Source organism: Conger conger, chromosome 5 (assembly GCF_963514075.1).
Source record: "Conger conger chromosome 5, fConCon1.1, whole genome shotgun sequence".
NCBI lineage: Eukaryota > Metazoa > Chordata > Actinopteri > Anguilliformes > Congridae > Conger > Conger conger.
Genome location: NC_083764.1, coordinates 35,350,765 through 35,634,077, shown reverse-complemented (window position 1 = coordinate 35,634,077; position 283,313 = coordinate 35,350,765). Strand labels below are relative to the sequence as shown.

The following is a 283,313-nucleotide window of genomic DNA, read 5'->3' as shown; positions in this document are numbered from 1 at the left end:
CTGAGAAATAGAGATGAATTAGTAGTCTTCTCATGGTTGCAGGCCAAACACCATCTGGCGCCAAAGATAGTCTTCTCTTAGTATATCACTACCCTAATTGTTGTAATTACTGATATTGCCAATGAGAATGGTGCAGTTCTGAAAAACAAAAAGAGTATTAAAAGTTTCAATATTTCCAATGCTATATTATATATGAATTATATATATATAGAACAGAAACTCCAGAATCCTCTAGTCTAGCCTATCTTCTTACCAAAAATCACACTGGATAAATAGATCCTAATGCTTGCATTGACATATGATTGGTAACAAATGTGTACTGTCAGACATTTTAAAAATATATCTTTTCAGGAAAAGATTTGACAATATTATTTTAATTATGTGTGATTCTCCATTGCTTATAGTCAGGCCAGTGAGCTGAGAATAAAGTTCAAGGTGACACAAACCGTAGTCTGGAATATGTTATGTAATATACTTTATATGATTCAAAATTGAAGAAAACTTGACCACCATATTTTATCTAACATTTATATGAAATATTTAGTCCGTTTTTGGAGACTATAGGAACAGTTTAATGTCTTTGCTTGAAGCCCAAATAACATTAGAAAACCTTTCTAGATGTACCTATAAAATATGGAGATACATTTTGAGGTTGTGACCAGTCTATACTACATTTCTTAGGGATTGGTCATTGGAAATGGTGCATTGTAAAGTTGGTTGTCTTACTCTTATTAGGGCACTGTTTTTATACCTCTCTGGTAGTTACTTGAAAATTTTCCAAGTGAACAAGCCAATCGTTGCCATGAATTGATTAGTTAATGTATTTCTTGAAGAGGAGTGTCCAAAGAACAGATTGATAATCATGTAGAGTGGGGTGCAAAAATGTAGGCACCCCTGGTTTAAATTTCCATTACCATGAATCTGTATGTGATCAAAAGCAAACCTGAACTAAATATGAGACCTTTCTCCAAATTTTAAAGCAAGACTGCTTTTTATTTTCAAAAAAATTAAAAATAATAAAAAAAAGGAAAAGGGCCCTGTGCAAAAGTTTGGGAACCCTTTTGGATTATTCTTTGTTACTTTTTCAAGAAATTACTACTAAGGCCCAGACCCAGGTGATTTACTCGTTAAGGCTTCAATGAGTCAGGTGAGTATAATTCCAGGGCTGAACTTTTTATTCTGAAGTAACTCCATGCTTTCTAAAGTATCCCACAGCAGTGGCTATTCTGTCTGGTGTTAACAACCATGGGTTCCTCTAACAGTTGTCCAAGAATTTTTGAATGAAGATGGTTAATTTCCACCAAGAAGGAGAAGGCTACAAAAACTCTTTCAATGTTTCAAACTACCTTTTTCCACTGTCAGAAATATTATTAGAAAATGGAAGATAAATGGAACAGTTGAAGTCAAGGCATGATCTGGAAGACCAACAAAGATTTCAGATAGAATGGCTCGAGAAAGATCCAAAAAACAAGAATTGAATTAGCTGGCTACAGGGAGCGTTTACAAGCTATTATAGTTATAAAGCTTGGGTTCACAAACTTTTGCACAGGAGCCTTTTATTTTTTTATTTTATTATTTTGAATCTGTTGAACATTTAAAAGTAATCTTGCTTTAAAATTTGAAGAAATGCGTTTAACATTGTACCATTTAGAGGTCAGGTTCACTTAAATATTAATTGTAAAAAGCTTTTTGCACACTACTACAGTGGGGCAAAAAAGTATTTAGTCAGCCACCAATTGTGCAAGTTCTCCCACTTAAAAAGATGAGAGGCCTGTAATTTTCATCATAGGTATACCTCAACTATGAGAGACAAAATGAGAAAAAAAACCCCCAGAAAATCACATTGGCTGATTTTTTAAGAATTTATTTGCAAATTATGGTGGAAAATAAGTATTTGGTCAATAACAAAAGTTAATCTCAATATTTTGTTATATACCCTTTGTTGGCAATGACAGAGGTCAAACGTTTTCTGTAAGTCTTCACTAGGTTTTCACACACTGTTGCTGGTATTTTGGCCCATTCCTCCATGCAGATCTCCTCTAGAGCAGTGATGTTTTGGGGCTGTCGCTGGGCAACACGGACTTTCAACTCCCTCCAAAGATTTTCTATGGGGTTGAGATCTGGAGACTGGCTAGGCCACTCCAGGACCTTAAAATGCTTCTTACGAAGCCACTCCTTCGTTGCCCGGGCGGTGTGTTTGGGATCATTGTCATGCTGAAAGACCCAGCCACGATTCATCTTCAATGCCCTTGCTGATGGAAGGAGGTTTTCACTCAAAATCTCACGATACATGGCCCCATTCATTCTTTCCTTTACACGGATCAGTCGTCCTGGTCCCTTTGCAGAAAAACAGCCCCAAAGCATGATGTTTCCACCCCCATGCTTCACAGTAGGTATGGTGTTCTTTGGATGCAACTCAGCATTCTTTCTCCTCCAAACACGACAAGTTGGGTTTTTACCAAAAAGTTCTATTTTGGTTTCATCTGACCATATGACATTCTCCCAATCCTCTTCTGGATCATCCAAATGCTCTCTAGCAAACTTCAGACGGGCCTGGACATGTACTGGCTTAAGCAGAGGGACACGTCTGGCACTGCAGGATTTGAGTCCCTGGCGGCGTAGTGTGTTACTGATGGTAGCCTTTGTTACTTTGGTCCCAGCTCTCTGCAGGTCATTCACTAGGTCCCCCCGTGTGGTTCTGGGATTTTTGCTCACCGTTCTTGTGATCATTTTGACCCCACGGGGTGAGATCTAGCGTGGAGCCCCAGATCGAGGGAGATTATCAGTGGTCTTGTATGTCTTCCATTTTCTAATAATTGCTCCCACAGTTCACACCAAGCTGCTTACCTATTGCAGATTCAGGCTTCCCAGCCTGGTGCAGGTCTACAATTTTGTTTCTGGTGTCCTTTGACAGCTCTTTGGTCTTGGCCATAGTGGAGTTTGGAGTGTGACTGTTTGAGGTTGTGGACAGGTGTCTTTTATACTGATAACGAGTTCAAACAGGTGCCATTAATACAGGTAACGAGTGGAGGACAGAGGAGCCTCTTCAAGAAGAAGTTACAGGTCTGTGAGAGCCAGAAATCTTGCTTGTTTGTAGGTGACCAAATACTTATTTTACAGAGGAATTTACCAATTAATTCATTAAAAATCCTACAATGTGATTTCCTGGATTCTTTCCCCCCATTCTGTCTCTCATAGTTGAAGTGTACCTATGATGAAAATTACAGGCCTCTCTCATCTTTTTAAGTGGGAGAACTTGCACAATTGGTGGCTGACTAAATACTTTTTTTGCCCCACTGTATATGTCAGTATCTCAAACAGTTTTAAGAGGAGAGACAAAGTGCTACCAGTATAGCATGACCAAAATGGGTCAATGGATTGTGGTAGTGAACTAATCTTATTAGTGAAAACGCTGTTGAAATTAATGGTGCTATGTGAAAAGATCTCTCATTGGGCCCCACCACCACAGAAACTCCTCTAATATTTTCATATCAATATGTGGAACTACAAAGTAAGACTGTTGAAACTGGTTTAAAGTGCTAGCTGTTTTGAGACTGAGAATCAACCAGAAGAATTAGTCTCAATCCCAGGCTCAGTATGAGATCATCTGCCCTCTGTAGCCATTCATTTGGCCAACAACGTGTGAATTTATTTCCTTGGCAACTCATCTTTTCATTTATTTCCACCATAATAAATAATTATTACTCTGCTTTTGAGCGGTGCTTACATTTTTTCCAAATATTGGGAAAAGTACACATTTAGCTGAGAGGACAAGTTTTAATCATCTGGATTCACTTTTTCCATACTCAACACACACTATTTTTCCAAAATTAAAATGAACATCACACACTTTACAATTACACTATATAGCACTTATAATACATTACTCAAAATGATTTATACTCTAATATGAAGAATGTGGCTTTGAGAAACGAGAAGTTGGCTGAAACTTTCATATTGTGTACATTTTTGGCTATTTTCCCTTTATTCCTCCAGAAGAGGATCTTAACAGTCATCAATGCATTTTATAAAACAAACAAATATGCAAATAATGAAGTTCAATTCTATGATGTTTATCTAAGAGTCCACATAATTCAAATTCTCCTGAAAACAGTACATTTATTGAAGAGGAATTTTGAGTTCCTTGGCATGAAGATCTCCAGATGGAGGCAGACAGAAAGGTCCGAGTGTATATCTATAAGAAACTACAGAGGTAGTGGCGTGGCGATGTCTGAAAGGCGAAGAAGACGTACATCTCCGAGTGCACGTTCAGAGGATTGTTGTTGAGCTGTCCCGGAGCAATCCGTTGGTGGAGCTCTCTAGGGTTCTCTGATTGTTCTGTGGGGAGAGGAGGTATCCCCCGTTGGCTTCTCTCAGCTTCTCTCTGTGGCGAGCCTGCAGCAGCCCGAACACCACGCCTGCCAGCGTGGTGCGCCCCCCTCTGGTGGAGCTCCTGTCCACCGTGGGGCGGTAGGCCTTCTGGGCACGGCTGCTGCTGATAAAGTAGGTGCGTATCATGCCCTGCTGCTCACTGACACCCTTGATGAAGATCTCGCCTCGCAGCTCCAGGACGAAGCCCCAGTTGGCCAGGATCTGCTTGGTGGCCTCAGGCACCTGGATGCGCCTGCTCACCCCCGTGCTGTCCATGCGGCTCGCCAGGTTCACCGTCATCCCCCAGATGTCATACTGCGGCTTGGTGGCCCCTATCACTCCGGCCACCACTGGCCCGTGGGCAATCCCTGTCAAGTCATGCCAGGGGGAGGAGGAGAGATAAGCACAGCCGTAGAATAGAATAAGCATCCACAATTCATTTCAGCCACAACGTGAATGTACTCATTTCTTATGTTGTCGAATGATCATATTTGGTTCCTCAGCATCTATAGTATATTTAATTGTAACAGTCCTCACAATAACAAACAACAAAAAAAACGACCAGCGGTTTTCTCTATGGTAGGGGTTCCTTGGGAGCCACTGTTGTCACTGTCAATCTCTTGGTTAGTTATGGTTGATGAAAATATAATGTATGTTTTTGTTCTTCCTCTTTTTCCTCAAGATTTACTTTAATGCAATGCAGGTTCAGCTTGTTGCCATTTGCTTTTGTTTTAACCCTTTATTCAGAAGAGGTGCTGAGGACAATCCTTCAATGTCAGTGACCTGGTGGCCACACATTCAGAAGGTAGGGCCTCACTGATTTCACCTGTCTGCAATTTATTGAATTGACAAATACGCATTACTTTGTTTGTAGTGTATACTGGAACATTTAACAATTTTGTTGCTCTTGGTGATAAAAGATTGGGAGTCTTGGGATGTTAAATCCTATTTGAGTAAAGTATTCAATATAGATAATTGTGTGTCATTAAGATTAACAGCTCATTAGCCCTTCAGAAGTTACAATTATGCCTAGAACAAAAAACAGCATACACACTGGGATGAGAGGGTTGAGTTGTGTTGGAAAACCCATGCCTATGGCTGTCACATAAATGCTCAGATGCGCAGAGGAAATTTAATTTAGGAAGATTAGCTGTCTACTGCATGCCATCGATTGTGGGAAATATTGAGACTCAAATGCATTTTGGAGTAACGTGGATTCAATTACGTTTCTACATTGTCTGGTGTATTGGAACCTATAAAAAGTGCAAACCCTACCTTCTGGTCCTCTCGGCTGACTGAGTTGCACCAGGCAAAGTCAACTGAGCACAGAAAGGTATTTGACCCAGGTCCGTTTTAGAGTGGCTTACCAACACGCAGCTGGAAGTTATTAGAAGAGCGTTTATTGAATTCTTTCAGGGTCTCCTGCATGGCAAGGGCAAATAGGACCAGCTCACAGAGGTGATGCCATTCGTCTCGAGCATGAGCCTGTGGAAATTGGGAGGGGGAGGAACCAGGTGTTGGGGTGATCACTAATACACAAGTGCATTTTTAATGGTTCCTTCTAGAAAGTGATGTACCAACACACAGTGAAGGACAAAGCAACACAATTTGCTTCGTAAAGTAAATGCCTCCAGCTACACCAGCTAAGAAGTATAACATGTAATTTAATGTCAGCAGGTAGTTACCTTCCTATCAGGTGACAGACCAGAAGCCGCCATGTAACAGCTGCCAATAGTTTTGATTTTTTCAATGTCGTTAAAGTAGGACTCCTCCAGCAGCTAAAGCAAACAGAAAGAGGTCTCATTCACAGGCATAACCAATATTATCATCCTTTTTATGAGTTATAAGCAAGAGTAGGCATGCCAACATCAAGCAACAGAGATCACGATAACCTCATTGAGCTGCCATGTGTAGTGCTCAATGCTGTATTCATAATAAAAACTAAAAAATTGTTAAACTGAAATGCTATATATGCATGGTGCAAAAGCACAAGATATGCAGAGTTTAATGTTGGGGGAGAAAGGTATGTGAAACCTGACTTTCTCGCTCACCTCATCAAAGTCTGCAATAATCTCATTCAGTAGTCTTAAGCACTCCACCCCTTCATGCTTGATCTCTTTCTGTTCGTAGTAGTCGGTGAACCCAGGGATCGAGGCGAACATCACCCCCACCTCGTCATAGGACTGGGAGTACAGGTCCTTTCGAGGATTCAGAAGAAAAGAAAGCTATGTACAGTAGTGTGCAATGATGATTATACACTTAACACAATGAAGATAAATCAGAAACCAAGTACTGTTCAAGTATTTATTTCATGTAATATTGGTACATGTAGAAAAAAATAAGTAAACAGATTCCGTTAAACCATTCCATATGATTTGAACTTCATTCCAAAGAGATTCTTTCGATGTTACAACAGATTTTTACATTTTGGTATCGATTTGCTCAATCGGATTAAGGTCTGGACTTTGAACGGGCCAAATTATAACTTTTATGTTACCAGATGATTATTTTGATCAAGTGACATCTTGTAAGGCTACAATGCAGCTATGAACAGTCTCAGAGAGCTCCTTCCGTCGTGCCATCGTGTTTAACACTGTGACACTGCTCAAAGTTCGTGTTACCTTAAATACTGGAACAACTGACCATCAGAAGTAATTTGGCACAATAATGTTGCTTCAAACCAGTTTAAACAAATTGTTTAGCATCAACAATCATTGAATGAGGCTTCAAACATGCATTCATGCTATGTAAAAGTAAAAAAAATAAAATGTAATTCTTTTTTCTAAAAAAATGATGTTTTCAGTGTTCTGTTTATTACCCATACTTTTACCCCAATGTAATTGTGGGATATAGTTTTTTGTTCTCATTGCCAACAATAGTATTGTTCAATACATTTTCACCAAAAAATTTTTTATAAGTAATATATTAGGAGGGCGGCACAGATGGTGCAGTGGGTAGCACTGCCGCCTCACAGCAAGGAGGCCCAGGGTTCGAATCCCCGTTGGCCGGGACCTCTCTGTGTGGAATTGGCTTGTTCTCCCCCTGTCTGTGTAGGTTTCCTCCCACAGTCCAATGACATGCAGGTTAGACTGATTGGAGAGTCTAAATTGGCCATAGGTATGAGTGTGTGAGTGAATGGTGTGTGCCCTGCAATGGACTGGTGACCTGTCCAGGGTGTATTCCTGCCTTTTGCCCAATGTATGCTGGGATAGGCTCCAGCCCCCCTGCGACCCTGTTCAGGATAAGTGGGTTAGGATAATGAATCAATGAATGAATGAATATATTAGGACCCCTTTTAGAAAAATGTGGTGGTGTATAATCATCACTGCACACTACTGTATTGCAAAGCATTGGCAAACTCCATGATATGAGTCAGGATGCCTATCTATGCATTTTTCTAGTTCCTAAAGTTCCTAATAGCTAATTGCAGCATACTAATTGCTGCTGCTATGTCAGATTAATGTTCATTATTACCAACACATACTTACTTATTTGTGTGTTTTTGCATCAGACCTGGGTCAAATACGTAATTGTTTTGGATTCAAATACAGTACTTTTCTGTGCTTTCCTGGTGTAATTGAACCAACCAAGTGGACCAGAAGATTTGGACCTTTTGAGAGTATTTTTTTGAGAAAAGCTCAGTAAAGCATATAAAAGTATTTGAATCCAAAACAATGAGGTATTTGACCCAGGTCTGGTTTGCATGTGCATAGTATGAATGCTGATGAACGGTGAGCAGTGTTTACAGTACCTCGTCATGTCGGTTTCTCTCCAGGAAGTGCTGTACCACATGGGAGGGCAGGATGTTGTGCAGCAGGCACTCGTTGTGTTCCCGGAGCTCCTTCATGTCCTCCACTTCCTGCCGTGCCTGCATCCGCCACAGGAAGTCCAGTCTTGCTGTTGCCTCCAGCTGAGAGGAAGGTGACACAGGGTAAAGGCCCAGCCACACCAAGAATGATAACTATAACTATAACAATAATGAATGGATGATAATGTTCTGTAAATAGTCTCTCAGTTATGTCATCAGCCATTTTGCATGTGGCGCCCTGTAAATTTGGTTGAATTTCGATTGGCTGTCAGTGTTTTATTGTTCATGCAGCTGGAAAAAAATTGTTATGAAAGTGATCCCAACAATGTTGTCTGTCACTATTGTCATTGTGGTGAGGACTCCACCATCCAATTGAACTTGAAGGATTTTTAAAACAACATATAGTTATTGTTATAGTTATTGTTGTTTGTGTGGATGGGCCTTTACAGTATTAAATGACGCTTCCCACAATTGATGAAAGAATAAAAACTGGAGCTTTTTAATGACGTGAAAATGGTTCAGTGTATGGTGCAAGAACACAATGGCTATCTACAGATATTCTTATTCAGAGCAACTTGGGAGCTTGCATTATAAACTCAGTTTATTAGGTACAGTACTCCTTTCTACTACTGCGTAGAACCTCAATTTGCCCCCAGAATTCTTTGTGGCATGGATTTGACTGGAAACATTCCTTGGAGATTCTGGTCCATGTTGACAATAGCATCACAGATTTGTCGGCTGCACAATCATGCTCCGAATTTCCTCTTCCACCGCATCCCAAAGGTGTTATATTGGATTGAAACTCAGGAGGCCATGGGAGTACAATGAACTCATTGCCATGTTCATGGAACCGGCTTAAGATGACGTGTGCTTGGTGACATGGTGTCCTGCTAGAAGTAGCTATCAGAAGATAGACTGTGGCCACAAAGGAAGCTCATGGTCAACAACAATGCTCAATTTGTATTAATGGGTCTAATGTTTGACAATTACACCATTACACCACCACTACCAGCCTGAACCAGTGACACAAGGCAGGATGGATCCATGGATAGTTGTTTACACCAAAACTTACTGTCTGCATGTAGCAGCAGAAATCAAGATTTGTCACACCAGGCAACATTTTTCCAATCTTCAACTGTCCAGTTTTGGTGAGCCAGTTTCCTGTTCTTCTGCATACCACGGTAATGCATGGTTATTTGAGTTACCGTCTCCTTCCTGTCAGCTTGAACGAGTCTGGCCATTCTCCTCTGACCTCTCTCATTAACAAGGAATCATCACCTACAGAACTACTGCTCACAAGATGTTTTTTATTCTCTGTAAACTTTACAAACACTGTTGTGCATGAAAATCCCAGGAGATCAAGCAGTTTCTGTAATATGCAAATCACCCCATCTGGCACGAAAAATCATTCCACAGTCAAAGTCACTTGGATCACAGTTCTTCACATGTTCTTCTGATGTTTGGTCTGAACAACAACTAAACCTCTTCATCATATCTGCACACTTTTATGTATTGAGTTGCTGCTGGTATATAGGTATACCTAATAAAGTGTATAATGAGTGTATAATGTAGTAGTACAGTAAGCTGAATACTTAGTGAAGCAGCTCAGGGTATGTACTTGCTCATGGGTACAATGACATTGCCCCAGCTGGGGACTGAACAACAAAGTGTTCAGTATAATAACTAGTGTAGAACACTACCAGTGTGCCATGTGTTGTGATAAAGGGAGTGAGTTTTACCTGCCGACTGTTGTAGAACACAGCTATTACAAACATGACCAACAGCAGAACTGCGATGCCCTTTCTCCTGAGGTAGTGGGATCTGAGTGTGGGAGGAAGAGTTAAAATTGTGAACAGTGTTGAGTAGAGGGATTTAAGGATGCCCCACAAGATAATTTCCCAGTTTAAATCACTCTCTACCAAATTAAGTGTCACTTACATGATTCATCTGTAGGAGTAACTGCAGGTTGGCTTATTAGAAAAACACATCCATGGAAGTTGGGCCTAGTTATCTCACATCATAGTGCCAACCTGTTAGACTCGTAGTAGCGTACCCAGCTCAAGCTAGGTTTTGAAACAGCTGGTAGCAGGCTGACCAGATCAGACCAGCTCCCAGCTTGAGATGGTTTGACCAGTTCAAGCTACATTTTGAACCAGCTCATACACAGCTAGACCAGCTTATGAGCAGCTTCGCCAGCTCAATTTTCAAGCCGTCATAGGTGGATTTTACAACAGGGTAAGCTAATAAGCCTAATCAGCAAGTCAACCGGGGCAGCTCTATTCCACCATACCTGTGTACATGGTTGAGTTGCTGCTGTTGGAGGTAGAGCATGTAAAAGGCTACCTCAATGAGGTAGGTATAGACTGTGATGACCACCAGCAGCACCGCCAGCTTCAACAGGGAGCTCAGCCTGAGGAACACTGCGCACGTCACCATGGCAACCACCCCGCTGAGAACAAAGAACTGCCCAGGCAAAACAGAGTGACCAAGGGAGAGAGTGAGAGTGCCAGTGATCAGTTCACCGGCGACATTACAACGTCATGTCACTGACAAATAAAAGGTTACAAATAAATGCTAATATTCATTTAGCTAATTGGTTTCACTGAAATGATCAATTCCTCCCGTCTTTGACGTCCTAACAGATTCTACCTTCGAATTGATGTTACTTAAGATCTTATCTCTTACCTCAGGGTCAGTGCATATGTTGACAGGCAGGTGACTGGAGGGATTCTGCCCAGTCTTGTTTGTCCCATCTCCACCCTCAGCCTCCATCATATGACACCACAGCTAGTCCATCAAGATAAATACCAATCTGGTTGTTTAACAGCCCAACAGATACTAAATATATACATATGCATAGCATACATAATGGAAACAGACATGAACTAAAGGTAATTCCACCCATTAAAAAACCTGCAGATGCTAACAGACCTGGGTCAAATATGTACAGTAACTGTTTTGGATTCAAATACTGAGCTTGCCTGGTGTATTGGAACCATTGAAGTACTCAAAAAGCAAACCTTCTGAACCTCTTGGCTGGCTTAGTTGCACCTGGCGCACACAATGGAGCACACAAAATATTTGAATCCAAAACAATTATGTGTTTGACCAAAGTTTGGATGCTATGCAGGATTAACTAGTTATAGACCAGATGGAATCTGGTCATGGACAGATTGGAAATAAAGCCTCAAAGTATCATGCTGCTGCCAGATATGCAGTAGATACTACAATAATTGTTTCTCCAGAAAATCTTTCCGGTTGAACTCAATGAAAAAAATATTCAGGAGAAACAATTATTGTAATATCTGACAGCAGCACAGTGGTTTGAGGCTCATTTAATACCTTGGACCCTTGATGGCTTGATGCCAACAAATGTGTTCCATACTGTATCAGCATAAATTACGGCTGACTCTAGTCCCACCCCCCAATTCCCATAGAGATCCATTCAAATGCAAAGACTTTTATTATCGCTTGTAGGACAACCTGAAAATAATATCAATCCAGACCAATATCTGATGGTGTTGATGTGTCACAGACATCAGGAAGTCATGGCATGCAAAGGATATGCAACTAAATACAAAACATGACTCTTATTTGACATTATGTTAATTTGTCTCAAACATTCAAATGGGGGACAACATATATAACATAAAAAGTGCTGTAATCACTAGATGGTGAAACCAAAATGAATAAAAATACCCTTTAATAAAAGCTCTGAGTCTGAATTTTGTCCACGTATGAATTGTTTAATTAAAAAAAATTAAATCAGAAAAAGACAAGGTGTGTAGTAGGTTACTTAGTATGTTTTACGAAATAAACTATGGAATTCATTACATTGCATTACAATTTATTTAACACATGCTTTTATTCAAAGCAACATACAAAAAAGTGCATATCAAGGTCACGATTGACAAAATGAGATGTTCTGGATGAAAAAAAAAATTATTATAATGTTACATTTCAAGTCTGAGCTTCTTTACCACACCTAGTGGACATTTCATTTTAAAACTGCAACAAAGTGTGCCTGTGAGAATGTAATTGTAGCTCTGCAAAAAGTGTGCCATGACACTGGGCTAGACCTTTTGCAGAAACCTTTTCCAGGCTGTGAGGACACAGACTCACCACGTCAGAGGATGCCATGCCGAAGTTGAGGGCAATGGCAGCAAGGGTGAGAAGGTTCCGGATGATCTTGGTTTCCTGGATCCAACAGCAGAGCTGCTGCAGGGCGTGCGGAGAGTGCTTGAACTCCTCTGCCAGTGTGACCAGCAGCAGGCCTGCATATGCCAGCAGGAACAGAGAGAACTGCACCACCATGGGGCGCACCCTGGTGGAGGGGAGAGACAGCGTCTCCTTATAATTGCAGTACCCAGGAGCACTAAACATTACCCTGCGCAGCATCTCCAGAGTTCTACTTTACACTCTCAGAAATAAAGTGACAGCAGAGATTCCATGAAAGTACAGTACAGTGTACACTTTGTTCACTCTGTACACATTTTTACACATATTTTTTTTACACATATTTTTTTTACACAACTTTAAAGCTACACGATAAAAGGACCCATTGAGTCAGGCTCGTCCATAGCAATGGGACTGGTGATAAACAGGCCTAGACTGCACTTATTTCAAATGTATGTTTAATGGAACCAAAATATCACAAGAATGCAACATTTTACAGCAAAAAGTAATTTGGCTAGCAGGACATACAATTGCCAGTCAACCACAGAATAAGACATAGTTGTGTAAATGAGCTGATTGTGGATCACTTTAAAAGTCAGCAAATCATATACTTCTGCATTACTGATTTTGAAGGGGTACTCACTGGGGGGCTGGAATGAGAGCCTGCACTGCCATGAGGAAGAGGAGCACGATGAAGGAGCAGACCACATTGGACTTGAACATATCATCTCTCATCTGTGAGAACTGAGTGAAGGACAGAGAGGTATAATAAGGGTCATTTGTAATCTTACTACACCTCTGCCTTGCCCCTGATAAAAAAATCTAAATAATATTAAGTGTAAGTTATCTCTAAATAATATTTGCATTCATGTTTGTTGAGTTGGCTGCCAACTCACTGTGATTCTCCAAAATTGATAGGCACACGTAAGGGATAAGGGCAGTTATTTCCTCATAACTCATTGACAGGGTATTTGTTTAGAAACAAATGTATTCATTGAAAAAATAGTCTGTTGCTGTCTGTTACTAAAAGCTAACGACATCATCACCGAAGAAAAGTTCAGTAGCTCACCATTGCTGAAAGGAAATATAAAGTTAGGCAATTAATGTTAGCTCGCGAAATAATTGCAAGCTATTCATAGAAATTTGACACTGTATTCCAGACTTCAGTGCCATGCAACTGAACTGAGTAGGCTATGGCTGGCCCTTCCCATTTTGAACTGGAGCATAGAAAAACCTCAGTATCTTGTTCAGCTGGCATGTTTCATTCTTGCAGTCAGTCCGGCAAAACGACATATTAAATAATTACGTTAACGCTATACAGTCCCTCCAAAAGTATTGGAACAGAAAGGCAAATTCCTTTGTTTTTGCAATACACTGAATACATTTGAGGTTGAGATAAATAAGATGAACACGAGACAAGAGTTCAGAATTTCAGCTTTTCAGCTTTTATTTCCTGGTATTTACACCTAGATGTGTTAAATGACTTTGAACATAGCACCTTTGGTATCATACCTCCCCATTTTTAGGTGAGCAAAAGTATTGGAACAGAGAGTATTTCAGTAAATTAAAGTAAATAACACTTACTATTTGCATATCCCTTGCTTGCAATGACTGCATCAAGCCTGCGAAACATTGACATCACCAAACTGTTGCATTCTTCTTTTGTGATGCTTTTACAGGCTTTTACAGCAGCCTCTTTCAGTTGTTGTTTGTTTCAGTGGTTTTTTCCCTTTAATCTCCTCTTCAGGTGTGGTTAGTATTTGGCCAGTCTAAAACCTTATTCTCCCTAAAGACCTTTGTTGTGTTGGCAGTGTGTTTTTGGTCATTGTACTGCTGCATGATGAAGTTCCTCCCAATTAGTCTGGACGCATTTCTCCGTAAGTTGACAGAATGACTTCTGAATTCATCCTGCTGCTACCATCATGAGTTACATCATCAAAAAAGATCAGTGAGCCCACTCCAGAAGCGGTCATGCAAGCCCAAGCCATGACACTTCCTCCACCGTGCTTCACAGATGAGCTTCTATGTTTTGGATCATGAGCAAATCCCTTCTTCATCCACAATTTGGCCTTTCCATCACTTTGGTAGAGGTTCATCTTGGTCTCATCAGTCAATAACACTTTGTTCCAGAACTTCTTTTCTAAGCCTCAAAATGGCTTGCTTTTATCACAAAGACAGCCCTCTGGTCTTCATGTCAGTTTATCTTTTCCAACACAAATGCAGTCTTCACAGGCAAAACCCAAGGCAAAAACCAAGAGTAGAAATTCTGAACTATTTATTGTTTAACCAATCAATCTAACAGGACACATCTTAACAACAAGAAACACCTGTCATGTTCAAATACTTTTGCTCACCTAAAAATTGGGTGGTCTGATACAAAAGGTGATATGTAGATAGAAATAAATCTAGATAGAAATACCAGGAAATAAAAGTTAAAATTTGGATCTGTCATCTCCTGTACACCTTTTGACCTGTCTTCAGTGTATAGCAAAAGCAAATAAATTAACCTTGCTGTTCCAATACTTTTGGAGGGGACTGTATGTAGTTTACAGAGAATATTATATAGCGCCTTTATCCAAAGCACTGTACAATTGATGCTTCTCATTCACCCATTCATAGACAATGATTCAACCACCAACGGCACCAACCAGCACACCCAGACAACTGCTCTTACCACCTGAGCCAATGTCGCCACTGAATATATTTTAGCATCGCGGGGCTTTCTGTGTGGATGTATATATTTAAAAAACTGTATACATAAATACTGCCAAAGTGTACAGCAACACATTTACGCATCAACACAGAATCTCCCACTTTTCCTCTACTTATGTGGGTAACTGTAAGTAACCTGTTGATTCACACTCCAGTGCTTGTACCTTCTCCTCAATGTGCGTATCCTTGAAGACCAGGGCGACAGGTGTGATGTGCTCCTTCCTCATTCGCTCGCTGCTGCGCACCTCAATGGCATGCTCGATGCGTTTGTTGACCTCCCTGGAACCCAAGCATGGCGATGTCCCCTGGTTGGGAGTCTGGCTGTGGAATCCATTTGTAAAGCTGGCCAAGATCTGCAGGTGTCACGACAGCATAGCACACAGAATTACTGTACAGTCTACTGCAGGGGGACAGCACAGAAGTGGTTCGTGATTACTTAATGTAATAATCATGGTAAATCAAAGCATTTGTTGTAATAATCATTACACTGTACCTTCTACTCATATATCCATCTAAATTAATGGTCCTTTACATTTTTAACACATACAGATGTCGAATAAAATGAGAATGGGCACATAATAAAGTTTGCCGATGGAGGGAGAGCAACTAGATCATGGGCCAGCAGTTGAGGACTTTGGGAAATAGTGTATTAATATTTTTTTGAGTTGAATGTGTTTAAGACCAAAGCCATGGCTATTGACTTTAGGAAGTCTGCACCCATGCACACAATCATTCACTGGTTGGAAATGATAAATATCTGGGTACCAGGCATTACAACAAGTTGTGCTTCCAACCACAAGTAGATGCCATTTCATAAAAGGTACAACAATGACAGTACTTTTTAAAGATAATGAGCCCTGTTAATATCGGTGCTACACTGACGACACTAATGTCAACCTTTATAATTGGCAGGTCCTGAGGAAGGCTTATGCCATATTGGTTGGCCCTGACCACGCCCTGCAGAGGGAGTTTCAGTTACTCCCTGCTGTAAAATCCAGCTATACTTGAAGATTGAGCTGGTCAAGCTGGTCAAAACATAGCTTGAGCTGGTCAAACCATGTCAAGCTGGGAGCTGGCCTGAACTGGTCAACCAGCTACCAGCTGTTTCAAAAGCTAGCATTACCTGTTTTTCAGGACTGCCTTCTGGCAGGAGATATAACATTTTAGTGTTTTTGTGAGCTTTTATTTGCACTGTTTGTGCTTGTGTCATGTGATGTTGTCTTTCTAACATGAGTATGTCTTGTTTATAAACTTTGGAATTTTTCCAAATTTGGGTGGATCACGCAAATAAAAGGCGGAAATATTATAAGTGTGGCTGATTATATATTCCGTTGAATTGACTAAAGTTCACGCACTTAATGATGGTTGATTGTGCGTGAAATTTGGATCCGACGTAAACTGAAGCACAAGCTAAACAGAAACAGAGAAGTCTTGAAATAAGTTTGCACTGAAATAATATTTGCAACAAAAATCACACTATTTCAACAGATTTATATTAATTCATGACTGCAGCAAAACAATGATTATGGCTGGGTATTTGTCACAGAAAATATTTAGAATATTATTTAATATTAAATTAACCAACATGTCATGCAAAGCAGTGGGAAATGACTGAAACCATAGCTCAATAGTGACAGTAACAAGTTTAAATAAATCGTTGCCGCTCATAAACAATATAAGTAGGCTGAATGCATTGATATGCTGCTTTTAATCGCTTTTGTCCATTACAGAAATACATACCTTTTGCCTTTAACAGAACATTGTTAGAAACAGAGCATGCCCAACTGGCATTGCTAAAATACTAAAAACAGGGAAAAGGAATGAGGAAAGACTTCTGTGACAAACAACCAGCCATACAAATAATTGCGCTTCTGGAGTAAATAAAATATATCATGGAAACAACAATAGCCGCCACGACAGGCAGGGTGGAGGCCCACTAGCTCAGGGGCAGGAACTCACAGAGTTCATGTCGATGATGGTGCTGAAGGGCAGCTCGGCACTCCAGGCCTTGCTACAGCGACGCTGGGCCTTGGCGGGCTCCTCGTCGCCTCCGTCCTTCTCCGTGGGGCAGATCAGGAAGGTGTCGATGTCATACTTGCGCAGGAACTCGTTGCGCTCGCGGCCGCGCCCGTCCTCTGTTTTGAAGTTGCCCTCCAGACAGTCCAGGGTGGCCCGAGAAATGTGGATCCGTCTGTGTGGCACAGGCCCAGAGCAGCGAACATCATGACTCTGAACGGGTTATCAGCTCAGTAAGTTCAGTGCTAAAAGGTTGTCTTGTAATGAGATTAAAAAAATGTTTTTGTCTCAAGTAGGAATTATTAGTTTTCCTGGACTAGTGAAATTGTCTTACCACACTGGCAAATCTTGAAATGAGTTAAACCACCTCATTGGCATTCATAAAAATAAAAAAAGTAAGGCAATAAAATACTAAAATACTTGATTGACTTATATTTTACACCCCCTTACTCAGTAATCTTGTATTCTTTTGTTTTGTTTTTTTGTATTTCATTATATCATGCTTATTCAGCACACTATAAAATACAATAATTGTTATGGATGGCAATAATGGTTTTCAGAAAACCTATGGTTTTCAGGAAAAATAAATTACTTGTAGAACTTGTAAATTTACTGAAATAAAAGTATATCATTTTCATATTTTCCTATGTTTGAACATAACATAACATATCATAACATAGCCTTTTTTCTTCATTTTTATCAAGGGTGCCAATAATTCTGGAGCCCGATATATATTGGTGGATACGTTTCATTATGGGTTGCTTGCGTACTTTATGTATGGTTTTGAATAGTTTTTCCCATCCTCAATTATAATTGCAACTGCCTGCTAAAAGCAGGACATACAAATTTATGACTCTATTGCATTTTCCTAAAAAAATGTTTTTTTACCATAGCACGTCAAATCAGCCTCCTAAAATGGAAGTCAAATGAAAATAATGCAGTAATTTCTTGGTGACGGTAAAGTTACAGTATAGACTAACCAGGAGGTGAGGTTATCCTTTATCCACTCTACTCCATATCTATAGAAAGTTCCAGTGGGTAATTGGAGTTTGTAGTGTGATTTTATGGTTTATGAATAATCATGACGAAGGACAGAACATGTGTTGGCACAGTACTGTCGTTGGGCACACCCAGGACATGAGACTGGCCAGCCAAGGGTAGGTAACGTCATCTTTGTTGTTACATTTGGGACACAAACCTGACGTTCGCACATAACTACGCTATTAAAAAAAAGAAGAAAAAAAAGCATGCCGATCATTTGCTGAAGATACGGAGCCTTGTAATTTTCTTGGTTGCAGAACAATTTAATAATGCTTAATTTGCTTGTTTTGAAGTTGTCGCTGTTGCCGTCTATGATGAAATGCGCTAGCATAGCACTTAGCAGTATACCGGAAATGACAGCGGAGCATCTGCTTTACCTCCCCATAAACTTTCAGTTTTACAAATGTAAAGCTGAGGCGCTGCTAGGTGGTTTGATGGGCCCCACGGTCTGTTACTGAATCTGAGCTGTGCCAGTGAAGATTGTGTCCAGCATCTCCCAGGACAGCACATAATTGGCTCTGATGAGAAGTTAACCGGATGAGAGTGTTTCAGTTGGCTGGGATATCAGTGCCTGATCATGCACCCACGATCCCTGCCAGTCAATGAGGCACCAGCAAGTTTGCCAAGCTGCAGGTTTAATTTGTTTCCTCTAATGGAATTCCAGGATCTTCACACTACATGCAAGCTTAGTTGCTATCGAAATAATCATTCAAGTAAGTGAAGGGGATTTTTTATGTTTTTTGTACTGGTGTTATTTGCAAAGAGAAAATAAAAAGATAATTTTAAAAAGCAACTCGCACTGCACGCATGGGAGGAGAGCACAAGTTTTCACTCCCATAAATACATGGTGGAGTTTACAACAAAACTATACCATACTGTATGTGAGAAAAATCAGGAAAAGATAATACAAACCTGAGAATTTTTTTCTACTTGCCTGTGTCTGTATAAAGATGAGTGAAAAACTTGTATAAAAATGTAATAAAGCTTGACCACGATAGAAGTCTGCATAGAACTGAATTATTCCTCGACAGATAGATAAATAGGATCTGTCATGAAGGCACCTTCGGCATCAGTAAATAGCCCCTTCTACGAGCCTCATTTTTGTGAATGCAGGACATGATGTCTGAATAATGGGTAATCCTGCAAACACTCACCCAGGGATCCCCCCAGCTTCCAGCATGTTGGCGATGCCCACGTCCCAGGACCACACGTCGAACTGCCACTTCTGCAGCCCCAGCACCCCACACAGGACAGATCCCGAGTGGATCCCGATACGCATGTCCATCTCGTGGTTCAGCTGTTTCCTCACATACCTGGCAGAAGGAGCAGGGCAGTTAGACAGGCACACTGCAAAAACTAAAAAATAAGTCTTCTTGTATGCATATTGAGACTTCAGATCTTATTTATTTTACTTAAAATAAGACAAAAAGTATTGCCAATGAGGTAAGACAGTTTGACTCATATCAAGAACAGTAACTTAAAACAAGCTAACATTTTCTGCTTGATTATTATAGGACTAAAAACAGACAGCCCTGTTTGCAGTGCAGGCCAGGGAGTGGCCACCATTGGAGCCCCTGCCTTTGATAAACACCTTGACCAAAATGACATAAGATCATTAAAAAGCAAGATCATTACAATGTCTGCAATGACAGCATCTTATACAGTACAGCCATCACAGCTAATAAAGCAGAAAAATCCAGGCAGAAAACATATCTAGGCTCTATAATATGAGGTGACATGCCCTAATTCGCAGTGAGTAACCAGTTTGACAGTTGCGCCTTGAATTTACACAGCCCCAACATAGCACCCACACACACACTGCATGCCTCACGACACCCTTTAGCTGTGACAATATATCATGCCTCATTGCTTTATTATAGATGGATTCTCGTGATTTTCGGCAGGGAACACTTTACTGGAACCCCTTGCCATGAGGCTTACATAACACTGTCATACACATGACATAACAGGTGTCACAATATGGCAAAACAGATGTCAGGTTATGTCAAATGATATAAAACTGTCATACTTTTATCTGTAAATTTGACAGTAACATCTGTCATAAAATTTAACAATAAAAGTAAGACAGTTTTATGTAATGTGTATGACAGTCTTATGTCAGCCTTACGGCGAGGGGTTACCGTCTATATATATAAAACTGTGGGTGATTTGAGGATCGGGTCCTCAAATCTTTGTCTGCAAAGAATTTTTTAAATATATATATATATTTAAATTCTTTAAAAAATTTGAGGACCCGATCCTCAAATCACCCACAGTTTGGGAAGCCGTAGGTTAGAGGGTGGAAGTAACCATGTGGAAGGAGAGGAGGGAGTTAGTGGGTAGATGCAAAACTGACCGTATGGTGCTGATCATTGCCAGCCCCATCTCCACACAGCAGCGGGCGTGGGCCCGCTGGGGCTCGGGCACGCCAGACACGCAGTAGTAGCAGTCCCCCAGGATCTTAATCCTCATGCAGTGGTGCTCCTGTGGGCACACAGTGTAGTGCAACATGGGATTGGGTTGCTGACACATCGAGAGCAGCGTAGGTCAAGTGCATTTTTAGTGTTCCTTTTGAAATGAATTTAAGGTACTATAGGTAATTTTGGTCTCCTAACGTTCAAGAGAGGAATTGCTGCAACAAACACCCTCAAACCATAACGCTGTTTATCCTTCCCCCTTCTCTGTGAATGCGCTCATGTTGAAACACCATTGGCTGTGGCAATTAGAACCAATTTTTTTAACCAATGAGCCTGAATTATTGTACAGCTGAACAATGTTTTTGTCACGTTTCAGGTCTGTTTTGCCATGTTTTATGTTTATTCATTTTGTCTTAGTCTCGTATTGTCTTATCATGTATTATGTTAGTCTAGGTTCGTCATGTTGTTTAGTTTACTTCTTGTTACGATTTATTTTCTCGTCATGTCTAGTTATGTTTCGTTACGATTATATTACCTTGTTATGTTGAGTGGTTATCATCTTAGTTTTGTTTTGTGTTATGTTTTGATTTATGTTTATTGTTACGTAGACTGGTTACTGTTTAAACATACACTTTTACATGTCTTTCCGCAAACCTTGCGTTCCGCCTTTTCTCTCTCTCTCTTTCTGTCATTCACACCCTAATTGTTTCCATTTGTCTATTTACTAAAACTACTAACGCTAGATCAGGATTGGGTAGAACTAACAAACTAATCATGTGTTCATGTTACCTTACGTTTCTCGTGCATGTCATTTACTAATTTACTAATGCTAGGGCAGGATAGGTTTATTACTAACGACTACTAATTACCTTGTTAAACTTGTCATCTATCGCACCTGTTTTTCATTTCCTTGCTGCTCTCTAAACTAATTATCTACACCTGTCTACACCTGCATTTATATCCCAGTCGCGCTACAGTTCTCCGCGAAATTGTCTGCCTCTTGTTATCAACGCAACTCTTGAGCATTTACTGTTATTGATTACACGTTACGATCCAAGCCTGTTTTAACGACCATTGATTATTGATTTCTGTTTTGTTGACCATCGTTTGTTTTTGACCACGTTTTCGCCTACCGTTTTTGTACCTTTGCCTCGCTGTTTGTTTTATGGTTTCGACTTCTGCTTCGCCTTCGACTAGGACCCTGCCTGCCGTCCGCCTGTACTTCTGCCTCGCTGACAGCTCTCCTGCTACCGGACCTCCCTGCACGTCTACCGACTACAAGTTTGTCTCTTCCCTCGGCACCGTGCTTTTTGTTTGTTTACTGTTTGTTCGGCTGGATCTACTACTGTATGGACTTTGCTTGTTTTGACCACTCTCCTGGGATTCGTCCTGAATAAAGCCCTGACGGGACTTTATCTACCCATTGTTTCTGAGTCGTGCATTTTGGGTCCAATCCCCACACATCCGTCTCAGAACAATTTCGCCAACATGGACCCGGCTGACTCAACCGCCATGTTCTACGCCCTCCAGGAACAAGGCGCCATCGTACAGCAGCACTCTCAAGGAATCTCCGAACTTCGTCTGAAGATTCGAGAGCTGTGTGCGGAGATGAGGAGCCTCGCCATTGCGGTTCAGCCACACCCACTGGAAGAACCTGCCAACCCGCCTGCACCTCCACCTTCCAACCCCATGGGAACCTGGCAATTCCGGGAGCCACAACAACCCCCCCCGGAGAGGTTCGGCGGAGAACCTGAGAGATGCAACACGTTCCTGCTCCAGAGCGACTTCGTGTTCCAGCAGCAACCTCAGACCTACAACAGCGATGACCGCCGGATTGGCTACGTGATGGGATTACTAAAGGGGAGAGCCTTGGACTGGGCGACAGCTGTGTGGTCCGGGGGTTCATTCCCTCTCCGGTACCCGGAGTTTGCCGAGGAGATCCGCAAGGTCTTCCAGCATGCCTCCAGTGACCAAGAGCCATCTCAACACCTGATCGCCCTTCGCCAAGGCAGGAAGACTGCGGTGGACCATTCCATTGACTTCCGCACTCTCGCGGCAGCCACCAACTGGAATGATGCGGCTCTGGCAAACCTGTTCCTGTCCAGCCTGAGTGAGGCACTCCAGGACGAGTTGGCACGTCTCAAACCCATCAGTCAGTTCAACCCACTCGTCCGTGCCGCCATCCGTTTGGACAACCGTGCCAGACAACGCCGGACTGAGAGACAGGTCCCATCCACCCAGGCTTACCCTAGGCGAGGGTTAAGTCCCCGACCGGAGGAGAAGCTAGCCGAAGGAGACCTTTCCCGTGCAGGCATGAAAGTATCGCCTGAGGAACGGACACGTCGGAGAGCAACCGGTTCCTGCTTCTATTGTGGGAAGCTGGGACACACCCAAGTTCGGTGCACCCTCCGGTCCAAGAACTCTGCCTCATCTGTTGAGGTGAAAGTGCTCAACAGATATGAGGGGGCTGCCAGGAACGACCATCGCTCCACGCTTACGGCCATGTTGATGCTTCCCGACAGAGCAATCCAGGTTAACGCGTTGGTGGATTCTGGAGCTGACGCGAACCTCATAGACGAAGTGATGGTCATGGAATTGGACATTCCCACCCTCCCACAACCCCACCCCGAGAATGCTCGGTCATTGGACGGAAAGACGTTCTGCCGCATGACCCACATCACCAAACACATTCAGCTGATCATTTCTGGAAACCACCACAAGATGATTCAGTTCCGGGTCATCCGGTCTCCTAGCGACCAGCTCATTTTGGGATTACCCTGGCTCCAGAGACACAACCCCACCATTGACTGGAGTCGTGAGTGTCACCAATCCTGCCTACGATCCGCTCCTGCACCAGCAGAGGGTGCACCCAACCCACCACAAATCCCCAAGCCCTCCCTGGAGAAAGTGCCCACCCCTTACCATGACCTTGGCACGGTCTTATCCAAGACACAGGCACAGACGCTTCCCCCTCATCGACCCTACGCCTGCGCCATGTTCCACACTCCCCTCAAGCCTTCTATACAAAGTCTCCAGACCTGAAAGGGAGGCCATGGAGAATTACATCCGGGACTGCCTAGCCAATGGACTGATTCGCCCATCATCCTCACCTGTGGGCGCTGGATTCTTCTTCGTGCAGAAGAAGGATGGCTCATTGCGTCCCTGTATTGACTTCAGAGAGCTAAACAACATTACAATAAAAAACAAATACCCTCTGCCATTGATGGACTCTGCCTTTCACCCTCTACAGGATGCCACGATCTTCACCAAGCTAGACCTACGCAATGTCTACCACCTGGTTCGTATCCGAGAAGGTGATGAGTGGAAAACCGCCTTCAATACCCCCTTGGACACTTTGAGTACCGTCATGCCATTCGGCCTCACTAACGCACCTGCTGTGTTCCAGGCGTTAGTCAATGATGTTCTTCGGGACTTACTGGGCCGACACGTATTTGTTTACCTGGACGACATTCTAATTTACTCCACCAATGCCAAGGAACATGAGATTCACGTCAGGCAAGTTCTCCAGAGACTTTTGGAGAACAAATTGGTTGTCAAGGCGGAGAAGTGTGTCTTCCACACCGACACGGTCGAGTTCCTTGGCTTTATTCTGGAGAAGGGACAGATCAGAGCGGATCCCAAGAAGATTCAGTCACTGACTGGCCTACGCCTTCCACCCGGAAACAACTTCAACGCTTCTTGGGATTCGCCAACTTTTACCGCAGATTCGTAAGATCATACAGCCAAGTTGTCTCCCCCCTCACCAAGCTCACATCCACTGCCATGCCATTCCGTTGGGGCCCCAAAGCTGATGGGGCATTTGTAAAAATTAAGAGACTGTTCTCTGCCGCCCCTATCCTGGTGCACCCCGATCCCACTCGCCAGTTTATTGTGGAGACCGATGCATCTGACACTGGGGTGGGAGCCGTGCTGTCACAAGTCTCTGCCTCCGACAACCGGTTACACCCATGTGCTTTCTTCTCCAAGAAGCTCTCACCAGCGGAAAGAAATTATGACGTGGGAAATCGAGAACTCCTCGCAGTGCCAGATGGGCACTGTTCTTCGGGAGGTTCAATATCACTCTCACTTACCGCCCAGGTTCTAAGAACATCAAGCCAGATGCCCTATCCCGACAATTCGACACCTGTCCTGAGCGTGAGGCACCTGAGAACATCCTCCCGGGCTCCTGCACTGTCGCATCCGTAACCTGGAAGATCGAGGCAGTTATCCAGAGGGCTCTACGGGAGGAACCCGATCCCAGGTCCAACCCAGGAATACGCCTCTATGTTCCATCAGCTGCTCGGACACAGGTGCTCCAATGGGCTCATTCGTCCCTCTTATCCTGCCATCCCGGCTTTACCCGCACCTTGGCGGTGCTTAAGCGGAAGTTCTGGTGGAGCTCCATGATCCCTGACACCAGGCGCTTCATCAAGGCATGTACCACCTGTGCCAGAAGCAAGGCCTCCCACCAAGCCCCTGCTGGTCTGCTCCAACCTCTTCCCGTGCCCAGCCGACCCTGAAGCCACATTTGTCACCGGACTTCCACCTTCCGAAGGTAACACCACCATCCTCACCATGGTGGATCGCTTTAGTAAAGCAGCCCACTTCATCCCCCTACCTGGATTACCCACCTCTCAAGAGACCACGGACGTATTAATAAAAGAAGTGTTCCGCATCCATGGAATCCCCTCAGACATTGTATCTGACCGGGGCCCACAATTCATTTCTCAAGTGTGGAAAGCTTTCTGCCTGGCCCTCGGTGCCACGGCCAGCCTCTCATCTGGCTATCACCCCCAGTCCAATGGGCAAACCGAGAGGGCCAACCAGGATTTGGGAGCCGCACTTCGTTGTGTCTCAGCCCAGAATCCGACTTCATGGAGCAAGATGCTCACCCGGGTTGAGTATGCGCACAACACCCTGCCCTGCGCCGCCACCGGAAAGTCTCCCTTCGAGATCTCTCTTGGCTACCAACCTCTGTTGTTCCCCAACCAAGAAGCCGAGATCGCTGTTCCCTTCCTCGCCACCCACATGAAACGATGTGCCAAGATTTGGAGGGCCGCCAAGGCCGCGCTTTTACGCACGGCAGACCGTAATCGGCGTTTCGCTGATCGCCACCGCACTCCAGCTCCAGCCTGCAAACCAGGTGACTCCGTTTGGTTGTCCACTAAGGACATTCCCCTCCAAGCCACATCTCACAAACTGCAACCCCGCTTCATTGGCCCCTTTAAGATCCACAGCATTGTTAACCCATCCTCTGTCAAACTGTCACTCCCTGCTTCACTTAAGATTCACCCCACATTCCACGTTTCATGTATTAAGCCTGTATCCTCTCACCCCCTTTGTCCCCCCGATCCCCCACCCCCTCCCCCTCGCATCATTGATAACCACCCTGCATTTACTGTGAAAAAACTGTTGAACATTCGTAAAAGGGGCCGTGGTGTACAATATCTGGTTGACTGGGAGGGCTATGGCCCTGAGGAGCGTTCCTGGGTAGCTCCCAGTCTCATCCTAGATAAAACGTTGATCAAGGACTTCCATCGTGACCACCCTGACAAATTCAAAGGACCGCCAGGAGTCAGTCGTTAAGGGGGGGGTCCTGTCACGTTTCAGGTCTTTTTTGCCATGTTTTATGTTTATTAATTTTGTCTTAGTCTCGTATTGTCTTATCATGTATTATGTTAGTCTAGGTTCATCATGTTGTTTAGTTTACTTCTTGTTACGATTTATTTTCTCGTCATGTCTAGTTATGTTTCGTTACGATTATATTACCTTGTTATGTTGAGTGGTTATCGTCTTAGTTTCGTTTTGTGTTATGTTTTTATTTATGTTTATTGTTACGTAGACTGGTTACTGTTTAAACATACACTTTTACATGTCTTTCCACAAACCTTGCCTTCCGCCTTTTCTCTCTCTCTCTTTGTCATTCACACCCTAATTGTTTCCATTTGTCTATTTACTAAAACTACTAACGCTAGATCAGGATTGGGTAGAACTAACAAACTAATCATGTGTTCATGTTACCTTACGTTTCTCGTGCATGTCATTTACTAATTTACTAATGCTAGGGCAGGATAGTTTATTACTAACGACTACTAATTACCTTGTTAAACTTGTCATCTATCGCACCTGTTTTTAATTTCCTTGCTGCTCTCTAAACTAATTGTCTACACCTGTCTACACCTGCATTTATATCCCAGTCGCGCTACTGTTCTCCGCGAAATAGTCTGCCTCTTGTTATCAACGCAACGCTTGAGCATTTACTGTTATTGATTACACGTTACGATCCAAGCCTGTTTTACTGACCATTGATTATTGATTTCTGTTTTGTTGACCATCGTTTGTTTTTGACCACGTCTTCGCCTACCGTTTTTGTACCTTTGCCTCGCTGTTTGTTTTATGGTTTCGACTTCTGCTTCGCCTTCGACTAGGACCCTGCCTGCCGTCCGCCTGTACTTCTGCCTCGCTGACAGCTCTCCTGCTACCGGACCTCCCTGCACGTCTACCGACTATGAGTTTGTCTCTTCCCTCGGCACTGTGCTTTTTGTTTGTTTACTGTTTGTTTGGCTGGATCTACGTGTATGGACTTTGCTTGTTTTGACCACTCTCCTGGGATTCGTCCCAAATAAAGCCCTGACAGGACTTTATCTACCCATTGTTTTGAGTCCAATCCCCACGCACCCGTCTCAGTTTTGGTACAGCGTTTATGTATATGTCATATTGCATATCGAGTGTATACGTCATATTATGGAAGCTAGCGCTCTAACTTCCATTTCAGCTTGTCTTTAAAGGCTTTTATCTTTTCTATAAACGAAGGCATCGGATGTATATATGCCATAGATTATAATGGCACCTATATATATAAGTATTGTTGTACTCAGGGTATTCTAGCTGGCAACCATGGTATGCTAGTTTGTAAGTTGATGTATTCTTCAAGGGTTCCAATTGTATCTATATGGTCATGCTAGATGACCATACTGTCCTCTAGGGTCCTCATTACATTTGTCCCTGTGTTCGATCTGCACGTTGTTGTACGTTGCTCTGGATAAGAGCATCTGCTAAATGCCTGTAATGTAATGTAATTTTTTACACATGCACTTTGCAACTAAAAATTATTTCCCTGTTTAATCAGCAGAGGCGGCACGGATGGTGCAGTGGGTAGCACTGCCGCCTCACAGCAAGGAGGTCCTGGGTTCGAATCCCGGTTATGTGGAGTTTGCATGTTCTCCCCGTGTTCATGGGGGTTTCCTCCGGGTACTCTGGTTTCCTCCCACAGTCCAAAGACATGCAGGTTAGGCTGATTTGAGAGTCTAAATTGCCCATGGGTATGAGTGTGTGAGTGAATGGTGTGTGTGCCCTGCGATGGACTGGCGACCTGTCCAGGGTGTATTCCTGCCTTTCGCCCAATGTATGCTGGGATAGGCTCCAGCCCCCCGGCGACCCTGTTCAGCGGGTTAGGATAATGAATGAATGAATGAATGTTTAATCAGCCGTGGGCATCCATAACCTGCTGCCCAGATTTCACTCACCTCAGCCAGATGGTCAAAGCGGCCAAAGAGCTCGTTGAGTGTGCGCACCAACTCCTGTGCAGACAGGCTCATGGACAGCATGGTGAAGCCCTTGATGTCAGCAAAGAGGATGCTGTTTAAAAGAAAAATGTACCACACTTAGCTCAACCTATCTGTACTGCTGATGTTAATCATGGGAGTAAGTTATAGCCAACATAACTTCAGATCTGTGTCAGATTCATTCGTAACCTATTACACAAGAGTGGGGTAGTTCATGTCTATTTTATTTTGTGATTTTCTATCATATAAGAAGCTTGACAAACAGACCATTACACTTATCATACTCTGGGTATTATCGTGCGCATGGTTATTTCAGTGCTAGAAAAGATTTAACACAATAAGTTGTCCTTCATGCAGTCTCACCTCACATCTTTGTACTGGTGAATGTAGACCTTGTGGAACTGCTGGGGTAGAAGCTCATCATCGAAAGCATTCATGTCTGCAATCATTTCCAAGGCAACGAAGCGGGGCAGTATGGACAGCACTAAACGCTCCTGTAGACAGGAATGGAAACCCTTCATTTCTTCTACATACTATCTCTCACACACAAACTTACACACTCACCCCCTCAACAAACAAAAACAAAAAACTCACATACTCACAGACACACACAAGCACACATGCATGCACCTGGACAGTACATTCACCTGACTATAATGTTACTTTAATGCCAAAAGTCAAGCAAGCAATGAATTAATTTGAGAGCAGAATTCCTTATGCTTGGCACAGATTTACTCTGCTCGCACTCAAAGCTCTGTGTGCACACTTTGGCCTGCTTGCACGCAGATTTATTTGCTCCTCCCTTGGCCAGGGCTCCCTTGCAAAAGAGATAACCATCTCAGTGGGAATCACCTGGTTAAATAAAGGAGAAATAAATCCAAAACAAGGTGCCAATTTAACCAATAAACTAATCTCATTGGTTGAGTAAGTAATGTCTCCTAAGACATAAGGTTATAAGTTTTGAGTGTGAACAGGATGAATCCATGTCTGAGCAAGAGGAATTCTGATTTCAAATTCATTTCTATTTAAAGTGTTTAAAGAAATAACACATTTTAAGTGTTCGACTTTTACATACTCTGTGGTCACCAATGAATCTAAGCACGCCCGAACAACAATGGCAGCGAAAATTCTCCAAGTGCCCAGAATAAACATGAAATTATTGAAGCTGGCTAGAACACAAAAACAGTGCGAAGTGGAAAGCAAAGAAGTCACATCTCTCTGGGTGAAACGCAACCCTTGTGTAAAATCCAGCTATGACCGGCTTGAAATTACCGGCTAGTAGCTTGAGTTGGTCAAACCATGTTGAGTGGGAGCAGGGAAGCACCTGACCTGTCTCTGGTTTTCCCTCTCCAGCTTCACCCGACCCTCGATGCAGCGCCGAGTCTCCAGGAAGGCCTGCCTCTGGGCGCGATCCGACAGGTAATGGATGAACAGCCCCGCCGTGTTCATGCCCATGTACAGGAGTCCCTTCGCCAACACCTGAGGCACACAGGCAGATCAGTGAAGCCCATCATCTGGATATTCACTGTAGTCTAAGGGGGGCAGCCTGTAGCCTAGTGGCTAAGGTACATGACTGGGCCCCGGAAGGCTGGTGGTTCAAGCCCCAATGTAGCCACTAAGATCCCCGCATTGCTCCCGCGGGATTGTCCCCTGCTTAGTCTAATCAACTGTAAGTCGCTTTGGATAAAATGCATCAGTTAAATAACAAAATATTAGTTTAGCACTACTGCTACTTTTGCTCAGTGACTTGACAACTTCTATGAGTTTCATTAAATGAGAGAGCAAAAGCGATTGGATGCCAACACCTCAGAGGACCTTTTCAGAATCAGGCCTGGCTACTTGTAGCTCTAATTATTTTGAATTCTGTCAATAATTGCTAGCATACATTTGCATTCAAAGATATATAAACAGTTAAAGTCACATTCTTGACTGCTTGTACATATTTGGTGAATATACTATAGTGTCTGTGAGGGTTTTCAAGCTGTGCTCCTGAAAGCACATTGAAAGTGAAAGGTTCAATTAGATTTAGTGAGGTTTAAGTCTAATCAATCAGATTTCATTCAGTGTAAATAATAATCTGTACTTAATATTGACAGTTAATTTGCATAAATCCTTTCTGAAAGAACAGATCAATATAATAAAGTTAATAGATAGATAAAAAACATCCTACTCAGATCAGCATCCAGTTCACAGCTCAATCAAGAGCTCAGTTCCAAGATAATCCAGCAGAGACAGTGTGTTCCTGCAGCAGGTTGGGGAAGTGTGTGTTATGTGTGTATTTGCATAGTCAGTATAGTTTATGACAAATGCGGCTAATAATTAATGGTAGAGGAAAGAGTATTTAGGAATATTTTGAGTTTGAATTAGCAATATGTTTCAGAACAATTCAGCAACCTAGAAGGACACATTCAATTCTCATCTAAATTAGTTCAACAGTTGTATGGTTGTTTCGGATTCAAATACTATTCTGTGCACAATTGACCTTGCCTGGTGGAATTGAGCCAAGAAAGGGAACCAGAAGATGGGGTTTGAAAATCTAACCTTCGCAAAATAGAATGCCATGTGTGCATGACATTGGAAATATGTATGCATATGACAAAAATAACACATCATGACATGCCTCAAGCCCTCTCATGACCTGCCTCACTCACAATTTAGGAATCCCTGCACTACACCAGTGGTTGCCAAACCTTTTGACCTCATGCGGCCCCATAAGTTTCTTGAAAACATTTACTGTATGTAAGTTTGTCTTTCCCTAACACTTCTGTCATTGTCAGTCTATAATTTAATCAAGTAAAAATGCAAGTATAATTTTTTTTAAGGAATCATTTGCCATATACTATATAAAATGAGACCATTTTATGATCTGGACAATTATTCTTGGAATGTGAATATGGGACAGTTATTCTTCATGGCAAGCATAGGCATTTCTGACAGAATGTGCCCTCAAGAGGGCAAATCCTCTTTCAGCCGAAATGAAAAGTGTCTCTATAGGAAGAATGAAAAGTACTGCCGCTCACCTTTCTTAGCAGAGCCGGGTCATCGTAGTTGCGTATGGTGTCCACCAGGAGGTGCAAGGCGGAGGTGAAAGAGCCTGCGCAGATGGACCAGAGCAGAGGCAGTGGGAGAAATGTGTAGGTGGTGAAGAGGGAGAAGAGGACATACCAGGACTGGTCCCTCTCGAGTCCGTAGGCCAGTCCACCCAGCACCTGCACCGTCTGAGAGAGCCAGCTGGCCACGCCTACATAGCGCAGGTACCGCGGTGACATGACCCTTTTGCAGGTCAGCACCAGAAGGCACATAACCATCCCCAGGGCCATGAAGAGCCCTGTCAGCCAGCCCCGCACCGAGTCAGCTGCCTCCGGGGCCACCACCAGGTATATGAGAATGATGTGGAGCTTGGCGAATATGTCGAGGGCGTTGGTGATGACCAGGGAAGTCCGCCGCTGCCGGGAAGAGTAGTGCTGGTAGAGCTTCTCCAGGTGACGTGACTTGAAGGTGTGCTGCAGCGTGGGCAGGTAGACGCCTTTGACTGTGGAGCCCCAGCTGACAAAGAAGTCGGAGTCGCTGATGTAGTGAGTGCTGCACTGGGTGCTGGTAGAGGAGCGCTCATGGCTGGGGTGGATTCGTGCCATGGACAGCCTCCTCTTGCAGTAGCCCCCGTCCCTCGAGGCCTTGCTGCGGATCTGGCGGTTGATTTCATCGATGTAGGCATCGGTTATGAGGATTTTGCGGACGGGCTCCACGCCGGCACATCGCGTCTGCTCCTTCTGGCTGATGATGTTCTTGACCGCATTCTGCCACATCAGCTGCTTCCGCCGGAGGGCCGGCGACTGCGGCGGCTGGATGGTAAAGGGCAGCGGCATGGACCTGGAGACTTGGGGCTCCTGGAAGGTCACCATGGCTTCCGTCCACCTGGGGCTTTACCTCGAGCACAGAGACACCCTTCACTAGGTCCACATGGATGATGCCCGTACATCTGGATGGGGACAAGTGGGGCAGGTTGGAGTAAAGGTTATAGCATTGAATAGAGATCTGCATCAGGCTAGAAAGGGGCCTGCCTAAGCCTGACATGACATTACGTTTATCGCTTGCAGCTGTAGCAAACAGCACTGGAGTGAAGTCCTCTTACTTTCAGTATGTGTGTAAAATAAAGGAATAATGAATATTGTAATGTTTATAATGACCAGAACAGGCTACCCAGCAGTGTGCTGTCAAAAACAACTGTTTCAATATGCTTGTTGAGCATAACAGTACACTACAAAAACTGTAAACTTTGTGTCATTGTTGTGAATCATTATTAAAGGAACACTGTCATGGATTAAATGCTTAAATTATGTGTGTAGGCATTTTTGAAATCACTGTAAGTGTAGCCGTGGGGCAAAACTTCTCTAAACAAATTGAATCTCCAGCTTGAATCTCTAGCCTGTTTCCCAGAAGGTAACGGGCGCTCAAACTCCACCCTTGAACTCAGAGACTGGTTTATGGACAGCCACCCATCCAGTCTTTAATTTAGTTAGCTAGCTAAATTAGCTGGTTACAACTAAACCAGAGCTTCATTGCTTAATCTTATGTGTGAGTGAAAACATAGCTGTTGACATCCAATGTAAAGTGAGATAGCAAAACAGTAGGCTGTCAAAATGATGGTGATTGCTGATGTTGAAGTGGAGCCGTGTCGAAGTCAGAGCTGTCCTTATATCGCTAAGGCTAGCCAAGGTTGGTTACATGATATCTGTATGCTAATGTTACCATATTTTCATAGTGTCATGTGTTCGCCTGGATGGGTGATCGCCCATAAACTAGTCTCTGCGTTCAAGGGTGGAGTTTGAGCGCCCTTTACCTTCTGGGTAATACAGGCTGGAGATTCAAGCCAAACAAGTCCAGTGACGTCATTGGACGTGTTTGTTTTGAGAAGTTTTGCCCCATATTAAGGAAACGGCAACACTGATGGTGATTTTAAAAATGCCTACACACATTTTAAGCATTTAATCCAAATAAGCTCAACTGAAATATGCGTGACAGTGCTCCTTTAACAGCTGGCAGAAGTGTTGCCACACTATTATTTGTAAACTTTCGTGTTGGCAGCACACCTGTGCTGAATCTGATCCGAAGTCACAGAGCTAAAAATAGGCCCGTACGTGGCCCAGTACCTTCGGGCCCCATCCGGTTTGGGTCAGGAATGGATGCAGACTTCTTACATTTACTGTGGGAGGAAACTGTCATTGCAATAAAAAATTGTAATAATGGCTCTTAAGCCTTTAAGACCTCAATATGTAATATTGATCATTGGTCTTGATTATTTTTCTTGTTTCACAATCATGCCAATTATCTGAACAATCTATTAGCAGGTAATTGAAAATTGGTGGGGCACACAACTTTCCTTGAAACGAATCATTGATCTGAACATATTAGTATTCCTTGATTAACAAACATGCAAATGACCAAACTAATCAATTGGCAAGTGCACACAGCTTCTTCACATCGTGTTAGGGGGATTTAGTGATAAGTTCAACGTATCCCTTAAATATTTGAATCACTAAAAGGTCTACAATCAACAAAAAAAATACATCTACATCTACTTTCAGCATAATCAGTAATACCAAAACCTGTGCTTCAAGATTGTTTAGTCTACTCATTGCAGATCTTTGCATGAATAGCCTACCCTTCAAGTGTGAGTGCGGAGAAGGAAGACATTTACATGTATCTGCAAATGATGTTGCTAAAACGTGCACAATTTTGCAGCGCAAATACAATTAATGTATTAGGTCTATGCTACTCATTAAATTGTGGAGAGAGCTAGCTGATGGTATTGAAAAGTTTCCGCCATTGCTTACTCATTAAATCATTTAATCTCCTTAACATGATGTGAAGAAGCTGTGTTACTTGCCAATTTATTAGTCAGATCATTGCCACACTTCTTAATCAAGGAAGATTAATGAAAATAGGTTGAGATCAATGATCAGTTTAAAGGAAAGGTTTACACGTGGCCAATTTTCAGCTGACCGACCACCGCTGTCTTTGGAGTCTATTGTTGGCATTTGTCAATGAGGACCAGAGCTGTACCAATGGAAGTCAATGAAGCCATTATGAGTCTGGGAAACATGAAGGAAAAAAAAACAGAGACATAGGGCAAATAATAGGCTTAGGCTTACCAAATAGGCTAACCAAAATAACCTCTTTGGAAAGAAAGAGAGCATTGGTTTATGCTTGGGATCGTTAGCTTGCTGTGGGATGAAGCACCACCCAAAGGAATTTGGAAGCATTTCAGTGAACTTGAGCAGGTAAGTTGCTTCTGTATACTTCAGAATTCATTCTGCTGCTATGGACAGTTACATTATCAATGAAGACAAGTGAGCCAGCACCTGCGGCAACCATACATGGCCAAACTACAACACCCTCACCACGTTTCACAGATGAGGGGGATGCTTTGGTTCTTGGGCAGCTCCTTTTTGCCTCCACACTTTGCTCTAGCCATCAATCTTGGTCTCACCTGTCCAGAAGACCCTTTTACAGAACTCTGCAGGCTCTTTTCATTACTACTAAACTGTAACCTGGCGATTCTTTTTATGCAACTAAAGAGTGGTTTGCATCTTGCAGTGTAGCCTCAGTTCATCTACTATTCTGCGAAGAATTATTCAGCCACCAACTGTAGAGGTCTTCCTCAGCCTACCAGTCCCATTGTGATTGCTGACCTCACCAGAGCTCTTTCTTCAGAATGATGTACCAAACAGTCGATTTTGGACCTACAACAGACTCCAAAGGCAATCAAAAGCCTAGAATCGAGACTAGATTGTGTAAGAATAAGAAACCTTTCAGTAAGGAAGCAATTGAATAGACATGACTAATCAGTAACAGCTGAGAAGCCAACTGTCTATGTATAAAAAGGGATGCAATTCCTACACAGATCACCCAATATGGATTATGCCCTCAAATTTTCATTGTTTAATTTCTAATCCAATGTGCAGGAACACAGAGCCAAAAGAACAGGAATTGTGCCACTGTCCAAATACTGACTACTTGACTACTAAAGGTACACAGAGTCGGTACACGGAACAGGCAGGCAGAAAAACACTGGAGAGTATGGTTGGGACACAATGATCTGGCAAAGAAATAGGCGGGTATAAATACACTGATGAATTCACTGAGATGAAAAACAGGTGTGAGTGTGGGGAAACAGGTAACGAAACACAGGTGAGTGAAAGACTATGGAACATGAACAAGGACAAGAAACACAAAAACAAAGGCAGGAAACAGAAAACATTTGGACACATGAACACAGTGTGACAGAACCCCTCTATGGGCGACACCCGGTGCCCTAAAATCCTGGGTCTATGGTATGATGCTCAGGAGTCAATGAATCTTCTTTGGGACTATACACCGCCCAATCGACCTAAAATTCACAACCCCGTCCTTGGGATCGGACTGTGAGTGTAAACTGAGTCGCCATTGATGAGCTGGGGGAGAGGTGGGGGACATGCAGGAGAGCTGAGATGGGACTCTGTGTAGGGCTGGATGCATGATACATGGATGGATGCGGTGCATGGGAGGTGGGAGGTGCAGGCAGACGGCAGAGGGACAGATGATCTTGGTGATGGAGTAGGGATCAATGAACCAGGGGACAGCTTTCGGCAGACGTTGCGAAAGGGAATGTCCCGGGATGACAACCAAACCTTCTGCCCCACAGTGTAACGAGGTGCAGGGCGGCGGTTAGCATGTCTCTTCCTCCCTGTCAAGTGACGAAGTAGAGTGGCGCAAGCTCTGCTCCGCAGTGAGTGCGATGAACCAGGAGCTCAGTGGCAGGAACCTCAATATCGCTCTCTTCCTCAGGGAAAAGCGGTGGTTGGTAGCAGAGACAGCACGCAAACAGGTCAGTGGACGAGACAGGAAGGGAGTTATGGATATATTCAACCCAAGGGAGCGTGTTGACCCAGGAGGTGGGCGACTTCTCAACTCGGCAGTGAAGGCTCTTCTCCAACTCCTGGTTTATCGGTTTTGTCTGAATGTTGAAATCTGGATAAGTGGGCCTTGGCTCCAATCAGCAAACAGCCCAGAATCGGCTGACAAACTGGGGTCCCTTGTCAGACGTAACTTCCAGAGGAAGACTGTGGAGGAGAAAAACATGCAGGAATAGGAGCTCCCTTGTTTCCTCAGACGAGGGAAGCTTGGGAAGGGCCACAAAGTGTACAAACCTGGAGAAGCAGTCCACAATGGTTAGAATTATAGTCATGTCTTTCACGAGGTCGAAGTGAAAGTCCAGATCCACGTGCGACAGCGAGGAATGGAGAGAAGGTGCAGCAGGCTATGTGGGCACTGGTCACTACTTTTCCCTCGAGCACAAGCAGGACAGTGGGCGATGAACTTGAGGAACTTCATAGTGCTCAACCAGAAATGTCAAGACAAGAGGGCCAAGGTTTGAGAGACTCCCGTGTGACAGGCAACAGGAGACACATGAGCCTATATAAGTACCTGGAGTCAGGAATGAAAAGACAATTGGGAAGAATGTAATTCCTCAACTGTACTGATGATTTCTAGTTTGGTACCTGTGACCAAAGTACTGAGAGGAAGGATGGAGACCAGACTTTCTTCAGAATTGGCAGGTGAGTTTATTCTGGAGAGTGCATCTGGTTTGACATTCTTGGTTCCAGGATGGTAGGTGAGAGTAAAATTAACGCCATTGAAGAGTACCAACCAGCGGGCTTGGCGAGGGTTAAGTCTCTTAGCAGAGCATAGGCACTCCAAATTCTGATTCAGTCCAGACAAAGAATGGAATGGAGGAGCCCTCTAGCCAGGGACACCATTCCTGAAACGTCAGTTTCGCGACTAGCAGCTTTTGATCGCCAATGTTGTAGTTTCTCTTGGTGGGAGTGAAGCGGCAAGAGAAGAACGCATAAAGGTGCACTTTGTTATCCGATGCTCTCTGAGAACAGTGTTGGAGGCAAGGTATTTTCCAAGGAAAACTGGTAAAGGGCAGAAATGAAATGTCTCTTAAGTTCATGGAACAACGCCTGGGTACCCTGAGTCCTACAAAATGTGACCTAGAGGTGGGGGCCGTGAGAGTTGTGGCGCCTGAGTGGTAGAAGTTGGTAAAGCCTAGGAAACATCGCAGTTCTTTGCGGTTAGTGGGAAATTGACTTTTCCAAGTCCATTTCGAGCTGCACCATGGAGACAATGAAACCCAGGAACTGAATGGTGGACTGCTGGACTGATTTTGTAATAGGACTTGTCGAAGATGGTGGACGTGTCCCTCGAGGAAAGGAGAGAAGATGCAATCGGGAGACCATTTCCCACAGAATGATGTTCACCAAGGACTAGAAGATGCCTGGAGCATTGGTCAACCCAAACGGCATGACTAGGTATTCCTAGTGACTGCTCGGGGTGTTGAATGCTGTCTTGTATTTGTCCTCTTCTCTGATTTGGACCAAGTGGTAGGTGTTCCGAAGGTTGAGTTTGGTGAAAACCTTGCTTTTCTGGAGAGTGGAGAATGCAGAGGAGATGAGTGGCAGGGGTGGCCTCTGTAATGGATACAGGGTCGAAGGGACATGCCCTTCTCTACGAGGGGTGAATGAGACCGGTAGCCAGAGACTCACCAATGTATTTTTCCATGGCTATAGTTTCAGGTACAGACAGGGAGTAGAGCTGACCCCTGGGGGGCGTAGTTCCTAGAAACAGGTCAATTTTGTCCATTGAAAGAGCAGTGAGGCAGTTGGGAGCAGGCTCAGGACTTATTGAAGACCTTGTGGAGGTCACATGACAAGGGTGGCACATTGGTCAGGTCAGTGGGCGGCTGCTCGGTAGGGGAAACATGAGCCAAAAGTCCAGAGGCAGAACGGAGGCAGGAGACATGGCAGCCAATTCTTCAGCCAGTAATCATCCCCTGGACCCAGTCAATCTGCGGGTTATAGTGGAGGAGCCAGGGTCTTCCCAGTAGCACAGGAATGAGGGAACTTCATGATGTAAAAGGCCGACTCTTCATGATGGTTTCCAGAGATCAGGATTTCCACGGGGATAGTTACGTAGTTCACTTCAGCTAGCGGAACGCCTGTAAGTGCATTGGTCCAGAGATGGAAGATGGACACCACGGCATGCAGGATGGAGTGAGATGGGGAGGAGGTTGTATCCAAAAAGGCGCCCGTCAGAACCTCCTCACTTACTGACAGGCATTCCCTTTTACTGGACAGTCAGCAAGGAAATATCCTGGTCCAGTGCAGTACAGACACAGTTGCTGTCTCTCCTGTGTAGATTAATGGGTGCGGTTGACTTGCATCGGTCCCGGTGCTGATGGAGCAACTAGTTTTAGTGGCTATTTACAGGAGTGAGGGGTGGAGACAGTCTGCGTTGTGACCGTCTCTCGGACTGTCAGTCTCGCAACTGGAAATCCACCAAGATGGCAAAGTTGATTAGACCGTCCAGCGTCTGAGGGAGCTCAGAGCTATTAAGTTCTTTATCTATCAGATCAGATCAAGCTTACTGTGTAGAAACGTGTCAGAGGGCTTTGTTATTCCAGCCAACAGAGGCTGCCAAAGTACGAAACTCTCAATAGAAAAGTCAGACACTGAGCCATTTTCTTGTCGTAGGTGAAGAAGCTGGTGAGCAACGAAGTGCCCTACCACTGACTGGTTAAAGACCTTCATCTCGGTAGAAAATGAATGGAAGTCCTCACATTCAGGTGCCCCAGAGTCCCAAAAGGCTGTTCCCCACTCACATGCCTTGTAATCACAATGTAATCATGCAGGCGACTTTTGAACGATGACTGCAGCCCAGACACCAATGCACTGTGATAGGAAGGAACCCAACAGGAACCCGGTTCACCAGCTTTGGGGGTAGGCCTGGCTCAGAGTAGCTTCAGGGCATCACTGGTGCAGCGGCAACTGGGGGTCCAGTGACTTGTGAAGCCTGGGTTCTGGTTGTGTTGGCCCAACTTCAGACCCTGGAACCGGATCATCAAGGCTGCTGGTTCCATTTCCGACCAGATCTTTCTGTCAGGCACGATTCATTAGAACCAATCATCACCCAGAACTTGGCAAAAGAGATGTTTTTATTAGACAGAGCACAGATCAAACAGGCAGTGGTTGAATACCGGTAAACAGGAATAATAAAGGTAGTCAAGCTTGAAGTAGAATAAACAGGCAAAAGTCCTAATACAGGAAGGTAGTCCAAACAGGCAATGGTACAATACACAATCCAAGAATCGGAATGCAAACGGGCAAGCAAAGTCCGATAACAGGCAGTCCAGAAACAAAAGGCAGATCCAAAAAAAAAAGTTGGGTACATAAACAGAATCGATACATGGAACAGGCAGGCAGAGAAATGCTGGAGAGAATGGTCGGGACACATAACAATCTGGCAAAGAAACAGGGGAAATAGACAGGTATAAATACACTCACAAAGTAACTGAGATGAAGAACAAGTACGAGTGCAGGGAAACGAGACACAGGTGAGTGAAAGCTTTCAGAAATTGAACAAGCACAAGAAACACGAGAACAAAACCAGGAAACAGAAAATGCTTGGACACAGGAGCACAGTGTGACATATTGTGCATAACTAATATATCGTCATATATTTCGCTGCCTAAAAATATGAAAGATTTTGCCACAGCTTATCAATGTTTTATGTTGCTCATGTCAGCATATATACTGTCCATACACTCACCGAGTACTTTATTAGGGACATTTTTACTTTATTACGCCTACTTATTCATGCGATTATCTAATCAGCCAATTGCGTGGCAGCAGTGCAATTCATATGATCATGTAGATACAGATCAGGAGCTTCAGTTAATATTCACATCAACCATCAGAATTGGGAAAAAATTTGATCTAAGTGACTTTGAGCATGGAATGATGGTTGGTGGCAGACAGGGTGGTTTGAGTATCTCAGAAACGGCTGACCTCCTGGGATTTTCACCCACACTAGTCTCCAGATTTTGCAAAGAATTGAGCAAAAACAGTGAGCTGCAGTTCAGCAGACAGAAATGCCTTGTTAATGAGAGCTGTCAGAGGAGAATGGCCAGACTGGTCAAAGCTGACAGGGTGATGGTAAAATAAGCAAATAATCACACATTACAACAGTGGTATGTAGAAGAGCATCTCTGAACACACAACGCATTATAACTAAGTGGATAGGCTACAGCAGAAGTAAAGTGCTTGGTGAGTGTACAGTGCATCCGGAAAGTATTCACAGCGCTTCACTTTTCCCACATTTTGTTATGTTACAGCCTTATTCCAAAATGGAAGGAATTCATTTTTTCCCTCTAAATTCTTCACACAACACCCTATAATGACAACATGAAATAAGTTTTTTGGAAATCTTTGCAAATTTATTAATTTATTACTTTGCTCAATACTTTGTTGATGCACCTTTGGCAGCAATTACAGCCTCAAGTCTTTTTGAATATGATGCCACAAGCTTGGCATACCTATCTTTGGGCAGTTTCGCCCATTCCTCTTTGCAGCACCTCTCAAGCTCCATCAGGTTGGATGGGGAGCGTCAGTGCACAGCCATTTTCAGATCTCTCCAGAGATGTTCAATCGGATTCAAGTCTGGGCTCTGGCTGGGCCACTCAAGGACATTCACAGAGTTGTCCTGAAGCCACTCCTTTGATATCTTGGCTGTGTGCTTAGGGTCGTTGTCCTGCTGTAAGATGAACCGTCGCCCCAGTCTGAGGTCAAGAGCGTTTGCTGCCACCACCATGCTTCATTGCAGGGATGGTATTGGCCAGGTGATGAGCGGTGCCTGGTTTCCTCCAAACATGACGCCTGGCATTCACGCCAAAGAGTTCAATCTTTGTCTCATCAGACCAGAGAATTTTGTTTCTCATGGTCTGAGAGTCCTTCAGGTGCCTTTTGGCAAACTCCAGGCGGGCTGCCATGTGCCTTTTACTAAGGAGTGGCTTCCGTCTGGCCACTCTACCATACAGGCCTGATTGGTGGATTGCTGCAGAGATGGTTGTCCTTCTGGAAGGTTCTCCTCTCTCCACAGAGGAATGCTGGAGCACTGACAGAGTGACCATCGGGTTCTTGGTCACCTCCCTGACTAAGGCTGTTCTCCCCCGATTGCTCAGTTTAGACGGGCGGCCAGCTCTAGGAAGAGTCCTGGTGGTTCCGAACTTCTTCCATTTACGGATTATGGAGGCCACTGTGCTCATTGGGACCATCAAAGCAGCAGAAATCTTTCCGTACCCTTCCCCAGATTTGTGCCTCGAGACAATCCTGTTTCGGAGGTCTGCAGGCAATTCCTATGACTTCATGCTTGGCTTGTGCTCCGACATGCACTGTCAACTGTGGGACCGTATATAGACAGGTGTGTGCCTTTCCAAATCATGTCCAATCAACTGAATTTACCACAGGTGGACTCCAATTATGCTGTAGAAACATCTCAAGGTTGATCAGAGGAAACAGGATGCACCTGAGCTCAATTTTGAGCTTCATGGCAAAGGCTGTGAATACTTATGTACATGTGATTTCTTAGTTTTTTATTTTTAATAAATTTGCAAAAATCTCAAAAAAACTTTTTTCACATTGTCATTATGGGGTATTGTGTGTAGAATTTGGAGGAAAAAAATGAACTGAATCAATTTTGGAATAAGGCTGTAACATAACAAAATATGGAAAAAGTGAAGCGCTGTGAATACTTTCCGGATGCACTGTATATACAGTACATGCACACATGTGTGTCATATATGTACAGTATATGCGTGCGCACATGCAAGTGCATGTGTGTGCATCACACATTGCACCACGGGGAAGAGGGCTTTGCCATACATGAGGCCAAGTATTCGCAACCTGCCAATCAGGATTGAGCTGGACAAGTATGTACACCCTTAAATAAGATAAAGCAGCCTCAAGAGGGCTAAAATCCACTATATCTTCCCTGACACCTTTGGTATAAAAATGATGAAGTGTGTCACAATGACCGCAACTACTTTTAATTTTTTCATTTTAACTTGACTGGCAGATTATTGATGTCTCAGTAATGGCAATTGGATCACTCTGTATTTATCCAATTAGGAATATGACAGAGTCAGTTATATTTCTTGCCTCTGCTCCATCTGAGCTTGATTTCAGTTTGATGTATTAACAGTTTCAGTCTGACTACTCTGTCTGAATGGTGAAAGAACATGAGTGCGTAAGAACATGGTAATTTGTGTTCATTAAGTCTAAAAGTTAATCCAGTTATGTCATTAGGTGATTAGCCACAAAAAAGTAAAACATTTCTGGCACTTCAGGACCAGGGATGCCTACAGCTATCCTCTAATACAGTCACTCTTTATCACTAAATTACAAATTATTTTAAATGACAGCCTAGTTGCCTACACAATAGACACTGCATCAGTAAACACTGTGTACTCTGTGCTTTTGCTCAGCTACTTTGATGTCTGATACAGGCAGGTAATAAATCAATGTGAACAGCAGTGATTCAGATTGATGTCATTTCTATCGATGTGTAATTGGAATTCATATCCAATCATTGTGTTTTCTACTGTTGTGATCCAGTGAGTTTATGCAAGTTACATACTGAATACACGCTTCAATTAATACCTCCAATACATTCAAGAAATGATCATTCTGACTGCATGTAAGATACACACATAACTCCACTTACCTCTGGAAGTGTACTGTGTATGTAAATCCATGGCAGATGCCCAAATTTAGATGCTGATCCTCAAAATGCAAAGTACTCACACAAAACAGTTAAGAGGTAGCTGTGCACCCATAAAGGATTTCTCTCAGTCTGGGGTTTCAGTGGTCTGTATGCTTGAAGGCATTATAAATCCCAGGACTAAATTCCAGTTAAGGAGTAGAGTATTTGAGAGAGTCATCTCCCCATTAAATTCCCCGCAGCTTCTGTTGTGCTCATTCCAGGTTTTTGTCTTGTTTTTGGTGGAGGGTGCAGGATTTCTTCCTTTGCTCTACTTGGAACCAGCAATCTTTACCTGAAGATTATAGGTAGAGGCTTGCGCTCGATTCTGCAATCCTCTCACTGGCAGGTAAAGAGTGAAATCCCTGGACAGATGGTGATGACGTTCTGATGACCCCTTGGTATTAGGTGGTGGATTGGGGAAATCTGAGGGGAGCTCAGCCAGAGAGACAATGTGCTAGGGTCCACTGACACGAAGAGCACTTCTGACAGAATATGCAAATGAGTCTAAAGCTGGAGCTCCAAACAGACAGCTACTAGTCCAGTCTCAGTAGCCAAATGGGGATTCAAATAGGATTACTTAGTCAGCAACAACTGTCACTTTCTATAGGGCCTTGTTGATACTGATGCCAACCAGCAATGGACTGGGAGTCAAGCTTACAAAGCTACTCAAGCATAGCCTGTTAAGTGCCCAAGAACATGCAGTCCTAAAAGATCCGAGAGCATATTGGATAGCACGTATAGTACCGTCCGTACGTATTTCCATAGTAACACATTTTTTTATGTTTTGGCTCTGTACTCCAGCAGAATTGAAATTAAAATAAAATAATGACTATGAAGTTAAAATGCAGATTTATAGCTTTAATTTAAGGGTTTTTACATCCATATTGGATGAAGTGATTAGGCTGAAAAATCGGAATAAATTACTTAGACATAGCCAAAAATTAGGTGTGTCAAAATCAACACTTTGGATATTTTGGACCAGGTAGACCACAGGAGACCAATAAAAATCAATTTGTAACTGTTCAACAGATCAGGAATACTCTCCAGGATGTAGGCATAGATGGGACCACACCAGCATAACCTCAGATGGTTCATAACAAAATACAAACACCCGGCAAGCCTCAAAAATAGAATGGCAAGGTTACAGTTAAAAATGTACATAAAAAAAACCTGTAAAGTGTTAGGGACAGATGAGGCCATCACCAGAGTGATGGAAAGAGAAAAGTATGGAGAAAAAAAGGAACATTGAAATGCCAAAGTATACAGAAACATCTTGTCTGTTCAGATCCAAGCGAATTCCTCAAAACTGATTGAACGATGCTTCATCATGCAGCAGGACAATAATCCAAAACATACAGCCAAAGCAAGGGCCCAGGTTTCTGAAGGCAAACCGAAAACAAGCAAGAGCTGAAGCGGCTACAGTGCAGGCCTGGTAGAGCATCACCAGGGAAGATACCCAGCTTCTGGTGATGTCTATGGGTCATAGACTTCAGGCATTCATTGATTGCAAAGGATTGCAACAAAATATTGAATGCCCCTATTTCAGTTTATATTCATTTGTCTGCAATTAAAGCTGGAATCTTCGTGTAACCCTCCTATGTTGGGATTTTCATAATGTGAGCCTCCTTTAAATTCTCATTGATACAAAGGCCCTCTGTTAATCAACCCCCACCATATTCATGTTTTTATATGCAACAATTTACTGGAATTGTAGATACATGCATCCCATTTTCTCTATAAATTTGTGCAGGTGCAGAATACATGCAGCCAGTTGAGGTTTATTTTCTTTTCATTCTGAAATCCAGCAGCTGATCTGATTTATCCAGAATGCAGCAGCTCGTCTGGTCTTCAACCTTCCTAAATACTCACACGTCACCCCCCTGCTTACTTCCCTCCACTGGCTGCCTGTCATGGCTCGCATCAAATTCAAAACATTGGTGCTAGCCTTCCAAGCAGTTAAGGGGTCTTCCCCAGCTTACCTACAAAAAATCATCAGACCCTACACCCCTGCCAAACCTCTTCGTTCATCCTCCACAGGCCGCTTGGCACCTCCCCCTCTCCGAACCTCCACCTCACACTCACGACTACTGTCTGTTCTGGCTCCACGGTGGTGGAACAAACTCCCCGTTGAGGTCAGAACTGTAGAATCTCTCCCCACATTCAAGCGCAAACTGAAGACGCACCTCTTCAAGCAGCACCTCTCCGCGTCCCTCCCTACCTCCCTGTGAACCTTAATTGTTGTCTTTGTGATTTACTTTGTGTATCGGTATTTTTAGTTGGCTAGGTAAGCAGTGTTTGGATAGTTAAGTTTGGTCACTTTTGCTTTGTTGTTTATTTGTTTGTTAAAAAAAAGAAAAAAAAAAGAAAAGAAATTCAAATAGGCCCTGGTCCTTATCTTTGTTGTACAGGTAGCAGTTGAAATTGTACTTCCCTCCAGGGTCTTTCAGCGCACTTATCCCTGGTTATGGGTATGCACTTTGTTGTACGTCGCTCTGGATAAGAGCGTCTGCCAAATGCCATTAATGTAAGGTAATCTGCAGTTATTCTGCTGAGGGGCTGTAATTCATGCAGCTGCCACAGGCTGATGCACAGAACCAATCAGAGGAACTGCTCAACAAGATGGGCAGTACTTTGGCAAAACCAGCCCATCTGAGCCCATTACACTCTGCCCAAATCATGATTTCAGCACTGGCATGGTCTAAATTAAATCGAAAAACCACATCACTGCACTGAGCTAGTGCCATCACATCGTGGAATATGTCATGTGGCCCTGAAGGACAATGCTAAATTGTACATATTTTACACATTATCATCACACATAATCCTGACTATAACCGTGTATTCATATTGCTTCATTGTGTATTTCCTGCATTACTATTACTAAAAGCCAAACATTTATTAGCACATACACCTATTGCCAGTTTTGATCACCCACAACAGCACACTTGAACATTGCTATTGCTCTTGTTGGGTATTTGCAATGACAGATGATGTGATTGGTTGACCTCAAAGCAGAGAGTGAGAGAGAGCTCTGGGGATTTGGAAGGCTGAGCGGGTCAGCTGACTCAGGGTGTATTGGGTATAATCTGGATAAAGTACATGCCTCTGAACCACCTAATTTTGTCTTCTGCACACAACGCCAGAAAGCAATGCAACCGGTCCACCGGTCCTTGATATAACCGAATACTGAAAACAAAACTGGCTGATGTGGCACTTAGTAGAATTCCTTAATAAGGTTTTAAGCTCTTGTGATACACCAAAGGAGGAGGAACAGTTATAGCATTGCACAAACAGCATATTGAAAATAAAATACACACTAATATAATAAAATACATGGGGGAAATAAATGCATTCATTGAAAGTCAAGGGTAATAGATGTAGACCAATTTCAATGGTTTAACATGTGGCCATTTTGAGATTTTCTTTATTTTTTTTTTAAGTAGACCAAGTAGACCAGGACAATCCACCCTCTTATTGCATTTTTGTTTGCTTTATTCAGACAGGTAGAAAGCAGAGAAAGCAACATTAAAGAAGGGACCACAGCTGGTAGAGTGGCATGGTGGGGGATCCGGCATCCCCCATTGCACATAGCTTTCATCGGCTGCTGTAAGGACTGTACCACATGTTTAGCCAGAAATTGAACTTTTTACTGGTTTGTCAAACAGCCGTATAGGCTGCACCAAAAAGGTTGCAGATCGACAAAACTAAAATGACAGTCACAAAATCTGATGAGCATTCGTTTTTCCTTAATAAATAAAACATGGCAAAAAGTAAATTCCGATAGTTGATGACTCAGTAGTTGAAACCTTGAAACCTGCAAGATATTGAGTTTTAAAGAACAGAGGAATAGACATACATGGGCAGTTGAATACTTCAGGATTTATATTATTTACATATTGAAGTAGGCAAGCAAAATTCACATGCAGACTGAATTGTATACCCAACAGTAAAGAAAGACAAAAAAAAAATCCATACATTATTCTGCATCATCTCTGCCCAAGTATACTGCACATTTTTAACACCATACATAAAACTGTGGTATAAACAAAAACACACTGGAAGTGCATAGCACATGCCAAATACAAACAATTATACCACTATACATTTCTATAAATTTTTAAATGTAATAAGATGGAGTTCATAAATAAAAATATATATCATGAATGTATTTGTGAAAGTATACTGCAAATAAAAGAAACCATATCAAATGCAATTTTAGAAGTTACGAAATATGGTAGAATATACTGGCAAATACATTGCAAAATACATTCAACATAAGCATACAATTGTACATATGAACCTGGCAACTGATTTACTGTGATACATTTTTTATATTTAGCATGTTATAATACATATTTCAGAAATATTCATCATATTTTTGCTTTTATACTTTCCATTTTTGAACACTTTAACAATAATTTAAAAGAAATTTGCTTAGGGAAAAACTACCCCTTAAACCACTTTACACACCACCTGACAATCAGAACTATCTGTATGTTAAACTAAACACAGTACAAAATATATGCTTTGCCAAGACACCAAAATCTAGTCACAGACAGTAAAGTAGAAAGGGGATGTTGGTTTTGGGTTTTTAATTTGAATATGTCATTAAATTGGATAGGATTATTGAGGTATCTAGTTAACTACCTGACTGGGATATCGAAGTTTTGAAAGTTGTCTCTGGAGGACCAACTGGAGTATTTCTTGATTATTTCCTGGAATATAGGTACTTGAGGGGATATTTCCCAAGCAGACTAACAGGGAAGAGCTAGTGGCATCTAAGAAGCTACTGAATCACAGGACTTTTTCCAATTGCTTATTTTTCACCTCCCTTCTTCCTTTCCTTGCTCCTTCTTGCTCCAAACTCCACCCATTGGGGGAGGCAAAAAACGAGTCCATTACCTCAGGCGGTGTGCAATCTTACCCAAAAAGGCTGGGATTAGCCCAACACTAGACATCTTCTAATTCTAGTCTAATTGTAGGAATTTGCCTGTAGGAATCTGTTAGATAATTTTAGGCGATTTAAAAATGTGCATTTCTGAATTCCAGTATTGGTTTTAACCAATCAGCTTTATTATTTGCAACTCAACTGTAATCAGCTATTTCCCATGTGTGACTTTAGCCATTACAACAATCGCCTTATGTCTATAGCCAACTCAGAACAAATACACCCAAATCTCAATGAAATAATGGGGTTTACTTACAGTATATACTCATTTAGAACTAGGATGGGCTGTAGTGTCTCCTGGTTTCCGTGTTTTTCAGCACTTACAAGTTCAATTCAAGCCACTGATAAATAAACCTTGTTTCCAAGGCCTACATTGTCTACTGAGAGAACCAGTAGACATCCAGGACTGGAGTTTACCTGATTTATGAGTTTAAACACTGTAACAGGCTATATAATGCATATCCTAATAATATCAACTGAAAGAAAGTGTTTGCAAAATATAAAAGTCTGGTTTTATAAAAATTCCACAATGAATGCAACTTCCTTGGACAAACATTACTGTCAGATACAGTTAGTGTTATAACCATTAAAACTCATTAACCTTATGTATGCTGGTTTTCACTCCAACAATCATAATTGAGGGATTATTTACTTCATTATTCACATTGTGCTATATTGCAAATGATTACAAAAAGAGAGGTAAACAGTCCTGATATTGATGTTTCCTACAGTAATGCATGCACAACAGCTGGATATATATTCATCAGATAAGCTGTTCTCGCAAGCGGAGAGTCTTTTTAACAATCTGACATTGCCGTTTTGCGGTTTTATTAAGTCACAGTTTCTTGTATTATAATTTGGGACATTGACGAGTCAACCACAAGGATGCAAAGTTCATAGTGTTAACACAGTCGATTTATCATTTGCTTTGTCTTGCCAAATGTTTGGTCTTAGTGGCTTTGTCCACATTTCACAAATTAGCAACCTATTGACTCACCTTTAATCTTTAATTTGATCAGTTAAAAAAGTTTTACCTCACTTTATGTAATCATTCGCAATATAACACAAGACGAATATGGGAATTTTATTCAAGACATGCATAGCTATTTTTTACATAATGTGGCTTAACCCCTTAAGTATCACCCCTTTTCTTTAAACAAGCTTGAAAATGACATGCCTAAAAAAAATGGTTGCTAGTCTTGAACCATTTGACTAAAAACAAAGTTACAGAAGCTATTATACGTTTGGTTCGCTGGACCCTTGTTGTGAAAAGGGCACTGACATTACTTTATTTCTTGTAGTATGTGGATTTCCAAAATGCAGAGAAGGTGAGGTCCCCCCACACTTGTTTTGCCACCCACATGTTACAAAATAAGGAACTGTTGTCGCTAAAGCAATGGCTTTTTAAAATAGGTTATAACAATAGAACCGTGCGCTTTAACACTTTTTACCATAACGATTGAAAATTACAGCGTGAAAAAAGGGATGAATACAAATCCTTCAAAACATGAAAAGTGAAAATGAACAGGTTCAATTGTGATTGGACACAAACTAGCATACACAGGGCCAACTGAGAAGCACTGCATGAAAAACCCTGGAAGATGAGGAGGACAGTTATTTCACCACCTATTTTTGCTGTTGCAGTTTGGTATTATGGTCCTGTTGAAGATCTTTCAGCGTGGGAGCAGTGGGAAGAACTGATGCTGCCAGAGATACCTTACTTGATATTTTTGAGAAGTGAAGTACGAGCGTTTACCACAGCCTTGAAGGCATCCTCGCTGCCTGGCGCCACACATTTGTCTGGATGCAGGAGCACGGCCAGCTTCCTGTACGCCTTGTTGACTTCCTCCCTGAAACACAAGCCCAACATCTCAGCAGGTTCTCAACAGATAATACAGAGACACTATTCAAACCTGATAGCAAACCACCAGTTCTGCCATCTGGGAGATATGCCATCTCACTTTATTCCATGATCAATTAACAGGCAATTGGACAAAAGGGGACTGAAAGGCACTGAAAGGTTCACACTGAATTCCAGGCTGGGATCAGTTACAAAACATTATCTTATTTAGCAGCAGCAGACACACAATATTGAAACAAAGAGATTCAACAACATTGATAAATACAAGTAAATAGTCCCCCAACATCATGCACTGTCACCACCTCTGATTTCATTGGGTGGTGGACAATTACTTGACACCTGATGTTCGTAGTATGAATACACTTAAACTAAGCTTTTAATGGATAAACAGGAGACTAGCTTGAAGTAGTCGGCTAAAAAGGCCCATAACCCTGCATTGCTCCAGGGGAGGATTGTCTCCAGCTTAGTCTAATCAACTGTACGTCGCTCTGGATAAGAGCGTCTGCCAAATGCCAATAATGTAATGCAATGTAATGTAACAATAGTGTTAACCACTCCCAGACCGGCATGTAGCCTACCAGTATTTACCAAGTTAACTATGGCAACCAAGAGCCAAAGTATAAATTGTAAATACAGTGGCTTCAGAAAGTATTCACACCCGTTCACTTTTTCACACTTCATTGTGTAGTGTAGATTTAATTTTAATGAATAAAATAGCAATCAATCTACACTCAATAACCCATAATGACAAATTGAAAACTATTCAAATCAAAAACTGAAATCTTAAAAATGTATAGAAGTATTCAAACCCTTAATTCTGTATTTGTAGAAGCTCTCAGGTCTCCACGGATGTTCTATAGGGTTTAAGTCTTAGCTTTGGCTGAGCCATAGGACAGACAGAGGTCATTGTTGTACTGAAAGGTGAACCATCACCCCAGTCTGAGGTTGTGTGCACTGTGGAGCAGGTTTCCTTCAAGGACCTCTCTTAATTTGGCTGCAATCATCCTTCCCACAATTCTGATTAGTCTCCCTGTCCCTGCAGCTGAGAAGCATGGCCATAGCATGATACTGCCACCACTATGCTTCACTTTAGGGATTGTATTAGCCAGGTGATGAGCAGTGCCTGGTGTTAGCCAGATATAGTGCTTGGATTACTGCCCAAAGAGTTACATTTTTGTCTTATCAAACCAGACACTTATTCCTCACGCTCTCAGAGTCCTTTAAATGCAGCATTGCAAACTCCAAGTTGGCTGTCGTATGCCTTTTACTCAAAGTGGCTTCTGTCCAGTCACTGTACCATAAAGGCCTGATTGACGGAGTGTTGCTGAGATGGTCGTTTTTCTGGCAGGTTCTCCCATCTCTGCAGAGGACTTCCAAAGCTCCAAAACACATTTGTGTTCTTGGTCATTTCCCTGACCAAGGCCCTTCTTGCCAGGTTACTATGTTTGGCCCGACGGCCAACTCTAGGAAAAGTCAGTGTTCCAATTCTAACTTCTTCCAATTCACAATTAATGAGGCCGCTATGCTCCTGGGAACACTAAAAGCGTTATAAATGTTTTCATACCCTTACCCTGATATATGCCTTGCCACAATTTTATGGTCCACAAAGAGTTCCTTGGACTTAATGGCTTGGTTTTTGTCCTGACATGCAGTGTGATTTGTGGTACCTTATAAACACAGGTGTGTGCCTTTTTAAACTATCAATTTGCCACAGATGGACTCCAATCAAGTTGTAGACACATCAATGATAATTAAAGCAAACAGGACTCACTTGACCACAATTTGGAGTGCCAAAGCACAAATTCTTTAGTCAAGCATAATCATTTTTGAAATGACATTACCTTATTTCTTGTAGTATGTGGATTTCCAAAATGGCGAGAAGGTGAGGTCCCCCCCATGCTTGTTTTACCACCCACATGTGACAAAATATGGAACTGGTGTCGCTAAAGCAATAGGCTGTAATGGGATTCTTGCCGTTTTCTACTTGGCTACCTCACCCCCACAAGCCTATTCCCATCCTGGCCCTGCTCCAGTGAGCTACACGTGAGACGTGCCAACACATTTTGGGAATGTTCCCACAAGATCAGCACCTCACTGACCTCACCTCGGATTGCAACATGCATCCCATTGTGCCAATTGCCCATTGCCGCTTATGTGTGGTTGCCTTGTCGCAAGGTACACACATTCAGCCATGTCTCTCAAATGTGGTCACTCAGACAATGCTGAAAGAACTGCAGTGCATGATATGTGAATATTATGAAGGGTTCGAAGGTAATGGAAAAAAACCCAACAAAACAAAGACATTGGCACAGAAACTGAATGAAAGGGATAAGGGTTAGGTTGCATCTGTCCAGTTTGTTTAAACTGAAAAAGGGTGGCATCTGCTAGTCATGCAGATATCCTTTATTTAGCAGGGAAAACATTTTTATTGAAATCCTATACAATTTAGTCAAACCATTGCTAAATCTGACTTAACCTCCTAAGAACTGGCGTACACATGCGTGGACTCCACATTTTGGGCTGTACAACCATAATACTTCATTCTTAAGACCGAGAGTCCACATATGTGGACATCATTTTTCTCAAAAACTACATCATGTCAAAAGATGATGCTTAGTTTTTATACTTAGCAGGTCCCAATAAGCCCAAATAGCAAAGAGAAATTAAAAATGCATACCAAAAAAGAGAGTGCGGGTCTTAGGAGGTTAAACAGAAGACTTAAACAGAAGAGAGAGTAAAGGGAGGCTGGAGGTGTGGATAACTAGACAGGCTATGTATGGAAATGTTGTAAAGTAACAAGTAAGCCTGAGGAGGTTAAACAGGGTTAAATGGAATTGAGGCCATAGCTAGTGTACATTCACTGCACCAGCATACATAAAGCTTATGTTTGACCATTATAGCAGCTAACCACATTTTTACGGACTGCCAATACATTCGTATTCTAAAATTAAATGCAGTCGCATGCAACAATTTGGGCACCGCTAGTCAAAAAGCCTTTTACAATTAATATCTTGGTGTACAGAAGCAAACCTGAACTATAAATGTTACAGAGTTAAATATGAGACCTTTCTGCACATTTTAAAGCTTTTTATTTTCATTTTTACAGTTTATAAATGATGAAAAAGGAAAAGGGCCTTGAGCAAAAGTTTGGGAACCCTGTTGGATTATTCACTGTTACTTTTTGAAAAGATGATTACTAAGGCCCAGACCCAGGTGATTTACTCGTTAGGGCTTCAATCAGTCAGTTTAATATACAGTCCCCTCCAAAAGTATTGGAAGAGTTCCGAATTTCAGCTTTTATTTCCTGGTATTTACACCGACATGTGTTAGGGCAGCCTGTAGCGTAGTGGTTAAGGTAAATGACTGGGACACGCAAGGTCGGTGGTTCTAATCTCTGTGTAGCCACAATAAGATCTGCACAGCAGTTGGGCCCTTGAGCGAGGCCCTTAACCCTGCATTGCTCCAGGGGAGGATTGTCTCCTGCTTAGTCGAATCAACTGTACGTCGCTCTGGATAAGAGCGTCTGCCAAATGCCAATAATGTAATGTAATGTAATCTACTTAGAACATTGTACCTTTGGTATCAGACCACCCAATTTTTGGGTGAGCAAAAGTGAGCAGTTATGTAAATGAAAGTAAATAACACTTAATATTTGGTAGCATATCCCTTGCTTGCAATGACTGCATCAAGCCTGTGACCTACTGACATCACCAAACTGTTGCATTCTTCTTTTGTGATACTTTTCCAGGCATTTACTGCAGCCTCTTTCAATTGTTTGTTTCGGGGGATTTTTCCCTTCAATCTCTTCTTCAGGAGGCGAAATGCATGCTCAATTGGGTTAAGATTTGGGCAGTCTAGAACCTTCCACTCCCTAATGAAGTTCTTTGTTATGTTGGAAATTAGTTTCTCTGTAAGACAGAATGTTTTTGTGGACATCTAAATTAATTCTGCTGCTACCATGATGAGTTACATCATCAATAAAGACTAGTGAGCCCACTCCAGAAGCAACTAAGCAAGCCCAAGCCATGACACTTCCTCCACCGTGCTTCACAGATGAGCTATGTTTTGGATCATGAACAGATGCCTTCTTTCTCCAGTTTGGCCTTTCCATCACTTTGGTAGAGGTTAATCTTGGTCACATCAGATACCTTCACCCCTGCCCTGTGGAGATTTTTTGTGATGTCACTGGCTGATGTTTTGGGGGTTTTCTTCACAGCTCTCACAATGTTTTTGTCATAAACCGTTATTTTCCGCGGTCAACCTGTTCAATGTCTGTTGCTCAGTACACCAACGGTTTCTTTCTTTTTCAGGACATTCAAAGTTGTTCTACAACTATGCCCAATGCTTGTGCAATTGCACAGATCGACTTCCCCTCTTTTCTAACTTCAAAATGGCTTGCTTTTCTCCAAAAGACAGCTCTCTGCTCGTCATGTTTCTAACACAAATGCAGTCTTCACATGCAAATCCTAAGGCTAAAACCAAGAGTAGACATTCAGAACTATTTATTGTTTAACCAATCAATCCAACAGGACACATCTGGGAACAACAAACACCTGTCAGTCACATGTTCCAATACTTTTTCTCACATAAAAATTGGGTGGTCTGATACAAAAGGTTAAATGTTCTAAGTTCTAAGTTCTAGATCAAATCTAGATCAAAATAAAAGCTGAAATTTTGATCCGTCATTTCATGTACAACTTTTGAACTCCAACTCAATTGCCTTCAGTGTATTGAAAAAACAAAGGAATTTAATTTGCTGTTCCAATACTTTTGGAGTGGACTGTAATCCTGAAGCATTTTATTCTGAAGCATAACTCCATGACTTCTAAAGAATCCAACTGCAGTGGCTGGTATTAACAACCATGGGTTCCTCTAAACAGTTGTCCAAGGATGTCAGAATGAAGATGGTCCATTTCCACCAGGAAGGAGAAGACTACACAAAACTCTCTAAATGTTTCAAACTGTCTAAATGTTTCACTGTCAGAAACATTATCAGAAAATGTCAATCTAAAAAGGGGCTTAAAGTTATTGACTCAAGTGGAGGAGGGAGAAAAGGTGGCAGTTTGAATGATTTCAGCACCCACTACATTCAAATTTGAACATTTTGCTTTGTTTGCAGATGTATATAATTATATAATTATTTTCCTGAAAAAAAAATTTTCTATCAGTTTGTACAAACTCTTTATATAATTTAGTATGTCTTGCAAAACATTACTATAGTTATTATTATTATTTCAGTGTAAACGCAGATGCCCATCTCTTCTCGACACTCACCTGGTAGCCCCTGGCTTGACTCCCAGCATTTCCCAACTGTCTTTGCTGCTGCGAATTCTGCGGATCGTGTCGGCCTGCTCCCTGGTGAAGCCAGCACTGACCCCGGATGCTGGCCGCCGCCCCCCGTTCTCACACATGTCAGTAATGGAGGAGAAGAAAGCCTAGAAAAGCAATAAAGGCGGCCATTTTGAGCCATTATCCCACAGGGATGAGACAGTTCTGTGAGAATTCTGTTTCACCACCAGTTATTATATAGTCAATGGGCCTCATTCACAAAACCTTTCGTCAATTATTTATTTTCTTCAATTTTTTTCTTAATAAACGTTCAGATGAAAAGCCAACATAGGATTCATGAAATAGACATCTGTTTTTGTGCGTAGGTGTATAAGAGAATGAATGGCAATTATTCATAAAACTGAATGTGCATGCTCGTTAATGTTGAATTACATAAGAAAACACCCTAGCAATCCCATCAAAAGCATGCTGCCTTCAGGGACATCGACCATTCATCATTCACCGCAAACGTACAGTATTTACAATGACTTAGCATGTCTTAGAAATGCATTCTATAGACACATCTTTGATGTGTGCCTACAAGCGCATGTCCAACCATACATAGATTTAGATTTTCCTAAAAAATCTCATTTAAAATCTAATCTAATTCTGAATGCAGAAATTTTAATGGAAAGAGTTGTAAGCACAATGAATTATAAAATGTAATCATTATGCATGTTTCGTGAAAGAGGCCCAGTAAGTGCATAAGCCCTCTTTTGATACAACACTGTTGAAGGAGAAGGGCAGGAGCGCGCTCACCTGGAACATCTCACTGATGCCCTCGCCACTCTGCGCGGAAGTCTCAAAGTAGTGAAAACCACGGCTCTCCGCCCACAACCGGCCCTCGCTCTCGTCCACCACTCGCCTCTTCGTCAGGTCCACCTGTGGCATAGCCACAACCAATAACTACAACTCACTCCTTACATCTAGATGAGTGGTCCTCACTCCTGGTCCTGGAGAGCCACAGGGTGTGCCGGCTTTTGTTGTTACTCAGCGCTTAATTGATCGATAAAAGCAGTTCATTACACAGTTAACTCACCTCATCTGGTTTCTTGGGTCTGAATTGGTTGCTGATATAATAAGGCCAAAACAAAAACCAGCACATCCTGCAGCTCTCCAGAACCAGGAATTAAGACAACTGATCTACATTAACATCATCACTCTTATTGTTGGTGTATACACACCAAGAATAAAGTAATTTAGCAAATTAACAAAGTGCAATGAAACATGCTGAGCTACTGTCACTAATTAGGCCATGAGTTAACCTAGCTTAAATGCTACGGGAAGTAGACAATTTGAAGACTAGTCCAGTGAAATAAGAAATAAAAATAAAAAAAGAAACAGCACTGGGTTCCTTTGCACCTAAAACATCAGTTGACAAACCGACAAAGCAGAGGAAGGCTATATGATGATATCTACACTTGGCACCGAATTGTAAAGCTGTAATAATAATGCATCATACAGGTTGGATATCAGGAGAATGAATGTACCTTGTTGGCACACACAACAAAGACGATGCTCTCCATGTTGGCATGTGAACCCATCTCCTGCTTCATCTCCCCCAGCCAGCTGTCCAGGGCATCGAAGCTCTCTTTCAGCCCCACATCGTACACCAGGATCACCCCCTGCGAGTCTTTGTAGAACTCATTTCGCACCTGCACAGCGTGGCAAGGGAGGTGCAACTTCAGAGGAAGAATACTCCACCCAAAGATCACAATTTGGTATGTTCTGTCTTACCCTCATAATAATTGGTGTCAGCGGTGTATCGTGTGTCGAGCATCGTATGACTGTGTGCAAATGAAATCACTGGGATATAAATTTTGTCCTCATCATTATATTGAAACTAAGGTGTTTTTTTTGGGTTTTTTAGTGGAGGTTATTGTATAACAGCAATCAATCTACTGTTGTCTATAGCTCTGCAGTACCAGCAGTAACTCACAAACACAATATACAGTATATAGTGAGCACCATAATGCCTTTCAAACTCAAAGTGTTGGGAGTACAGAACCAAAATAACAAGAAATGTGTCACTGTCCAATGAATTATGGTGCTCACTGTAGGTCATAAAGTTCGGGATCCTGTTTTAATCTGAAATACAGCCTCCAGAAAATAATAATACAATAATATAATCTCAAAATACATCTACATAAATCTCCACAGTGGGGAAATACAAGTCCAAATATCTTTGACCATGTATCTTTGACTGGTAAAATATCCTTGTTGTGGACTAAAATATTGTAATGTAACATTATAAATTAATCAAATTACTAAGGTTATGTAGCAACACTGTAATAATATTTTTTGCCTGGGGGCTGGGTTTAAGGCGAATCAGAACTGGAAAAATCTAACTTCAGAATGCAACATCAATATTAATTGTCTTTCAACAATATCACATCTAATTTTTGCATACATATTTATTAGTGTTTAGCAGCAGGTTTACCTACGGTGTCTATATCTATGAACCTTTCATATTCACAGTGTACCAACAAGCCTGGAGCTGGACTCTGTAATGTAGATGTCATTCAGACTAGTTGGATTGACTAGATCGATTGTACAGCAGCAGTACCAGAGAACACAGAGGAGGGCAGTATAATACTCCACTATAAAGGCAAACCGTAATAACTACATAAACAGTGAAAATGAGGAAAAAGACTGTCCAATGAAATATGTTGTAGGTAGATTAATGGTATTGAGCAAATTTAATAGGTATTCATAGGGGGATTTTTATGCCTAAGAATCATGGGCACTAATTTGACCTGTGACCCCAAAAATGCAGATACTGCACTCGGGAATGGCACCCCTGAATTTGCACTGTTCTCCAGGGATCTGCCACAGTTCGGAAATAGCTCAGGCATTTCTGTCATTCTGCTCTGCATTTTCGGAGTGATCATTTAAAACAAACTGCACTGAAACATGCATGAAAAAAAATGACCATTTGTCCTATTTGCGCTGCTGTTGAGACACGGATTAGAAAGACAAAGTGCAAAAAATATATGTATTATATATATTTATTATATTATTATATTTGTCATAACAGCTCAATACAATTGATAGGCATGTCAAAAGAGATGTACTGAGAGCAGGGGCCTCTTCAAGTCTCGGCCAGGTCAGGCTAGCGATAAGGGCAACAGATATTTGTGTGTGAGTGTATGTGTGGGTCAGAGGTGGGTTCAACAGTCATTTTGTTATGTGTATTAATGATATATAATTGTATAAGGGTAGATTGGATCATACTTTAACCGTTTAAGCGAGAAATGCTATAAATACTTTTTAAATATTCAGTCTTTAGGTTGGTATATGGTTTGACTGTTTCCCATCAATCCATTTTCCTTTATTTATGAGCATTAACAAATCATGCATTTAGAAATGTTACCTACATGCACTTCATCTGAGCTTGATGTGAACCTATTTTAAATGTTGACAATTGTTAACAACATTAGTTTGTGGATTATTATTTACTAACAGGTAGGTGCTTTATATATATGTAGATTGGATTTGACTTTACTGTGATGAGTAAATAATCAATGATGTTCTTTTGTTGTTTGCATTGTGTATTTTTGCACATCAACTGAATATTCACTAACGATAATACAAAAGGCCAACTTGCTATACTTCACTAATTTAATGTTCTTAAAAAATCATACATTCTTGTTCAGTGGATTGCAATTCCTGATTCTATACTGGTGAGCCAGATAATTCTTGCCCTTCGGACAGGCAATTGGTGCTCATTGCATACTAGCTCTTGAAAAAGACATTGCTGAAACATTTTCTGTTGTGGCAAGCAACAATCAGAGATCAAATTTAGAAACACTCATGTCAGAATAAACAGATGATCGGCTAGGCCAATCAATTTCTTTTTACATGCTTGCTGTGCCCTATCCTGTACATTACTCTGAAAACACACTTTTTAAACATGTTAGTTTTTTATGAATGTATTTTTCTTCATTGTGTGGGCCAATTATAGCTGACATGTTTTCTATATGGAGAACTGCTGTGAAAGTCTGTGCGTATAGAAAATGGCTCTTTATTTTAACAAAACCTTTATAATTAAGCTACAGAGGCAAACATTTACAGTGAAAGTAGTGCACATGTATGACCCATAAGACATCTCAAAAGGTGGATTTTGGCTTTTTTTTTTTACCATCCCAAGATTTCCCCCTTGACCCTATGTCTTCTGTTTACAGTATCATTTTCTGTCATCTAAATCAGTATCATCTAAAGTGCAGTCTGTGATGAAACAGACCTGTAATTACTAGTATGCAGGAAAAACTTCTGGATTTCTAGAATTCCTCCAAAGCTCACAAAGGTCATGCACTCACCTCATAAAAAAATGGATGTCCAGCCATGTCAAAAATATTGACTTTCATCTCCCGGTCCCGCACTTGAACTCTAAATGTTTATTAACAAGAAAATAAAAATAAATATTTCAATAATTTAGAAGAGGTGTTGTAATATTTTGTAATATGTTGCATATCATTGCTGCCAATCTTAATGTATGACTCTAAGCATTTGATATCTGTTAACAAAATTATTTATTTTACTTCTCAGGGAGATCTTTGTTGGCCGGGTAAATAAGTATCTACTGAGGAAAATGACACAATTCTTTCTGAATGCAGTAAAATGTTATTCAGATTAAGTGGCTACTGTATGTCCAAAGGTTAGTGCAAATCCAAAGAACAGTGTGAACCTCAATAAGCTCAGTTAGAAAATCAGCAATCACTAAGTATAGCTTTAATATTCTTTTTCAGTTTGCTACTGGGATAAGACTGGTAAAGACAAAAAATATTTGCAGTGAGCTTTGAAGATACTGAGTAAATAAAATATTCTAAAAGGACACGTAATACTTTGAGAACACTTACTTTGTAACACCATAGTCGATTCCAATTGTTGCCAGATACTTAGGTACAAACCTCTTTTCACAATAACGTTTAATAATGCAACTCTGGAAGAGAGGAAAGAAAAATTAGCATTATAATTGTTATCAAACTGCATGATCACATCAAATAGTGATTTTCAACAACAGTTATACTGAATATTATTAGCACAATACATACACCCAGAAATATATCAAAAGGTCAAAAGTTGTACATTAGATGACAGATGAGAATTTCAGCTTTTATTTCCTGGTATTAATTCTTATCTAGATTTGTTAAACAACTTAAAACATATCACCTTTTGTATCGGACCACCCAATTTTTAGGTGAGCAAAAGTATTGGAACATGTGACTGACAGGTGTTTCTTGTTGCCCAGATGTATCCTGTTAGATTGATTGGTTAAACAATAAATAGTTCTGAATGTCTACTCTTGGTTTTAGCCTTGGGTTTTGCCTGTGAAGACTGCATTTGTGTTAGAAAAGATTAACCAAAAGAAGAATGCAACAGTTTGGTGAATGGGTCGCAGGCTTGATGCAGTCATTACAAGCAAGGGTTATGCTACCAAATATGAAGCGTTATTTACTTTCATTTATATAAATACTCTCTGTTCCAATTCTTTCGCTCACCTAAAAATCAAGTGGTGTGATTCCAAAGGTGCTATGTTCTAAGTAATTTATACATTGAGGTGTAAATACCAGGAAATAAAAGCTCAAATTCTGAACACTTGCCTCAGGTTTATCTTTTTATCTGAACCCTAAATATATTCAGGGTATTGCAAAAACAAAGGAATGTAGATTGTCTTGTATAGCAGTATTGAGCAGTTTAGCTGTATTTATCAATCTACCTATCAGTATTAGTAGTCGTTCACACTACATAGCAGTGATATTATTACTAGATAGGTAAGGTAGAGTATGTCCTGACAGGTAGAATTTGATTGGATTTTTGGGGGACTAAAATACATACATTAGGCCTCAATAAAAGATGGCATGGTACATGTCTGCCTTGAGTATAGCACATTTCTGCAAACACAATTTCAATGTGGCCCTCGAAAATAAAGTTTAAAAAATGACTATAAACATATGAATCACGGAAACAGAATTTGGCAACACAAATGTAAAGGATTTTGTATAATATTATAGCAATTATAATAATCATTCCAAATTAATTTCAATACCCCCCTCCAGTGTGTCTCTCTTTCTAATTTGGAGCTCCACCCTAATTAAGCTGGCAATTGCCAGATTGCCTCCACCTCCCTGTGGCCTACGTATAGCCCTGCATAGCATGTGTACATAGCAGCTGAAGGGAATGTGGAGTAGGATTTTGTGGCTAGACATTATGCTGTGATAGTCTTTCGACTTGTTGGTTTTTGCCTTTTTGAGTGTTTTTTATGCTTTTCATTTGTTCACTTTTTGATAAGGATTTATGAGTAGGAATCCTCCTGTTTTTATTTCTTTGGAAGTTACTACCTGTTTTAGATCAAGGGTTGTCGTCTTCTGTGGGCCTTACTTTGGCCTGCGTCCTGTCCAACACCAGAATCTTTTTATAAATTTGCTTTGGGCACTAGTGCTGTGCTGTGTCCAAAATTGTTCCTCATATCATTGTAACACAGGCAGGTTTTGGGATATAACAATAGGCAAAATAAATGCATCCGATTTGATAAATGTTCACCGTCCAATTGATGCCTTATGACAAATGACCTGAAGAGAATCTTGGTTAAACGATGAATACAACTGTCAAGTTTAAGTTCTAAATTCTATTGTCATGACTACTGCATGAATTGAGTGAATCTGGAATGTGCTGATCCTTATGGGTGAAGGGAAGCACAGTTCCTGAGTTTGATTTATGGTAAACACTTTTTTGTATTGCTGGAAATGGGACGTTTATGTGGCAAACTAAAACTGCACTCAATACCATTCCCAAAGGAAGAGATGGAAAAGTGTACCTCTGCTCAATAAAATGAACTGAACTAGCCATGCAAGTTGTTGACCACATAGCCCATTTTTATTCCTAGTGAGACTCAGTCACATACAAAATGGTATGTAAATTAGCTCAATTAATTATCCTACTTGAAGTTATGTCATACAAAAGAGCAATTTTTCTGTCCACTAATCTGAAAATCCACTAATCCAAACTATATTCTATTAACTACAGTGCAGTCCGTAAGTATTTGACCAGTGGTACAATTTCTGTTCTTTTGGTGTACCCCAGCACATTTGACTGAACTAAAACAATGAAGATTAGGTTAAAGCGCAGACTGCCACCTTTAATTTGAGAGTATTTATAATACATAAATAATATAAAATAAAAGCAACACAAATATGAGAAGGCTTGTAAAACTAAAAGCAATTCATTTTACTTGCTGTTTGTATCTCAATTAGATTTTGGCTAGATCGCTTGCAAGTTCAGGGGACGGGGTTTCGTCAGTGTTGCTACTCACCTTTCCCACCTCTGCGTTGCCCAAGCTGATAACTTTCACTCGCAGGGATTTTTTATTCTCACGTCTCTTCTGTAAATTCGTCTCCATAATTTGAATTAATACAAACACATCCAGCGTTTGTAACAATCTAACACAAGTAAGCCATCAAATTAGTTCACTAAATAAAAATATAAATATAATTGAAAAACTAGCTTTCAACTCTAATATTAGCCAGCTATCTGGCGGTGGGCTGTCGAGATTAATTTACACAAACGATAATAAGCGAGACATTTAGAATGTAATTACCTCAGACTACAAGCTAACTTGGAAACAATAATAGCCACGGACTGCTTTGCGTTAACTCATGTTTTTATTTTGACTAACTAGCTACCTTCGTGCAATGTAACGTTAGCCGTAGAACGGATAGCTGGGTTTGCTAGGTTGTTAGCTAAAGTTAGCTATTTCAAGAATTATGAATGAGTTGAGCCATCATGTAGCTACCGTTAGCTAGCTAACGTTCACTGACTCAAAAATTATTGGTTAGCTAGCAAGAAAATACAAATAGATAACGTTTTACAAACATACAGATACACAGCATTGTTGAATCGAAAGCATCAGGTTTCTAGCTCACGAAGCTATCGAAGACTCAAATTTCAAATTAATCGAGAGATAGCCATAAGGGGACCAAACCAATACAGTGTTTTCCTGTCGTCGGTCTTTTTTCCCCTTCTCAGATTTTTCTGTTGTACATTTAGCTATTCCAAATAGAAGATTCGCCACTGGGATAAAATGGTTACACTTAAAATAAAATAAAAATAGTTTTATTTAAGCCATGTTTAAGGGCTGAAAATACAATGACATATTTATTATGGAAACATATTTGCCAGTGAAACCATAATTTCACAGGGCACTATAGTTCGTTTCTATGGTAACAGTAAACGCCTTGTCATCTTCAGAACAGGATCTGTAGATTCGTTGAGTAAATTGAAATGGCTCGTCGCTTATCCTGCCTCGGCGTCTACAGAACTGTATTAGAACAGTTGGCTATTGTACTGTATTTTATGGATATTGATTAGTAAAGCTCTTTAAAATGGAAGCTTCTTGCACCTCTGATTGCTGTAACTACTCCTCGTTCACATTTTAACCTGTCTCTTTTAACACACAGTCTTCTATGAAGTCAACAGTGTCAAAAATATAGCCTAACTAATATTAATATTGTTTTTTATTTATTTGTAATTAATCAGTTTAGTTTGAATTCTATTTTTTTTATTTATTCTTCGGTTTTGTATTTTCATTAATTATTCTTCACTTTTATTTGCTTATTGGCCTTTAGAATTAGGGGTGGCGTTTCTGTGTCGTTTATGCTCGTATGACATCGTTTATTAATAATAATAGCTAGCGCCGGCCTGTGGCGGAGTTTTCCATAGGAAATCAAAGAAGCTATAGGCTACGTCTTTAAATTATGACCAAATCTCCGCAAATAATAAATTAATAGCTATTTTCACATTTCCAGAAAGATTCTGTGTGGCTTATTGCACACCAAATAGATTTAAAAACACGGATTTGCATTTTTATTAAACTGGCAAAAAACCCGTGGCTTTAGCAATAGCTGCATATACGGCGCTAGCCCATAAAATGACATCATGAAATGGAATGTTAAAAGTGAAACTGATCGATTTGATAACGTTAAACTCGCTCAACTAGTCTTGACGAGTTTCCGATAGCGACGTGTCTTGAAATTAAATTAAAGAAAAATACACCCAGGCACGCAAGTTCAAACATCTCATGCTAAATCATAAACTTTATTTTTCATTTGAAAACAGCAGGCACTGTAGAGCTGTTCATTATCTTTGGGGCACATTCTGATTCCCTGCGGGTGAAGAATAGTAGAGTGTTTTTGAAGAAAACGGGTGTTATGTTGTATCACGTTTTTTCAGATGAGGGTATCATAATATTTTTTGCCAAATTGATTGCTTAACTTAAGTGTACTGACACGAGCAAATGAGCATGAAGACGATGAGGAAATGATGCATGATGACAATAATAATGAAGGTTATTAAACTACCACAAGCAGAAGGAAATAGAGTTCTTGCTTTACAAAAATTTTATTCTTTGTATCCCCTCATATGGAACCGTGTTTTCTTGTTCTGCTGTCTGATTTTCAGAGTTTAAATTGAAAAAAAATAAATAAAAAAAACTTGAAATGAAAAACAAATGATAGAAAGCTACCACTGCGCACCGCTACGGTATCATAATACTAGAGACAGACCGTGCAAAAAAATCCCTCCAAGTGAGCACGATGGAAAAAATGTGAGGGTCACTTATCAAGTTTTACCAAGGTTCATTTATAACTCTTAATTTGACCAATTTTGAACTCTCAGCTTGATAGCTACAACGGGAGGGGTGAACTGGGAAATAGCTAGGATAAGAGCATCTTCGTATGGGGTATGATTTATTCTGTATGCGGACGGGACGAGTAGTGTCACTGAGTGTCTGAAAGGAAGGCAGGCGGACTGGTCAGTCGCGTGGATAACGTTACCTCCCAAGAGCATCGCGTAATGAAAGTGAGTTAGGAATTGTATTTTAACGAAAGTAATGAAGTAATTGATCCTAGATAAACTTCAGATTTATCAGTCTCAGATTGAGTGTGGTAGCTGTATATCCATGCCGCTGACTGGCTCCCGTAATGGGAGTTGGCTATGAAGAACTAGTTAGTCTAGGTAGCGATCTGTGTTGCCAGTTAACTTGCTGCTAAAACCATTGTCTAATGTCTTAGCCGGCGGGCAGATACCCCAGAACACAACGTTATTAAATCAGGGTTAGCAAACGGGAAAATGTATGTCGTCATTTAACTTAGCTAGTCTAGCTAAATACATCCATTTATTATGAAGTTTGTATTGCTATTAACTTAACGTGGGAAACGTACTAAACCAGATTTAGTGACATAGCTAGCTGACGTTAGTTGTTAGCAAGCGATTTCGCTTAGTCTAACTACGTTAGCTGGTTAGATATTAATTTACACGGCTATTAGCGAACTTAGCTGCGATAGCTAATTTAGGGAGTGGTAACGTAACTCGATAGCAACTATGATAAAAACGCAATTTAGAAACTTATGTATAACCTATCTAGCTAGTTAACATAGCTAGGTAACTGTTAGCTAACGTTAACTATCTTCGCAGCTACCCAGTTGTAAGTCTAGCTAGCTAGATAAGTTAACGTTAGTTTAACCCATCCAGCAGTTGGGTTTATACTCGCAAATCACATTAAGATGATGCGTTCGCTGTCTAGCGGTAACGTTATAGCAGCTACCCAACAATAGTGATCACGATTAATAATTTCTCGTTGAGGCACTAACCAGATATGTAGCAAGTAATGTTCAGTTCTAATAATCTAAATATAATGTGATCTATTATATCTGAGAAGTATCTAAATTGCTTGCTAGCTGTCTATGTAATGTTAGATGCATCACATCGTCTATTATCTCGCTTGATTGTTAATTACACAACTGTACATTCGTAATCTTGCAGGCCCTCAAACATCCTGCGGTTTTCCTGATGTGACTGACCCATGGACATCAGTTTTAGGTCCGCTTCTATTATAAAAGAGTGGAAAGCATCTTGAACATTGCTTTGGAAACAGCGACGTCTAACGACGAACATTTGACATGACAGGTACAGTTTGGCATTTCTATCGAGAGGGGTCTGGCGACGGACCGAGGACACCTCCAACTCCTCCCCAGGTCCTCCAACTCCTCCCTGTCTCCTCCAACACCTCCCACCGCCATTATATGCGTCAGTAATGTTAGCTAATGTTAATTCAGACACTGGTTGCCCCCAATACAATTTCAACTTGGCAATTGCAATAACTGAAATGTATGATGAAGACTATTAGTTTTATATCAACTAGTTACCACTTGTCATGGTCCACCTTGCGACATAGGTTAGGGCAGGTTTGAGGGTCTGCCGGACAAATTTCTGGAATTGGCAGAAAAGATTAGGAGCACGGTAACTTCCACGGTAGTTTTCTCCAGAATTCTACCTCTACCACAGAAGCAGAACTTTATCTGGAGTTTTAATGCGTAGCTATGACATTTTTGTACGAAAAAGGGTACAGGTTTATGGGGAATTGAGACTCCTTTTGGCATAGAGGTGAGCTGTACAAGTGTGACATGCTGCACCTGAACTGGAGGAGAACCGTTCCACTGGGTCAGCATATGCTTAGGGTAGCACAGGGAGGTACGGACTGACCAGACGGAAACAGCAAAGGCTGCATATAATGGAGAGAGCAATAACAAAATCTTTTCAGGGCAAAATCTGAGTAATAGTGGCTTGGGACCACAGGGAGTGAGGGAACAGGAGAGGATGTGTTGACACAACAGACATGTCTTTGTTTATATTCTATAAGCATAGAAAAGTAATTTCTGAAACTTGAGGCAGTTAGTGAGGGCTATGACCCATGCCTTGGGGATTAATATAATATAGAGGGGTATAAACCTATTAGGAAGGACAGATCCAGTAAAGGAGGTGGGGTGTGGCTGTTTATGTAAGAGAAACTATTGGTGTGCAAGAGACTTGGTAAGCTTCTCTTACCAAAATATTAACTGGAATTTGGTGATCAGACGTGGAAAAAGTGAGGAGGAATTTTTAGATGTTATAAATTATATTTATAAATATTTTGTCTGTCAGCCTACAAGAGGGCAGTCGATTTTAGATCTGGTGATATGTAATGATTCAGACAGAATTTGCAGGATAGAGGTAATGGAACCACTAGTGACCACAAGTGACCATTCCACAATACGTTTTTATGTATTTTGGCAAATTAAGAGGGACTGCTCTAAATCCAGTATTTTTAATATTAGGCGTGTCAACTTTAAATAGATGCGATCAAATTTAAGTAAGTGGAGCAGGTTCAAAAGGGTTATATTTGATGCACAGTAGGGCTGCAATGATTAGTCGACGTCGTCGATGACATCGACCATGAAATGTAGTCGATTTGCATATTCATAACCAACGCGTCGTATTGTTTTGAACATGGTCGCGGAAAACCCAGTTGAGTGTGGAGAGAGTTTATCCCAAAAGCCCAAGCGTCCAAAGTGCGGGAATTCTTTCAGCAAAAACTAAAAAATATGGTGCTTTGCACATCGAAACGGCAGATCACAGCAGCACGACGGCCATGCACAGACACCTTTAAAGAAAGCATCCAGGAGCTGTGATGCTAGGTTATCTAGCGTGATATTGTTATGTATATGTGGCTCTGTAATGTTGTCAACATTGCTATTCTCATACATGTCATTGAATGAGCTGTATTAAATTATGGTCTGTTGATTGCGTGATTTTAGTGAAATTGACCGAAAACCCACGCATGTCTTAAATCTAGCTAGAGCTCTCGTATTAATGTAAATACAGCCATGATAATTGTTCGAATTGGACTGGACTGTTGGAATTGTTATAACGCCACAGTTACACTAATGTTACAAAACCCTATTTCCACTGCCGGTTCTGACGGCTCCAGCCACTTAACATTATGCACACCGGTAGCAATATTAGGCTACTGTGTAACTCTGAAAACTTTGACCACGGCTTTGCATTCCTATAATGGCATCAGCGATTGAGCGTTTTGTAAGACAAACAAAAGGCAACATCAGCAGCTGTGATAATTCTCAATGTAAATATTGATATCCCATTTCAAAAAGTCTTAAAAATTCTTGTCTAAATGAATCAGTTGTAAGGTTAGTTTTATAACGTCTCTGATTTTACTTGTTTTGTTTTTATGTGCCGTCTTTGCAGTGGAAATGGCAAACGTTCAAAGTCATAACATGCGCAACATGTGTAATCTAACTTGTGCGCAATGAATGAGTTACATTAGTAGTGATGTGCACACTGCGTAGTGCACAGACGAACACAAATAGGCCTACAAGCATCCGTAAGTAATCTAAGTAATAGTGCAGGCCCTCCATCAGGTAATCTTGTTAATTATTTTCAGCATGTAGCTACAGGCATAGATAAATTATAATGAAAAACAATGTCGTAGTAACTCGTGGGTGTTATATTATTTAAAGATAATGAAGTTGCTATAATGAGTCAATACATTAAAAGCAGTAAGAGTAGGTGACTTGCCTTAATACTATTATACTATAGTAGTCATCCACACTACACAGCATTTCATGGGCATAATTAAACTTCATGGCTCATGGTGAATTTTATTATCAATATTATGAATATTATATTCTTTTTTTATTTATTATTTATTTATTTATTTCCCTTTTTTCTCCCAATTTGGTAGCCAATTGTACCCCGTGTAATTCAATTAGAGCTAGTATTAGATACACCGCCCACACCCCGTCCCTCGGCGGCCCTACGAGAGCGACACGCCTTCTTCAAGCCGTCTCGCCACATGTTGGTAACCGTGATTCTGAGGCATCCGAGGTGCATTTTGTGCGGCGATCTACGAACCCTGCCAAGTCCCTCCCCCTGGAGCAGCGAGCCAATTATGCTGCTCCATGTGAGCCGGCCAAACTTGGCTTTTGGCAGGACCGAGAATCGAACCCCGGTCCCCGGTGTGCAACTGCAGCGAACTGCAACCGCAAGTCTGCTGCATCATAATGAATATTATATTTTTATCAATGAGTACAAATCTTAATATGAAATCTAATTGTAATTTTGTAGTCTACATATAAAATTGTGCAACTGCAAACTAATTATGTCACTTACTCTAACAAAAAAACAAATCTGTGTTGATGATTTGAGCTCTTAACTCAAAGATGGTCTACTCTGGGTCTTCAGCAGGTGGTGTCAGAGAGGACTAGGCCTACCCAAGTGATCTAAGGATAGTAGTATCACACTTCAAAAACATGTCAATACATTTTGTCAACTGCAAATTGACCTAAGTGATCTAAGGATAGTACTATCGTACTTCAGAAACATGTCAATACATTTTGTCAACTGCAACCCCCCCCTCCAGTAAATGTATTGTTTCGATTAATCGACTAATATATTGTTTTGATAAAATAATTGACAGATTAATTGATAACAAAATAATCATTAGTTGCAGCCCAAATGCACAGTGTAAATTCATTCAAGGTGCAGAAAAGTTAATTGAGAAAACTGTCACCACAGTAGATGAATACAGCTATACCTAGTTTGCGGAAGAAATAATAAACTGTATAAGACATGTGAAAAGGACAGCACTGAGAGTAATAAAGCTGAATATTGTAATATGTGTGCTAAGGTTAAAAAATAACTGGTTAGCCAAAAGGCTATTTGAAATGCTAATTTCAGCTGAAGGAAAATATAATGCCTTAAATGCCTACTTTGTTGTTAGTAGTTTTACCAGGGAGGAGGTTACGAGTCGAATGGAAGGCATACTCAATACTCAGAATGTCTCAGCCTATATTGAGATAGGGAATAATGAAGTGCTAGATAAATTGCAAAAACTAAAGACAAATAAGGCAGCAGGCCCCGATGGCATATTCCCAAGCATACTCAAAGATTTAAGTGAGATAATTTTCAAACCACTGGCAAGTATGGATGTGACAAGTCATCAGTTGTTGTAAACGGTCATCATCCTTGAAGTTAAATGTCAACATTGTAAGTCAGATAATCGCCTAATTTCCAAATTAAAGATTTACATTGTGTGTCATTTATAATTCTTAATGTTTTCATCCCTCTGCCCTATGGCTTCTGCCTGATAGACTTGATTGGCAACTTGATTGTAACTTTGTTACAGATGGGGTTGTGCACTCAAAATTGTGGTCACGCCTAATGATAAGGGATGAAGAAACTCAGTACAATCAGCCACAAGTGAACTAACAGCTACAGATTTAAAACACACAGAAATTATTTGATAACTATAGTACTGTAGCATTCAATTCCTTGCCGTGTTTGCATTCTTAACCCTCTTAAATGGCCGCAGATTGCTTGCTAAACAGCGCACTGTAATATTACGTGCAACATTTCCATTTCCATGTCCAAAGATCTATTGCTTTGTTTATTTTTATGTAGATACACCATCCTGGAAACTACATTCAGTTTGCCGGTAGTTTGAATTTGCATGTCTACAAATAAACACTTAAGGTTCTGTGAACCTTAAGAAACGACGTAACATTACAATAAGCCATAAGTCAACCAATAGCTAGGCCTGCAGAAATTATTTGATAACTGTAGTACTGTAGCATACGCCTGCTGGTGAACATGCATGTATTTTAAACTGAAGTTATTTAAGCTTGAGAAAAAAGTATCGGTGAGATATTTTTTGTAACCGTTTACAAATCAGTTTTGGTTAACCGTTTAAACATTTAACCGTTCATACCTGTACTGGCAAGTATTTTTAGACAGTCATTCAAAACGGAAGAAATACCGGAAACTACGGGCCAATGTGCAATGTTTGTCCAACGTGCATCACATTTAAAATACTGGAATCTATCATTAGGGATAAGCTGGAATTATTTATTGAAAATAATAAGATTCTAAGGGATAGCCAGCATGGTTTTTCGTGAGGGTAGGTTATGCCTGACCTTTTGGCATTCTTTGAGGTAGCTACCAAGTCTTTTGATTTACATTTTACATTTACATTTTACATTTACATTTTAGTCATTTGGCAGACGCTTTTAATCCAAAGCGACTTACAAGTGCATAGGTTCTACCATAAGTCAAAGCATCACATCCAGAACTATCAAAATACACATGAAATGCTGTTCTAAACATAGTCGTCATTATAAGTGCCTTATTTATTTATTTATTTATTTATTTTGGGGGGGGGGGAAGAAGGGAGACAGGCCGGTAGTTGTTCAGGGCAGAGGGGTCAAGAGTATGATGATAGCAGGGCTGATGATATTATATATCTAGATTTCCATAAAGCATTTGATAACCACATGACAAACATCAATATCAAAATGAGGACAGTGGGAATTATAGGAGCCATTTCAAAGTGGGTTTGGAATTGACTACGGGATAGAACACAAAGAGTAGTAGTAGGAGGGGCCTTATCTGAGCAGGTTATTGTGGGAAGTGGAGTCCCACAGGGATCGGTACTGGGGCCACTGCTCTTCCTTATTTACATAAATAACCTTGACATAGGCATTGAAAGTAATTTAGTTTAGTAATTTGTTCGTAAGTTATACTTTAAGCTCTACCTTTCAGCATGTTTCCCGAAACATTCTTAGCTAAGTATACCTTCTGTAAGTGGTCTGGACCACTCTTAGCTATACCTTATTGATGTTGTCAGCTCACTCCGCTAGTGGCCACCACTGTTACGAACACAAGCCACTGAAGTCAGCTCTTAGTTATAGCTCAATCTGTTAAGCAATATATGCACTAATAATTCTACAGTTGTAGTTGGCTAATAATATTAATAAAATACCACATTAATGGGACTGTTTTCATGCAAAGAATAAAATTTTACATTACGAAGGATGCATGTTGCACTTTATTGAACATGTTGCCTAATTGCCTTTTAAATTATATTTATAAACTGACGATTTCCCACTGTCTCTGTGGGCTGGAGCAACTTTTAACCATAGTTATTTATTTGTTTTGTTGGACACTGTCGTCCTCAAACTGGAAAATAATGTTTCTTTATTCAGCGCCACGTCGTCTAACAATATCTCCATTTCGTTTGCTGTAAAGCTGTTGCTTATGTTGTTTTCGTGTTCGACCGTTTTGCTTGTTGATGCGCTTTTATTGAAAACGTAAGCTAATTAGAGAAAATAGTGAATTACACCAGTAATGTGATGGTATTTCTGCCAAATCAACCCTGATTGCAAAGTAATTTAAGGCACCATGACTAGGATATTAAAATAATGTAAATAAGGACATACCAAAGAAGGCGTGTTAACAGGTGGCGTAGTGGGACGAGGTGTGATAGGCTACCACAATCTGAGGTAAATAACACTACTTTCTCTCATAAGGCAGTCAAGCAGTCACTGTATGTGAATAATAAATCGTGGAGTAGTCGATGGTCAGTCGTGGAAGAACAACGTAATTTTGCTAAACACTGAAATGACCGATCCGAATTTCAGCTTTTATTTCCTGGTATTTTTTGAAATCTAGATTGGTTAAACAACTTAGAACATATCACATTTTGTATCAGACCACCCAATTTCTAGGTGAGCAAAACATGTGACTGACAGTTTCTTGTTGCCCAGATGTGTCCTGTTAGATTGATTGGTTAAACAATAAATAGTTCTGAATGTCTACTCTTGTTTTTAGCCTTCGGTTTTGCCGGTTCTTTGTAAAAGTGCAGCAGTTAATGACAGAAACATTGTGAGAGCTGTGACGAAAACCCCCAAAACATCAGTCAGTGACATCACAAACAATCTCCACAGGGCAGGGGTGAAGGTATCTCAGTCATCCGTTTGAAGAAACTTGAGCAGTGAGCAGACCATAAGATGCAAACCACTCATCAGTGGTAAGAATCGGACGGCGAGATTACAATTTGTAATTGTATAGAGTATAGAGTATAGAGATGAGCCACCAAAGTTCTTTGAACAAAGTTTTATCGACTGATGAGAACCGAGTGCATCTGTGAAGCCCATGGAGGAAGTGTCATGGCTTGGGCTTGCATGGCTGCTTCTGGAGTGGGCTCACTAAACTTTATTGATGATGTAATTCATGATGGTTGCAGCAGGATGAATTCAGAAGTCTACGAAAACATTTTGTCTGCCAACTTATGGAGAAATGTGTCTAAACTAATTTGGAGGAACATCATCATGCAGCAAGACAATGACCCGAAACACACTGCCAACACAACAAAGGACTTGGCCAAGTCAATCACCAGACCTTAACCCAATTGAGCATGAATTTCACCTAGTCCCCGGGGATCCATCCTCATGCCTGTCCTGTTTTCCCTGTGGACTAAATCAGTAATATCCTATCCTCATGTGGATTCTCCTACCACTGCTATGTTGACAATACACACAACTGTTTCTCTCCTTTTCAGCCCCAGATGTACATTTTGCAATTTGCCCATTACCAACAATAATACAATGGAATCTACATGCCAGACTGCCTAGAATCTTGCTGTTGTTCTGCACGACATGCCGTCTTATCACTGAAAATCTGTCCGTTCCTCATTTTTGGGGCACTCCCTGCATGTGCTGCTATTAATCTTAGCTATTCACACATCATGGCTTATCTCATCTTCCTCCAGTTGGACATCCCTTCCTGAAAGGGTCCCTCCTCTCTTTCGCATTTCCGCATATACTAAACCAATATTCATCCTCACTGTCCTTCTTTCATGTACTATGGCACTTAATGCAAAGTTTTAGGATTGTGTAAGGACTACTACTGTGGGTTTGACACTGATGTCCTGGCTCTTTGCTTAAACCTTTATGTGCATACCTGTACAAACAGTATAACAGCATCTGTGACATCCTAAATGTAATGTCCTATATGGTAATAGATTAGATTGGCATGCTTAGTCACACATGATGATTGAGCCTATGTGATTAATATTACAATTAAGTGATTAATATAAATATATAATGTTCTTTATCCATTTAAACATAAATACTTAGAGTGTTTCTCATCAGTGCTTGTGATGAGAAAGTCTTAAGAACCTAGCATAGAAGATAAAATGTGGGTAATGTACTTTCCTGCCTTTTTATGCTATGAGTGAATGCTTTTAGAGTAAGCCAGTATAGAATTGACTTGGGGAGTTCCACAGAGTGCTTGGGGAAAAGTAGGTTTGCTTGGGAAAATATTAAGAGCAATTAACTCCTGTATATGCTTATAATATTAAAATAGTTATTGGTTTACTTTGTTTGTGATCATTGTAGATTATTACAGATTATTATAATGTCCCATGAGAGTATTATGTTGTCAGCATCCCCAGTCAGTGCTGTTGCTCTTTGTTATAAAACTTGCATAAGCAGAGTTGCTGCATTATGCGTTGAAGGCAGTCTTCCAATTTTCTGTATTGCTGCAGTGAGTGATAAAGTGGCTAAATCAGGGAATGCAGTCCCATTACATTAATGAAGTCTACGAGATAATAGTGATGTCACTTAAAATATGTTGGAAGCAAGCAAAAATATTCTACAGGAACCTGTAGGCTCACAAGCTTGGTTTATGGAAGAATTTTGTTAGAACCTGCAAAGAAAGTCCATGTTCAGGTGCTCTTGGGCTTCACTATCTGGCTGGCAGCCTTACAGGGCAATGCTCTGGCTCTGGTGTGACGGTTTCAGTCACCTGGAAATTCTGCTGCAGACAAAGCATTTCCTGTTGATGCACTCAACAAGTCTCACTTGTCTGTTGTGTGATACGCTTATCTGTATTCCTCCATGTTGGTGGTGGAGGTTATATCAATGTGTGCAATAAGTGCTTAGGATAATGGCCTACAGTACAGGAATTGCATCACGGGTTACTTTGATCTAGGCATGTAGGTCTATTTCACTGCAAGACCTAAGTTATTAGCAATAAGATTAAAACAAAATGTAGGGCAGTACAGTATGCAGTAGGTTATTGGTTGCCTCGTCGCGTTGCTTGTTTCCTCGTTTTGTATGCAAATGAGATTCACCACTCCGTCAAAGCAGGCTGCGTTTATATTTGGGGTGCATCTTTCTATGATTAATAGAGAGTGGGAAGTGGGAACATGTTGCCTGCCTGACCATTGAAGCACATTTTTAAAATGAAAGCTCAAACGAAGAGCTTACTGTAATACAGAATCACATTAGTCTATATTTCATTGAGAATCAATCCATTACCATTAGTTGAACTGTTTTGTGTACTTAATTCTGTGGGTTTCATTTTAATTAAACCCACAGAATTTATTTCATTAGATGGAAAATACACTTGTTGCCAAATGTCATCTCTGTGTTTTATGTTGTTGTTTTTACTTCTGCTGCAGAGGATTGTAGCCTAGGAGAGCCAGATGAATGACTCTTTTGTTCAGGTGAATCAGCTCCCATGTTCACTGAAAAGAGCCCAAAAAAAAATGGCCCTGGCTTCTGAACGACCCATCACTAGTCATCAGAAAGTCTGGTAGTCCGCTGGGTGGCCAGGCTTTTAAAGCGTATCTTTTGTAGCCAATGTATGGCTCATCCCGGTTATGGTCCAATGGGTCAGTTGCTGAGCTGAACATCTCCTCGTTGTTTTCAGGGGTGTAGCTAGTCAGATGAGATTTAATCTTCCTCAGTGTTGTGGAAGGAATGGGAGAGTTAAAGAGCCTTGTTAATGGTATCCCAGGACATTTGTGAGTCAAGCTTGTGTTATTCAAGTGATGTGAAGGTCCAGGGATGAGTATGAATTACCTGGGAAAAGAAACATATTAGATTGATGAGGCTCCCATGGGCTTAAGTCAGTGAGTTGGCAGCCAGAAGCTTGCTTCAGGGGAGGCTGGAGTGGCAAGGGAGGCTTCTAATATTTCTGTGTCTAATTTGGCTAATAACGCACTGAAAGAAGGACAAGATGTATGGGTTCTAATGATTGTTGACTCACAGTGAGCCTACCAGTACAGTGTGTGCAAATCAGCAGGACTCCTGTCGGCTAGTGATGTATTATTTGTGTTGAATACAAATTTTATTTGCATTGATCGTTCAATTTAAAATGCTGTCTTGTAGGCTGTGACTGTGAAAATCATGGGTGATCATTTATTACCATTCATTTTCAAACCCGGTCTGCCAGTAAACGAGAAACAATAGATTTAGAAGTTGGTCTCTGGCCGGCGTCTGCCGTCTTGTGAGCCGCTGTGCTGTTGATTTCCCATTTTCCCGACGGCCCAGATGCCTCTGCTAATTTCGGGACCAGTGGCACGCCGAAGTGGGAGGAGACCCGCTGCTCGGGGTGTGTCAGAGTGAGCAGCTCATTGCCAACTTGGCATAGCTTATTGCAATTTTCTGGTCAGACAGGTCCACATTTCACCCTTTTGGACCTGTCTGACCACCTGTTCAACCCGGTGCGCCATGCTTCTCGACTGCGCCAATGCGCCTTGCGATGTTGACTCGGGAAACTCTGGCCCAGAGAGAGGGAAGGAGAGCAATGAAGGGTGAGATTAAAGCCTACTGTGCTAGTTTGTTAATAAGCCAGAAAGAGGGAAAGGGCGGCTAAGGTTAAGGTGCTGGAGACCCCTGCTGCTCTGATATGGAGCTGAGCCTTGGCTGGGCAGCCCCACATTGGCAGAATCCCCCGAGTCCCCTGAGTCCCTTGAGTGGTTTCCGGTGTAGCATTCGTGCCCCTGTTGGCAGGCACATGACTGTGGTGCCCTCACTGACCATCAGGTTGGCAGTAGAGCTGAAAGTGCTTGCTTTTCCTATGCTGCATTGTTATTCAGGGCAGTACTGTCCGGAACACTGAACAAATGGCTACTTTGTGTAGAACTGTGGGAATATTGAGGGCCCCTGATCTCGCTGCTGGAGTTTATTTCCCGTTTCCTGTTGCCGCTTTTTCCGCTTTTGTCTCCTTTTCATAGATATCATTCTCATGCCTTTTTGCTGTGTCTTAAAAAATTGAATCCATGTAGGAATGTCCCTTTTTATTCATAGTCCCCCCATTTTAGGGGACCAGAAGTAATTGGACAGTTGGCTTCTCAGCTGTTTCTTATTAATCAGATGTATTCGATCGCTTTCTTGGTGTAGGTTTCAGTATATAGAGAGTTTTCTTGATTATAGGCTATTGACTGCCTTTGGAGTCTGTTATTGGCATTTGTCAAAATGACAGACATTTGATCGACATACACACACCCACTGGTACATAATGACATACAATCATCTCGTTTTCCTGGAAGTTGACTGAAAAAAACTTTGTTGTGAAAATACATAAGTATAATTTTTTGGGGGATATATACTGAATTGGCTGTTTTGTTGCTCACACAGTTCTCTCACAGTGCTAGTGTTTGCTCTAGCTCCATGAAATACACAAAATGCAAAAGTAAATAAGGATTTGCCGGAAGGGCTGATTAGGCACTGTATTAATGAATTTGCTAGGCTACCGGTTTCTGTCTCATACCTGGGATAAAAAACCTGTTCTTTGACCTTTGGTGACAGGATCTGCTGCTTTTAAGGAAGGGTGAGCCAATGAGAGTAGCAGAGCAAAAAAAAAAAGATTTTACCCTTGTCTTGGTGAATGAGTCCTCCCCCCTCTATCTCTCTCCTCTCTGCTTCCCTCCTCTCCTTCCTCCCCTCTCTCCCTCCCCCTCTCCCTCCCTCTCTCACTGGCTGAGTGCGAGCGATGATGATCGAGAGGCTGTGTGTGCGCACGTCGGCGCGTGAAATCGGCGTTACCCTTCCCTAAACAACCCTTCCGCTTCACAAACGGGGGAAAACCCAAGGTCACCCGAGCGTGGTCGCCTCCATCGTCAGCGAGCGCGTGCGTACGTGTGCACGCGTGTGTGTGTGTGAGAGAGGGTTAACACGCGTGTGTGTGAGCATCTCTGCCTGCGTCAGAAGAAACAGCAGGCAGGCGGCAGGGGGAAGGACAGCTTCGCCAGGGCTCCCATCGATGTACGGTAAGGACGGCGCGTCCGCTCCGCTGTGCAGCTCCATTAATGCACAGGCAGCCCACGGCGTTTAAAGACTAGTTTTCCAGCGTGCGTATGTGATTATAGGAGCAGGTGTGCGCGCGGGGATTGTGCGCTCCGAGAGGCGTGATGCGGAGAGTGACAGCACGTCGGAGTGGCGGATCGCATGATTGCATGTTTGTACTTTAGCGTGTCAACACCGCATGCGACCATAATGATGCGAGGTGTCTGCTTTGCTCAAATGTTCAGGATTTTCTGAGGTTGATATCAGGTGCTGAAGGAATAAATGTAGGTCTCTTGTTTTGCTTTGCGAGTTTTCAATGACAGTCCCTCCCCCCAAGGTGTACTTAATATACAGCTTCTTTTCAGTGTGATATTCCTGCACAGTGAAATACCTTGCTGTAGCTTTAATACTTGGTCTGTGTTTTGTGTGATACTGGTTTTATGCGTGTGCTCTTATGTTTTTGCACCCTGCGTACGATTCTGGCATACATCTTTGCACTGAGCAGGTATGGATGTGATTGACCATTATCTGGCTTGTGGTGATAATATTGATAATACCTCTGTAATTCAGGCTGTTTGTTGTGTAGTATTGTTTTAAAATCAATAGGGTATCCCAGCTGTCTGTAGTGTATGTCCACTGTAAGAGCATAGCTGTTTTCTGCTATAATTTTCCTCTGCAAAAAAAAATTAAAAGAGTGCTACTAAAATTCACTAATATTTTGTAAGATGATGGGTTGGGTGTACAGCGTCGTTGGCCCAGCACCCTTGCAATCGCACGCATGTGTGTGTGTTTATGCGTGTCTGTGTGTGTCCTGGTAGAATGGAGGTGGTGTGCTGTGACATCACGAGGCGTTGCGTCTTCAGTCAGGCAGGCGGCCTGTGGGTGACCCACACAGGCTGGGGCGTGCTCAGGAACCGTAAATCAACCTCTCGTGGGGGGGGGGGGGGGGCAGCACGCAACACATCGCAGCACATTTAACGTTAGTTTGGTTACGCAGACTCTGTGTTCCAAACAGAACACGGGGAAGTGGCCTTCCACCAGAAGTTAACATCCGTTCAAGGGTAGTTTTTCTCCTGAGGAATGTGGTTTATGATTATTGTTGCTTATTGACTATTCCAGACACTAAGACACTTTGATTTATGTGAATTGGACCAATAATTGGGCTATAGGAAAAACGATAAATAACTACACAGCTTCTCTGTGTTAGGAAGACCGCGTTAGCTCCCAAGGTTACGAATACCTATTTGCGATGTTCCGAAGAGCACCTGAGCACAATTACTACAGTTTTGCCCTGGTTTATTTGGCTGAGCTGTATAATCCTGCCTGGTGTAACATACAGTTTTAAACTGTAGACTACTCATGGCAGTTGCTTTATTTTATTTTTCGTTGTAGACTACTACTTTGTGTATTTAATTTATTATGGCAAATGGGTATTTGTTGAAAAGGTTTAATTTGGTCTATAAATCTTTTTTTTATTTTGCTCACAGGTGTAGTTGGGGTGGCAGCTCAGCCAAGTCCGAACCCCAACAATCCAAAAACCCTCATAGAGCTTTAGCTCCCTTGAAAAATCATGCTAGTTCTCCAGACGGTCTCGGTCTCAGCCAAAAAGAAAAACCATGCTCCTTCTCCAGACTACAGCCAAAATGAGACTGGCCCTGAAAGCAGTTAAAACAACGGACTGGCTGCCCTGGCTCTGGAACTTGGCTTAACCGTTGTGTACTTTATCCTCCTCTGGGAATGGTTCCCACCATTGCAGTAAATGCCCGAAGTTCTGCAGAGTGATGCATTTGAATACTGTGTTTTCAATTCCAGCTAATCTGTAATGGACTGATTGAGCTGGCTTCACAGTGCCTGCTTGGGTCCCTTTGTCTCCATACTCTTGCCCTCTTATTTGCGTAGACCTCACGGCTCGGTGGAATGAGTCCTGTGCCTTTTTCAGTTTTTTCTTTCTAAACTGTCAGCTTTCCGTCACTGAGAGAAAGCATGTCTCTGCTTTTTATCATTTCCAGGCAATAAGCCTACATTTTCCTCAGCTGCAGTACTATTAGTTTGTCACTGGAGAGGCCAACATTAGTTTAAAACTCCTTTCACCCGCTGGCTTTTGTTAAGCTCACAATGGCCTTTTGTATGTGCTTTCAGGTTGGTTGGCACTGGGCAGCAGTGCAGCCTGCCTCATAACAACAGGAAATGAGCTCTGCAGCCAGAGTGATGTCATTCGTTCACGCCACGCATGTGTGATGGACGGCCCCCGCTGCCATAGCGTGCCAGCTCCTGTCCAGGCCTGGATGTGAAAAATAGTATACAGCCTGTATACATGGGCTGTGTGTTTGCATTTTAAACTGCATTTGTATTGCGATAAGGACGGGGGGTCGGAAATGAGCGGGTGGCTGCTCGTGATTGCATTGCTTAGGATACAGAATTAAACAACCAGGGCCTAAATACAAAAAAATAAACAAATCAATAATTTAGGGCGGGGGCAAATGGAATCAATTTTGGACAGGCTAGTGAAATGAAGTCAACTGGAAAGTGGAGGTTATTCAGTCTACTCACATGTCAGTGGTCATCTTCCAGACCCTAACCCTTCTTCTTAACCAGTGCCCTAGAACGGCTACTAAGCCTTCAGCTTTTAATTAAAATGTGGAGGGAGTCAATGTCTCTTGCTATTGGTTTTTGTCTGAAGGGAATACCGCTGGGGGGAAAAAAAAGATGTGGATATAGGCTATGTGCATAGATGGCTCTGTAGATCCTACCTGGGTTCTACAGAGCAGTATGGCAGTTGTCCTCACTGGTCCTCCTGGTCCTGGGGTGTGCTGGTTTTTGTTTTTGCCGTAATATCAGCAACCAATTCAGAGCCAAGAAACCAGGTGATGTGAGTTAACTCTGCAATTAACTGCTGTAATCGATCAATTAAGTGCTGAGTAACAACAAAAGCCAGCACACCCTGCCGCTAGCCAGGACCAGGACTGAAGACCACTGATGTATGCTCAGCTCCAGGAAGTACCCCAGCTGGCATGCGGTAGACTCATGACATGCCTATAATGTTGCAGCTGTTAACATGCTACCGTAAGGTCATAAAGGATTGACATGGATTGTGCTGTGCTAGTTGGGAATATTCATTTCATTCGCGGCCTGTAAGCCAATCTGTGGTAGAATGACAGGAATGACTCAGAAGTGGGGCTGAAATCCCTGGCTTATTGCAGCAGCAGGACTGGCTGAGAGTTCATGCCGTTTGCGCCGGGGGGGGACTTTCAGCAAACATGCGAACACCGGAGAAACAGATAGCACTTATTTTTATCTGGTGCAGGACAGGTGCAGTGCAAGCGGGAACAAGCAGAGACCGCAGGGGATCTAAAATAGTCCCACTGCCTCTGAAACGCAATTTGTGGAGTGAGGTTGATGCATGCTTGTGACAGACCATGACAACCTATGTGATCCTTTCTTTAAAAAACATCAGTTTTCTTTTAGGCCCAATGCTTCCTGTGTAAGGCATAGTGACAGAAACTACTTGATCTTCCATCCAAGTTATAACGGTACAGCTGAAAGAACTGCTTGCAGTGACATAAGAAACAACCTCATTGCTGGTTTTATGAAACTATGTGTGCTTCACCACATAGGAGGGAAGTAGGAGTTATGCTTTTCCGAAACTGGAACAGATCCCTCATTCTCTGTTGCATGTGAAACGTCATCTTGGGTTTATTTAAGAGCTGAGCGTTCTAAGTTTCGGTTCACTTTGAACTGGACACAACTGGACGATCAATATTGCACCATTTAAAATGGTTCGTAATGTTTCTCTTAAACACAGTCAAGGTCTGGAGATGGCTGCGATTTGAACCGTGGCAACGTCGCGTGACCCCGCGTACGAAAATGTATAAAAAAATTTTCCAGCGAACATTCTTCGCCCGTTTGTCCGATCGGCCCGTTCACGCGTCCTGTTCTCCATGTCTGCTGAGCGTGTGCGGCTGGGGGAAACCTCCGGATTCTCTGCAGATTTATGAAATGTAATCTTAAAGCTCAGAGGCTTGCAGCCCAGCGCAGGGCTAAAAATAGCACGGCTGGTTGCCATTATCGAGGAGAAGACCCGGCACATGTGTTCAGCAGCAGCCGAGCGTGTCGTCCTCAACCCCTTCATCAGCGGCCAATTAGAGCTCATCCGTGGCTTTAAAGCCCATGCAGATGCCACATTGCACCGTGCCAGAGCCCGACTCCGCTCCGATAATCGTGTAGGAAAGCGCTGGATCGGATCATGAACGGTGACATTCATACGTTTGCCGACTGCATGAAAATAAAGCCTGCATGGGTTTTGGTTGCATTGGCTAAATTGCAAAGCTCCTTCTAAAATTGAATTTGGAAGTGTGAAATTTGGGCTGTGCGGTCCATGAGGAGATTGAGATGTGCTCTGAGCAGAATTACGGAAGTGGAAGCGGTATTTCATTAAAAATGTTGATGATGAAATGTTGAGTTTTGTCTGCATTAATGACGTTGTGTGGCACACATACTTTTATTGAACTTCTGCTGTGTTGGTAGCAAATCAATACCATACTTAACAATTTTGTCAGAGAGTAGCTGAAAGAGTGTTCAGGGTTTGGCTGCATGCTTTGTAAACTGCTATCACACTTTTTTCAGATGTACATGCTTATGTGCAACAGGCTTCAGGACTGGGCTTGGCTTTGCTCTGCAGCACCGAGGTCACAGGTCCCAGTTGAACAGGAACATGATTTCTCAGATAGCTCATGAAATAGCCCACTGATTTTTCCAACCCGAAACGAGGTAGAGGACATGCAGGCACACCAAGAGCTTTTGGACTCTGCTGATAGCAGCAGGAACTACTCAGAAATGAGCTGAATTAAGCTAAAATGCAAGTGGCTCCATGGATGTAAAATTTTGGATCGAGATGGAGCAGGACCTCGGGTAGCTGCATCCCTGTCTTTGACTCCTGTGTTACGGGAAAAACGACCCCAGCGTGACACCCAAGTAGCTCCCAATTGACACTTTCAGACCCAACCCAATATGATGTGGCTCCACCCACATCCCAAGGGGTTTTGGCTTTGGTGGACAAAATTTCGAAAATGTAGTAGGGTTTTAATAGGGGCTCAAAACAATAGTATAGGAGTCATTTTGATTGGTTGAAAAGGTAGAGAGTGCCATAAAGCACCCTTGGGATTTTACGGCAGTTATGCTGGAGTGCCACATGGCACTGTTAGGACTGACAGGGTTAAAAGGCCGGTAGAGTGCGGACCCATAGATTTGCCTTTTTATAGCAGCATCGTGCTGCTCTCACATTTATTAGCCACGTGAGCCCCATCCATTAGAAATGAGTCACCCACAATAGCGGAAGCAGGTGGGATTTATGGAGAGTGTAAACTCTAGGATGTACACCACTGTGGGGGTAGGACATCACACATTAGCAACCTCTGGCCAATAAAATGTGCACAGTTGGGAAGTGACCTGTGAATGAAGTCCAACAGAGACACAGGGTGTCTGCATTGATACAGTGGCCTCCAGAATTATTGGCACCCTTAACAAAAACAGAGAGGCTGCATACAATCAAACATATAGGAAAACTATACTTTTATTTCAATATATTTACTCATGTTCCAGTGCTTTCTATTCAGTAATGTCAAACCACAGGTGCTAGAATTGACAGTTAACAATTATAAGTAAAATCAAACAATGTGTAATTGGCAAAACAATTTTACTTAATTTAGTTAATCTACACTTTACTTAACTACAGTCTCCGAAAGGAACAACAACCATGTTCTGCAACGGCCCTCTCAGTCTCCATACTTAAATTCTGAAGAGGGGGAGTATCCCAAGGATATCAAAGTTTCTGAAAAGTTCTGCGTGGGGGAATGGTCAGAAATCCCTCCCTCCTTATCACAAATTATAGTAAAAGACTTATGGCTGTCATCTTTGCCAAGGGTTTTTGCTCAAAGTATTTTATATATTTATAACCAGGGTGCCGATAATGTTGGAACCTGTTTTTTGGGGAAATATTTATTAATTTATAAAGTTTAATTAACTTGCATAACCAAACTGAACTCTCACTTCCACAAAGCTGGGGGCATAGAGAGAGGTGGAAAGTGGGTGATGCTGTGTCCATGTGCCGCATATCCCGGTTTTGTTACTTGTATTCTTCTTTATATATTCAGGTGAATTTGACCACACTGAAATCAACATTTTGAAGAGAGACCTGGCCAGTAGGTAGCAGTAAATAAATAAATAATAAATAAAGAATTTGTTATTTACTGTAGTTGAGGCTTTTATTAGACAAGCAGGGGACAGTCCCCCCTGGAGCTTAAGGGCCTCACTCAAGTTGAGCTGTGTGGATCTTATCGTGGCTACACCAGGGCTTGAACCACCAACCTTCCAGATCTCAATCATGTACCTTAGCAACTAAGCTACTAGTGTTACAAATAAACAGCTTTATAAAAACTCACATCTTCATCGGAAACCTTACAAACAGTTGGATTCATACAGAATGTTTCCCCCTCCCCCATTCCGCACACCCTCTCCTCGTCTTGTGGAAGAAAATGGCCGAACGGCGGTTTTAAGAGTGGGTGGAACCCCTCACCACGGCGCAATGGCGGCCGTCGCGTTCGGTGATTCATGCGCGTTTTCACCCACCAGAACCCCGCTGCGTCACGTTTGTCTGAGGGTGGTGCTTGCCTCTGGGCTGGAGGCCAAGGCGAGGGGGGCGTAGAGGCTCGGTACCATCGAGTAACATGGAGGCGCCTCGCTAAGAATAGCGCCGTGCTCGCTGCGTTTGTGAAGGAGCTGTGGAAACCTGGCTGAGCTGCATGAGAGCTTGGCTGAGGCCTTGGAACAGGGCTCAGGTCTAGACCCCAGCTACCGCTGTCGCATTGCCAGATCTGGCCACCTGATATATAGATATTCAGTTTTTACGCCTTATGTGAATAAAGGAATTGTGCCAACGGTCATTTTCTCATGGCCACAATCCCTGGTCTATGTTTCGCATAATCGCATAATTCCTCGTCCTTGAATAAGCGGGCCATTAATATCCTGATCTGTGAATAGCCTATAGGGCACTATTATAATCTCTGATCTGTGGTGACTGCACTGTCTCAATCCCTAGTATCTGACTATGGCGCACTGTCTCAATCCCCAAAATCCCTGTGAGTACAGCACATGACTGAAAACCTTGGTCTGAGAATATAGCGCACAACATTTCCTGGTCTCTGAATATAACGTATGACTACAATTCCCGGTCAGGTATAGCTCACCATCACAATTCCTGTTGTTTTTATTGCTGTTTGACTTTTATCACATTTTGTATGTCCTGTTTGCTATACACGTCTTTTGAAAGTAAAACGATTTGGGCTGCAGTTTATTGTATGAAAATGTATTATATGAATAAACATGATTATATTGCACCATTGCAATCCCCAGTCTGTAAATGATTGATTTGACCATTCCCCCCAGTTGTCCTCCCCTACTGCAACATCTCTGAGCCAAATTCTACAATAACCAGGTCAGAACCCCAGAATGGGTTCTGCAGTGTGAGTCATTACTGCAGATTTCCATGGGCTGCTGTTCTGGAATGCACAAATTGGTTATCTTCAGAGTGAAAGTGCTACCTAAAATTTTTTACAAAAGAAAACATTGAAAGTGGAAAGTCAATAACAGACCAGCTCTGCAGAATATGATACAAGTATTTTTCAGGATGTTTGGCTTGTGTTTCAGTTGCAACACTGTTGAAAAAAGCAACCTTGTTGCCAAATTGCCAAAAATATAAACTGAATATGCTGCCTTCGTTGTGGTTATTTTTAATGACATCCACAAGGACACTGCATGGGATTGGTACAGGTGGAGTGATGCCAAATTCTTATCGACTGATGCTCTTGGATGGCAGTCATTTTGTGTATTTATCTGCTGTCTTTGAGTCAAACCCACTGTTTTGTTGTGAGGTGCAGCAGCAAATTTATTTCATTGTAAATCACTAGATATTTTTTGAAGTGGTTGTTCTTATTTGAATACAATTATCCGACATCCTTAGTACATTGGGGGTATGAGGCCAAAATTCAAAATTCTGCTAGAGAGAAATTAATAAAACTAAAAATAAACCTTTCTGTACATTACTGCAAGCAATCCATTAGTGCTTCATCACAGAAGCTAACAAAGACTGCGCATAACTCGCACAACAAGACAACATTCGATTGAGATGGCAGGATGAGGAAAGTCTTAGGAATGATGTGAGTAACTTGGATTTTTTTTGTTGTTATTATTTGGTATCTCCATTCCCACCTGAATTTGAGAATTCTCTGTTCTTAATACATGTCACCGATCATGTGAACTTGTTGGAGGACAACCCACCCAGTACAACAGCCTGGTACAGCTCAACTACATTTAATGAATGCAGATTAAGTCCAATAATCGGGCACTGGTCTCATATTTCGATATATTGGGAGATTCATCAACGTTTGATGTCCACTAATTCTTCGGAATTGTGTGTAAAGTTCTATCTTGGCTTCACCCTCCAACATTTAGAGAGAATTTTTGATTGAAGCTATTTATCCAGGCATAGCTTGATCATCTAGCAAGCCTTAATCCCCTGACATAGATCTGAAAACTGAAGAGCAAGAGTGAAAATTTGTGATAAGTGAGAGGGCAGACTTGTGAGAAGCAAGCACAAAACTGAGAGCACAAAAGCACAAAAGAGAGAGTTATTTCTGCGTGCTTTTTTGTTTTTGCATAGGTTAAAGTCTGATTCCTGCTTCATCTGCCAGCCTCTGTACGGCATTTTTTTTACCATTCGGCGTGTTGATCGGGGTCCTTGCATATGTTTGTTCTGAATATGTCATTCAAACATTTGCAGCAATCAAAGTGCGATACATCACAATAAATCGCTATATGGAAGGACCCCAAGCAGATCTTTGAACCGATCAGATCATAAACCTACACCGGATTGTCAAACATAACTATTTTATTGTCTCTGTAGTGCTTCCTGCTGTCCGGAATGGGCTGAAACAATTGGAACTATGAAGGCAAGCACCATACAGAGTTTCCGGGCAGTACGGAGGCTGCTGGATGAAGCTTGAATCAGGCTTAAGGCTGAAGGATGAAGGTTGAGGGGTTAGAGGTATCTGGTTAAAGATGAGTGAAGGGTTGAGGGATGAGAGCTTAGGAGTGAGAGTGATGAGGGATGAGGGGTTAGGGGTTGAGTGGTAAGGGATGTGGGTTGATATATAGAGGGTTGAAGGATGAGCAGTGATTTGGGTCAAAAACCACACATCACACTTATTTCAGCACTGGCCAGAGTCCAAGCGGCTCAACTCCTGGGGACCTCACGGGCAGTGGAGTGCATCAGTGTAAATTCAGATCCCCTGCTTGAAAGGGAACCCATAGAGCACTATGTGCCATATCCATCATTTTTGATAAATGAAGCATGTTGGGGTTGATGTAACTCATTCGGCTTTCTGGTTCCCACCCTTTCCAGGAGTTTGTGGATGCTGTGGGGCGTTAAGACCCCGATACAAGAGACTTGTGGACAACATCTTTCCAGAGGATCCAGAGGTGAGGGCTATTATCTCCTTCAACAGTTTAATTCTTTACCTCTGCAGTGTTCAGTTTTATCGTCTTATTGCATTTATTAATTTATTGTATTCATTATTTACAGATAACATTGTATACAGTACATAACATTTGCAGTCAAACTTTGACATGCATTGTCTTTTAACCTTGATTAATGTTTTTACAATGTTACTTAAATAATTGCTTACATTTCTGAAATAAGAAATATGGTGTGCATATTGGAAAAAAACACATGGCGGTTATATTGAATAGAGGTTCTTTTCAGTGTATGCTTCCAAACCAATCATACAAAAAAATTATGATACAGTCCTTCAAAAAAAGAGCCAATGTTTGGACAACGAGCCCAAACAATTATTTGCTTCACTATCGAGAATAAAATCTCTAATTTCCATTGGAGTTATGATTGCACTTTTACAAGCTCCAGGGATGGGAGATCAGTTTTATTGTGCCATCATTTCTAATAGCAATTAAACTGTACTTTGACAGGATGACATTTATCACAACACCATCATTTTTGGAGTTATTTCTGGACTATCCTCCAGGGAGTCCTCTGTCAAAACCAGTATTTTACACTAACCTCAAAGTCACAGCTCTACTGTGTTATGCAAACCAAATCACAGTTTCTAGCTGCGGCTGTAAGACGCAGCCCCAGATACTGACACATCAGCCACTGGCTGATCACAAGTCAGTAAAGAGTGGCAGTGACAAGCCTATGAGCACTTTCTAGAAATAACTTCCCTAAAGGGTTGCATTTTGACGGACTGATGAGCTCAGGCTTTATAAAGTAAGGTTTAAACTGACTGAATCCCAGAAGCAAACTACCCATTTAAACAAATTGAGTTACTTAATTTGACACCATTATGCAGATTATGTCAGTCTGTCTTGAACCTGTTGTCATAACCATGGCCTGGGGCACTTGCCATTGTCAGTGAAATCCCACTGAATGGTGTTCCTTTATGTAAAAATATACCCATAGTGTGCAAGATATAGAAGTGCCTCACAAGAGGTTTGTGGTAGAGCCTTATATGAACAATGCTTGTTCTGTTCTTGTTTTAATAAAGTGGGAATTGACTCTGCTCTTGTTGAATGACGATATAGCCCGTGGATGGGAGTAGAATGCCGCAAAACGTGTATTAAAAGCGAGACTCCCGTGAGGAGTAATTACATCATCTCCCTCGGACCTCCACAGGAAGCCCTTAGATGTCACAACAATACCCTGAGCACTCGTTTCTCCTGGGTCCCCGAAGCTATTTCACAAAACCAACTCCCAAAAGCCACCAGTGGCCAGAAAAACTGCCTTTTCCATTAGCTGTAAATATATGTTTGCTGGTTTTCTGCCTGATAGCTCAGTGTGTTGTGGTTGATTTTGGCGTCTGTTGGACCCATTACTTCACCTCTGCTTCCTCTCACCTCTCATTATTCCACACATCTTTTATAATGTAAATTGGGATGCATGGAAATGCCAGCCTACATGATTATTTGTGGAAGCACTGTTTTATTGTTGCGATGTACACTCACTGAGCACTTTATTAGGAACACCTGTACACCTACTTATTCATGTGATTATCTAATTAGCCAATCGTGTGGCAGCAGTGCAATGCAGATACAGCTCAGGAGCTTCAGTTAATGTTCACATCAACCATCGGAATGGGGAAAAATGTGATTTCAGTGATTTTGACCGTGGCATGATTGTTGGTGCAAGACGGGCTGGTTTGAGTAATTCTGTAACTGCTGATCGCCTGGGATTTTCACGCCCAGCAGTCTCTAGAGTTTACATCCTGTGAGTGGAAGTTCTGTGGATGGAAATGCCTTGAGAGAGGTCAACGGAGAATGGCCAGACTGGGTCGAGCTGACAGGAAGGCCATGATAACTCAGATTACCACTTGTTCATCTCGGAATGCTCAACACGTCAAACGTTGAGGCGGATTTGCTACAACAGCAGAAGATCATGTCGGCTTTCACATCTGTTCAGAACTGAAAGAGGCTTTTACATGGAGACGACTTAATCAAGCCAGTCGTATTGACTATTCTTATATTTGTTTTTCCCTTGTTCCGAATGTTAAAAACTGTTAATTGGAGGGAGAATGAAAAGATATAAATAACACAAAAAATGTATAAGCAACTTTTTCTTTCACAATTTAAATTACCAACTAATTGTCTGAGATTTTTTAAATTTTTAAATGTGCTTTCCAGGGTCACAAATTCGATATTCACAATAAAAAACTTGCTGTCCGACTCAACTAAGGATAGTGGAACTATGATAGCATTAGAAAAAAAATACAAATAAATATAACAACTGATTGAAGAAAGGGCCACTAACACATATTAAAAGAATGAAGCAGAGAAAATGTAGAAAAACATTGAAATTCTAATAAAAAGAATATACAAAAACTTGTAATAATGGAGGGAATAGTCATAGATTCTCCTGACAAAGTACTTAAAGAGGACACCAAATACTTTCCGCAAATCTATTTCTTCCTGTCACCTCCAGTTAATTAGTGTGAGAAACACTATAAAAGGTTTTTGCCAAAAGATTATAATAAGCTGTCTTCCTCTTAGTGTAAGTCATGTGGCATAATTAGGGAAGATGAACTGTTAAGAGTAATTAATTCATTCAAACTTGTAAAATCACCTGGCCTCGATGGAAATGTCATGAAATAACCATTATTGGCATGTTTTAACTATGCTTATGAAATAGGGAAACTGTCAGGTACACAACAAGAGGATCTCCTATCTCTACTATTGAAACAAGACCCAGGTGGTCAATTTAAGGACCCTGTCTTTAAAAAAAACAATTGGGGACCTTTTCCTTTACTGTGTTGTGATGCTAAAATATTAGCCACATGCATCATGCACAGAATCAAAAATGCAATTTCAGACATTATACATAGTGATCAAGCAGGTTTCACTCAGGGTCGTTTCATTGGAGATAACATAAGACAGATAATTGAGACCATAGAGTATTATGATAATTCAAAGAAACCAGAACATCACACAGGCTTCCTTCTCTTTCCATGTCCAAACTCTAGGACTGTAGGAACTATACTTTCCTCTAGGGTCTTCAATGCACTAGTTGAAACTATTGTATAAAATTTTAGCCACCAAAGAAATGTTACGTCGATGGGGTATTCACCAATCTCCAGTATTTAGATTATGACAAGATGAAATCTATTCCATATATTTTTTGGTACTGTCCTATAGTGAGCCTTTTCTGGTTTCAAATTCAAATTTAGCTACGAATTTATGATATCAAGGCTGAAATGGACCTACAGACTGCTCTGCTTGGGGATTTAAAAAATATCATGTTAAAGGTTGTAAATGTTATTTTACTTCTTGACAAAATATTTATTTTCAACCTCAGATCAAGATTTACAAATTGAGCATTTTACATCCATTATAAAATATCATAGAAGAGTAGAAACCTTAGCATCTCAGGGAAATGATGAATATAGTTTGTATGGTTCAAGGTGGAAAAAGATCAGACAGGTTGAGGGCTGGTGACAGGTCACATTCCATAAGACAAAAGGAAATAAGAAGAAAGAGCAAAGGGAAAGTTAGTTTTAAAATCAGAATGAATGCATTAAAAAAGCACAAAAACTAAATATTTTTGGAATACCTAAAGTTATGGTGAAAAGGTAAATATTATAGCAGTGGGGGGGGGGGGGGGGGTGGGTCTCTGGTTTTATTACTGTGATATGGTATGCCTAATATTATGTTTTGATATCAGTGTGCTGCTATTATTGTTAAGATACCATTATTGTTATTTTGTTATTGTTTTTTTGTCATTATTTTCTGTTCATTTTTATTCACATTGCATGTATGGTACTGACTTTTCTTTCCAGCCAAATATTGTTTAATGTACAGTGGTGTGAAAAAGTGTTTGCTGTCCTGATTTCTTATTTTTTTGCATGTCTGTCACACTTAAATGTTTCAGATCATCAAACAAATTTAAATATTAGTCAAAGACAACACAAGTAAACACAAAATGCAGTTTTTAAATGAAGGTTTTTATTATTAAGGGAGAAAAAAAATCCAAACCTACATGGCCCTGTGTGAAAAAGTGATTGCCCCCTAAACCTAATAACTGGTTGGGCCACCCTTAGCAGCAACAACTGCAATCAAGCATTTGCGATAACTTGCAATGAGTCTCTTACAGCGCTGTGGAGGAATTTTGGCCCACTCATCTTTGCAGAATTGTTGTAATTCAGCCACATTGGAGGGTTTTTGAGCATGAACCGCCTTTTTAAGGTCATGCCACAGCATCTCAATAGGATTCAGGTCAGGACTTTGACTAGGCCACTCCAAAGTCTTCATTTTGTTTTTCTTCAACCATTCAGAGGTGGACTTGCTGGTTTGTTTTAGATCATTGTCCTGCTGCAGAACCCAAGTTTGTTTCAGCTTGAGGTCACAAACAGATGGCCGGACATTCTCCTTCAGGATTTTTTGGTAGACAGCAGAATTCATGGTTCCATTTATCACAGCAAGTCTTCCAGGTCCTGAAGCAGCAAAACAGCCCCAGACCATCGCACTACCACCACCATATTTTACTGTTGGTATGATGTTCTTTTTCTGAAATGCGGTGTTACTTTTACACCAGATGTAATGGGACACACACCTTCCAGTTCAACTTTTGTCTCGTCAGACCACAGAGTATTTTCCCAAAAGTCTTGGGGATCATCAAGATGTTTTCTGGCAAAATTGAGACGAGCCTTAATGTTCTTTTTGCTCAGCAGTGGTTTTCGTCTTGGAACTCTGCCATGGAGGCCATTTTTGCCCAGTCTCTTTCTTATGGTGGAGTCATGAACACTGACCTTAACTGAGGCAAGTGAGGCCTGCAGTTCTTTGGATGTTGTTGTGGGGTCTTTTGTGACCTCTTGGATGAGTCGTCGCTGCGCTCTTGGGGTAATTTTGGTCGGCCGGCCACTCCTGGGAAGGTTCACCACTGTTCCATGTTTTCGCCATTTGTGGATAATGACTCTCACTGTGGTTCACTGGAGTCCCAAAGCTTTAGAAATGGCTTTATAACCTTTTCCAGACTGATAGATCTCAATTACTTTCTTTCTCATTTGTTCCTGAATTTCTTTAGATCTCGGCATGATGTCTAGCTTTTGAGGTCTACTTCACTTTGTCAGGCAGGTCCTATTTAAGTGATTTCTTGATTGAGAACAGGTATGGCAGTAATCAGGCCTGGGTGTGGCTAGAGAAATTGAACTCAGGTTTGATAAACCACAGTTAAGTTATGTTTTAACAGGGGGGGGCAATCACTTTTTCACACAGGGCCATGTAGGTTTGGATTTTTTTTCTCCCTTAATAATAAAAACCTTCATTTAAAAACTGCATTTTGTGATTACTTGTGTTGTCTTTGACTAATATTTAAATTTGTTTGATGATCTGAAACATTTAAGTGTGACAAACATGCAAAAAAATAAGAAATCAGGAAGGGGGCAAATACTTTTTCACACCACTGTATGTCTGTATGTTTGTCAAATTCAGTATTTATGTTAAAAGTTGTAAGATGTGTAGGCCTTTGTGAACAACTGTGCAAACATCAAATGAGGGATTGCCCTTCCATAAAGAGCATTATTCTGAAATAAAGCTGCAAATACCTTTTGTTTTCTGTAATTTCAGACAAGGCAATAGAATCTAGGCCATTTCAAAATTAGATTGATAAATGGCAGGCATAGTGGCTTTATCTAAGAAAACCCATAATAATTCCAGTCTAAAGATGGCCATTTTTATAATTTTTTCAGTTTGAGAGCTCATTTCCATTATGATTGTTGCTATTAGGGTTGTGAGGGGAGACAACACTATCTGCATCTTACAAAATTATTCATACCTGTATTCCAAACGAAAGGAGGGGCATGACAAACTGTCGATCAGGGATGTATTTGTGATATTGTTCTGTCGTGTAATATATCTGTTGCATTCTTGTGCGTAAATTGCCTTTGTTTAATTTCCTGTTATAGTATATGCTCACATTTCCGGCTAATTTCATTTTGTGTATGTCTTCCAAATATCATTGCTCGGTTTTGGGTAGAAAAAAAAAGAATGATGATTTTTATGAAGTTTATTTTCAAATAATTTTTAGTACGAGCTTATATAATGCCCAAGCAGTCCTTGAATAACTCAACATTATTTTAAATGTTGAAAATGATAAAGATGATGAAATAATGATACAATTTCATCATTTTGCAGAAGCTTTTATGCAAAACAACTTGCTTTTCACATTTTACATGACTTTTTCTACAGCTACTCCCATTTTTCCTTTGAGGATATTTAGGAGAAGGATCAACATTTGTACGTTTATGTGTGCTGATATACCCTGTGAAATAATAAATAGTGCTCCGAGGCTTTGCTCGTTGTACAGTGTGTACCCTGTGATGGATCCTTTGGTTTGATGTCTTTCTGCAGGACGGGCTGGTGAAGGCCAACATGGAGAAGCTGACCTTCTACGCCCTGTCTGCCCCAGAGAAGCTGGACAGGATCGGGGCGTACCTCTCAGAGAGGCTGTCCCGGGATGTGGCCCGCCACAGATATGGGTGAGAATGGGTGGGGTGAGGCAGTGTTCTGAGAGAGCATGTAAGGTGGGGTGAGGTTTTGTGCCATTTTCAAAAATTACATCGAAGATGCAGCTATTTTCACTGGTAACAAAGACAGGTGAAAAAAGAGAGATCCCCACAAACTCTGTTTAAGGTGTAATACAATAGTTTTTCCAGGCACTGGAATGGAGCAGATGTTCTGTTTCATTTTTTATTTTTTGAAAGGAAGAGCTAGACAAAAGAAAGGTGAGTGAGCCTATATGTATTTAGTGTTTGTCTTCTCTTATTGGCCAAAGAGTCAGCCTGTCCTCATGGGATGTGACACAGCATGTGGAATGTTAAATCAATAAGATCATTTCTACTTTGCTTGTTTCTTTAGTTTAACTTGTTCCGCTACCCCCTGTTCCGCTACCCGCCAGCCCCACAACTTGCTCATGTCCCCCACCCGATGAACTATGGATGGGTTGCTGTCAGTTTGTTCGTTCGTCTGTTCTTTTGTATGTCACACTGTAGTATTGTGTATCATTATGTATCATGCTCAGTTGGTTGTCGGTGCCATACCCTCAGTTGGTGATAGCAGCCTGATCTTGTGTTGTGCGCTGTGCCTCTGGACGTCTGGTGATCGGTGTGGTGCCCTCTCTCTGCAGGTACGTGTGTATTGCCATGGAAGCCCTGGATCAGCTACTAATGGCCTGTCACTGCCAGAGCATTAACCTGTTTGTGGAGAGCTTCCTGAAGATGGTTCGCAAGCTTTTGGAGGCCGACAAGCCCGACCTGCAAATCCTGGGCACCAACTCGGTGAGTCATCACAGCATCACCATAAGCAGAGACCAACCAAGGAGAGAGCACAGCAACTACATCTCCCAGTACATTTACAATAAATATGACCAAATAATTCACTATGGTTACAAGATATACTGTTTGAAAGCGTTAACTTATGGCGACACAAGGAAAGCGACAACAGTTCCTTATTTTGTAACACGTGGGTGGTAAAACAAGCGTGGGGGACCTCACTTTCTCTGCATTTTGGAAATCCACATACTACAAGAAATAAGGTAATGTCATTGTCCTTTTCATGACAAGGGTCGGGCGGACCAACTGCATAATCGTTTCTCATTCTAAAAATGTGCTAACTTGGAGAGAAATGTCGATAGAATGTCAATTGTTTACTTGTATTTCTCTGGAGGAATTGTCATTGTTATCCATTTTCTTCAAAAGTACTTGTAGATGGAAATGCAATTATCTATGTTTTGTATTGGCTCTCTATAACAAGATGAGCGCAAGTATGTGCTTCGGCAAAAACAGTTCTTGAGATTTTATGGCAAAAAAATACCAGTTTTTTATTTATTTCTTGGTCTCATAAAATATATACTTATACAGCATATTTTATTAGGTATTTATTAGACTTAATTTTCAGTCTTCTGCTGCTATAGACATAGAGGTTTCACGTGTTCAGAGATGCTCTTCTGCATACCACTGTTGTAATGCATGGTTATTTGCGTTACTGTCAGCTTCCTGTCAGCTTCGACTAGTCTGGCCCTTCTCCTCCGACCTCTCTCATTCACAGTGCGTTTCTGCCCACAGAATTGCTGCTCACTGGATGTTTTTTGTTTTTTGCACCCCACTCTGCAATACTCAAGCCCCCCTGTCTGGCACCAACAATCATTCCACGGTCAAAGTCACTTTTTTAATGCAAACTAGTCTCTAGAGTTTGCAAAAAATGGTGCAAAATACAAAACAATCCACTGAGCATCTCTGAACACACAACGCATCATAACTCAAAGTGGATAGGCTACAGCAGTGGAAGTCTAAAGAATAAGTGTAATAAATATCTAATAAAGTGCTTAGTGAGTGTAATTGATTGAGGCCTTCATATGATTTTTTTTGCCTTTTATTGCTTTGTTTATATCCAGACAAATCCATACTCTTCCATAAACAATAAACAATTTCATTCTGTTCATCACTAGAGTTAAGTCAAGATAAATTCTACCATTACAGATTATGCTAATTTTGATGAGTCATTATAGCCTCTCACTCAGGAAATTGAGTTGAATATTTTACCACAGTTTGTGTGTGTGCATGTGTATGTGTGTGGCTGGGTGTGTGTATGTGTGTGTGCATGCTTATGTCTGTGTGGCTGGGTGTGTATTTGTGTGCTTAGATTTGTTGCATCTGTGCAAGTTTACAGCCCTGCTTATGGGGGACTAAAATGCATCCGGCCAGGCGATTAAGGAGAGATTACTTTTGCAGAACTAGGCCAGCATCTGTGAGATTTTATATTATATTGCAAATGAATATAGGAGAGACAGTCTGCACTAAAGTCAAAGGAACACCCGGTCTTTTTGAAGTGTCTGGGCTGTTCAATTGCTGATTTCTTGTGCAAGGGAAGCCATCTGCCCTGGATTTTGGTGCTGATATTAATTTACAGAAAAGTATGGCACCCTGGGGTCAAGAATGCGGAGTGCACGCTGCCCTGGGGTCACTATGAGATTGGTTCAGGCCAGTTGATTGATCTGTCACTTGCCTAATCTGGCCAGTAAATCTTATCTGGGTCTCAGGGAAAAAGATGTTTTTACCATCCTGGAAATGACACTCCTTGATCATTTCTGTACCAATACGTGCTTACCAAAAACAAATGTTACAACTGTTACTTACTTTACAGCTGTCCTTTGTCTGCTGAAACTTGCTTATCAATACCTAACATTACAGCTTTATCATTCATTAATGATATTCATTGTACCAACACTTGCTTGCCAATAACTAACACTTGCTTGCCTTTCAGCTTGTTCATTAATATTTGTACTGACTAATGTCTCAATCAGTTTTTACATTCAGTGCAGTCTGTAAGTATTTGGACAGTGGTACAATTTCTTATAATTTCTTTTAGCTCTGTACTTCAACCCATTGCATTTGAAATTAAACAATGAATATGAGGTTAAAGTGCAGACTGTCACCTTTAATATGAGGGTATTTATAGATCTATTCACTGGAAATTTACCCATACGTATCAGGAGTGAAATGTTAGATTTAACACCTGTCTGTTTATTTGTTTATTTCAAATTTGTGTGGGTGCGTTCTCTTTCTTCATGTGCCAAATTAGCAAACCCGGAACTGCCACATCTCCCACACAGGGGTGTCACAGTTGTTTTTAATATTTTATTTAATTGAAAAAGTATGAATGTATTAATGCAGTTAAAAAAGTAAAGTAAAAAAGCACTCTAAAAGTATCCTAAATGGAGGGGAAGGGAATCTGGCCTGTACAGTGTCCCCATGCCTAGTTCACATTTCTGTTCAAATTAAATATTTGTGTTTATCTAAAATTTTTGGTTTGTCCTACATAAAAACAACCGCAGGGATTTCTACTCAAACGCAATCCAAATTGCAGATTACATTACATTGCATTACAGTTATTTAGCTCACGCTTTTATCCAATGTGACTTACAGTTGATTAGGCTAAGCAGGGATCAATCCCCCTGGATCAATGTGGTGTTAAGGGCCTTGCTGAAGGGGCTTGAACCACCAGCCTACCGGGTCCCAGTCATCTAACTTAACCATAAGGCTGCAGGCTGCCCCAGTATTCTTTGGGTTTGTCAGCTGAAGGATTGCTGCACACAACTTTGTCCTCCTGTACAAATCATTATCAACTTCAGACTTGTCTGCACTCCAATGTATTAGTGGTGGGGATGACAGTGATTAAATTGACCTCAGACAGTTTTAGTGTTTGGATTTGGCCTGGTCTGGGACATATAATGCCATTAAGCATCATTATACAATCACATGAAGTTTCAATTGGGAAACTCAAACAATGTTAATTCTATTACCTTTTCTGCTGTGAAAACAATGGAAAACCATTTTTCTATGGCAAAAGGATTAGTGCACTAAAACCACATTACACAGAAAAAAGCCATCGGCAATAAATGTTTTTTGTGGCACTAACACTTATCATTGGTGTGCATGGTTCCTGAAAGGTATCAGACTGATTCTGTGTATCAGCTGATTCTGTTTGTCTCTCCAGTTTGTGAAGTTTGCCAACATTGAGGAGGACACACCGTCCTACCACCGCAGCTATGACTTCTTTGTCTCCCGCTTCAGTGAGATGTGTCACTCAAGTTACGAAGACCCGGACATTCGCACAAAGTGAGTGATTCTGCGAGTTTGCTTGTTGAATTCCAATCCATGCACTGGACTGTGCAGCTCAGTTGCCTGTGTTCTGCATGAAACTTTGTATTCTAATGTTTGGCATAGCCATCTTGCTGCATTACAAGTTCCAGTTTGGGTGAGCGGTGGTCATTGATAGCGATGAAATGCAGACCCCTATCCAAGAACCCTCCCATCCCATACCCTGGGCAGTGCAATTGGCAAATTGGGGTTCAAACCACCGACCTTGTGGGTCCCAGTCAGGCACCTTAACCACTACGCTACAGTGCCACTCGTATACGCCACTCGTATACACCCAGCAGTACACAAACATCAACGTCACATGGATACCCTAATGTAGTGGAAACGAATGCAATGCAATTATATAATGGAATGTATTTGGCTGTAGGTGGAGGTGGCTACTGTCCAGATTTAACAATTGTTTGTCTGGAAATACAGTCAGGTCCATAAATATTGGGACATCGACACAATTCTCCTCTTTTTGGCTCTATACACCACCACAATGGATTTGAAATGAAACGAACAAGATATGCTTTAACTGCAGACTTTCAGCTTTAATTTGAGGGTATTTACATCCAAATCAGGTGAACGGTGTAGGAATTACAACAGTTTCTATATGTGCCTCCCACTTTTTAAGGGACCAAAAGTAATGGGACAATTGGCTGCTCAGCTGTTCCATGGCCAGGTGTGTGTTATTCCCTCATTATCTCATTTACAAGGAGCAGATAAAAGGTCTAGAGTTCATTTCAAGTGTGATATTTGCATTTTGAATCTGTTGCTGTCAACTCTCAATATGAGATCCAAAGAGCTGTCACTATCAGTGAAGCAAGCCATCATTAGGCTGAAAAATCAAAACAAACCCATCAGAGAGATAGCAAAAACATCAGGTGTGGCCAAATCAACTGTTTGGAACATTCTTGAAAAGAAAGAACGCACCGGTGAGCTCAGCAACACTAAAAGACCCGGACGACCACGGAAAACAACTGTGGTGGATCACAGAAGAATTCTTTCCCTGGTGAAGAAAAACCCCTTCACAACAGTTGGCCAGATCAAGAACACTCTCCAGGAGGTAGGTGTATGTGTGTCAAAGTCAACAATCAAGAGAAGACTTCACCAGAGTGAATACAGAGGGTTCACCACAAGATGTAAACCATTGGTGGGCCTCAAAAACAGGAAGACCAGATTAGAGTTTGCCAAACAACATCTAAAAAAGCCTTTACAGTTCTGGAACAACATCCTATGGACAGATGAGACAAAGATCAACTTGTACCAGAATGATGGGAAGAGAAGAGTATGGAGAAGGAAAGGAACTGCTCATGATCCAAAACATACCACCTCATCAGTGAAGCATGGTGGTGGAAGTGTCATGGCGTGGGCATGTATGGCTGCCAATGGAACTGGTTCCCTTGTATTTATTGATGATGTGACTGCTGACAAAAGCAGGTAGGATGAATTCTGAAGTGTTTCGGGCAATATTATCTGCTCATATTCAGCCAAATGCTTCAGAACTCATTGGACGGCGCTTCACAGTGCAGTTGGACAACGACCCGAAGCATACTGCGAAAGCAATCAAAGAGTTTTTTAAGGCAAAGAAGTGGAATGTTATGCAATGGCCAAGTCAATCACCTGACCTGAATCCGATTGAACATGCATTTCACTTGCTGGAGACAAAACTGAAGGGAAAATGCCCCTAGAACAAGCAGGAACTGAAGACAGTTGCAGTAGAGGCCTGGCAGAGCATCACCAGGGATGAAACCCAGCGTCTGGTGATGTCTATGCGTTCCAGACTTCAGGCTGTAATTGACTGCAAAGGATTTGCAACCAAGTATTAAAAAGTGAAAGTTTGATTTATGATTGTTAGTTTGTCCCATTACTTTTGGTCCCTTAAAAAGTGGGAGGCACATATACAAACTGTTGTAATTCCTACACCGTTCACCTGATTTGGATGTAAATACCCTCCAATTAAAGCTGAAAGTCTGCAGTACATCTTATTCGTTTCATTTCAAATCCATTGTGGTGGTGTATAGAGCCAAAAAGATGAGAATTGTCGATGTCCCAATATTTATGGACCTGACTGTATCTCCTCTGTTGTTGGAAGCAGAATAAACATTCATTTATTCATTTATTTGTAGGTATTCAGTAGCTAAGCAGGATTCTTTTTTTTTTCAGGGTGCTAAGCAACAAAGTTGCAAGACAACATATCATTATTGTAAGCTTTCCTATTATAAGGGTGCCGAGCAACTCAATGCCATTATAGGCTTTCCTATTCCCCTTTGGGATATAGAATGGTAAATGGTTGGCATTTATATAGCGCCTTTATCTAAAGCGCTGTACAATTGATGCTTCTCATTCACCCATTGAATTGAGTTTGAGGTCAAAAGATGAAAAGAGCAGCAATATAGATGCTACCCACTCATCAGTAGTCAGAATCGGAAGGCAAGATTGCAATTTGGACAGAGCCAAGACAAGTTCTGGAACAAGTTCTGGAGACTAAGATTAACCTCTGCCAAAGTAATGGAAAGGCAAAATGTGGAGAAAGAAGGGATCTGCTCATGATCTAAAACATGCATAGGAAGTGTCATGGCCTGGGCTTGCATGGCAGCTTCTGGAGTGGGCTCACTAATCTTTATTGATGATGTAACAGCAACAGGATAAATTCAGAAGTCTACAAAAAATTCTGTCTGCCAATTTACAGAGAAATGCGTCAAAACTAATTGAGATGTACTGTATCCTGCAAGATAATAACCCAAAACACACTGCCAACACAACAAAGGACTTCATTAGGGAGAAAAAGTGTTTTTTGACTGGCCAAGTCAATTGCCAGACCTTACCCAGTTGAGCATGCATTTTACTTCCTGAAGAGGAGATTGATGGGAAAAACCCCACGAAAGTAGTTCACAACTGATAGAAGTAACAACTGATAAAAGGCTGCAGTAAAAGCCTGGAAAAGCATCACAAAAGAAGAATGCAACTGTATATGCTAGGTATATGCTGCCAAATATTAAGTGTTATTTACTTTAATTTACTTAAATACTCTGTTCCAATACTTTTGCTCACCTCAAAAGTGAGTGGTCTGATACCAAAGCGCTATGCTCTTTAAGTATTTTAACACATTGAAATGTGAAATTTTGTTAAATATTTGGATGTCAGAAATTATCTGACTTACCGTGAATGTTAGAAAACTTTCACTTGTTCAAAATGTTTGCCATATGATTTTCAAGATGGATATCAAAGTTTATTGGTCTCTGTGATAACAGGTTGTTTATTTTAGAACGCGGGTATTATGAGATCAGTGAAATAGTCGTCATCCACCTTCGAAATTATGCTTCACTGAATGATGCAGTGGACGATATCGTACAGTGTGTATGCTTGTGAAACTTTGTATCATTATAGTTGTCATTATATGGTAAATGGTTGGCATTTATATAGCACCTGTATCCAAAGCGCTGTACAATTGATGCTTCTCATTCACCCATTCATACACACACTCACACACCGACGGCGATTGGCTGCCACGGCAGCCTCACTGCCGGATCAAACCGGCAACCCTCTGACTGCCAGACGACTGCTCTTACTGCCTGAGCCATGTCGCCCCTCTATTATAGTTCATTATAGTAAGTATTACTGTTATTTCAATAGGGAGAGCAGTTATCAGTGTTTTGAAGTTACCTGATAATGAGGGAGTCCTGCCAAAATGAATAGGGAAGTGGAAGGTTCAGGGTTTAAAGACAAGCTGAAACTGAAGTTAGAGCAGCACTAGCTTCTGCGATATGATGTAGCCTATGGCCCTTAGGGGAAGAATGCACACTGCTGTGTGAAAGGATATTGGTTGCAGGGGAATGGAAAATTGACAGACATTTGAGTATTTTGATAGTGGTACAATTTCTGCTCTTACTCCAGCACATTGGATTTGGGGTGAAACAATGAATATGAGGTTAAAGTGCAGAATGTCAGCTCATCCATATTGGGCGATCATGTAGGAATTCCATCACTTTTTATACAAACATCCTATTCGGAGACCAAAAGTAATCGGACAGTTGGCTTCCCAGCCGTTTCTGATGAGGCAGGTATTCAGTCACTTCTTTGGTGCCGGCGTAAGAAAGCTTTCAGTACCTAGACTTGATTCTCGGCTTTTGATTGCCTTTGGAATCTGTTATTATGTTTGTCAAGGACCCAAGTTCTGCCAATGGCAGTCAAGGAAGCCCTTGTGTACTTTGTTAATCTTCCAGGAAATTGACAGTAAATCTTGCCTTCCCCCCCAGGATACGCATGGCAGGGATCAAGGGCCTGCAGGGCGTGGTGCGGAAGACGGTGAACGACGAGCTGCAGGCCAATATCTGGGACCCGCAGCACATGGACAAGATCGTGCCTTCCCTACTGTTCAACCTGCAGCAGGGCGAGGGCACGGAGAGGTCAGTTACCATCTCAGATGTGGAGTCTCAAATCTGAAATAATCTGCACAGTGCTAGCCACCATGTTCTTTCGGTATTGACCACCATGCTCAAACAGGGCTGTAATGCTCAGTGATTGACCAACATTTTGGTGTTTTTTGGGATTCATATAATTAAATGTCAGTTTGATGATTTGAATTGTCTGAATTGGGTCAGTAAACCATGTTTTTCTCCTAGCTTGGTGTGCTAGTCTTTAAAAGCCGTCTACTCAACACATTTTGCACAGAAATAAGAATCACAATAACTACAATGATCATAATCCATTGCACCTGCAGACATGCAAGTTATGTCACAGTTCAGAAACAGAACCCAGCACTCACCAGCACTCACCAGTACTCACACGACACAAACTATATTGGAGCTGTATGTACTGTGCAACTGTACCCAACAACACCATATACTGTGCCCTCCATAATGTTTGGGACAAAGGCCCATCATTAATTTATTAGCCTCTGTCCTTCACAATTTCAGATTTGTAATAAAAGAAATTCCCATCCGGTGGTAATGGTTCAAATAGAACAGCTCTTTCTGCACTGTTGTACTGTGTTCAGCTAAAATTAATCACCATTGTCAGACTAGGACTATTACTCTGACTACACTAGGCATTCAAGAATACTAGAATCTGTTAAAAATGGACATCATAGGATGAGTTCTTAATAGAATGGTGGTAATTAGAAAAGCAAAGGGATTAATCACTGCTGCTGAATTAACATAAGTATATCCATGTTTCATTCGCCTCTGACGTTTACCTGGCATTTCAGAATGCTATAATAGTTTCAGCATTATAAATCTGACCAGTGAGGTTTCATGATGAAATTCAGTATAGTGGACCTCTCGGGGCTGCTGGGTGACTCATCCAGTAGAGACACCATTTTGTTTCTAGTGCCTGGATAAGCCCCCACCATCTATCATCAATCAACTGTAGCCGGCACAGGTTGATGTATAATTTGCGATAGCTTCGTCGCCCAGGGTCAGGGGGGGTTCAGTCTGCAAGGATCCAAGACGCATTGCTCTTCAGTGACCCCTGCAGGTCAGTCAGGCACCTACACTCTGAGTAGTGGGTGACGTCATATGTTTCAGAGGAAATGATGGCAAGGGGTCCAGTTATGAGCATTGATGTATGATTGGCTATTCCAAATTGGGAGAAAAGGGGGGAAACAAATAGACAAATAAATACATTTTTTTAAAATGTTTTTATTCACTTAATTATGAAATAATTTTAAAAAATGATACAAATTAAGCTGCCAATTTGACTAATTCTAACTTTTGCATCTGTGCCGTTGTATAGTATAAGTAGGATATTCATTAATGTTGGAGCAGATGAACATGTGTACAAGAAAAGCTGTTAGACACTGCATTTTCATGTCATGTGACCCGTTAAGGGTGGGTGTTGGTGGTGGTGTTGGGGGAGGGAGGGGCAGTGTTTGCGCAGGGAATTCACATAACCTCTTATAGTGTGGTTGGAGAAAACAGACCATTAATAAATCATTTCCAGAGAAGAAGGCTACAAATAGAAGAATATTAAAACACAACAGGGCAGCACAGACATGCATTTCAACAATGCATGAGATACTATATTTAGCTTGCATTAAAATACGTTGAAATAACATTGAGCAAGCAAGTCAGAGGAACTTAATCACTGCAGAATAAATAATATATGTATTGTTTGTGTGTATGTGCGTGTGTGTATGTGCATGTGTGCGCTTGTGTGTGTGTGTGCATGTGTGTGTGTGTCCAGTCGCTCCCCCTCTCCGCTGCAGGCCTCAGAGAAGGAGAAGGAGAAGGAGAGCCCAGCGGAGCTGACAGAGCGCTGCTTCAGAGAACTGCTGGGCCGTGCTGCCTACGGCAATATCAAAAATGCCGTCAACCCCGTCCTCATGTAAGCATCTGCACCATGGGGTATACTTTAACACTCAGCTGGCCACAAATATATACTCGGTTACAATTTCATTAAGTATTTATTACACTGATTTTTATGACTTATTTGTCTTGCTGCTGTAGCCCAGCCACTTCAAGGTTCAACGTGTTGTGTTCAGAGATGCTTTTCTGCATAACACTGTTGTGGCCCATGGTTATTTGAGTTACTGCCACCTTGCTTGAGCGACAACAGTTACTTATTTTGTAACGTGTGGGTGGCTAAACAAGCATTTTGGAAATCTACATATGACAAGAAATAAGGTAATGTCAGTGTCTTTTTCACAGCAAGGGTCCAGCGAACCAAATGTATAATATTTTATCATTCTAAAAACTTGGAGAAACATTGATAGAATGTCCATTCTTTACTTTGAATTTCTCTGGCGGAATTATCATTGTTCCCATTTTGCTGTTGCATATTTCTACAAAAGTATTTGTACATATGAATGCTATTATCAATATTTTGTATGGAAAACGATGAGCCCACATACGTATGAGCTTCTCTGACCAGTATTGGTAATGCAGTTGTACTGGAGGACTTCAAAGGAATCTCTTGTCTCTCTAGTCTCTCGTGTGAATGTTTATGAGTAAAACACCTTTGACTCCACAATAGAGGGCATTTTGACCCCATTTTATACCGGTAGGCATCTCAATACATTCTCAAAATATTTCATTTTTATTTAGCATGCTGATAAATAAGGAGCCAGCATGCTTTTGAATAATAAATAACATACATAGCATATGTAATGTGTTTTTATTGATTGGGGTTGGTACAAAAACCTAAATCAATGTAACCCAATGAATATATTAGTATGCAAGATATTATTATTGTGATTGTTGTACTTCTGTTCTTCTCGACCTGTTGCTGAGGAGAGGAGAGCACAAAGCGAGGCGGGGGGAAGTGCAAGCACTTTTTTCTGTATAAAAAGTGATATATAATTCAGTGAGAAAATTTCTGTATTTTACACCTCATAAGACCCGTAATATAATTTAGTTCTGTGTGTCCTTTTGGAGTCTCAAAAAGTCCTTTTTAGAAAACCGCCTAGACATAGCTTAGAAAAAACAAGGTAGAATGCTCATTTTTGGTGATATTGTCATCAAATTTGAAAGGGGATGCGGCTGTGGCTGGATTTAGTTTCTTAATGCACCAGCCACAACCACAATATGTATCGACTCACAAACAAAATATTTTCAGTGAGAAAAAAAGATTCCACTTTCACTGTTTGAGCTTCTTCTAAAACTTTGTTTTAGTAATATCTGGAGTAATTCTGACTATTGGAAAACAAATCCAAATGGTTACCGTTTAGAAGGGGATTATGTCTGTTGTCAAAAGGGTTCAAGAATAGTATCCTTTTTATTTTGGGTATGTTATTTTCAAGCGTCAAGAGGGGGGTGATGCTTGAGGGTTTAAGGGTGCCAATAATTCTGGAGCCCACTGTAGATCACCTGATATGGATGCAAATACCTTGAAATTAATGCTGACAAGTCTGCACCTTAACCTCATATTCATTGTTGAAGTTCAAATCCATTGTGCTGGATTGCAGAGGCAAAAAACATAATAAAAAATATATGTGTCTTTTCATTTCATACCACTGTTTTTGCTGCTGTGAAAGAATGAAGAAGGGAGGGAATGGTTGAGAGCTTTAGAGATGAGTGGAAAACAGGGGTTGCTGGGTAATTGGTGCCGTGAGACGTGAGCAGGAGCTCCCAACGAACAGCTAGTGTCTGTTTGTCTGCTCGTTACCATGGACGTGTGTTGCCAAGCCACAGACCGTGCCTTGTACATGTTATCAGGGTCCTGTTATCTTGGGATAAGAGTCCAAACAAAGCCCAGATATGGTGGATTCTTTGGTGAAAAATGTGTCTTAATGTGCAATAGGAATGACTTATGGTTTAAAAACGCGTTGTCCTTTGGAATACTTTCATTTCCCTGTGCCAAAGGGGAAAGATTGGGACCAAACCTCTGGGTTGAAACTGCAGTAGTCGAATGCTAGGCTCTTATTGCCACAGTGGGATAGTTTTCATTTTATTAAAATTAAAAGGGGCATCACTGTTATAACCTGCATTTAGGTATTTTAGCAGGCACTCTTAACGAGACAGCTTACATTGTTTACATATGTTAACATAAATGTTATAACGTCACCCAACATTGACTATGGTTGTTTAAAATATATTTAATTACATATACTTAAATATATATTAAGTACAGTGCCCTCCATAATGTTTGGGACAAAGACCCATCCTTTATTTATTTGCCTCTGTATTCCAGAATTTGAGATTGTAATAATAATTTAAAAATCACGTGGTAAAAGTGCACATTGTCAAATTTTATACATTTTGGTTTCACCATATAGAAATTACTGCGGTTTTATACATAGTCCCTCCATTTCAGTGCACCATAATGTTTGGGACACAGAAATGTTATGTAAATTAAAGTACTCATGTTTAGTATTTTGTTGTCTGTGACCTATCAACATCATCAGAGTCTGGATATCTTATTTTCAGGGTGTCCTACAAGCTATAATAAAACTCTTTGCTTTTGATTGCATCTCTATGGGATTTTGGGGTGGGACTAGAGTCAGCTGTAAATTATGCTGATACAGTATGGAACACATTTGTTGGCTAAATGACTTTCAGTCATCAAACATCCAAGCTATCAAATGAGCCTCAAATCACCATGCTGTTGCCAGATATACAGTAGATATGAAATTGATTGTTTTCCAATGAGTTCAACAGGAAAATTTGTCAGGTGAAACAATTCTTCAAACATTATGGAGGGCACTGTATGTAGACAAGGTGTTATGGCTGTATGTCAAACAGGGAAAGTCCATTGCTATAGCACCCCCCTTTAGCCATGTAAAATTACCCTTTTGGCATTACCCTCTACCCTCTATTGTGCAATGCTTCATAAAATGTGACCAGTCAGTTATAGGTGCTGCCATAGACTCCCATTGCATAAAAAAATAAAATAAAACCAAGAATAGCAACAATAACTAATAATGAGAAGAAAGATCCTGAGAAAGGACAGTAACATTCTTCACATGCAAACTAATTCATAAATGTTTGTCAACCAGTATCAGGCAGGCAAAAATGTACACTGTTGTTGGAGTTGTTGGCCCTTTTTTTTACTTCTCTTTTGCTAAGGTATGTCAGATAAGAGATTTAGATCTGTTTCATAATATTGATTGTCCCACTCACTCACTCGTCATACACCAGCAGTGACATGCTCCTATTTGTGCTTCCAGGCACCTCGACAACCACTCTCTGTGGGAGGGCAAATCCTTTGCCGTTCGCTGCTTCAAGATCATCATGTACTCCATCCAGGTGAGACACACACAAGTTTGTCTGCATGCCAGAATGCGATAAAGAATGTGTGTTAAGACAACAGCTCAGCATTGCGGGGGCTAGGGATTGGGCCAATTTGTTTACCAGTCCTCATAAGCAGCTGGTTATTTTGTTCCCTTCTCTGAAAGTGTTATGAAGGCATGTTTTCTCACCCTCTTTCCCTCCCTCGTGCTGTCTGCCTCACCCTCACAGTCCCAGCACTCTCACCTGGTCATCCAGCAGCTCTTGGGACACCTGGATGCAAACAGCAAGAACTCGGCCACAGTGCGAGCTGGGATAGTGGAGGTCCTGCTAGAGGCGGCCGCCATAGCATCCAGTGGCTCTGTGGGTGGGTTTAGGCTAATGATTCCAGAGATTTTTTTTTTTTTTACATTTTGTGGATTCTAATGCAGTTGTAGTGCATAACCACAAGATGGAGCTTTATGCCAAAGATTGAGGTCTTTCCTTTGTATGTTCATAATTTAATGGGCCATTTCACAATTTGTTTTTTTTTAATAAATATTCAAATTTACTAATATGCTGTACCTTTCTTAGTGTGTATAATCATTTGTTAGTGTTTATACAAATGCTGCCTAGAAACAGGAGGCAGTTGTAGCTGTGGTGGTCCTGAGCAATTTATATGCAGACATTATATACTGGCAGATTCAGAGACCACATATCTCACGTAAACAGTCCTATTGCTATTCTTGCATTTCATGCCACAATGGGCCATTTTGCATCAATCAATCTTAAAAGTTAATATAATTTGCTTTGTTGAAATGAATGAGACAGAAACTTGTCTTAGCAGCATTGTGTGAGGTGTATCCCACTGTAGAATTTTTTTTGCCTCACTGTGTCCAAATTCAGCTAATTTGTTGTGAAAGTGATTTTGACCAATTCGCTGGTAGACTCAGTTGAGGAAGGGGACTGTGTCCTCAGGTTCTCAGTGTCTCTGACTGTGTCCTCAGGTTCTCAGTGTCTCTGACTGTGTCCTCAGGTTCTCAGTATCTCTGACTGTGTCCTCAGGTTCTCAGTGTCTCTCACTGTGTCCTCAGGCTCTAGTGTCTCTGACTGTCTCCTTAGGTTCTCAGTGTGTCTCTAACTGTGTCCTCAGGCTCTCAGTGTGTCTGACTGTCTCCTCAGGTTCTCAGTGTCTCTGACTGTCTCTTCAGGCTCTCAGTGTCTCTGACTGTGTCTTCAGGCTCTCAGTGTCTCTGACTGTGTCTTCAGGCTCTCAGTGTCTCTGACTGTATCCTCAGGCTCTCAGTGTCTCTGACTGTCTCTTCAGGCTCTCAGTGTCTCTGACTGTGTCCTCAGGCTCTCAGTGTCTCTGACTGTCTCCTCAGGTTCTCAGTGTCTCTGACAGTGTCTCTGACTGTGTCCTCAGGTTCTCAGTGTCTCTCACTGTCTCCTCAGGCTCTCAGTGTGTGTCTCAGTGTGTCCTCAGTTTCTCAGTTTATCTCTCACCGTGTGTCCTCAGGCCCCACAGTGCTAGAGGTGTTCAACACACTGCTCAGGCAGCTGCGTCTCAGCGTGGACTATGAGCTGACTGGCTGCTACGACTCCTGTGGAAACATCGGCTCCAAGGTCATCAAGGAGCATGAGGAGAGGCAGCTGCAGGAGGCCGTCATCAAGACAATAGGTGAGAGAAAGAGAGAGAAGTGGGGGTGAAGGAGAGAGCGTGAAAGCTGGGGGTGAGAGAGAGAGAGAGAGATGAGACACGCAAGTCACGAGCAAGTCATGTTCAAGATGAGCTCCTGAAGATAGATTGCCTCAGCACCAGTTTCAAGTAATGTTCGCTAGCTAGCTAGCTCTGTGTCTTGCATATAATTTGTATAGATAGATATATCGATAGAGATAGATAGATACAACCCAGTGATACAATCCAGCGACAAGATGACTAAAAGTTGTTGTGTGGCGTTTTGCTCGGTTAATAAAAAGGCATTGCCAGATCTCCATTTTGAACTCTTACCTTGTCGGATGAAAAATCTGTCAAGAAGAGCCTCAGATCTATCTGCCTATCAATCCACTGCTATCTGTCGGTCTATCAAATGATCCGGTGAGAATGTGTTGTAGTGATTTAACATTATTGTTCATGTTTTACTTTTTATATGCTGTTATACATATGTAGGTTTCATGTTTGCTTTCAGAATGTATTTCCTGCTAATAAATGACAATGAAGGGAATTGAGAGAGGTGGGGGTGAGAGAGAGAAGGAGGGAATAGCGTAAGAGAGAGAGGGAGGGATGGAAAGCTAGTGAGAGTGTGTGTGTGTGTGTGTGTGTGTGTGAGAGAGACAGACAGAGCGGGCTAATCCATGTTTACGGGCTTGCATGTATTGCAGTCTCTGTGTACCGCCCTCCCTCCTCCTCTCCTCTCTCACTGTTCCCGCTGTCTCTGTGCTGCCAGGATCGTTTGCCAACACGCTGCCCACCTACCAACGCTCCGAGGTGATGCTCTTCATCATCGGCAAGATCCCGGTGCCCGGCATGCACCCCACACTGGCGTCGGCAAAGTCCGGGTGAGATGTGGCCTCCAGAACCCGCCAGGCACATTTAAATCCTAAACACAGAGCTGTGGCTTCCTCCAGCCAGGTCAACAAACAAGCACAAACATGTCCATTTGCTGTACAACCACAGTCATTCCCATTTACCACTTAGTGCCAATTTGAGGTATTTTCACCCAGCTCTCAAGGACCATGGAAATGTAATCAATGAGCATTTCATCTTAAGTGGTCTCTTTTCCTTTTGCCCAACTGCTCTTATGGAAACTGTCACAATACAAGGGCACTTTCCTCTTGATTGCATTCACTGTCCTTCATTCGCGCATTGGCGCAGGGCTGGACTTGACCTATGCTCAAAAAAATGGAGGGGCATGGTATCGACGTGGAATTGCCGTTTTTCTGTGTCCGTTCCCAAGCTACTGCGTTTGAACCTCCAGATTAAATCCCGTTTTGTCAAGGGAGGATTGAACGAGTTCATGCCTTTCTGTAGTTTCATCCGTGTGACAGACAAAAGGGTTCTCATACTGTAGAGAGATGGACTGTAGAAATGTACTAATTCAATTTCTGTCAGGGATGTTCATGTCATGGACAAAAACAGGGGCATTCATCATGTTTACTGTACACAGGAAGTGGTCACAAGTTTCCGTGCTACATTCTCTTAATGAAAGAGGAAGCAAACGTAGCCAGACCCATTTCTTTGGCAATAGAAAAAAAGTGAATCTAATATTTTCTGTTCTAGAAAATGCATGCAGTGCAGTACGTACCCACATGTGCCTTTACAGGACTCTTTAGGCTCCTCCCTAGCTACAGTAAATGCGCTGCTCTGTCTCTCTGTTTCGGTAATGCTGCACTTGATGCTTTCAGCTGTTTGTTGCAGCTGATGCAGAAAGAAATGACCAGTCCGTAAAATCAGGAATTCAGCTTTTATTGCATTAGAAAACATACCTTCAGGGTGTTTGGCAGTTCATTCTGTTCTACGTCCTCTGCTCTCTGTATACATTTTTCTGACCACAAAGCAGAGCCTTTCTTAAGGATTTTTTCTGCAGCCTTTGAAATTTCTTTGCTGGTTATCAGACTTATTTCATGCTGACTGTTCTTGTTTTCATAAAATTAAATGGTTCTTTGTGTTTACATTAGACAATAAACATTTCCTATATATCCAACAAAAAGTAGCTGCCATAAAGTAATTATTTTCTTGGGATGGATTAAGATATTGAAAAATAGCATAGCCATGGTACAGCATCACCCAGGATAGTGAATAAATACAAAAATGAATAAATATATAAATAGCTATAGCCTATAGTACAACAAACGTGTGAAATTAATGTTTAATTGCTTACGGAAAAATATGGGACCATGACCAGTTTCTTTTGTTGGCTTCTCTACTTGAATGCAGTAATTTTTAGATTGCCTTTGTTTTGACATTGCCATTGCCATCAGTTGCCATTTTGATTAAAATAGAGTTGGTTAATCACAAATCACAAAGCCATCTCATGGTTATACAGTAGGTCAGTTTGGCACGATAAATGTACAATTACCAACAACACACGGTCAAAGGAAAATCAAGTGACAAGATTGTGAAAATGAATATATTATATATTGTTACAACCAACGTCACTTGATTTGATGCAGTTTCATCGATAGTACCTTTTAGAACTGCAGTCAAGTAGCTTTTTTTATTTTATCTGTGCTCATTTCAAGTGCCCTAGATTTAATATAAATGCAAAGTATTTTGCTTGGTGTAGAAAACCAAAGAAACCAAAGTGTGTGCATCTTTTTATATCTGAAGCAAAATGAAATTAAATGAAAAGGCAAGGACAAGGTATCATTCGTGGAAATGAGTTGCTCAAGTTATGGACAAAGCACATTGCAGTTACGTTTGAAAGATTGAATTTGGGCCTACAATTTCTACATTGCCATTTCTATTATGTTTCTTTTGGTATGTGCTGTTCCTAACCGTTTTTGTATTAATTTGGTTTTAGGTTCGAGGGCAGTAGGATGATCCAGGTGATGTTGTTGAAGTCACTGTTGCAGGTGAGCATTAGAAAAATCGGCCTGTGAGGACATTAATTTTTATGAGCACGTAAAGGGGTCAGAAAGTAAAAGCCCTGCGATGCGTTTCCTTCACTCATGAAGGAATAGTTCTACCTGCTACCTGAGGAATTGTGCTTATTAGAAAATCCAGGTGTTTGGAACAAGATACAAGGTAGGACTTTTACTTTCTGAACCTTGATTGTCTACCTCTGGCTATAAAGTACTTCTGTTATCCACAATGCAGATAAGATGCATCTATTTAGTATAACAAAACATTTCTGCCACTGATCTCCGTGTACAGTGCCCTCCATACAAAGACCCATAATTTATTTATTTTCCTCTATACACAATTTGAGATTTGTATAAAATAAAATAAAAAGTGGTTAAAGTGAACATTGTCAGATATTAACAAAGGAGCCATAATGTTTGGGACACAGCAATGTTATGTAAATGAAAGTTGTCACGCTTAGTATTTTGTTGCATATCCTTTCTATGCAATGACTGCTCAATGGACATCACCAGTTGCTGGGTGTCTTCTCTGGTGATGCTCTACCAGGCCTGTATTCCAGCCGTCTTTAGCTCATGCTTGTTTCAGGGCTAGTTCCCCTAAGTTGTAGTGTAGCCTCTGTATTTCTGTTCATGTAGTCTTCTGTGGACAGTGGTCATTGACAAATCCACACCTGACTCCTGAAGTGTTTCTGATCTGTTGGGACAGATGTTCAGGGATTTTTTCTTATCAGCTGTGGAGGTCTTCCTTGGCCTGCCAGTCCCTTTGCGATTAGTAAGCTCACCTGTGTTATTTTTTAAACCGGTGATTTTGGTAAGCCGGTTTGGCTGATGTCTCTAGCTGTTTTATTCTTTTTTCTCAGTCTCATAATGGCTTCTTTGACTCTCATTGGTACAACTTTTGTCCTCATGTTGATAAACAGCAATAATAGTTTATAATGCAATAATGCTCTCTCGTACCTGCATTAAGGAGGCAATTAAACACCTGAGAACACCTGTGAAGCCATGTGTCCCAAACATTATGGTGCCCTCAAATGGGTGGACTATGTATAAACACTGCTGTAATTTGTACATTGTAAAACCAAAATGTATAAAAATACCCTTTAATAAAATCTGAAAATGTTCACTTTAACCACTTGTTAATTCCATGTTTCCAAATCTAAAATTATGGCAAATCAGAGGCAAACCATGACAATGGAGGGCACTGTATATCACAGTAACGTCTAAGAATGAATTACATTTTGGCTTTGTTACCTGCTGAAAACATGAAGGGAGTAGATTTTTCTAATCCTTTCTCAATCTAAATATCAGCCTAAATAAATTCAGGTTGCTTTATTAGTGTCAGGATCATTTTTATTTAAGTTCAGTTAAATAACATTGTTTTTGTTAGAATCATGATTATGTCACCACAGTTGAATTCAGATTGCATTCATAGTGTGACAGGCCATATGTTTATCCAAACAGTTTAAAATCAGATTGTTTGTTTTTAGTGTCAGGATCATGTATATCAGCATAATTAAATTCAGATTGCGTTATTAGTGTGACAATATCATCATCAATCATGTTTATACAAGCACAGTTAAATTGAGATTGCTCCATTAGTGTCCGGATCGTGCTTATACTGCCGAAGCGTTTGCTCAGCATCCCGTCTGTGTTTGGATAGGTGACAACAGGATTCCAGACCACCAACATGCTGACGGCCTTGCCCAGCTCGTTCCTGGACCCTCTGCTGTCCCTCACGCTAATGGAGGATGCAGAGATCCGTCTCCTGGTTCTGGAGATCCTGGTCAGTCTGATCGATCGCCATGACAACCAGCCCAAGTTCTCCTCAATCAGGTATGGGCGACGGCACCTGGCCTATGGTGTTTCCTCCCATTTTTTTCTTCCAGTTTCGGTTCAATAGTTAGGCTACGCACTTACGCCACTTACATCGGCAGGGGGCGCTGTGTCTAGGCCACACCACGGGCCCCATAGTGTGGCACAGGAGAGCTAGCACCTGCCAGTAACTTGCAGAATTCTAGACAGTAGCTTGGGTCCACTGATGCTGCTCACGAAAGGAACCCTGGGGAACCTATGTCACAGGGTCTGTTTTTTGGTTTTGATGTATTGCCGTCTGCCTTGTTGACTTCAGTCAACTTCTTGAATTGATTCCATGATTACAGTACATAAGTGCTGAGTAAGGACCACGGATGTGCAGCAGTGTCATCGGTCACACTCTAATATCTGACAGTCATTTTATGACCGTTTTTGGTGCTGCCAGTGATGTGTGGGATAATCTGATGTTTGTGAACACATGGGCACAGTTGTATAATTGTGATTTGTGACAATCTCTGTGACAAGCTCAGTAGCACCTACAGCATCATGCTGTGGACTATACTGAAAAGGTCAGAATGTTGAAAGTGATGCCAAAATGCTGTTTAAATAATTTAGATCCTTATTGGAATTATGACTTTACTCGCGTCTTATGACATTAATGGCATTTGGCAGACGCTGTTATCCAGAGCAATTGGTTAGACTAAGCAGGAGACAAGCCTCCCCTGGAGCAATGCAGGGTTAAGGGCCTTGCTCAAGGGCCCTACGGCTCTTATTGTGGCTAGACAGGGGATCGAACCACTGACCTTGCGTGTCCCAGTCACGTACCTTAACCACTACGCTACAGGCCACCCTTTATTCTTGCCTCCTGTGGCGACATAACACCCAGTTAATCCTGCCTCCTTCTCCTTCACAGCATCATCTCCGACATCTCAGAGGATAATCTCTTCATGAAGAAGGTGAGGTCTCTCGCCTCGACCAAGGGTGGTCAGGGTAACCCTGTTCTGACTAGCTTAAATCACTGTCGCAGAAATGCAAAAGAAAATCAAAAAATCAAAACCAAAATGGCAGTGCAAAGGTTAATTTATAATATCAGTGCTGTTCTTTCAGCCTGTTTTTCCTTTTAATGTTTTTCCTTGGTGTATTGTGAGGTGAGTCAGTTGCCTAAACAAATCAACTCAGTTGAAATTGTTTGTTGAAATTGTACTTACCTCTAGGGTCTTTCAGCGAACTTATCCCTGGTTATGGGTATGCACTTTGTTGTACGTCGCTCTGGATAAGAGCGTCTGCCAAATGCCAATAATGTAATGTAATGTGATGTAACTCAGCCCATGAAATTATACTGTTATCATTATCATATTTAGTTCCTTAATTGAATTGCTTTTTATCAATTCACATTTTGTTGTGAGCCAATAACGTGACACTGCAACACCTGTGGTGACTTTTCCGCACAGTTGTGGCAACCTCAGTTGTATTTCGTCATTGCCTCTTTAAAAAAAAACACAAAATGACAGCGCAAAGATGTTTTATTAATATTAATACTATTTATACTATTAATAGTATTATACAACCTGTTTTTCCTCATATGTTTACAATGGTGTATTCTGAGTCAGTTGCCTTTACAAACAAACTCAAACTTTAAAACGGTGTTTCTGCTTGGCCCCATTCACTTTGGAATATTTTCTCAATATCTCAAAACCACTCAGAACGCCGATAGAACCTCATAACTCCAAGGTCATGATTTGTTGGGAACTAATACCATGACAGGCCTGTGGTGACTTTTGCAACAGTTGGCAACCTCAGTTGTATTCCATAATTCCCTCTTTTCATCCCAGCATTCCCAGCAGCTGTACCGGCACATCTACATGGCCTGTAAGGAGGAGAACAGCGGTCAGCGACACTTTGAGACGCTCTACGCCCTCCTGGCCCTCATCAGCATGGAGCTGGCTAACGAGGAAGTGGTCGTGGACCTCATACGCTTGGCGCTAGCCATGCAGGTGCTTACTGGTGTTACATCATGCTATGCATCGGTCTGCACTACCCAGAAACCTGTTGCAATCGGTTCTTGGTTACAGACGGTCAAAGCATGAGTAAACTACCATGGATAGAAACTTTCTGTTGATGTCATTGATATATTCAGTATTGAATTATGTGTATTAATGAGATTTTTCGCTCCAACTATACTGGAGATTGTGCTCTCTGTTTAACTGTGAGGAGTTCCATTTTTTAATGTAAGAATCCTATTTTTTCACAGTTTGATTATTGTTCCTTGCAGTGGCTGCTTATTCATTATCTCATTATACTTTCTCTGATGTGCACTCTCACACCTTTGTCAACAGTGATATTTTACATGGGATCTGATTAACACTTGATTTGATCAATAGTAAAAGGTTTCACTGCATTTCTTACGAGTTTGTCTTTTCTCTCCAAGGACCTGGCTTTGTCCAATGAGGATATGCTTCCAGTGTACAACCGCTGTGCTGTCCATGCCCTTTCTGCTGCCTACTTGAACCTTATCTGCCAGCTGACCACCGTGCCAAGCTTCTGTCAGCATGTTCACGAGGTTGGCTGCAGTCACTTACGTGTGTTTGTGTTTGTGTCTCTGTACACACTCCTGGGATCGCATGAGTGTCTGTGCGCATGTGTGCACGTGCGCGTGTGTGTTTGTTCTTTCGCATATGTGTGTGTGAAGGTATGTGTGAATAGATTTTTTATGCATATGTGTGTGTGAAAGTGTGTGAATTAAGTTGTACATCTTTCCCCTCAGGTGATTGAGACGCGACAGAAAGAAGTCCCTTTCTTGCTTCCGGAGAGTGTGTTCATCGAAAACCCAAGGTGGGCAGAACCCAGTTAACCTCTGTGACATAAATTCAGCCATGCATAGCGATGCTACATGAAGGACCTAACCTGGCTGGTATGTGTAACTGGTCTAGATTCATTCACCATTATGTTGTCCTGGCCAACAACCTTCCGTCACAGTTTCAGTGGCACTTACTGTATTCTCAGTCAGTAATTGGCTGGGGTCCGAATGCCTCGTTTCCCTAAATTGCCCTAAATTGGATGCCGATCATTTCAACAGCACATTAGCCTGCAGACGGTATGACCCTACTGGACTGGAAATAGAGATCTGCATTTTTATTTTCTTCCTTCCCATTTAAAATGAGAGATGATTCAGTTAGTTTGTGGTCTGTCTCTGAGGTTTTCTGTGACATCTGTCCAGAAATAACTTCTCTTTCCTTGCCTGTGGTCACGTTCGCAGGCATTCTGTGACGCTCTCAGATGCATAAAAAACATTTCGCTGCTCTGACGTGCAAAAAACAACAACCCTAAAAATGGAAATGGCTTGCCTGCAGACAGAGAGAATAGTCCTCCATCTCTGTCAGTCTGGGCTTGCTCCTTGTCTTTCATCTCCTCTCAGCCCTCTGGAGAGAAGCATATTTTCAGCTTCTTCTCCGCAGGAGTATTGAAAGATGCAGCACTGAGAGCAGGTGCTGATACTTACGACTGGTCCATTAGTGGGCCTTCGCTCATCAGTTATTTAGGGGTTTTTCATCCTGGCTTTTAGGGACCAATTTCTAGAACTTTCTCATCCCAGAACTTTCAAACTTATAATATGCCAACTACAAATAACAATCTTGTCCTCACAGCAGCATGTCCTCACAAATAAAATGCAATATTACAGTTTAATGACTTTGTTTTAGTTCAGAGTACTGAGTCTTTCTTTACACCCAATATATAGTCTTAAAATAACCCAAACCCCTGTTCCGACAGAGTGCTGCATTACCCAAACCTCTGTACCTACAGATTGCTACATTACCCAAACCCCTGTACCTACAGACTGCTGCATTACACAAACCTCTGTACCGATAGACTGCTACATTACCCAAACCCCTGTACCTACAGACTGCTGCATGCCTGTCCCCTGTATCTCCATACTCCTTTCCTGTGCAGCACAGCCCTGGCTCTGTGGGCCTATGAAAACGATTTAACCGAGACAGGGCAGCTGGGTCTCATCTACACTCTCCCTCTATCCCAGTGTCCCTAAGAGCGTGGATAAGCTGGAGGGCGATGTGCTTTTCCTTCAGTCCAAGATAACAGAGGTGCTGGGGGGCAGTGGCTACAACACGGACCGCTTGGCCACCCCTTACGTCCCACAGTTCACAGGTATGGCCCCCTGCAGGTGCAGCTCGCTGGTACAGGTCCGTACTGATACAGCGCACAACTGCCATTCTGTACAGGTAGAGCTGACAGACGTGCTTTTGTAAACTTTAGCTAATGTTAGCTATCGTTCGGATATCAAACGTTTTTTTGTTCGACGCGAACATTAGCTAACAGTTTGAAAAGTGAACAAAAGTTGACAATTATTTGTAAGAATATACTTCAACCAATGTAATATTTGTTCTTACCTTTAAAAATAATGTAATGAATAATAAAGTAATGAATCAGCTAGCTGGCTTTGACTCAAGTCGCATCCATTTGTATTAAAAAGGTGTTTTGTGGCGAACTAAATGGAATGTTCATTTGAAATTGTTCAGCAGTCACTGTTTGCTGCGAACATAGTTTGCTGCAAACTTTTGCTGTTGCACCTCAGGTTTAGCCCTGTACAGTTGCAGCTGACAGGTAGTCTCATACAAGTACACCTTATAGTTACAGCATAGAAGTACAATCCTGTACACGTACAGTTTCTGCTACGGCTCTGTACAAGAACAGTAGACTGATGTCTCCACTCAGTCATTATACACCTCCTCTACATGCTCAGGCATTCCTGTTGTATCATCCTTCCCCAGATGAAGACCGGCTCTCAAAGCGGAAGAGCATTGGGGAGACTATCTCCCTGCAAGTGGAAGTAGAGTCTCGGAACAGTCCTGAAAAGGAGGAGGTAAGAGAAGGACAGCCACACTCCCACAGACAGATAACCACAGCCCTATAGATATGCGCACAGACCACCACAACCCCATATAAAGCGATTTGTTCTCCTTCACAAGTAGCCTGCTCCTCCTTAGACGCCATTATTTATTCCTGCTGTCTCACGTCTGATATCTGAGGGCAGCCTGTAGCCTAGTGGCTAATGTATATGACTGGGACCAGGAAGCTGGCTCAAGCCCCAGTGTAGCCACGATAAGATCCATACAGCTGTTGGGCCCTTGAGCAAGTCCCCTGCTTAGTCTAAAAAACTAAGTTTCTTTGGCTAAAATCATGTTACTATTTTTATTATTATTATTATTATTATTATTATTATATACTGTGAATAATCATTGCATCTGGCTCTGCTCTGATGCTATGTTCCCTGTGTCTTCAGAGAACTCCAGCTGAGGAAATCACTTTTGAAACTCTGAAGAATGCGATTGGTAAGTAGCATCCAAGCAACCATATACATTTGGCATTGAAGCCCTCTTTACCATGGTATGAACAGCACATCACTTAATTGAATGATGAGATCTGGCCACTGGGTGGTTCATCCACTGTGTTGATGTGCCTCACCTAATGGCCAGCACCCCCTACAGGGTAGTGCATAGTTGCCCATTGTTTTGTATTGTCCTATTGAAACATCAAAAATACATTGCAGTCCGTAAGTATTTGGATAGTGGTACAATTTCTGTTGTTCTGCCTTTGTGTTTCATTTGACGCTTTGCCTCTGCGGCAAGAATGCCGCCAGCTGGGAAAAATACTTCAGCGGTTCCGACAGCAGTGGCAGCCTATTAGCCTAAAGCAGTGGTTCTTAACCTGGGTTCGATCGAACCCCAGGGGGTTCAATAAAAGCATAGGTATATATTTTATTTTCCAATAAAATATATACCTGTTTTGAAGAAATCATATTTTATTTTTCCAATTGCGAATGGTTCGGTGAATGCACTGATGAAGCTTGCAGAGTTCAGTACCTCCAATAAGGTTAAGAACCACTGGCCTAGAGAGTATTTTACTTAAATATTTTCTGTTCCAATACTTTTGCTCACCTAAACATTGGGTGGTCTGATACCAAAGGTGCTATATTCTATGTAGTTTAACACATCTAGGTGTAAATACCAGTAAATACCATGTCCATGGTTTCTGACATTTCACTTCAGGAAAGCCTTAAGAGCCACTTAAGGGTTGTTGTGCAACTCTCTTAAATTTAAGGGACACTTAAGGGAAACCTTACGGGTAAATTACACTTAAGGTGTTTTATGCAACCGGGCACTGCACTTTAACCTCATATTACTTTCTAACCTAATGTGCTGGAATACAGATTGTACAAATTGTACCTTTGTCCAAATACTTTATAACTTCATACTTTATACTTTGCATAAGGACAGCTGCAAAGAGCCATAATTGATATTTAAGTGACGAGTGAGTAATTATACATTCTCTGGCTGAATTAACGCCTGTATCTTCTCTAGTGGACAGCATTGGTATGGAAGAGCAGGAGAGAGAACGCAGGAGGCAGGTGGTGGAGAAGTTTCAGAAGGCCCCCTTTGAAGAAATAGCTGCCCACTGTGGTGCCAGGGTGAGTTTCCAATGTTCCGGATGCAAGTGCAAAAGCCGCTCAGTGTTAAAAAGATCAATTTATAATTGATAGTTTTTCATGTTGCATTATGACAAATGTGGCATGTCCAGATATTGGCATTATGTTGCAAACATACTGTCTCAGTGAACACTTTCAGAGGTAGATTGATTAGCAGCAGTACCATGTAGATTTGTACTATGTGATACAATATTTTGACTTACAAAATGTGTGGAGCCATTACAATAAGACACATTCTGAATATACCCTGAAGCATCACACAACCTCTACCGTATGGATACAGACCAGTAATGCAAAACCTTATTAGTTTTAGGGATATAAATTATAGGCTGGCTTCTGCACTACCTTAAGACACAGATCATGCAGAGTCCTAATTATAATTTTCATGGTTTGTGTGATTCTTGTTTTTTAGGCTACTTCCTTGCAGAGCATTCTTGTTTTTTAGGCTACTTCCTTGCAGAGCAAACTCAACCAGATCTTTGAGATAACAATCAGGTACGTTATGCTGACACACCTGTTTGTAAGATCATGGAAATACAGTACATTTATGATGTATGGTAATAGGCTATAAAACTAGAAGTGTTGCTTATTTTAAAAACTTGCACACTGATTTTAATAAGTAATTTAATTTGTGATTATCCATTAGGAAATTCTCTTTGTTTCATGCAGTAGTCAGATGAGAACTGTATTTGTTGTAGTAGGCTATCCGTTGCATCTTTTGCGGAACTGGCTACACTACACACAGTGAAATTTAGAAATTTGCATTATCTCATTGCGGATTGATAAACTGTAGTGAATTGAAGAACCGAAAATTGCGGGGAATCCCCCCCCAAGTAGCGTAATTTGCATATCATGTGAAAATAAGTCTCCAGAATCTTAATTGTGCTAATCTGTGCTAGAGGGGGAAAATATGGCAGAAAAATATGATTAGAGGTGTTCCAGTCACCAATGGGAATACATTTATGTTTTGGGAAGCAGGAAGGGTGATCTCTGGTATCTTTTTTTGGGGGTATTGCTTTTTATTTCAAAGTTTCTTATATCCGTAATTAATGAAGTTTAATTTTCCTCATTTATTTATGTATTTAATATTTTCTATGCACATTGTACAAAGAGTGAATGTTATTACACATAATTTTATGGAAGACTATCAGTATATTAGTTATTAACCCTTTGAAGTCTTTAATCTTGGTGGAATAACTCTTATTTCTGAAATTCTGTGGTTTTTTTGTTAAGCAGGGGACATTTGCCACTCTCAAATATGTAGAATCTATGGACAGTAAAAGTGTTTGAAAATTATGCCTCCATTTAGATAAATTTTGGCTGTTTCATTGAGGATGTTTATCATGCTGCAGTTCGACATAATTGAGAACAAAATGAAAATGAAACTAATGTGATGTTACATGCTATTTTTAACGTTTGTGCTGTAAAATACAAACGTTAATATCTATATTATCTACTATTGTATTTACCTTTACCATAATTATTGGAATATAACCATTTAGGAGGCAGTACAGTACCTACTTTTGGAGACAGTTTTTCACCTGCTTCAGAAGCTTAATCATTCAGTTCATGGCAAAAAATAATAATGAGTAGTTATTATATTCATATATTAAAATACCTATTTATTTTAGTTAACTATAATCATTTATTTTATTTTCTAATTATTAGTGTACATAGTTTTTTATTGCTTGATTAATTGGATGCAGTGTCATACAAAAAAGCAAAAGTTTTTATTTGTTTGTTTGCTGGAATGTAGAGTGAAAAAAAAAAAAGTGTCACTGTCCAAATACTTATGGGCTGTACTGTAATTATGTTTTTGCTCATCCATGCCTAGGCCTCCACCCAGCCCCTCGGGCACCATCACCGCAGGCTACGGGCAAATGCAGAGCCGCTCGGTGCCCGTCTACGAAATGAAGTTCCCCGACCTCTGCGTGTACTAGTGCGCAGGGTTAGCGGAGGGCCCAGCCATTCTGGAGCGCAGGAGGCAGAGACAATGGCAGAAAGCTGTGGAACAGCGCCCCCCTCCACCCCCCTTTCGCTCCTTCGCTCCTTCAGACAGGGTTGAACTGACGATGGGTCTCCATCCGCACTGTGAAAAAAACGAGCGGCTCGCCCCTTCCGACCCCTCCCGCCCCCCGAAGGTGAAGACCCGTCGCTGACCCTCCCCCTCTGCTCCCACTGCTGTCGTCGCCAAAAATCTGCACGGGCACAGAGCCCTGCGTTTCACTGTGTCTGTCCTAGAAGGAGAAGAAGAGGGGGAGGGGGAGAGAGGGGAGAATCTCAAACTTGTGGGAAGTAACGGCATGCCTTCGAGACAAATGCATCCTGTTTTCAAGGGGAAAAGGCTGCTGGGATTCTGGCAGGACCTCCCGCTCATCTCCACCGTGTTGTCTGTCCGCACTGTCATGTTCAGTGTGTAACTCGCTACATCATTCAGGCCATAGTAAACAGGAAAGGCTGGAAGGAGAGCTGTCGGTTGTTGACCTGCTAATACAACCCAGGGGGTGCACTGCATTCACAGCCTTGAAGGGGTTTCTTGTGAGCATTTCATGTTCTATACAAGTGCTTATTGTTGTCATGGTATCCAGTAATGCTGTTTTGAGGTGAAATAACAACTAAAATAGCCATACACAAGTATAAAGACGTTGAGTATACGTATACTCTACTTATACTGCATTTAGATATTGTATGTTAAAATGATTAATTTAACTTGTGTGTTGATCCCTGTTCTCTGTAGAAATCTGACACAAGGCATCACAACTCCCTCTAAAAGAGGGAAAGAGGAAAAAAAAAAAACTCATTACCCCGATGAGCATAAATGTATTATAGAAAAATATATTGTAAATTTTAATTATTCAGTATTGTATTTTCTCTTACTGTTTTAGATATTTACGTGAAAGGAATATCAGTGTAACACAGGCTATGTTAGACTTGTCTATTTTAGATTTAGTGAAGAAGCGGCTCTGCTATTCAAAAGTATGCAAACTCCAAATCCTTTCGCGTAGTTTTAAAAAGCTAGTATCTGTGGTGGAGAGCCAGTGCTTTAAAGCCCGTTAATGTTTTGTGTTTTATTAGGAAAAATAACACTTAGAATCTTATTTTGCTGTTCGACATCAGGTAGTGCATTGGTGCTAGTTCAAAAATATTTTTTCATAACATCTATGTTTGCTTTGCGTAGGTGTGCTGGACATTTAATTCACAGGTGGGGTTTATTTTCACCAAAAATGGGAGTGCCTTATGTGGGACTCATAATTTGTTATTTACACATGATTTAAGAACACAGTATGGTCTCATTAAGAAGCCAGAAGGGTTTTCTTTAGATTAAATATTAATAATTAATGCATGTCTGTTGAAAATATGGTGTAGCCATGTTTCTAAATTTATATAAGACCATATTAAATGACAAAGATGGTCAGCTATCTTTAGATCAACCTACAGTAGTCATTGTTTCCTGTTTTAGTATGAGGTATTTAAAAGTACTTGTGAAGTCATACCTGGATGTAGGTATATATATCTATCATTTATATATATTAGGCACATATATATTCTGGATTGCACTGATTAACAACAGGAGAATCTGCTTGTTAAATGTAAAACCCTACCCAGGAAAAGTGAGGATACCTATCCTGAAGTTGAAGTGTCCAGTAGAAGGGATTTTGAAATAAAATGCAACTTTCTGAGTCCATCGCACATAAGATATAGGCGGCTGACGTACCGTAGGCCTATAGCCAGTCAGCAGTTACATTTCTGCTGGAATTGTCACCGTTAAAGATTGTAATGTTAAATATTATGTCCCGCGATAATGACATCACAAGTCATGCCTTTCTCTACAGTGCTTTACCCGTGAAATCTGCAGTCCAATTGATAAGAAGTGAAAGCCTCTTTAGCCAACTTTGGTGCAGATGGCTCCAGAAATATATCCACTCCTACTACTAGCTCTGGTTATGTTCCCAGTTTACTAAAATAGCTTTTCATTTCTAATGGAAGCATAACTCTTATACTTGTTAAATACTAAGGCAATAAACCCATTTGTAGGTTGTCTTGTCATCTGTCTCTTGACCGCCTGTCTTCCCGTTAAAGCCTTTGGTCATCGTGCTGTGCATTTACACCAAATGTGAGGTTCTAAATTCGTTACATCGTTTGAAGTGATGAACAGAAATCAAAACCCTGCTCATTTATTGCAGTGGTTGCTGTTTATTGGTAGCATACCAAAAAGGCTTCTGGAGACTAAAGTGACCAACTGTGGTTCTTAAGTGTGTAGCGTAGACCTGTATGGTTGTACACGCATGTGCTTTCAAGCGTACTGTCTGTATCCATTACATTTGTTGGATGTCCTGTTGCATGGAGGTTTGTGACGACTTGGCCAGTGTTTGCAGTTGTGTTTTGTGATGGTCACATGGGCAGCCCTCTCCCCTAGAGACCAAACCAAACCCAGCTTACATAACCTTGTCCAATGCCCTCTCACGTTTTGGGTGAATTTAAGATAAAAAAAATTCTTGGGGCAGAGCCTCCATTGAAGTTCTGAATAACGCCTAAGTTTTTACCTTACTTATAAGTGTACATTCAAACTCTTGAATAAATTGTGTTAGTTCTTCTGAGTTCTAGAAATTAAGTTAAATGGTTTGCCTAGTGGAATGCAGCTATCTTCTGGGCACAACTGCATCAAATTGTAGTCTATGTACCAGCATCTCAAAAAGAGTTTGTTTTTTAAATGTGAAAAATCAGGGCAAAAAAACTTCCAGAGATGCATGGATTTCCCTGTCTTGAGAGCTCACTAGAATCAGATTTTCATTGGAATTTCACAATTCACACACACAATTGATAACTTTATTTCATTTTTTTCTTTATTGTTAGTTCCAAATTCTTTGGAACTATTTCATCTCTGAAAAGTGTGTTCCTTTAGTAATCAAAGGATAAATAGTCTTTCAGTGTCAATATGTGTATACTCTAAAAAGAGCAGAACGAGTTTGAGATTTGAATGTTTGACTGAAAACTGAGAAATTGAATTTCTGCCTGTAATTCAAGATTTAACTGACTGTTTGAATGAATTTGTATTCATTAATTTAAATGTATCTGTGGAATAGCATAAAAGTGATATATTGAGCCGTAGAACAACAGGGACGCATAATTAAAAACGCATCAAACCATACATTCAAGGTAATAAAACTCACTCTCAGATGTGCTGTATTTTTCTGTTCAGTTTTGTTTATCATTGTATACACGCTGTCTGTTTTCTTTGTTTAAAAGCATGTGATTAACCTTTTTCTGTCTTTCATTGTAAACAATTTATCATAACATTAATTTCATAATCTGCATAATCATCTGTTATGCACAATCCTTTGTGCCCTTGTTGTTGGAATTAACAATTAAATACACCATTTTGCGTCCCGAAGTGTGCTTTGTCATTGTGTACCTTTAAGACATGAATGAAGTTCTAATGTTACCAATATACAGAATACCAATTTAAGGTATTGTCTCCCTTATACTGTAGTGTCTGTGCATTTTTCTGTCTGGATATTGCCTAGTCTGTACCTTTATCTCATGGCTTAACATGGCTCAAGTGTTGATAAGACACATATGTGCATGACTCCTACATTCTAAATTGTAAATCGAACAGCAGCCGTCAGACAAAGCTCTCCCCGGTTACCTTAACTCCTTCAAACTGCCAGGAAAATATGACCTTCAGACTGGATTTCGCCCTTGCCATTTTCATCCATGAGGATGCATGTAACTCTGGCCCTGTTCTAATACACTGCAATAAGCTGCACCAAAAGCAGGATGTGCTGTGAGCACAAGAGATAATCCAATTAAAAGATGAGAAGGAAACTAAAAGTTATTTGGCCACAAGGCATTGTGAGATACAGAGCAGGTATCTCTTTGGTGGCAGGTCTTTACTGAGAAGTACGCAGTGGAGATCAGCGGCGACTGCAGTTACTTAATTACTCATGTCCAGTAGCAGCACTTTACATGGCTCCTGGCAGGTAAAATTGTATGAAAAAACAATGGTGAGACTTCCCATTGAAAACTGCTAGGAATTATGTGTGTCTGACTAAAGTGCACTGGTGTATGGGAGGTGGACATTTTAATGACATTTATTGTGCAAGACTTAATCATGAGGCAAGGCCCCATTACCCAATTACTCAACAGGCTAGATCAGTCGGAGTGATACAACTACCAACAATCTTCCCTAAGGCCTGGGATCTGGTAAACTGTAAAATATTATCAATATTATTTTAAATATTATCTTTGCACTGTAGAAAGTAGTTGAAAGAAAACAAAATATTTCAGGTAGTACTATGTAAAAAAAAAAAAGCCACAGATTTTACCTTAAGGGTTTCATAGTTTGTATGCCCTCTGTTACAGTTGTGCAGTGTATACTGTTTGCATTGATCATTGTAATGGTTGTGGAATGGAATTGTGTCCTAAGAAGAGATAACAAAAAGGAGCATCTTTGTTCAGTGAATGGTCTGTTTTATAGGCTGTGTCTTTCCATATATCAATGAGCCATTAGTATCTTGCAGTTTTGTCATGGCTGTATTGTGCTGCACATTTTCTGGTTCTCTCCTGAATGTTGTCATCCTTTTTCTGGGTGCTATGCTATGACACTGCAGCTGAGGAAAGCCCAGTGGGGCACCTTAATATTTAATTTACCCCATTAAGTTTAAGCTGCCGAATGTTTCGCTTGTTGTAATTCCCCTAGTGTAAACATTGTTTTAATATTAAATTATGCTTTTTACAGAAGTTTTATGTCCAAATGTGTGATTCTATGGAGATTAAGGATTTATACTATCTAGAAGAGGTAACTAAGTCTCAGTATACATTCATAATTATTTTCATTTCCGGTGGATAATTAAGTGGTTGTTTTTAGATTCTGTACGATACAGCTTTCCACAACCAGAAATCCACAACCTTGTGGTGAAAAGATGGCTGAGACACGGAGAAGCCAGTGAGTCACAGGACTCTTACTTCACAATCATGAGCTCAAAAGGCTTAGAAAGGCTCGGTATTGTTTCAACAGCTAATCATGCCAATGTTTGTTGGTGATGCATGGGATTTATAAATTGCATGAACTATTAGCCTAATTAGCTTCTTAAGGGCAAGCTGAATCCTGTGCTCTGTGAACGGAAACTTGCGTCAGCTGGTTTTGAAGATGTGTGAGAAGCAGGTTAAAATTGGTGAAGTGAGACCTGTAATTTTGCACTGCGTACATCTGCCTCTTATAGACTGGACTTGGACCGTAAACAAAGACTCCTGTTCTTCTCCAGGGGGTATACTACAAAGGAAGCTTAACATACCCAGGGTTTCTTTGTGTTAGCAGGTTTCACAAAATCCAATAATCGCAATTGGGCTTAACCAGTAATGAGAAGGTTGTTATGAACTTGCTAAGTGAAGATGGTTTTTGTTAACCAAGATCTGTGTGTGTTCTATAAAAGTGTCTGCAAAAGTAAACATATAGCAGTGCAGAATAGACCGTACTCAACTGGCATATTTCTGATATGGATGGATACAAAGAACACAAAACATTCATCATGACAAATTGCAATATTGAATCTACCAACAAAGCCAGGGTTGAGGGTTGGCAAAATTGCTAATAGAGTGAATTTGTTTGTTAAAATCTTATTTACCTTACCACTCTTAAAGAAAGAATAGGCAAGGTCCACTAGCTCATCAAGGTCTTGGGGCATGTCACACATTGTCAATTCGTCCTGGATACCTTCGGACAGATGTCGTGCCGCCTTGTTCTACCCAACAGATGCTGGCAAAGTCTGGAACTTGATTGTGAAGTCTGAGTTTTCTGGCCGCCGAGTCAAAACTTCAGCAGACCAGTTTTTGACTGAACCAGTCAACTTTCTTCATGGGGACGACATGGCTCAGACAGTAAGAGCAGTCGTCTGGCAGTCGGAGGGTTGCCGGTTCGATCCCCCGCCCGGGCTGTGTCGAAGTGTCCCTGAACAAGACACCTAACCCCCAAATGCTCCTGACGAGCTGGTTGGCGCCTTGCATGGCAGCCAATCGCCATTGGTGTGTGAGTGTGTGTATGAATGGGTGAATGAGAAGCATTAATTGTACAGCAACCATTTACCATCTCAGTGGAGAAGGACAGATGGGTGGCAGTGGCCAGATTCCCACCATGCCGTAACCCAGGCACGAGCCTTCCCAGTGAGCAGGGTGATCACTTGGGTGACCTTGGATTGCTCGGAGGGGAATGAGGACTGAAGCCCGAAAACCACTGGGCGAGGAAGGCGCCGCAGGAATCAAGGCTCCTCAGAGTACCGGTCAGGAGCGGGCAGTGGGCTCAGGAACTCCTCGGCAGCTAGCCACAGACTGGACCTGGAGCACGGTGGCAGCTTGGGCGGAGGTTGCAGCAGCTGTCTTGGGTCAGCAGCGTCATGGACATCATCTGTTCTGTGTCGTGCTGTCTCAGCTGAGCGCCCTGAGAGAGAAGGGCCTAGGAAGCCTGTTGTGGTATGCTGGCTCCATTGTGGCTAGATCGTTCTGTTAAGGAACCGGAAACCACAAGCAGACGCTAAGATGTGGTAAATAACAGGGTTTAATCATAGTAGAGACTAGATAATCTTTTTCCTCATGCTCTCAGAGTCCAAGAGGGCTGTCATATTACTTTTACTCAAGAGTAGCTTCCATCTAGGCACTCTACCGTAAAGGCCTGATTGATGGAGAGCTGTGAAGATGGTCATTCTTCCACCAGCTTCTCCGATCTCTGCAGATGACTTCCAAGCTCTGTTAGAGTGACTGTTGGGATTTTGGTCACGTCCCTGACCAAGTCCCCTCTTGCCTGGTTATTCAGTTTGGTCAGAGGGCCAATTCTAGGAGTCCTGATGGTTCCAAACTTCTTCCATTTCACAATCCTGGGAACTCTCAAAGCAGAGGTCTACAGAGAGTTCCTTGGACTTCAAGACTTTTTGTCCTGACATGCAGTGTAGATGGTGATACCTTATATATTTGAGCCTTTCTAAATTATGTTGTTGGCACTAGAGCATGAGCACTGCACACCTAAACAGGAAAAATGTCATATCTTCTTTTGTGCGGCTCAGAAAAAGAAAATTGGTCCCTGGAAAGTAATTTGTGAAGTCTGAAGAAACTTTTGAATTTAAAAGTACAGTTCAAAATAGTATAAATTTGCCAGGGTAAAATCATAGTTTTGAGTGGACTCAATGGGGAAATTAGATTTTTTGCAATAGAGGCTTCAATACCTCCAGTAAGCGGATTAATTTGGTCTCCGACCTGCAAAAACACCCCAAGCTCTATGGGAACTTCACATGCGCTTTATTTCTTACTTTTCTGTGAGTGATTTTGATCTTTATGTGTGTGAGATAAGTGTGTATATGTGTGTATGTATAAGCTACTGGATGCCTAAAATTTCCCTCGGGATGAATAAAGTATCTATCTATCTATCTATCTATCTATCAAGTTTAAATTAGTTTACTTACCCCATAATCTATCCTCTGAATTCACCCCCAAACCATTCATTTGTTTTCTGAAAAGCCTGTGAGATGATAAAATAAAGAATAAATGTTCTCATATTTAATTTTACCAAATGTATGCAGTATTATTTAAATGTTTATAGAAAGGTTAGGCTAAATGAAGCCATTATGACAGATTATAATTATTTAGTTCTATTTCAAGAATCAATTTAAAAATGTGAATAAACTACCTGATTTGTAGTGAATTCTCGAGTAATTAATTATACAATGAAAATATAGCTTACTCACTATATTTAGCATAGTAGTATGCATTCATTACAATATGCCAGTCATGTTAAATGTATTTGTATGTGTCTAACAACAGATATATATATATTTGCCAATAAAATATGGCACTAAGCATTTCATGTCATACATGCAGGATGCCTGCCACCTCCCCCTCGTCGCACCGGCACTTCTCAGTCACAACTGCTGTCTATCCTGGCCCCACGGTGGTGGAACGACCTTCCTGTGGATGTCAGAACATCAGAGTCTCTGACCATTTTCAAACACAGACTGAAGACTCATCTCTTCAGGCTGCACTATTCCCTCCCTACCATGATTAGCCTTGTGTATGCCATAAATTATTGTAGTACTTATGGTAAATGGTTGTCATTTATATAACGCCTTTATCCAAAGCCCTGTACAATTGATGCTGCTCATTCACCCATTCATACACACACTCACACACCTAAGGTGATTGGCTGCCATGCACAGTGCCGACCAGCTCATCAGGAGCATTTCGGTAGTCTAGCTGCCAATCGTGCTATGCTACTTTGTAAGATGATGTACTCTTCAAAGGTTCAATTTGTATCTATATGATCATGACAGGACTCGGAACTGTACTTTCCTCTCGGGTCCTGAATGTACTTGTACCTGGGTTTGATTTGCACTCCATTGTACGTCGCTCTGGATAAGACCATCTGCTAAATGCCTTTAATATAATGTATGTAATGTAATGTATATTGCATACTTATATTCATGTGGGCTTAAAATCAGTTTTTGGTAAATTAGGTCAAATATTGAAATATTCAATTATTTCCTTCTGGCATACAGTAGTGTATTACTCCACAGCTTATTTTTTAAAAATATATTTGCATAGTTATATACAGAATGTGACAAGTGTTTTTGTGACTAGAAAAACACAATAGAGAGACATGTCTCTCTTTAGCATCAGCTTAAAGGATTATTATTATAACATGTACCTTAACCACTACGCTACAGGGCAGGTCCTTATACCCAGGTATTTGTATCAGATGGATCAAAAAAACGTCTTTAAAAGTTATTTTGTGGAAAATTATTTTAAATTATGTAATTATTCAAATCAGCATGTATTCTTTTGTTTTTATGGGCGTATGGGCCTGGTTGAGTGGCGGTCTCAATGTTGCTGCATGAAAATATGATGTAAAAAAAATACAATTATTGTCTCTACAGTATGCAGGACATTTTCCATGCAAAATTTGTAGAATTGATTAGTAATATTTGATTAAAAATGTAAAAGATAATTTTTCAATGTATAATGTTTTCATCTTTTCGGTCTGGAAACTCTGGTTAATTCTATATTTAATTAATATAACAATACTATATATTTAAAATATTTCATTGCTCAGTGAAAAAATAACTAATACATGCTTTGCATTCGGTTGTCAACATCACAAAGAATAAATAGGAACATATTTTGTAGTTTGCAACAAAGTACCATCTTTTTAATGTTGAATTCATTTACAATATAGTACATGTCAATACAAAATAAAAAATGCTTTCCATTTTCAATCTCTCCTTCCTCACCATCTCCCTCAGTCAAAAGCAGGTTTATGTACAATATTCAGAAGTTATGTGTGACTACGTTGTAAAAGCAAAGTAGCTGCTGGTAATAAAGCATCTCCTTTGAGCAAAATGTTTTGTCAAAACAAATCAAAGCTACCTGATGGGTGAAAACAGGAAGTGGGAGCCGAGGTGGTGAAACCACCCCTCTGACTATCCCTCCCTCCCTCCATAACCGTCCCTCCCTCCCTCCTTTCCTTCCTTCCTTCCTTCCTCCCTCCTTCCCTCCCTCTCACCCACTGGGCGTGTCTTTACTGAGCCTTCTTCTGCTGCCCGTCCTTGATGATAACGTTTTTAAAGAGAGTCAGCAGGGGCTTTTGGCTTCGCTCTCCCCAGGGCTTCATGAAGCCGCCGTACCGTTTGCTGGCGGGAGGCCCATTCCAGCGGAAGTGCTTCATCTTGTAGGGGCTGTCCTTCTTGGCCTGGAGGGTGAGCTGTGGGTGGTCCTCAGACAAGCTGCCTTCTTCTTCTGGGGCGTAGTCCCAGTTGCCCTGGAGCTCTCTCCTCATTTCAGCCGGGTAGGCCTCGGACGACTCCTCCTCCATGGCGCTGGGGAAGACCTTGATCGGCCGGCGCTTGCGCCCGACGGGCTTGCCCCAACGGAAGTGCTCCATGGAGTAGGAGCGCTTTTCCTCCTGGCGAGGCTCGCGCCCCTGCTCCTCCACCTCAGGGCCCTCCTGCATGCCGGACAGCACAGGGAGCAGCAAGCCCAGCGTGCCCTCATCCCCGTCCGCTTCCACGGCGCTGGGGGCGTGCCGCCCTGCTGTCAGCTCAGACGTGCACTGCCGAATGCATTCCTGCTAGTCAAAGTAAACTTTTACTAGTTGGGAAAAGGCAGGGCTGCATTCAAGATGAGCATGTTGCAAATTGTATTTTATTAATGTTACATAGAATGCAGTTATAAAATTTGGTTACTGCAGTCAAATTCTTGTTTGTTGCAAAAAGAATAAAGTGACTGTAGAGTGACCATGGCCTTCAAGGGGAAGCATAGCAAACATTTTTAAATAAAAACAAATATCTTAAATGCACTCCTCATATTTTACAGGAAACAACTCAACTAACCCAGCTAACATTTAAAAAATGGAATTACTGAACTGTTCCAAGGACGTTTTATATCTCAATAAAATTTTCAAGCAATGACAAATGTTGATTCTCAAATGACTATCATTCACCATGTGGATATCATGGTGACTAACACATGGGTGTTAGTCCCAGTGTAGCATTCTGGGAACCAAGCATTGTAATTCTATTGGGAATGGAATGGGTGGTTTGCACTCACCAGCATGTTTTCCTCAGAGCTGAGATCTCTACAGTGCAAATGTTCCCAGCACTGACCGCTCGTCTCTGAACAAAATGCACACAGCACAGCCAGTGCCAGCTTCCAGGCCGGACACAGCATCTTCGGACTCTGCAGTCACTGTAATACAGGCCAGCGCATATTACCACAGCATCTTCGCACTCTGCACTCACTGTAATACAGGCCAGCGCAAATTACCATAGTGTTTTCACACTCTATGGCAGGGGTACACAACTCCATTCCTGGAGGGGGTGTGCATGCTCATTTTTGCTGGTTCATTCCCATATTGGGCCACAGTAAAATGTTTTCACCAAGAATACAGGCACAGTCTGCAGCTGTGGGACCAGTAGGCCTACATTACATAGTGACAAATGTAAAATGGTTCTGTATAATTTCCAGCTCATACGTATTTCAGACCACTTTTTGGCAGAACGACGATTACGTGCTCACAGGTACATTTTGCAGCAATTAAAATTAAATGTCACATTTTTCGACAGGTTAACATTCTGTTAATCTGGGGAAGTGAGGATAATATCACTACGCACACTTCCTGTCTCTTTTAACCCCTTTAGTATCGTCCCTTTTCTTAACACAAGCTTGACAATTATATACCCAAAATGAAATGGTTACTATTCTTGAACCCTTTTGACTACAGGCATAATCTGGTCTCTTCTGACAGGTAACCCTTTGGGGTTTGTCTTCCAAATAGTCTGAATTACTTTAGGTATTAGTAAAATAAAGTTCCTGAAGCTGAAACAGTGGGAGTGGAAGTGGAATTTTTTCTTGCTGAAAATATTTTCTGTTTCTGTTCAGATTATGTATCCACATCCACAACATTGGACAAATCCCCTTTAAAATTTGATGACAATATCACAAAAAATTTGCAGTCTGCATTGTTTTTTCTAAGCTACACTTAGAGATCTCAAACATAACGTACATGCAAGGATGCCGAAGAATATTTCTGAGCTAGAGGTGTTCTGCCAGGAAGAATGGGGAAAAATTGCAAAAGCAAGAATCGAAATACTCTTAGCTTGCTACAGGAAGCATTTACAAGCTGTTATAGTTGCCCGAGGAGGAGTTACAAATTACTAACCCCAAATCCCAAACTTTTGCACAGGGCCTTTTTACTTTTTATTATTATTTTTAAACTGTAAAAAAATTTTGCTTCAAATTTTGAAGAAATGTGTCATGTTGTACCGTTTAGAGGTCAGTTTTCCAAAAAGGACATTTGGAGATTCCAAAAGGAAACATGGAAATGAAATGAGAATATGGGTTTTTAAGAATTAAAATACAGTATTTTACTTACTAAAGTATACAACATTTTTTATCCTGCACTTCCCCCCGCCTGTCATTCTTCCGTTACCTCTGAACCTACCTCTCCTTGTGCTCTCCTCACACAGCAACAGGTTGAGAAGATTGTACAAAATCACATATTAATTGTAAAAAGGCTTGTCACTGAAAATGACCTCTATTGTGGAGTCAAAAGTGTTTTTCGCTGTCTTCCTCACATTAACTTGAATGACTAGAGAGATGAGAGATTCTTTGGAAGTCCTTAGGAATTGCAAAATTAATAAGCCTCATCATTTTATTTTTTATTTTAAAATATGGGAATTTTACGAGGTTTTCTTTTTCAGGTGAAAATCGAATGGAAGATATGACTTTTTGGGGTGAAAATTTGATTATAATAATGCGCATTTCCGGGAAGAATCTTTCATTTTAATTTTAAACATTGTCCTTTCTTAACACTGGAACAATGATATTGCGCATTCCAGGAGATTGGGTACGTTTAGCCCGCTATTTCAATTGCACATTTAATGACGTTTGCACAGTGTGGCCTAATATTATGGAGGACGCTTTGTGACATATTAATAAATAAATCCTTCATTAAATCCATCAATAAATACTTCAATATATCCATCAATAAATCCATCAATAAATAAATCCATAAATAAATCCATCAATATATACGGAAATAAATACATTCATTTATTTATTTAATCCTTTATTTACCATTTTATTTATTTATTTATTTATTTATTTATTTATTTATTTATTTATTTTTATAATGATTTATTGACACTTTTATTTATGGATTTATTTATGGATTTATTTAAGGATTTCATGCTCCAACATGCAAATAAGGGGGTGGGTTTCAGTTGGGCTAGCTGTTCTGATTGGACTGCAGTGGCCTATGCTGGGATTGGATTGTCTACAAGTTCTTTACAAGTGTGACTATACTACCGGTTAGCTAGGTACCAAAATTGAGTTTTTATCGGAGCTAAGAAATGAAATGTTAAGACTGGCAGATACCATTGGTAATGTACCACTCAATAATATTATAGAAACAGTGGAAGACTTTGTAGACAGCGTTGTAGAAATAGCAGCACTGACTGATTCTGATGTGGACGAGGTTGTGTGGAGCAACCTGCAGATGATTCTGCATCGTGCTGCATTAGAAAATCAACAAGGGAGAAGTGTAGGACGACCCTCTTATGAGATTCCTCTTGAGGTGTTGGAAACGTACATCCTGAGTGGCATTAAACCAGCAGATGTTGCTTGCCTCTTTGGTGTGTCTACACAAGCTCGATTTTAGGATTAATGTAGCTAGCTACATTAGCCTACTAACCGTCTCCTGTTTGCCGTTCAATTCGATCTGCTGCTTCACGCAGCAGGTCCGCGATATTCCTTTCCTCCATCTTTTTCTGACATCATTGCAGCAGTGACTGACAGCCTGTGCAGTCCAATCAGAACAGCTCTTATTTGCATGTTGGAGCATGAAATCCTTAAATAAATCCATAAATAAATCCATAAGTATATCCTTAAATAAAATTGTCAATAAATGATTAAATAAATAAATAAAATGGTAAATAAATAAATAAATAAATAAATAAATAAATAAATAAATAAAATGGTAAATAAATGATTAAATAAATAAATAAATGTATTTATTTCCGTATATATTGATGGATTTATTTATGGATTTATTTATTTCATGCTCCAACATGCAAATAAGAGCTGTTCTGATTGGACTGCACAGGCTGTCAGTCACTGCTGTTAATTTTTCCTGCTTCTGTCTCTGAACCTTTGGGAAACACAGAAGAACTGAATCACTATTCCTTTTTGATTCCAGGTCCAAAGCTGCTAATTATAACTAGTTAGCTGTAGCTGCACCGTGTGCTTGTCAGCAACTTAATGCCTTTATGCTGCAAAAACGAGGAGTTCTTAGGCATTCGCTTCCTTTATTGCACCGAAGAAAGCAATATTAACTGACTTGTACTCCCATCTTCTCTCCACAACCATGCTCTCTTTGAGAACACACATATAACAGGCGCACAACTCCACTCACTCCCTCACCATTCCCAGCGGCCTCACATAAACACATGGACCAATCACCCCTCTTAAAGCTGCATATTCTCAGTATCAGTTTGGTTAGCAAAACAAGAGAGCACAAATGGAATAAATTCCGAGTGGTCACTGTGTGGAATAGCTTGCCAGTATATGTAGTGGACGCTGAAACACTGGGGGTTTTGAAGACCAGGCTTGATACAGTGCTAGATACGACTTCGCTTTTAGGTAAACTAAGCAGTAGGAAAAGACAAGCATTGCTGGGCTGAACAGCCTGTTATGTTATTCATTCATTCATTCATTCATTCATTATCCTAACCCGCTTATCCTGAACAGGGTCGCAGTGGGGCTGGAGCCTATCCCAGCATACATTGGGCAAAAGGCAGGAATACACCCTGGACAGGTCACCAGTCCATTGCAGGGCACACACACCATTCACTCACACACTCAAACCCACAGGCAATATAGACTCTCCAATCAGCCTAACCTGCATGTCTTTGGACTGTGGGAGGAAACCGGAGTACCCGGAGGAAACCCACATGAACACGGGGAGAACATGCAAACTCCACACAGAGAGGCCCCGGCCGATGGGGATTCAAACCCAGGACCTCATTGCTGTGAGGCGGCAGTGCTACCCACTTCACCATCCATGCCGCCCCCTGTTATGTTATGTTATGTTATGTTATGTTATGTTATGTTATGTTATGTTATGTTAAAATACATTTTTTGTTGTAAAACGTCAAACGTTTTGGGCATAAGATCTCAAGAATTGTTTTTGCCGAAGTATAACAGTCTCAACATGCATACTGATAATGCTAAAATGCTGAAATGGCGAAAAAATGCTGCGTTGTTTTTTGCAAGCCTAACAAATTATACACCGTGGGAAACATAATGTCATTAGCTAAAATACCTCAGTCGTCACTTCAATACCATACTACTAGCTGGTTCTACACTGAGCAGAAGTTATCGTGTGTTTTCGGGTCACTGATGGGGGTCATGCCTATGCTGTACAACTGCATTACTGTAGATAATAGCATTCCTATGTATTTTTGTACAAGTTTACAACGGGGAAATAGACAACGATAATTCATCCAGAAAAATTATATGTAAACAATGGACATTCTCAGAGCACATTTTTAGAATAGCATTATTATGCATTTGGTTCGCTGGACCTTTGCTGTGAAAAGGACACTGACATTACCCTATTTTGTTTTGTACATGGATTTCCAAAATCCAATTTTGCCACCCACAGGTTACAAAATAAAGAATTGTTGTCGCTAAGGCAATGGCATGTTAAAATCAGCAATACAGATAGAACCATGAGGTTTATCGCTTTCAAACAATATATCCTGTTACTATAGTGATTGAAAATTGCACGGTGAAAAAACAATGCTAAACAGCCATTAATTATGGCCTATGGAACAGTTAAAACTGCACTGCCAAATTAAAGTATCTCATGCCTTATTGTTTGGATGTTAGGTTGGAGGAACATTCAGTTCTTTTAAACCTGAATGACAGACCTCAATGTCAATGCCGTAATGTGTAAATCAAGTGTCTAAGTTTGGTAAAGTGACCCTGAGGATGGCTGATTGATTATAAAAGAGTGGCACTGAGCTGTTTTCTAAGCTTCTATTAGCGTGCTTCCTCCCAGTTATAATGAATGATTCCACTACTGGGCTGATGACACATAGTGTACGAAGGCTTCATTTTCACCCGAAACCCACACAAGCACCTTTCTCCAGATGTATATATTAATCATAATCAGTTTGTCATTTTGTCCAAGGTAACCACAAATGTTGCATGTTCTGGTTTCCAATATACTTCAGGCAATCTTGTGCAGTGGTTCTCGGTCTTAAGGGACCACTGACTATACTGGTGTTCATTCCAACCACAATTGCAATCCCAGAATTTCAACAAGCTTTTAGATTTTTTTTTCATTTTCATGTTTAGAGAGATTATTTTAGCTCTTAAGCCACTTTATCCTAGAAATTTATATGCATGCCATAAAGAATAAAAGTCACATATTCACATTAACAAAGACAGGTAAAAAACTATTTAACTGATATCAAAGACTGAGTGGAATCATCAGGTTCATAATTGATGAAAGTGTGGACACCTGGTCATATAAAGTAACCATTGGATAGATTAAGAAGTATTGAATACAGGGAAAATGCCAAAACCGGCTCATTGAGTTGCTGGGTTGAAGGGAAAAATTTACACATTTGATCAGTGAAGAAATGTTACCTTGTTTTGTGTCATTAAAAAACAATAAGAGCAATATGAACATAGGACTTCCATTATTCATGGCATGCAAAGCAATTTTAGATTCACTGTGATGTGGCTTAAGAGGGTAAACAATCCATCTAAACATGAAAAAGTACCTCATTTTGAAAAATAACTTACATTGTGGTCGCCCAGGATGGAGGTACACTTTGCTGCTGTTTCGAAATCGTAGTACATTGGGGATGCTAAAGGGAAGCTTAGACTTTATCAACCGTCCGGTAGACCTGATGGGAGATCAGGCTATTGGCTCAAGAAGCAGGCTTGAACACTCCACTTATTTAGTACAGAGGTTTGTGTGACAGTTTCTCCAATTTACGATCTGGGCTCAAAAATCACATTTGTACAATAACGTATCAAACTGCTTGGCATAAATACAACACACTTTATTGCAAAATGATTAAATCAAAGCAATTAGGTGGAAGGGTGGACAGGTTTGGGGAAGGGCGATCTTAATTTCTATTTTTTAAAATGTTCTTCATGAATCATATGTTCTGATATTACATTCACACAACCACCAATACATAAAATGTACATAGTAGTTTTGGTAGATTTGGGGGATTTAAAAAATGCTTGTAATGTTACATTCCTTAAGGTCTGAGCTATTTAGCAGCACTTTTGGACATTTAGTTTTAAAACTGCAAGAATGTGTACTGCACCTGTGAGAATGTAGTTCTCAGAGGTACATATATATTCCATGAGACTAGGCTTGATACATGCTATAACATAGGCTGGCACAGGCAACATTGCCTCCACACATTATGTATTATTAATCCACTTCAGGTTATATAAATACTATATAAAACAATATATAAATATACAGTGGCCTAATATTTGACACCCTTCATAAATACACACTAAAAAAATAATAGTTATTGACATAAGCTGTATTTTCCAACATGTGTAAAGTAGTGTGCTTTATTAATTATTAAATGGAATCAACCAAACATTTTTCAAATAAAAAATAAATCTTAAAAAGAACTGATTTCACAATTATTGGCACCCCTAGTTTCATAATTTGTGCAGAAATGACAGCCATGAGTCTTTTTCTATTCCTGTGATAATGTTAAAGAACATTTTTGAAGAATTTCTGACCACTTCTCCATGGGAAACCTTTCAGAATCATTATTATCCTTGTGTTTGCACCTATGGACCCCGTGTGCAGTTCAGACCACAGGTTTCTGATGGGATTTAAGTCTGGAGATTGAGATAGCCATTGCAGAAGATGGGTGGATTCTGTGTGAATTTTGGGGTATGTTTGGAGTAATTTCTGGAAGGACAATCTACCTATGACCAAGCCTCAACTTCCTAGCAGAGATAACTAGCTATAGCACGCTCAGGGCAATAATAAAAAAGATGGTGAGGGAGGCCATAGAATGGCAGAGATTGGTTGCATTTTGGGGTTACCAAGTCTAAAGAAAACCCCATAAAATGGCATCTCCATACCAACAAGGGTGGGCTTTTACTGAACACAATAAAAAACCAAGCATCTGGAGTTTGCGAAACCTTATTGGAATTATGACTAGAAGAGAGTGCTATGGTCAGATGAAACCAAAATTGAACATTAAACAATATGATTTTGGCCACACATACCATTGACATGTTTGGTGGCAAGGAATGCATACAAGGAGAAGCTGCCAGTGAGATTAATGACACTATTAATTCAATAAAATACCAGGAAATATTGGCAGAAAATCTGGTTGACTCAGCTAGGAAGCTGAGACTTGGTCATGGGAGATTGTCCAGCAGGACAATGACTCCAAACTTACATCAAAATCCACACAGGCATGGTTAAGTGAAAACAATATCCATGTTCTGCAATGGCCATCTCAGTCTCCAGACTTAAATCCCATAAAAACCTGTGGTCTGAACTGAAATTTGATGCAATGCTCAAAGTCGGATGTATGGATGAATGGTCCCTCCAAATTTGAACCTTTTCACAAATTATATGAAAAGTCTGGCTGGAATCTTTGCAAGGGGTGTTTGCAAAAAATAATTGTGAAACCTGTTTTTGTAGAATTACATTTTTCATTTAAAAAATGGAAGACTTTTGTTAATTCCATTGAATCATTATTATTGTTGGAAAATGTCAATGACTATATTATTTTTTAGTTTACAATATTTTTGAGCATATTAATCAAGGGTGCCAATAGTTCCGGAGCCCACTTAGTATTCGTATACATACTAATCACGTGTCCTGTAACAATAGCTGATGACAGATTGAACTCAAATAGGATATAGGAAAATGTTGGGGCTATAGCCCTCATCACAAATTTTCTTACACTTTTACTATTCTTTACTATTCATGAATGCCATAAATTGTCAGCACCATACGAGTCATTTAGACAGGGGATGCATCCCCCACCAATGTCTGAGAAAGCCTCATCTGGCCCCAACAATGTTACATTGACACAAGCATAATGTGCCTGTATTACAGTGCATTTACTAGGTTATATAGTAACATTGTTATCCAATCCACGTATTACCATATGGTAATGTTGAAGGGATAACAATATTGCAACATTTGGCCTTAAAACACAGCTGCACATTTCCCTGCTGGGTGGTTTGTTCATTTGCATTATTAAATTATCTTAAAACTATTTTATTAACTTGTCCCCTTGAGATACAGATCTTGTTCACATGACATATGGATCTTGCTAGATACAGTATGGCTCTGTCCCCACATGTTAATAACTTGTTCCCGCAAGATACAGATCTTGTTCCCACAACATACACATAATGTTCCCACAACACACTTTGGGGGCTCCATAGGGAACCACTGACTGAGTGGATTATATCCACTAATGGAATTAGAAAAAGCAGTATTACCTGTCTAATGCAAATAAAAAAAACTTGTGGGTTTCCCAATAATATTGTAAACCAAAACTGAATATAATATTAATGTAATCAAGACAGCTACATACTATGAAATGAAATGTTTAGGTGCAGTATATTCTGTTCCTTGAGCAACTGTATTAACATAAATTGTTGTGGAAAATAAACTTGATTAAAAGTGTAAGCTTTAATCGGTCAGAAAAGAAATCCAATAAAAACAGAAATTTCTTTTGTGTGTTTTAACAGTTTTGCCTTTCTACACCATTATCGAGTGCATAAATTAACTATTGAAAAAAAAATGGGTTTCTATTTTTTGGTTTCTCATTTTTATATTTTTCTCCCAATTTGGTAGCCAATTGTACTACTAACCCTTGCCGAGTCCCTCCCTCGGAGCGGCGAGCCAATTACGCTGATTCACATGAACCAGCCAAACACAGCTTTGGCAGGACAGGGACACGAACCCAGGTCCTTGCTGTGCAACTGTAAGGAACTGATACCAGCATCAAGGTCCATTACCATAGGCGTGCACCGCGGCTCAACCACATTATATAATGATATATTTCTATAAAATCACAGTTCAGAACAAAATATCAGAATATTAAGAAAACAGATTGGATGCAAATTTCAAATAAATAGTTCAACACGGAATCATTAAACTTAGTCTTCAGTAAGTTATACTGTAGATGTACTGACCAGGGTTCTACAGTGCTCTCATTCCGGGAGCTCCTGAAAATTGATGTGTGCTAACTACTCATTTGAATGTATTAGTGTGCTCAAACTTTCAAACTTAGGAGCACATGTGCTCCTAGTATAAAAATATTTGTGTGGAACCCTGCTGATGCCTGTTTAGTGAATAAAGATAATAGATCATAGGTAATGTGAGATGAGGCTATTTCATTCAGTTTGCTTTGCTTGGCCAAAATATTTATTTATATTAATAAATGCCCATTGCAAAAATTCCCATTGCAAATTATGGAATCAACTGAATTAAAAAGACAGATTTACTCTAGATATCAATGGAATGCACTGAACTCAATCATTTGTAGGTTTGTTTGTTTAATAATCTTCATGCAAACAATGAAATGTAGTAATCTGATAAAAGCTTAATGTTCCTTACCTGTTGCCAAGCGTCTCAACTCCTCTTCTCTCTTCTCTTCCTGCTACTGGTCTTTTTCCACTGTCTTTTTCACTCTGAAGAGTTGTTCTCTGTTCATGTGATTCGACTGTCTGCTTCCCAAAGTGGCTTCCTTTTTATGCTCATACCTGCGTGGTAGTCCTTCAAGGACAATAGTTGTGAGGTAAGTTCCTTTGTGCTCGCCTAGATCCGGTGGGGGTGTAAATAGAAATCTCTGAGCATTACTGGAAGAGACAATGAGCTTCCCTCCAATTTGATGAATCCAAGACAGAAATGGCAGAAGGACAGATTATCAAGTAGGTGCTATTTGTTCAACGAGCGAGCATCTTTCTTGTTATAATGTCAGTTTAATTACTGTGCTGAAATCTGATCGGAAGTTCTTTGGCGCCTCCATTGTAAGTGGAGTACAGTGAAGAGTGTGGAACAGATTGGGACCACCTGGACAGTCTAGATGCGTCCGTGAGATTAAAGGGACACCAGGTGGTTTTCCGAAAAGCAAATGGAAAATAAATGTGGAAAAAAAAACTGATTGTAATGCGGTTCATGTATCCCCTTCTGATGAAATTTTTTATTTTTTTACCAACTCCTTGAGCGCCTCGATGGTGATCAGAGAATAAAGACCTTTTTTTCTCAGTGGAATTTTGCTCAATATACTGAGTATAAAGAGATTGGCATTTGTTCCCAAGGCTTGCTTAATGATTATCTTCATAGATTACAATAAAAACATGATACAGAGAAACCAGCACAAAATAATTTGCCTCACATGTCCTAATCTCTGGCAATAAAAAGATGAACCTCAAGCAGCTTCCTCATGGAGATATAAAACATATAAAATACAATATGTCTTGGGGTATATTGATAATACATTGTAATTTTGTAAACTTATTTTTTTCTTTCCTTTTCTAAAGTATATGGTTGTTCATGCTGTTTCAAATTAAAGTTCATTTTGCAGATATATAAGATGCAGATACGCCACTTTGCCACTTTAAAATTCTTTCATCATTAAAAAACACAAGCTAATATCCAGCACATTTGTTGAAAATGAACCCTCATTAAATGTCCAGAATCCAGTTGTTCATCTATACTTCTCTCTGTAAATCAGATGATTATAACTCAATCTACGTCAATCTTGATAACTGGCATTTGTTTTAAAATAAATAGTTAAAATAGTCAATATTTCAGAACAATTTAAGAAAATCATAAAATATTAGTGGTGTGAAGACTTTAGGATTAACACCTGCTATATACTGTACCTATGCCTGCATTGAGTGAGCATATGGCGATTTTAGGAAATTGACAAAAGGGTATTGCTACTCATGGTTTTGAGTGCTCACTCATCAGTGTCAGAGATGGGGAACATTACACACTGACTTCAAAGCATGTTCAGGTGAAAGGAAAGTAAGAAATGGAAATACGATTTCTGCTTGATAAAACTGGTAGTCTTCCACCGGCACCTGAGCACCTGCACCTTCTGTCCCAAGTGCCCCATACAGTGCCATGAGAAAGTACTGCCAATTTCCTTTATTATTGCATACAGTGCAGTACACAAGTATTTGGACAGTGGTACAATTACTGTTCTTTTGGATCTGTTCTCCAGCACATTGGATTTGAAATTGAACAATGAATAAGAGGTTAAAATACAGACTGTCACCTTTCATTTGAAGGTAATTACATCCATATTGCATCCCTGTTTATATATATTCCCCCCATTTTAGGGGACCAAAAGTAATTGGACAGTTCTGTTTCTGATTATGGAACACTGCAAGATGCAAACCACTAGTTAGCCACAAAAACAGGATGGCCAGGTTACAGCTTGTTAAGAAGTACATAAGGTCCCTGCTGGAGGCAGTATTAGAAAAAAAAAGTCTTGTGGACAGAGGAGACCAAGGTTGACTCGCATCAGAGTGATGGCAATAAGTGTGTGGAGGCTAAAAGGAACTGCCCGGTCTGCACTCGCATGGTTTTCTTCCTACCTCTCTGGTCGTTCCTACTAGGTGACTTGGAGGGGCTCAGTCTCTGACCCTCACCCCCTTCAAACTGGAGTCCTGCAGGGCTCAGTTCGTGGTCCTTTCCTCTTCTGTCTATACACCATGTCTGTCTTTCAATGGCTTTTTTTAATCATTCTTATGCCAATGATACTGAACTCTTTCTTTCCTTCCCCCCCAATACCCAGGTCACCACACAGATCTCTGCCTGCTTGGCTGATATCCCTGCATGGATGACTTCCCACCACCTGAAGCTTAACCTTGGCAAGACTGAGCTTCTCTAAATCCCTGCTGAGTCCTCTCCGACAATCAACCTCTCACTGATTGTTGAGGACTTTGTAGTATCCTCCTCCCATACAGACAAGAATCTTGGGGTGACTCTTGATAACCACCTCACCCTCCATTTGAGACAAGTTAACATAATGTCAAATAAAAGAGTCATGTTTTATATTTGGTTGCATATACTTTGGATGCCATGACCTCCTGATGTCTGTGACCCATCAACATCATTAGAGTTTTCAGGTTGTCCTACAAGCGATACTAAAACTCTTTGCATTTGAATGGATCTCTATGGGAATTGGGCGGTGGGACTAGATTCAGATGTAAATTATGCTGATACAGTATTGTACACATTTGTTGGCTGAATGGCTTTAAATCATCAGGCGTCAATGGTATCAAATGAGCCTGTAGATAGTAATAAAAAGTGCTGCAATTACTACATGGCGAAACCAAAATATGAAAAAATACTGCGCCTTGATCAGATATGAATTGTTTGATTACAAACAGAGAAAATAAAATATTAAATTCTAAAAAGCAGAAAAGGACATGGTGACCCCAAACCTTTGAACGGTAGTGTACATAACACCTAGAAAACGTCCCATCATAAAGCTCTCTCATTCTCTGATCTGTGAGTTGTGCCCCCAGGGATCTGTTGGCACCTTCATGCATATGTTTTGGGATTGCCCCACAGCAAATCAGTGGCCGCAACATTATTCAATATTGTAGAGATTGTATCAGTATTGTATTATAGAGATATTCCATGCTGTCCCAGAGTACAAATTTTTGTCCCAGAGGATTTATCTCAACCTCCAAAAAATTTAAGGCAGGCTAATTACAGAATGTTGGATTTGAAAAACCAAAAATAAAATGAATAATAAAAAAAAAAAATGTTCCAGCAACACAAGCTTTTGTTTCACTTTTATATTTTATCTCTATACAACCCTTAGGTCTGTCCGTGGCTCCATGTTTATGTAATAACAGGGAAAACTGACACACTTTGCACTGACAACAATGCACCCCTTCTCACCCTAAAAATCTAAAATTGTCTGCAACCTGGGTCTTTGGGAGCTAGATCTGATATGCATGGAAATGTTATGATTGGATGGGCAATGTGGCACCAGTGGTCAGACCCAGTAAAAAAGGAAGCAGTGTTATACTGTATGTCTGTGTCAATACATCTGCTGCACTGAGCAAAGCTATGCATTTCTCAATTATTCCAATAATAGTCAAGGGCAGGGTTTTCTTTCATACATGACGAGATACACAATACTATGTAACTGCAACATCCTTCATCAATTCAAGAGATCACAGACTAGCACATACTACTCACTGAAAGGCACATGTCTGTCCTTGCTTCTGGTCATGGAGGAGTTTCATCATATAGCTGAAATATTGCTTTCATGTAACATTGTTTACTTGGAAAAGCTTATTTTATTAAAAGCCTGCCATTAGTCGGGGAAGCTGACCTTGGCCTTAAAATTGCCTTTTGTTGCCATTTTCTCAATGATGATGCAGTCCTGAGTGTTCTGTTGTGGGATACAGAGGCTTTTAGCATTGTGTTGCATGGACAAATTTCAAATGTCACAACCACAGAATTTGTACTGGAGAGAAAGTCTTTGCAGCTATGAAGAGTACTCAGGATCCAATTTGTGTTTGTGATACTGTTTCTTTACTTTCATTAGTATATTTCTGAACAGGAGTAAACACTCACTGAGCAGTTTATAAGGAACTCTATACAAATACTGTGTAGGGCTGCCCTTTGCTCTCAAAACAGCTTCCATTCTTTGTGCCATGGATTCCACAAGATCCCAAAACATTCCTTTGAGATTCTGTTCCATGTTCACATAATTGCATGAGGCAATTTCTGCAGATTTGTCAGCTGCAGATTCATGCTGCGAATCTCCCGTTCTACCACATCCCAAAGGTGCTCTATTGAATTCATATCCGGTGACTGAGAAGGCCACCGAAGAACACTGAGGTCATTATCATGTTCGTGAAACCAGTTTGAGATTACTTTTGCTTTGTGACATAGAAGATGGGTAAACAGTGGGCATGAAGGGATGCGCATGGTCACCAACAATACTCAAATAGGCAGAGGCATTCAAGTGATGATTGATTGCTATTAACAGGCCCAACGTGTGCCAAGAAAATGGTCTTCTGCTGTTGTAGCCCATCTGCCTCACGGTTCGACATTCTCAGATGCTTTTCTGCTCACCAGAGTTGTATAGTGTGATTATCTGAGTTACCGTAGCCTTTCTGTCAGCTTGAACCAATCTGGCCATTCTCCTTTGACTTCTCTCATCAACAAGACATTTCCATCCACAGAAATGCCACTTGCTGGATGTTTTTTTTTTTTCACACCATTCTGAGTAAACTCTAGAGACTGTTGTGCGTGAAAATCCCAGGAGATCAGCAGTTACAGAAATACTCAAACCAGCCTGTCTGGCCCCAACAGTCATACCACAGTCGAAAGCGCTGTGATCCAATTTGTTCCACATTCTGATGGTTGATGTGAACATTAGCCGAAGCTCCTGATGCATATCTACATGTCGCATGAATATGTAGGTGTACAGGTGTTCAGTAATAAAGTGCTCAGTGAGTGAATATCGTTAAATGCAAAAGTATTTGGACAGTTAGATCAAACTGGTTGTCTTTCCTCAAATTTGCTCTATGTTCACACAATGTCTGCATTTATTTAATGTGTTTTTTAAACAGACATTGAACTATATTACAAAAGTTCCATTCAATGAGTTCACTTCACTTCCTACTTATCTCAAACCAGAAATCTTAATTGTCTCTAGAGAAGAGGTCATGTCATTGTGGATAATCTAACCCTTAAGCGAAAGACTTCCACAGGGTCCGAGTCAATCAAAGCCTGTAGAGCTTTTTCCCAGGTAGCCCAGCCTTCTAGAGGTCCTGACATCAAAACTGGACTGACATGGGCTATTTTATTTTTATTTTTGATGGGTCGGTATCAGTCACTAGAGAGCCAAATGTTCCTCAGAGATACTGGTGCTTCCCAGTCTTTCTTGTTGATTGATGTTTTGCACTTGTCAGACGTATGATCATGTGGCTCTGTTGTAGTTGTACAGGGGATTGAAATGGGTTTTGTATGTTACACTGCACCAGGAGTCCGTTTCAGTACAAAAATACAATATCGTAGCATTGGCAGACTGCTGTTATTGCACTGTTCTGTATCACTCTCAGAATGCATTGCATTGCTGTTTTTTAGCGCACACTCACCACCCAGCTGACCATCATCACTTTGGGGCACCAACATGATTGGGATCGCCACCTGTTCCTGTGGTTGCACCACTCGGCAGTCCAGGAGAGCACTGGTTGCACACCTGCTGGTCTCATGTCCAGGCAGGAGCTAAGGATGCCCATGGATATAGTATTTGGGGCACCACCCAAAATGGGGCTGCCAAGCATTCCTGGAATGGAGACCTTTGAGAGTGCCTGGTGGAGGTGCATGACTTCGCTCAGCATCACCAGGCTGAAGCGGGGTGTCGCAAGTGGGCATATGACACACACTGCTGAGGATCAATGTTGGAAAAGGAATTGTGGATTTTAAGTTCTGCTTTTACTCTTTACTTTTGTGTGAAATGACATTTAGCTGTGTTTATTGAAAAGCTTGTGAATGACTGCTGAAAACAGCTGTTTTTATGTCCCTATGTGAAATGTTGGGCTTTTCTCCAGCCATAATGACCCAAATCTGAAGTAGCATCTTTCTGACTGTAACTTCTGCTTCTGTTGCCCCTTGCAGGTGTCTTACAGATCTGCACTAGGGTCAGCCACAACAGCAGACTGAGGATCCTGAAATAGAACATTGCTATGAACTTCAGCAACTTCTGTGGGGATGAGCAGCAGGTGAGACACATGCATGCACACACACAAATGTATACACACTTCAAATATTTTGTCATGGCAAGATTCAAGGCAACACATTTACCATAAACTTTGTAAGACAACTGAAGAAATAAGAAGTTTTGTGCTTTAAGTAGAAAATGAAATCAGATTGAGGATATGATGTATGATGTAGCCTAGATAATACTTGTTAATAAACACATTTCTTTGCTCACAAACACAAATTTTCCAAGGATGTTGAAGGCAAATACCCTCTTTTTCCCTCTTGGATTCTCCCTGTCTTCCTGCAGGTTGCTCATAAATTCTCATGCTGTCCCAGCTTAAAGAGGAGGGGGTTTTCCTGAGCACAAGGGTAGGGCTGCGTGTGTACCATCGAGGCAAATGACGAATTTGAGCTCCTTTCCACTAGGGGTGTAACGGTATGTGTATTCGTATGCAGTCGTACGGAGATTACGCGGTAGCCTATGTGCGAAGATTGATGAAAGTAATGCGAATGGTTGAGCAGTATCTTGAACAGCAAGCTGCCGTTTACTCCACATTAACAGAGCGGGCCCTCAAGAACAAGGAGATTGCCAATCTGTCAGACCAGGAGGTGAGCTTTGCAGAGAGTGTGATTGAGATTATGAAACCTTTGAAGAAAATTACTGCAATATTGAGCACTGAAACGACACTATTGGTTTCAATGATCCTACCACTCAAAACAATAATCCTGAAATCTATGGAACAAAATGATGCCGACACTCCCACTGCCACGGAAATGAAGAATGCCATCAGAGAAAACCTGAAAAACATACTCAGACCATGGTCTTCAGGAATTGCTTCACAAATGCACTGCTCTGGATCCAAGGTTCAAGACACTTCCTCAATTGGATCCTGCCTGTTATCAGAGAATCTATGAAGACCTCATCTCATGATGAGCAGAGCAGAACAGGTATGTATTATGTATTCATTTTATACTAAGGTTGATAATTTAATATTTTTTAAATGCCTTCTCGTGTCTTAATGAACATATTACTGTTAGAATGGTCACTAAACTCGCTTACTAATTATTAACTGCTTTTGTTTTTGTCATTTAATACTGCAGGGTGAGACCAGAGAGACTACAGAGGCCAGTTTGTCCACTTCACAGGCCACTCCATTGCCAGTGAGTCAGAGGCAGCATCTTCTCCTCCTCCAAAGAGGTCAGCCATGGCTGAACTTTTTGGCCCACTCTTTAAAACTGGACAGAGGAACCAGCCTGATTTGAAGCAGGAGTTGAAGGAGGAAGTGTACAGTAAATCCTCAAATTGTGTCCGGGGTTCTATTTGAAGCCGGGCCTCGGATAATAGCCGGGGGCGTGGTCGATTTGGACAAATAAAAGCCGGCCCCCAAATACAAGCTGGGGTAATATTGCCTACCAGTAGGGCTATCAGTCCATGAGCACTAGAAGACATTGTTTCGATTTAACTCAATGAAATAAAAGAGCTCTTCTTAATATTTTATATTGTTTTATATTGTTGGTTGGTTTAATACTGTTGCCAATGAAAAGACACTCTTTCAACTACATAAAACTTAACAGTGAACCATCAAATACCCCCTAGATTTCAGTGCCCATCAGTCCTAACATTTAGCAATAGAATCAAATAGTCCAATAGTAAATTAAATCCCAAACCAATGCGAAAATCTTTTGATAGCCTACCAGTATGCTGCTCCAAACGAAACGCATGTCTCACAATAAAACGCACTTTAGGAAAAAAAGATCCTTAACTTGCTGTTATCTACGCTAATTTGTTATTGTTCATGAAGGCGTGTCTGGCAAGTTGTTATTTTATGGATTTGCATGTGATTTATTGTGTTTGAAAATATTTGCAATAAACTAAGTCTGTTAAGACTGACACTATGACTTACCAAACGGTGTTTCCTGATTAGCCTACACTAATTGATTTCTGAACGGTTACAGGAAGTGTTGAACAGTGTTGGCCCACTTTAAGTGTAGCCTTTTACTTTATGTCTAACAATACAATTCTACAACAGAAGCCTAATAAGAAATAAAGGCCTGCCTCAAATACAAGCCTGCCCCAAATAAAGGCCTGTGCTTTGTGCAGCCTAAGTAAATAAAAGACCCGGGACACAATTTGAGGATTTACGGTATGCCTACATGGCAAAGGAGTATACTACAATTGATTCCAACCCGTTTGCCTGGTGGAAGGCTCATGAGTCTGTTTATCCTAATCTAGCCATGTTGGCAAATTGTTACCTGGCTGTACCTGCCACCTCAGTCCCCAGTGAGAGGGTTTTCTCGATGGCAGGTGACAGTTACTGCAAACAGATCTGCCCTCACTACTGACAATGTGGATAAACTCATTTTTTTTAAAGAAAAACTTGAAAATAGAATGAAGCTTGAGTACCTTTAAAAGGTGCATAATTGTCTAACAGCAGTCACAATCACAAATCACAATCACAAATGTGTTACATTGCTTTTCACACCAGGAGATTTTATTCAGTTCTGTATTGCCTTTTATTTTGCATCAGCCCTAGGCTGAAGTAATTGAAACACTCATTATTATTTGTTTTGTTGTATTTTCATAACAAAATCGATGCTTTTCAGTTTTGGAGCCTATTGTGACCTTTTTGTTTGACATCAGCCAATATTAAAATATGGCCTATGGGAGAGTGTATGTTCACAGTTTACATTTAAATGTGTAATACAGTACAATATGAAATTGTTTGAATTCTTTATTTTTATAATGAAGTTGCCAAAGTTGCCAGTTGGCCTACTAGCAAGGGTGTTTTTCTCTGTCTTCTTTTTGGGAGGGTTGGGCTCAAGCTTTGAATGTTTAAATATAGCCTAATTGGAACAAATTGATACACCTCCTAATGCACAAGTTTTATTTATTATTCTGTTTATTCTGTACTTTTATAACACAATAAATGCTTTTCAGTTTTGTAGCTGATTGTGACCTATTGCTTTTTGTTTTTTATCAGCCCCACATAAAAATATGACCTATGTGACAGTGTATGTTCACTGTTTACATTTTACTGCTTCATACACTACAGGCTGTACCAACTACTAACTACCACTAGGAGGAAGAAACTGTAACTTACACTACTGTCTGTTCAAAATAAATGAAGAGAAACGTAGCCTTATGCATTCATGGTTTTTTGTTGCCTTTTTCCCATTGTACCAAACTCGTACCGAACCGTGATGTCAAACTGTGGTGTGAACCGAACCATGCCTTCTGTGTACCGTTACACCCCTGCTTTCCACCAGGACATGCCTCAGGTGAGCCGCACATGTGCAGTCTCTCCCGCGTGCTTGGTTAAACGATTTTAATAATACTGGTGGCAAGCAAAGTTTCCATTTGGTGATTTCCACCAATCACAAACCAGGCGGATAAGTGAGGACCATAAACTTTGTGAATGACTGCAACGTGAAGATAAAATGCACAGAAATCACGAACACAAGGCCACGCTACAGAAAATTAAATAAAATTTTTGCAATATATCAAAATGCAGCACATCCATTTAACATGCATCCAGGTAAACACACATTCTGCTCATGACATCATACTGGCTTGCTTGTTCAGCAGTTCTTCCAGTGCCTTTAATGTCTTGTGTCATTCCCTGAACTTGGAATCCAATTATGGTGGATTATAGAGGTAAGTTGTCTTTTGTGCAAAGCTCAGTCGAGCCACGGTTACACTTCTTTACGCTGTCTGCTTACTACCGAATGAAAGGAATTGCCCTGCATTTCTGACATGTTCCACATTTTTAGGAATGGATTTTTTCAGCAAGGTAATTTTTATTAACAGTTAACAGTTTATTTGCAGCAATGTAAGATGAATTGTTTTAATTTTAGGTTGCTGTCAGTATCATCAGAGCAGCGGTGGCAGAATGAATGACTTGAGATTCTGTTTTAGGCACCTTCCATTATTAAGGTTTCAGATACTTGAAGTAGATGTTAAAATTAATTGTGTTGCTTTCTGATTGGGTGCTGAAAATGTGGTTACTGAATGTTAGTGCAAGTAATAGAAACACACATTGTAAAGAACAGTACAGACAGCAGGTGTGTAGTCCAGTGCAGTCCAGTCCAGTACAGTGTAGGTGTGGGTTTATGTGGTTGATTGATTACAGCCAACAAATGTTTTGCACAAATGGGAAGTGTCAGAAACTAATCTTAAGTAGGAGTAGAACGTCAGTGGCAGGTAATGGTAGCAGTCTGTAGTAGTCATTAGCTTACAAGTATTTGTGAACTTGGCACATATCATCTGCCATCGCTAATGGTGGGATATTGCTTCCATTTTTTTTGGGAAAGGATGTGTTTTATACACCCTGGTGGGTCAAGATCACAATCACATCTGTGCATTTTATCTGTTCTTGGCTAGTGAACTTCTGTATTGGAGTCGTACTTGGGCCATGAAAGGTGACTGAGTTCACAAGACAACAATAGACAAGAACAGTGTTATATATGAGGAAATGTGACGTGTATATTAACAGCCTCTGTTAGATAATGTCCGAAACCACACTTGCATACAAAACACAAGAATCACCAGCCTCGTCGTCTCACCATTCTGCGACACATGTACATGAAAATCTTTTGGTAAAGATTAACCCTGAAAACCTAAAAAAACTGTTAGGTAGTTTTTATTTTTAAAATATTAAGTGTTTATATTAGCATTTTCGTAAGACTTTTTTTGTGCTCTTCTACAAACTTTTTAAAGCGTTAAAGCGTAGAGTACAGTTAGAACAGGTCCTACTTTTAAACGGACCAGTGCCTTTTCCAAAAAAAACGGTTTTCATGCGCTATAGTTGTTATTAATATTGATATTATCCAAAGAGAGGTGTCATTGAAAATGAACAGTGAAAAGTCAGCTTGTCTGTTTGCCAGTGACTCTATAATGTAAGGCATGGCGAAACTGCAAGCCACGCGGCTCACGGAACATACGATTATACATTACCAGAGCTTTATGGAGCCAAGATGGCAGAATGGCAAATTAGTGTGACGTCACGGCAGCAGAAAATAGCTGTGCTGCCTCCTGACGTCCAGGAATGTGAATAGCAGGCAGTGTTTTCTGTGTCATTTAGCTTGTGTGTAATTCAGAGGCAGACTTTGCTATCTCTATAGGCTACAACCAAACTACACCTGGTCTGGACTGCAATGTATTTCAAACTAACTTAATATAGACATGGATATTGTTAAAATTATATATATATATTTTTTCTCGCCGCTTGTAATGTTACATCCCTGTCCAGCTGTCCAAGTGAATACATATTTTTGCATGGCCTAATTGGGGGAACTCAAGTTCCCTGCCATCTCCGCTTTCTGGATCTGGACAGTGCCAGATTTTGTGGGTTGGGCTTTCATGTGGGTGTAAGCATGATGAAGTCACCCAGAAATGTGAAAAGACTTCCACTGAAACAAACATCGTTGTACACTGCACTGGGGATTTTAGTCGTTTTGTTCCCACAAATGGGACAGTGGAGGGAGGTCCACAAAGATTGGTTTCCGGGGCACAGAGTGGAGGAGGGTGGTAGTGGAGTTGTGGAACACACCCATTGTCATGACAGGCTATTTCTGACCGCTTTCAAGATGGCGGTTAGCTCAGCTAACATTATCTGTTGATAGCTAGCTAGCTTGCTAGTTACTTTTAGAAAGCTATAATTAAGCTTGTCAACTTAAATACATTAATTACCTAGCCAGCTAGCTAGCTGTCTATACTTCAGGTTTAGTTGCCCTGTTGTTCTAGGATCTGATTTCCCAAAATATCTAAGTAACATTATGTCTGACCCTGGATCAATGGGTAACATACCTTACACCACAAAAAACAGCATCTCTGGTTAGTCTGTAGGTATTCTAGCCATCATCTGTGTGTCTTGTTGGGATAGCTAGCTAGCTCCATGCCTAGTTAGCTAGTCTGTATCAGCTTGGTGGTATGTAATGTAGCTAGCTGTGTAATGTTAAATATAATAATTTTGCTACGATGGCAACTTCTAGCTAGCTATGTTATTAAGTCCTGTAAAGCATATACAGTAAACCAACAACAGTAGTAGACTAGTTGTCACCACCAAACTTACAATACAACATTGCTTTAATCATTATTAACAAAAAAATAAAAATGCAGATTAAAAATTAACTTGCGTTCTAAACAAGCAGATATTTTGAGGTTGACTTTGTCGTATTAAAAAGTGCCTATTTGCGAAGCTACAGCAACTGCGACTGACCCTGTGGAAATAACTAAATGTGTTTAAGCTGATTAGCTTCCGGCATCTTGCATGTGTTGTAGCTAGTATCATAATATTTAATCCTGGATAGCAAGTTATAGAAGGTAAAGCACATGCCTTTCATCTCTTCTCTTTTTGCGCTTGCTTAGTGACCTAGCTAACTAGTTAGTTTGAAATAAACCTAAAAAACATCTACTTGAAATGGCACAAGCCAAACGGTAGCAAAAAGTTTAGCAAAATCAACCATCGCAATGCTTCCGGACAATAACTGTAACTTCAACTAGCCTTATTTTGACTCGGTCCGGAAGTAGGCTTGTTGGCTACTTCATGGAATCTCTTGCTGCTGTGACGTTCACGTGAAAGGGCCATTATGTATTCGATAGGTAACAGTCTTAAACTACTTACGGTTCTCTTTTCTTTTTAAATGGTTAAATACAAATTATATTAGCCATTAATAAGTTATTATGGTTCAAGTTATTATGGCAAAATTTAAGCTAATTCAACCCAAAAACGATGTTTTAAAGTTAGAGATAATGTCATAATGATTGGCAAAAGCTGAAAAAGACATAGAGGCAGTGAGAACATTATCTTGACCTTCATCACTGATATTTATCAGCTGAAATGAATTCACATTCAAAAGGATCTTTTCCATAAGTATATTACCTTGCTCAATCACAAACGAATGGTAAAGATACGAAAGTGTTTAGACTGAAATGAGCTGGTTCATATTTTTTACATTGATTTTGATATTAAGACCAGTACAGAATCAACAATGCAATGACCATTCATTTAGCCATTAGGCAATTGTCAAGATAAGAGAACATTTTCATTTTAGGGTGAAATATATACTATTTAATGAGTACCCGTAATGATAGAGAAACCACTTCACTTTACCAATAAACCCTACATATGTGTTATTCAAGACTAGATTAAATTTAACAGTTTAACATTTAGAAATACAAATGTATATTTCAAATGAAGATATGGATATATATACTGACTGAAACAAATGGGTGTTTATATTCCTCTATGATTATCTATTCTTTTCACTGAATGTGACAGTGATATTTTTTTTTCCTCTTCAGAGCATTAATTACTGGAAAGTTAATTCTGTAGAATTGTAAGCCCTTTAAAAAAAAGTAACAAAGAATAATCCAAATGGGTTTCCAAATTTTGCAAAGGGCCCTTTTCCTGTTTTTATAATTTAGAAACAGTAAAAAATAAAAATAAAAAGCGATCTTGCTTTAAAATTTGCAGAAAGGTCTTCATGTTTAACCTACCATTTAGAGTTCACGTTTGCTTTTGATCACATACAGATTCATTTGAGCCAACATTTAAACCAGGGGTGCCACATTTTTGCAAACTACTGTACATGTGAATGACTTCTTGCATTTCTATTTCCAAAGTTACAGTAGAATTGCCATGCATTGCCGTGATCCACTCAATTCTCTTGTTCTGGGGAGCATTTACATTATTTGTCAGATTTTCTTATCCAGTGAATCCTGCAATGAGTTAGAGAACCAGTAATTTACCTGTAACACCTACCTACAGTGGATTATTGCCACCCTTCATAAAAAAAAGATTTAAAAAAAGCTGCATATACTGATAATGATGTGGCACGGATGGTGCAGAAGGTAACACTGCTGCCTCACAGCAAGGAGGTCCTGGGTTCGAATCCCGGTTGGCTGGGGCCTCAGTGCACTACTGCAATTCCCTCTTGGCTGGCCTCCCAGCATCCACCATCAGACCCCTCCAACTTATCCAGAATGCAGCAGCTCGTCTGGTCTTCAACCTTCCCAAATACTCACACGTCACCCCCCCAGCTTACTTCCCTCCACTGGCTGCCTGTCATGGCTCGCATCAAATTCAAAACATTGGTGCTAGCCTTCCAAGCAGTTAAGGGGTCTTCCCCAGCTTATCTACAAAAAATCATCAGACCCTACACCCCTGCCAGACCTCTTCGTTCAGCCTCCACAGGCCGCTTGGCACCTCCCCCTCTCCGAACCTCCACCTCACACTCACGACTACTGTCTGTTCTGGCTCCACGGTGGTGGAACGAACTCCCCGTTGAGGTCAGAACTGTAGAATCTCTCCCCACCTTCAAGCTCAAGCTGAAGACACACCTCTTCAAGCAGCACCTCTCTCCATCCCTCCCTACCTCCCTGTGAACCTTAATTGTTGTCTCTGTGACTTGCTTTGTGTATCGGTATTTTTAGTTGGCTAGGTAAGCAGTGTTTGGATAGTTAACTTTGGTCACTTTTGCTCTGTTGTTTGTTTGTTTGTTCAAAAATAAAAAATAAAATAAAAAATAATAATTGGCCCTCATCCTTATCTTTGTTGTACAGGTAGCAGTTGAAATTGTACTTCCCTCTAGGGTCTTTCAGCGAACTTATCCCTGGTTATGGGTATGCACTTTGTTGTACGTCGCTCTGGATAAGAGCGTGAGGTGGAGGTTCGGAGAGGGGGAGGTGCCAAGCGGCCTGTGGAGGCTGGCAGGGGTGTAGGGTCTGATGATTTTTTGTAGTTGATAAAGCAACGCATAAAGCAAACTATTTTACACGTTGGAAAATAAAGCTTATGTCAATATCTGTATTGTTTTTTCGTTTACAGCACTATTTATGAAGATTCTTTAGGGGTGCCAATAATTCTGGAGCCCACTGTATTACACTACTCTACTGCCCAGTACTTGTAGGCAGCCCTGAGCATTTTAGTACAGAAGGGCACTAATGCACAGGCATTTTGTGCATGGATTAGACCTGCTTGATTGGAGTTCATCTTAATGACCAATTACCATGATTCCATTAGAGTGGGCCAACTGAAGTACATGAGCTGACAGTTACTAAATTGTGTAGGTGGGGGTCATGGCCTTATGATCTTATGGACTCTATAATAAGAAACCCATTAGAGGGAACAGAACTTGCCCAGACGTTAAAGCAACCCACCTGCATAGCATAGGTATGTATATACACTCAGTGAGCAATTTAATAGGTATATAGCAGACTTCTGCTGCTGTAGCCTATCCACTCAGAGATGCTCTTCTGCATACCACTGCTGTAATGTGTGGTTATTTCTGTTACTGTCACCTTCCTGTCAGCTTCGACCAGTCTCGCCCTTCTCCTCTGATCTCTCTCATTAATGCGTTTCTGCCCACAGAACTGCTGCTCACTGGATGTTTTTTGTTTTCGCACCATTCGCAAACTCTAGAGACTGTTGTGTGTTAAAATCCCAGGAGATCAGCAATTTCTGAGATACTCAAACCACCCTGTCTGGCACCAACAGTCATTCCACAGTCAAAGTCACCAAATGTATTCCCCACTCTGACATTTGGTCCAGCTGAACCTGCATGGTTTTATGCATTTAGTTGCTGCTATAAGATTGGCTGATTCAATATTTGCATTAACAAGCTGGTGTACAGATCTACCTAATAAAGTGATCACTGAGTGTATGACTTGATGGGCTGAATGGCCTATTCTTATCATTTTGTACTCTTATCTTCTTCTGCTCAGCTACTTCAGAAAGCTCCAGGGAATGATTTCTACATTCAGTAAGTGTCCATCATTTTTTCAACAAAAGAAGAAAATAAGAGCAACTCTGTACTAACAGGTGAGCATTTAAAGAAATATTGGCCTCCACAAACAAGAAGATGTGCGTGCGTTTCAAGAGAAAAGGACAGAATAGGCCTGTGAATAGGGGAGCACGCAGCCTTGTAAATAACGTACTCCAAGAGGACTCCTGTAGTCTTTCAAGTAAATTAAAGCTCAAGTGTTGGTGAGCCATTTTAAAATATGCATGATAGACACGTCACATATCATGTGATATGAAAAGTCAGATTCATTATTCTAGAAACAAGTGGGTTGTTGGAGCAAAGCCATGCACCCAACCTGCTGTACATGTTCACTCCAGTATTTGTCAAATGCGTAGTGGTGTTCATCATATGTTCAGCTGTTGGTGGGGCACATATTTAGAAGAAAAAGAGGCCCTTGAATCAAGACGATTGAATGATTTGACCTCTTTTGTAAAGCCACCCTGGACAAAAAGAGACCCGGCGAGGTCCTGGCTGGTGGCACAGGTGAGCAGAGCCGAGCAGGTGAGGCGGGATGACATTTCCACTCCTGCGCCCCACCCTCCTGCTGCTGTTGGTGGTTTGGATTGCCTGCTTGGTGGCAGACGATAATGACACCGAACTCCACGGCAACACACACCACATTGGCACCGTTGGGTCCGCCAACTGTGGGGAATACAGCAACCAGGCCACTGCCGATGGGCAGTGCCACCTTGAGGCGACGCTGCCACAGCTGGGCGAACACCGTTGTCCGGACATGTTCCGTTGCACGGAAGAGGTGTCCTACTGGCTGCACGAAAATGAGGAGAGGAAACAGCAGATCCTGGCGCTGAAGGAGACCATTTCTGAGCTGCAGGAGGAGCTCAGGAACCACCGCCATCGTGTCAAAGTCCTGGAGCTGCAGGTGAGACAAGGGAGCTTTTAGATTTGTATCTTATGTGACACTGTGTGATGGTGTTAATGGGAGGTGATATATTAACCCCTTACCTATCGGGCCTTTTCTTGACACAAGTTTGAAATGACATACCCAAAATAAAATGGCTACTATTCTTGAACCCTTTGGACTACAGGCATACTTTTGGTCTCTTCTGAAAGGTAACCCATTTAGTTTGTTTTCTAAGAGTCAAAAAAAAGTTACAGAAGATACAAACACAGTGAAAGTGGAAGGTTTTTTTTCTCTCCTTGAAAAGATTTTCTGTATTTGACTGGATACAGATTATTGTAGTGTTGGCTGGTGTGCTTAGAACCACAATGGAGCCAAGTTACAACACTGGACAAATCCCTTTCAAATTTGAGGACAATATCACCAAAAATGAGCATTCTGCATTATTGCAACAACCTGCAAACAGTTACCCTGGAAGTATTTATATCAAATTTATATTTTGTTATATTTTACACCAATGATCCATTATTGTGTGCTGCGCATTGCAATACAAAGCAGAGCTTTGTAGTGCAAAAGCACACACCTTAATATTCTCAGCCATACTTCATAATTGTGTGCTGCGCATTGCAATACAAAGCAGAGCTTCAAATCTGCGACATCTCATTTTCTTACGAAATGCGAAAAACTTACTCCCACAGCTTCTACTCTACAACAACAATTTATACATCAAAATGTAGAGAAACTTGTCCTCTCTCATTCAATGTTACTTCCATTGAGATAGGACTCACGGTTTTTTAATAAATCCAGTCCAATCCAATGTTATCTGAAGCGTCAACTGCCACGTAAAGTAGGCACAATATGGTGATTTATAAACTGTCACCGCTCCTGCTTTTTAAATCCTACAGACACATCTCATAGATCGGAATCGCCATTGAAGTCTTGGGTCGCTCAAAATACAAAAATAAATTAGATCTGACTTATACTTTTGAAGATACATGGATTTGTTCGGCACCAGCGCCAGTTAGCTTCACCACTAGAATTCAGGCCGTAAGCAGTTAAACATTTACACAAAGTTGTACACACAAACTGCCGCTACTCCTTCAATTTTCAAAGTACCTTGACATATTATATATCAAACTGTTCATATTTTCACTCACATTCAAATATCTAAGAGATATGATGTATAGTTTTGGAAAGAGAAGCGTTTAAACCCGAGCATGTCAGAAAAAAAAAGTTAGTTCCTAGATCTCTAACAGACAGAGACTCTCACACACACAGAACATGCACGAGCCCCTGGTTGCTTGGCAACCAGCACACTCAGCTCACTCAACCGCCCATCCCCCCCCCCCCCCCCCTCTCTCTTTCTCTCTCTCTCTGGTTATGAATCACCAGAGACACACGCGTGCTGGTTGCCTTAGCAACGGCCCTGACACATAGCAGGCTGCGACATGCTTGTATGTTCAGGCGAGGCTAGCCCTAGCTTCGACCACAACATAAATATGAAGTCTAAAACTGACACAAGTAAGCACAATACATGTAGTATCACTCGTTTTAACCGCAGCATTCACAGCCTATGACCGGAATAGAACCGGAAGTAGCCAAAGCTAGCGCTAGCCTTGGCTAGCTTCCCATGTTATCTGAGTGGTAAACTGCAGAGTAAAATAAATAAAATATTAGTTTCGGTGCTAGCTTTCGTTAGCTTCGTTGCGCTAGCTTGCGTTAGCTTCGTCGCGCTAGTTAGCGTTAGCTTCGGCGCTAGCTAGCTTAACTAACTAACTGACGGTCTGACTAACTGATTAACTAAGTGACTGTTACTAACTGATTAACAAACTAACAAGTTAGCTGACTGACTGACTGACTGACTAACTAGCTAGCTAGCTGACTGGCTAACTAGTCAGGTGACTGGCTAACTAAGCTCAGCTCATTAGTGAACTGTCACTGTAATTTATATTTACCAAAACTAATGCAGTGTAACATTCTATAAAGTTTTTATTATTTTAGAGAGGTGTTGATTTGGTTGTTTGTTATCTGTAGTTTGTGATGCTGTTGAACTGTATGTATGTTCTGCCTCTGCCAAATTGTGGGTTACATCTGCGTTTGTGTGAGGGATGGGCACCAGCAGCAGCACACTTAAAATTTCCCTGGAATTTTTTCTAGTTGTGTGCTGCGCATTGCAATACAAAGCAGAGCTTTGTAGTGCAAAAGCACACACCTTAATATTCTCAGCCATACTTCATAATTTTATTTTATTTTATTAAATTTTCTTCCTTCAAAAGTTCGGCATGCTACTCCTCCCACAGCTTTGAGAAATCCCAGGCAAGATATATATCAAAACGACCGGAATAGACGGGAATCGATGGGAAAGACTTTTCTCAAGTCTGCGACATCTCGTTTTCTTCCAAAATCCGAAAAACCGACCGATTTTTGCCCATAGGAATGAATGAGAATTCGTAAAAAAAAATCTCACAAATTGATCAAACCCACCCCTCTTTGGAGCCACACCACTTCGTCATACTTTGTCGCAGAAACGTGATTAAAGGTTTACACGGGTCACAAGACTTTGAACTGTGTTGGTCTAAAGACACTTTTTGATATCTTCTACGGTTTTTACAAAATCACAGTTTATGTTTTATGAACTTTTTGAGATTTTCAGATTTTATAATGGGTGTGTATTGCGTGGCTTTAGAGTGCGGTGACATCACCCACTCTGACATCACCCACTCTGGCATTCAGCCCTTCTAAATTGTATCAAAAATATTCAAGACATTCTCATCTTACTCCCACAGCTTCTACTCTACAACAACAATTTATACATCAAAATGTAGAGAAACTTGTCCTCTCTCATTCAATGTTACTTCCATTGAGATAGGACTCACGGTTTTTTAATAAATCGCCCAAAAGTGCAGAGAGTGCCGGATCCAGCTCTCATTGACTCCAATGTTACCTGAAGCGTCAACTGCCGCGTAAAGTAGGCACAATATGGTGATTTATAAACTGTCACCGCTCCTGCATTTCAAATCCTACAGACACATCTCCTAGATCGGAATCGCCATTGAAGTCTCGGGTCGCTCAAAATACAAAAATAAATTAGATCTGACTTATACTTTTGAAGATACATGGATTTGTTCGGCACCAGCGCCAGTTAGCTTCATCACTAGCATTCAGGCCGTAAGCAGTTAAACATTTACACAAAGTTGTACGCAGTTAAACATTTACACAAAGTTGGACACACAAACTGCCGCTACTCCTGTTCATATTTTCGCCCTGTCGCTCACATTCAAATATCTAAGAGATATCACGTATAGTTTTGGGAAGAGAAGCGTTTAAACCCGAGCATGTCAGAAAAAAAAGTTAGTTCCTACATCTCTAACCGACAGAGACTCACACACACACAGAACATGCACGAGCCCAGCACACTCAACCGCCCCTCCCCCTCCCCCTCCCCCTCCCCCCTCTCTCTCTCTCTCTCTCTCTCTCTCTGGTTACGAATCACTAGAGACACACGCGCGTGCTGGTTGCCTCAGCAACGGCCCTGACATATAGCAGGCTGCGACATGCTTGTATGTTCAGGCGAGGCTAGCCCTAGCTTCGACCACAACATAAATATGAAGTCTAAAACTGACACAAATAAGCACAATACATGTAGTATCACTCGTTTTAACCGCAGCATTCACAGCCTGTGACCGGAATAGAACCGGAAGTAGCCGAAGCTAGCGCTAGCCTTAACTAGCTTCCCTTGTTATCTGAGTGGTAAACTGCAGAGTAAAATAAATAAAATATGGCGATTTTTAAACTGCCACAACTCCTGCATTCTAAATCCTACCGACACATCTCATAAATCGATCTCGCCACTGAAGTCTCGGTTCACTCAAAATTATTTTTTTTAAAATGTGAGTTATAGTTTTCAAGATACAGCAATTTGTTTGACGTTAGCTTCGGTGCTAGCATTCGTTAGCTTCGTTGCGCTAGCTTGCGTTAGCTTCGGCGCTAGCTTGCGTTATCTTCGTCGCGCTAGTTAGCGTTAGCTTCGGCGCTAGCTAGCTTAACTAACTAACTGACGGTCTGACTAACTGATTAACTAAGTGACTGTTACTAACTGATTAACAAACTAACAAGTTAGCTGACTGACTGACTGACTAACTAGCTAGCTGACTGGCTAACTAGTTAGCTGACTGACTAACTAGCTAGCTAGCTGACTGGCTAGCTAGCTGACTGGCTAACTAGTCAGCTGACTGGCTAACTAAGCTCAGCTGATTAGTGAACTGTCACTGTAATTTATATTTACCTAAATTAATGCAGTGTAATATTCGATAAAGTTTTTATTATTTTAGAGAGGTGTTGATTTGGTTGTTTGTTATCTGTAGTTTGTAATGCCGTTGAACTGTATGTATGTTCTGCCTCTGCCTAACACGTCTAACTAAGTAATTAATAAGAATAATTAACTAAATAACTAGCTAACTGACTGACTCCATCCTGTCCACATAATATGAAAATACCGAGGTTTTAAACTGTTTTATTTCTATGTCCATGTCTTAATGGTTGTGCTAACTGTAACAGGAGGGTGGGTGTGGTTGAGCAACCCATACTTAGCCAGAGAACGCCACCCTGGGAATTGTACTGCCCTTATACTGCCCAGACCACCCTAGCAACCACCCAGAACACCCTAGCAACCGCCCAGAACACCTTAGCAACCGCCCAGAACACCCTAGCAACTGCCCAGAACATGTGTATAGATGAGGATGTCTATTTTTGTGAGGACCAAATTTTGTTTTAGATCTGTGTGTGTGTGTGTGTATGTGGCCTATGAACTTATCATAAGGGCAAATACACACACACACACAAGTGTATAGATGAGGTTCTCCTTTTTTGTGAGGACCAAATTGTGGGTTACATCTGTGTTTGTGTGAGGGATGGGCACCAGCAGCAGCACACTTAAAATTTCCCTGGAATTTTTTCTAGTTTTATTTAATTTTCTTCCTTCAAAAGTTTGGCAGGCTACTCCTCCCACAGCTTTGAGAAATCCCAGGCAAGATATATATCAAAACGACCGGAATAGACGGGAATCGATGGGAAAGACTTTTCTCAAGTCTGCGACATCTCGTTTTCTTCCAAAATCCGAAAAACCGACCGATTTTTGCCCATAGGAATGAATGAGAATTCGTAAAAAAAAATCTCACAAATTGATCAAACCCACCCCTCTTTGGAGCCACACCACTTCGTCATACTTTGTCGCAGAAACGTGATTAAAGGTTTACACGGGTCACAAGACTTTGAACTGTGTTGGTCTAAAGACACTTTTTGATATCTTCTACGGTTTTTACAAAATCACAGTTTATGTTTTATGAAATTTTTGAGATTTTCAGATTTTATAATGGGTGTGTATTGCGTGGCTTTAGAGTGCGGTGACATCACCCTCTCTAGCATTCAGCCCTTCTAAATTGTATCAAAAATATTCAAGACATTCTCATCTTACTCCCACAGCTTCTACTCTACAACAACAATTTATACATCAAAATGTAGAGAAACTTGTCCTCTCTCATTCAATGTTACTTCCATTGAGATAGGACTCACGGTTTTTTAATAAATCGCCCAAAAGTGCAGAGAGTGCCGGATCCAGCTCTCATTGACTCCAATGTTATCTGAAGCGTCAACTGCCACGTAAAGTAGGCACAATATGGTGATTTATAAACTGTCACCGCTCCTGCATTTCAAATCCTACAGACACATCTCATAGATCGGAATCACCATTGAAGTCTTGGGTCGCTCAAAATACAAAAATACATTAGATCTGACTTATACTTTTGAAGATACATGGATTTGTTCGGCACCAGCGCCAGTTAGCTTCACCATTAGCATTCAGGCCGTAAGCAGTTAAACATTTACACAAAGTTGTACGCAGTTAAACATTTACACAAAGTTGTACACACAAACTGCCGCTACTCCTTCAATTTTCACAGTACCTTGACATATCAAGTTAAATACCTTGACCTATGAAGTTAAATACCCACCTCCCACACAAAAAACAAACATGGCAGCGCCCTAGGTTTGGGCGCGTAAACTCGTCTATATATCAAACTGTTCCCCCCCCTCTCTCTCTCTCTGTCTCTCTGTCTCTCTCTCTGGTTACGAATCACCAGAGACACACGCGCGCGCGTGCTGGTTGCCTTAGCAACGGCCCTGACACATAGCAGGCTGCGACATGCTTGTATGTTCAGGCGACCTAGCTTCGACCACAACATAAATATGAAGTCTAAAACTGACACAAATAAGCACAATACATGGAGTATCACTCGTTTTAACCGCAGCATTCACAGCCTGTGACCGGAATAGAACCGGAAGTAGCCGAAGCTAGCGCTAGCCATGGCTAGCTTCCCATGTTATCTGAGTGGTAAACTGCAGAGTAAAATAAATAAAATATGGCGATTTTTAAACTAACTAGCTAGTTAGCTGACTTACTGACAGACTAACTAGCTAGTTAGCTGACTGACTAACTAACTAACTGGCTAACTAGTTAGCTGACTGACTAACTAACTAGCTAGCTAGCTGACTGGCTAACTAGTCAGCTGACTGGCTAACTAAGCTCAGCTGATTAGTGAACTGTCACTGTAATTTATATTTACCAAAACTAATGCAGTGTAATATTCTATAAAGTTTTTATTATTTTAGAGAGGTGTTGATTTGGTTGTTTGTTATCTGTAGTTTGTGATGCTGTTGAACTGTATGTATGTTCTGCCTCTGCCTAACTAAGTAAGTCTAACTAAGTAATTAATAAGAATAATTAACTAAATAACTAGCTAACTGACTGACTCCATCCTGTCCACATTATATGAAAATACCGAGGTTTTTAACTGTTTTATTTCTTTGTCCATGTCTTAATTGTTGTGCTAACTGTAACAGGAGGGTGGGTGTGGTTGAGCAACCCATACTTAGCCAGACAACGCCACCTTGGGAATTGTACCCTTATACTGCCCAGACCACCCTAGCAACCACCCAGAACACCCTAGCAACCGCCCAGAACACCTTAGCAACCGCCCAGAACACCCTAGCAATTGTGAAATACTCTTCCACAAGACTTAAGAGCTGTGGTGTCTGTGGAAATTTTTTTAAAGCAGCTAAAGTCTCATTTCTTCAGACAGGCGTTTGAAGCACTTTGTGAAAGGTGCTATATAAATAAAATTTACTTACAGTCAGCGCTTTCCTCTCTCCCAAGAGAGCACATAAATTAAAATTACATTGATACATGAAGCTAGTACGTGTGACAATGCAGTGGACAATATTATTAGGCTACTGATTTTATAATTACAGATACCATTGAATATATATTTTTAAAGATATAATTATAATTGTGTAGTCAGCTTGGGGAACACTCATCAAGGCTCATCATTGTCGGTTCAGTAAGAATAATTTTCTTATTGATGTTTCTCCGTCTTTTAAATGTTTTTTTTGATTAAAACCTATTATGCATTTCTTTCTCTGGACCATTGCCAATTTTGGTAAATGAGGGTACGTAGCTTTAAGAGGGGGAATCATGGAGGTTGTTGTATTGTTTCGGTTTTGAGTGGTCCATGTGTGTATGTGAGGCCGCTGGGAATAGTGAGCGAGCAAGTGAGTCAAGTTTTTTGGTTGTTGTATATGCGTTTTGAGAGAGCATGGTAGAAGAGAAAGGCTGGTAGTACCGGAGAGATCATGTCATTTTCTTGTATTAAAGGTGTCAGGGCTTGCAGACAAGGACCCAGATGCAGACCGGATGTAGTAGGCAAAAAAGAGAATAATTTATTTCCACCAGGAACAGACAAGGCAGTCACTCAGAATTCAAAAATCAAAAATTCAAACTCAGAAAAAGACAGAACAAATTCTCAAAAAACCCAAAACTCAAAAAATGCCAAAAGAGCAGATCCAAAAAATATTCTCAAAACACTAAGTCAGAAAGCTACATTAAGCAGAAAATCAAAGATCGATCAAGCGCACAAGAGAACAGAGCAAAAATATCTCACCAAACATTTCAGGCACGATCTGGCAAGGGCTGAACAAAAGGGAAGAACTTAAATAACAGAGGGAAGCTACTAATGGGCAGGAGACAACGAGGAATCAATCAGAACAATGAGAATGCAAATGAACCAAAGGGGGCGTGGCTAACAGAGGCAGGTGAGGGCGGGGTTCAGGACAAAGAAAACACAAGCACATAGTAAGGCAGACACAAACACAGGAATACTATGACAGTCAAGACATACATGAATATGAAAAATAATAAATTACAAAAATAAAGGATAATAAACAATGAAATTAATTCACAAAACACAGATCATGACAAAAGGAAGCAAATACCATAGGACTTGTTTTTGCAGCAGAAACCAGCTAAATCGTTAAGTTGGGTGTTACTCCAAGGTTGCTGATGAGTGAACGGTGCAGCTACAGCTAACTAGCTTTAATTAGCGGCTTCAGCCCTGGAATCGAAAATGAATAGTGGTTTCATTCCCCCGTGTCTCCCATCTGTGGCTCAGAGACAGAAGCAGGAAAAAGTAACAGCGTGAAAATAATACCAATTTTAGCCGGATTCATGTTGTCTCTGAAGTCCTAAAATCCATAGACGTTGAGGTCCCCCCATGCCCCCTATGGTTAAAAGGGCAATGTTTAGAATGAAAATAAAATATTTATCCCTGAAATTCGCATTAATATAATGCCATTTTTAAAAATGTTGTATTTTCAATCTGATTTTCACCCGAATTTTGGAAACAAATAACTCTGATGATGTATGTAGCTTGTATATGCAGTACTGGCACAAATTCCTGTATGGAAACAGTATACATTTTAGATCTCTTAAAACTGTAATCAGTGCCTTTTCTGTGCCTTGTTTTCTGGAGCCATTTATTTCTTTAAAAAGTATTTGAAATAATTACTTTTTTGACCATGAGTGACATTCTGTGATCATTATAAAGTATACAGAATTCAATTATGGCAAGTCATCCAGGTGCTGTGGCACCATCCCCACACCATCATACTATTGCCACCATATTTGACTGTTGGTATGATGTTCTTATTGTAAAACTTGCTTTACACTAGACAAAATGGGACCCGTATTGTCCAACAAATTCCACTTTTGACTCATCTGTCCATAGAACAAAAGGCATGGGGAAAATCCAGGTCTTTTTTGCTAATGTGAGAAGAGGCTCCAGCAGTGGTTTCCACCTTGCTCACTTTTGTATTATGGAGTCATGATCACTTGGACTGCAATCAAACCCTGTTGTGTTCATCTGAATCTAATTATCAATTCAATTTAGTTAATTGGTTCATTGAGTAACTAAGGGGGCAAGAATCTTTTAACATAGCTAATATGGCATGTTTGATAACTTTCTCATTAAATAAATGGGATGATAATTTAAAAATGTGTTTTGCATTGTAAATGGGGGGGGGGGGGCACTGTATTAAAGTTTATCAGCAGAACTCATATGCATATTGTGGTACTCTCTAGTGTTCTTTGAAGAAAATCTGATGTATTTTTTACTTCTAGAAAGCTTAGGTCAAAAATGTAAAATAAACAAATGATAAAGTAAGTTCAAATTCAAGATTTAAGCTCAAATTCAATGAAATAAACAGTTTTTTTGTGGAGCAGAATGAAGAGAAGAACGGGCTGAACTCGTCTCTGGAGCAGCGCTTTCGTGAGCTGGAGAGACACCATGCAGAGACCAGCACGCTCCTTCACTTGCAGGCCTCTCTCATCTATGACATGCAGACAAGGATACATAACCTGTCCATGCTGGTGGAGAAAGTACGAAAGAACCCTGGTTGTATGATCAACATCATCCGCTCCAGCCCCTTCATGAGCACCCAAGAAGCCCTCCACCCAGGTCAGTTGCCCCACCTGGGAATCTTTCTGGAACACTTCAGAACCGAATCTCCAAAGCAGGGATCTCAAACCTCAATGACCCTAACCAATGACGGTTAGATTTTCAAATACATGCTTTTAAGATATAGATATTTGTATGTATTGCCTGTATGTATTGTATGTATTATCAGAAAAAAGATGATGGCTTAGCCTTAGATGATGGGATGGGTTTCCAATTTTCGCATTATGGGTTGTTGTGTGCATCTTTTTCAAATGGTGTATGCCTCTTGTGGGAATTATTTGTATTTTGTAACAAAAATGTTGCCCATCTCTTGGCCACAGTCTCTGTTGTTCTTGGTACAGTTCAGAACTTAAGTGCAAATTAGTTTTATACACCGTTTGGTTAAATTATCCAAATTCCTTGTTTACAAGGCATAATTTTGATCCCAGATCTGGTATTAGCCCTCTTTTATGTATATATTGGTATGGTTTTCAGTAAGGAGGTCAAGGCATATGAGAAGCTTAAAATGAATCCCTAGTAGCAATAATGACAGCCAATACAGTACATCGTAATAGCAAGATGGACAACATGAGTGCCAAGAAAGACATGGAATGTCCATGCTCGGATGCAGTGGTTAAACATGAAATGGAATAATGTTCACAACATTACAATGGTATTTACAAAATTAAGTAAATTGTGTGTCAGTGTCAGTGTCAGTGTCAGTATCTAAATTTAAGCAGATTCTCAACAAATACACAAAATAAAATGAGTCACACCACAAGGCAGAGATAATCTGATGGCTGGTCAGATGCCAATAGTCATCAGCTTTCTGAAAAAGCTCAGCTATGACCATACTTGTCCCCTCCAGAGGTCCAGCATGTGAGAAACTGTCCTATCGACTGTGCCTCCATCTATTACAATGGGGTCCACCGGTCAGGGATCTATACTGTGGTGCCGTCGCTGGGAGCCATGCCTGTGGAAGTCTACTGTGACATGGACACTGAAAGTAAGGAGCTCTGGATGGCTGCAGTGTCTGATGGTTTTCAATGTGATTTGTCGTTCAAGCTATCATTTTAAGCCGTAGATTGGCTAAAGTAGTTCACACACCTTGATTTCTCAGTGGTCTGGAGGTGCCTTTCAAGATTACCTCCCTGCAGATGGTCTACGTAGATCTGGCTAAGAACCCTCCCAGCCCTGAGAGATGGTGCATTTAGCGAAATAAACAATGTAGCTAATTGAGTCATGGTGGAGCCTGAAGAAGTGAGTGTTCAGTTTGTGGTGGAAGATGGCTAGTCATTCTGCTGTCCTGACACCGAGCGAAGATCATTCCACCACCTTGTGGTGCACTGACAGGCCTGTGTCACCACACAGAGACAGGCAGCCTCCCTGTGATGGAAAGAGAGTCATTTAGCCTTCATGTGTGTTCCCTGCCAGATGGTGGTTGGACAGTGATCCAGCGACGGCAAGATGGGACGGTCAACTTCGACCGCAGCTGGAGAGAGTACAAGGACGGCTTTGGCAACCTGCACACCGAGTTCTGGCTGGGGAATGACAACATTCACGAACTCTCCAGACAGGGGGACTACACGCTACGCATTGACCTGGAAGACTGGACCGGCAAGCACAAGCACGCCCTCTATGAGAGCTTCAGGTCAGCATTAGCCAACTGAGATCCACTCATTATGACACTTAATCCTATTGTCCCGTCTGCTTGACTGCAAATCCTACTCATAGGGCCACAGTCTGTGGGTTTATAGTCCATTTACCATTTAGTCAGCGGATCTTACATGAAAAAAAGGAATGATACACAATAATTGATGTATTCCTGATGGTAAATGAGTTTGTCAATCACCCTTTAATCTGATATTTTGACCAGTTCAATGAGACGCGGAATGGGCTCAAAAGATAATGATAGAGATTGAAGTTCAGGAAACTCGTCAATAAGAACTAACAGCACAAAGATATGTGGCACCATTTTGAGGTGCAAAATTAGCATTGGCCTAAAACAGCCTTCCAACTCAGGAAATATATCATTATATGAAGTGTGGCCCTGCATGCTGTGACACAATCTGCTGTATGCATAATTTCATACTTCATTTTTCACAAATCTTACTATTACACAAAATGGTATGCAATAGGTGCTGTGTGACTAGGCCTGCATTCGGAAAGAGAGAGATTGAACTTGCATATTGCTGTGGAACTGGTATGATGAGGAAAATGATATGGGCTATAGCAGGGCTGCCAACCCCTGTTCTTGAAGATCAACTATCCTGTAGATTTTCATCTCTAATCTGGTACACCTAATTCTATGAATTAGCAGTTGAACAAGATCTGTTGAATCAGCTGTGCTTTGCTAGGTTTCGAGTGAAACATACAGAACAGTAGATCTCGAGGAACAGGTTAGGGCAGTCCTGGGCTGTAGAATCAATTTTCTGTTTATTTGCTTTGCCGAAAGAACAACCAGCAAGCCAGGAGCCCTGATCTACAGTAAAGAAGCAACAATATCAGCAGTGTGAGAGAGTGTGTTTCCTGTCTTTGTTCATCTATTTTTGACATGACGATGAGAAGGTCAATACTAATAATTCAGTGTGAAGTTCCTCCTTCCCTTCTGAAAGATAGCACATATGTCTGAAATGAAGGAGAGCATGCTGCTCTGTTTGTCTCCCACTCCCTTCCACTGTACACGTTTCACATATTCTTTGTGTACTGAGAATGCATATTAACTCTTTATCAAAGATAATTTTGGGGAAATACTTAGAATTGTGGTTTAAGTTACTCACTGTATTCAGTCACTGTACTACATTGTCTATGCTTGTTTTACTGTGGTGTGATAGTAGCACTTGTGATCCAGCACTGGTGCCGACGGCTGTTCGGAAAATTAAAGGCATACTATGCAGGATTTTCACCTTGAAAATATTATAAAACAAACACGGTCCGTCATTACTATGATACACTGGCAACCTGTGTCTGTTTTCACTACTGCCCAGTACCTTGCTTGTCTACTTGTATTTGTTATTCTAAAAATCTCTGGCTAGAGGGCAAGGGGGGACGTGTATGGATTGGCAACTACAGTGGTGAGCAGGCTTTAGAAGAGGCTAGCGTTGGTGGCTAACCATTATTAAGCAAGTGGCTGGCTAGCGTTCGGTAACATTACAGTCGGTATCTGCTTTTATTAGTTTACTAAATTCAGTTTTGTATATCAGCTGGCTGGTCATGAAAGCTGGGTCCCACTGCACAGCACTACTGCTTATATTTATGGGAGATTCTACTGGCTTATTTCTACTTCTGGGCAGGGAGCTCGTGCCTAAATCCAAAAGACTTCTTCTTGAGATGCCTGATAAAAATAAAAGCAACAATGAATTAATGCGTTTTTGAGAATTGTGCAATGCTTCCTTCCAGGCAGACTGAAATCCACTGGTTTTAGCAGCAGTAGCTAGTGTGACGACTAACGTTTAGCTAAATACAAACACAAATAGCTAGCTAAATGGCTTTTGTGGAACTACCAACTACCAAAGCAGATGTTTAACAAATCATATTAGGCCATGGTTTTCTTAGCACATTACTATCACATGGTAGTCCGCAACAACCAGAATCATCTTGGGGGTGTAGGCAGGCGGGGTTGAGAATTGTGGGAACACAGGAGTGAAATGAGGAAAGGAATCCTGCATAGTATGGATTTATATTAAATATTCCATACATGAAATATATGTTGCACCTGTTTCCCTGATGGTCACCCATTCTCCTTGTTGGCTCTCTGATTGGGTAGCATCGAGGAGGAGGCAAATCACTACCGCCTCCATGTGAACGGGTTCAGCGGCACTGTGGAGGACTCCTTCAGCTGGTACCACAACAAGCAGGACTTCAGCACCTCTGACATGGGCAACATCTGTGCCCAGATCTCACATGGGGGGTGGTGGTACAACCAGTGCTTCTTTGCCAACCTCAATGGGGTGTACTACAAGGTACATCTGTTGTGATAGAGGGACCTGTTCTAATTTAGCCATATGCTCATATATGAAGTCACACCTTCCAGCACACTGGATTTGAAATGAAACAATGAGAATAAAATGCAGACTGTCACCTTTAATTTAAACCCATATACTGGTTATAGTACCCACATACCTTGTTTCCATGGCTAAAATTACCTGCTGATTGAAAGGAAAGCCCAAACAATGACATGAATCCCAAATGTAAATGAATAGATTATTATTATTTATTTATATATATATGTATATATATATATATATATATATATATATATATACTTCATGCATTCTTGTAAAGATTTACAAGTTTATTTATAGGCTCTCGCAATAGTGCATTTGCATTTTTCCCAATTTTTGTGAACTATAGTGATTTCATACCAAAGTGCATAAATAATAATAATAAATAAAAATCATTTTGGTTTTAAAAAAATAAACAGTGCATGCAAAAGGTTGCTGACCCATCTGTAAAACACATCCTAAAATGTTATTATAAAGTGCGACAATATTACGTTGAATGTATACATTATTTACCCTTTACATAACAGCCATTTTGTCCACTTTCTTCTAAAAAATGTTGCCCCTCATCTTTGTTATTCATTTCAGAGCTGCAATTCTCATTATTGTCAACAAATAATCATCCTTCTTATCTTCTGTTTCCTTTGGAATTTTCCCCAATAATACATAATAATACATTGAATTCATATCAAGGGAAGATTTTACAACACTTTGCATCTGTTTTTGTACACATTCTCAAAATCTAAAGAAGCTAAATCCTTTGAGGGAAAATATGACAGGATGAACTGGTTGGTTTACACACACAGTGAGTAAGTGTAGCTGAAACCAGATGGGGGTATTATTGTGTTTGTAACCCCCACCCCCTTCTCTGTTCTCATAGGGTGGCCGTTACTCACCCAGAGGGCAGAGCCCACTTGGGCCAGATGGCATTGTGTGGTACACATGGAAGGACTCAGACTATTACTCCTTGAAGAAGGTCAGCATGATGATTCGGCCCCGGACTTACCAGCCACGCCTATCGCCATGACGACATATTGGCACACACCATCTGACCAATTAGCTTCTGAGATAGAAGGAGGTCAATGATGTGAGAGCTATGGCAGGGTCTTCAGTGCGGCAGTGTAGAGGAACTTGGGAATTTATGCGAACTGGGGGGCTCCGTGGTTAAACAATAACGGGTTGGTTAAAAAGTAATGGATTATTGTGCTTATAGACCCTTTTTCTGTATGGAATAGTGTCACCCCCTAAGCTCCTTTCCCCAGCAGAACAATATGAGTGAGGAGTCCTGTGTGTTTTTTTCTGTGTCTGTACAGGTATAAAGACGGGTGAAACAGTTTCAGAGAACTACAAATGCTTGTATTTCTCTCTATGATCATGTAATAAAGCTCAACCAAGATTGAAGTCTGTGTAGGCCTGAATTATTCTGAACTGAATTATTCCTCGACAGGCAGGAAATTCAGGACTGAGCCAACAACCCCAGTTCTTAGTCAGCCATTCAGCTCATTTTGTGCACATTTTTACTCACAAAAATAAAGTATACGTCCACACAAAAAGTCTGGGACAAATGTATTATATACTGTATTGTCAAGGTCTCTCGTTGGTCTCCCACTCACCATTCCAGTCACACAGCTTTCTGTTTTGAAAGTAATGTAATACACATAATTGTCATTTCAGACACTATAGACAATTTAATTTGTCTATAGTGATACACAGTTACAGATACACAGCTGTTACAAATTTTGCTGTTACATGTTTCATGTCACTAAATGGTAAATGGTTGGCATTTATATAGCGCCTTTATCCAAAGCGCTGTACAATTGATGCTTCTCATTCACCCATTCATACATAGACTCACACACTGACGGCGATTGGCAGGCATGCAAGGCACCAACCAGCTCGTCAGGAGCATTGGGGGGTTCGGTGTCTTACTCAGGGACACTTCGACACAGCCTGGGCGGGGGATCGAACCGGCAACCCTCCGACTGCTAGACAACTGCTCTTACTGCCTGAGCCATGTCGCCCCCTAATCCACCACTCAAACACTGCAATGAGACAAAACAGAAACTTTGCCCAGTCTATATGTTCCATTTTTAAGATGCGCTACCGCTAAAAAAACGAATTAGCTTCACATAGATCCCACTACCAGCGGCGGCACAGTACCTTCTTAATGGGGTGGCCAAATGGGGTGGGATGTTTTAGAGGGTGGCATGTAGTAAAATACCATATTGATATTTAATTCTGACTAGGCAGCTATCCATTCAGCAATTTCAGGTGGACATGGCAGACCTAGCTAGCTAAATAGCTGGGTATAAACTATCTTGTTCACAATTAATTATGGAGTGAGAAAAACTAACATTAACACATTTTCCTGGCAATGTTACCAATTATAGGAATACTAATAGACCTATGTAGCATTAATGAATGAGCAGAAATATGTGGAAAACACGACCTAAAACATCCAGTTATTTTGATCTGTCGTGTAGTGTATTTCTTTTGGAGTACACACTACATGACAGATCAAATTAACTATATATTTATATGTATTTATTTTGGAATACACTACACTACGGTGAACTGTTTTCCTTTTGACATGTCATGTTAGCGAGCGCCAAATCAATCACCACCAACAAGCAAGGGACAAGGCAAAGCTAGGTGATCACCTGGCCCCCAATCACTTTATCCAAACTCTGTAATAAGGTTCATCCATAATGAAATGAAAGCTTTTGAGTTTGTGTTGGTTGATATTCTGAGACACATTTATATGGCCTTTGCACATTGACTGCATGAATAAATAGCACAAATCAGGCAAAATGTTGATGCAGTTGAGGTACGCAGCTTGTGTACTTTGCGGACTGGATAACACTAATCTTACAGAGATTGAAAAACACTGTAAAGGAGACTGTTATGTTATTCTGATAGCTTAAGACTCAGGCGTGGGATGGACAGAGTATTAACACACTTACCTTAGCAACCAGAATTCAAATGTTCCAAGCTTTCTTTATTCTACACAGCATTGCTACGATTTTTGTTTTTACAGCAGTGAGCACAACTTCTGCCATTTGCCGATTATACAATTTTCATCCTTTTTCAATACAGGATGTGCAGTGTTAAATAATTTTTCTGACAAAAGGCAATTGCTACTACTACTTTTGAGAATTTTGAGCATGTGTAATAGTTTGTTGTACTTTGCTGTATAAACACTACTCTAAATGGTTCCTACTGTGGAAAAAAATAATTAAAACATGGACCTTTGAACAAATAAAAAATGAAAGGAATCACAAATGGACAAACAAACAAAATGAAGAAAGGGGGTCATTTGTGCTGATGTTTTGTTCTGTAATGACAATGTCCAATCTAAAATAGCAATTCCTTACTATTTCTACTGTTTACTGCCACATCAGGTATAATCAAACAGTCCAAAAAATGGACCTCATGAAAGAATCACTGGTATGAACAGATCTGTTCTCAAATCGGTTGTACGAATGATTTAAGAGAACTTGGCACATTCACCAATTTTCTCCTATTTATAATTCATCCTTAGGCATGAACAGAATGTACGCGTGGTCCCGACCTGTCTTAAAAATCATTTAAACAACACAGTCTACCAATTTCCTATGGAGAAAATGTCTAGTCTCTGTGTGCCTGGCATGAGGCCCAATGTATAGTAAGCAAAGTACCTCTTCCTATAGCTGTTCAAACAAGCAGGTTTTTACTACCAACCCAGAATTTTCATAAGAAAAAAACAGAAACAAAACCTGTCTAAGAATGGCCTTTTACATAGACAGCTCTTTGGAATAATACTATGAGCCAATAAATGTTAAGATCATGGTAACACATATACTGTATAAAATTGTATATGAAAGCCGTATGACACATACATACTGCACATGTTCAAAATAATGTTCCGTAATTCTAATGTGTCAAAAAGATAATATTGACCCATGTTTACTGTTCATCTATTTTATACTGCAAATATCTGCTTGCTGGTAAGCTCATACACAGAAGTAGAAAGGTCATATTTTACAGGATGTGGTTCCACCTGTGTATGCAAACACATGATTTGCATCAGTACCAGGTCAAATTTAAATATTTTTTTATTACATGACATGGTCAAGGGCTTTGCTCAAGGATCCAACCACCGACCTTGCAGGTCCCAGTCGTACCTTAACCACTAAGCTACAGGCTGCCCCCATTTCATATTTCATATAATGGTCTTGTGATGTGAGTTGCAATAGTCCTGCAGCTTCAATGGGGTTGATTTATATTTATATGTGTGTGAGCTCATAAAGTGCATATTCAAACAAAATGTGGAGAACTCGCACTCAATATAATGCGAAGACCGCTTCCAAAAGCAGTCCACACGTTGACTACAAACTAATACAAAATGACCAGTTTTATGTAGCTTACTGTTCAGAGAAGCAAACTATACAGTGTTTCCAGTTAGCAAAAAGTGCCAGTAATATATGTGCAAGCTACATGTATTAAGTGTATTAATCATCTCCTCCTTAGCCAATTTAACATCAGCATGGTAGCGTTCAAGAGAGACAAAAAAAAAAAACAAGCCATGTTATAATTTGTTTTGGTCTGGTGGGCAGGCTAGGTCCAGAAAAAAATGAAATATGGAGGTCATGAAAATAACCAAGGAGATCAAGTCTCATACAACATGTGCAACTGCCCATTTTTCCCCTCTAAAGGAAATTGCTCAGTTCAGATTAGCAAGCTGTAGCATATACTAGCTGTTAATGGAATTTTACTTAAAAATAATAGATACAAAAATAATCAATACTAAAAATAATAAAAACAATTGTTAAAAATGTGGATCCACTTTGTGCTTGGAACTAAAATAATAATATTTTAATACTATAATAGTATAGTATTATTTAATAATAATAATAATAATAATAATAATAATAATAATACAGTAAAAGCCTCTGTAAGCCTTTGTAGGAGTTTTAAACTGAGACATTGGGCTCGTGAAATACTAGATTCTGAATCATTGCATCCTTTAAAAAAAAAAAATTGGTAGAAAATTGTACCCCATCTAAAACCCAAACCTTTGCACGGGCCGCTTTCCCTTTTTTTAATAACTTATAAACAGTAAAAAAATGAAAATAAAAGGCAATCTAGCTTTCAAATTTGCAGAAAGGTTGATCACATATAGATAATTGTAACAAACATTTAAACCAGGGGTGCCCAAATTTATGACTATATCCCCACTTGTACCAGGACCTTGGCACAGACACTCGTGTTGAGAACAAACATGAACATGGAACTCTGACATTTTAAGATGGTGTATGATAGGGCTGGAGGACGTGCAAGTGGTCCGAACAGAGAGCAGCCAGAATAAACCCACATGCACTACTGCTTTGCGTCCTGCAGGTGGAGACAAAGGTTCCAAGTCACTTTTCTCATCCTTCACAAACAGGAAATGAGTGAAATAGCACAAGGACACACCGGGGAAGGTCGATTTCCTGTTAGTGCCAGAAAGTGTGGATAAAGAGGATACACAAAATGCAACGATTTAACAACTTCAAAATCTGACTGAAGAAAGCAAAGCAAAGGAGGATGAGTTTGTTCCCTTAAAGAACCATTGAGTTGGGCTGTCTGAATGAACAAGCAAGTAGAGTTGCACCTGAACTCTGAGAAGGATAAATCACTCCTTTCTTCATCCCTGCTGGTTCCAGCTAGCCATAACAGGCAGCCTTTGATTATCAGCCAGAGCCCGGCTCATTCTCATTCTCTTCCACGTTCTTCCATCTTTCAGACAGAGGAATAATGGCAGGCTTGAGTACTGAAAATGTAACGGCTACAGCGCATGACAGTCAATTTATAGCATTTTTCAAGTTTGGAGAGGCAGTAAATCCAGTACAAATCTGGATTTATTTATTGAACAGAAAACAAACTTGCAAACATTTGTATACTGTACAAGAAATTTTAACAACCAAAGCATATGCATCTCAAAGAATATATATATGTATATATATAGTTTTTATTTAATTTTTTTTTACTTCAGGTGTTAGGAAAAGAATCAAAGTTCTAAAAATATCAAAGATCAGAGAGATTCAATGATGTGTAATTGTATTTTAGTGACAAAGCACAATGAGGTGGAGGTACTATCTTCATAGACATCATGTTTGGCAATAGTCTGGGTGACAGAGTATAATGACACATCTTACATTCAGCACTAGTGGAACAAAGGTCCAGCCCCAAAGTCCTGTGTCCCCAGAATAATTCTTCTGATGCTCTCCCTCAGAATTATGGTACGAGACACTGATTAAAACTGCGTAGGCCAGAGGAAGCCAGCTGCTCTTTCTAAGTGTACAAGGCACAGTGAGAATGGGAAGGGACACTTCCTGCTAATATGAAAGTGAGCAGAGGTGGGGCCACTAGCAGTATTTATGACCCGCTTACCAGAGCAAGGCACAAAGCTTTCTTCCTCTCTCTTATCAAGATAATCAAGACGCGCAACACCATCAGACCAAGCAATCAGTGAAAGAATCACAACATTCAAGCTTCAGTTTAAAAAACAAAAAACAAAAAAAATAAACAATCATACATGTTGTCTCATTACTGTTCCAACCGTAGCTTCTGAGGAGGCATAAGGAACAGCCAATGCGGCCAGTGATATAAAGTGCCGATGAGTTTAATGCACTGCTTCTGGGACACATCCTAATGCTGTCTTTGCTGAGGTGAGCACAGTCTGTTGGGCAGTCACATTCTCCTCTGGTATCTGAGGCCCTCCAGATTGCGCAGGGAAGTCATGAGTGGCGTTGTTTGCATTATTGTCAGGTTTGTGTAAATATGTTAAATTTTCACGGGGATGACTGCAACATTCATAGATGCAGTGCTACGCTGAAGTCATTACATGCATATGTCTTCTGAAGGAAGAGGAGAAAAGAAATGCTTTGGGTTGGGAACTTTGCTTCTGTAGTTTTTGCAGCTACATCGTGACGAACTGGCTGTGGGCCTGCTTCAACTTCTCTGCAATCTGAGGGAGAGGAAATGATGACGTTAACAAAATGCATTAATAAAAGTAATAACAAAGCCATTGTCTCAGCTATTAAAACTGTGGTGCTCCACAAACTACTCCTTGCATACAAAAACTCAGGGAGTGCCTCTTCCTAGCAGTTATCCAGGAAGGATCCTCAAAGCTATAAGTGAAGCTATAACGAAAGCTCATAATTTTTGGAGTTTATTTTGTATTTAGAATTTTTCGGGTCGTCATTTTTCATTTTTTAAAAACTGGTGAAAATCAGATGAAAAATGTGACATTAAAAAAAGGTGGAAATCGCATTTTCTGCAATAAATCTTTTATTTAAATTTTGTCCTGTTGTTTAATCCTAGGCTTTGTGATTGCGCCTGCTACTTAAACTGCATTACCTTCGCACAGTGACAGCTATACAAGAAATAGGCATAACATTGCCGTAATAAGTCATTCTAATACAAAATATCCTGTTTAATCCCTTAAACCGCATGGCCTAAAGCAATAAAACTAATGGTTCTATTTGTATTAATTATTTTCAGATATCACTGTTTTAGGAACAATGGTTTTATGTGCAGTGATAAAACAGGCATGGGGGGGACCTAGGACTTCACAGATGACATAAAATTGGTATTCTTTTCACGGTGTTCTTTTCACTTCTGTCTCCGAACCATAGTTGGGAGACACAGGGGAACCGAACCACTATTCCTTTTCAATTCCAGGGATGAAGCTGCTAATTATAGCTAGTTAGCTGTAGCTGCACAATTCACTCGTCAGCAACCTCGGAGTAACACCCAACATTAGCTGGTTTCTGCTGCAAAAACGAGGAGTCCATTTGCATCCCTTGTACTACCAGCTTTTCTTCTCAAACCATGCTCTCTTTCAAAACGCACACATAACAGGCGTAAAACTCCACTCACTCACTCACCTTTTCCCTCACATAAACACAGGGACCAATCACCAGATTCCCACTCTTAAAGCTGCATATCCTCATTTACCAACAACTGCAACTTGCACAGAACCAAATCCATAATAGATTTTAATTCCAAAAACATTTCAAAGGTGGAGAAAAAAATAAAATAAAGAATCCAGGTTTCATCCGAACTGTCATTTTAGAAAAATCCAGGAATTCTTTGGGAGAAATCCGTAAAACTGACAATGATGAGCCCTGGCTATAACTAATACATACAGCATATAACTAAGTTAAAACTAAGTATTGTCAATGAAAGTAGGTTAACCCCTTAATTATTCAAAGAGTCAGAATTACTAACTAAATATTATTACTAACTAAATATGATCAAAATATTACTAAAAGACAAAAATGCCACATGGTCACATGGTAACCAAATGATATTATGAGTCTTATCAAGTGTAAAATACTATATATTCCTGATAAAATTATCCTGGAAGAAGTGTCTCCAGAAAGAAGTGTTCTCACTTCCCCCCTCTCACTTCTCACTGCAGCAACAGTTCAAGAAGAACTGAAAATGCCCTCTACTGTGGAGTCGTTTTCACTGTCCTCCTCAGTAATATTCACTCACACAAGTGACTTATTCAAGGCCTCCAAGGGCTGTAGACTAAGGCATCACAAAATACATTTCCTGTTGTAAAACATCAACAATTTTAGGCACAAAGTCTTAAGAACCGTTTTTGCCAGTGCGTTACCGTCTCAATGTATATACTGAAAAGATTATGGTTTGTTTAGGCAGGTGAAAAATGTGTGTTGCTTTAGGCAAGCCTAATAAACTATACATCATTGGAAATCATCAATCACAGGTCATCAGAGGGAGGCATAGCCTATAATGAGCGACTGTTTTACTGGTCAGAGAACCACGGCTGATGGTGTTCCAGAGAGCCTATACAAATGTCGATAACACTAGATTTTATATGTATAAGTTATATACAATGTCGTGCTATGCATAAGTACTTTTCTACAACGGCAAAATGGACAAAACTGATTATTCCTCAGGAGAAATTCAAATAACAGTAATTCAAATGTTCAAATGCATTTGCATGTATGAATTTCATGTATAGTATAGGTTGCTAGCCAAGCATATACCTGTGAGTAACCTGAAAAAGCAACATTGGGCTGCACCATGACTGTCAAACAGTTCCAAAATGCAAACCAATATATATCACTACATATACAATATTTGGGTGTATAGTGTGAGAAATGTACAAAACAGGGGCAGGGCAGGACTGTCAGCAGGTTTATGCCATCATTAGTCTGCTTACCGGCTGAATTCTAGCAAGGATGAAAGCCGGGGTTGCCTAATGAATATCGGAACGGTGACAGAAGCTTCCGGTCTCAGGTCCGGCTCAGGAGAGATTACCACTGGCCTAAGTGTGGGGTCAGGTGTGAGGGAGGGGACAGGGCTGGCTTCAGATCTGCTTAAGATGACTTACCTAATCAGCGCCAGCCCCTTCGCTGTTCCCCTGGAGGTAAGAGCACTTGCCACCAGGCTGGGGGAACTTAAGAGGCTGAGATCGCTGCCTCCAATAGAGCCCTGCCAGACTGCCCTCCTACACTAATGCATTGCTAAAAAAGGTAGGTGATGAGTATGTTAAGCTACCCTTCCAATTTCCCCGGGCTTATATCTGAACAAAGTAACGTGGTGTGCTGTTCGGTAGGCCCTAAGAGGGTTATTGTTTGGCCACTGAGCTCTTCTTACCGTTTCGTAAAACTTCACCTGCTCCTCCAGGTATTGCTGCATGACCCTGTTGTAGTCATAGATACGGTTGCTGTGGAAGTGATTCATCTCCGCTGCAAGAGACAGAATGAGAGACAATCAGGCCATGTGCCATGTGCCATGTGACAATAGCAGGGATTAAAACACAGACTGGTACCAAGAATTTGGGTTGGGATAACAGGTGATTAATACAGTCACCAAAGATTAAAAACACAGATGATTTTTACTGAAAGCAATGAATCACTACCCAAGGGAGTACATTGGTTACCTGGAGACGTCCAACAATGCTATTTTATGAACCCTGTTCATCAAGAAAACACCATTTTAAAATAATACTATGAGGTAGAGTTTATAAATTCTGGCTTGCAGGATAAACACAGCATAATATTTACACAACAGAGCACATAAACAATGCATGATAACATACAGAAAGCACAGTACAGACAGTGGGTTCTAGGATTATTGGCACCCTTGATAAAAATTAAGAAAAAAGACACAGAGAATAATCAATTATGTTCACACATATCGTAAAACTATATACTTCATTTTCAATACATTTATTCTCATGTGTCAATGTTTTTTTATTAAGAAATCTCATTTCTTTACTGGAAAGCCATAGGTGTCAAAATTATTGGCACGCCTAACAATTATTGTAAATACAATGAAACCAAGTGAAATTTGCAATACAATTCTACTTAATTTAGTTAATCTCAGCCTAAAGGAACGACATTGTGTCATTCCATCATTTCCTGTTTCACTACAGCATAAAATGAATAGGAAAAGCCAAAGAACTGTCAATTCTGAAGAGACAGATGGTAACTGACGTCACAAGTGTCGTAATGGGTACAGAAAAAACATAAATAGTTAAACATACCACTTAGCACTGTAAAGGCAATAATAAAAATATGTACAGAAACAGCAATTTGATGTTTTTATTGTATCAAATTATTGCCAGACAGAAAATGCTCTCTCTCCCTCCACAGATGTGGATCGCGACAAGCCCTTCACACAGCTGTTGCAGATGTGTTAGCCAAATTAAATGATATATTATTTGTAAAATAATAACACCGGTGCAATCTAATGAAAATAATACGTTTTCCCATCATTATATTTATTGGGAAATAGGAAATGATTTGAGCGGGGATTCTGAGGAACCCTTTTCGCAAACTTCCAAGGAAACAATGGAAATTCCTGGAGTTCCAGTCTCAGCTCCACTGACAGACCGAGCTTCCCCATTTAGCAGCATATTTCCCAGCCCCAGTTCTACAAAGACTGCTCTGATTGTGGGGGCAGTCACAGATTTTAGGGGGTACTTTTTAATCAGGGCACAGATAGAACAGATAGATACAAAGCAAAAATGCTCCGCTAGATCCGACCTTGAGTGTACCCCATGTCCGCGCTCTCAACGATTGTTTTAAGAGCGGATAATGGAGCAGGAATAAGTATGGGGGGATATCCTCTAGATGTGTGTCCAGGCTAGAAGTGCGTATATCAAGAAGGCAAGGCAAGAAGTCCGGGGGACAGCTCTTTGTTGAGTTGTTGCCACAGATTGGCATGGCCCACTCTGTCAAAAGCCTTGGACATGTTGAAACGATGTTTTAAAGCAATGTTGATACTGCACCTCAGAATACTGCCATACTTTGGTTGAGACATTATGTGGATATACAGACGGCGTACTTCGGTAGAGGGTAGTTTTCAATGAAACTGTGCACAACAAGGTTTTTGGTAACTGTGACATTCTATTTGTAAAGAGACATTGCTCCTTGCAGTTTAGTTTTTTTAAATGTACATTTCTGGTGCTTTGAGCACCAGCAACATTAGAACCATTGAGGTCCATTCTATCAGGGTGAGCGGCAGTGGATATCTAGAAAACTCTCAAATCTCAGCAAAACTATTGGGATGGACAGACAGCACTAAGAGTAGTGGGAATATAGCTGTATGGGTGAAGTGTCGTTTTAAATTACAAAAATACATTTTATAAAAAGGAGAGTGCATGTATATTGCTAGTTACCTGCATAACTGCCTGGTTTTAAGGGAAGAAGCAAGCAGTCTGAGCCAAAATAATCACAGCCAAGATGGCCTGTGATCATTTTTGACCTACCTTGCAGTGCATAGGACATGGTGCTAACCCGCTTGGCCATGGTCACCTTGTCCTGAGGGGTGATTTTACTTGTGGCCACCAGCTTGTCTGCTTCCTTTGCCTTCTCTATGGCTGCCTGGGGAAGATGCGATGAACACTTGGTTTTGGTCTCAGTAACTCAAAAACAGTCCGTTAATCTGAAAACAGCAGCCATGATCTGCACAGCAGAAGAGTAGTGTTTCCTGGTTAAAACACTGCAGATGTGTTATTGTGGTTCTGATAAAAAGAGGAATGCGGTAAACGCTTGTAAACATGAACATGTATTAAACTGAAACTATTAATTTCGTAAGCAGAACTGTGTTGCTGTGGACATCCATTCCACATTGAACCTGTTCGACGGGCTGTTGCCTTAGTGTAACAGGATGTTGTTCCCTGATTGGCTAGTGGAAGGGCTACCTTATGGACTCCAATGGTGTCTGGGAAACATCCCAGTAGGCCTTTGTACTCGTTGTTGGTCTCCATCAGGAAATGCAGATCTTTTTTTGGCTGCAGGAAGAGAGATTGGGTCACCATGGGAGGCCTTACAGGGGAGAATTGGAGAGCTGAGCACAAAACAAATTCTCAAATCATGGAAAACATTTAATTTCTTTTAGTGCACGCCTGCATTGTGACTGTGCCATGTAGTTTACCATACATCACATCTGACAGCACTTTCCTCACCAACGCTTCTTTTAAATGAGAAAATGTGTATTGCCATGGAGATGATTTACAGCAGTGAACTTTAGGCACATTGTTTGATACATGAATGTATTTGGAGTTCTAAATGTTTTCTGCAAAAGGTGTTCAATGTATCTTCAACAGGGTTGAGTCCACGGCTCCAGACTAAATGTTTCAACTGGTAGCACAATTATCACAACATTTCGACCACCCTCCCCCCACAGGAGACATAACCTGTCTGCCATCACTCTGTGTACATACTCCAAAGCAGTTAGTAAAGCTCATACCAAAATCCCCATGAAAATTCATAGCAAACAGGAAGCATATGAGTGTGACATCTACAGAAAATATAAAGGTTATTATATTTTATATACTATTAATTGCTTACTTTGTTACTTATTTAGCTGAATACAGTAATTCAAACTAATAAATGAAAAAAACTGAAAGATACTATTACACATGTAAAGAAAGTAGAAAATAAATAGCATAATAGACACACTGCATAAAGTGAGCCATTTGAAACAAATCACACTCATAAAATAGAAAAAATAATTGGCCCGCTGCTCCAGGGGAGGGACTTGGCAGGGTTAGTGGGATCGCCGCATACAGCGCCCTGGGCATCTTGGAGTAACGGTCTAATGGAGACGAGACGACTTGGAGAAGGCGTGTTGCTCTCTGGGTCGCAAGATCCTACTGGGCCACCGAGGGACAGGGGTGTAAGGAGGTGTATCCCCAGCTAGCACTAATTGGATTAGATAGTGTATAATTGCCTACCAAATTGGGAGAAAAAGGGAATTCTTTAAATAAATAAATGATGATAAAAAAATAAAATAAAATAGGAAATAATATTGAACCATAACAAAACAGGCCAAGAGTGCAAAACGTCAGCATTCAAGAATACAAGATATTTCATGCCTAGGCAAATCCATCACACTGGCAAGAGTGGGCTCACAACAGCTGTGGATAGAGTGCTCACATTTGCCACCTGGCAGTGTTTGTGTGAAAAGAAAACCCCTATGCATTATGGGCAATCTTGCTACAAATGACTGCTCCGCCTGTTATAGGCCGAAATGCAAAGCGACGGCTCCACGACAGAAGCAAACCTCCAAATGAAACAAGAAACCACTATATTTTGTCATCTAAAATATTAGATTTCTTGGTGGTCGTCATGCAGTCATCAGATGAGAACTGTATCTGTTGCTGTATCTTCACTATCATTTGAGGTACTGGGTACTTAATTTGTTTTACATATTTTGGTGAAAATTAATCAACAGACACAGGCATCCCACCTCTTCCCGGAATTTCTCACCTGTTCCCTGATACCAGTGAGTATGGAAATTTTCCATAAATCAGCAATTGGCACCACACATACAGTACTGTGCAAAAGTTTTAGGCAGGTGTGAAAAAATGCTGTAAAATAAGAATGCTTTCAAAAATAGAAATGTTAATAGTTTATTTTTATCAATTAACAAAATGCATGAACAGAAGAAGTGAAAGAACAGAAGAAAAATCGAAATCAAATCAATATTTGGTATGACCCCTCTTTGCCTTCAAAACAGCATCAATTCTTCTCGGTATACATGCACACAGTTTTTGAAGGAACTCGGCAGGTAGGTTGTTCCAAACATCTTGGAGAACTAGCCACAGTTTTTCTGTGGATTTAGGCAGCCTCAAATGCTTCTGTCTCTTTTACATTAATGGCATTTAGCAGACGCTCTTATGCAGAGCGATGTACAGTTGATCAGACTAAGCAGGAGACAATCCTCCCCTGGAGCAATGCAGGGTTAAGGTCCTTGCTCAAGGGCCCAACGGCTGTGTGGATCTTATTGTGGCTACACCAGGGATCGAACCGCTGACCTTGCGGGTCCCAGTCATGTACCTTAACCACTGCGCTACAGGTCGCCCTATTCATGTAATCCCAGACAAACTCGATGATGTTGAGATCAGGGCTCTGTGGGGGCCATACCATCACTTCCTTCTTCTTTACGCTGAACCTGGTTCTTAATGACATTGGCTGTATGTTTGGGGTCATTGTCCAGCTGCAGAATAAATTTGCGGCCAATCAGATGCCTCCCTGATGGTATTGCATGGTGGATAAGTATCTGCCTGTACTTCTCAGCATTGAGGAGACCATTAATTCTGACCAAACCCCCAAACTTGCAAGGAACCTCAACCATGCTTCACTGTTCCTGCAGAAACTCATTCTTGTACCGCTCTCTAGCCCTTCGGCGAACAAACTGCTTTCTGCTACAGCCAAATATTGGACTCATCAGTCCAGAGCACCTGCCATTTTTCTGCACCCCAGTTCCTGTGTTTTCATGCATCGTGAGTCGCTTGGCCTTGTTTCCACGTCGGAGGTATGGCTTTTTGGCGACAATTCTTCCATGAAGACCACTTCTGACCAGACTTCTCTGGCCGACCACTGCGTCTACAGCCCTCAACGTTGCCCATTTCTTTGTGCTTCTTCAACAGAGCTTGGACAACACATCTGGAAACCCCTGTCTGCCTTGAAATTTCTGCCTGGGAGAGACCTTGCTGATGCAGTATAACTACCTCGTGTCTTGCTGCTGTGCTCAGTCTTGCCATGGTGTATGACTTCTGACATTAAACTGTCTTCAGCAACCTCACCTTGGAAGCAGAGTTTGGCTGTTTCTAACCCAGTTTTAACCCTCCTACACAGCTGTTTCTGTTTCAGTTAATGATTGTGTTTCAACTTACATATAAAATTGATCATCATTAGCTCCTGTCTGGTATAATTAGTTAATCAAACACCTGACTATATGCCTACAAAATCCATGACTTTGTGCAAGTGTACGTTGAAGGCAAAGGTTGGTCACTCCAAATATTGATTTCATTTAGATTTTTCCTCTGTTCATTCACTCTGCATTTTGTTGATAAAAATAAACTATTAACATTTCTATTTTTGAAAGCATTTTTGTTCACACCTGCCTAAAACTTTACCAGTACTGTCGAAGTGAAGTTCAGAAATGTGCATTATCCTGTCGCAAACTAAGGAATCAAAAAGTAATTTGTAGGGTGATTGAAAGGCTAAATAATGTCCTTAAATTTGTAGTCGCACTGGCACATCATTAAAAAAGTGTACTGGCACCACTATGATGCGAAATGAGACATTCAGTTACAGTCCAGGTTTAAGCAGACACGTCAAACAAACATGCACTCGATAGCCTTTATCAGGTAAGGAATTAGCTTGGGCGCCTTTAGTAAATGATGGCATAATTTCTCACAATTACAAAACTACACACAGAAAAATTGAAATCTTTATCTGTCTCCAAACTAACCAATATAATTATTCTGCACCCATTACAACTTTAGTAACACAACATCACCATACAGAAGGGATTCCCTAGTTTGTTACCATGTGCTCTGAAGTAAAAGTCTGGCAGATGCTTTTTATAGAAACAATCTGTGCCCCACTTGTTTTTATCCTGCTAACAATAGAAAAGGTCAAAGGTCCTATTCATTCTAGTGATAGGCCTGTTACATACACCAAGCAAGGAACACACACCACGAGCAATGCAAGGGGCAAAATGAGCAGCCAAAATTCTGTAATGTGGTACAAATGTGTGCTGCAATTCCATGGGATTCCATTAGTGGCGCTAAATGTAATCAGGATCTAAAAAATGTTCAACTTCAATCGAAGACGTAATCATTTCCGCTCCGAGGTTACTCAATCCAACCAGAAATAGCCTAGGCTGTCGCCTTGTGGACCTCAGACAGGGCTAAAAAAGATGGTAAATGGAGCTATGATATGTAAGCAAAGAGCTTGCGTCAACCCTGAGACTGTGTTTGCATTCCTTGCGCAGAGAATGTAATAGGCCTTACATGCTGAGAATGCAAGGCCAGTCCAGCCCGCTAACCTCAAAGACCAAACAGTACAAATACAGCCTTGTCCTTCTCTGTAGTCAATCAGTATTGACAGACTGACATTGGAGGATAAATATAGGCCAAAGAAATGGTCTCTGAGTACTGCCACAACAGCACATTTTTCAGGTCTTCTTAAACCACTCACACTCTGAACTAGGACTGAAGCTAAAATAAAAATATGTACTGTATACTACATTCCGGCTGTGAGCTCTGTGGATCTAGCTGACCTTATACAGGGCCAACTTAAAAGTTTAGCTTGGTAAGGCACTCTCAGACAAATTTGGAAACTTGGGAAAGGTTGTCATGAAAAGAATACATATTGGGAAACCTGTAGCTAAGGGTAAGGTGCTTTGTCTTTGCTCATATTTAAGCCCAGGGACAAAATTCACAAGAACCACGAAACCAATGGGACTGACTGAGGAAGAAAATAAAAAACACACCACGTTACAGTCTGAGCAGTGTGTGCTTACCTAGAAAATCCCTCCAAATGAACGCTGCTTAAACATCAAAACAAAATTCAAGTTTTAATTTTGAGCCTCAGTTCACAGAGCTGCTGGTTCAAAAACTCCAGTCAGAACAGGATGTCCAAAGCAGGATTTCTAGTTGCGTTATAAAGTCACGAATCTGTCACAGTTATCTGTGCAGATTTGAAATGGTTTCCTCTTCATTTCAGATAACATTCAGACCTGGGTGGGGGGGCAGTTGAAGAACGACTGCACGACAAACACTGATGGGAAGGATAGAGGGAAGGAAACACATGAGAGAAGGAAGTGACATCCAGGAAATTACTAAAAGTCACACGAGGACACACGGGCTGTAAATTCAGGTCCAGTTGAAAGGACGGATTCTAATGTTGCAAGCTTGGCAGAGGGGACAGGAATCAAACTTGGGACAGAAAAATTTCTACCATAAGCTGCCTGCCCTTTTCTCTTAAAAAAAACCTTTTGCAATTCAGATCTTAAAAATATTGACTATTTTTGCATACTTGATCAAATATATCAATAGAGTTTCTCTGTAATGATTTCCTATATTGTTCTGTGATATCATGTTTTTCCTACAGTGTAACATATTGTATATAACGGAGTGAACAAATTGTGAATACACATAGACCTAAGTCAAACCTGGTGATCCAGCCAGGTATTAGCTGTGTGTGTGTGAGCATATGTGTGTCCTCATGTTTATTTCAGGGCATTGAATAAAAAAAATAATAAAGTAGGTTCATTCTTCCAACTTCACAAACGTCCGTTAGGTTTTATTTGATGAACATTGCAACAGCGTAATGTGAAAGGTTTTGGAATGTAAGCCAGGCAAATTGGATAGATTAAGTCTGCCAAAAAATTTAAATAAGAAAAATAAGCATATTGAGGTTGCTAACTGCTAAAATATACCCACAAGGGTCTTCGTGTCAGTGCAAATGTCACATTTAAAAAGCGGCATATGGTCAGGCATTTCTTAGGTTGTTTCTCTCAGCTTCACAATATGTGAATGTGGCTACTGTTTTAGGCTACTGGAAGTAAAAAATGATCAGGCAGATAGCCCAAGAACAAGGGAACAGCACAAATTAAATGACTACCCTCACTTCAATTGCATCAGGAACTCTTGGAAAAGGAAAAGCTGTTGAAGTGGACCCTGTAGAAATGATTTTTAAACCCAGATAACCTATTATTTTGCAAACTACTGTACATTCAGCCACAGAGCACAAAAAGCCCAAGAAGGGACTGGACTTCACCATTGTAGGAAGGGACAAATAAATCGTATTCAATTCAATTTTATTTGTGTAGCAAATAAAATAAATAAATAAATAATATGGACGTCTGCATCATTCATTTTTCCACCCCTGAAAGGTATCCTGTTGGCCTAACTTGGGTAAAATGCATTGCAAGAATGTCATGAATGGTTGTAATTCTACTGTACACTGCCCCTGAAAAGTAAATAAATCAAATAACCTCAATGTACTGTAGCACAATGACAATTCACAACCACTACAACCATTATCTTCTATTTTATACTAAGAAACAGTCAAACAGCAAACTACAAATTCTCTCAAAATGAAGTGCACATTTTGAGAGAATTGCAACCATGTGCCCTTTCTTTTCATTTTCTTTCTTAGCATAAACTGCTGAGAAAAGGGCACACAATGCAGAGAGCATGTTATACCAGCAAATATGAATATTTGGAGTGCTGGAGAGTGGATGTACGTTGTCCGATGATTCAAAAAGACTGATGGGGCGGCGAAGAAGCGTACCTGCTCTGCAACCATCTGGGCGATTTCCTCGTATGTTTTTCCTGCTGCAGTGAGTGCATCAGTGAGTGTGGCCTCTCCTAGAGACATATGACACGCAGTGTTCTATGGTATGCAGCGGTGGCTATTTGTGACTGCCTAACAACTAGTGCCGATGACCGTTATGAGGATTCTCACTAGAACAACTGGGATCTAGGTCACCAACTAGGCCACGTGAATTCCATACACTACAGTTTCAGAATGTTTAATGCTAAAAATACATTATACATAAAAAATACATAAGCAATGATATACTCACAGCAACAATTTAGCACACAGAAGATTTAAATGTGTACACTACCCTCAAAACTACTCACACCCTTGATAAAGATGAGTAAAAAAGGCTGCAAAAATAACACAGCTTATGAGCTATATTGTTTGCTCAAAAAGGGAAAATTGCTCAGAGAATAAGATTTTGCTTATTAAGTTAAATGATTTATGTCACAAATAAAGACCTCCATTAATATGCTACTTTAATGTAGAGATGAATCTCAGTCAGAATTATGCTAGGAACTGTGGCCTCCCATTAGTTCCTGCTACACTGGGGCATAAACAGGAGGTAGCACACATAAATAAAGTGTCATCTATCACCAAGCAGAAAAGAAAGGAACTCTCAGAAGAAACAAAACAAAGGCTTGTTGACCATCACAACTTAGTAGATACAAATAAATCAATAACAAGATACCACTTTTCAAGGTAAATACTTAAGTTCTTCTTGTACTCAATCACAAAATCTACCATCATACACTATATACAGTAACTACAGTGGGGTACAAAAATGTGGGCACCCCTGGCTTAAATGTTTGTTACAATGAATCTGTATGTGATCAAAAGCAAACCTGAACTCTAAATGGTATGTTTATTTGCTTTCAGCAAATATTAAAGCAAGATCGCTTTTTATTTTCATTTTTTACCGTTTGTAAATGATAAAAAAGGAAAAATGGTAAATGGTTGGCATTTATATAGCGCCTTTATCCAAAGCACTGTACAATTGATGCTTCTCATTCACCCATTCATACTCACACTCACACACCAACTGTGATTGGCTCTCATGCAAGGCACCAACCAGGAGCATTTGGGGGTTAGGTGTCTTGCTCAGAGACACTTCGACACGGCCAGGGTGGGAATCGAACAGGCAACCCTCCGACTGCCAGACGACTGGAAGTTACTCCATGCCTTCTAAAGTATCCAACTGCAGTGGCTATTCTGTCTGGTGTTAACAACCATGGTTCCTCTAAACAGTTATCCATGGATTTCAAGAATGAAGATGGTTCATTTCCACCAAGAAGGAGAAGGCTACAAAAATGACCTATTTCCACTCTCAAAAACATGGAAGATAAATGGAACAGTTGATGTCAAGGCATCCAGCCCGGAAGACCAAGAAAGATGTGATATAAAATGACTTGAGACCTGGTGAGAAATGCCCAGAAGAACCCACACATCACTGCAAAAAAGGGTAGCAAACACAGGTCAAGCTATTCTCCGGACAATACAACGTACTTTAAACAGAGTTTAAAAAGTTTTAAGCAGAGTTGCCAGAAAGAATGACCAACATAAAATTAAGCGTCTGATGTATGCAAAAGAAAAAATTGAGAAGCCTGAAGCCTTTTGGAACAATGTGCTTTGGAATAACAAATCAAATCTTTTTGGCCACCACCAAAGTAGGTATATTTGGAGAAAAAAGGGTGAAGCCTTTGCAGAGAAAAACTTGCCAACTGTGAAGGATGGAGGTGGATCCATTATCCTTTGGGGTTGTATGGCAGCTGGGGGCACAGGAAATATTGTGCGAGTGGAAGGAAAAATGGATTTCACCAAATATCAAGAAATTGTAGAGGCTAATGTTCCAAGGTAGGGCGGCACGGATGGTGCAGTGGGTAGCACTGCCGCCTCACAGCTAGGAGGTCCTGGGTTCGAATCCCCGTCGGCCGGGGCCTCTCTGTGCGGAGTTTGCATGTTCTCCCCGTGTCTGCGTGGGTTTCCTCCCACAGTCCAAAGACATGCAGGTTAGGCTGATTGGAGAGTCTAAATTGCCCGTAGGTATGAGTGTGTGAGTGAATGGTGTGTGTGCCCTGCGATAGACTGGCGACCTGTCCAGGGTGTATTTCTGCCTTTCGCCCAATGTATGCTGGGATAGGCTCCAGCCCCCCTGCGACCCTGATCAGGATAAGCGGGTTCAGATGATGGATGGATAATGTTCCAAGGTCAGTCCAGACATTGAAGCTGAAGAGAGGTTGAATATTCTGGCAAGACAATGATCCAAAGCATACCTCCAGGAAAGATGGATGAAGGTTTTGGAATGTCCACCACAGTCCCCAGACTTGAATATTATTGAAAATCTGTGGAGAGATCTCAAATGCAAGGAGACGGAAGAATATTTCTGAGCTAGAGGTGTTCTGCCAGGAGGAATGGGGGAAAATTCCAAAAGCTGTTATAGTTGCCCGAGGAGGAGTTACAAAGTACTAACTGACGGGGTTCCTAAACTTTTGCACAGGGCCTTTTCCATTTTTTATTATTTTGAAGCTATAAAAAATACAAATAAAAATCTTGCTTTGAAATTTGAAGAAATGTGTCATGTTTAACATTGTACCATTTACAAGTCAGGGTTGCATCTGGTCACTTAGATATTAATTGTAAAAGGCTTTTTAACCACATTTTTGCACACTGCTGTATATACAGCTTCCATTTGTACATATTTCTATTCAAGAGTAAATGGAGGTGTCTACTGTACCTTGGTATCCACTGCTATTGAATACTGAAGAAAGATTCTGAAATGCTTTTCCAATCCTCTGGTATTCCTTTGGCAATGCTACAAAAAGAAAGACAAAGAAACAACATATTACCATATTAACTCTACATCAATAAGCCAAAACACACCACCCACAGATTAAGTGAATAACGTTAAGTAAGCCATTGGGTCTCGCATTCGATGTTTGGATGTAGGAGAAATGGGCAGGCATAAAGACTTGAGCGGTGTTGGGTGCCAAAGGCTCATTGAAGCAACGAAGGCCATCCCGTCTGGTCCGAACCGAAAGAAGGGCTACTGTGGCACAAGAAAATTTTACGGTTACGGGAGGAATGTGTCAGAACACACAGTGCATCACACCCTGCTGCGTATAGGGCTGTGTAGCCACAGACCGGTGAGAGCGCCCATGCTAACTCCTGTCCACCATCGAAAATGGCTACAATGGGCATGAGAGCATCAAAACTGGACCTTGGTGCAATGGAAGATGTTTGCCTGGTCCAATGAGTCCCTTTTTCTTTTACATCATGTGGACGGCCGGATATATGTTCACCGTTTACCTGGGGAAGAGATGGCACCAGGATGCACTGTAGGAAGAAGACAAGTCGGTGGAGGGAGTATGATGCTCTGGGCAATGTTCTGCTGGGAAACCCTGGGTCTGGGCATTCATTTGGATGTGCCACCTACCTAAACATCGTTGTGGACCAAGTATACCCCTTCATGGTAACGGTATTCCCCGATGGCAGAGGTCTCTTTCAGCAGGATAATGTGCCCTGCCTCCAAATTCCCCAGCTCTGATAATGTTGCCCTGGCCTCCAAATTCCCCAGCTCTGAATCCGATCGAGCATCTGTGGGATGTGCTGGAACAACAAGTCTGATCCATGGCGTTCCATTTCGCAAGTTACAGGGATTAAAGGATCTGTTGCTATGTCTTGGTGCCAGATACCACTGGGCACCTGGTAGAGGTCTGGTAGAGTCTATGCCTTTTTTAAGCTGTTTTGGCAGCATATGGAGGACCAACAGCATATTAGGCAGGTGGTCAAAATGTTTTGGCTCATCAGTGTACACTCACTGAGCACCTAGGAACAGCTGTAGACCTACTTATTCATGTGATTATCTAATCAGCCAATTGTGTGGCAGCATAAAATCATGCAGATACAGGCCAGGAGCTTTAGTTAATGTTTACATCAACCATCAAAATGGGGGAAAGAATGATCTCAATGATTTCGACCATGGCATGATTGTTGGTGCCAGACAGGTTGGTTTGAGTATTTCTGTAGCTGCTGATCTCCTGGAATTTACATGCATAACAGTCACTAGAGTTCACTCAGAATGGTGTGAAAAACTAAAAAAATCCAGTGAGCGGCAGTTCTGAGCATGAATCCACGGACCCAACCTGCCTTGTGTCAACAGTCCAGGCTGGTGGCAGTGGTTTTCTTGGCAAACTTTGGGTCCATTAATACCAATCAATCACCACAGCCTATTTGAGTATTGCTACTGACCATGTGCATCCATTCATGGCTACAATGTATGTACAAAAGTCGTCTCAAACGTGGCAATGAGTTCAATGTTCTTCAGTGGCCTTCCCAGTCACCAGATCCAATAGGACACCTTTGGCATGTGGTAGAATGGGAGAATGGGAGATTCAGCTGAGTAATCTGCAGAGATCACGTGATGCTATCATGTCAGCATGGAAGAGAATCTCAAATGATGTTGGGTGCCATGCCACAAAGAATCGAGGCTGTTTTGAGAGCAAAGGGAGGCCCTACCAAGTATTAGTAATAAGTTCCTAGTAAAGTGTTCAGTGAGTGTTTATGCCTGCTCAGGATGTCATAACATCACATTGCTCCATAATGTTACAATATGATATCTCTGCTTATGAAAGATGTTTATGCAATTGCTAGAGCTATTAGATGGTATAACATCATGAATACTGTCATAGTGGAATGTACCTCAATTTTTATGCTTGTAAACAGAATATTTTGTAAACAGAATATTTGACAAGAACTACCCATACAATTACACCCATAAATATAGCATCAGACCGACTGCCACATTGCAAAATTAATCCATTTCCATTTTTTACTTACAAAGCAGCGTCAGCAGATGATATAGACAAACAAAATACACTGCTTTCTTAACAATGGATCTAATGACCATGAAAGCAGAAAATTTGTCAATATATATTTTATGAATATTTGTGAAGGGGCCAAGAATACTGGACCAATAGAAGCCAGTTCTACCATATACCGCTGGAAACTACTGTTACTGCCCAGAGCTTCCTGTTGTTAAGCAGGAGAGAAGAGGGACGAGTTTAGAATCAGTCATAGGCTAGACAATGGTCGGAGGTTAGATACTTACGGCCAGTGCATCTTTTCCAATGCTCCTGTCCCACATTTAGTAGGTCCTTCACTCCATCATCCATGGCCTTGGTAAACCGGCTGAACATCTCACACTTCTGCTCACTTCACAAAACAAAAGCCATCCAAAGTTTCAAAACCAAACAATGATTTTAAAAATCATTCACTTCAGGCTGCAAATTTCCACACTACACTTTATTAAGTGATAAAAAATATCCCCTTTTTGCTGATAAATAGATGTGTTGCACAATTTTCTTCAGAAAAATACTTTGGCATAGTTTTGGCCTGCGCTGGAAGATGGCCAATGATTCTGCTATCCTGACCACTGTGGGAAGTTACAGTGTCACGTAATGAGCTTCCAAACGGTGTTTATGATGGAAAAAGCAAGTTTAAAGGAAAATGTTGATTGAATCCTGGCCATTGTGCTTCTACGGTAACTCACTGTTGACAAATGTAAAATCTGTTCCTTGAATTGCTGAAATGATATAACAATGGCAGATGTGATTTTAAAACATGCTAAAACTAACACTGGCGCAATACAAAACAGTGCTATGACATGTTATGACCTCTTATTCTACAACTTGATGTCTTAAAATCTATACAATTTGTAGAGAGACTGTTCAAAATGCTAATTCCCCCACATGCTCCACTGTCCTTGACTGAGCTCCCCCTATCTGCACTGATGTCAGTGCAAACTCACATAAGTGGAACTCACACATCAATTAGGTCCAGATCAGGAGCCTCTGGCTCTATTGTGGAGAAGATCATCACTCCCACAGTCTCATCCTTTTCTGCTTTTCTCTTCCCCATCTTCCAGTCCTGAAACAAAAGTTCTTTAGTTTATCTTTAATAAAAATAATACATCTATACATCAGAGATGGGGACTCGAGTCAGCAACTTTGGCTCGAGTTGCACTTGAGTCGCATATATACACGGACTCCAGACTCGACTCAGACTCATCCAAAAATGACTTGAGACTCAACTCGTCAATAAGGAGTCTGCCTGAATAATGTTTAAATTTGAGTTTAAATAATTCAGGTTCACCTAGCCAAACAGAGAATTCAAATAAAAGATGCGGGAACAAACAGGTCAAATTTCAACAGACATTTGAAAACTCATAAGGAAAGGTAAGTCAGTTTACCAGCACCGGAGCTGATCCCACCGCTGTTCACTGTTGCGTTAACATAAGTCGTGTTTCAGACTATAGCTAATATTCATGTCACCGTTTAATCAGAATACCAGAAGCGCATATTTTCTTATTTTGTTGATTGCCAAGTTGTAGCAATGTATGGCTTGCATTTCAAATGGTTGATCTTGAAAAGTTATGCAAGCAAGAGAACCACAGGTGTAAGATACAGTAACAATAAAACAAACTTCTTCAGGTTGGCTTGAAAAGCCCCGTACATTTTCATTGTCAGTGTACTTCACGCAAGCAGCTGCATTTTCAGTAAAATGGCCATGTAATGGGATTTTGATCTGGAACCTGATCAAGGGTTTCACTATTTTAAAAACCTTTCAGTATGATCTTTAGGATCAATTTGCAAGTAGGACAGCTAGTGATTTAGAATGTCTTGTTAGGTGACGTTATGTACTAGTTGCATGGACATGGTGTTCCAGTGTCCAGTGTCCAAATATGAACTGTATTTCCGAGAGAGCTTGTTTGTAAGTGACGTTAACATTAAAAGCTATTGTACATGGCTGTGTTTGCATGCGGTTTTGAAATTATCCATCCATCCATTATCTGAACCCGCTTATCCTGATCAGGGTCGCAGGGGGGCTGGAGCCTATCCCAGCATACATTGGGCGAAAGGCAGGAATACACCCTGGACAGGTCGCCAGTCCATCGCAGGGCACACACACCATTCACTCACACACTCACACACTCATACCTACGGGCAATTTAGACTCTCCAATCAGCCTAACCTGCATGTCCTTGGACTGTGGGAGGAAACCGGAGTACCCGGAGGAAACCCACGCAGACACGGGGAGAACATGCAAACTCCGCACAGAGAGGCCCCGGCCGACGGGGATTCGAACCCAGGACCTCCTTGCTGTGAGGCGGCAGTGCTACCCACTGCACCATTTGTGCCGCCCGGTTTTGAAATTATTTATAATTTCACTATGCAATAGTGCAATGGCATTCCTTAGGATTCAAGGTTCTCTTAAACCATAATGTAGATGTGGTCCCAAGATCATAGCTCCTGATTTCTTGCATATCTAGCCTCATTACATTTTTTTGAATGATTAAAGTAAATGCTTAACAGTTACCTTTCATTTAAAATGAAAAAGTATGAATATTCTAATAAACCAATAGTGCAACGTGATTCAAATTTCAACACTTTGTAACTTTGTTTACAAAAAAAGTTATAATTAGTCGCAGATTCATATTAAGCCTAGACTAAATTTAATTGGAGATTATCCATACAAAGCCAGGATTAATTTACCATCATCTTATATTACAGCCTTTGGTAATGCTTAAATTATGAGTCACAGGGGTCACACAGTTCTTAAAAAATAGAATGGTTATTTATTTTATATTATTTATTGATATATCAATTACCTACCACACCAGACAGAGGTTTTCTCCAGCCATCCTGAGAAAGGCTTTGCCAAAACACTTTGCTCAGGCGTGGTAGTTCATTGATATATGAATAAATAAATTAAATAACCACTATCGTTTTGTGTGCCCCTGATAATACTGCTTCTTCAGTTGTCACACCACTTGATGACATATACAAAATATGTCTTCTACACTTCTGGTTTCTATATCTTTAACTAGCATAGAAATCGTGATGAATTTCTATAGCCATACTGTTGTTTAGGTTGCACCACTCTGGAGACTTGAGACTTGACTTGGACTCTAGCACAGAGACTTGAGACTCGACTTGGACTTGCATTTGATGACTTGTGAACATTTCTGCTATACCATGGATATTTATTGAGACGGTGTAACTATGGGTGTAACAGTACACAAAAAATTAGCTTTGACTTCATGGTCAGTACATTCTTGGTACAGCAGAAAGAAATGTGAAATATAAAACTGCTTTTCATTTATTATTAAAATGCAAACAGTGGCCATATTTTATTGCTGAACAACATTTGTCACATTAATACCGAGTCATCGGGGGGAACTTTGGAGTTCTGCACAAAGAAATGACATGACGTAGATGTGCGCTACCTTCTCGTCCTTGTAGGTGAGGAATAGCTGAAAGACCTCACTGTTGGAGACGATGGGGTGCCGGCACATCCGGGTCATCCAGCCCTGGAGACGCTCCATCCGCATCTTTATGAACTCCTCCTCAAAGCGTCCTGCAGGGGAGTGGAAGTATTGTACAGCCACATTACGGTTCTGCTCAAGCATATTTCAGTTTATCACTCTATTTATTAAATTGCCCTATGTTTTACATATTAGAGTTTTTTTGAGAGGCTGTCTGCAGTGAATTTGCTTCAAAACAGCTTCAGACTCTCAGTAGGTTTAGTCATTTTATTAGTCAGAAGGAACTTGTTACACATACTATCTTTTTTAGTATGGAAGACAACTGAAGTAACATTGCTGCGGAAAAGTATTTGCCCCCTTCCTGATTTCCTCTATTATTGCAGGGATACTGTGACAGGAACTGGAATTAGCATTGTTCATGCTAAAAACCTACCAATTTGTCTGAATTAAGGCAATTCTGCAAAGAAGAGTGGGCTAACATTCCCCCGCAGCGATGTGAAAGACTGACATCATTATAGGAAGGGTTTGGTTCCAATAACTGTGGCTAAATGTGGTGCAACCAAGGGCGCAATTGCTTTTTTTCCCCACAGGGGTGATTTGAGTTTTGTTTAAAGTTTCATTAAAGAAATGAAATAGTTTGTCATAAGATCTAACACCATTCAGTGTCACATACATGTAACACTAGAGTAAATCAGGAAATACTTTTTCACAGCACTGTATGGCCAAAAGTATGGGAACAGTGAGAGCTGGATGATCCTGAATATAATATAAAAAAATATTCTACTCTATTCTGAGCAGGGGACCCCAACTATGGTTGCCAGATTTAGAATTTGTCCAGATTCCATGCTCTCACATATGGCAGTTTAAAGATTCATCGCAAAGTAGGAACCAATCGCACACCCAGCAGGGACGGCAGGGGGCAAGTGTAACCATGCAAATGGAAGATGGAATTCATTACAAACTAGTGGTGAAATTTCAATCAATTATTCAGACCAGAACAGAAGAAAAACGGGATTTTGTGTTTTTATCAGAATCAGCCACCAATTGAGACCAGGGGAGATGCCAGGGGAGCCGAGTTAACTGTCAATTAACTTCTGAGCAACATAGGAAATCAGGTGATCCTGCAGCTGACCAGGACCAGGGTTGAGAAGCACTAGCTGAGCAACTTGAGAAAACCAGCAGATTCTATGGCTCTCCAGAACCTTGGCTGAGAATCTCACATTTAGAGGCTAAGGCTGAGTCAGAGACTGAAAAAGATGCACTGTACTGCCTGCCGAAACCATGAACAGCACAGAATTTCTCGATCAGTCGTTCTTTGCCCTCTATCTTTCATAGCGTAACCCAGGAAAGGTTACAATCAGCTGGGTATTCTCTTCCTCTCTGCACAATAACAGCTCATATATCAGAGTCATATATAACAAAGGACTCTGCAGTGACAGGACTGCCTTAAAAATGTGACTGGAAATTCCAAATAAAAATGAAATCTGGATAAATAACTGCAATACAACTTCAAATTCAATGAAGTAGAGAAAAGAGCTTTGCGCTGGTACTTATTTTACCTGTGACCTGTTTGTCTGGTAAAGAGGGGATAGGAATGGCCGATCCAAACTTGTCCAGAAGTCTTTCATAGAGCCAATCAAAGTGTTTGTATCTGTGATTGACAGGTCTGTTTGTAGTCTGTAAAACAATTTACCTCACATTAACAAGAGCGACAGACAGGTAATACTGCAGCCCAGAACATAAAATGTAATAATTTAAGAGAGCCTGCATGCATCAATTCAATATATTTTAAACTGAAAAGAGGGAGGCTTCATGGCACGCTAAAACAAGTGTTTATTATAACTTAACATCCACATGAAAAGGCACAAAATCAAAAGCCACTAGATACATTCATATGTTCATCACCAAGCATGCACACTTCCGACTTCCATGTCGGGAAATATGTTTTCATATAACATGAACAGGAACTTACATTTGGTGCGATTTGATACTCAATGTAACTCTTCAGGCCGTACATTTTGGTACCCTTCTTGGGATCTGCTACAATGCAATCCAACTGGGTCTCAGGATACAACCACACTGGGCCAACCTCTCCCATCTGGAATCATAAAGAACACATCTGATAGGACCATAAAGGCGGTGAGCAATGGTAGTTCTAGTCCAGCAACTAACTTGCAGCCTCAATTAAAGACCTTAGTTAGTTGCCACAAAACAACTAAGCTATAAACAGGCTTACTCACATAAATGGGAAGCTTTTCTTTTCCCTTTGCTGACTGTTTTGAAAGAAGATATAACTCTGGACCAGATTTGGAGAAGCCAGGGAACCTGCAAAAAATTTATAAAAACACTTGATACTCAGAGATACAAAGAGATAGCAACAAGGTCATAGGTTTAGTGCAGTGGTCCTCACTCCTGGTCCTGGAGAGCCACAGGGTGTGCTGGCTTTTGTTGTTACTCAGCACTAGATCAATTAAAGCACTTCATTACAGTTAACACAGGTGAAAACAAAAACAGGCACACCCTGTTTCTCTCCAGGACCAGGAGTGAGTACCGCAGGTTTAGCGTGGGGAGACAGGTACGCTTTCTCACTTGATTTTCATTGTAGATCCATGGGCTCCTCTGTTGGCTCCTCCCTCCCCAGCCTCGGACTCGGCATACCCCCCTGTTGACTTCACGTCGTCCCACTCATCATCCCACTCGTCATCGTCCGTTGCACCTGAGAGAGAACGCAACAGAAAACTGAGGCCCAGGGCAGTCCTATGCATTCTTAAGCTTTCTCTGTAAGTGTGAGGCACTCGCATTCATTAATGAGCAGATGAACATTTTCAAGTCCCCAAGCAAGTTTACCTACAGGATTAGTGATACATTATACACACAGACATATAACTAACATTTAAGCAGTATTGCACATTTTAAACTGAGCAAATTAAAATAGCTTGGCTATCTGTGTATTTATACCACGATTAGAGGAATTCCGCCATTCCAGGCCTGTTGTGCACATAACAGATCTTTGCAGACCACTCATAAGCCACTTTGTCAAAATCCCAAGCAATGAGGCTCATGCTCCAAGCATTATTTCAGAAACAAGTGAAGCTCAATAGATCACTGAGGATGCACTGGGTCTCTTCAGAACAGGTAATATTTCGTTTGTGACGAGGCAGCTGTGGCAAACAACCCAGCCATACGTAGAGTAGCCCATCCTTTAACCAAAAACGATCATCTGGCCATCCTACAATAATGCTCCAACCATCCCCTGACCATCCTCCAACCTTCTTACACCAATCCTCAGACAATGCCTCAACCATCAATCAATAATTCTTGCACCACCTCCCATTACCATATTCACTATGGGAGGTGGTGTGGTGTTGACAGGTCCCCAATCAGAACAGTTAATTTCCAGTCCAATCACAAAACTGTGACTCTAAACATGCTGAAGACCACAAACGTAGGCCTGGTGCAATGACATGTGACCTGAGGAACAGCTTCACAAAGGCAACAGAAATACACATACTGGCTCCTATACCAGATTGCTGCAATGGCCCTGTCTCATACAATCTCATCAGTGCAGATTTCCTCAGTGGGAGGCAGTTTTCACTGAGCCGCCAACCAACTGCACTAGTGTGTTGCATCATGTCACCTCAAACCACTCCATTCCCAAGTTGGCTCTTGACCAATACATTTTCAAGACAACAGAAAAAAACAAAATGGAGGAGCCCAAACATGACATGAAAAAACATAGGCTAAAACAGGCTTTATGATGTGTCTTGTTGGAAGTTAAAAACACACTTTGTAATATGCTTCTTCACACACATACACATGCACATACAATACTGTACATGTATTTGAAAACACTAATGGCACATTAAGCATTCAGGACAAGTTATTACTGTTATTACCGCACTCATGCCAAGTTAATAATCCATACCACATAAGGCCAAGTTTCACAAAAGAGAAAAGGTCAGCGCAGGGTATACCTGTGTAATCAATTAAGCATGGATAGGGATATATATCTTTAAAAAAAAGAATAAAGAGAAGAGTTATCACTTCATACAAATTCAACAAGTCATTTTTCCGATTTCCTGGACAGAAAATCAAGAACTGTGAAAGTCACAAAAAGAGCTATTTCACCGACATAAGTACAAAAACATAATATAATTCACCAAGAGGCTGGCGTACTGTTCACACAATAGGTAGTGTGCAGCAATATTAGGCCATTTTAATTTGGTCTCGTGCTCATCTCATCGTTTTCTAAATGCACATCTTCAAAACAGCCGTACCATAACACAGGCACATTTTCTAGTGCCTGTGTTATGTACCAAGTGGTTCACAAACTTGGTCCTGAGGGATGCCCGTTTGGTTTTCATTCCGTACTAATTTTTCTTAATTGCAGTTTAATGCTTTGAGGGATTATTTACCCACTTAAACTACATAATGTAAGAAATTATACATGCCATGAAGAATACATGTTTCATACAGTATTCACAAACCCTGGCCAAAAGACACAGACAGCTATCTCCTTACCTTGTTCTGTGTCACCTCAAACTTATATAATAGCTTCATGCTCATTGAATAACTGCCTTTATTTTCAACAATGTAGTAATCACTCAACCGAATCAAGCCATGAAGACAAAAGAACGTGATGGCTTCTTATGAGGCTAGGAGTGTGTGGGAGGGCAAATTCAATGCTTATTTCAAGGTCTTTTTAAAGTGACCCAAATTCTATGAAAAATTACAAGAATTGTTCTATATAATGTCACTATAATGTTATGCAGAAAACAAAGAGCTCAACATGGTTACGATAGACATGGTTAAGAAATACTGACTTCAATGGTAAGTCCTATACACATGATTATTATAGAACATGATAATTAAGAGCACAAAACAAATAGAAGCGCTACTAAACATCATTAAATTACATCAGAGCCCTGCTATACCAATACAATTCTTTAAAATGGATGTATTCCACAATTTCTTGCCATCCGTTCACCAGTACTGACTTCAAATGTAACCTTGGACTGATCTGTCGAAACATTACCGGATATGTGGCTCTACCAGAGTACCTTTGCAGAAGTAATTGCCACATTATTTAACAGGAAAAAAAAGGTTTGACGTGTGCAGCGCTTGAAAAACCCCGCAAAAAACCGGCTACTCATTGTGTGGCAATAATGCTTTATTTAAGTTAATAAGCAGTAATCTAACCTGTCTGTCTGCTTTCGGGCTGCAAAATTTCAATAGATTGGAATGCAGCACCTTTTGACACTCGGCTTTCGATCCTGAAATCTCACATACAAGCGAAAGTCCTTGCCAATAAAAAAAGGGCAGGGGTCTGGAGAAGCGTTTTTCAGAAAGGGACCCTGCCACAATCTTGCTCCTTCACTCTCCTCTGGGCACAGGCACTGGAAACTTTAACCAGGGCCAAATCTTCCATAGTAAACTCTGAACAGGGCTGAATCTGGCAGAACCTTCCTTTGAGCACATGACCTAATACCACAGGAGCGAGTCAGCCTTTCTTCTGACCACGCCCGATAGGCCATCTTTCTCCGACATTGACTGAAACACAGTACTATTATCCACCATAAATACTTGTAATTCGGCATAAATTCAAGCTCAGACTCAAATCACCAGAGGCCTTTTCACAAAGATGTACAACAAAACCAGCTTGTTCATCCAAATATTTGCTCTCTATTTAGTAACGGCAATTTTAAGATCTTGATACTGATTGTTTTGGTCTAATGACCAAATTGGACAGGCCCTTACCTGGACCCTGGTAGGCTTGAGGGTGACCTTGTGCAGTAGAATCCCAGTTTCCTGCTGTTGCGGCCTTCCCGGTTTCGGTGCCTTCCGGCGTGGCTGCCCAGTTGTTAGCGGAGTTTGCAGGCGGGTCGGAGTTCCATGCAGACCAGGGGTCATTTCCATTGCTCGCCTGTAACAAAGCAACACTAGCTTTCTGAATACGACAGACCAGAGCGACACAAAGAAATTAATTTCATTGTCAGGAAATTGAAACCACCCAATTATGAGGGTTATGAGAACACAATATTCAGATTTCACGAATTTAAAACAAAATAGTTTTTCTTTAAATTTTCTAGTAATATTGAAGCAATTTGTCAAGTCGTATTATGAAAGTTATTTATGTAAAAAGATTCCTGTAGTTAGAATTAGAATTCGATGTGGTTTATCAGCAACGTCCCTTAAATATGCCTCACTTCTTTTTTCATTCAATTAATAATGGCTATGGTGAAATGGAGAACAATGACCACATTTCACCTTGTCTTGCTACATGCTCTTACACTCTTGACCCTTCCTGCTACTGATTCTCCAGAAATCGGTGGATTCAAAGAATAGCTTCATAAATACTTAGCTGATGGTAAATGGAAAAGGAAATTGCGCCCTAATACAACCGAACTATACATTTATCGTGATTCTGAACGTTTTAGATTTTTATTTTCTTTGCTTGTGAAAACTTGTCATAGAGGGAAGAGGTTTCTAACAATTACAGTGGCCCCACTCACCCAATTGCTATGTGGCCATTTTAAGTACTTTGAGCCCTAAAAGGCAAAGCTGGTCTATCACCAACACACAGAGAAGAGCATGACTGCAGAAAGTTTGCGGGGGTTGAATATCTTGAAGCTCTTAAGTCCCTGTCCAATGAATGTCTAGTAGTGTGAAACAGGCTTAATGGTTCATCACATCAATACAGCTGGCCTTGAAGCTTGCAGAGAAATTCTTCCTCCCCTATAATTACGTTACACATATGGCTATTTTCCCATTGAATGACTCACTGCTTTTAAGGCACAAAACAGACTGATATTAAAACATAATACCTTTCTGGATTCAGTTGTGTTTAAAAGACTGATTTCTCTAAATAGGGAACCTTTTAAAAAAACCAGCAGCTTTGCAGGCAATATTTGTACATATGGCAAAGTTCATACAAACATCAAAATGCAGAAGTAGTGGTTGCTCAGAAAAACACCACAGCAAAACACAAAGTTGCATTCATCCAATTTTTTTTTTTGCATTCACAATTTCCGTGCATATGAGACAGAGGATGACCATGCGAGGGGGGAAGGGGGGAGGGTCTAGTTGATTCCATGTCAGAGTCACAGCGAGAGAAACAGACCACACTCAAACCATCAGTGGCTCAGAATGAGCCTTTTACTTCATCCAAAAACACATCTCTTTGCTGAAACACACACACCCAGACAGGTGAACCTAATCTGGGGGATACCATTGTAAAAAATCACACAAGATAATGTGAAATTCTGGCTACGGTCCTCACGCTAAAGTGAACTGGATATGACGGAATATTACGGCAAGTAGAATAGCTATGGAAATAAAATGAGCGCAAATATGATGCTGTTCTATTTGACTACATCAGATCAGTAGTAGACTGTAGCAAGAGAGTCCAAAAAATGCTGACCAGAGTAATGCATAAACTATATTACCTAATTTTACTATGTAGCACTGCAGCACATTTTCTGACAAGTTACATGCTGAAACAGCAATGAAAACATGATTGATTACAAAACAGGTAATGACATTTTTCTGTAATCATGGACCATGAAAGCAGACAGCATTACCAACAGTATGAATCATGAGACACAGATGCCTTTATTTACACAAGGCACAATTTCAGATAAATAAATAAATAATAAAATAAAAAATCACAATATATATTTTCTGCAATATATAACAAAGCAGAGTTACGTTGAAGGTTAATTTTGGGAGAAACTCTGCAGTGCTTATTCAGGTACTACACTGAAGCCTTCTCATTTATGAATTGGGTGTAATTTCATTGATAAACATGAAAAAGTGAATCAGTGCTGGTGGTGATGCCGGTGATCAGTGCAAAGTCATGCTAGATTGAGTTTGCGCTGTGAGAATCAGTCTGGGCAGCAACAGGGTTGGGGAAACGGGGTTTTAGAGTGTGGGTGGGGGGGGGCGAAATCATGCTCAACACAGGCTGGGCCCTGTTCACCAGGCCACGTTACCTCGTCAGGGGATGTGGAGGAGGGGACCGGAGTTTCGGGAGTATCCGGCTGAAAGGAACAGCCTGTAATATCCACCTTGGGGGAGAAAGGTGACATCATGAAGCACCTGTAGGCAGAGTGTTACCTTGGCAACACGCGGCAGCAAGGCTGATGTCAGGCGTCATTGGTCAATTTCTGCTATGACGGCAAATAGCCATAAAAGAACTTAGCAACGTACACACATCATCAACAAAGCTTTTAGAACAAGCAGACCAACTAGAAGACCTGGAACCAAAAATGATGTGCCAAAAACAGTGAGGGGAAAAAAACGATTTAAAATGTAATTTCCCAGAAAGCTGTTGTGAACTGGTGCCAGACTCACAAAACAGGTGCAGTCTGAAGAAGAAAGTAGAATACAGGTTTAATGTGATTAAATTGTTTGGTACTTTTGGAAGTAGACACACAATATCAGCTTCAGCCACCAATTTTCATTTTTCGTCGCTCTAGTCAAAAGCTTGTCCATTTCCCACCATAAGATTGAACATCCCACTAGCAGTCCGTCCCACTAGCAAAGCAAAATACCTGTTGATGAATAAGGAGAGTGGAAAAAAATGTGCGATCCTTCACCAAAGCGGTGACGGTAGCCTGTGCCTTTCCACACTGCAGCCCACATCCAAACTTGCACAGGACTGAATTGAAAGAAGACCAAGACCGATGAGGAAAGTGTTGAAACTGCACATGAGAGGTCCAGTGGTCACCGCATGAGAGAGGTCAAGTGATTTATTTTCCAAGTGGACCAAATTTTGAACCCACCCTTACTCCATTCAAGGCTTCGATCATTAGTGAAATGACTGGTGGGCTACGAATGTAATTTTTAAATTATGCAAAAACATTTTGAATGTCCCCATGTCATCTGACATTCCACAACCATTTATTGAAAATCATTTGCTGATCATCTACACTTACATTAAAATAATAAAAAATAATGAAGTAGGCGTAATTAACATGGTCTAGTGTAGGCTGTAGGTCTTTCATGCATTTTTAAACACACATTTAAAATGTAATATGACATTTTTTATTGCATATTTTTATAGTGTCATCTTGTAATTATAGCCTATATGGCTACACAGATGTAATGTGTGTAGATTACATTAATAAAGTATAGTCTGTAGCCTGCCCCTGTAGTCAATGGTAGTCTAGATTTTTTCATCAATCAGAGCCATCCATAGATTGTACTGTAATTGTACATACTACCCACATTATCATAAATGACTAAGAATTACTCCATCCACAAAACGTAGCTTAATGGCTGAAAAATATTTGCGATACATACCAAAAATTACTTAAGGGACATACGATCTGGTTGCTGCATTTAAGTTTATAATTGCGCAGTGACCGCTGGACCTCCCCCACATGGTGACCTCCACAACCTCCAAAACCTTCACAACCTCCCCTGCACGGTGACCCCACGACTTCCACCGTGTGGCTACAATCACTCGCACGGCCTAACTGGACCCAGTAACTGGATCCCTCTCGTGTGAAAAGGGTTTGTTTCCTCCTGTGTACTTTAAGCTAATTTTGTCCATAATGGCGCTTCATATTGCATCGATGCCACTGGCAAACCTCACCAATTTATGCAGTGTACTACTATAAGACTTGACGTGAACATCACAGAAACTTGAAAAATGGCTTAAAGTTTCTCCTTTATTGAAATACTGAGTCTAAATGTATAACAGTTAAACCTATACAAAATGCAAGCAGCATACCCTGGCCACACTGGTCACCGGGCGATGCACTGTGGCTGCCCACTGCTCCTCTTGGATGGGTCAAATGCAGAGGACACACACATACCTACGTAATAATTTAGTCTTGTACATTTTACTGTACTCTATAGAGTATGTAATCTTTTGTTGCATGGGAATGGGGTGATATTTTAAAAATGTTAGCCAATCAGTCCAAGAAAAATTTTACAATCATCTAGCACATATCAGCACATGGGTACACTAACAATGCTCCTATACGAACGCCTAGCTTGTAGCCATCAATATGATGGGGAATATTAGCAAAGGGTAAAAAGTTGTCTATTACAACCAATATAACATCAAAATATGACACAAGTAATAAGTTAATAAATGACATGCAGTAATACATACATCTATGCTGAGTTTGTATGTTTCTTCATTTGACTTCCTCCCTGCTGCTTCTTACAACCTCCCTAAATCCAGGTCAATATAGCTAAAAATTGCTTTAGCCATTAGTCGGCAAATTTAGCACCCTTCCCAAAACCAGAGGTATATTATGGCATAACTTATGGTTGGCTGTGCAAAGCTTTGCAGGGTTCTAAGTCCTTGTTACATGGTTATCGCAGTCCTCCTTACTTTAACCCTCTGGTGTCTGAGGGCAAAATGACTATATACAGTGATAAACCCTCAAAGGGTTTCATGTCTTTGTTTTCAGCACTAACTCAGCTACAATAATATGGCAACAGTCAGTAGTTCAGAATCATATTTTGGTTGTAAATTTCTCTACAATCACAAAAATTGTAAATAGTAGTTTTGAACACTTACTGAATGCTGTAAAAACACATACTAATCTACAAAATTTTTGGATCACTGAAATTTGTTCATCGAGGTCTTGGGTATCAAAAGGTGACAAACTATTTTAGCAAATCTAATTAGAAATATAAAATAAATTAAAAAAACCTAGTGTTGCCACAACTATTTTCCAGTTGACAATGGGAGGGCAAATGGCCTTTCTTCAATGAATATTTATGTGGTATGCGGTCCTGCCAGGTAAGTAGGGTTTTCACACCTGGCTTGACCCCTCCCTACCTCTCAGACAAAGCCTTTCCACAAAGCAATACTCAGTGAGCCATTTAGAAAACAGAAACAAATTTTTTATTCAGGAATTTAATGAAATCACCTCACAAATTACAAACAATGATGATGCCATTCACAAACACCTCAAAGTTTTGCATGCCATTTTTCAAAACAGTTCCTGTTTAGCTGCAAGCACAGGGGGACATCACACTCTTTGCACTTCCACAGAGTGTTCTGTTTTTTCCCCAATGTCCATCCTGCAGAGCATGTACATCTTGCAAAAATGCAGAGGTATTATTTTGAGATGTAATGGTTAGAATATTTCATAAATTCGGAACAGAGTGGTAGCTTACAAACGCGCATTACTGAATATTCAGATGAACACAGAGAGAAGTTGCAATACAGCACACCAATATGATCGTAAGAAATACACTTGCTCTTGGAGTTGGTCTGTTTAGCTAAGTTAGTTCTGCTTTTTCCTCAAATGTAGATACAGTATGCTAATATCGATAGTGCGAGGATACCCAGTTTTAGAATCTTGGCTCTGCCACTACACATCACATATGTATTATTTTGAGATGCAATGGTTACAGTGTGGGAATGTACAAATGCCCATATTGCTGAATATAATATAAACGAAGCTGGAGAAGTTGCAGTACACAAGGAAGAAATGCACTTACTTGAGATGTCCAGCCATCCGTGCCATAATGAAACGTGTTCCGTGATGACATTTCTTTCTCTCAAAAGAAGTGAATAGCCTATCTAATTGGATTAGATATGTTACAATTGGCCACCAAATTTTGTCAAAAAGGGAAAAATCGGAAATATATATATTTTTAAAGTTTGCTTATATATTACATATTTAGTTGCAGATATTGATGGTAGAATGATGTCATATTATTACACAAGAATTGCTCTCCTATTTTCCTATTCAGTGAGCAGCATTTTTAACCGATGTATTAGAAAACCTTCAGGCTACCTTTATCTTGTTGCTATAATGGAACACACATTGTTGGTGGTGAAATGTTTATATACAGTGCAGTATATGGATTTGAAATATTTGAATATGAGGTTAAAATGCATAGTTTAAAATGCATTTGGATGGGTATTTACATCCAAAGGCAAACAAAAGCTTATCAAGAAGAATCAAAAACTAGACACTGAAAGCTTTATACCTGCACTAAGGAAGCAATTAAATATACAAGACTAACCAAAAATAGCAAAGAAGCCAATTGTCCAATTACCTTTGGTCCCCTAAAATGGGGGAGGGGGGCTATGTTTAAAAATGAGTTGCTATGCATTTGTTTATGTTCGTATATATCCACGCTCCCAGATAGATGCTATTGTCTAATTTGTCATGCTAGTTGCAGATAAAAGGCTGGGAGTGCTTGTTGTCTCGTCCAACTACATGACAATGGTGGCACTTAGAAACTCCATATTTGATTTAGTTGTCATGTATCGCTTATCAATGAAGCCAGACCAGAGTTTGTTGCTTCCACTCATAGCTTGGCGTGCGCGAAGGGGTCACGTAAAGCATGGACCCCTAACAAGTGAACCATCCCATCCCTGGGGGAAACAATTATAAATTGTGTGTGCTCTGCTGCTCGCCACATTCGACACTGGCATGACCAAGATTCGCTCTGAGACCATGGAGACCATCCATGCACCAGAACTAAACCTTCAAACCTTAACTGGACAAGTAACCAACAACTCCCACTGATAAATGTAGATATTACTGCAACCCCTTGAATGTATATTCAAGGAGCAAATCTGTTTCACAGTCAAATACACATGTTGTTACTTAGGCCTAATGCCTAAACCAAATACAGTCTGAATCATTTACACAAGGTACCAATATCTCATCAATTTCAGTTTGCTTTGCTTGAAAAACCACTTGTCTAATATGGAACTGTAAAACAACAGTGGAATTCAAATGCAGAGCCAAACTGTTGGACTTTGGAACAGACAAAGAATCCATTTTGGATTCTTTGTGACAAACTTCTGCCTATTTTCCATGTATATCTGTAAATGAATAATATGAGTTGAAAAATCCCAAATTAATGATGTGCATATGCTTTTTGTACAGGGGCTCTCCATACAAAGCATTGCAAGTAATTTGTATTAAATGTTTTTGAGTCAAACTGGGTGTTGCAAATTTATTTTAAAAAATTGATGCATTTTTCCTTTAAGATAAAGAAAATGAAAGCATTGAACACTTCACACTCCTTGATTAAAATAGAGAGGGTGGCCTGAGTAACACTGCTATTTACAGTGTAAGCCCATTGATGGGAGACTAACATCTGTTTGTCACCAAAGAAAAGGCAAAAAAAAAAAAAATGTATAGAGAAATCTTATACAGCCACAGTTTTCACTTCCACCTTCTGCAGCTGAATGTGAAGTGAAACGCACCAACCAAGGCCGTGAATTTAAACCACCTGCACACGCCAACTCCTCAGCTCTAGTGCACACCAACCGTTCTGTCTTTGATTCGGTCTTTGTGCACACCAGCTCCTGAATCCCTGAATCTCAGCCTTTCATTCGTCAGTAGAAAAATACACACCTGGTTTAATCTTGAAGCGTAGCCAATTTTATGATATTTATGTGGCATCTCCCAAAATAAGCTGCTATTTTACCCAATTTGGAATGCTTAACTGTTGGCCAGCTGCATCTTCCACAAATGTGGGATAGAAGAGGCTGGCATCCAGCTGCTACTTACTTTCATTCTGCAGTCCTCCAGTTGAATAATGCAGCCATTGCAGAAAATGACTACATCTCCCATTCCCCACCATGACAAGCAGAGCAGAAGCGGTACACTTTGTGATCAGGCGTGAAAACCTTTGCTGATGTAAAACCCCTTTCACCCTGACCAATGATATGTGCAGTTAGGAATTGCTTGGTGGGGCGATCATTCACAGCTGGTAAGAATTTGATTCTAGATCATGGGATACATACCTTTGCATAACACTAGCTTCCCTTTCTTTTCAAGCCGAACCAACAGCACAAACACTTGCTTGATTACAATGTTGCCTTCCAGGCCAACTGACTTCCTATTGACAGACTGGTGCTGAGAACACCACTCAAAGCAGGGCTGGTTGGCAGCTAACAGGAATGTAAACACCACTTATGAACAAGACCAAGAGAAGAGCATTCCCACACACCATCATTGCAAGGACGGATTGGATTATGTTATTGAAAGTTTTTAGCCTGGCAGACTCTTATAAAACACAATAAGAGCACTTCATTGATAAAACATACTTCTGAACAGATACAGAGATTTCACCTTGCTCTTATATTCCTCATAAAGAATAAAAGCTGGGCTATTTTCGCTATACATGTTTACGTTTCAAAAACGGCAGACTTCCCCACAGACAAACACTTGGGCCAAGACTGAATACAATCATCAGTTTGAGCCATGCTGATACCAATTACATTTAGCAGAACAACACCTCACCAGTTCCATTGATAAAACAGATCCAGGTCTGTTATAAGCAGCAAACCAGAACAGATCAGTTTAAGATACAAATGATACAGTTAAACTATTTCAGTGTAAAATTCAGTGTGTCAATCCATTTCAATAATTCATAATGTTCATAATTTTGTATTCCACTGCATTTGTGTGTTGAATTATTTCTGTTGCAGGTACTCAAAGTTGACGGTGATTAGCAGCCCCTTGGGACAAAAGATAAGCATTAAAACACTGATTAGTGTTATTGCCCAGGCTTTACAATAATATGCTGTAGACGGCTGAGTAACACCTAATGATATTACACAACAGTACATTAGTACATGTCAATCATGGCCTGAACCATGTTAAATGTGGTGAACTTTGAATAAGAAGACAGGCTTTTACAGAATAAAAAGTACAATGTACTTGTACTAGTGAATGCTAACAAGGAGGATGGACATCAATAAGAACCCATGCAGGAGAGGGCTCATAAATTCTAGGAAGTAGCTTTGCCAATTTATCCATCCATTATCCTAACCCGCTTATCCTGAACAGGGTCGCAGGCTGGAGCCTATCCCAGCATACACACCATTCACTCACACACTCATACCCACGGGCAATTTAGACTCTCCAATCAGCCTAACCTGCATGTCCTTGGACTGTGGGAGGAAACCGGAGTACCTGGAGGAAACCCATGCAAACATGGGGAGATCATGCAAACTCCACACAGAGAGGCCCTGGCCGACCGGGATTCGAACCCAGGACCTCCTTGCTGTGAGGTGGCAGTGCTACCCACTGCACCATGCACCATCCGTGCGCATGGCAAAGCTACTTCCTATCTACGCATAGAATAGTGTCAATGTGATGATTTAATAGGGTCATTGAGTGGTACTCCATTTGGAACACAATGGTTATAATTCTGAGCAAGAAATTTCACCTCAACTGGTCAACAGCATTTTAGCCCAATCTTTAACCAGCTGGCTAGGGGCTACATACATTTGCTTATGTTGCTCAGAGAGACTGCAAATGTGGAAATACTGGTTTCAAATCTGAAACAACCACATGCTAATATCACTGGATATCACTAATACAGTGAAGAACTCTTGTCGTGATAGATGTACTGAACTCACTCACCGTCCTTCACCAATGCAAATTATGTGCAAATGTTCCTAGATAGCTTAGATTAGCTATACTTGCGCAGGGAGGGAAACCATGTAACAACCTAAATGATGCAAAGCCTGCGTAGCTAGTTCAGGCACACAACTTGATAAGCGCCGTCCCCTCACATGATGCTTACGTCTAATGGGAGGGGCTATATAAAGCACCAGCCTTACTCATTTTGGATGCTCTGCCATGCAATGCTGCCTGCTAGTTATTGCCACATCTGCCCTGATGCAATCATACAAAGCTGCTCTGCTGCCTGGTTCATTCTGCATGCTACAGCCATTGCACTGGCTGGCTCTTTCTGCTGCACCACCTGTTTTGGAATGCACTGCCATTGCCATATTGGATGCTATTACCACTTTTGCTCACTGATTTTGCTCAAATTATCCTACTATTCCTAATTCATGCCCAGCATCCACCAGTGAACTCTGCTTCTTAAGATCCCCATGGGGGTGGGGGGGTTGTTCGTAGCCACTCCCGGCAGGCTTACAACAGGGAGTGATGAGAGGCAGAGCCGATGCCGAAGTTTGCATTTACATTAAACCTCAATAATACTGCTGTGAGTTGTGAGTTGTCTGATTGAATTGTGTTTCATAGGGACTTAATGAATGCAAAATAAATGTTGCCTTGATTGTATCTACATTGCTACATTTTCTAAGTCTTATTTAACCTTAATTTAGGCAGTTCAGTCAAGTGCCAACTTGGATTGCGTAGCCTACCGGACAAAGGAGGGGGATGAAGTGGCTGGATGTAGGCAGTTTTTAGGTTTTAAAAGTTTTATGCGAAACCACAGTGGTTTTCCATCGCGTGAGAAGACCAGCATAAATGACACGATGAGCGTGGTTGGTACCTGGTTGCTGGCGGCAACGTTGGCTGTTGCCGGGGCGAAGGTGTCAAAGAAGGACAGGTCCGGCGGGGCTGCTTTTCCAACTGCCGGGGAGGCTTTGTTGACCTGTAGAAAAGTGTGAAGGCAGAACACACTTCACTCCTCAGCCCCCTCATTTTGTTATAGAGTATACACTTAGTTTAGAACAGTGATCCTCAATCCTGGTGTAGGAGAGCCACAGGGTCCACTGGTTTTCATTGGATGACACATATCCAATTTTTGAACTGGCGGTAGAATTTACAATGAAAACAAACACCAGCAGATCCTGCAGCTCTACAGGAACAGGACTGAGAACCTCTGACTTTGAGCTGGCTCAGAACAACCGGTATTAGAAACGAGGCCTTTATGATGCTTTACGAATCTATACTATACTAGCACTTTATTAGGTATTTATTAGACTTATTGGTAGGAGAGCCACAGGGTCCGCTGGTTTTCATTGGATGACACATATCCAATTTTTGAACTGGCGGTAGAATTTACAATGAAAACAAACACCAGCAGATCCTGCAGCTCTACAGGAACAGGACTGAGAACCTCTGACTTTGAGCTGGCTCAGAACAACCGGTATTAGAAACGAGGCCTTTATGATGCTTTACGAATCTATACTATACTAGCACTTTATTAGGTATTTATTAGACTTATTGGTAGGAGAGCCACAGGGTCCGCTGGTTTTCATTGGATGACACATATCCAATTTTTGAACTGGCGGTAGAATTTACAATGAAAACAAACACCAGCAGATCCTGCAGCTCTACAGGAACAGGACTGAGAACCTCTGACTTTGAGCTGGCTCAGAACAACCGGTATTAGAAACGAGGCCTTTATGATGCTTTACGAATCTATACTATACTAGCACTTTATTACGTATTTATTAGACTTATTGGTATTAAAAAAAAAAAAAAAATTAGTTGGCAGGCATTGAACTTAATGTAATGCGCAAAAAAACAAAAATGTGTATCAGTATACATGATTCAATACAATTCACTATATTATCAAAATAGTTTTGCTTACAATAGATACAACATCTACTGTTTATTTTGTACACATGAATCCCTTATAAAGGATTACTTGTTGTAGCAGACTGTATCCATGCCCTTGCCTATAGGATTCATGGTTTTAAGGTTTGAGTGAGCAGTTAGCTGCACACACGGTTGTGAAAGAAGGCTAAATGCTAGTCCTGCAGGAATCGTCTGGATGGGGAGAGCACAGCATTCCTGTCTCATTAGTAAGCAGTATATGCAAAGGCAGGGGTTTGCATGAGACTAAATTGTTTATCAAGCCTTTCCTCTAGATTCCCCAACAATATCACATGCACTATGAAATAGACTCTTCTCTGGTAACAAAGGAAGTATTGAACTTATTTCTGTGCCAGTGAAGGGTCTCGGGACCTGTCAAATATACACACTCATACATATAGAGACAGAAACAGATACATACACATATACACACACATACAGAATCCTGCCTGAGGAATGAGGTCCAATTGCATTTCATGCACGTGAGTGTGCATAGTTCATAAGCAGAGTGTGTCAATGTGTATCGATTTTTGAGTGGGTTCAAGCAATCATTTGCTTTTCAGTAAACTCCCTTCCACGGTTACGGCCCATTACACATTTTTTGTACATTCATTCAGACAGTCAAAAGTAGAGTTAGCCAATGTCAGGAGGGAGTCTCAGGGACTTCACCTGGATTACTGTAAAAAATCTAATCTTAGAAGGGTAGAGTATCTTACAGTTGCACATGCCTGAAATATATGAATAGATTACAGTAGCTAGATAGTTTGACTTTCAGTTTCAACCGCAATTATCCTAGTACAGAACATGAAAAAGGGAAACAAAGTGACCTCTAGAGAAATCTGTAGCAGGGTTCACCTAAAACACCCAGTACAGATTTTATTACAGTGAGGAACCTTATGCCGAGCCAATCAACGTCTGCGTTGGAAGTTTAATGGACAAAGTAGGACAATAAATTGTTCTGACACAGTTCAACTCTGAATCAGCAGCTAGACCACAGCAAACTGCTGCTTAACTATTCATCTGAAGAAAAACCATGCTTAGTGCAAAGCTAACTTTTTGGGATGATAATCACATGTTATGAAGATACAAGTACCAGAAGCCTATAGTTCTGTTTTCACTAAAAAGCTTTTATCACGCTGCCCAAAAACACAGTAATAACAATTATTACATGAGGGTATCCAAAGCTAAATAGATGGAACAGCCATCGCTGGTTCAATTATGAGCAGCATGATAACACAGGAAGCCTTCCAAATTTCAATCCTTTGTTGAAAGTTTTTGGAGAACAACAGTAATTAGCCTGTCCTACCTCAATATAGTCTTCTGGAACCAGTCCTACTTCTCCCCTGGAGTTCTGAGCTTCTATCCAGCCTCCACCGATGTTCTACAATGGGATTAAAGTTTGTGAGAAACACAATGGCCAGCCAAACTGCCTGACCTCCAATAATTCATTAGAATGTGGAAAAAGCCACATTAGTTTAGTTAGTTTAGTTTAGCAAGCTAAAGAATCAGGACACCTCATTAGCAAGACAAAACGCATTTGGTAACAAAACAATCAGTTGATATTGTTAATTTACAATAAATATCAAAACTTTTTATTATTAACTGTTCATTGTTAATAAAATGTTGCCATTTTAATTTGTGTACTGTCAGGGAAGCAAGGATTAAGTAAAATATGTTTATTCTCTGAATTCAGCCGTTTGGCCCAATGGCGAATTAGGAATTAGTTCCCTGACAGTACATGGTGTACATGACATAAGAGAGGCTTATTTTGTATTCCATCGAATTTACTTCACACAATTAATGAGGGTCGATTTTTGCCTGAATTTTTCCTGAAGGGCAGATGTAAAGATGCCTTGAAGATGCACCAAGATCCTTACTACTCCCAAAGTAAGAAAATATCATACGGTACAGATTAAGCAACCACACGAGACTGGGTGTTTGTCACAGAAAATAGTTATTAAATAATCTATTAAATTAACCAATAGGCTAACTTATGCCCAGCAGTGGAAAATGACTGAATACAACATGCTCAATCGTAATGGTAGCAATAAATGCTTGAAGTAAAAAAAAATCAGTGTTGCTGCTATTTAAAATATAAGTAGATTCATATGCTGCTTTTAAGTAATCCTCCAAAGCAATCATGGAAAACACTAGAAACGGGTTAAGATGTGCTGGAACCTCCCACAAAACTTTTCCATTCTATCATGGCAATAGTCAAACTAAACAGGAGTTTTACCTGCGTCGTGTAAGATCTGCCTCATTCGCAAAATGCGATTTGTAGGCAGTCCCATTCGCTGATTATGTCATGAGCTGTAGCCTTCGTAAATAAGATTTACGAAGCAAAATTTCAAGCAGACTGCGACCACACCAACATACCCTCGTCAGGTCACATTTTGTATGTAAATTTGGCCCATAATTTTAGCATCTACTGAAAAAAAAAATTCATACTTCCTTATTCTAAATAATTTCAATGAAGGGGTCAGATGTTGCAGGCCTGATGGAGTCACGCGATTGTAGGCTTACCTGGTTGGTGATGGTGATCGTCTCACCCTCTTTCACAGTCAGCTCATTATTTCCAGGTTCAGCTGTGAAGTCGTATAAAACCTGAGCCTAAAAAGAGGGTAAGGGATGAGACCGTTAGATGGTTTAACCAGGATAGTCACATTGAGACTGAGATCTCTGTTGCAAGTGAGCATACATGTCTACAGAGAGTGGGAGGAAACTGGAGAACCCGGAGAAAACCTTCACAGGCACGGGAAATAATTCTCACTCTATTGAAGCAAACCCCCCCCCCCCCCCCCCAAACACCTGAAAGCAGCAGAGTCAAAAACTAGAAAATTCTTTAATGGCCAAGTATGCTGCACAAACAGTACATGCCACTGTGTTGTGAAACAATTAACTTTACAGTATTAATTATTCATATTGTTGTTTATATTCACATTTCTCTACATGAGAGGGCACACTCTGATGGAAAATCCAGCTTGCCTCCAGCCTGGTTTAAAGTTGACCCTGTTCATCTGGCGGGCCACCTTAGGACACACAAACCATCACCAAATTCCAGATGAAATCCAGCTGAAGCAGAAGGTTGTTTCAGCTAGATTCCATCTTAGGCTATTTGCTGAAATTTCCACTTTCCTTCACTGAGTAAAGTTTACAGTTGCTTAACCAATGAATACTGAACAAGCAGAACAAGTTGGGCTGGAATATTCTTGTCAAAACCACAAATCTTATGTACACTCCAAACATGTGGACTGACACCCACGAGATGCGGCATGTAAACTAGGGGTGGGACATTTTACTACAATATTCCCTGAATTTCCTCTGCCATTTCTGGTGTACTTTTTTTTTTTCGGTGCCTACAACCTGTCTTACAGCAGTAGCTCCACTTGCAAAGAAAGAAGTGAATAAGAAATGGACACCCATTCACCTTTCCAATTATAAGGCTTAAGTAGACTTCAGTCATTGTTTGATCATGGTTCATTGAGCTATTCCGGGAAACAAAGACATAAGACTACATCTTAAAAATCATGGCCTAAGATTGCAAAACCTTATGCCTACAATTTGTGTTTGTTTCGTGTACTGCACTCAAGTGGACAGAGGACAACAATATGAGGCACTGTGGAAAATATATATGCTAACAGAATTTAACAAACTCTTATACCTGACAGTGGCTCAAAACCAAATAAAAAAGGAAGAGGCTGGGTTAAAAACACAAATGTGTGTTGCTCACAGGAGACAATGTGTGTCTCCCACACTATAGTATGTGCGATACAACTTGTAAACTACATTTGGCTGCAAGTGCAAGTCCCTTTGAACTACAAAGATTAAATGTGTGCCTCAAGAGATATAGGCTATTGACGATTTGTAGGCTGACACCAATGTGACATTTCTGTGAAGTACTTGCACAACTATAATGTTCTTACATGACACATGTCCACATGAAACCTGTCAGTTTTAAATTTTTGCTTCATAATGCAGTGTGTAATTATTTATAGTCAAAAGTAACATTAGCTTTACATCTGTGTTCTATTCTTCTATGTTAATATTACAATGTCATATATCAGTAACATGACTAAAATGCAGAAATTTTGTCATATTTTATCACATTGCAGCATTTTAGCCATGTTACATGTTGCTTCCTTTTTGATTTTTATTTTCCCCCCAAGAACCCTACAAAGATGCCCAGGGGAAATGGGGAGACAAACAGACAGAAACATGTGTTTTCATGTTCGTGGGATTCATTTCTGGCAGTCATTGCAAGTCAGTCATATGTAATGTAGGTGATCATAAGACTGTACAATTGTATGATTAAGAATTTGACTGGGAATACTGGTTTACTCAAGTAAATTGTTCCACCCCTAATGTATATGAATTACAGGACAGAACAGCAGAAACAAACAGACCCCAGGGCTGCAGCAAAGCAACAAAGCCCTCCATGTAAAGCACCCTTCTCAGGCATGCAGAGCCTGCTGGGCGAGAAGAGAGCAGCTCTGTGTCTGCCTAGGAGGGAGTGACGGCAGAAAGTGCTGGAACACTGCAGAGTATAGGAAATAAAAATGGCTTTGTTCATTAGAAACATGCTTTTACAGTCTCATTAAACCAAGTTTCTGCATTACTACTCATGTGGTTCTCATGTCCGTGATAAGTGAAATTTTAATACCTGCCAGTACTGAAAAATAGCATCAAAACGTTAAAGCCTTTTGGTCCGGTAGGTATTATCTGTAGAAATAGTTCACCTTTAAGTACAGTACCACCAGAATGCTAGACATGGCACTTGCTGTGATGTGAGGCTTGCTCCTGAAAGGCCTAAAACTTTGTGCAGGGGAAGCGACAGGGTCAGTCTTACCCACCAAATTTCAAACCGATTAACTGTAATCAGTACTTTCATATTTAATATGGCATCCTGTAAAGTGAATTAATCTGTTGCCTGACTATTTAAACTCTTTTTGGGTAGAGGGTAGAGGGGAATCGTATTCCAAGGGCCATACCTGTCTTTGGATTTCATACAAACTTCCAACTATGCTCCAATACCACTTCCCTTATAGATTAGGACAATAAAATATTTCATACAGGGACATGAGACCAGCTTTAGCCTTCAGTCATGAGCTTATCAAGAAATGCAGCTAAAACCATCATAAAATCATAAAATAATTGGGCTAATTAAAAATGGTGTGAAATCCAGAAATAGAAATATATAAATGGCTTGTACAAGACAAGGTTCCCCAGCCTGTACTGGCATACTACAGTCTGGACAAACCTTTAAAATGCATTTGCTGAGTTAGGATATTGAAACAAAATGATCAATCACACTGGCACACAATCGCAATAGCTAGCTAACCCCTGCATGGAATACCATTGGGCACTCTGGCTTCCTCCCACAATACAAAGACATGCAGATCAGGGGGGGGGGGGGGATTAACAGGGCGTTGCTGCAAAAGAACATGCATGCTCAGTCAACCTACCCTGTATAAATAAAGGTTAATTAACAAAAGACAGTCTGGGTAGACCATTTCTTGACACCTGACATTGGTAGAAGGAACAGCTAAGCTAAGGTTTTCAAGGATAAACCATAGACTAATTTAAAGCAGTTAGCTGAAATTGCACAACATTGGTCTGAAAAATGTGGAAAGGCAGCATCAGCTGTTGACAAATGGCACATAGGCAATTGCAGAACCACCAATCTTGCAGCTACCTACTTTGAGATATTATACGTAGTTCCTTTATACGCAGCTTTCCTCTCTGTGTCTCCATCACACTGAACCTGGAAGCAAGCAGTTGCCTCTACTCTCTTATGCCGGATGAGCACTACCTAGGCCAAAGCTTTACATATGGCATATCTTTACAATGAAAAGCTTTAATAGACTAAGTCATGACTTTTAAATGGAACCATGCTTCCAAACAGAACACTCACCTAGTGTATGGCTATGTTATGCAAAATAACTATTGTAATGAGAAATGGACATGTCAGGCAATTCTAAAAATAATAGCAGAAAAACAAATGTCATTTCCTCTCCTTGCAACTGATTCTGCGATTTATGAGTCACATGCAAGTCATCAAACAGAACCAACTGTATCATGTCATACATGTTTGCGCCAGAACTTAAGGCTGAGGTGCAAAGGTTATTTCAGCAAGAGCGATCACCACTGCCTTGGAAAAGCACTCATGGACTGTATCCATCACATGCGGTTGAGAAATGCTCGTGACTATAGTTATTGAAGATTCTATGAGGAAACAACCCACAGAACACGTTTGGTTGGAACTTAATTTCCCATTGTGATCAACATTATAAGGATACCGTACTTAGCCCACTCACTTCAATCTCTTATCCAGAAGGACTTACAAGGTTGTCATGAAAAGATTGCCAAGGGCACATATTTAAAGACTCCTGACGTACATTTAATTTCTAACATTAGTATAATTTGAAAATGCAGGGACAATACTTGCTTTAAAAATTTATGAAATGCATATGCGGCCCGTGTACAGTACTGTGCAAAATTTGTAGGCACGTGTAAAAAAATAATACATTTAAAAAAGAAAAAGAAAACCTTAAAGCGAAGATGCTTTCAAACATAATAAAATGAACAGTTTCTAAATATGGAAAATGTACTATTAAGAGCTGAACAAACTAAATCAAATCAATAGTATTTGTTGCGTCCATCCTTCGTCTTTAAAATTGCATCAATTCTCTTAGGTACACTGTCCTGCAGTTTTATAAGAAAATCAGCTGGTAGGTTGTTCCAAACATATTGGAGAACTTGCCACAGTGCTTCTGTCTTTGACTGCCTCTCCAGGTAATCCCAGACAGCCTTGATTTAGTTTTTATAATACTAAATATGTTTCCTTCTTTAACAAAATAGGAGAAAAAAAAAAAAAGTTTGGAAATATGAATATTCTTTACTGAGACACGCATGCAGAAAATGCAAATTAAACATCTATGACCAACACTTATACAGTAACGGGGGTATAAACTTTAAGAACGGCCTTCTATGCATTCTTCCCATTAAAGAATGAAGAATTTTTTAAAAGCCAATGTTCCTTCCGCGATCCAAATTTCTGGATCCAAATCCAGATTTGTTCATGGACTGAAATTTAAGCGATTGAGCAAAATAAATTGGGGGAAAATGCTTTAGCCAATTAACTCCACTGGCTAAGGAATTAACGTGAGAGAATGACCGACACCTTCACTTGTGGCATATAGCCCATGCGTGACACCTGTTAATTATTTCCACATTGTTTACATAACTACAAAAATAGTGTAGGCATAATTTTATGTATTTCCACAAGTTGAAATACCAATCGCTTTATTAAAGTCCAGATATAAATCGGACTTTCACTTCCCGCGACATTGCCATTTAGCCCGCGTATTCCCAAAAACCACAAACATGCGACCTCCCTCGTCGACGAATATATTCGTGGTGCTGTCATATCTGCGTACTGGTCAAGTAACGTTAACATAGGCCTACTGTACAAACCAGGGTTTACAAAGCTGTAATCGTGTTCTCCGAAACATAGCGAATGGAGATCACCCCTCCTTGACAACAATTTTATCAAAATAATACCTTAATAGCTAAATAGGCGAGACGAACTTGCTTAATAGTGTTTGTCTTGAAGTAACAATTCACGTACAAAGAAATATAACATTATGATTAGGCTAGGCTTGCGTTTTATAGAAACTACAAACCATGTTTGAAGTCATCCTAGCTAACTTCATTTGGTTAGCTAACTGTGAGATCATTCTTCTTTAACCCAGCTAGCTAGTCATATATTGCCAATATTGGCATTTAAAAGTAACTAGCTAGGTAGCTAGCCTAGCTATTCGGTGTAAACGTCAGCACACAGCCGAATTCACCCTACAGCATTCATGTTAGTCATTCAGTGACAATCTTTGCCGACAAACAATTAAATGAATGCTTAAATGTTTAACTACATTCATGTGTATTAAGCGCACACATTAAATTAAATGTGTTGTTCATTCACACATTTCTTAAACATACATTACTTGAGCATCCTTTTTAGCCTGCTAGACGTCAAGTTTAAAATGCACTACATTTCCCAGTATACACCGGGATGTGTTATGACCCCATTGGAAGGGGTGTAAAATGTCACAAGACACTTTTAATATTTAAAAAATGTTCATCTTTAACACGTCGCCTAACGTCACCAGTGTATGATTTTGCCATTTATGCAGCAATAATCAAAGCTATATGCCAATTTCAACGAAAACCATCTACAAGACGCAAGAATGTTGACAAAGGACACATTTAACAGTTCAGCAGAGCTCGAAATTGTCTTCCTTGCTTCCTTGCTAATTAGCCGCATTAGACCCAAAATCCTAATGGATTAAACAAACTTCCAAAGCAACAAGTTAAAAGATATCCTACCTTGTTTGCCATTATTGTTGCATGTATTAATCATTTACTTAAAGAACAAAAAACGTGCCGTTTCTTCTGTTTTGTTTACGATTCCTCAACCCGACATTTCTTCTCCGTGCACTAGGCGAAAACACAAGGCAGTTCTTCTTAGGGAGTGCTCGCTGGACTAATTTTAATACATCACTAAATACAGATTGCCCTTTGACCCGAGAAAGCGAAATTACATTTCCTATACTTTTGAACGAGAAACCTTCGATAAGTCAGACACACAATTTTCGATCGAGTGATTACAGCAAACCAGTTACATTTGTGTTGGTGCTGCTTTTCCAACACGAAGAGAACAAAACCGGAAAGATAGCCTACTGGACGCTCGCCAAGACATTTATGAGAAGTTAGCTGAAAATACAGTTTAACAGTTCCATTTATATATACTGTATACTATATATTAACTTTCTGTTGCGATGGAACATAATACAAATAATAATGATAATAATGACATAAAATATTCAATAGCTAATTTAAGGAGTTTGGAGCTGTGATGTATTGTAATTGTAAATGACTGGCTTTACCCAAATGTTTTCCTGCTTAAGGACATTATTTATGGATTAGTCATGGACAATCGTAATTATGACTTTCTCGTGAATAACACTTTTCCTTGGTGAATTCCATATACAGAAATCAAGGTATATGAAAATGAAGCCTTTGGTGCGTTTCATAAATAATTTCTCCTGTATATAAATAGTCTTAAATTCATGGTAAAGGCAAATGCAGTGAAATAACTAAAACAAAATCTTATGTATTTATATTTCATTTATTTTTATTTTTATACATATGTGTATGCACCTGCTCCTATTTGAATATTGTGGAGTACCTGAAGCCATATTATTTGTAAATGTTTAAATTGCTTCATAAAATATGCATTGCAAAACATTTATAGTTTCGAACCTAAGGAAAACAATGTAGCTGCAAATGTAGACAGTATATTGGGGTTAGGTTGCCCTCTACTGGACAAAATGATGGTACACTTAGTGAGTAATTGGTGAGAAGCACAAAATCACATTTTCTGATCATGTGATATTAGAGTCAAAGTATGCACCCCAGCTGTAACCTGTGATGTCCAGCCCAGGGCGAATAAGAAGAGAGGATGGGTGACAATGCAATCACAGCACACAGCATCCCAACATTTGTGTGATATCTGAGACATTCTATTTGGGAACCCCCCCCCCCCCCCTCAATTAAATTAAAAATGCTTTGACATATTTTACAATACATATTGTATTGTATACATTTTATAATAAATTATAAAAACAACAATATACATATTTTCTCTCTCTCAGTATCCGTATTGTGAAGGGAGGGGGCATAAACTACAGGAACAGTAACAATACTTGTTGAAAAAAGCAAAAGCAAAAAAAGAGCAATTGTACTTCTATGAAATAATAATACAAGTGAGTATTTGAGAATGCATTGCATGTCCATTACATTATTAAGTACACCTATTAAGTACTGGATAAGACGCACATTTGCCTCCACAACAGCCTGAGTTCTTCTCCCAGCCTGAATTTCGGAGCAGAAATGAATGTTTGTCAGACCCTTTTCCAATGTTCATCTAGTTTTGGTGATCATGTGTCAACTGTAGCCTCATCTACCTGTTTTTTTGTAGGAACCTGGTGAGGTGGTCTGCTGCTTCTACTTCAAACTCATTAGTCTATACAGTGTGAAAATTGGCAGCTGCAGCCATTGGCACCAACATTCATACCATGGTCAAAGTATGAATGTGCAGCTGAGGAATATGCAGCATCTGTGTGATGCTATCATGTCAACATGGACCAGAATCTCAAGAATGTTCACATTGTTGAATCCATGCTACTAAGAATTTCATTAGTACTAGAAGGTATGCCTAATGAAATGGCCACTGAGTGTGTATAGGTATATGACCTAATTGGATATAGTATATAGTATATTTAATATAATTACAAATGTAGTTGATTTAATGACATTAAATATAATTCAATGAAATGTGACAATGAGCACTTTAGCCTCATATGAATTATTTACCCCTTTTCTTGAAAGTCTGAAAGTGACATACTCAAAATAAAATGGTTACTATACTCGACTACGTTTAGTTACAGGCATACTTTGACTATATAGATAAACCTGCTCTCTTCTGAAAGGTAACCCCTTGGGGTTTGTTTTCGAAGAGTCAGAATTACTCTACATATTACTAAAGTGAAGTTACAGAAGCCCAAACACCGTGAAAGAGTAAGCTTTTTTTCTTGCAGAAAATTTAGTTTTTGAATGGATAGATTATTGTTGCTGTGGTTGATGCGGTTGGAAACACAATGGAGCCATAGCCCCAACACTGGACAAATCCTGTTTCAAAGTCGATGACAATAATTAGCAAAAATGAGCATTCTGCATTGTTTTTTCTAAGCTATGTCTTGGCATTTGGGGAGTCCAAAAGGACACATGGAAACTAAACGATATTATGGGTCTTATGAGGTGTAAAATACCACTTTTCTTACTAAACTATGCAACATTTTTATCCAGAAAAAAAGGGTTTGCACTTCCCCCCTGTCTGTCACCCTCCACCTACTTCTCTGTCTCAACCTCCCTCTCCTTACACTCTCCTGAGCAACAGGTTGAGAAGATCATAAAAAATAAGTACAATAATGACAATAATGACACCGGCTAAAACAGTATACCCTCTCACAGATGAAGTGAATAATGTTGATTATCTTGTAACAAAGGCACATGTCAAGGTCTGGGTTATATTAGATGGTAAATAAACAGTTGGTTCTCGTAGTTGACATGGTGGATACAGGAGAAATGGGCAGGCATAAAGACCTGAGTGACTTTGACAAGAGCCAAATTGTTAAGGCCAGACGACTGGGTTGGAGCATCCCCGGTGAGTACCTACTGACAGTGGTCTGTGGAGGGACAAACCACGAACAGGGTTGCAGAGAATTCACAGAAAATTTTAATGATGGTTAAGGGAGAAATGTGTCACAGTAAATCGCACCCTGCTGCATACAGGGCTGCGTAGCCTCAGGTCATTCAGACTAGGCCTACAGTTGTCTCTGTTGCAGATTAATAATGGCTGCTAATTCATGTTAAATGAGCTAACTAGCTTTGTTCGCTCGCTAAGCAAGTTAACCAGCATAGCAGCCAGAGGTAGTACAGGTTATCATAAAGTCTATTCATAATACAACATCTTTTAGAATTATGCTAGCTAGGATAACTTTCCTATTCACTAACTGCAAGCCAGTTTGATTATAAATGTTGACGGGTACCTTTTGTGGAATGCAGTATTTAATCCACAGTAGTTGTGGCTGGCTCTAGTGATCTACTGAATATAGGTAATGTAGACTCAGTAGAGAGTGTTTTGGTCACTAAATTTTCTCCAGGTGATCTTTGGTTCTTGTACGTGTGTAAAGTTTAATTAGCCTAATTCCCTTTCCATAAAAACTTGGTACGAGACACCTATGATCCATCTCTGTGTACAGTGACAAGGTAATAGAGCCCACTCTGTGACAGTGGCCTTTGCTAATGAGATACTGTAGTATAGGTGGTCAAGGATATAGTGAAAAATGCCCAGTTTGGCCCTTGCTTCATGTGTGCTGTTTATTAAAAACCAAAAACAAAAATCAAGAAGTGCAAAACCCCAAAAAATAAAACAAAAACAATACAGTAAACAAACAGTACGACACACTTTACCAAAACAGCAGTCAGGCACTGGCTACCTGCAATATAGCCAATTTTAGCACAGCCTGACTCTCAGGTACAGAAAGAGCACCTATAAGCGGTAGTCTGTCCCCTTACATGACTTACATGACCAAATACACTTGTTTGTGAGGGTGGATGTGCATTTGGATTCTAGTTTGCCACTATGGGCAAAACAAATGTGTTATTTCCAGTGTTGCTGTGAACTGGCACATGCACAGATAGGACCCAAGGGGGGCTTGAGCCCCTGCCCTTTTGCCCTCAGAGCCCTTTTTTTGGCTGGTGTTAATTGGATTTTATTTTTTCCTTACTAATTGGTAGGTCAGTAGGATTCTTCACGCTGTAATTTCGTCATTACTGGCCACAGTACTCGCGAGCAAGCAAGCTAGCCTAATTATCAATATAGTAACATTTACGGCTAGCTAGCTAAGCTCTTTATAACTGCTGTCTGAGAAGTAGCCAGCAAGCTAGTTAGCTGTAAGCCAATTGCAGGCTAATATGTAGCGCTGTGATATGGAAACTGAAGCGACAGGCCTCCTTACGTGATTAAGCTGTGATGCAACTATGGCATATGAGCCCCAGCCTCAATCAGTGTTTTTTGATGATCTTGTTTTCTTTTTGGTTCAGCCTAGAAAAAACCCTAGAAAAATGTAAAATGCTGTTGCCTGCTGTGGAAAAATGTGCTGTTTTGTTATCCTAAATTACTTTATATCCTTTGGCAAAACCAGTTTTTATTACTGTCACATATATCTTTTGTAAAAGTGATTTTACAGGTAGTGCTGGTCAAGCCTAATCACGGTTCTAAATTCATATGCTGCGTGCAGTTTTGCCAAGGAGTGACTAATACCTGAGATGGTTAATAGCCATAAGCTCTCTAATGTTTTGGTAGATGGCTAACGTTACTATCTAGCTACTATGTGACATGCTGAAATGGTTGTTTGTAAACCTACAACTCTCAATTAGCTATAATCTTTTCCTAATCTTTGGCTATCACCAGCACAAAATAGAGAAGCTGGCTCTGTTGACAAAATTGTGATGTTTGTGTAGTCCAAGACGATTTTGACGTTTAAAAACTTTGCTGTGAAATTGCGAACCAACAACAAAGTTCCGAGTAAAGAAATGAAGGTGGTCCGGGAATTACAAATAGGAAGTTGGGAATAAGAAACCGGATTAGCCATCTGCCTAGCTTCTCTATTTCATCAAAACTTAAAGGTAGAATAGGTCATTTTGGACTCCTAAAGGCCCGGACACACCAAACCGACGGTCGGCCGCGAAGCGCCGACAAAGATCGCCTCGCATCGATACGCGTCGTTAATGTTGGCTGTGCCAAACACACTGCAACGACGGTCCGCCGACGGCCCACCGACGGCCGAGTTGCACGTATGTTCTGCGCCTGCGTGAGAGGTAATAACTCTCTACACCAGCAGGTGGCGGTAGTCTGTATTTGTCTTTCAAAAAATGGAAACCGGAAGACCGGAGAATGCGTTTGCATTGCGTTGGACCTAGAAGCAGCCATTGTCTCGCTCACAACAAACAGTTTGCTGTAATTTCCTTGTTCTTTCGCTATTTAGTAATACTAATCGAAAATTATGTCTGGTAGTGATAGTAACTTTGGAATGGCTTGCTTTCGTTGCTTCCGTTTCTCTTCTCGTGCACTGATTCGCTAGCTGGACAGCCAATCAGAGAGCTCTCTCTCATCGACGGCTCCGGGGGCTCCGATGCCGATTCAACATGTTGAACACTGTCATATCTTAGTTATATAGCCAGCTAGTTCCATAGCCAAATAAGTTGCTTGCTCATAATATAGTTGGTTAGCTAAAGTGAAAACTTCAAAAAGACAAAACATATAAATAGTTTTGTGCAGCACACTTAAGTCAACATTTCATAAAGTCACCAGTTCGGCGAACATTTTCTTACTTTTCTAACACTACGAAAAGACAACAGGCTCTGTTGTGTTTGTCACAGTCAACTTTCAAAAACAGTGCATGTTGTGGTTTTAGGGTGTTGCTGCAATTCCGCTTTCTTGACCATTAGAAGTCCGAAATTACCTATTGTACCTTTAAGAACTAAGTTGTCATAAATGCAACCTGGATTGGTTCATCTTTGGCATATGAAGTGTAATAGAATTATTGTGTATGTTATAAAGCCTGTAAAAAAAAGGTGGTCCGCTGTGAGACACGAACACATAAAACATTGGTTAGAATCTATGAAGTCTGAATCGAACAACATTACCTTGAGGGCTTTGTATGTACACAGATGGGACGGGTTTACCATCACTGCCAAAGCTTTTCTTATATTCACTCACTGAGCACTTTATTAGGAACTCCCTTTGCCCCGTTGTCTTGTGACTCTTGTAGATTCTGGCTTCTGCTATACCAACTGGGTTGCTGTTGGTATTGGCCCCCTCCTCCACCTGAGGAGGTGGTCCTGGCCAGGGATTTTGGGGACCGTCATGCTTCAGGTTGTGCTTCATGCTTCATGCTTCAGGTTGTGAACATCACCAGCACAGAATATTCGTCCCTGCAGTTGTCAGTTTCCGGAGCCTTGTCCACGGCCTCGTCCTTTGCCTTTTTGCCATTCTGCTGATTGGATTCTAGATCTTATGGAAGTCTGGGTTGGTGGCTGAAACTGCTGCTGAGAGACATATTGCGGGATCAAAGGTTGGAACACTGGTGCTTGCACAATCACTTTTCCTTTCTCGTCTCCTTCTTACCGATGGCAGCGGGTGTCAGAGAGAAGAAGTGATAAACAGTACAAATAAAGACCAAGAATTTGAACGTCTTAATTATTGGATATTCAGGTATTGTAGCGGTTGTGTGTACTCCATTGTATGTAACTGGAATTATGAAATACCCCCTAGAATTTATCACTGCCTGTTATACTATTAAAATTTAGCTGTATTTCATTAAGTTTAATTTCTGTTTAATTAGATAGGAACAATGACCTACCATTTCTGTCCACACATTTAAATTGCCTGGACTCTTCCTCTGTCTGAAAGGCTGTCTGAAAGGGAAGATTGTTGGCAGAGTTCATCAGTATTGTTCTAGAATCCTATGGAAGAGTACATTCTCAGTTATGACTTGCTGTGGAGATTGCATTTGTAGCCATATCATGATTCACTTACAATTTTAATAAATGTTATTGTCATGGTTCTGGTAGGGATTTGGCTAGGTTTTCCAGACATTACCTTTTTGCGCCACTAGATCGCGCCATTGTCACATTCTGGCCGATCTTGGTAATTAATTCCACCTTGGCAATGAATGGCGATTAGGTAATCAATGCCCTCGTGCTGATGAATGAATATAATTTCCTGCCACCTGGGATTGGATTACTGACCACGGCTAGCTACATGCCTGTGTATTTAAGCCCTGTTTCTTTTTGGGCGACAATGGCTCAGGTGGTAAGAGCAGTCGTCTGGCAGTCGAAGAGTTGTCGGTTTGAATCCCACCCTGGGTGTGGCGAAGTGTTCTTGAGCAAGACACCTAACCCCCCAAATGCGGTTTAGGGTAATGAGGATAGTCTCACATCTTCATTTTCACGTTTTATTTTGGTGCACAAATGTTAGACACAGGACCGGTGGAAGACGGAATTCCTCAGGGAGTTTGGTACCCCATTCGCAGATTCCTACGGTCTGCACCAAGGGTTAGATTCTTGAGGATTTTGCACCCTTGTTCCACATGCTTTCTCTTATTGTAGGGAGGACAACCAAAAAATTTTTTCCGGAAATCAACATGAATATTATGATTAAAAGTCATATGCTGGAGGACAGAGCCAAAACAACAACAAATGTGTCACTGGCCAAATACTTACGTACTGCATTGTACATACCAAATATTGTGAAAAATCGGACTAAATAAGGCTGAATGCTGTACTTTCAAGTTTTTAACCGTCTAAAGGAAGAGACAGGTACAACATCACCAGCTTCAATTCCGATGAGTTAAAATCCCTTGCATGTTGATGTTTGCTTACACAAAATATGTCTGTGGTGTTCATGTAGATTCCCAAACAGCTATTGGCTCTTTAAACCCATTTTTTAGTTGTAAAGGTTATTTTGAGTGCCTGACAGCACACAAAGCAGGACTCTACTGCCTCTAAAGGATTTAAGTTGAAACTGTGTTTCACCTGCATCCCAGCCCAGATCCATGACACAAGCCTCAGTACAAACCTCTAAATACATGTATGGGAGCATTTCCTTTTCGGTTCATATCACAAGGTCCACCCCATTGTCTGCTCTGTGTACAGTGTTTCTCCAGCAACCACACAGTTGATCAGCCCCCACCGAGTCTAGTAGTGCTATGTAGTGCTTTTCTAGACACTCAAAGTGCTAACAAATTAAGTTACTGATTTGATCTTGTTAAGTAAAATCAGGACTAAAACAAAAGGCTGCACCCACACCAACCCTTTTCAGGTAAGATTAAACGCATGCAACCTATAATTAGTTTTCAGCAACAAGTTTGACTGCCATCTGCTGGAGAATGACTGTAAGAAAGCAGCAGGGTGGTCATGTAGGAGGTTGTTTGACACATATGGATGCCGACTGCTGGAGAAATTAAGCAATGTCCCTAAAAAGTAAGAACCCTGTCTTGAGCAAGGCCCTTAACCCAAAAAATACCCCTGTTCTCTCTCTCGCTCTCCCCACTCGCATTTCTCCCAAGAACTTCTCAGTGAACCTCCCCTGGTAAATGAGTTTAAAGGACTTAAAGGTGTTATTCTAGAACAATGCTAAGTGGGTGCTTCTATTTAGTTTTGCTGATGAAAAGATATTTGATATTCTTATTGTCTCTGCTCAAAGTAAATTCAATATCCTAATTCACTCAGAGAATAAAGCTGCCTTCTAAGTATCAATAGCGCTTGCATTCAGCAGTGCAGTCCGTGAGTACATGAATAACAATCGCTTCTCAAATGACGACTATTGTGTTAGATAAACAATTATTTGAATTGCATGACTACTTTATAATGGTGCTATGTTTCCCTATATTTTAACAAAAGCTTTTAATTGTAGGGTGACCTGTTTTGCTTTTTAAACCCATTTTTTTATTGTAAAGGTTATTTCAAGTGCCTGACAGCACACAAAGCAGGACTCTACTGCTTCTAAAGGATTTAAGATTTAAATTGTGTTTCACCTGCAGCCCAGCCCAGATCCATGACACAAGCCTCAGTACAAACCTCTTTTTTACCATTTCCAGAATGATGACGGGCTCGGGCAGGCTGCTGGAGAGAGGCTCTGAGCATGATTCCATATGTTTATACATACAAACACTACATGTAACAAAACTGTTCAACTGCAGCAAGTTCATTTAAGATAAGAAGTTGTTTCATCAATGTCGGGCAGGCAAAAAGCTGTGTCACAAAAAGGGAAGACATTGTATTTCTTAACCAAATGTTTTAACAACCATAAAATGTAGGCTATATACTATCTCATAGATTGCCCATCCATCCATCCATCATCTTAACCCGCTTATCCTGAATAGGGTCGCAGGGGGGCTGGAGCCTATCCCAGCATACATTGGGCGAAAGGCAGGAATACACCCTGGACAGGTCGCCAGTCCATCGCAGGGCACACACACCATTCACTCACACACTCATACAGTCATACCTATGGGCAATTTAGACTCTCCAATCAGCCTAACGTGCATGTCTTTGGACTGTGGGAGGAAACCGGAGTACCCGGAGGAAACCCACGCAAACCCATCAAACTAATTTAGACATATCTACTTAACTTAAGTTCATGTTGCTACTTACTGCTTGCACAATCCACAGCAGTGGTTCACAAGGGTCCCCAATGTTTTTTTACCTTACATAGTTAAATACATTGCATAGCTAATGTTAGTTACATAGCGAGCTAAGTCAAATTCTGTAAAGTTAACTAGGTTAGCCTTATCCCGTTTTTGCGACATAAGATTAATTAAGTTAATCTCTCACAATTGACACTTACTTGTCATGTTTTTTAAATGTACCTTTTAACTATTTAAAAAACTATCTTAACTATCTTGTCATGTTTTTTAAATGTACCTTTTCGGTGTAATGAAACACCTGGTGTCAAGATCACATAATCAGAGCTAATGCTGCATTCCAGACAACTTGGAAGTCAAGTTTTTCCGACCTCATACTAGGAAAAGTGCAATAGAACGTCTTTAAAAGTCGGAATTCAAATCCTTCGACCCTGATATTGATAAAGAAAATTTTCCTTTTAATCCTGTTGAAACTATTTTTGATAATAATGGGTGCTATGTAATTGTGGCTGGCACTTTATGTCTGGTGTACTATTCCCGGTGGTGTTGGTTGTATGCCCCTAATTAAGATAATGAAGACTTCATGAAGAAGCTCCTTTCTTCAATATCCAAATTACATTCTCATTACTTGATACTGAAGGGTGAAATGAACACTGTAATAAACCCTCTCTTTCATAAATCAAACCCCGAAAATGGCACAGACTTTATCAAATTTCTTGAATCAATACGGCTATACTGACCCTTGGCAATCTCTACAGATAAGCAGTTCTACTTTTTTTTCTCATTCTCGCATAGATTTTCTTTTCATTCTTAAATGCTTCTTCCCTCAGTGGGAATACTGGGCAAGGGTAAACCTTTCGCTTTAGACCTGAATTTAAAGTCCCAACCCAAATAATTCCATCCCTGGAAACTTAACCCTACAGTGTTTTGCAGATGCTTGCAGATCACATTGGCAGGGAGAATACAATGTATCAAAATGAATATTGTCCCACAATATCTGTACCTATTTCAATGTTTGCTTCGCTGGGTCTCTCTTTTGTACCATTGTATTCTCTTCTTTTATATGGGGCATTACAAAGGCTTCAAAAATCCTTAGTACATGAATAGATCAGAGGGAGGCTTGAGGTTACCAAAAAGCTTTGGTATGCCATGCCAACGGACTTAACCCAAGACCTAGTAGACTGATAATCCGTCATATCCATTTGAGAATCTGGCAACAAAACAAGCAATACTTTGGCTGGAACACGGCCCCCCTTAACACCCCAATATGTAATAATGAGCTATTCAAACCTTCTAAGATTCATGCCAGATTCTCTCTCTGGGTCAGATACGGTCTTAGCACAACTGGATATTTTTACATTCTCCTTCTTTGCTCAGCTGTGCATAGCCTTCAACCTACACCAATCTGACCTCTTCAGGTACATATTCAGCATTTCCTCAAATCAAAGACATCTTAATTTCCACCCTCTTTGGGAATTGATAACCTTCTGCTGCTGACAAAAATGACATGGTGCATATTTTGTTTGTATATGACCTTTGAGCTCCAGATACACCTAGATAGATAGTAGATAGATAGATAGATAGATAGATAGATAGAAACCTGTATTGCAGGGAAGTCCCACTGAGACCAAGGTCTCTTTTTCAGGGGAGCCCTGATTACAACAAAACATTTACAGTTACAGTTTAATGAAAACAAAATTTACAGTTTGGATCCTAGGAATTCACATACACCACGCAAAATATAGGGATAAAATAATGAAATAATGAAATAAATAAAAACATAAAAACATAAAAAGGAGATAAGACAGGGAATAGTGATCTGATTGTCCTAATTTAGGCAAGTACATTCAACCTCTTTTCGTATCATATCCATCACTAATTTCTTGAAGGACTCAATCAGGGTAAGGCAATCTAACTTCAATATATCCTGACATTCCACATATGAGGTGAAAATGCGCTAAAAGTGGTATTGCCCAGAATTGAGTTCTCCAATCCAATCTTGTGATCAGATATGATAACTTGCGGTTTTGATGGACAGAAGCCTGGTCAGGTAAAGAGGAAGTTTGCTGAGCAAGGCTTCCTTTTACAATGAAGAGAATACCATCCTACTGAACAATATAAAGCACAGTGATGTGTTCGGAAACCCTCTTCTGTAATGAAGCGCAATGCGCTATGATAAATTGTGTCCAAGGGCCTTAAAGTGCTGTTAGAGGCATGCCTGTACAGGACATATCCGTAGTCCAATAAGGATAATATTGTCACCTGCACAATCCTCTTCCTGTTGTCCAATGAAATCCGGATCTATTTCTGTAAAGAAACCAGATTTTGGTCTTAATTCTTTGGCCACATGAGTTTTAAAAGAGAAATCATGATCCAGCCAGATACCTAAATATTTGTAGTACAATTTGACCACCAGTCAATGAGGATATAGCAGTATTTGGCATAGTTGTATTCCGTGTAGAAAAGATCATGTACTTAGTTTTTTCAGTATTCAAAACAAATTTAAGGCCAGCTAGAGCATGCTGTATAACATTAAAAGCTTAAATGCTTATTGTAAGTGAGGGCTTGGGTGCACAAAAATGTGAAAAACACTTTGGTAATTCCCCAACTATTGAATCATTCATCACATTGAAATAGTATTAACTCTTGACTATATACACTGAGACAAAAGAAAAAAGTTCTTTTTTTTCACATTTCTCTTTAGTTTGCTCTGAAGTTACGAGCAGTCTAGAACACTGTTTAAGATCCCACCCCCAGCCGTCTGCTCAGCACACACAATAACGCATGCACTTTTGTCGAATTTTTAATCACAGCCTAAAATAGCTTAAAAAGTGTAGTCACTTCATCGTCTATTCTTTTTCATGTAACAAATGTTGTAAAAATATTTTAGTATAATTTGGAATGACAGTGTATTAAATTAAAATTAAATGTATACATAATACTTGTATACTCAGTTATTAGGCATTTATTAGACTTATTTTTAGACTTGATGACAATGTTTGTGATGAGTGACAGGTTGTTTATTCATGCAAAATAGATTTGGGGTTTAAAATTCAATTAAGCTGCTTTATTTTAGGGGCTTAGTGATGGCAGGTAATTTTTGACCAGGGGAGTATACAGAATGTTAAGACTACACAAGGGTAAAGATCAGCAGTTTCTGCGATACTCAAACCAGCCTATCTGGCTGATTGGTTGATGTGAACATTAACCGAAGCTCTGACCGTATCTGCATGATTTTATGCATTGTACTGCTCACAATTAGATAATGGCATGAATAAGTAGTACTCAGTGGGTGTATAAACACTTACAAATCGACAACGTTTGAGAATAGCTGGTGCACCCTACCAAGCTAACAGCCCTGTTTGATGGACAGTCTCCAGTAAATACATACATGTACAACTTCGTAACCAAAGCAATTATATTAACTGACAATTTGGTAACATTGTTTTCCTTTATACATGGCCCAAGCCTCATCTTGCAGTTTTTTTCTGTTCATGCTATCTGATTCATAACATCTTTTAGATGCCATCCTTAACTGTTTTTTTGTGTGCATCACGATTGTGGTGATTGGCTGCCTGTTGCCATAATTTGCTGAATTAACATCCATTAATAATCTTTTATTGGTTTGGGATCCGGTAATTTTGACTCAAAAGAGGTAGAAATTGTTTGAATAGACAATGGATTAATTCTTCGTTACTTTACTCTTTGAATTGAAACACACACACACACACACACACTGACGGCTCTGGGGCTGGGAGCACAATGGGGGGAGTGACTTATGAAGATCTGTTCCACTTAAGCTGTATTTAAGGGAGAGTCAGCTTTGTTTCCATTAGGAAAGGTGTCAGGTGGCTAATGGAGCAACACCATGGGTTCAGCATTCATCGTCTCTATCTTTCTGATTTTGATGCTAAGGCTGGGGGCACAAAGCAATGATCTAACTTTCACAGAGCACCTAGGCCATGGAGAGAATGTCACTTTGAGGTGGGGGTTCGACCAACTCCAGAATGAGATCACCTTTGAGCTGACGGTGAAGACCATGGGGTGGGTAGGACTCGGGTTCAGTCCCAACGGGCGCATGGCTGGGGCAGACATTGTCATTGGAGGGGTGGCCCCAAATGGAAGCACATATTTCACGGTAAGAACCCACCTGCTCCCAATACTATCTTCAAACCAGATGTTGTTATTTTGTATGAAAGTATTACAATTTAATATTATTATTATTTTACATAATAAAAAAATCTTGTTATAGAATGTATTAAAATTATTATTATTAAAGTATTTTTGTTTTTTAAGGATGGTTCAGGTTACCGATCCTCCTGGATAATATCTAATCCAAATGAAAAGTTCCCCTTTTTGGGATTAATAAAGTTCTACTACTAAAGAGGACTTAAAAACATTGCATTCTTCAATGTATGTTTTAGCAGGATAAACAGAACCTTAGAACTATTCTACCACATATCTGAGCATGCTTTGTTAAATCTGGAATGTCAGCTATTCAGCTATAGAGTGCCTTATCATACAATTACGTTTGCATTTTATCACTGTAACAAAACAGCACACGTGAAAAAGACTAACTTTGTTCACCTCAGGACCGTCATGCTGTGGGGAACTCACTCCCCCTAGTGGACAAGAGGCAGAGCTGCACTCTCTTGTCTCTGACAGAGGGTGACGGTCAAACAACGATGAAGTTCCGAAGACCCATGAAATCCTGTGATGATGAGGATTTCCTCATATCTGTGAGCTGATGCTTTCTATAAAATAAAATCTAAAATTTAGCAGGTCACATTCATCACAAATCTGGAGGAATTAACAGATTTGTTATTACAATCTAATCTGTTCAGTATATCACAAGTGACTTGTATGTGGCCCGGTGCATTCAGACATAGTGCACTTTGAAACACCACGTGTTTATGAAATGAAGAGACATATACAGTGGTAGGGTCGCCATGGCAACTTGATCGGACCATGTTAAAAGTGTGGCTGTAAGCACTGCTAGCAAGTTTTATGTCAATTGACCAAAGATTGGGTGTAACTGAGATATGGACTCATGTCCTGTTTAGGTTGTTTGCCTTTCATCTGACTGCAAACCATGTACAGGTCATTGCAATAGGGTTACTTGCAAAACCATGTGATGCATGGACTTAATTTTATATAATAACAGATTCTATGGTGAATGCTCGCAAATATTACAAATCCAACTGATAACTTCTGTGAATCTCAGTATGATGATACAAAGACAAATTTAATGAAGACTGCACTGACTTCATAGTGGGAGTGGCAAAATAACTGTTTCAGCAACATCTTACCCATGACAGTTCGGGTATATTGATCTTGAAATCACCCACCAATGTAAAAAAAACAATAACTGTTATAAGCCGAAAAGTTATAAGCAAAATGAAATTTTCTCAATGGTATAGCATCCTTTAGTGGTTAAAAGATGTATATTGCATATTAAATGGCTAAATGGCTCAGGATTTGTGGGACATCCTAAAGGGAACCGGGTACTGAATATACACTACATGAACATGTGGACACTCCTACGAATTATATTATATAGTTCAGGTGTTTCAGCCACACCCATTGCTAACAGGTGCATAAAATCTAGCAGATAGCCATGAAATCTACAGACAAACATTGACAGTTGAATGGGTCAATGTTTCAAATGTTTCAAATGCATACTGAAGAGCTGAGTGACTTTAAACATGACACTGTCATAGGATGCCACCTTTGCCACAAGACAATTTGCGAAATTTCTGCCCTGCTAGATCTGCACCAGTCAATTGTAAGTGCTATTATTGTGAATAAGTGGAAGCATCTAGAAGCACAACAGCTCAGCCATGAAGTGGTGGACCACGCAAACTCACAGAGCGGGGCTGCCAAGTGCTGAAGCGCATAGCACGTACACGTACGTATTATCTGTTCCATCACTCACTACAGAGTTCCAAACTGCCTCTGGAAGCAACATCAACACAAGAACTGTGCGCTGCGAGTTTCATGAAATTGGACGACATTTGTGTTAGAAAAGATAAACCAACATGAAGACCAGAGAGCACAAGTGTTGAGGGTAGTTTCTACAACAACTTGGAATGTCCTGAAAAAGAAAAAAACACTGGCATACTGAGCAATAGGCCAACTAAAGAAAACAACAGCAGTTGATGACAGAAACATTGTGAGAAATGTGAAGAAAACCCCCAAAACATCAGTAATCACAAACAATCTCCACAGGGCGGAGGTGAAGATATCTCAATCAACCGACTTAGAGAGCAGCAATATAAAGGCTATACTACAAGATGTACCACTCATCAGTAGTAAGAATCGAAAGGCGAGATGACAATTTGCAAAGAAGTACAGAGATGAGCCACAAAAGTTCTGGAACAAAGTTTTATGGACTAATGAGACCAGTGATGGAAAGCCCAAAGTGTGGAGAAAGAAGGGATCTGCTCATGATCCAAAACATACAAGCTCATCCGTGAAGTGTGGTGGAGGAAGTGTCATGGCTTGGGCTTGTATGGCTGCTTCTGGAGTGGGCTCACTAATCTTTATTGATGATGTAACTCATGATGGTAGCAGCTGGATGAATTCAGAAGTCGACAGAAACATTCTGTCTGGCAACTTACAGAGAAATGCTTCCAAACTGATTTGGAATAACTTCATCATGCAACAAGACCCAATGACCCAAAACACACGGGCAACACAACAAAGGACTTTGTTAGGGAGAAAAAGTGGAAGGTTTTAGACAGGCCATGTCAATCACCAGACCTTAACCCAACTGAGCATGAATTTCACCTGCTGAAGAGGAGATTGAAGGGCAACCCCCCATCACAAAAGAAGAATGCAACAGTTTGGTGATGTCAGTGGGTCATAGGCTTGATGCAGTTATTGCAAGCAAGGGGCATGCTACCAAATTTTAAGTGTTATACTTTTGCTCACCTAAAAATTGGGTGGTCTGATAGCAAAGGTGCTATGTTCCAAGTAGTGTAACACTAGGTGTAAACTCTTGTTTTGTGTTCATCTTTTTATCCCAACCCCAAATGTATTCAGTGTATTGCAAAAACAAATTGGCCTTATTGTTCCAATACTTTTGGAGGGGACTGTATGTCTCAAATATTGTTCATCATTGATTTGTTCATATAAAAAATAATAGATTGCCACTTTAAGGTGAAAGGGGCCAAGGAGGCAATAAAAATGGACACATAATACCACAGGGTGACAAACGAGTAAACAAACTGACGGAACCCGACCCCTAGTCCCCCGCCCTCCTCAATTTCATTGAGTGCAGTACAATAAGTCAAAAGAAATATGCTTCCTTTTTGAACAAGTTAAAAAATGTCTTCCCAGAGGCATCGTTTGGGGCAAATGACCAAGAAGTTATATCCCAGCTAAAATATAAGTTCCATTCCACGAAAGCAGGATTGAACAAATTTCAATCCTCACTACAGTGACACAGACCAAGTCTGGTCGAAAAACTGTAGAGGATTTTAAAACACTGTATCACATGTCGAGGAGCCAAAGCACTGCAAGAGGTGCATGGCATATTGGACACTAAAGCTGCAAAGAACAGCTGGAGAACCCTTCCAAAAGGGACTGCATAGAGGGTGACATTTTCTATAGATGTGAGCAGAATCATGGCAGAATCATGGCAGTCAAAAAAGAAAATCACTATGTCTATCTCACCTCATGTGTTTCAAATTTTCCACTTGCTACTACCCATCATATGGTGCTTTTCTGTGATTTTAACAAAACTGAATGTAAGCCTACCTCAGCTGGGGCCTTGTATATAGTCACACATACAAATACGCGTGTACTATTTTCCTCAAATTTGAAAGGGGATTTGTGCAGTGTTGTGACTTGGCTACATTGCGTTTCGGAGCGCACAAGCAACAACTACAATAATCTGTATCCAGTCCAAAAAATATTTTCAGTGAGAAAAGAATGATGATACTTAGGGGTTAACGTCAAATGATTTAGAATTTATTTTTATAAAGCAACTTATTTCTAACTATTTATTTAAACTTATTTCAATATTTATGAAGATAATTTTGAAGGTAATATAAAAATGTTGGGCAAGATAATGACACAACTTACATAACTGAGATGTGTTGAGGTGTGTGCGTGTGTGTATTTATTTATTTATTGCAAAGCTTTAGGAAATTAAGCAGCCTACAACGTGGTCATAGCCATACAACTTACTAATTATTCAGATATTTGTAATGGTCACATGAATCCTAATCGGAATTAGGTAGATTTGCAAATGCAGTGATATACTAAAAGATGATATTTCTCTTAAGAGATTCTGGATTGCTTTATTGTTTTAAGAAACTATCACTATATTTACGTCTAAATTGGAATAGGAATTACGTCTTTTTATACATTGCCTCCCCTTTCTGGGCACCATAATATTTGGGACAAATGGTTTCACAGGTGTTCCTGTCAGGTTCTGTATTTCCCTGGTTGAGCGTTTCCCTCTTTTTTGTGTATTTTGACCATGTCTGTAGTCCTATCATCTTGCTATTCATTTCCCCTAAGTCTCGTTACCTGTTCCCCACTTTCACACCTGTTTTCTCTTCTCAGTTCATTACATTTGTGTACTTATACCGCCCTGTTTCCCTTTGTTCCCCTCCAGATTGTTATGTGTCTCGTACCATTCTTTCCAGCATTTTCCTGCCTGTTTGCTCAGTTCAACCTATTCTGTCGCGACCTGTTTTTACTTTTACTGAGTATTGGCTTTTGTTTTGCACGTCTGCCTGTTCTGATTGCGTTCTTGTATACAAACTTTTACTTGTGGCCTCAGTTACACTCAATCAATAAAAACCATTGTTCAGTCTACTTTATAATTGCTTTTGGTTCCTTTGTTCTGAAGCCTGCGGGGTACAGCCTTCTGGGAATCTGACGCTCTCGAGTGCCACAGTTCCCTTTTCTCTGCTGCCACGAAGAAGGTCTTTGATCTTTCCGCTGTTGGACAAGCCACGAGTCACCAGCTGTTCCACCTACATCAAGATAACCGATCTGTTTCGGACTATTTGATTGAATTTCAGACTTTGGCTACCGCTGCGGGCTGGAACTATGAAGCGCACTATGGCGCATTCCATCACGGCTTATCTGATCAGATTCAGGATGAACTTACCACCTGTGTACTACCTCCCAAGCTTGACTTAACCAACCAAGCCAATCGAGTGGATACCCATCTGCGGGAGAGACGGGACGAGAGACGGGACGAGAGACGGACCTGGAAACCAAGCCCCTACAGAACATTCTTCACTCTGCAGTCCAGCTACCAACCCCTGACAGATGCTCCCGAAGCTGAACCTATACAAGTGAATAGCACAAGTTTGACGACCTGGGAGCCAATGCCAACTTCATGTGCCCTACCGTGGTTGATCACATCAGTGCTCTGGTAAGCCTCCTGGTCTCTGGTAATCATCACAAATAAATCTCTTTCTATGTCATGAAGTCGCCTCACATCCTCATGGTTCTGGGCAGACCCTAGCTACTACGTCATAACCCACAGGTCGACTGGGCCCAGGGGATGATCACAGGCTGGAGCCTGGGCTGTCATGTTGTCTGTCTCCACTCTGCTTCCAGTGCACCTACTACCTACTTCTGCTCTACCTGCCGAGGAGCCTCCCTCGGAACTGTCCAATGTGGCATCTATGTACCAGGATCTCCACCAAGCTTTCAGCAAATCCCAAGCCAATTCCCTACCGTACAACTGTGCCATCAACTTGCATCTGGGCACCACGCCTCCACGAGGTGGTCTGTTTTCCCTGTCTGCTCCTGAAACCCTGCACCGAGTCCCTGGCCCTCGTCATCACCTGCTTCTTTGTGGAGAAGAAGGACAAAAGCTTATGCCTATGCATCGACTACCAGGGACTTGACACCACTATAAAGAATTGCTACCCCATTCCACTCATCTTCTTGACATTCTCCTCTCTCCAGAACTGCAAGCTCTTCAACAAACTGGACTCACGCAATGCTTACCACCTGGTTCATATAAGAGAGGGGGACGAGTGGAAGACTGCCTTTAACACCCCTAGCAGCTACAATGAGTACCTGGTGATGCTGTTCAGGCTCTCGAACACTCTTGCTGTATTCCAAAGTATGATCAATTACATCCTGAGAGACATGATCTCCAAGTTTGTGTACCTGGATGACATCTTAATTTTCTCTGCCTCCCTAGAAGAACACAAACAACATGTCCTGCAATGCCTGTTGGAAAATCATCTATTCATCACAGTTTCACCGGACTACAGTTCAGTTTCTGGGATTCATGGTCTGCTATGGCAAATTGGAGATGGACTCAGAAAAGACCAGGGCAGTCACCAGTTGGCCCTCACCTGCTAACCCCAAGGAACTTCAGTGGTTTCTGGGTTAACTTTTATAGCTACCGCTATAGTTCTGTTGCCGCCCCGCTCACCCGCCCTGACCTCCAAGCAAAGTGCCTTCCTGCTGTTCTCAAAGAGCCAAAGACGCTTTCTTGGAATTAAAGAGACGCTTTTCCTCTGCCCCTGATCTTGTCATGCCTGACCTTGAGAATCAGTTCACCCTGGAGGTGGACGCCTCTGACACAGCTGTCGGAATGGTACTGTACTAAAGAGCCCCGGACAAGAAGATGCACCTATTTCTCTCGCCGCCTAACTCCTACTGAGAGGAATTACAGCATTGGCAACCAGGTTTCTGACAGTTTCTTAATAGTCATGTGTATTCAATCATTTCCTTATTGCAGGTGTAATAGATCTTTCAGTGTCTAGTCTTGACTCCGCACTTTTGATTGACTTTGGAGTCTGTTATTAGTGTCATCGATTAGTTATTAGTTTGTCAACATGATGATCAGAGTTGTGCCAATGAAAGTCAAGGAAGCCATTATGAGGGTGAGAAATAATAAAAAAACAGTCAGAGAAGGTCACACAATAGGCATACCAAGGGGTGAAAATAAATTTGGGGACCATATTGCATGGGTTTGAAGTAACAGGTTGGCTTCTAGAGTGAAATAAGTCAGACTTAGCCTAGGCAAGCATCGATGGGGAGACCAGGGTCGCCTGGGGGATATTGGAAATGGAAGGTTGTTCTAGGACCTGGTTTTCCTCCATTTTTATTCTGCCACTTGCAGTTTGGTTCTACCATGTATTAATGTGTTTGTTCTCAATTCTAGATATAGAGATACTTTCTAGATATCAAGCTATACCATTGCAAGAATGGCTTTTATAATTAATTCTGCTAAATATTGTAATTATTGTCAGTAGTGGTACTAGGCATAGGCAATATAGTCAATTGCCTAGCACAGGGGTCGGCAACCCTGGTCCTGGAGAGCCGCAGGGTGTGCTGGCTTTCGTCTCCACATTAAAATAAGCAACCGATTCAGACCCAAGAAACCAGATGAGGTGAGTTAACTGTGTAATCAACAGCTTTCATTGATCAATTAATGCCAAGTAACAACGAAAGCCAGCACACCCTGCGGATCTCCAGGACCAGGGTTTCCGACCCCTGGCCTAGCACAACAACTTGCTCAGGGCAGCACAGCACACTTCATTTGCACTCCTCGTTTAGGGAATGTGTGTCCTCCCAACTAACCATATATTTATTTTTTATTTTTCAGGCATCTCTCATCAACCTGATATATGCATTTGGCTTGACGGATGAAATTGAGAACCATGCTAGTCGCAGAGGAACAAAGAAATTGAACCTACTGAAGTATTCACCCCGGACAAATCCCCTAAGCAGCAATTACTTTGATTTGAGAGCCAGTAATGTAAGTGATTGCAAGAGCAACATCCAGCTTCCATAGTGTGTACCTTGAAGATGCATTTCAGTTCACAAAAGGATGATGATCATAGTATCTTTTGTTAAATAAAAGAGTGGCCCACATCCCTTCATTCAGATATGGGGAATACAGATAAGGCTTCAGCAATTGTATCACATGCATCACATGGTTTCCTGTTGAACAATTTCTCTATTAACCGTGTTTGGAAATGCACAAATAATGTGCTGTACACAGATTTTTTTCTCCCTTTTTCTTTGAACTGAACTTTTTTATTCCAGTTTACGATACCTGCAGTGCACACACACTACCACTGCTGGATTATGAAGACTCCAACGCTTGGGGCAAAGCATCACATCTATCGGGTTGGTAATCAAGTCTTGTTGGCTTCCTGGCCTGGTCTTTTCATATTTAATATGAATCAAATTGAATATTTCATAATGTCATATTGTAAATGATGCATGGTTGCTTAAGGAAAACTATATTGGACAAGTCAAGTCAGCTGCTATTGTGTTAATGGTAGCTAGCTTCCTTGTTGACCAATTAGCCGTCAGCCTTCTAGCTGGCTTGGTAACCTTTGCTAATTAAGTCAAGTTTGTTTGTTTGAAATTACAGTAGAAGACTCTTTTATGAAGAGTTTTATGACATTACATACAACATTTGCTAGTACATCTTCTGGTATGTCCTCTCAATGAGTCTTCCCTTGCTCTTCACCAGATTGAGCCAATCATACGACACATTGACATTGTCCACCATATTATAATGTACGGATGCCATTTCAGTGTGAATGAGACCACAGATGGGGCATGTTACACATCACCAATGCTGTCCTACATGTGCCCACGAGTGATGGCTGCATGGGCAGTTGGAGGAGAGGTGAGTCTTCATTTTTAAGGGGTGACTCAGCACTGTGGCACAGTGTTGAGTGTGGGTGTTGTTCTGGGTGGTGAATGATTCAAATAATAATAGCAGTTGTATTCACCATCCTTCAAAGCAAGTAAATTAAACAGACATTGATCAAAACAAAGTGAAAACATACACCATTGGGTAAATGGTTAACAGCAGTCCAGCAACTGAGATTGGAGAAACAGCTCAAAAGGCACTGTCCAAGCAACTCTCCCCTCAGCAGGTCTTTATACTGGCCTCACAAAGGCAATGGAACAACATCTGAGCTGATTACTAATTAAATAAGTGTGGGCAGTATCCAATGTCTTCCAGTTTTGCTTGCTTCCCTACATTGTCTTATTTCCCATATGGAAGAATATACGTAGAATATGCTGGCTCTAACAATTACATGGGATCTAGAATGTATTTATTTAGCATAACACAATTAAGAGGTAACTTGTCCTTAGGAATTATACAAGTGACATGCTGTGCAATATGCTCTTTTCTGGTTGAATTGCACTTGAGTGTAGAGGATCGCTATCATTTTCCTTCACTTAGATATTTCTCATGGTGCTTTTGTTTTGCATTATATGACATACAGTTGTGTTCAAGAAAATACAGTACAACATCAGTAACCTGATGAACCGCTGTTATTAGTAGTAGTGATATTCCTGCATGGCCATTACTTCACTTGTAGATGTAGTAGTGTAATAAAAAAACAACAGACCCAACTGTCATGACATGCACGCTGCGTGTTCATAATAATAGCAGTGTGGAGTTTAATTAGAGAATTCATTCATTCTGTGAAAAAACAGCTGTCATTAAGTGTCCTTATTAAGGAAGAAGAGTAGCAAATGTTTCACACATTGTTATAAAATATATTTCCTTCTGAATTGTAAAATGGGCCTTTCCAATCATTGTTCATTACAGTACATTACATTACGTAGCATTTAGCAGACCTGAGAGGACAGTACAGTTCCGAGTCCTAGTGTAAACATACAGAAATTCAGAACCCTTGAAGAGTACAATCAACTTTCAAACTAGCATACCACAGTTGGCAGCTAGAATACAACAGCCAATAAAAACAACAATACCTATACAAGTAACGATATCTATACATAAGTGCCATTACAGTCTAAGGCTAATCACGGTGATTGTGAGTTGGGGAGGGAAAGGTGTAGCCTGAAGAGATGAGTCTTCAGTCTGCGCTTGAAGGAGGTCAGAGACTCTGCCGTTCTGACATCCACTGGGAGGTCATTCCACCACCGTGGGACCAGGACAGACAGCAGTCGTGAGCGTGAAGTGCAGGTGTGGCGAGGGGGAGGCGCCAGGCGGCACAAAGTGGCAGAATGGAGGGGTCTTGTTGGTGTATAGGTCTTGATAAGGGATTGAATATATACAGGGGCTGATCCTTTAAATGCCTGGTATGCGAGCACCAAAGTTTTCAATTTGATGCGAGCCATAACAGGCAGCCAGTGGAGGTTGCTGAGCAGGGGGGTGACATGTGAATGTCTGGGAACATTGAATACCAGACGGGCTGCAGCATTCTGGATGAGTTGTAGGGGTTTGATAGCAGATGCTGGAAGGCCAGCCAGCAGAGAATTGCAATAGTCCAGGCGGGACAGGGCCATTGCTTGAACAAGGAGCTGAGTGGAGTAGGTGGTGAGAAAGGGTCGGATTCTCCGGATGTTGTACAGGAAGAACCTGCACGCCCGGGTCACCGTAGCGATGTTCTCGGAGAAGGATAGCCTGTTGTCCATCACCACTCCAAGGTTTCCTGCACTAGGGGATGAGGTCACTGTGGTATCCCCTAGTGAGATGGAGAAATCAGAGAAGGGAGAGGTTAAAGCAGGGATGAAGATTACCTCCGTCTTACCTGGGTTGAGCTTTAGATGGTGGTTGCCCATCCAGCTCTGGATGTCTCTCAGGCAGGCGGAGATACGGGTAGAGACCTGTGTGTCTGATGGGGGAAAGGAGAGAAAGAGTTGGGTGTCATCAGCATAACAATGATAGGAGATGCCATGAGCAGAGATAACGGGGCCAAGGGATCTCGTGTAGATGGAGAAGAGGAGGGGTCCAAGGACTGAGCCCTGGGGGACTCCTGTAACAAGGGAGCGAGGGGTTGACACTCCTCCAGCCCAGGACACCTGGGAAGACCGGCCAGAGAGATAAGATTTGATCCACTCTAAGGCTGTGCCACAGATCCCTGTAGATGCCAGGGAGGCTAAGAGGATGGAGTGGTTGACCGTGTTGAACGCCGCAGAGAGGTCAAGAAGGATCAGGACAGAGGACAGAGGTTGCTCGTGCAGCCTGAAGGGACTCATTGACAGAGAGGAGTGCAGTCTCCATCGAGTGGCCAGGTCTGAAGCCGGACTGGTGGGGGTCCAGCAGGTTATTCTGTGAGAGGAAGGAAGAGAGTTGGTTGGAGGCAGCTCGTGCAATGGATTTGGATAGAAAAGGAAGGAGATACCGGACGGTAGTTTTGAATGCAAGAGGGGTCTAGAGTGGGTTTCTTTAGGAGCGGGGTGATGTAGGCCCTCTTGAATGATGAGGGAAAGCAGCCAGAGGACAGAGAGGAGTTAACAAGGGAGGTGACAAATGGGAGGATGTCAGGCGTGATTGCCTGAAAGAGGTTTGAGGGGATGGGGTCCAGGGCACGGGGTCCAGGGCACAAGTAGTAGGGCGGTGGGAGAGCAGGAGGTGAGACACATCAGCATCTGTAAGGGGACAGAAAGAGGAGAAACAGGGGGCAGACACAGAAATGGAGGCAGGCATAGAAGTGGTGGTGGTCGCGAAGGTGCTGCGGATATCTGCAACCTTCTCGTCAAAAAATACCGCAAAGTCATCAGCAGTGAGCGAGGACTGAGATGGTGGGGGAGGTGTGCTGAGGAGAGAGGAGAAAATGGAGAACAGTTGACGAGGGTTAGAAGTGGAGTTCTGGATTTTTGTTTGGAAGTAATTTATTTTGGCAGTGGTGATAGCGGAGGAGAATTCGGCCAGGAGAGACTGGTAGGAAGACAGGTCCGATGGGTCTTTTGATTTCCTCCACTTCCTCTCAGCTGCACGTAGGCTGGGCCTGGAGGAACGTGGAAGGTCAGAAACAAGAGAACAGAGAGAGTCAAGGGCTGAGGAGATGGAGGAAAGCAGCACGGAAGATGCGGAATCAGTGGGTAGTTTGGAGAAGGATTCAAGAGGAGGGAGGGAAGCAGTGACTCTGGGGGCAAGGGAGGAGGGTGATGGAGAGCGGAGGTTACATCGTACAGAAACAGTGGGGGTGAGAGAAGGGGAGGGAGGCAGAGGGGCTAGGGGGATGGAGAAGGAAATGAAGTGGTGATCGGCTGAGCGACTTGTGTAACAGTGGGGTTAGAAGAGGAGCAGTTCCTCAGAAAGATCAGGTCGAGAAGGTTTCCAGCCTTGTGAGTTGGGGGAGAGTGCTGCAGAGAGAGGTCAAAGGAGTGAAGTAGTGGTAAGAAGGCAGCAGACTGGGAGGCTTCCAGGTGGATGTTGAAATCTCCCAGGAGGATAAGTGGGGTGCCATCCTCAGGGAATGAGCTGAGTAGAGTGTCAAGCTCATCAAGGAAACTTCCCAGGGCACCTGGAGGACGATAAACAACAACAATATAAAGTTTAACAGGGTGAGTAATTGAGACAGCGTGGCATTCAAAGGTGGATAGGGATAGGTCTGAGGGAAAATGCAGAGAAATTCCACGAAGGGGAGATCAGCAAGGCAGTGCCTTGGGTGTGTGAGGAGGAGAAGGAGGATGAGAGGGCAGCGGGGGTGGCGGTGTTCTCTGGTGTAATCCAGGTCTCGGTGAGGGCAAGGAACTGTAGGGACAGGAGGGAGGCATAACCAGTAATGAAGTCAGCCTTCCATGTGGCAGACTGGCAGTTCCATAGCCCCCCTGCAACTGTGAAGTTGTCACAGGAGGTCAGTGAGGGGTAGCAGAGGTTGGTGGGGTTCCGTCGCCGTGGAGGGCCACGTAGCTGGAAGCGTGTTCTGAAGGGGAGAGAGCAGACTGTAATGGGGTGCTGACACACCATACCATTGCAAAATGGGAGGGAGCGTCGCTCTGAGCACGCCTATATAAACTGCTCATTACTAATGCAAACTAGCGATCTAATAATTATCCTAACAATTGCAGCGTCCAAAGCATCTAACTGATTCTGATTACCTAATCAGAATAACAGAACCGAGCGAAACTGCCGGCGGCTGGTGAAAAACACACTAGATTTTGCTAACTAATAATGAAAAGCAAGACACCTGGTATAACTAACACGGCGATTTGACAACAAATCTACAACAGCTGAGACTAACAAGGTTTCCTTATTACCTACTGCTCACACCAAAAAACACAGAAACAATACTTAAGTTCCCTGGAGGTCTTCAAGTACACACGGCTAGTGGAAAAAATGCACTTTGGAGGAACAATGTCATTTGAGTAAAAAGTTGATTGGAGAGGGGAAAACGTATAAAGAAGTATGGCTACAAAAACCTGAAACAAGCGGAAGAAAATGAGCAACTACTGCTAAAACGGATCGAAGAATAGTCAGAATGGCAAATATTCAGCCATTCATCAGCTCCAAAAAGATCAAATATGGTCTACAGTTACCTGTGCTGTTACAGTCAGAAGACATTTGCAAGCAAGCAACATCTTGGTTCCAGACAAAAAGGATTGAGGTAATGGAGTGGCCAGCTCAATCCAATGACCTGAACCCCATTGAAAACTTGTGGGGTGACATTAAAAATGCAGTTTCTGATGCAAAACCTAAAAATTAATAGGAACTGGGGAATTTAGTTTCAGTTCATCCTGTGCTGAAACACCTGTTTCTAGGTGCTAGAAGTTGGTTGACTTGATACAACACTGATGCGCAGCAGTTACCCACAAACAATGATTATGCAGCTAAATATCCATCCATCCATTATCTAAACCCGCTTATCCTAAACAGGGTCGCAGGGGGGCTGGAGCCTATCCCAGCATACATTGGGCGAAAGGCAGGAATACGCCCTGGACAGGTTGCCAGTCCATCGCAGGGCACACACACCATTCACTCACACACTCATACCTATGGGCAATTTAGACTCTCCAATCAGCCTAACATGCATGTCTTTGGACTGTGGGAGGAAACCGGAGTATTCGGAGGAAACCCACGCGAACACGGGGAGAACATGCAAACTCCGCACAGAGAGGCCCCGGCCGACAGGGATTCGAGCCCAGGACCTCCTTGCTGTGAGGCGGCAGTGCTACCCTCTGCACCATCCGTGCCGCCACACAACAAAATATTTGTTCAGTAATTTAAAGTAAAGTTCAATCTTGAAAGTTTTATTCAGTTTATACAGTTTGAAGAGAAAAATGTAGACACTGCAATTTTTATTTAACAGATTAATACTCCTTTTCTTTGCTTCCTGTAAAAGAATAATGCAGACTTGATAAAATTAGCTAGTGCTTTGATTTGGAATTGAATGTGTAATGTTTCCACTACATTTGAAATATTTGAAAAGCTATTCAAAATATTTTCACTTTATTCACGCACTGCAATTTATTTGAACACAACTGTAGTTGTTGAACCTAAGATTGATGCAACGACCCCACTGCTGTAAGGCTACTCAATCAAAATATAGAACAGTCTTAAAAACTTTTTTCAAAATAAATTTTTATAAATAAGCTAATTATAACTACTGCTATAATACAGTCAAGTGTCCAGTTCATTGATTAACCATTCCTATCCATAATAGGGAAGTGACACAAAAGATACGAGAAGCAGAAAGCCTACAACCCAAACATCATAGTTGAGAGGAACAAACGAATGCTACTATGTTCGTATTGCCTCAGGTGAATATTTTTTATTAGATATGTAGTCTTCGCTGGGATAATAAGCAATAGTATACAGTTTCAGTGATTTCTTGTATGGAGTGGATAGCAGCGACACGAACAATCAGAATAAGCCCCCACGGCATTGGCTGTGGCAGTTAGAACCAATTTTCAACCAATGAGCTTGAATACTTGTACAGCTGTACAATCTTTTGATACAGAGTGACAACAAATGTGCTTTGAAACCTGAATTTAAGGACTATAAACACAGGCAGAGGGTGAATCAACATGTCAGTGAGCCTTTTTCAATGATAGAAGGGGATTTACAATGGTCTTGTAACAATGTTTTAACACAAAAATCTTACCTATTGTACCTTTAAGGCTACTGTGCCCTGATTTATGCCTCGCCTCAATTGCATCTATTGTGTCAGGTTCTGTGTTTTTCATTGTCTAGGTTTTGTCTAAGTTGTTGGCGTTTCCGTGTATTGTTACCCTCTATGCTTTCCATAGTCGGTCTGTCTCCCCATTCATTCACTGTTATTAGTTTCACCTGCGTTTTCACTTCCTGCTTGTTTCCCACACTTGATTGCCATTCCTTCTTGTTAGCTGTCTTATTTAAACCCCTCTGTTTGTTCAGTTAGTCGCCAGATTGTTATGTGTCAAATCCATACTGTCCAGCATTTTCTGATAGACTTCTGTTATGACCTGTAGTTCGTCCCCAACTTCCGCGTTTAGATTCTCCTGTCTGTTTGATTTTGTATTGACCTGTTTTTGTATATCGACTTTTGTTTCCAGATTCTGTTTTTGTCTGCTCAGCCCGTTTGTTATCGACCCTTCGCCTGTGACCACGATTACAATTTGGATTATCCGCGTGATACCTGTTTGCTGTTTTGACCCATTGCCTGGACTTTGTATTACGAACTGCCTTATCTCTACTGAATCTGTTTGCTGGCTCTTGACCTTCGCCTGTCCGACCTGCATATTTTATAATAAAGACTTTGTTCTAAAGTTTATGCCTTGGTCTCGCATCTGGGTTCTACGGACCTGATATATAGAGTGTCCTTTGGACTTCATGGCTTGGTTTTTGTCCTGACATGCAGTGTCAATTGTGGAAACTTACAGTTTTGTGTTTCATTTGGCGCTTCTGCCTCGGGAGATCTTCTGGTGGCAAATTTGCATATACACTCACAAGCACTTTATTTGGTACTTATTTTTTTTTAGTCTTCTTCTTTCAGACTTCGTTCAGACTTCTACTGCTATAGCCTATCCACTTAGAATTATGATGTGTTGTGTGTTCAGAGATGTTCTTCTGCATACCACTGTTGTAATGTGTGGTTATTTACATTACTGTCACCTTCCTATCAGCTTTGACCAGTCTGGCCATTCTCCTCTGACGTCTCTCATTAACAAGGCATTTCTGTCAGCAGAACTGCTGCTCACAGGATTTATTTTAGTTTTTTGCACCATTCTCTGCAAACTCTAGAGACTAGCGTGCGTGAAAATCCCAGAATATCAGCAGTTTCTGAGATACTCAAACCACCCTGTCTGCCACCAACAATCATTCCACGGTCAAAGTCACTTTTCACATCACGTCACATTTTTTCCCCATTCTGATGGTTGATATAAACATTAACTGAAGCTCCTGACCCATATGTACATGATTGCACTGCTGCCACACAATTGGCTGATAAGATAATCGCATGAATAAGGAGGTGTAATAAAGTAAAGATGTTCCTAATAAAGTGCTTGGTGAGTGAAAATATTTCTTGTTGTTCGCACAACCACCACCAGGTGACATGTGAGCACCTACATCCAGTGCAGTCTGAAGTACTTGCAGGTTTCGACTGTAGGGGGGTAGCAGTGTCCTTTTTCATGAGGAGCTTTCATTAATATAGAGCTGAGACGACTGTTTCCGGAAGTAAATTATAGGGCAAATCCATGAAAAGGTGGTCATGGACCAAAAAAATACCTTTCCTAACTATGTCCAATCAATTCAATTTGGACTCCCAATCAACTTCGAGACACATTTCAAGCAAACACGATCCACCTGACCACAATGTGGAGTGCCACAGTGAAGGGAATACGTATGTACCGGTGCATCTCAAAAAATTTAAATATTGTGGAAAAGTTCATTTTTCCGTAACTTTCTTGTATTCTACATTCATCAGACATAAAGTGAAATATTTCAAGCCTTTTTTGTTTTAATCTTGATGATTACGGTTTACAGCTCATGAAAATAAAAAATCCAGCATCTCAAAATATAAAAATATCACGTAAGACCAATCAAAAAAAGATTTATAATACAGAAATGTCCACCTTCTGAAAAGTATGTTCATTTATGCACTCAATACTTGGTTGGGGCACCAATTACTGCATCAATGCAGCGTGGCATGGAGGCAATGTAGCACTGTTGAGGTGTTAAGGAAGCCCAGGTTGCTTTGATAGCAGCCTTCAGCTCATCTGTATTGCTGGGTCTGGTGTCTCTCATCCTCCTCTTGAAAATACCCCATAGATTCTGTATGAGATTCAGGTCAGGCGAGTTGGCTGGCCAATCAAGCACAGTAATACCATGGTCAGCAAACCAGTTACTAGTAGTTTTGGCACTTTGGGCAGGTGCCAAGTCCTACTGAAAAAGGAAATCAGCATCTCCATAAAGCTTGTCAGCAGATGGAAGATGGAAGTGGTCGGAAATCTCCTGGTAGATGGCTGCGTTGATTCTGGATTTGATAAAACACACACCAGCAGATGACATGCCACTCCAAATCATCGCTGACTGACTATTTTCAGATACTGGATTTTTCACTTTATGTGTAATGAATCTAGAATCACTTTTCAAATTAATTATGCCAAAAAATGAACTTGCATTTTTTGAGATGCACCTGTAGATGAGAGATTTCAGTTTTTGATTTTGAATAAATTTGCTAAAATGTCGAAAACATGTTTTCACTGCATAATGGGTTATTGAGCATAGATTGTATCCATTTCAAATTAAATCTGCAACACAATAAAGTGCAAAAAGTAAAGGGGCCATTCTGACACCACTGTACCTACCAATGGGAAGCACAGTATAAATGTTTAAAACAGATTTACCTATTATTACTGGGATTTATATTTTGGGTTATATTAAAGCGTTAAATGATCGCATTAATTATATTGTATTGAAGGATTCTATTTGTCAATGTTTTTATCAGAGAGGGATGGCAGTTTGAATGTTTTCTGCTAGTATCTGTGTCATACATGCTGTCATTCCTTCAGGTTATAGACTTTCCAGAAGTTGCTGGCCTTTCCATCGGTGGAGAAAAAGACATATCTTACTACAGGCTGGAAATTCATTACAACAATCCGGAGAACACTGCAGGTAACCTCTGACTATATGACTTTATAACAAACAACTGCATACTCTAATCCCAACAAGCCAGCCAATTACTCAGCAATACATGACAATAGGAAACCCTGCTTTTGAAGATCCTTTTTGTGGTAGCAGAGGCTAGTAGATGTGGCTGGTGCTATAAAAAAAATCCCAATAATCCTACTGAAGGCAATAAACACAGAGCAAAGGAAACAGGGCAATCTGCTTTTTCAAGGTTAACATGGAAGCGCCTCCATATTGAGCTGATAGTAAGACCTCACAGTTTGTCTCCACTTCACTTGTATTCAGTCCTCCACCAAAAACAGATCAATTCCCCTTTTTATCAAGCTGCTTGTCAAAAACTCCTAGCTGCACCACCACAATTATCTACATTGATAAAATAACAACCACAAATTAAGCACAGAAAACACTGACAGTGATGTATACAGTAGTGTGCAAAAATGTGGGCGCCCCTGGTCAAAAAGCTGTTTACAATTCATATCTAAGTGAACGGAAGCAAACCTGACCTCTAAATGGTACAATGTTAAACATGACACATTTCTTCACATTTTAAAGCAAGATTACTTTTGACTTAGATTTTTTACAGTTGCTAGATAATAAAAAAGGCCCTGTGCAAAAGTTTGGGAACCTTCCTTATACTATAACAACTATAACAGCTTGTGAATGCTTCTTGTAGCCAGCTATGAGTCTGTTTCACTCTAATCCCATTAGGTCCCATTAATCTCTTACTTCTTCTCTCTGGACACTCCAAGGCACTCATGGATGTTGGTGGAAATGATTAAAGAATAGTGTGTCACTGATGCATTTGGAACCCTGATGAAGGCCACATGAGGCTGCAACGTGTTGGTTTAGTGCTTCTTTTCTTAAAATCTCTTGCCGTGTTGAAATAAAGGCTTTTAAACTCCACTTTAAAAAGGGAGAAATGCAATACTTAAATAAATAGTGGGTAGGAGAAGTGTTTGCTCTAACATACAGTACAAACAGTAGAAATATTTTTATCATTAAACAATATACACTCAGTGAGCAATGTATTAGGTAGACCTGTACTCCAGCTTGTTAATGCAAATTGTTGGTGCCAGACAGGGTGGATTGAGTATCTCAGAAACTGCTAATAACCGCAAATAACCATGAATTACAACAGTGATATGCAGAAGAGCATCTCTGAACACACAACATGTCAAACCTCTATGTGGATAGACTACAGCAGCAGAAGACCAATAAGTCAAAAAAATAAGTCGAATAAATACCTAACAAAGTGATCGCTGAGTGTATATGAAGATAAAGATGGACAATTTATCATAGTAAACTGTTTTATACATATTTACATTAATCTCAATATACAGTCCCCTACAAAAGTATTGGAACAGCAACGCCAATGCCTTTGTTTTTGTTTTTCTCAGACAAGAGTTCAGAATTTCAGCTTTTATTTCCTGGTATTTACTCATAGATGTGTTAAACTGCTTGGAACATTGCACCTTTGGTATCAGACCACAAAATCTTTCGGTGAGCCAAAGTATTGGAACAGAGAGTATTTAAGTAAATGAAAGCAAATAACACTTAAAATGTGGTAGTATATCCCTTGCTTGCAATAGCTGCATGAAGCCTGCGACCCATTGGCATCACCAAACTGTTGCATTCTTCTTTTGTGATGCTTTTCCAGGCTTTTACTGCAGCCTTTTAGTTGTTGTTTATTTCAGGGGGGTTTTCCCTTCAATCTCCTCTTCAGGACGTGAAACACATGCTCAATTGGGTTAAGGTTTGGTGATTGACTCGCCAGTCTAAAAACTTCTACTTTTTCTTCTGTTGTGTTGGCAGTATGTATTGGGTCATTGCCTTGCTCCTAATTAGTTTGGAAACATTTCTCCGAAGGTAGGCAGACAGAATGTTTTTGCTTTCTGAATTCATCTTGCAGCTGCCATTATGAGTAACATCATTAATAAAGATTAGTGAGCCCACTCCAGAAGCAGAAATGCAAGCCCAAGCCATGACTCTTCCTCCACCGTGCTTCAAAGATCAGCTTGCATGTTTTGGATCATGAGCAGATCCATTCTTCCTCCACACTTTGGCCTTTCCATCACTTTGGTTGAGGTTAGTCTTCATCTCATCCATCCATATAACTTTGTTCCAAAACTTTTGTCGCTCATATCTGTATTACTTCAAATTGTAATTTTGCCTTCCGCCTTCCGGTTTGTCTCTTTTGGTATAGCCTCTATATTGCTGTTCTCTAATACTTCTTCAAATGGTTGATTGAAATACCTTCACTCCTGTCCTGTGGAGATTGTTTGTGATGTCACTGACTGATGTTTTGGGGTTTTTCTTCACAACTCTCACAATATTTCTGTCAACTACTGCTTGGTTGACCTGTTTGATGTCTGTTGAACAAGCTATCCCCAATGCTTGTGTAAAGGCTCTGATCGATTTCACCTCTTTTCTAAGCTTCAAAATGGCTTGCTTTTCTCCCAAAGACAGCTCTCTGGTCTACATGTTGGTTTATCTTTTCAAACAGATATGCAGTCATCACAGGCAAAACCCAAGGCTTAACTGATCAATCTAACAGGACACATCTGTTCAACAAGAAACACCTGTCAGTCACATGTTCTAATACTTTTGCTTACCTAAAAATTGGGTGGCCCAATATAAAAGGTGATATGTTGTAAGTTGTTTAACAAATCTAGATAAAATACCAGGAAATTAAAGCTGAAATTCGGATCCGTCATCTCGTACATCTTCAGTGTATATTTAAAAAAAAAAGGAATTGACCTTGCTTTCCAATACTTTTTGTGGGGACAAAGGATCTTCAAAAAAATTGATACTGGTACCGTAGTACTGGGAGGAGATCTTCATAATACATTCCATAAGAATGATAAAAAGGATGAAAAAAGAACAAGTTAAAAAACAAAAACATAGTACTATTAAAAATGTTGCAGCAAAATGAACTTCAAGATGCCTGGAGATATCGTCACCCACACACCAGAGAATTGATCATTGATTGACCCCTTATGACTTGCCCTTATGACTTGCCGGCTCAGGGTGGTGAGGTTTTATTTTTATTTTGCATTCATTCTTTTTTTTCACGGTGCAATTTTCAATCACTATGGTAACAGGATGTACCGTTTGAAAGCGTTAAAACTCACCGTCACCTTCTCTGCATTTTGGAAATCCACATTCTACAAGAAATAAGGTAATGTCAATGTCCTTTTCACAACAACGGTCGAACAAAGCAAATGCATAACAGTCTCTCATTCTAAAAATCGGTGAAACGTTGATTGAATACTGTGACCAGTATCTTAACCAGAAGGCAAGGTGATGCCCAGCTGGAATTAGAAAACTCCGCGATTTGATGATCCAACATGTATTGGACCTCCTTACCCAACTGTTCACGTTTCTTGGGGGAAACATGGTAGAAACACTGCTTAATTGGCTCAGCATCACCAACATCAATATCATGCTCAAGTCTGTATGAGATGGAATGTCTGAAAACAAATCAGGAAAACTGTTAATGAGTTCAATTAATTCCAGTTGTTTACACTCATCCAAATGCTCCAGAAGGGAAGGCAAAGCTTTCAGCAACTCTGAATTTTTTAGACAGCCTTGCAAAACACTGTCATCAGGTGAGCCCTCCCCCTCTTCTACCCCCACAGCAGGAGAAAGGATGTTGTAAACTATCCTATTAACACAAAGACCAGACTGGACACAAAAGCCCGAAGACACCCATGCATAATAAGGCTTTAACAGATTAATGTGACACACTCTGTTCTTACGTTTAGGCAAAGAGACCATATAGTCCCGCTCAGAAACCTGATGCACCACTGTACACGGACCAGAAACCGAGCTTGAAAAGGTGAACCCACCACTGGCAATAAAACAAGAACTTGTTTGACTGGGCTGAATTGGTGCTGCTCAGCACGACGGTGAGATAACATTTTCATCTTCTTTTGGGTTCTTTCTATTTTTTTTTTTTTGCCATTTCACAGGCTACATAAAGTCTGTGCTGAAAACCTTTGACTTAATTCAACAAACCTTGCAGTGGTTCAGACAACTGACACTCACTTTGCAACACAGCCAGAGGCCCCCGCATATAAGTGGCTAAAAACAATATAATTTGGACTAAATCCTGTACTCTCCTGTACCACCTCCCTGGCAGCCAATAACAACCATAGCAATCCCTCCTCCCAATCACAGTTCTGTACAGAATGAGCACAAGAGCGACTTTGAGGTCTGATGAAAATGCTCTAACGCTCCCTGGCTCTCTGGACGGTATGCTGACGATAAGACAAAACAAAACTTGAATTACATAAAGGAGCCACCAAAGCATTAGTTACCTTGCCTACAAGGTACAAGGCTGAGCCCAGCCACCCTTCGGAGGAAGCTCATTTCCGCCACTAGTATCCGCGATCTCGTTCTTTTGGTCACTACGCAGAGCCAAGTCCACAAAGCACATGTAGACTGGATGGGCCATGACCCCCCCAGCTACCCCGCCAAGGTAAAGAGCTGGTCCACTGTTCCACTGAAGCCACATTGCCCCTCCGGAATCCGTTTGACCATTGGTTGGAGCCTCCTTTCCAGCACCCTAGAGTAGGCTTTTCCGGGGAGGCTGAGAAGTGTGATACCCCGATAATTGGAGCACACCCTCCAGTCCCCATTTTCACACCACCCCGGTCTGTCACTCTGCAGGTACTGTCCCCGACCTCCACGCGACACTGAAGAGGCATGTCAGCCAAGACAGCCCAACAATGTCCAGAGCCTTCAGAATCTCATCCACACATGGCGACTTGCCGCTGAGGAGCTTTTTGACTACCAACTTCCACCAGGGATATAGGTGCGGATTCCCCTGAGTCTTCGGGCTCTGCCTCTTCCACAGAGGACATGTTGGTTGGGTTCTGGAGCTCCTCAAAGTGCTCTTTCCACCGCCCAACAACATCCATAGTCCGGGTCAGCAGTTCTCCTGCCCTGCTGAAAACAGCCTGAGACAAGCCCTGCTTTCCCTTTCTGAGTCGTCAGATGGTTTGCCAGAACTTCCTCAAGGCTATCCGAAAATCCTTCTCTATAGCCTCCCCAAACTCCTCCTATATCTGGGTTTTTGCTTCAGCAACTGCCGAAGCCGCAGCCCTTCTAGCCCCCCAGTACCTGTCTGCTGCTTCAGGAGACCCCCGGGCCAGCCAAGCCTGAAAGGCCTCCTTCTTCAGTTTGACAGCCTCCCTCACTAGGGTTCTAGGGTTGCCGCCACAACAGGCACCTTCTGGCCACAGCTCCTGCCTGTCGCCTCTGCAATGGAGGCTTTGAACATGGCCCACTCAGACTCCATGTCCCCATCCTCCCCCAGGATGCACAAGAAGTTCTTCCGGAGGTGGGAGTTAAAAGGAACCCCTATAGCCCTATATAACTCAACCCTGGTCTTCGGAAAGCTACTGGTGGGGGGTATTTACACACTAAAACGCGGTGGGTTGAAGGGCAACTGAAAAAACAGCGACCCACCAAGTATCCACCGCACGTGTCCCAGAGACAATTGCTACCACCCATGTTTGCCCCCACACTAAAAGGTACTACCATGGATTCCCTACACAGAACCCATAGCATAAACCAACCAAGGGGGAAGAGACACCAACACAAAGGCTAACCAAAAGCAAACAGCCAGATTCCACCGTCCTGGACCTAAACTGAGCACCCGCCTAACCAAGCTCCCTCACTCCCAAAATAACCATAAATGACAAACCAGTGTATCATTCTCCCACCAAAACAATAGTTGATCCAGTTCAGTAAAAAATGTCCAATTCACCAATGTTTGGACGAGCCCCCATTCTGTCATGAAATGGCTCACGGTTCATACAAATAGTCAGGAGGGAGGACATACACGGGTGGTCAATATAAAGTAAAGGATTTATTAACTTAAAAGTAACAACAATAAGTAACATAAATGAAAATGCAATCAGTAGAAATCAGTGATGTTTATAAATGCCTGGGTGTGTGAACAACAAAAAAGGAACAACTGATAATTCAAACCAACAAACAAACAATGGAGCACATGTGGGAGCTGAGAGAGCCTGAAAGAGACTGAGCCAGCTGGTCAAATAGGAGCTTCAGTCCCACCAGCCAGGTGAGCCTCCTCTCATTAACGACCTCCACATGGCTGCCACTTCCTGAAAGGGGAGGAGAACACAAGCAGCAGAAGGAGGGGGAAAGGCGAAACAGTGTCGAAAGAAAAAATGTTTTACCCCCATCCATGTGTGAGGAATTTCAGTATAACTTCAGCTCATCAAAGAACCGACTACAGACATATTATTGAAGTGATGACTAAAAATGTTTCAATTTTTGCCAATGGTGTGTAGTTTGTTCAGCTTCCATAAAGGAGGGTTAAAACTGGGTGAGGAACAGCCAAACTCTGCTTCCAAGGTGAGGTTGCTGAAGACAGTTTAATGTCAGACGTCATACACCATGGCAAGACTGAGCACAGAAATAAGACACAACGTAGTTCTACTGCATCAGCAAGGTCTCTCCCAGGCAGAAATTTCAAGGCAGACAGGGGTTTCCAGATGTGCAGTAGACGCAGTAGTCAGCCAAGGAAACTTAGTGCACCAGATGAAAGACACATCATGCTTACTTCCCTTTTGCAATCGGAAGATGTCCAGCAGTGCCATCAACTCAGAATTGGCAGAAACCAGTGGGACCCAGGTACACCCATCTACTGTGCAGAGAAGTCTTGTCAGAAGTGGTCTTCGTGGAAACAAGGCCAAGCGACTCAACTATGCAGGAAAACACAGGAACTGGGGTGCAGGAAAATGGCAGCAGGTTCTCTGGACTGATCAGTCAAAATTTTTAATATTTGGCTGGAGCAGAAGGCAGTTTGCTCGCCGAAGGGCTGGAGAGCGGTACAAGAATGAGTGTCTGCAGGAAACAGTGAAGCATGGTGGAAGGGGGCTGCATTTCTGTTGGGGATTTGGTCAGAATGAATGGTGTATATAGTGGAGCTTTTCGTGTCACCACATCATGAAAAACAGTGTGTCCAAAGCCTTACTTTTGCAATATGATGAGAATTTCATTACATGAATTCACAGTTTAAAGGACTATTTTCGGGTCCAAATAAAAGAAAAACTCTGAAAATATTATTTACTCATTATCTACATTAGTTTGAAAAAATTGTCAGAAGATTTGATGTCTTTGGTGTTACCCAAGAGATAATAGCTCTTTAAAAATAAGCAGGACGAACTTATAAACTACTTCCTGTCTGAAGTGATTGTACAAAGAAGCAGGAATTCTGACAGGTTTGACCTACCTGGCACTCTCTCATACATTTTGTTACATTGAACAAAAACTCTGAATTTTATATGTCCCAATTTTTTTTTTTTGTCAATGTGTGTTACTCGTTTATAACTAGTATAACTTTTGGATGTAAAATAATGATGAATGGTGGATACTTCACATGACACTTTCCACCTAAAATGGCTGCAGGTTTGCTGAAATGATCATATTTGTGTGCAGTTGTCTTTGGTGTTACTGTCTTTGGTGTTGCCGCATTTGTTACTTCTCACACCACCCAACATACAGGAAATGAATGACATTGAACATCCAATCATTATATGTATATAGAGATTGTGAAGTGAAGGTAACACCACAGAATGATTCTTAATGTGTTTTGAAATGAAATGAAAATTCATTAAGCTCCCAAATTTGTTGAAGAATAGTAGTAAGATGTTGCCAAATGAAAGACAATTCATCTTTAATACAAATATAGATTTTTTTTTCTTTACATTTTTCAATTTCACGTTTTTCACGTTTTCACTATTTACATTTTCTCAGCTGGTTTGCAACAGGTAATAAAGAATCACCCATATGGATTTCCAAAATCCAAAATTTCCAAAATGCAGAGAAGATGAGGTCCCCCAATGTTGCGACCCACATTTGACAAAATAAGGAACTGTTAAAGCAATGGCATCATACAATTGGTTATACCGAGTGAGTGATTGAAAATGGCACTGCTAAAAACGGAATGAATGCCAAAAAAACACATAGGGTTACTGCTCTATATGTGGAACTATGTTGTTTGTTGTGTGTGTGTTGTATATGTTGTAAGAAAAAGAATAAAAACAATTATAAAAAAGAGAGAAAAGCTTTTACTTCCATCTAAAGTGCCTTCCATTCGATTGTTTATCTCTTTACAATTGTTTGACTGGCAAACCATAATGGCTATTTGTTAATAATTCATGTGGAAACAAATTGACATTTCAAATTGATATTTCATTTTATATTTATTTATTTATTTTGGCACCAATAGTCCTCCATATGCAGAGTTGCATTTGCACTCTCAAAAACATGCTTTCCATGTTCCGTGTGTGCACTTGATGCCATCATTCACTTTGCTTCTTTTCACTCTCCACGTATTAGAATGTGGATAACAGCTTAAATGCAATTTCATTCCCTAACCTAATGGTAGAGACAACCTGGAAGCCCTACTTAGGATTGCCTAATTGTCAATGCAAAGTATTTAATGTTTCAATTAGAATTTAATGACAATTATAACATTTATTGCCTGCTAACAGTCAAATGGTTTTGTATGACACATTGAAATGTATCTCTCAGGTCGCATAGATGACTCTGGCCTGCGATTCTATTATACGTCAGTCCTCCGCCAGTTTGATGCCTCTATCCTGGATGTCGGTCTTATCGTCAGTGAAAATTATGTCATCCCCCCAGATGCAAAGGCTTTTACGAGTTATGGTGTGTGCAACACTTCATATTTTCCTCAGGTATGATTCACACTTTACTTTGATGTAATGCAAACCCAGTGAGCTTCTCTTCTCAATCACCTTAAAGGCTTGAACATGTTTATGGCACATAGACAATCAGAAATGAGTATTATCCGTGGGACAACACACAAAATGAGAGATGTGTTAATGTGTTAATGATGGCTGGATCCTACCCACACAAGACTGTGAAGTATTATTTATCCATGGAAAATCTTTTTTGCAAAGCACATTACAAAAATTGATCCTGACATGTTATAACCCATAAGTACATAAGATGTATTTTAAATAATATGCGGTCATGACATGAAATGTGAATGGGAGTCTCATACTTTATAAAATTTGGAGACTAATCACAGCATTCATGCTATCGCTACACTGTGAATCAGGTGAACATTTTGCCAAGTGATTTTCATAATCACACACCTGTTGGCACCATCCTTTTCCTTAGTTATAGAAACATTGTTTACATTTTTAGATTATTTTGGATAGCAATTTTAGCAAGTAGCATCTAGTGTTTAATAAAAATATTGGATTTTTTTAGAAGAGACTGATATGGGTTTAGCTTATGTAGAGTAGTAACTCTTTAATTGGATAGCAAGGTAGCCAGGCCAAACAATGTGTGCAACTGACGAGGTTGCATCATGTTCCAGAGACACACAAATCATTTAAGTTGTCAATGGCATTTGATTTACAAAAGGCAAAAAGGAGAAATGAATGTGGATGTTTTTATAAGGATAGTTAGACTCATTACCTTTCCCTGACTGTTATGAGTCTGGTAGTGCTATGTACAAATGAACTTGCTGGTGTAGGCCTAAAGCTAGGCTTGGTAAACTTGGTAAAGCTTGCCAAGGGAAGTAAGACTTTTCTACAAAGATGTCTGAAAACATCTAGCTACTGAATAAACTGTTATAATGAGGATGTGTGGTTGAACAGTTGAACAGGAAACTTTTCAAGCATGGCTGGAGCTACACACAAATCCAGAGAAACCTGAGCATGGTGATTAATCACACATAAAGCTAGAAAAAGGTCCTTGTCCACTGGGACCTGCATATTATGTAAGTTGGGCCACAGTTAACATGGAGGCTTTTGACTACTTTATGTCAAAATTATTTTGCCGTCATGTAGGTATCTATGTATAAAATTTCTGTAAAACATGATTACATTTTTTACAGAATTTATGACACAGAAATTGTTCACTTTTGATGTATACAGTAGAGGTGTGAACAGGCTACTGTGTGCTTCTAATTGTGCTGGTTGTGATCCTTTAGCTTATTAAAGGTCCCATGCCTGATCTCAACATCTTCATGACACTATTGCACACACATCTTGCTGGACGGAAGATTCGAGTGGGTCTATTCAGGTAAAATACAACAATACAGCTTCATTAAAATCATCAGAAAAACTTGGGGGTACTGATGAGAAGTATCATTTTATTCACTCCCTTGATAAAGACATTAAATATGTAAGGAATAATTCACAACAAGGTGTTCGTTACAGGGTTTTAACTGGTTGTAAAGCACAATGTGGAAGCAAGAAACCACCTGGCATGAAGCGGAGTGTTTTAAAGTCCTTTAACTCCAATTGCTCCAATTCACATTGTAGGGGTCCTCGCACGGGGCTCCAGATTATGTAAGGTCCTCGCACGGGGCTCCAAATTATGTGGGGTCCTCGCACGGGCCGCCAAATAACGTGGGGATTTTACTCTCTACAAAACCGGGGCGCCAGTTAATGTTATGTAGCAGTATAACTGCAAAAAGTAATCAGTCTCATAAAATTACTGTTATCAGAAATATCCAACCACAAATTTAGTATTTTAATTAATAATTAAAATAACCAATATTAATGATTGAACATACCAATAACCTGAAGGTTGGAAGTTCTTCGAAAGACTGCTTTAACTCGGCTCTCATGTCTATGTGATTCCAAAACGGACACCGGGGTTTAATAAAATATATTTAAATAAATAATAATAATAATAATAATTATAATAATTATAATAATAATAAATAAATAAATATATTTATTAAACAACGTACAAACACAGAACAGATAAACTAATGGGAATTAGTAGGGGAAGTTAGGGTGTGTGTGTGTGGGCGTGCGCAAACGCGCGTGACGCTTGAACAAAGGAAAGGTAAAAGTGGAAGTAGCTAGCTTGGGTAAGCTAGAGTTCTGGGTGTGTTAGTTATTGTTAGCTGTGAGAAGACTACTTGCGTAGTTTACTCTATATATGCGCAAAAGACGGCGAATCAATTCACGTACATATATATAGCTAACAAAATACATTCCAATGATAAGACAGCAAATATGGAAACACAGATTCACAAAATCAGTCAAGACTAAACTAAACACTGGCTATGCCTGAATGTTTGTTCTCTTACTGAGTCCATACGCATTAGATCCAAAAGACGTGCTGTCCTTGAAGAAGCGGCGATGGTACTGTGAATGCGTGTCCTGGAGAGATGCGCAGGCTGGGGCGTTCCCGTCTTAGCCGCGCGTTGTTGTCTGGTCCGCTCGGTTGCTGGAAGGATGTTCGCTGGTCCTTTTTACTGGTGGAAAAGTTTGTTGCTGTTGTTCGTTGGTTAGCCTTGCAGGAGTAAACTGATGTAGCGTTCCGTGTACACCAGTTTCCACTCGCTATAGGCCAAGAAGTTACCGCGAGGTAACTGGGTGTGTCCGTTGTAGTCCCTACAACATCAATAAAAGCGTTTTAGTGTCCGGGATAGCCAATAAGCAACCATAATCATAAACCATATTCCTCAGGATGAAAACTACCATTGAAAGGACATTCAATTCTGGTGGCTTCTTCCTCATGTTCTGTTCAGAACACAGTTTTTTTTATTGTACAGTCTATGGGTGCAACCTGTTTTAATTAAGTTACGTCGTTTGATGTTAAGTTATGCTGGTGCAATAGGCTGCTGGACTTTATGGACATTATTGAGGAAGGGCCTTGTATCACTAATCTTTTCATCTCTACCTTGTTTTCTTGAAACTAAGATTGAGAAATTTTGAAAGTAAAGCTTTTGCAGCAATGGCTTTCCGCTTACAGTTTTTTTTTAGAGTGATGTTTACGGTGCAACACTAAGCTAATGTCGCCCATTGCATTTTAAACATGAGGCAGACAGCTAGCAGTTTACTGGGCACAGTAATGGAAGGCCCAGCTAACAAGACACATTTTTGGATGGAGGGAGAAACTATTGTACTTTGAAAAGTAAATAAAAAGTGTAAAGGGCATAATTTCTTCGTAACTTATTCAGAGTATTGTCTTATTCAGAATAATGACAATAACCAGAATATTGTGTGCATGAAAATGTCATTGTCTTCCTGAAATATCTATTTGCAGCTGAATCAGGTTCCACCACTGAAGGCTTAACATTTGAACTGATTGCTGGTGTGCATGACCAAAAAGCTAAATTCTTGTCTAATCACATGGCTACAAAAATTAACTTAATAATGCAGAATTCAGAGACAAAGCAAATGATAAAATCTGTATTGTGTTGATCCATCGAAGGGAAAAATGACAAATTTAAGCACACGTTCAACAACTTAATTCTGTTGAGAGCAGCAGAATCAAGTTCAGAGGGCTTGAGTCAGTGGCGGTAATATAGGCGGTGCAGCAGGTGCAATGGCACTGGGGCCCATGTCTCTTCGTGTCGTACATCAGTATGTCCATAGTCAGGTCTTTATATTTTTACCACGCAGCGGAAAATAACACAACTACGTTTGCTTTAAGAGTGGTGTGTGTTTATATATCCTTAAATAAGCAAACTCGTCTTGGTCATGGTTATTACACTTTCTTTTTTTTTTAATATAATTTTTATCCAATTTTTTCCCCTTTTTCTCCCAATTTGGTAGCCAATTGGACCCCGTCTGATTCAATTAGAGCCAGTATTAGATACACCGCCTACACCCCGTCCCTCGGCGGCCAACGGGAGAGCGACGCTCCTTCTTCAAGCCGTCTCGCCTCCCAAGCTGTAACCGTGATTCCGAGGCGCCCGAGGTGCTTGTTTTTGTGCGGCGATCTACTAACCCTGCCAAGTCCCTCCCTCTGGACCAGCAAGCCAATTATTGCTGCTCCACGTGAGCCGGCCAAACTTGGCTTTTTTGGCAGGACCGAGACCGTGTGCAGCTGCAGCGAACTGCAACCGCGAGTCTGCTGCGTCTTAGCCTGTTGCGCCACCGCGGCTCCCAGGTTATTTCACTTTATTTGTACAATTTGTACAATATGAGCTAAATTTGTTCCATGTGTCTATTTTACAGAAAAAAAGGCTATAATGTATAAGCTATTCAATGAAATAACTTGTGGCAGGCTAATTCGTTTGGTGTTGGTGTTATTTTCTGGTATGACAAGAGTGCTGCCGGGAAATATGTTTGCTGTTTTTCATTGTGAACTGTCTTGATCATGTGTAGATATTAGCTAGTCTAATGCGTAAGATATTGAGCGCCATCTAGCTGCCTAGTGTGAAAATGCCCTTGAAGCATAAAAGAGCAGAAAAGAAACGATAAAAAAGGACCAGGAGGGAAAAGGTAGCAAAACAAAACAAAAAAAAAATCCCTCAACTGCTACCCTGTTCCCAGTAGCAGTTGCTCATCGCAATCACGATGGCGGCGACACCTTGCAGGTCGGATAGCAAGCTAGATATAACTTCAGCCTACTGTACTTTTTCAGGAGAAGATTTGGCTACATTTGGCTGAAAAGTGAAAGCAACTACGACATAGCTATATCCAGGAAAACCCGAGGTGTATTTGTCAGGTTTTGGGGGAAAGAAGAATCAATCGCAGACTCAGGGGTATGAGAAATATGGCAGGTTTAATGAAGTAAACAGGGAGCAAATCCAAAACGTAATCCAGGGACAGGCGATGGTCGAAATCCAAGCAGGCAGATATATGCAGGGCAGGCAGAGCGTAATCGAAAAAATCCAAAAAGTGCAAAACCAGACAGAATGAAAAAAGGGCAGAGGTAGGGGGAAGAGGAGGCTAGAACCAGGGCTAAGAACTCAGATACAGGAAGAGCAACTGAAAAGGACAGGTATAAATACACAGAGGAATGAGACAACCTAGGCGGAGCTTGGAAGTGAGGGCGGTCTGGCAGTATTTTTTCTGATATATGCACTTTGCGCTTTGTTGTATGTTGCTCTGGATAAGAGCGTCTGCCAAATGCCAATCATGTAATGTAATATATGCTCTGCAAGTCAGACAACCGAGTCAAACAGCCAAGAGGAGAGAAATGCCCCTGCTGTTGCCACAGAAAGCTCTGTAACCTTTTTTTCTTGTCAATGACAACAATTTCGGAGTCCTTCCAATCCTGTGGTATGGTCTTGCTTTGCCAGATGGAGTTGAGGAGCTGGAATGTATAGCAGGAGCACTTGTTAAGACAGACGCGACCATGAACACCAGAATCTACCAAAATATTTAAATAACAAAAATGCACTATTAAGTATTTACAGACAAGTGCATACAGTTTAAATTATTTGTAATCGTGAAGAAACTGGTTAAAGCAGGTGGTTATGGCTGATGAGTGTATGTTTTTGGCTTGTTGTACTTCCACTAACAACTTCAATATCTGCTTCAGAGAAGCTTTTTTCTTTTTTCGACTATCTCTTTAAAAAGCCAAAATTCCATATGTGGTGTTTTAGGGGCGTCAATTTATGCTAATCACAAATTTTGTGCACGCGCCTTTCATTTTACGATTACTTGGTATTCATCAACATACACACTTGAATATGGAAAAAAAGCTGTGTCTACACGTCTTTCTTGAATCTGGCAAAAGTTCTTAGTTCATTTCTGATCACACATACAGTACTGTACAAAAGTTTGAGGCAGGTGTGAAAAAATGCTGGAAAATAAGAATGCTTTCAAAAATAGAAATGCTAATAGTTTATTTTTATCAATTAACAAAATGCATGAACAGAAGAAGTGAATGAACAGAAATCTTTTCAAATCAATATTTGGTGAGACCACCGTTTGCCTTCAAAACAGCATCAATTCTTCTAGGAATACTTTCACACAGTTTTTGAAGGAACTTGGTGGGTAGATTGTTCCAAACATGTTGGAGAACTAGCCAGACTCGATGATGTTGAGAGCAGGGCTCTGTGGGGGCCATACCATCACTTCCAGGACTCTATGTTCTTCTTTACACTGAAGATAGTTCTTAATGACATTGGCTGTATGTTTGGGGTCGTTGTCCTGCTGCAGAATAAATTTGATGCCAATCAGATGCCTCCCATGATGGATAAGTAGCTGCCTGTACTTCTCAGCATTGAGGAGACCAATAATTCTGACCAAATCCTCAATTTGTAGAAATGCAGCCCCAAACTTGCAAGGAACCTCCACCATGCTTCACTTTTGCCTGCGGACACTCATTCTTGTACCGCTCTCCAGCCCTTCGGCGAACAAACTGCCTTCTGCTACAGCCAATTATTTTGACTCATCAGTCCAGAGAACCTTCTGCCATTTTTCTGCACCCCAGTTCCGGGGTTTTCGTGCATAGTTGAGCCGCTTGGCCTTGTTTCCATGTCGGAGGTATGGATTTTTGCCCACTTCTGACCAGACTTCTCCGCACAGTAGATGGGTGTACCTGGGTCCCACTGGTTTCTGCCAATTCTGTGCTGAAGGCACTGCTGGACATCTTAGGATTGCGAAGGGAAGTAAACATGATGTGTCTTTCATCTGCTGCATTAAGTTTCCTTGGCCGACCACTGACCATCCACTTGGTCCTTGGCTGACCACTTGGTCACACCAAACATTAATTTGGTTGGGAGTGGAGTTTTGCATTTTGTTAACTGATAAAAATAAACTATTAACATTTCTATTTTTGAAAGCATTCTTACTTTACAGCATTTACTGCCTAAAATGTTTACACAGTACTGTACATTTGCACATGGATTTCCTAAAATATTGATAAATAAGGCCCAATGTCCGGCTTTAAGGAAGAATGAGAGCATGCATATCCAGATTCATCTTTAAGAGGCTCCTCAACAAGAAATCCCGGTATTCAAAGTAATTATTTGCAAATCGTAAACCAAGAAGCATAAATGGTGTGCTCTTCTCTTTCAAATTTATTATCGTCTTTTGTAGTCTGATGAAATACCCTATGGATTGTTCTTAATACATGTCACAAACCATGTGACCTTGACTCATCTGCTATGCTGGAGGACAACATTCTCACGTCAACTACAAAGCATAAAAATACAGTGATAACACAGATTAATTGGGAGAGAGTCATTTTTTGTTTGCCAAAGATTTTTACCCACCAGGGAGAGGAAAAGCAAAGGTTCTTAACAGAAAAAAGAGTCAGGTGGATTTACAGTTTAAGTAGGCAAGGTATTATACCAGGAAAAAAAAATACATACACGTTTGTTCGGATCACTTTGTCACTTGTTTACTTTTTATGCATATAACTTCCTCACATTCAAGTTAGCATGACCCAGTGAGCTGAAAAATCCCAAGGACCAGTTTTACCAAGTTTAAAGTCCAAAGTAGCCAGCAACAAGTTATTTTACAACAAAATCAGCTAATAATGTTGTGGCACCATAATATTTTTTAATGGATACCATCTAGGCCTATTTTAACCCCTGTGTTTGACCATAAAAATGAATATGCTGCTATGGGTTGCTATGGCTGCTTGCCCTCCAACATGGCATTGTCAAGGAACTTGTCACATGATTATCAACAACCCACTGGCATATTAAATGTTGCTCAATTGCAATGTAATTTTCTCTGAAATTGTACATGTACCTGCTTCACTGTATCCATATACATCCCTGATTCTATTTTCTTTTCTTAGGAATGGAATGCAAGTTGATTTCGTGGATTTTGAAGAAAACTATGATTTTGACTTACAGCAAGCTAGGTTTCTGGGAAACATAAAATCAGTAAAGGAGGTATATGTTGTGTTCATATTGACAACCATGAGCAAAACATAAATATCAAAACGCATACACTTACCACAGTGCTTGTGACACAGCAACATTGTTTTTGAGATCTATATAGTGTGGAAATTCACTTACCACGTGTAATTTTCACCAAGGCTGCACATGGTTTCAAATTTGGGCTCTCCCTTTCACTTCTCATCTTCAATAAATCAGAAAGAAACAGCCAAAATGAGCTGTTATCGATGAACTGCAACATGGGTGATTATAGCACTTGACAGATTTTTTCCAAAAAAAAAGAGAAAAGGCGTGGCTATCTTATTCTCATTTACAGCTATTCACCACAGACACATTTAAAAAGTCAGGTGCTAACATATTAATAATTCCAAATGTACTGTCCAAACTGTAATCATTGTTGGTGCTAACTGATAACTTGAATTTCTGTGCAGGGTGATGAAATTGTGGTTGAATGCACATACAACACCACAAATCGCACCAAACGAACTACGGTAAGCTAACAAAACTAAGACATTTCAATAATGGAAGCAAGGCATTTGTAGCCACAGTGTTTATTATGACAAATAAATTCATGCCTGATTCACAATTTTCAAGAAATCCTCAAATGTATAACTTTGTTCTGCTATTTAAATCCCAACCCAGCTGAAATTTTGCTTATGGCATGTATAGAACTACCATACTAATGACATGCCATATATTGTTATATGTATTATCTCTAAAACAATCATGGAGTTCTTTCTAAATTTAAGCAATTCTCAATTTAATTAGACTGGATGATAGGATTTGATGATTCATAGATACTGTATGTCCGTTGCCACTTACTGTTGAATAGAAATATCATTAATTGTGATGTACAGTTATAGTTCATTTAGAAATGAACAATTCAGCACATTAATACTTTCACATTTATTTTGCTGAATATGTCCACACTTTCTTTGCACATAGTAATTATGTTGAGATTTTACATAAACCAGATTAGATCTGTTATATGACTTCATGGTATTGATAAGGCTAACATAAAATGGTTTTGAATTTTACCCTTGCAGTTAGGACTTTCAACCACAGATGAGATGTGCTTTGCTTTCCTATACTATTATCCGGCCATTGACATCGGCAGTTGCTGGAGTATACCAGATATACAGAGTCTGGAAGCATCTATGGGTGCATCAAAGCATAAGTAAGCATCACTATATTTCAATCACTTGTTCAAGCCACATTTGTGAAAACAAATATATAAATCAGAGAGGACCAAAATATTATGACCGAAACAGCCACTGATCAGCACCATTGTGGGTCATGCTTTTTTGATTCTGAGATGCATCACAGTGATCAGAATACAGTATTGCTTGTTAATGTTTGCTGATTTATGCTCTATCAAGGGAGGCCCTTTTAATGTATGAGGCGAAGAGTTGGAATGACGCCTCCATTGAAGAGCACCAGAATAAACTGAAAAGCGCTCAACAATTCATCATGATATCAAACACACACGTAAGCATGATTTTTTTGCTTGCTACTTAAATGTGCTTGTTTGTTCTTGTCCATTTCTGGATCAGTAACACAATGTAGAAAACATACAGATTTGTCTAAACCCAATCTGATGACATGGACATAACTATGGTATATGGTGCAATTATGTTTTTATATGGTACACTTACATTCCTGTGGTGTCTTTTGATGCAGTGGCTATCAAAGGAAAGTACAATTTATTGCTCTTCATTCTGTCTAGCTAGCTACCATGCTATCTAGGTAAAGAATGTACAGTGCCCTGAAAAAATATTTCCCCCTTCCTGATTGCCTCTATAATTGTCACACTGAATGTTTTCAGATCTATACACAAAAATAATACGCAATATTAGACAAAAGGAAAAGATTGTCAAACACCCAAATCACCGCTCTGAAAAATTAATTGTCCCCTTAAATTCACCCAAGAACTTTAATTTCATGTTTGTGTGAACTGTCCTCTTAAACTTAATAACAGCAATAATTGCTACCAAATGCTTCTTATAATTTAATATTAGTCTTTCACATCATGGTGGAGGAATATTTGCTAACTCTTCTTTGCAGAACTGATTTAATTCAGACAAATTGGTAGGTTTCCGAGCGTGAAGTGCACGTTTCAGGTCCAGCCACAGTATCTTTCTTGGAGTCAGGACTTTTAATGGGCCACTTCTTTAATTTTGTTTCTTCTAAGCCATATATTACCAGGGGCAGCCTGTAACGTAGTAGTTAAGGTACAAGACTGGGACCCGCAAGGTTGGTGGTAGCCACAATAAGCTATTTTGATTCGTCGGACCATAGAACATTATTCCAAAAGGCTTGGAGATCATCCAGGTGTTTTTTGGTTAACAGTGGTTTCTGCCCAGTCTTTTTCCTATTGTGGAGTCATGAACACTGACCTTAGCTAAGGCTAAAGAATCCTGGGATATTTTGGATGGGATATTTTGTGACATCCTGGATGAGTTGTTGCTGCACCCTTGGCAGGCTGGCCACTCCTGGGAAGATTTACCACTGTTCCAAGTGCTCTCCATAAGAAATAATGGCTCTCCCTGTGAGTCTCAGAGCCTTTGCAGTGGCCCAGTCAAAGTCTTTACTTGAACCCAATAGAGATGCTGTGGCAGGACCTGAAATTAGCAGCTTATGCTCGAAAACCTACCAATTTATCTGAATGAAAACAGGTTTGCAAAGACGACTGGGCTAAAATTCCTCCACAGTGATGAAAATGATATCAAATTATAGGAAGGGTTTGACTGCAATTACTGAAGCCAAAGTTGTTGTAATCAGTTATTACAAAAATAAGTTTAAGGGAGGCAAATATTTTTTCACATGGGCGATTTGGGTGTTTCATAGCTTTTTTCAGTAAATAAATAAAAGTCATTTAAAATGTATTTTGTGTTTACTTAGGTTCCTTTTATCTAATTTTACATTTGATCTAATTATCTTATGAAAATCCTGGAAATCCTGAACGGGCAAATACTTTTTCACAGCACTGTGTGTTGCTTAAAGGCCCAAAGAGCATCATAGAAAAGGAGTATGAATAGAAAAATGTATGTATGTACACTCAGCAAGCAATTTAGTAGGTAGACCTGTACACCAGCTTCTTAATGCAAATATTTATTCCAATCATGTGGCGGCAACTAAAGGCATAAAAGCATGCAGACATGATTTTTGGTGCCAGACAGGGTGGTTTAAGTATCTCGGAAAGTTCTGAGAACCAAACTTCTGAGAAAACGTCTGAGAGAACCTGTGATTTTCACACAAAAAAGTCTCTAGAGTTTGCGGAAAAAAACAAAAAACATCAGTGAGCACAGTTCTGCAGGCAAAAACTGCGAAGGGCCAGACTGGTCAAAGCAGACAAGAAGTTGACAGTAAGACGCATCACAACAGTGGTATGCAGAAGAGCATCTCTGAACACACAATGCGTCAAACTTCTAAGTGGATAGGCTACAGCAGCTGAAGTAAAAAAAATATGTCTAATAAATACCTAATAAAGTGGTGTATGTTCTAATGATATCCTAATTGATATCCACAATTGACTGTATGCAGCCTAGAAATTTAAGTACTGAAAAGGCTATTTTGGTAAACACTGTTTATTTGTGCTTACAGAGCCATATATGGGCACCTGCATACATCCCTGATCTGAATGCCACTCCAGCTGTTTCCTGCAGAACTGCAGTGAACGGGGGTGGGCCGAATACAGGAAGCACCACAGTCCCATCTCCTCCTGGAAGAATGCTGTTGCTAGCTGTCCTGCTAGCTGCCCTGTATCTCCTCTGAGAAATATTATCATATTATGAATGTATAATGTGCCCTTTTCTAAATTGTCATTTTTGGTGAACAAATGATTTTTTAAAATCTTTATGTATTTTATTCAATAATGCTTTGTAAGTAGACCAATCTGCCAATCTCCCATTTATATGCTACATTTACTTCTTTCATTGAAGCATTTCCATCTTAGTCGGCTACTTGTATGACTACATAATGTTAGAAAATGTGTTTTGCGGCTGGAGGTGCACATGTCGAGAATTAGAATATCAACTAATGTCATCACGTCATATGACGTGGTACGTCCTGAATAAGTACTGCTGTCATACTGTCGTGAGCTACGGACCCCTTGCCGAGCTCAGACCTCACGTTCCCACGAGCAGTACCCCACGAGGAGGTGTCTCGGGGCGAACTCTCTTTTCCTTTAAGTACTCCGAACGTCCTGGAGCCCTGGTAAGTTCTACTGAACTTCCAGCCCAGTCTCGAAGTGAAGGGTGTGATGCATCTGGTATACGATTTCCTGTATTCACTGTATTCCTCTAAAAGAACATTTATCACATATGATTATAGTAAGATATACTTTATTATAATCAATTAAAAGAATAGTTATACAGCTGACAGGTTAAACATCATCTTTCAGTTTGATAATCACATACAAGTTTCATATACCCCTTTAGCTCTTTCTAATTTACCTTTCCACCAAGATGTTAAATTCAAGGTACACCCCTCAAATACCCATCCTCTTTGGCCTTAGCCTTATCCTATAGCTCCCCCTTCTGGACGTTTAAAAGAAACTATTCCTAGAATATTATGTTTATCTAAACTCTAAAAACTTCTCTACATTTTTCTACCTTATATAGTATCTTAATGAAAAATAAAAGACATAAAAATAAAAGGAAACTTATAACGTTGAACTTCTATGTGCTACTTTTACTACTTCTACAAGTAATATAGATTATAATTACCACTCAAGCTTGATTATAGTTGTTCTGCGTTGCTCTTTCTTCAACAGCCCGTAGATATCTTGTGAAGCAAAATTCTAAGATGCTATCCTAAGGTCTAAAAGCTTATTCCTTATATATTCTTAACTCGTATTAAAAGTGTACCTTTTTTTGATAAGAAATGTCCCCAGTATACCAAGTGGAAAGACATTTATCTCTTATGCAACTTTTTTAATGACCATATTCATCACTTTTGTTTGTCTCACTGTAATTTTCTCATACCGCAAAATAAATTTCCCCAATACTTTATCTCATGTGCCCCTCCGGTTGGGAGTTTCCACCATCTCAATATACGAGTGGAAAAACACTAGCTCTTTTGTATTTTTTTAAGGAACCTATTCATCACTGGTGTCTGTCTCAATTTCATAGTCTCTCCTTGACTTCCTCCACACCTTGACCTCATGCAAGCCAGAAGTTAGTGCCTGCCACCATCTCAATACACTCTTCAGGTGCCCTTTTTTGTGGCGCCTTAAGGGACCTATAAAGGACATCTAGCTAATAGCTGAGTGTAATTCATCATTTAACTCCTCCACTGTTAGTCCTTTGAATCTATCCGATAAATTATTTGTGCTATAATCAGGAAGGCCCTTAAAGCCTCTTAATCTTCTTTCGGTATTGACATCCCTTCCGTTTTCCTTATCTCTCCTACATTTTTCCATCTCCTCATACTCTTTGATCTCCCAATCATCTTCATTGTTTTCCTCATCTTGTTGCTTTAGCCAGGCACTGTGCTCCTCCCCTGTAGGAGCAAGCCCACACATGTCAACTAAGTATGTCATCACATCTACCATTTCTTTGAAAGCCAGACTCCCTGGGTCACCAATTACCCGTTCAGCATGTTGAGTATCTTCCACGGTCATGTTAGAACACATTCTACGCATGGCCTCAGTCAGACCTTTAGCCTTGCTCTCTAAAACCCTAAATCTAAGTCCTCTGACTTCAGACTCCTCAGTGTCCATAAACGGTTGTACATTTATCTTGTACCATATACTTCTCCTCTTACGGGAACTTTTACTCCTACCCCATTGGCGTGTGCGAGGGGTTAACAATGCATTCCTGCCTAACCCATCTTCTGTCAATCTCTCATCAGGCGGGCCTAGGGCCGGGTCCTCGACAATACAACAGTTTACCTTTGGAATCTTCTGCCCGATACCAAGTGACACGGAAATCTGCCAGTCAGCTGGGATTCATAGAATCAGAGTTACATCCATAAGCATTCTATTATATCCCTCCTGAACACCAGAGGCAGTGCATGTGCACTGGATGACTAACACAAAAAAGGTTGCAAGGAATGGGACATACCGTTACTGAGGGCATCACTGGTAGAATCACAATCAATCAATCAATCAATTTTTATTTGAATAGCATTTTTAACAAAGGGCCTTTGCCACAAAGCAGCTTTACAGAGAAACCAGTCTCCAAGAGTACAACTAGGGCAACAGTGGCAAGGAAAAACTCCCTGGCTAACAGGAAGAAACCTTGAGCAGAAGCTGACTCAGTAGGGGAACCCATCTGCCGCTGGTTGACGAAAGGTTGACGATCTTCCGTTTGTTGAAAGAATGGTCTTAAATACAAACAGATGAATAAAAGTACATGAATCTCCAATTAAAAAGTCGAAGCAGAGATGAGGTAGAGGGGTGGCAAGAACGCCAATGGGTGACACTGTCAGGCAAGGGGACAGACTTGGTGCTACAGCTGAATCAGCAGTGGCAGGAGGCACGTGCACAGCTGGTCTTGTGCTGGAGCTCCAAGCCAGGAGGGGGTGCTCAGGACAAGTTGGGCTAGAGCTCCAGGCAGGTGCCCAGAGTGGGGAGAAGAGGAAACGATCACAGAATCACAGACCCCAGCACGCGTGGGGACACAATGTTGAACTTGTTGAACCTTGAATAGGTGCAGGGTTAAAGTTACAATATCGTTAAAGAAGGCTCTCTGACATGTTGACTCACCCTCTGCCTGTGTTTATAGACCTTAAATTCGGGATTCAAAATATGCAGAGAGGTGCCAGCACTCTGTACCAAAATATCGTATAGCTGTACAATAATTCAAGCTCATTGGGTGAAAATTGGTTGAAATTGCCATAGCCAATGGAGTTTCAACGTCAGCTGGTTCACAGAGAAGGGGTGGGATAAACAGTGTTGTTGTTTGAGCATGTTTTGAGCATTTGTTGCTGCAATTCCTCTCTTGACCGTTAGAAGTCTGAAATGACCAATTGTACCTTTTAGTCCAGGTCGCCGCTGCACATAGTTAAAAAAAATAGCAGTACAACATCAGTAACCTGATAAACCACTGTTATTAGTAGTAGTGATATTTCTGCATGCCAATAATTTACTTGTAGATGTAGTAGTGAAATAGAAAAACAACAGACATTACATTACATTACGTGGCATTTAGCAGACGCTCTTATCCAGAGCGACGTACAACAAAGTGCAAATCAATCACAAGAACAAGTGCAAAAGTAGACCTGAGGACAGTACAGTTCCGAGTCCTAGTGTAAACATACAGAAATTCAGAACCCTTGAGAACAATCAACATTCAAACTAGCATACCACTGTTGGCAGCTAGAATACAACAGCCAATAAAAACAAAAATACCTATACAAGTAACGATATCTATACATAAGTGCCATTACGGTCTAAGGCTAATCACGGTGATTGTGAGTTGGGGAGGGAAAGGTGTAGCCTGAAGAGATGGGTCTTCAGTCTGCACTTGAAGGAGGTCAGCGACTCTGCCGTTCTGACATTCACCGGGAGGTCATTCCACCACCGTGGGACCAGGACAGACAGCAGTCGTGAGCGTGAAGTGCAGGTGTGGCGAGGGGGAGGCACCAGGCGGCACAAAGTGGCAGAATGGAGGGGTCTTGTTGGTGTATAGGTCTTGATAAGGGATTGAATATACACAGGGGCTGATCCTTTAACTGCCTGGTATGCGAGGACCAAAGTTTTAAATTTGATGCGAGCCATAACAGGCAGCCAGTGGAGGTTGCTGAGCAGGGGGGTGACATGTGAATGTCTGGGAACATTGAATACCAGACGGGCTGCAGCATTCTGGATGAGTTGTAGGGGTCTGATGGCAGATGCTGGAAGGCCAGCCAGCAGAGAATTGCAATAGTCCAGGCGGGACAGGACCATTGCTTGAACAAGGAGCTGAGTGGAGTAGGTGGTGAGAAAGGGTCGGATTCTCCGGATGTTGTACAGGAAGAACCTGCACGCCCGGGCACGTCTGGGTTGAGCTTTAGATGGTGGTTGCCCATCCAGCTCTGGATGTCTCTCAGGCAGGCGGAGATACAGGTAGAGACCTGTGTGTCTGATGGGGGGGAAGGAGAGAAAGAGTTGGGTGTCATCGGCATAACAATGATAGGAGATGCCATGAGCAGAGATAACGGGGCCAAGGGATCTTGTGTAGATGGAGAAGAGGAAGGGTCCGAGGACTGAGCCCTGGGGGACTCCTGTAACAAGGGGGCGAGGAGTTGACACTCCTCCAGCCCAGGACACCTGGGAAGACCGGCCAGAGAGATAAGATTGGATCCACACTAAGGCTGTGCCACAGATCCCTGTAGATGCCAGGGAGGCTAAGAGGATGGAGTGGTTGACAGTCTCGAACGCCGCAGAGAGGTCAAGAAGGATCAGGACAGAGGAGAGAGAGGTTGCTCGTGCAGCTTGAAGGGACTCGTTGACAGAGAGGAGTGCAGTCTCCGTCGAGTGGCCAGGTCTGAAGCCGGACTGGTGGGGGTCCAGCAGGTTATTCTGTGAGAGGAAGGAAGAGAGTTGGTTGGAGGCAGCTCGTGCAATGGATTTGGATAGAAAAGGAAGGAGATACCGGACGGTAGTTTTGAATGCAAGAGGGGTCTAGAGTGGGTTTCTTTAGGAGCGGGGTGATGTAGGCCCTCTTGAATGATGAGGGAAAGCAGCCAGAGGACAGAGAGGAGTTAACAAGGGAGGTGACAAACGGGAGGATGTCAGGCGTGATTGCCTGAAAGAGGTTTGAGGGGATTGGGTCCAGGGCACAAGTAGTAGGGCGGTGGGAGAGCAGGAGGTGAGACACATCAGCATCTGTAAGGGGACAGAAAGAGGAGAAACAGGAGGCAGACACAGAAATGGAGGCAGGCATAGAAGTGGTGGTGGTCGTGAAGGTGCTGCGGATATCTGCAACCTTCTCGTCAAAAAATACCGCAAAGTCATCAGCAGTGAGCGAGGACTGAGATGGTGGGGGAGGTGTGCTGAGGAGAGAGGAGAAAATGGAGAACAGTTGACGAGGGTTAGAAGTGGAGTTCTGGATTTTTGTTTGGTAGTAATTTCTTTTGGCAGTGGTGATAGCGGAGGAGAACTCCGCCAGGAGAGACTGGTAGGAAGACAGGTCCGACGGGTCTTTTGATTTCCTCCACTTCCTCTCGGCTGCACGTAGGCTTGGCCTGGAGGAACGTAGAAGGTCAGAAACCTATGGGCTGGGAGGGGAGGATCGAGCAGGCCGGGAGACAAGAGGACAGAGAGAGTCAAGGGCTGAGGAGAGAGAGAGGAAAGCAGCACGGAAGATGCAGAATCAGTGGGTAGTTTGGAGAAGGATTCAAGAGGAGGGAGGGAAGCAGTGACTCTGGGGGCAAGGGAGGAGGGTGATAGAGAGCGGAGATTACATCGGACAGAAACAGTGGGGGTGAGAGAAGGGGAGGGAGGTAGAGCAGCTAGGGGGATGGAGAAGGAAATTAAGTGGTGATCGGACTTGTGTAAAGGGGTAACAGTGGGGTTAGAAGAGGAGCAGTTCCTCAGAAAGATCAGGTCAAGAAGGTTTCCAGCCTTGTGAGTTGGGG

General features: G+C 40.8%; 7 protein-coding genes across 11 annotated transcripts; 3 read left to right on the top strand and 4 right to left on the bottom strand.

Moving 5' to 3' along the window:
- Nucleotides 1-3,851: 3,851 nt before the first annotated feature.
- LOC133128458 (adenylate cyclase type 8-like) lies at nt 3,852-32,008 on the bottom strand. The gene is made up of 18 exons (XM_061241988.1): nt 31,127-32,008; nt 29,436-29,585; nt 28,470-28,600; nt 28,068-28,179; nt 20,481-20,608; nt 19,279-19,437; nt 17,027-17,258; nt 15,232-15,420; nt 12,999-13,099; nt 12,302-12,503; nt 10,865-10,966; nt 10,470-10,642; nt 9,919-10,000; nt 8,123-8,281; nt 6,423-6,569; nt 6,057-6,149; nt 5,739-5,856; nt 3,852-4,739 (listed from the first exon to the last, which is right to left on the bottom strand). Exons 1-18 carry the CDS (start codon nt 32,006-32,008, stop codon nt 4,270-4,272), a joined length of 3,630 nt encoding a protein of 1,209 aa, XP_061097972.1. The 3' UTR covers nt 3,852-4,269.
- A 14,209-nt stretch (nt 32,009-46,217) lies between these two features.
- On the bottom strand, nt 46,218-62,893 carry dnajc27 (DnaJ (Hsp40) homolog, subfamily C, member 27). Its single transcript, XM_061242279.1, has 7 exons — nt 62,196-62,893; nt 59,743-59,825; nt 59,203-59,272; nt 56,374-56,538; nt 55,643-55,765; nt 54,830-54,990; nt 46,218-49,544 (listed from the first exon to the last, which is right to left on the bottom strand). The coding sequence occupies exons 1-7, from the start codon at nt 62,280-62,282 to the stop codon at nt 49,412-49,414; spliced, it is 822 nt and encodes a 273-aa protein (XP_061098263.1). The 5' UTR covers nt 62,283-62,893; the 3' UTR covers nt 46,218-49,411.
- A 1,575-nt stretch (nt 62,894-64,468) lies between these two features.
- Nucleotides 64,469-125,803, top strand: LOC133128794 (protein EFR3 homolog B). 4 transcript variants are annotated; one of them, XM_061242581.1, is made up of 24 exons: nt 64,469-64,738; nt 65,702-65,845; nt 87,080-87,156; nt 93,586-93,713; nt 94,361-94,511; nt 97,729-97,850; nt 102,134-102,283; nt 104,061-104,201; nt 107,482-107,560; nt 107,774-107,909; nt 109,041-109,202; nt 109,969-110,080; nt 112,045-112,096; nt 113,766-113,938; nt 114,831-114,873; nt 115,750-115,911; nt 116,346-116,477; nt 116,682-116,749; nt 117,951-118,078; nt 118,702-118,793; nt 119,214-119,262; nt 120,292-120,398; nt 120,862-120,911; nt 122,251-125,803. In XM_061242581.1, exons 2-24 carry the CDS (start codon nt 65,839-65,841, stop codon nt 122,354-122,356), a joined length of 2,427 nt encoding a protein of 808 aa, XP_061098565.1. In that variant the 5' UTR covers nt 64,469-64,738; nt 65,702-65,838; the 3' UTR covers nt 122,357-125,803. The 4 variants fall into 4 exon arrangements, with proteins under 4 accessions (XP_061098565.1, XP_061098568.1, XP_061098566.1 ...); XM_061242584.1 differs by lacking the exons at nt 64,469-64,738; nt 65,702-65,845 and adding an exon at nt 72,521-72,578; XM_061242582.1 differs by lacking the exons at nt 64,469-64,738; nt 65,702-65,845 and adding an exon at nt 77,510-77,609.
- A 6,166-nt stretch (nt 125,804-131,969) lies between these two features.
- Nucleotides 131,970-142,694, bottom strand: pomca (proopiomelanocortin a). Its single transcript, XM_061242505.1, has 3 exons — nt 142,597-142,694; nt 133,002-133,139; nt 131,970-132,519 (listed from the first exon to the last, which is right to left on the bottom strand). Exons 2-3 carry the CDS (start codon nt 133,119-133,121, stop codon nt 131,974-131,976), a joined length of 666 nt encoding a protein of 221 aa, XP_061098489.1. The 5' UTR covers nt 133,122-133,139; nt 142,597-142,694; the 3' UTR covers nt 131,970-131,973.
- A 16,349-nt stretch (nt 142,695-159,043) lies between these two features.
- Nucleotides 159,044-174,243, top strand: LOC133128851 (angiopoietin-related protein 7-like). The gene is made up of 6 exons (XM_061242656.1): nt 159,044-159,412; nt 169,002-169,236; nt 170,084-170,221; nt 170,650-170,866; nt 172,982-173,177; nt 174,097-174,243. The coding sequence occupies exons 1-6, from the start codon at nt 159,044-159,046 to the stop codon at nt 174,241-174,243; spliced, it is 1,302 nt and encodes a 433-aa protein (XP_061098640.1).
- Nucleotides 174,244-178,674: 4,431 nt separating this feature from the next.
- On the bottom strand, nt 178,675-226,177 carry LOC133128253 (sorting nexin-9-like). 2 transcript variants are annotated; one of them, XM_061241632.1, is made up of 19 exons: nt 225,851-226,177; nt 219,992-220,078; nt 218,775-218,849; nt 216,417-216,518; nt 208,160-208,234; nt 205,926-206,091; nt 202,758-202,884; nt 202,409-202,493; nt 202,141-202,266; nt 201,728-201,845; nt 200,130-200,260; nt 197,667-197,770; nt 196,953-197,056; nt 194,580-194,657; nt 191,816-191,892; nt 185,425-185,514; nt 184,990-185,104; nt 182,871-182,962; nt 178,675-180,204 (listed from the first exon to the last, which is right to left on the bottom strand). In XM_061241632.1, the coding sequence occupies exons 1-19, from the start codon at nt 225,860-225,862 to the stop codon at nt 180,157-180,159; spliced, it is 1,812 nt and encodes a 603-aa protein (XP_061097616.1). In that variant the 5' UTR covers nt 225,863-226,177; the 3' UTR covers nt 178,675-180,156. The 2 variants fall into 2 exon arrangements, with proteins under 2 accessions (XP_061097616.1, XP_061097617.1); XM_061241633.1 differs by lacking the exon at nt 208,160-208,234.
- Nucleotides 226,178-239,164: 12,987 nt separating this feature from the next.
- moxd1l (monooxygenase, DBH-like 1, like) lies at nt 239,165-280,297 on the top strand. The gene is made up of 13 exons (XM_061242655.1): nt 239,165-239,434; nt 239,889-240,035; nt 246,893-247,045; nt 247,336-247,419; nt 247,772-247,930; nt 257,005-257,107; nt 265,694-265,860; nt 267,129-267,220; nt 273,647-273,743; nt 274,181-274,240; nt 274,796-274,926; nt 275,129-275,237; nt 280,208-280,297. The coding sequence occupies exons 1-13, from the start codon at nt 239,165-239,167 to the stop codon at nt 280,295-280,297; spliced, it is 1,662 nt and encodes a 553-aa protein (XP_061098639.1).
- Nucleotides 280,298-283,313: the final 3,016 nt, after the last annotated feature.

Excerpts from the sequence above, each read along its gene's own strand:
- LOC133128253 (XM_061241632.1), bottom strand. Across the intron at positions 191,893-194,579 it reads CAATAGCAGTGGATACCAAG|GAGAGGCCACACTCACTGAT; the intron begins GTACAGTAGACA and ends ATATGTCTCTAG. Across the intron at positions 185,515-191,815 it reads CCCAGATGGTTGCAGAGCAG|CCAAAAAAAGATCTGCATTT; the intron begins GTACGCTTCTTC and ends CTCTTCCTGCAG.
- dnajc27 (XM_061242279.1), bottom strand. The coding sequence starts at position 62,282 with ATGGAGACGAATTTACAGAAGAGACGTGAGAATAAAAAATCCCTGCGA. Across the intron at positions 59,273-59,742 it reads ATCGACTATGGTGTTACAAA|AGTTCAAGTGCGGGACCGGG; the intron begins GTAAGTGTTCTC and ends ATAAACATTTAG. Across the intron at positions 49,545-54,829 it reads GTCAAGCCAGGGGCTACCAG|GGAGGAAGTCAACAAGGCGT; the intron begins GTGAGTGTCGAG and ends CTTGTGTTTCAG.
- LOC133128851 (XM_061242656.1), top strand. The coding sequence starts at position 159,044 with ATGACATTTCCACTCCTGCGCCCCACCCTCCTGCTGCTGTTGGTGGTT. Across the intron at positions 159,413-169,001 it reads TCAAAGTCCTGGAGCTGCAG|AATGAAGAGAAGAACGGGCT; the intron begins GTGAGACAAGGG and ends TTTGTGGAGCAG. Across the intron at positions 173,178-174,096 it reads TCAATGGGGTGTACTACAAG|GGTGGCCGTTACTCACCCAG; the intron begins GTACATCTGTTG and ends CTGTTCTCATAG.
- LOC133128794 (XM_061242581.1), top strand. Across the intron at positions 104,202-107,481 it reads GCCGTCAACCCCGTCCTCAT|GCACCTCGACAACCACTCTC; the intron begins GTAAGCATCTGC and ends TTGTGCTTCCAG. Across the intron at positions 120,399-120,861 it reads CTGCCCACTGTGGTGCCAGG|GCTACTTCCTTGCAGAGCAA; the intron begins GTGAGTTTCCAA and ends CTTGTTTTTTAG.
- moxd1l (XM_061242655.1), top strand. The coding sequence starts at position 239,165 with ATGGGTTCAGCATTCATCGTCTCTATCTTTCTGATTTTGATGCTAAGG. Across the intron at positions 239,435-239,888 it reads ATGGAAGCACATATTTCACG|GACCGTCATGCTGTGGGGAA; the intron begins GTAAGAACCCAC and ends TGTTCACCTCAG. Across the intron at positions 240,036-246,892 it reads ATGAGGATTTCCTCATATCT|GCATCTCTCATCAACCTGAT; the intron begins GTGAGCTGATGC and ends TTTATTTTTCAG.
- LOC133128458 (XM_061241988.1), bottom strand. The coding sequence starts at position 32,008 with ATGGTGACCTTCCAGGAGCCCCAAGTCTCCAGGTCCATGCCGCTGCCC. Across the intron at positions 28,601-29,435 it reads AGAGGGAAAACCAGAGACAG|GAGCGTTTAGTGCTGTCCAT; the intron begins GTCAGGTGCTTC and ends TCCTGTCTACAG. Across the intron at positions 10,001-10,469 it reads CAACTCAACCATGTACACAG|ATCCCACTACCTCAGGAGAA; the intron begins GTATGGTGGAAT and ends TCCCACACTCAG.
- pomca (XM_061242505.1), bottom strand. The coding sequence starts at position 133,121 with ATGCTGTGTCCGGCCTGGAAGCTGGCACTGGCTGTGCTGTGTGCATTT. Across the intron at positions 132,520-133,001 it reads GCTCTGAGGAAAACATGCTG|GAATGCATTCGGCAGTGCAC; the intron begins GTGAGTGCAAAC and ends TTTGACTAGCAG.